General features: G+C 40.0%; 3 protein-coding genes and 4 non-coding genes across 12 annotated transcripts; 5 read left to right on the top strand and 2 right to left on the bottom strand.

The window, feature by feature from the left end:
• The first annotated feature begins 93,759 nt into the window (after positions 1-93,759).
• Positions 93,760-138,112, top strand: DNAJC5B (DnaJ heat shock protein family (Hsp40) member C5 beta). 2 transcript variants are annotated; one of them, XM_060204411.1, is made up of 6 exons: positions 93,760-93,871; positions 97,767-97,876; positions 106,041-106,168; positions 125,722-125,935; positions 130,577-130,748; positions 137,591-138,112. In XM_060204411.1, exons 3-6 carry the CDS (start codon positions 106,050-106,052, stop codon positions 137,683-137,685), a joined length of 600 nt encoding a protein of 199 aa, XP_060060394.1. In that variant the 5' UTR covers positions 93,760-93,871; positions 97,767-97,876; positions 106,041-106,049; the 3' UTR covers positions 137,686-138,112. The 2 variants fall into 2 exon arrangements, with proteins under 2 accessions (XP_060060394.1, XP_007526999.1); XM_007526937.2 differs by lacking the exon at positions 97,767-97,876.
• Positions 138,113-153,780: 15,668 nt separating this feature from the next.
• On the bottom strand, positions 153,781-153,853 carry TRNAR-ACG (transfer RNA arginine (anticodon ACG)). The gene has a single exon. It is a non-coding gene; the product is annotated as a tRNA-Arg (tRNA).
• Positions 153,854-154,265: 412 nt separating this feature from the next.
• TRNAY-GUA (transfer RNA tyrosine (anticodon GUA)) lies at positions 154,266-154,356 on the top strand. The gene is given in 2 exon segments: positions 154,266-154,302; positions 154,321-154,356. It is a non-coding gene; the product is annotated as a tRNA-Tyr (tRNA).
• A 258-nt stretch (positions 154,357-154,614) lies between these two features.
• TRNAY-GUA (transfer RNA tyrosine (anticodon GUA)) lies at positions 154,615-154,703 on the top strand. The gene is given in 2 exon segments: positions 154,615-154,651; positions 154,668-154,703. It is a non-coding gene; the product is annotated as a tRNA-Tyr (tRNA).
• A 137-nt stretch (positions 154,704-154,840) lies between these two features.
• On the top strand, positions 154,841-154,913 carry TRNAA-AGC (transfer RNA alanine (anticodon AGC)). Its single transcript has one exon. It is a non-coding gene; the product is annotated as a tRNA-Ala (tRNA).
• An 808-nt stretch (positions 154,914-155,721) lies between these two features.
• On the top strand, positions 155,722-220,504 carry TRIM55 (tripartite motif containing 55). 5 transcript variants are annotated; one of them, XM_060200818.1, is made up of 13 exons: positions 155,722-155,875; positions 157,711-158,045; positions 165,052-165,281; positions 165,807-165,979; positions 169,799-169,964; positions 172,340-172,435; positions 188,773-189,006; positions 189,341-189,363; positions 189,473-189,597; positions 190,800-191,029; positions 192,829-193,116; positions 194,727-194,811; positions 219,769-219,911. In XM_060200818.1, the coding sequence occupies exons 2-13, from the start codon at positions 157,976-157,978 to the stop codon at positions 219,777-219,779; spliced, it is 1,731 nt and encodes a 576-aa protein (XP_060056801.1). In that variant the 5' UTR covers positions 155,722-155,875; positions 157,711-157,975; the 3' UTR covers positions 219,780-219,911. The 5 variants fall into 5 exon arrangements, with proteins under 5 accessions (XP_060056801.1, XP_060056799.1, XP_060056802.1 ...); XM_060200816.1 differs by lacking the exon at positions 194,727-194,811 and having other exon boundaries at positions 219,769-220,504; XM_060200817.1 differs by lacking the exons at positions 155,722-155,875; positions 194,727-194,811 and adding an exon at positions 155,988-156,042 and having other exon boundaries at positions 219,769-220,504.
• A 2,144-nt stretch (positions 220,505-222,648) lies between these two features.
• CRH (corticotropin releasing hormone) lies at positions 222,649-223,709 on the bottom strand. The gene has a single exon (XM_007527384.3). It carries the CDS (start codon positions 223,673-223,675, stop codon positions 223,169-223,171), a length of 507 nt encoding a protein of 168 aa, XP_007527446.1. The 5' UTR covers positions 223,676-223,709; the 3' UTR covers positions 222,649-223,168.
• Between the last annotated feature and the right edge of the window lie 64,649 nt (positions 223,710-288,358).

Raw genomic sequence — 288,358 nt, 5'->3', positions numbered from 1 at the left:
ATTAGAAATTCATGGGACTGTCTGCCCAGGAACCTGCCTTTTCTTTGCTTCTTATTTCATCCCTTCCTTGTTAATACTTTGGAGCTTTCCTACGGGTCATGTGGGTTGTTTTATGAATGGGCACATGGACACACTGGACCAATCATAACATTTCTCAATGAAGCTGGGGAAGTATCGTAACTGTATAACATATAGCTTGTATTCATGCATCCCTGGATGTGACCCCAGCATCACATTAAACACAAACACACGAAACCACTCCTCAGTTCCAAACAATAATTGATTACTATAGAGATTGTAACCTGATGTAAGATTTACAGATACAATCTAAGATCGTTGAATGTGGTAAAAGAAATGCTGCAAGTTGTAAGATGCAAGACTCAGAAAATGAATAGAACAGGGCTGAGCGTCGGGACACTGGTTTAATGCACATCTTGCAATGTGCGAAGACCCAGATTCAATGCCCTCAATCCCCAGCTGTAAGGTGAAAACTTCACAAGTGGTGAAACAGTGCTGCAGGTGTCTCTTTCTCACCCTTTCTATCTCCCCTTCCCTCTCAATGTCTCTGTCTCTATCAAGAAATAGTAAATAAAATGTAAAAAAAGAAAATGAATATATAACTAACCTGCAAAGAGAGAGAGAGAGAGAGAAAGAGGGAGAGGAGAATACAAATAGGATGAAAGATGTAACTTCTGGAGGATTTGAAGAATATTTCCAGTTATTCCTTCCACTAGTTTCTCTTCCCACAGTTTTATGGCATTATTTTCGATACAAAGAGGCAACACATTCTAATTTTTCTTTTCATTTGAATTGGATTTCTTTTAATTACAACTAGAAAAATCTAAATTGATACATGTTCTGCACTTCACACTACTAGTGACACAAAGAAAAACATGCTACAGGTTCACTCTTCAAGAATGCACATTCTAACCTCTCTGGGCAGCAGATCTCACTCATGTGCTCTGGAATCTCACCTCTCTAGAGCCCTACCCAACTAGGAAAATATAGAAACAGGTTGGAGGTATGGATCAACCTGCCAAAATCCATGTCCAGTGGAGAAGCAATTACAGAAGCCAGCACTCCCACCTTCTGCGCCCCATATGAAATTTGGTCCTGGGGCTGGCTGGTGGCACACCGGGTTGAAAGCACATGTTACAGTGCACAGGGACCCAGGTTAGAGCCTTCATCCTCACCTGTAGGGGGAAAGCTTTGCAAGTGGTAAAGCAGTATCTCTCTGAGTCTCCAATTAACAAATAAAGATAATAAAAAATTAAACAAAAAGAATTTTCATCCATAATCCCAGAAAGGGAGAAATGTTAGGGAAAGATGACCAAAGAGCTCTGAACTCCAAGATCAGAGAAGAACCAAGAACCCTAAGGTGGGCAGAGAATCAGGACCAGGGATTATTCAAGGAAGTGGTAACATGTATAGTTGGATGCCAGTACTGCTTTGTGCCTCTGTCTTTCCTTTTAAAATTGCATGTTTGGGGCTGGTCCAAAGGTAGTGGGTTATCAGAAAAACTGTTAGCATTAGTGTCATTAAAGTTGGTAAACCCCCCCAGTGCTGGATTTGACTAGCTTAAAAAAATAAATAAAATAGGGAGGGTTAAGCGTACGAGGCACGAAGTACAAGGACCGGTATAAGGATCCTGGTTCGAGCCCCAGCTCTCCACCTGCAGGGGAGTCGCTTCACAGAAGGTGAAGCAGATCTGCAGGGGTCTATCTTTCTCTCCCCCTCTCTATCTCCCCTCCTCTCTCGATTTCTCTCTGTCCTATCCAACGACAACAACAACAATAATAATAACAACAAAGATTAAACAACAAGGGCAACAAAAGTGGAAAAAATGGTCTCCAGGAGCAGTGGATTTGTAATACAGGCACCGAGTCCTGGCAATAACCCTGGAGGCATAAATAAATAAATAAATAAATAAATAAAAATTAAAAAGTAAATAAAATGACATGTTTTCATTTCCCCAACATGTGTGTAGGTAATTTACTATCTTTTTCACAGGACATCAGGTAGAGAGGGCAAGCCTGGGGGGGTAATAACATCTTAGACTCCAGTGCAGGAAGTCTTGAGTTCTCTCTAGCACTAAATGTGATATCTGACGCTCTGGTTCTCCATCTTTCTCTTTCTCATCAGTCAATGAATTAATAATAATGATACCAGACTCAAAAGGTATATTTCTGAAGAACCAGACCCAAGGAAGCTTATCCAGTTCTGAATCAGATATATGTAAACTTGTGCCTAACTAAGCTCATGACGCAAAAGAGTGAGACATGGGAGGACAATAGAAGGGGGTAAGAACATTCTGCACGTGGGAAGATGATAAATGGTGTTTGGACACAGGGCAGACTGGAAGATTAAAGATAGTCATAAATGCTTTGACACTCCACTGGTGTGTGAAGTCCGTGTGTCTCCCTTTGAATCTGGCTAGAGTCTGCTTGAATTGAATATGGTCAAAGTGAATCTGCATAGGGTTTTGGAACCAGGTTTCAGGAGATTGACATTTACCTTCTGTTTATTGGAAGCATGACCATCCTAACACTGTCTTGCTGTAAGAATCTCAACCACATGGGGGCTCTAGAAGATGAGCCATCAGGGGCTGGGTGGTGGCGCATTTGGCTAAGCGCACATAGTACTTAAGCACAAGGACCCAGCACGGGAACCTGGGTTCAAGCCTCCCCTCCCCACCTGCAAGGGTTGGGAGGTGGCATTTCATAATCAGTGAAGCAGGTCTGTAGGTGTCTTTTTTTTTTTTTTCCCTCTCTCCCTTCCCCTTCCCGCCCCTCTCAATTGCGCACTGATCCCAGCAACTAGAGAAGAAGAAGAAGAAGAAGAAGAAGAAGAAGAAGAAGAAGAAGAAGAAGAAGAAGAAGAAGAAGAAGAAGAAGAAGAAGAAGAAGAAGAAGAAGGAGAGGGAGAGGGAGAGGGAGAGGAAGAGGAAGAGGAAGAGGAAGGGAGAGGGGAGGGGGATAGGGGAGAAAGGGAGAGGGAGAGGGAGAGGGAGAGGGAGAGAGGGAGAGATATGACATTGGGGAAGCAGAGGACAAAGAAAATTGATGTGACACACATAAGTGAAAGACTTATCTAACTAGATCATCCAGTCCTTGCTACCACAGTTGACGTTTTCTGAATCAGAAAGAAATCCTTCCAAAATTAATAAGGCATAAAAATAATGAGCATTAGAAACCTCTACTTAAGTCTCTAAATCTAGGGCAGTTCATTGTTTTCCGTAGACAATTAGAACAGCTTCTAATGTGAATCTGCTAGCTGTTCAACAGCACTTCTCTTTCCCATCCATAGAAATCATCAGTTGTACAAAACTGAATCTAATTTTATGATTTTTTTTTATCAATAGTTGAGACAAAAGCAATAAAGTCTCAGTTCGAAAGCTGAGCCTCAAGAACCTTGTGTGTCTGTGTTCTTTCTGTTGGAAACTTTGGAGCCAAAAGAAGTGAGTCATGCTAGCTGACTCCTCAGCTGATTATAAATTATGAGCAAGGCCAAATGAGACCAGCTGAGCTCAGACTAGAATGGAAGAACCCTCCCAAGTGGGTACAGCCAACTTGAAGACACACAAGCTGAAAAATGGTTGTGTTTTTAAGTTTTCAGTTTAAAAGCTCTTTGTTAAACAGTTATAGCTAAGGGATATAATATCTTCCTATTGATTTTGTGGCAGCCAGAACCAAAATGGACAAGTGGTCATTGTTCTGTCTAGTTTTATATAACTGTTCACTTCTGTTTCCTTTTAAACTTCCAAGGTTGAAACCAATAAACTAACAATATTTCTCTGTGATGAGATACAGCAAAAACACAGGAACATTGAGACCTGTCTGCTCCAGATTCAAAACCTGAATCCAGTTATAAGAAAAATCAGGCAAACTCAATTTGAGGGGCATTCTTCAAAAGTACTGAAGTCATGAAAGAAAAGGAAATTTGGATTGGTATTACTGAATCACAAAGCATTTTCATTTTTCTGTTTAAGGACTCTAAACAGTTTTCCACAGGGGTTACACCAATTTGCATTCCCACCAACAGGAGTAACCAAGTTCCTCTTACTTCACATCCTTGCCAAAACTTGTCATTTCCTGTTCTGTAGATGTTGACTATTTTCCCAAGAGTGGGGTGGAATCTCAGTGTTGTGTTAATTTGCATTGCTCTAATGATAAGCAAAGAGGAACATTTTTTAAATGTCTGTGAGCCATATGTATATTTTATTTCTTTCTTATTATTTGATGGGACAGAGAGAAATTGAGAGAGTAGGGGAAGACAGAGAGAAAGACAGACAGACACTTGCAGACTTGTCTCACTACTCATAAAGTATCCCCCATACAGGTGTGGAGCAGGGGCTTGGATATGGGTCCTTGTTCATCGTAACATGTCTGCTTAAACAGATGCACCACTGCCCAATCCCCATGTTTATTTTATTTAGAAAACTGTCTATTCAGATCTCTTGCACACTTTTTTACTAGGTTATTTGTTTTTGTTGTTGTTCAGGTGTGTGATTTCTTTTTTAGTATATATGCTGCCAAAGCGAGCACATGCATGATTTCTTTTTTATTTTATTTACTTTACTGATAAAGAAACAGAGAGAGTGAGACCATGGTACTTACTGCTTAGCTCTGTCTTATAGTGATGCTGGGGATTGAACCTGGCACCTCAGATCCTCAGGCAAGAAAGTCCTTTTTTCATAACCATTATGCTGTCTTCCCAGCACTACATAATTTCTTTTCTTAAAATCTTTTTTAAATTTAATTTTATTTATTTTCCCTTTTGTTGCCCTTGTTTTTATTATTGTTGTAGTTATTATTGTTGTCGTTGCTGTTAGGACAGAGAGAAATGGAGAGAGGAGAGGAAGACAGAGAAGGGGAGAGAAAGATACCTGCAGACCTGCTTTACCACTTGTGAAGCGACTCCCCTGCAGGTGGGGAGCTGGGGGCTCAAACCGGGATCTTTACTCTGGTCCTTGGGTTTCGCCCCACGTGTGCTTAACTGGCTGCACTACCGCTCACCTCCCCCATAATTTCTTCATATATGTTTGATATCAATCCCTTGTCAGCTGCATGGGGTGCAAATATCTTCTCCCAAATTACTGGGTTGTCTTTCTGTCTTTCTTGTTTTTAATATAATTTTTATTTATAAAACGTTTGAAACACCAATAAAACCATAGGATAAGAAGGGTACAACGCCACACAATTCCCACCACCAGAACTCAGTATCCCATCCCCTCCCTTGATAGCGTTCCTATTCTTTATCCCTCTGGGAGTATAGGCCCAGGATCCTTATGGGGGTGCAGAAGATGGAAGGTCTGGCTTCTGCAATTGCTTCCTATCCTCCTGTAATTTTCTTTTGATGTGTAGAAGCTTTTTAACTTGATGTAGTAATATTTATTTATTACTTATTTATTTGATTTTTTAGTAGTAATTTACAAAATTTATAAATATAACAGGAGTGTAGTTCCGTGCCACAACTACCACCAAGTTTTGTGAGCCTAGCCTACCTCAACAATAATCACCATAGTTATTCCCTCTGGAAGAACCCACTGGCTTCTTTTTCTTTCTTTTTTTTTATTTTGTGTTTCAATTATTATTATTTCTTTTTGCCTCCAGGGTTATTGCTATTGTGCTATGAACCCACTGCTCCTGTGGCCATTTTTTCTCTCTCTCTCTTTTTTTTTTTTTTTGGATAGGACAGAGAGAAATTGAGAGGGGAAGATAGAGAAGGAGAGCGAAAGGTAGACAGACACCTGCAGACCTGCTTCACCACTTGTGAAGTGACCCTGTTGGAGGTGGGGAGCCAGGTGCTGGAACCGGAATCCTTGCACATGTCCTTACGTTTAACCCGGTGCGCCATGGCCCAGCCCCTCAATTCTTTATATTTCACAGGAGTGAGACCATTGGATAGTTATCTTTAACCTTCTTATTTACTTCACTAGGCATAATCACCTCCAGTTTCATCTATTTTGTTCCAAGAAACGTAATATTATCTTTTTAAAATGTAGAGTACATAGCCCATGACTTCTTTATCCTGTCATCTGTTAATGGGCATTTAGGTTGCTTCCATACTTTGGCTATTAGTAGTCCCATTTATTTAATCTTATTTTAGTTTCCCTTGTCTGTGAGAAACTAAATACACCTTTGATGTTAAGATGCTGAAGTGTTTCACTGATGCTTTGTTTCATGTTTTTTTTTTATATAAAGAGCATGAAAACATTAATTTGAGGGTTCATATAGTATTTCATAGCTGTATTATTTGTAATAACCAAGTAGTGAACTAAATGACCACGAGAAGACGATGGAAAAAATAAGTTATGGGATATGTATTCAATAAAATACTACCCTGCAATTTGAAAAGATAATACTCTCCTTTTGTACAAACTGAACTGGAGGTGATTATATTTAGTGATGTAAGGAGATAAATTATATCCAGATAATTCCACTCATCTGGAATATAGAGAATTGAAACACATGAACTTAAAAAAAGAAAGAACGAAAGAAAAGAGTAGCCAGACTATCTCTAAGACTTTGTAACAACTGTGGAAGTTATCAGAAGGGGATGGCACAGAGTTTTTGTGGTGGTAGGATGTGGAGCTATACTCCCATAATCTTGTAATACACTTACAAGCTTTTTCCAAAATGGAGATCCTAACTCTTCATCTGCACTATTCCAGCCTTTAGGTTCATGATTAGTCAACAGTTTGTTCTGCTTTATATCTTAACTCTTTTTCAGCCACCAGGTTCCAGATGCTACCACGATGCCAACCTGACTTCCCTGAGCAAACAACCTCACCAATGTGTCCTGGATCCCTGTACCACTAGGGGGAGAGAGAGAGAGAGAGAGAGAGAGAGAGAGAGAGAGAGATTGAGAGAATGGATTGATCTGCCAATGCCCATATTCAGCTGGGAAGCAATTACAGAAGCCAGACCTTCCACCTTCTGCACCCCACAATGACCCTGGGTCCATACTCCCAGAGGGATAAAAAATAGGAAAGCTGGGAGTAGGGTGGTAGCACAGCGGGTTAAGCGCACGTGGCGCAAAGCATAAGGACCAGCGTAAGGATCCCGGTTCAAGCCCCTGGCTCCCCACCTGCAGGGGAGTCACTACACAGGCGGTGAAGCAGGTCTGCAGGTGTCTATCTTTCTCTCCCCTTCTCTGTCTTCCCCTCTTCTCTCCATTTCTCTCTGTTCTGTCCAACTACAACGACATCAATAACAACAACAATAATAACTACAATAATAAAACAACAAGGGCAACAAAAGGGATTATATATATATAAAAGAATAGACAAGCTATCAGGGAAGGGGATGGGATACAGAGTTCTGGTGGTGGGAATTGTGTGGAATTGTACCCCTCTTATCCTATGGTCTTATTTCCATTTTATAAATAAAGATTATTAAAAAAATAAAAATATAATCTTGTAAACCAGATTTAAATCACAAACACCATTTTTAAACCCAACTGATAAAAAGTGAGATAAATAATTAAAGGTTATTTTAGAAATACTCTCTCTGTTTTGTTTTTTTAAGAATTAGAAAAGAATAAAGTTCCATTTAGATAAACATGTCCAGGCTGGTAATGTGCTGCATGGTGACTTCAGATGGCAGTACTGTGTGGTGCATTTGAAGCAGCTAGAAGACTAGATCTTAAGAAACAGCCTTGCAGGAAAGAGTAACTATTTGATGCTGGATGTTAACTAAGTTTTTGTGATAATCATTTTTATGACACAGTCATATATAAAATATGATGCTGTACTTCTAGTGTGAATTCAAAGTGATAAGTCAATTATACCTCAATAAAAAGAACATAAATTGCTTTGGTAATTAAAAAGTAAAGAATGGTGGGTCCAGGTGGTGGCTCTCCAGGTTGGGTGCACATATTACAATGCACAAGGACCAGGGTTCAACCCCCTGGTTCCCACCTGCAGAGGGACAGCTTCATGAGTGGTAAAGCAGTGCTGCAGGTCTCCTCTCACCCTCTCTATCTGCCCCCCCATGATTTCTCTCTGTATCTGTCTAATGAATAATAAATAAAATAAAGCTTTCTAGGCCTATTCTCAATTGTGATACCATTTTCCCAGGTAATACTTTTAGTCCATCTGAATGCTAGTTATGAGGTTCAGGCAAAAATTACTTAATTCATGGGCCCCTTGCAACATGCTTCTTCCCACACAAAGCTTCTTCCCACACAAAGATTCCTAGTTTCATCTGCTATACTTTTACCTTTGGCTTCTTGTTTATTAAACAATTTGTCCTGCTTTGTATCTTACCACCTTTCAGCCAAGTTGCAGACACTACCATGATGCCATCCTGACTTCCCTGGGCAGATGACCTCACCAATGTGTCCCAGAACTTCACCTCTGTAGAGCCCTACCCCAGTATGGAAAGATAGAAACACTGGGGGTATAGATCAACTTGCCAATGTCATGTACACCAGAGAAGCAATTATAGAAGCCAGACCTTCTACCTTCTGCACCTCATGAAGAATTTTGGTCCATACTCCCAAAGGGATAAAGAATAGGGAAACAGACTAGGGCACCAAAGTAAAAACCCCGCGTTGACGGTGAGGGTGGATGTTCAACTTCACGGGGTGGGGGGGGGGGAGGGGGGCTGGGAAAGGACACAGTCTTTAGGTGGTGGGAATGGTGTTTATGTACACTCCTATCAATTTGTAGTCATATAAATCACTATTTAATTAATATGAGAGGGAGAAAATTGATTGAATATCTCAAACCTTTTTATTACAGGCTGCGTCTTTTTTAATACATAGGCTGAGTCTTTGATATGTTCAATCTTGAAAGCTTAGACCAGGGAGAACAGAAGCAACTGGTGGCACAGCTATATACAAATAATGCCAAAGGACATAAATTATGGTGATGTGTATGATACAGAAATCCTAACAAAGGGATATTTCAAAGTTAACCCAATTGCCAAATAATGTGATTATAGCAATAACTAGCTATTGTCTTCTTAAACTCTAAGACAACAGGAACCTCCCACTTCCTCTTTAGAGCCTATATTTCCCCCAGTCTTGGAACCTCTAGGGTGGGGCTCACTTTCTTGTATGCTTCTATCAAGTCATACCAAATAATATTGCATCCACCGATCCCAACCTAATCGACGCAAGAGTACCACCTCAGCATGCTTCACTTCAGACTGTGTCCAGAGACGTCAGGCATGGAATGTCAACCCTTCACCCTCATTACTTGGGTGAGACCTTTCCTTTCATAGTATTCTCAAATTCCATTCTAGGAGGTTCACTTCCTAACAAAAGCCCAAAACCTAGATATAGACGAAATGATATGAACCTAAGTTATGAGATTACCAATGATCTAATGTCACTTCACTTGCTACTTTCAGCTCCTTCCTTCTTTTCCTTTTTCCCTGTGGTACTATGTGAAACAGCTGAAGCACATAGCTACATCCTCCTTAATAATGAAGGACTTGGATGTTAGACCAGAAACTATCAGATACTTAGAGGAAAATTGGCAGAACTCTTTTCCGCATAAAATTTAAAGACATCTTCAATGAAACAAATCCAATTACAAAGAAGACTAAGGCAAGCATAAGCCTATGGGACTACATCAAATTAAAAAGCTTCTGCACAGCTAAAGAAACCACTACCCAAACCAAGAGACCCCTCACAGAATGGGAGAAGATCTTTATATGCCATACATCAGACAAGAGGCTAATAAACAAAATATATGAAGAGCTTGCCAAACTCAAAAACAAGAAAACAAATAACCCCATCCAAAAATGGGGAAAGGACTTGGACAGAATATTCACCACAGAAGAGATCCAAAAGGCCGAGAAACACATGAAAAAATGCTCCAAGTCTTTGATTGTCAGAGAAATGCAAATAAAGACAACAATGAGATATCACTTCACTCTTTTGAGAATGTCATACATCAGGAAAGGTAGCAGCAGCACTGCACTGTTGGTGGGAATGTAAATAGGTCCAACCTCTGTGGAGAGCAGTCTGGAGAATTCTCAGAAGACTAGAAATGGACCTACCCTATGATCTTGCAATTCCTCTCCTGGGAATATATCCTAAGGAACCCAACACACCCATCCAAAAAGATCTGTGTACACATATGTTCTTGGAATCACAATTTATAATAGCCCAAACCTGGAAGCAACCCAGGTGTCCAACAACAGATGAGTGGCTGAGCAAGTTGTAGTATATATACACAATGGAATACAACTCGGCTATAAAAAACGGTGACTTCTCTGCTTTCAGCTGATCTTGGATAGACCTTGAAAAATTCATGTTAAGTGAAATAAGTCAGAAAAAGAAGGATGGCTCTCCTCTCCCGGGCTGACTAGCAATATCAAAAAAACCCACCTAGGATCGCAACAAGACAGGACTAGAATGACTTCAGCAACTCACCAAATCACCTGTGAGTGCAAACACGTATGGCTCATGGACAAAGAGGAGCCTAGGGAGAGATTAAGTGGCTGGTAACAGTCTGGCAGTTCACCAGTTGAGATACCACCTTCAGTCTGTTTCACCAATGAAAAGACGGCTGAAGGGAGGAGAGGACTCCCCTAAGACTCACCAAACGGACCTGTGAGTCTCCACTGCTACTGCCCTCAAAATATGGGGTGGGGATGGAAGGGGAGGGGAGGCCCTGTCCTGACACCCAGGGACAGAGAACTAACCAGGAAACTCAGGAGAAGATCTATACCTTGGTGGCCTAGTGGTGGGGCTGTGAGAGTCTCTTTGCATAACCACTGGATTATCTCTTGGCCTGGAGTCAGTTCTTCTTCTAGCATTTGCCCTTCTTCCGTAGCCAGTCAACAGCGTCAGGTTGAGCCTGATGTAAGGTTTCGAGACCTCCTTTGAATCTGGAGAGGTGGCAGTCATTGACTATGTGGGTCATAGTCTGTCTGTAGCTGCAGGGGCAGTTCAGGTCATCTCTGGCTCCCCAGCGATGGAACATAGCGGCGCACTGGCCATGGCCTGTTCCATAGCGATTGACGAGGGCCCAATCATAACGTGCTAGGTCAAAGCCGGGTTGATGCTTGCAGGGGTCTGTGATGAGGTGTTTGTTCTTGACCTCAGCTGACTGCCAACTCTGTTTCCAAGAGACTGGAACAGAGAAGTTCAGTGTAGGCATAGGGGACCAGATTGGGTGACGAGACATCAAGCGTTGGACAGGGTGGGCGAAGATATCCGTGTATATTGGCAGGTCCGGTCGAGCGTAGACATAGAAGTGGGAAATGAACTTAGATGATGCCGCATCCTAACAAATATCTGGGGGGGCTAAGAACTGGCAGCCATGGAACCGGGGTGGAATGGATGGTTCCAGAAATTATCCTCATGGAGGAATATAATTTGGAATTGACCAAGTGGACATGGGGGCTACGGAACCATACTGGAGCACAGTATTCTGCAGTGGAATAGCATAATGCCAGAGATGATGATCATAGTGTGGAAGTGCTCATGCCCCATGAGGAGCTGGCCAGTCTTGCAATGATGTTATTCCTAGCGCCCACCTTTGCTGCAGTTTTTATGAGATGTTTGTGAAATGACAGAGTGCGATCGAGAGTAACGCCAAGGTAGACTGGCTGGGCTTCATGCCGGATTCTCGTATCGCCAAGCTGCACATTAAGCTCACACGAGGCCGAGGCATGGTATAGATGGAAAACAGATGATACCGTTTTTGCAGTGCTAGGGATTAGTCGCCATTTTTTACAGTAATCAGATATCAGAGACATGTCTTTCGTGAGTGTTTCCTCAAGGATGTCGAACTTTGATGCCTGAGTTGCACAGCAGATGTCATCGGCGTAGATGAACTTCCTTGAAGAAGTTTCTGGGAAGTCATTGATGTAAATATTAAATAGTGTAGGAGCCAGAACAGAGCCCTGGGGGAGGCCACTTGAGACAAGTCTCCATCTGCTAGACTTGTCACCCAGATGCACCCGGAATCTTCTGTTTTGGAGAAGAAACGATATAGTGTTGGCCACCCATGGAGGCAGGCATCTTGAGATCTTGACTAGGAGACCACAGTGCCAGACCGTGTCATAAGCTGCTGTGAGATCAACAAAGACAGCACCCATCTTTAAATTCTTCTGGAATCCATTTTCAGTGTAAGTTGAGAGGGCCAGGGCCTGGAGTCAGTGATTAAGTTAAGAAGCCTACTTATAGTTTAAAAGCCCTCAGGCTCCTATAACCTACAGGGAAGAAAAAGAACAAAAGAGAAACAGAAGGATGAATATGGGATGATCTCGCTCTCAGGCAGAAGTTGAAAAACAAAATCAGAAGAGAAAACACAAGTAGAACCTGAACTAGAATTGGCGTATTGCATCAAAGTAAAAGACTCTGGGGTGGGTGGAGGAGAATATAGGTCCAAAAACGATGACCGAGGCCCTAGTGGGGGCTGTATTGTTATATGGAAAACTAGGAAATGTCACACATGTACAAACTATTGTATTTACTTTTGAATGATAAATATTAAATCCCCAATAAAGAAAAATTCTGAAAAAAATTATTCAGAAAAGATCATTGAGAGTCCTGGAAACACTGACACAGATGCTATTTCTGAACATCAGAGTGTTTCTGAACATACCTCTGATGGAGATTGTCCTTATCTCTCTCTTTTGTTGGGTGCATTTTCACCTTAACAAATGTCCTTTGCTTCACTTAAAAAAGGAAAGTATAACTGGATCATAGACCACTCTGAAATGCCTGTAGATCCTGCAAGCAGGATGACAGCTGTAAATAAGATTGAGATCATGTACCAACCTGCCCAAGGAGACTTTCCATGGAGTCATTGCTGCTGTAATACTTTACAAGGCTTTATAAACACACCAAATCCTTACAGTCAGAGAACAAGCCCGATAGTTTGGCATTTTGTTTATGCTCAACATGAAGTGTGCCTGTGTTTTCTAGCTTTTCATAAGGTTATGGTCATAGTATTTTTTTCAATTCTAAATTTCCTCTTAGAAGCAAAAGAAAGCAACATACCCACCATATAACATGGTTTCAAAGTAGAAGCAATCAGTAGGAGGCTCTATCTTTTGTTTGTCAAAGACCATTTCAAAAAACAAATTAGATTTGTAAGGGTAGTATTTTAAATCAAGGAAGTACATTGGTGATATCATCTTTCTTGTAGCTTTGCTGCTTCTAAGTATGGAGGCTATCTAAAATGAATGTAATTCTGTAGGGGGTAATTTTTCATTTAGCTTTACAATTTTATCAGCAAAATGCCAGGGGATAAGGACTATCATGTTCTCTTTGAATGGTGTTTTTGCAACCTGAGATTTGAGTTCAGGTTTCTTGATGAACCCCTGGGCACTGAATCTGAATTAATTATTGTGTCCAATTTCCTCCACCTAACCCTAAGACAAGTGCAAACAAGCCGGCAGTAGTTATTCTCATAGCCACTAGAGATCTTATCAAAGGAAAGTGCTGACGAGCACACAGTTTTATGGGTAAGAATTTATCCATTGAGAAAGATGGAAGGGAGAATCAGGCTGGCACAAATTAGAAACTGTTTAACACACTTAATACCTTCTGGTTTAATTTGCACCTTCCAGGTATGGATTAAAGCCCATCAGAGAGAACTTTGTTATAATGATTGAAGAATGTTCCTTCTTTTCTTCCTTCCTCTCTTTCTTTCTTTTTCTTTCTTTCTTTCTTTCTTTCTTTCTTTCTTTCTTTCTTTCTTTCTTTCTTCCTTCCTTCCTTCCTTCCTTCCTTTCTCTCTCTCCTTTCTTTCTTTCTTTCTTTCTTTCTTTCTTTCTTTCTTTCTTTCTTTCTTTCTTTCTTTCTTTCTACTTCCCTGAAGGTTTGAAAACCCAGGAGCCAAACCTCAAAATATCTTATTTCCTGTGATATACATTTCTAAATAAGGAGTGACTAGATTAACAAAGGAATTTCATCATTTTGTCTTCTATTTTTTTTAAGTTTTATTTTATAAATAAAATGTTTTCATGTGAGAAACAAAAAGGAAGAAGAACAAGTCAAAATGCCACTCCAGCATATATGGCACTGGGGATTGAACCAGGAATCTTGGGCATGCAAGTCCTGCGCTCTACCAGCTGTGACATTTCCCCCCTGGATGCTGACTTCTAAAATTTTATATTTACATTCAGAATGTCTTTTTTTTTTTTTTTTTGTCTTGGTTAGAGTTTCCATAAAATCTGGTGAGTTAGGTATGGGACTATTTTCTGTAATCTTACAATCTTGGAGCCCACTATTAATAAAAAATTTTTTAAAAAATGAGAGAAGTACAGAAGATAGGGAGAAAAATTTTTTCTATATAATCTATTAATGATGCATTCCAAAGACTGATCCTAGACAAGAAAAATACAATCTCATTTTTAAAAATCCATTTTAAAATTATTCATTTTCCTGAATGAGAGAGGCAGAGAGTGTGTGTAGGAAAGGTGGGAGGAGAGGAGAGGAGAGAGAGAGAGAGAGAGAGAGAGAGAGAGAGATCAGAGCACTGCTCAGCTCCAGCATATGCTGGTGCCAGGGTTGAAATTTTGGGGCCTCAGGCATGCAAGTTTGATGTGTTACCACTGTGTTATCTCCCCAGTTCTAGAATCACTTTTCTTATTCTCTATTAAAGACATAAAAAACAGAGTAACATTTACTTCTTCCTTTTCTTTCTTTCTTTTTTAAAGATTATTATTGGAAAGAGACAGCCAGAAATTGAGAGGAAAGTGGGTGATAGGGAGAGGGACGGCAGGACCCCTGCAGCACTGCTTCACCACTCACAAAGCTTTCCCCCTGCAGGTAGGAACTGAGGGCTCAAACTCAGGTCCTCGTGCATTGTAATGTATGTGCACAACTAGGTGGTCCACCACCCAGCCATTCTCATTTCTTTAACTAATAATTTTGAGCAGAAATTCAAGAATGACTTTGAAAATTGCCTACAAAGTGCAGAGAATGCCATACGGAGTTGGATTTTTGAATGATGTGGTATGTTTCAAATAAAAACAAATGGGTAGTGTGCTGCTTTGCCGTGTGCCTGAACTAGGTTTGAGCCTAGCCCCTGCCACATTGGAGGATGCGACTGTGTTATGGCTTCCTTTCCTCACTCTCTGTCTTGCTTCTTCCATCTGGAAAAAGTCATTGGGGCCCTAGAGATGACAGTAAAAATAAAAATAATTACTATTAGTACTAGCAAATAAAATAATATATACCAAATGCTGGTAGTGGGACACCAGGCTTTAAAGACAAAGCTCTGAGTAGTATCACAAAATATCATGTCTGCCAATTGTGAGTTAATAATACCTGTGGTATTTCCTTTAAAAAAATAATAATGGATTCAAAATTATCTCTGTACTAACATAACCCTTGTAGTCCAAGTTGTCTTCTTGAGCTAGAGGTCAAATTTTGGGTTTTAATACTCTGGAGAGTAGTGAGCAGGCTTGGAGATACTTATTGCTATGGACTGACTTTTACCCCCCCCCCCAAAAAAAAAAGAAAGCTGGTGACTTTCTAATTCCCAGTATCTCAGAGTGTGACCTTATTTGGAAATAGCCCTTGTAGATTATAGTCAGCTAAGATGAGGTCATGTTGGAGTAGAATAAGTCACTAATTCAATGTAAATAACGTTTTTTTTTTAAAAAAAACAAATTCTAGGGAGTCGGGCGGTAGCGCAGCGTGTTAAGCGCATGTGGCGCAAAGCACAAGGACCTGCATAAGGATCCTGGTTCTAGCCCCGGCTCCCCACCTGCAGGGGAGTCGCTTCACAGGCGGTGAAGCAGGTCTGCAGGTGTCTTTCTCTCCCCATCTCTGTCTTCCCCTCCTCTCTCCATTTCTTCCTGTCCTATCCAACTACAGCGACATCAATAACAACAATAATAATTACAACAATAAAACAACAAGGGCAACAAAATGGAAAAATAAATATTTAAAATAATAGTAATAATAATAATAATAATAATAATAATAATAATAATAAAGAATTCTAGGACAAATACACAGGAGGGTGTCTGCTTGACCCACACCAGAACCCACTTTCTATGGACTGTGGGGTCTCTTTTATCTCTGTCTTTTTCTTCTGAGAGAAAAAAAAAAGTAATCCTGGCACGGTAAATATCTGGTAAAAGTAAGCAAGCAAACAAGTAAACAAGGTCATGTGAAGAAGACATACAAAAGAAGAAAACTATGTAAAGCTGGCTCTAACTATGTAAAATTATGCAAAGATGGAGATTAAATTTACTCAGCCACAAGCCAAAGAATACCTGGCACCACTAGAAAGTAGGGAAAGACAAGAAGAGATCCCTTTTAGAAGCTTTGGAGGGGCAAAACCTCACACCTTGGTTTCAATTTTCTAGACTTCAAGTCAGTGAGAAAGTAGATTCGTGTTGTTTGAATCTATCCAGTTTGTGGAACTTTGTTAGGGCTATTCTAGGTGGCTAAAATACCTGTGAAGGCCTGCCATCTTTGAGTGAGGGATGTTCAGTATATGATTCTTTCTCTGTAGAAACAAAGTGAAGATAAGAAGAAAAACTTGTTTTTTCAAAGTTGTACAGAAATCTGGTGTGGTAATTATGACAAATTATGACTGAATAGACCTCTGAAAAATTTATTATCAAGTTTCCTATGTTTACTGACAGTCTTCATGTCAAACACCTGAACAATCCATATTTTCTTACAGGTAAGCTGTTGTTAATGATCACAGTGGTCAAGATACACAGGCAGTGGCCAAAGGCTTGAGCCAAGAGTCTGCCTCCAAAAATAGCTCTCAGAAAAAAAGAGTCAATATCGAGTCCATAAAGGGTAAATGATACTTACCTTAGCTCTGGCCGAAGGACTTTTCATGTAAAGTGAGACCCAGATATGGAGCTCAGGATTTCTGACTTCCTTTGTAGTGAAGAATGTCTCAACTGTGGCAGATATCAGGATAAAATGCAGGACTAACAATTGGTTTGGCTTTGGGATTAATGCTGAAAAATCATACTGGGAACTGATGGTGACATTGAGAGCTGAGCTGCCTTATGGATTCTGATGCTAAACTTGGACTCAGGGTGGAAAAGCAATGGATTGAGTGCCATTAACCAACTCACATGAGGATGAGAGTGGAGTCTGGGTCATGGACTTGGTGACTCTGAATTAAGATAATCCTCCTATGGGCTCAAATAGTAGAGGAAGGAAATTGAGAATTACTGTTTCCAAGCTAATTAGCAGATTGCTTATGGTTTATATCCCAAGAGTTTTAGTGTAGAAAAGATTCATATTCACTGCCCTAGGCAGTCAACTGTCAGCTTATAGCAGAATCCTGGTTTAAAAAAAATTAAAATTACATAATTGAGAGATTTTACTAAAAAGGCTATTGTAAAGGTGTAAGCATGGTTTAGAAAGAACAACTTACTTCAGAAGAGAGCTATTTCTACACCTTGATGGGAAGGGACACGGGGAGGGAACACTTAGCAGAGGTAGAGGTTTGTTGTGTGAACAAGTTTCCTGACAGAACACGTGCAGTCAGGAGAGTCTGGGCACAACAAAACCAGGAGAACAAATACTCAGCTTCTTCTTCTCCCTTTCTCCTCCTCAAGCCAGTGACTTAAAGAGAGAGGGATGTGGATGGGAGTGCATCTGGCTAAGTGCACACATTGCCATGTGCAAGGAACCCGGGTGGAAGCCTCCACTTCTCACCTGCATGGGGGACACTTCATGGACTGTGAAGATTTGTCATACAGGCACCAAGCCCCATTGATAACCCTGGTGGCAATGAAGGGGGAAAAAGGAAGGAAGGAAGGAAGGAAGGAAGGAAGGAAGGAAGGAAGGAAGGGAGGGAGGGAGGGGGAAAAAGGAGTCCATGAATGCAGTTTATACAGTCAGCCTTTGAGTGGTTTGGTGTGTGTGTGGGGGGCATAAAAGACGGAAACATGGCTAAGGAGATTCTGAGCAAACAGGAGGTAGTCAGCACAGCCATCTTTTAGTGAGGACCCTTCTTACTGCAAACGCTAGAATCCTAACCTAATTGAACAAAAGATGAGATTTGTTGGAAGTCTGAGTGACAAGTGTCTGAGCTCATTTAGACCTTGGGAAAACTAAACTGGGGACTCAAGCATTGCCATCTTGAGTTCTCATCTCTGTTTTTTCTCTCAGTTTTATTAAAAATTTTTATATAGATAGAGACAGCCAGAAATTGAGAGGGAAGGGGGTGACAGAGAGGGAGAAAGACAGAGACACCTGCAGCATTGCCTCACCACTTGAAAAGCTTTCCTCCTACAGATGGAGACCAAGGGCGCTAACCCGGGTCCTTGAGCAATTTAACACGTGCTTTCAACCAGATGCCTCAACACCTGGCCCCCCCCCATAGCTTTATTCTTTTAAATCACTTCCATCTATCAGCAGTGTCCACTTCTCTATCTTCAATGTTCAAGAGATACTAAACTTCCTTGCCTATGTCTAGTGGAGCCATCTTAGGGCTGACTTGAGTCTCATATTTGCTCACTTCTACTAAGATGTTCGCAAGGCTTGAAGGCACTAGAGCTGGCCCGTCCCGTTAGATCCACGTGCTTGAAGTGAGAGAGGAAGAATCCTTAAATGAAAGGTATCAAACCCAGAAAAAGAAGGGCCCTAGGTAGAAAGAGAGATCACATGTTCACCGCTGGAGTATGTTGCACACCTGAAACCTGTATAATGTTATAAACTAAAGTTACTTCAATACAAATTAGAAAAAAAAACATGGAAGCAAGGGTGAGTATGGAGGAACTGGAGAAGTAGAGGTGGTATTCTGGGCTATTTGCCATCATCAGGGTTCAGGCTGAGACTTGTGGAGGAAGGACAGGACCCAGTTCTAACTAGAAGCTGTGAGCTCTGCTCAGATCATTTTATTTCCTGCTGCGATGACAGAAATCTTACCAACTACCTTCCAGGCAGACAAAAAGGGTGAGTTTCTCAACCTGGTATCTAACCTGAAGTTGACTTTCCCACTTAATCACCATGGATCCTGTGCAAAGTGTGGTCTGGGTATGACAATTTATTTCCTGCTCTTTGTGAATAACCTATGCTGTCATGTCTGGATGACTCTTCTCACCATCCCTCTGTCATGATTCTATTCATCATTCAAGGCCCTGATCACACCTCAACATTCCCATCACAACAATCTTCTTTCTACTTGATGGAAGAAAGTTTTCTGCTGTTACAAAGAGCCGTTTACGTCTTCATCAAGGCTTTCTCTCCATCAGCTTTCTTTTCTTTCCTCCTTTCATCCCCTTCTTTCACTCCTCTCACCCTCCTTCCCTTCCTGCCTCCCTTCTTTTTTTTTTTAAATATTTTATTTTATTTATTTATTCCCTTTTGTTGCCCTTGTTGTTTTTTATTGTTGTAGTTATTATTGTTGTTGTCGTCGTTGTTGGATAGGACAGAGAGAAACGGAGAGAGGAGGGGAAGACAGAGAGGAGGAGAGAAAGATAGACACCTGCAGACCTGCTTCACCGCCTGTGAAGCGACTCCCCTGCAGGTGGGGAGCCAGGGTTCGAACCGGGATCCTTATGCCGGTCCTTGTGCTTTGCGCCACCTGCGCTTAACCCGCTGTGCTACAGCCCGACTCCCCCTGCCTCCCTTCTTCCTCTCTCTTGTATTTGTTGAGGCAATGTAGGCCTACAACACAGTATATGTTCTTTTTTTTTTTAAAAAATTATCTTTATTTATTTATTGAAGATACAGCCAGAAATCAAGAGGGAAGGGGGGATAGAGAGGAAGAGAGACAGAGTCACCTTCAGCACTGCTTCACCACTAGTGAAGCTTTCCCCCCTGCAGGTGGAGACGGGGACTTGATCCTGGGTCCTTGCGCATTGTAGCATGTGCGCTCAACCAGGTGCGCCACCACCCGCCCCACAGTATAAGTTCTGAGAGTTTTGCTCAGAAGGCTAGACATGGACCTTCCATATGACCCAATAATTCCTCTCCTGGGGCTATACCCCAAGGACTCCATAACACCCAACCAAAAAGAGGTGTGTACTCCTATGTTCATAGCAGCACAATTCATAATAGCTAAAACCTGGAAGCAACCCAGGTGCCCAACAACAGATGAATGGCTGAGAAAGCTGTGGTATATATACACAATGGAATACTATGCAGCTATCAAGAACAATGAACCCACCTTCTCTGACCCATCTTGGACAGAGCTAGAAGGAATTATGTTAAGTGAACTAAGTCAGAAAGTTAAAGATGAGTATGGGATGATCCCACTCATCAACAGAAGCTGACTTAGAAGATCTGAAAGGGAAACTAAAAGCAGGACCTGATCAAATTGTAAGTAGGGCACCAAAGTAAAAACCCAGTGGTGAGGGGTAGACATGTAGCTTCCTGGGCCAGTGGGGGGTGGGAGTGGGCGGGAGGGATGGGTCACGGTCCTTTGGTGATGGGAATGGTGTTTATGTACACTCCTAGCAAAATGTAGACATATAAATCAGTAGTTAATTAATATGAGAGGGGGAAATCAATTGTATGTCTCAAAGGTTCTCAAAAGACAAACTGAATCTTTTTAATAGATAGGCTACGTATCTGATATGCGGACTCTCTCAAAAGCCTAGACCAAGTAGATTAGAAGCTTCCAATAGCACAGCTATATACAAGATACTGGGTACTGTACAGCAAACCATAACAAAGGGACTTTTCAAAGTTAACCCAATTAACAAATAATGTGATGATAATATTAACTATTGATTGTCTTTTTGAACCCTAAGACAGCAGGAACCTCACATCTTCACTATAGAGCCCCTACTTCCCCCAGTCCTGGCACCCTTGGATAGGGCTCACTTTCCCGTATGCATCTCCCAATCCATACCAAATAATATTGCATCCGCCGATCACAACCTAACCAAAGCAACGATTGCCATCTCAACATGCTTCACCTCAGAATGTATCCAGAGACTTCACGTGTGGAATGACAACCCTTCAGCTTCATTACTTGGGTGAGACCTTTCCTTTTATAGTACACTCTAATTTCATCTCAGGTAGTTCACTTTCTAACAAAGTCCCATAACCTAGACATACAACAGTTTCTGTGAGAGAGAGCTTATGTTCACACGTATCCATAAACTACTGCAAAATATATACCTGAAAGCAGGATTACACTAGAGTTTGCAGTGAGTACCTCCCTAACACTTCCTCTCCACTATTCCAAACTTGGGATCCATGATTGCTCAACAAATTGTTTGGCTTTGTATGTTAACTCTCTTTTCAATCACCAGGTTCCAGATGCCACCAGGATGCTGGCTAGGCTTCCCTGGATTGAAGACCCCACCAATGTGTCCTGGAGCTCAGATTCCCCAGAGACACACCTTACTAGGGAAAGAGAGAGGCAGACTGGGAGTATGGACCGACCAGTCAACGCCCATGTTCAGCGGGGAAGCAATTACAGAAGCCAGACCCTCTACCTTCTGCAACCCTCAACGACCCTGGGTCCATGCTCCCAGAGGGCTAGAGAATGGGAAGGCTATCATGGGAGAGGGTGGGTTATGGGGATTGGGTGGTGGGAATTGTGTGGAGTTGTACCCCTCCTATCTTATGCCTTTGTTCACTAATCCTTTCTTAAATAAAAAATTAAAAAAAAAAAAAAGTTCTGAGAGTTTTGAGAGAGTCTGCATATCAAATACACAGCCTATATATTAAAAAGACTCAGTCTGTGTTTTAAAAAACTTCGAGACATACAATTGATTTTCCCCCTCTCATATTAATTAACTAGTGATTTATATGACTACATTTTACTAGGAGTGTACATAAACACCATTCCCACCACCAAAAGACTGTGACCCATCCCTCCCACCCACTGCCACCCTCCACTGGCCCAGGAAGCTGCATGTCTACCCCTCACCACAGGGTTTTTACTTTGGTGCCCTAGTAGATCAGAAGCAACCAATAGCACAGCTATATACAAGATACTGGGTACTGTATAGCAAACCCTAACAAAAGGACTTTTCAAAGTTAACCCAAATAACAAATAATGTGATTTGATTTGAAACTGATTTGATCCAGTTTTTATATTTATTTATGAAAAGGAATTGCTGACAAAACTATAGGATAAGAGGGGTACAACTCCGCACAATTCCCACCACCAGAACTCCCCTTCCCTCCCGATAGCTTTCCTATTTATCCCTCTGGGAATATGGAACCAGGGTCATTATGGGATGCAGAAGGTGGAACGTCTGGCTTCTGTAATTGCTTCCCCTCTGAACATGGGCTTTGGCAGGGCGATCCATACTCCCAGCCTGTCCCTCTCTTTCCCTAGTGGGGTAGGGCTCTGGGGAAGTGGGGCTCCAGGACACATGGTGGGGTTGTTGGCATCATGGTAGCATCTGGAACCTGGTGGCTGAAAAAAAGTTAAGATATGAAGCAGAGGGAGTCGGGCGGTAACGCAGTGGTTAAGCGCAGGTGGCGCATAGCGCAAGAACCAGCGTAAGGATCCTGGTTTAAGACCCCGGCTCCCCACCTGCAGGGAAGTTGCTTCAGAAGCGGTGAAGCAGGTCTGCAGGTGTCTGTCTTTCTCTCCTCCTCTCTGTCTTCTCCTCTTCTCTCCATTTCTCTCTGTCCTATCCAACACCAACAACATGAATAACAACAACAATAATAACTACAACAGTAAAACAAGGGCAACAAAAGGGAATGAATAAATAATTAAAAAAATTGAAAAAAACTAAAAAAAGATATGAAGCAGAACAAATTGTTGAGTAATCGATTATGAACCTAAAGGCTGGAATATTGCAGATGAAGATTTGGGGGTCTCCATTCTTGAAAATCTAGTAGGTCTATTTTAGGTATATTCCAAGGGGCCCATGACTTTACTAGTTTTTGCTTGAACCTAACAGCTAATATGCTGATGGACCCAGGTTATTGTCTGGGGAGATGATGTCATAGTTGGAAAAAGGACTAGAAAGCTAGATTAGGGAAGAGAGTAGTCCCCAGATATGGGGAATAATTAATTAATTATATAAATATTAATTAACAGCTTTTAAAGAATAGGTGCTACATGTCATAGATGAAAATCTTTCATTTCGAATGGGGGATAGCATAATGGTTGTACATGGTGACTCTGATCGGGGTCAGGCGGTGGCACAGTGGGTTAAGTGTACATGGCGCAAAGTGCAAGGACTGGTGTAGGAATCCGGGTTTGAGCCCCTGGCCCCCCCACCTGCAGAGCCGGTCTCTTCACAGGTGGTGAAGCAAGTGTTCAGGTGTCTTTCTCTCCCCTTCTCTGTTTTCCTCTCCTCTCTTGATTTCTCTCTGTCCAATCCAACAACAATGACAGCAACAACAATAATAGTAAAAATGATGATAAACAAGAAAGGAAACAAAGGGGGAAAATAGCCTTAAGGAGTAGTGGATTCGTAGTGCAGGCACTGAGCCCCAGCCCCTGGAGGGGGGAAAAAAATTGATCCTGATGCCTGAGTCTCCAAAGTCCCAGGTTCAATTCTCTGCACCACCACAAGCCAGAGCTGAGCTGTGCTCTAGTAAAAACAAAACAAACAAAAAACAGAAAATCTTTCATTTAGTGAAGTCAATAAGAAATGTAAGACTACTCTTTTCTTTGCTAATATATTTTATTTGATCCATATATATTTTTTATATTTATTTATTTTATTTATTTATTTATTTATTCCCTTTCGTTGCCCTTGTTGTTTTATTGTTGTAGTTATTATTGTTGTTGTTGTTGGATAGGACAGAGAGAAATGGAGAGAGGAGGGGAAGACAGAGAGGAGGAGAGAAAGATAGACACCTGCAGACCTGCTTCACCGCCTGTGAAGCGACTCCCCTGCAGGTGGGGAGCTGGGGTTCGAACCCGAATCCTTATGCGGGTCCTTGTGCTTTGCGCCACCTGCGCTTAACCCGCTGCGCTACAGCCCGACTCCCTTGATCCATATTTTTATATGAATTTCTATAGTTTTCCTAGAGATAAAATAGAACAGCAATACACAATGTAGTGATATTTAAAGTATTAAACTGTGCCACAAAATAATGCAAGTTGCAAGAGATTGAGAAAGGAGATATTTAGCATTTTGGTTTCTATTGCAGACAATGACAAGTAGAAAAAGGAAGTTAGGAGTGACAGTCAGGTTTAGTCAACCAGGTGAAAGAATGACTGGGACATAGGTTAAAAGTGGAATATACGGGGCCAGGTGGTGGCACACCTGGTTGAGTAACATGTTATAATGTGCAAGGACCTAAGTTTGACACACTTCCCCCCTACCTTTAGGGGGAAAGATTTGTGAGTGATGAAGCAGTGCTACAGGTGTCTCTCTCCCTTTCTATCTCCCCCTACTCTCTCAATTTAAACTGAGAAATGTTACACATGTATCAACTACTATACTTTACTATGGACAGTAAACCATTAATCCCTGCAATAAAGAAAACAAACAAACAAACAAAAACCAACAAGAAAATACAAGACAAGAACAACTGAAATAATTAATTGCAACCAAAGCAGCCTCACAGGAAGTTCTAAAGGGACTCATAAAAGCACACACATGCGCACAAGGACACCCAAGACCCATCTGAAGAAAAGACACTGAAACATCTCAAATCCATAGTCTTATGAAATGTTAATGGTTTGAACTCATACATCAAAGAACACAGAGTAGAAATGTAGATCAAGAAACATGACTTCATCATGCTTACTTCAGAAGACCCACTTGACCCAAAAGAACAAGAAAAGGCTCAAAGTAAGATGGAAAACCATTATACAAGCCAATGGATCTCAAAAAAGCAAAAAAAAAAAAAAAAACCAAAATAAAACAAAAAACAGTGGACTTCAAAACAATTAATTCAGTAAAATACAAGGATGGCCACTACATAATGTTAAGGGGATCAACCAATCAAGAAAAGCTCACAATAATCAACATACATGCTCCAAAGAAGGGGTCGTGAAATACGGAAAGCAGTTACTGAGACACCCAAGAAATACACTGATAGCAACACAATAATAGTAAAAGATTTTAACTCCCCACTCACTCAAGCAGATAGATAAACCAGGCAGTAAATCACTAAGGAAAGAAGAGAAATGATGGGATGGATAGACTAGACCTACTAGATATCTACAGAGCTCTTTGTCTTAAAAGAGATTTTTCTTAGAGAATTTGTCTATTCCATTTTTTTTATGCTGAATGTTTAAATGGATCTTCTAGGGGGAGCTTCTGACAAGCAGATTAGCAAGATGTATTTGTAAATTAATACTTAAAGCTACCCACCACTCACTCAGGAAAATTCTTTTGAAAAAAAAAATATCCTTGTATCTACTGGGCAGTTCCAAGTCAACACTTTGAGAAAGCAAACATCAAACATGGACATTTGTCTAGCTGTCATATGCCAGAAATCAAATCCTGTTCTTTGGCTTCTCTGGCAACAGACCTCCCTGAAAAGTACGCCTGTGTTTCTGTGAGGTTAATGGGCAAAATGGACACATAAAGCTTATAAACAAAGATCAGGTTAATCACAGTGGGGTCAGGGCAGAAGAGTGGCAATGGAATCCAGAAGGTTCTGAGAAAATTGTGTGGGTTGGGTCTGTAGATTTTTTTTTTAAGTCCATGAAGAAGTGAAGTGATTTCCTCCCTACCTCTGCTTCATTGTTCCTAGGCTAGAGGAGCAATCTAAGCAAACTCAAGGTCAGGGGAGATAGTATAATGGTTATTCAAAAAGACTTTCATACCTGAGGCACCAAAGTGCCCAGTTTCAATGCCCTGCACCTTTGTAAGCCAGCGCCGAGCAGTACTCTGGTCTCCCCCCCCCACAACCTCAATAAAATAAAACAAACAAAAATACACATATTTTTAAATAAAGTAATCTCAAACAGATTAGTAGGGGGTAAATGTGTCTTTCATACTCATGGATATATGACATGCCTATAAATACCAAGGCAAAGGTGGAGCAAAAGCAAGAGTTTATATCCTGAATTGAGGAATGAGATGAGAACTCTTCAGGCTGTCCCCCTTCTTGCCAAAAGCTAGATATAACAACTAAGAACCCTGATCTGGAGTCAGAAGACCACCAGCTGGTCTTAGCCAAGTTACTCAGCTTTTCTGAAACTCAAGTCTCCTCACCTGTTAAATAGTGATGGTAATAATAATGTATAGTACAGGGCATTTAAAGTGAAATAAGACATGTAAGTGCTAAGTTGGATACATGTCAATGAATAAGCACTCACTGGTTCTTTATTTACATTCTTCCTGCAGGCTCACTTTTGCTCTCTGCTCCCTACCTTGTATTCATTTATTTTTTTCTTCTCTCTTCAGATATGTTGTGGGGAAACTTACATATAAAGCTTACTCGGAGACTGCTTCCCTAGTGCCACAGGAAACCAAACACACCACACCAGCTTTTGCAGAAAGGAAAGCTTTGTTTAGGCAGTCTGGAGTGCAGTGGAGGCAGGAGTAATGCTCATTTCTTTGTTTTGGAAGTATTTGTCAAGTAGAAGGAAGAGCTAGCCATTTTTATTGGTTTCTTGATTAATAGAAGGTGTGTCTGAAGATAAACAAAACAGGGTCTCGAGGCCATCAAGTTATCTGGTCGTCTGGATTCTGATAGGTTTTCTTTTCTTGCTATAGGTCTTAAACTCTTGTTTGTTCTGACAGCAAAAGACAAGTAGAAATACAGACTGATACGAGTACTGAAGCCATCAAGTCATCTGGCCTTCTGGGTGATGATAGTATTTTATTAACTTTTGCAAAAACAATTTTTGTAGCAGAATTCAAGAGAGTTGCTTTCTTTTATTTGTCCAGTTCAACAGTATTTGTTCATTTGCCTCACCCCCTCTAGGGCCATTTTAAATAATCCTGGTTGGGCCTTGGATTGGTAATCATTTTACTAATATGTTGTGCCCTGTGCTTAGTAAATGTGATTGACAGTAACAAGAATCTCCATCACACATACAGCTATATAATCCATCTATAAGTGAGTAACTGAATCATCTTCAGAAATCCTAAAATCATGTTGGTGTATAATTTTTACCCACCTATTAAAAAGTTAATGCCTATGTGGCAATGACTCTTGTGTGAGGGGTATTAGTTGCCTCTAGTAGGAAGGGCTATACTTATTTTAAAATGTAATAATGACTGGTGCAAGTCTATTGCCACATTTCTCCTTTTGCTCTGCTTATAGAAAATATAGGTGCTGGGGGTTGGGCGGTAGTGGGTTAAGCACACATGGCACAAAGTGCAAGGATCCCAGTTCGAACCCCTAGCTCTCCACCTATAGGGGGGTTGCTCCCCAAGTGGTGAAGCAGGTCTGCAGGTGTCTATCTTTCTCTACCCCTCTCTGTCTTCCCTTCCTCTCCATTTCTCTCTGTCCTATCTGGCAACAATGACATCAATAGCAACAACAATAATAACCACAACAACGATAAAAAACATCAAGGGCAACAAAAAGGAAAATAAATAAATAAAATATTAAATAAAGAAAAGAAAATATAGGTGCTGTGAACTACTTAGGAGAGTAGTACCATTTTAAACAAAATGACTAAAAATGATCACATAGCACCTCACATTCTTGCCAATGATATAAAAGACATTCTGTCACCTCAACATGCTTCACTTCAGACTGTGTCCAGAGACTTCACGTGTGGAATGACAACCCTTCAGCTTCATTACTCTGGTGAGACCTTTCCTTTCATAGTATACTCTAATTCCATCTCAGGTGGTTCACTTTCTAACAAAGTCCCAAAACCTAGATATACACCAGTTTCTGTGAGAGAGAGCATATGTTCACACGTATCCATAAACTACTGCAAAATATATACCTGAAAGCAGAAGTACACTAGAGTTTGCAGTGAGTACCTCCCTAACACTTCCTCTCTACTATTCCAAGCTTTGGGTCGATGATTGCTCAACAACTTGTTTTGCTTCGTATGTTAACTCTCTTTTCAGTCACCAGGTTCCAGATGCCACCAGGATGCTGGCCAGGCTTCCCTGGATTGAAGACCCCACCAATGTGTCCTGGAGCTCCGTTTCCCCAGAGACCCACCCTACTAGGGAAAGAGAGAGGCAGATTGGGAGTATGGATCGACCAGTCAACGCCCATGTTCAGCAGGGAAGCAATTACAGAAGCCAGACCTTCTACCTTCTGCAACCCACAATGACCCTGGGTCCATGCTCCCAGAGGGATGGAGAATGGGAAAGCTATCAGGGGAGGGGGTGGGATATGGAGAATGGGTGGTTGGAATTGTGTGGAGTTGTACTCCTCCTACCCTATGGTTTTGTTAATTGATCCTTTCTTAAATAAAAAAATAAAAAAAATTAAAAAAATAAAAATAAAAAAAGACATTCTGAGTATGCAAAGCAAAGCAAGACAAAACAAACACACACATATTGATTTGATCCTTATACTCTCTACTCTCAGTAGAAAGACCCAACTATATGTATATATATTTATTTAGGAGTGTGGACTGCCAACTTTTTTTTTCTTTCCTAAGGCAATATGTCCCAGACATCACACGCTATCTTGTATGGGTGGCAGTCACAGGAGCTATGCTGATGCAGATTCTGAAATGAATCCTAAAACAGGGTATACACTAGGCATTGGTAGCTATTCTGTTTGGCTACTGAAACTCAGAGAATACACGCTAGTGAGGGTTTGCTAAACACAAAACTCTTTCCCTACACATTAGCTCTACTGTGTCCCTTAATTTCCTCCCTTCCCCCCTTCTATAATGTTATATTGGGAATTTACTCTGCACATGCATAACACCACCACTGGCCCAGTTACTTACTTTTTCTTGCGTTGGGAGAGGAGAGACACTATGGTATTGTTCTACCATTCACCAAGTTCCCTGGATGCTGTCCATGGTGTCCATGTGGTGCTAGAGCTTGAACCCAGAGTCTCATGTGCTCTACCAGGTGAGTTATCTCTTGGCACCTAGTTTTCTTCAAAATAGACACATTCAAACCTTTACCTTAAGATGCCTCTGACATTGAAGGCTGATCTCTGAGTGATAATGGGTAGAGCTGAGGGAATTCTAACTCTGACCTACTTTACAGTAATATCACCACTGAGGATGTGTTGAATAGATGTTAGAGGGAAAAGGGGTTTTAATATATTGGATTTTCAGGGGGCAACTTCAAAGACAGCAAAAAAAAAACCAAGTAAAATTAATGAAAAGAGAACTGCTGAAATATTTCTTATATCCCTGAGACACCTCCAAGCAAGTGCCCTAAAAATGCTGTTATAAAAAGGGACTCTACTATCAGCTTAGAAAGTTCCTACACGGGGGCCAGGCAGTGGCACACCTGGTTAAGTGCTCACATTACAGTGAGCAAGGACCCAGGGTCAAGCCTCCAGTCCCTACCTGCAGGGGGAAAGCTTCACGAGTGGTGAAACAGGGCTGCAGGTGTTTCTTTGTTTCTCTCTCTCTCTCTCCCCCTCTCTATCTTCCCTTCCCCTCTCAATTTCTCTCTGTCTCTAATAATAAATAAATAGAAATATTAAGAAAAAGAAAGTTCATACATAAGCTTCTATTAGTAAGAAGAACACTGACCATTTAGGAAGAGGTGTGATTGTATGGGGAGCAGGCAGATAGCTCACTCAGTAAAGTATATACCTTACCATGAGCAAAGACTTGGGTTGGAGCTCCTGCCATCACATGGGAACACCATGCACAGGATAAACTTCAGGCGCAGTGGAGCACAATCTTGAAGTCTCTCTCCTTTCTCTTTCTCTCTCCAAACACACTTTCTCCTATGTGTTTCTATCTGGGAAAAAAATCTGCTGGGAGTGGTAGACTTGTGCAAGTACCCTGATGAAGTCTTGGAAAATAAATAAATAAATAAATAAATAAATAAATAAATAAATAAATAAACTTTTGGAACCAGTTGGTGGCACACTTGGTTGGTCAAACATATCACAGTGCACAAGGACTCTGGTTCAAGCCTCCTATCCCTACCTGCACGGGAGAAGCTTCATGAGTGGTGAAACAGTGCTGCAATTGTCTTTCTTTCCCTCCCTCCCTCCTCCTCCCCCCTTTTCAATTTTTCTGTCTCTGTCCAAAATAAATAAACAAATAGACTTCTGAGTAATAAGCTGGACTCAATTTTTTACTGAGCTTTACTGCATATTACACCTGCTTTGTTAAATGTCTGATCCAGGTTAGAGCCCAACTTCCACTGCATTGGTGGAAGTTTCTGTGCCTTAGTATCTTTCTGCTCCACTCTCTGACTCTGTTTCTCTCTGTGTCTGAAAGGAAAAACTCAGCTCTGAGTAGTAAAGCCCTGGTGACAAGCAACTGAACAGAACCGACAGAACAGAACAGAACAGAACAAAGCAAAACAAAACAGGGTTGGGGGCCAAAGGACTGGGTATCTAACATAGTAGTTATGCAAAATACCTTCATAGTTGAGGTTCTGAAGTTCTAGATTCTATTCCTGCTAGTTCCATAATCCAGAGTTAAGCAGTAAGTGCTAAAAGTTAAAAGAAAAAAGAAGACTTCCTTGCAATTGGGTTTGATTCATCAAAGATGTCCTTGAGGTGTATGTGGGAAAGTGTTTTACCAATGTTTTCCTCTAAGTATTTGATTGTTTCTGGTCTGACATCTAGGTCTTTGATCCATTTGGAGTTGATTTTTGTTTCTGGTGAGAAAAAGTGGTTCAATTTCATTCTTCTGCATGTTTCAACCCAGTTTTCCCAGCACCATTTATTGAAGAGAGCCTCCTTTTTCCATTTAATCCTTTGGGCCCCCTTATCAAAGATTAGATGCCCATAGGTGTTGGGATTTACTTCTGGGCTTTCAATTCTGTTCCACTGGTCTGTGTGCCTATTTTTGTTCCAGTACCATGCTGTTTTGATGCTGATGGCTTTATAATATTGTTTAAGGTCTGGGAGTATGATGCCTCCATTTCTGTTTCTTTTCCTTAAGATGGTTTTGGCAATTCTAGGTGTTTTCAGGTTCCAGATAAATGATTGTAGTGTTTGTTCTATTCTCTTAAAGAAGCTTGGTGGAACTTTGATGGGTATTGCATTAAATGTGTATATGGCTCTGGGGAGAATATTCATTTTGATGATATTTATTCTTCCAATCCATGAGCATGGGATATCTTTCCATTTCTTGGTATCAGTTTCTATTTCCTTGAATAGCGACTCATAATTTTCAGTATACAAGTCTTTCACTTCTTTAGTCAACTTTATTCCTAGGTATTTGATTGATTTTGCTGAAACAGTAAATGGGAGTGATTTCTGGATGTCTTCTTCTTCAGATTTAGTGTTTGCATAAAGAAATGCCACTGATTTTTGTACATTGATTTTGTAGCCTGATACCTTGCTATATTGCCTAATAACTTCCATTAATTTTCTACTGGATTCTTTAGGTCTTTCTATGTATACTATCATATCATCTGAAAATAGTGAGAGCTTGACTTCTTCCCTTCCAATCTGTATCCCTTTGATTTCTTTCTCTTGCCTGATTGCTATGGCAAGAACTTCCAATACTATGTTGAAGAGTAACGGTGACAGTGGACAGCCCTGTCTAGTCCCCGATCTGAGGGGGAATGCTTTCAGCTTCTGTCCATTGAGTATGATGTTGGCTGTAGGTCAACGCCCATGTTCAGCGGGGAAGCAATTACAGAAGCCAGACCTTCTACCTTCTGCAACCCTCAACGACCCTGGGTCCATGCTCCCAGAGGGCTAGAGAATGGGAAAGCTATCATGGGAGGGGGTGGGTTATGGGGATTGGGTGGTGAGAATTGTGTGGAGTTGTACCCCTCCTACCTTATGTTTTTGTTCATTAATCCTTTCTTAAATAAAAAACTAAAAAAAAAAAAAGAAAAAAGAAGAAAAAAATCACTCACTCAATTGCTGTGCAAACTACTTAACTTCATGAAACCTCTCTTCTCTATCATTAATTCAAACTCCTGACCACCTCATAATTTTTTATTCATTCAGGTAATTGACAAATTATTAAAATCTACACATTGGGGGTTGGGCAATAGTGCACATAGTACTCAAGGATGCAGGTTCCAGCCCCCAGCTCCCCACCTGCAGAGGGGTAGTTTCATGAGCAGTGAAGCAGGTCTGCAGGTGTCTTTCTCTCCTCCTCTCTGTCTTTCCCTCCTCTCTCAATTTTTCTCTGTCCTATCCAACAGCATCAGCAGCAACAACAATGGAAAAAAGATGGCTGCTAGGAGCAGCAGGTTCATAGTGCAGGCATCGAGCCCCAGTGCTAACCCTGGAGGAATAAAAAGAAATCTAGACACCCTCTGCTGGGAGTCTTGGATCTCAGCTTGAACCACAATACACTGAGGAGGATAAGGCTCAAACCTAGGACCTCAAGTTTCCAGTCCAGCAATCTAATGCTAAGGTATAACCATAGTTCTACTAATAAGGGCTTATTTTCTTTCCTCTAATGATCTCGTTGAGAGAAAACTCAGTATGGCATACTTCCCTTCACTAACTTTAACCAAAAGTCTCAGATAAAGCTGGGACTATGGGCTCAGTCAAAAATTAGTAAAGTCATGGGCCCCTTGGTATGTACCTAAAATAGACTGCCTAGCTCCTTCCAACATGACGATTCCAAAATTAATCTGCTACACTTTTACCTCATTTTTACTTGCTACATTTTCCCTCATTGTTAAACAAATTATTCTTTATATCTGAATGCTTTTCAGTCACCAAGTGGCAGTTGCTACCATGATGCCAACCTGACTTCCCTGGGCAGATGACCTACCAATGTGTCCTAGAATCCCACCTCTCCAGAGCCCTACCCCACTAGGGAAAGATACAAACAGGCTGGGAGTATGGACTGACCTGCCAATGCCCATGTCCAGTGGAGGAGCAATTGCAAAAGCCAGAACTCCCACCTTCTGCACCTCATAAAGATCTTTTATCAGAGGGATAAAGAATAGGGAAACTTTTAATGGAGGGGATGGTATAAGGAACTGTGGTGGTGAAAACTGTATGGAATTGTACCCCTCTCATCCCACATCTTGCCAATCATTATTAAATTACTAATAAAATTATTAAAAAAAAACTAGGTCTAAATCTTTGTTGAGACCACGGGCTGGGAATCCCATAACCATAACACACTGTTTAACACAATGACCACAACTGATTCTACATGCTATGCAGTATTTTTGTGCCTTACCCAACACACTTAAGTACTTTTGGAAGAAATTTCTCTTTTAACTTCATTGTATCTGAAATTATATGGAGAAAATATCTTTCAAATTATTATAAAAATCTTTCAAATTATAAAATTATTTATTCTTATTATATTAGCTATAGAACAAAGCTTTGAAGTTTCAGCACCAATACTAAGAGGTTTGCAGTGGTTTGGGTTTGAAATAAACACTATGGTTTGATTGTTTTTTTTATAAGTTCACTATATCATTTATACATCTGCTGAAAACATTTATAGTACTAAAAGTTCCCTTTCCTCTGTGAATTTGATCCTGGGACCTCAACCTTGTCAACCAAGATTTTTACCACTAAGCTATCAGATTGGTTCTTCTAGTTCTCTGACAGATGAGTGCAAGCTGTGTTTTTCTCATTAAAACAGAATAAGTGAAATAATAAAAAGAAAAACACACAGTTATGACTTTCTAGTAGAAAGAAATGTTTGGTTTTGTTGATGTTAATGACTAGGCTATGAAACACTTCTAAAATTGTTGTTTGAGGTGCTGAATGATAAGTTACCTGGTAGGCTGTCCACCTGGTCATTCATGTGGTTTGGGTTCAAACCCTGGAACCACATGGAACAACATAACAGTAGGAGAACTTCTGGCGTCTTTCCCTCTCTCAGCCTCTATTTTTCTCAGTACATATCTGAATAAATAGAATGAAAAAAAATCAATCCAGGAACAGTAGAATCATGCATGTTAGGACCCAGTGCTGGTGCAAAGAAAAAAAATGTTTTAAAGTGTGAGCAGATAAACTGCAAAATATCATGATTGCCCTTATCTTAAAAACATAACAGAAGTAATCAACTTCCTTCTTACCTTACCTAAGTCATGGGAGACAGAATTTTAATAGATCCAATTCTTTTGCCCTTGTAGACAACCTTCAGCATTCCAAGAAGTGACTTAACATGCTCAGAATGTGTCTCCACACAATATCATTTCTCATAATCATTACATGAAGGCAGAAATATTTCTTTCTTAGGAAAAAAACCTAACTAAATCCAGTTATACCAGGAGCAAGTAAAAAAAAAAATCATCCTTATTTGTCTGACAAAGGAGAACCAATCACCTGGTAGATAGGAATCCAAGCAGGACATGGAAATGGGATGAATCAGGAAGAGTGTTCAAGGGGGCCAGGCAGTAATGCAGTGGGTTAAGCCACATGGTGCCAAGCACAAGGACCAGCATAAGGATCCCAGTTCAAACCCTGCATCCCCCTCTTCCCAACCAGCCGCTGGGTCTCTTTGCAAGCAGTGAAGCAGGTCTGCAGGTGTCTATCTTTCCCCCTCTCTGTCTTCCCCTCCTCTCTCGATTTCTCTGTGTCCTATCCAACAATAACAACAAAAGTAACAAAATGGCCTCCAGGAGCAGTATATTTGTAGTGCAGGCACCCAGCCCCAGAGATAACCCTAGAGTCAAAAAAAAAAAAAGCAAGAGTGTTCAAGGAGACACAGGGAAAGTCACAACTATGTTCCTCCTAAAAATTGGAATGTTTGTGTAATATTTGATCAAAAAAATCACACCAAAGCCATCTTGTGGGGCTGTTTTTGGCATGAACTGGGAGCACAGTGTGTGTGTGTGTGTGTGTGTGTGTGTGTGTGTGTGTGTGTGTGTGTGTTACTCTACAAAGGAGAAGAAACTGAAACTGCTCCCAACTCAGGTTTTCTCATGTAATTCTCATATCAACTCTGTGCCTTTGAGGTAATTTTATTCATTTCATGGAGAAAGAATCAGACTCAGAGCACTGAGAGAACTTGTCCAAATTTACACACAGAGACCATACCCCTGTAAGACATGGGCTGTGGGGGCAGACACAATGGACTCTGAGGTATGGCTCTGCCACTAACACTGTGAGGTGACCAGCTCATTAAGCACAAATGCACCTATGATGGTTGGCTTTTATGAGCAAGCCAGTCTAAGGTATAGTCAACAATTATCCCACCAGATTACAGTTCTAGGTGTTGTGAAAGTGTCTTGCTTACGTGATTAAACTCCATAATGGGTTAATTTTAAGTAAGGGGAGGTGTCCTGAATAATCTAGGTGGGTCATCTGAAAGTATTAAATAGTAGGCCTGAAGTGTTGTAAGAAGAAATTCTACCTGTAGAGAGCAGCTGGACTCTGTGCCCCAAATCCTAGTCTACCCTTCCCTATGGGTTTCGGAATTTCCTAGTCAGTCCCCACAATAACACAAATCAACTGAATATATATATATATATATATATATATATATATATATATTTGTTTTCACTGGGGCCAAGGCTTCATCACTTCAAGCCAGCTTCTTTCAGATAGAGAAATAGAGACACAGAAAGTCAATGGAAGAGAAGAAAAATACCTTAATACGGAAGAGGACTGGGCTCAACCCTGGACTGTGTGCATAACGAAGCAAGTACACTATGCAGCTAAGCTGTCTTGTTGGCCCACATTTAAATTCCTCTTTTTTTTCTGGAGCTAGGGATTGAATATAGAAACTTGAGGTTTCAGACATAAAATTCGGTTGCATAAAACATGGTGCTATCTCACAACAAACCTCTTAAGGAAGTTGATTCTTGAGCAGTATAGGCTTACACTGTGTGGGTTCCATTTAAACACATATTTCTTTTCTTTTTTATTATTTGTTAAAATATTTATTTATGGTAGACATAGAAGTTGAGAGACAAGGGGGAGATAGAAAATGGAGACAGAGAGAGAGATAAACACCAGCACCTCTATTTTACCACTCGTGAAGCTTGCCCCTGCAGGTAGGGACTGGAAGCTTGAATCTGGATCTTTAGGCATTTAATATAATTTTTAAAAACCAAAGATGTATTTATCTATATATCTATATCTCTCTCTATATTTTTTTCTTCTTCTAACCACAAAGTACAAAGCAAGACTTCTCGTCAACAGTGGTCTGTCTATTCATAGTTAAGTGGGTTTTTTTGGAGGGGAGTATGTCTAACAATTACACATACAATTTTGACTGTGCAAGGGGTCAACACTCCTAGCCCTTGTGTTGTTTGAGAATCAATCATATATATCACCTCCTAGCTATTGTTAATATCGAAACCTGACTGCTGTGTTATATACTCTGCCTTGAATGCATCATGAAGATTAAATGAAGCCGTGTATTACTTTATGGGAAGCACCCAGCAAAGTGACAGAAACACTTGAAAGAGTTTGAGAAATGGCATTTATTTATTATTATTATTTTATTTTATTTTATTGCCTCCAGGGTTATTGCTGGGGCTCAGTGCCTGTTATCACAAATCCACTGCTCCTGGAGGTTATTTTTTTCCCCTTTTGTTGCCCTTGTTGTTTTATCCTTGTTATGGTTATTGTTATTGATGTCATTGTTGTTGGATAGGACAGAGAGAAATGGAGAGAGGAGGGGAAGACAGAGAGGGGAGAGAAAGATAGACACTTGCAGATCTGCTTCACCGCTTGTCTCCCTTGCAGGTGGAGAACTGGGGGCTGGAACCGGGATCCTGATGCCGGTCCTTGTGCTTTGGGCCATGTGCGCTTAACCCACTGAGCTACTGTCGGACCCTCTAGCATTCGTTTATTATGAGAACTTGGCAAACCAAAGTTTGAGCCTACATCTCATTGACTTTTTTTTTTATTTAAGAAAGTATTAACAAAACCATAGGGTAGGAGGGGTACAACTCCACACAATTCCCACCACCCATTCTCCATATCCCACCCCCTCCCCTGATAGCTTTCCCATTCTCTATCCCTCTGGGAACATGGACCCAGGGTCATTGTGGATTGCAGAAGGTAGAAGGTCTGGCTTCTGTAATTGCTTCCCTGCTGAACATGGGCGTTGACTGGTCGGTCCATACTCCCAGTCTGCCTCTCTCTTTCCCTAGTAGGGTGGGTCTCTGGGGAAATGGAGCTTCAGAACACATTGGTAGGGTCTTCAGTCCAGGGAAGCCTGGCCAGCATCCTGATGACATCTGGAACCTGGTGACTGAAAAGAGAGTTAACATACGAAGCAAAACAAGTTGTTGAGCAATCATCGACCCAAAGCTTGGAATAGTGGAGAGGAAGTGTTAGGGAGGTACTCACTGCAAACTCTAGTGTACTTCTGCTTTCAGGTATATATTTTGCAGTAGTTTATGGATACGTGTGAACATATGCTCTCTCTCACAGAAACTGATGTATATCTAGGTTTTGGGACTTTGTTAGAAAGTGAACCACCTGAGATGGAATTAGAGTATACTATGAAAGGAAAGGTCTCACCTGAGTAATGAAGCTGAAGGGTTGTCATTCCACACGTGTAGTCTCTGGACACAGTCTGAAGTGAAGCATGTTGAGGTGGCAATCGTTGTGTTGGTTAGGTTGTGATAGACAGATGCAATATTATTTGATATGGATTGGGAGAGGCATACGGGAAAGTGGGCCCTATCCAAGGGTTCCAGGACTGGGGGGAAATAGAGGCTCTATAGTGGAGATGTGAGGTTCCTGCTGTCTTAGGGTTCAAAAAGACAATCGATAGTTAATGTTATCATCACATTATTTGGTAATTGGGTTAACTTTGAAAAGTCCTTTTGTTAGGATTTGCTGTACAGTACCCAGTATCTTGTATATAGCTATGCTATTTGTTGCTTCTGATCTACTTGGTCTAGGCTTTTGAGAGAGTCTGCATATCAATTACACTGCATATATTGAGAAAAGATTCAGTTTGTGTTTTTGAAAAACTTCGAGACATACAATTAATTTTCCCCCTCTCGTATTAATTAACTAATGATGTATATGACTACATTTTACTAGGAGTGTACATAAACACCATTCCCACCACCAAAAGACTGTGACCCATCCCTCCCACCCACTGCCACCCCCCACTGGCCCAGGAAGCTGCATGTCTACCCCTCACCTCAGGGTTATTACTTTGGTGCCCTACTTACAATTTGGTCAGGTCCTGCTTTTAGTTTCCCTTTCAGATCTTCTTTCTCAACTTCTGTTGATGAGTGGGATCATCCCATACTCATCTTTATCTTTCTGACTTAGCTCACTTAACATAATACCTTCTAGCTCCGTCCAAGATGGGTCAGAGAAGGTGGGTTCATTGTTCTTGATAGCTGCATAGTATTCCATTGTGTATATATACCACAGCTTTCTCAGCCACTCATCTGTTGTTGGGCACTTGGGTTGCTTCCAGGTTTTAGCTATTATGAAGCAAATGACCCCATCCAAAAATGGGCAGAGGATATGAACAAAACATTCACTACAGAGGAGATCCAAAAGGCTAACAAACATATGAAAAACTGCTCTAGGTCACTGATTGTCAGAGAAATGCAAATTAAGACAACACTAAGATACCACCTCACTCCTGTAAGAATGGCATACATCAAAAAGGACAGCAGCAACAAATGCTGGAGAGGATGTAGGGACAGAGGAACCCTTTTACATTGCTGGTGGGAATGTAAATTGGTACAGCCTCTGTGGAGAGCAGTCTGAAAAACTCTCACAAGGCTAGACATGGACCTTCCATATGATCCAGTAATTCCTCTCCTGGGGTTATACCCCAAGGACTCCATAACACCCAACCAAAAAGAGGTGTGTACTCCTATGTTCATAGCAGCACAATTCATAATAGCTAAAATCTCATTGACTTTTAACATGACTCTTGATCCATCAAAGTGGCCATGAATTATAGTTAGTTACCTGTATGGGTTCTATCAGTAAGTCAATGTGATCTTGAAGTTACCACTTTTAAGGGTCCATAACAATTTCTCTTCTGAAAAATGATGAGTCTGGGCCTGGGTGGTGATGCATCTGGTTGAGTGCATGCATCACAGTGCATAAAGACCCAGGTTCAAGCTCCCAGTCTCCATCTGCAGGGGGAAAGCTTTGTGAGTGATGAAGCAGGTCTGCAGGTGTCTCTCTGTCTCTCTCCTTTTCTATCTCCTCCTTCCCTCTCAATTTCTGGCTGTCTCTATCCAATAAATAAAGATAATTAAAAAATGAGGGTCTATGTACCACTTGATTTTTGTATATAGACTCTTCCAGTCTTAATGTTCTCTGTGTCAGTTTTCATCTAATTACTACATCTTATTAGCTCTGCCTTACTTCCTCCAACCACTAGACAAGATCTCTTCAGTTGCTACTACAGTCAAGGCTGTGCCTACCTCAATGGCCCTCTAATTACTAGTTTTGATCAGAGAATACAAACTAAGTTTAATATTAACCTAAGCAAAGCATTTATGTTAAGTTAGTCAGTGGTAATAGTTAGAACTCCTACTAGTATTAAATATGGAGAATAAGAAACCACTAAATCTTGTCCCTGCCTTTAAGGAGCATAGGAAGACACCTAGAAATCACATACTACCATGCAAGAGTATGTAGTACAGTCTAAACACTATAGATGTCGAGGGAAGTGACAACATTACCCTTCTGAGCTAGAACATTCATAAAGGCTTAATAAAAGAAGCAGGGATTTAGAAAGATGACACATCTTTGAAAGAGTGAAGACGTTAAATTTTTCTGCTATTATTTATTTTTACTTTGTTTCATTAGTAACTTAATAGTGATTTACAAGTTTGTAAGATGATAGGGGCATAGAGTTTCACACCACTCTCACCACCAAAGTTCTGTGCTCCCACCCTTATCAGCAGTAACCACCATATTTCTTTCAAGGTCATAAAGACAGGTAGGCTACATCTTTTTTCAAGTTCATATGCTTCAGTTCTCTATATTCCATATATGAGTGAAACTATTTGGTAGTTGTCCTTCACTTCCTAACCGTAGTAAACATAATCACCCTCAGTTGTATCTATCTATTTTGTCCCAAAGGGCACAAAATCTTCTTTTTAAATTGTTGAGTAGTACTCCACTGAGCATATGTCTCATAACTTCTTTATCTAGTCATTGGTCAAAAGACATTTAGGTTGCTTCCATGAAATCTTCTGCTCTTAGTCAGTGTTATGTATTCAAAATTAAATCAGTGAAATTTGGGAGTAGAGGCTCCTTCCACTGTTACTTGCCTCTTTTGACACAGATGATGGAAAAACCAATGTATCAGGTTTTCTCTCCTGTTCTCCACGGGGTAGTCTGGGCAAGAATGGATGGACAACTCCTCATTCACACATTTGGGAGATTAAGTTCCCCATTTATGGAAGAAATCAGTGACAACTTCCGTCACTCTTTAGAACCCAGGGGACATAATAAAGTTCCCCTATCTGAAATTTTCAATGGCATTAAAATTTTAAAAATAAATTTTACTGGGACTGGGTGGTGGTGCACCTGGTTGAGTGTACATGTTACAGTGCGCAAGGACCTGGGTTCAAGCCCCTGGCCCCCATCTGCAGGGGGGGAAGCTTCACAAGTGGTGACGCAGGGCTGCAGGTGTTTCCCTCTCTATCACCTCTTTACCCCTCGATTTCTGACTGTCTCTATCCAAATAAATAAATAAAGATAATTAAAAAATAATAATAACTTTTACTTATTATGTTTTGAAGAGTTTTTGATTTTCAATGTCAGTTCAGTTTGATGCCCTGCTCTCATTTGTGCAAAATGTTGCTTCAGTTCTTCTGGCCAGGTTTCTAATCTAAAGAGCCATTGACAGAAACACTGCCAGAGACTTGCTAGAGCTGAACAAACAAACAAACAAACAAACAAACAAACAAATACCAGTAGGAGTGGGTGGAAGAAAAGTTATGCTTGAATGAAAAGCAAACACCAGAAGGATTAATTTTACAAGCTCACCTTTGAAATCAGATAAAGGCAGCTTGACTTTTTAAAGACAATATTCATTTTTATCAGTTTAATAAACAGCTCTTAGCAACAATGATAGCCATCTTTAATGGACAAAAACAATGAAACCTTAACAGCTAAATTGTTCACTAATCTTACTTAAGTTTATTGCCTCTTTTCATGCTGATATTTTACTAAATGAGTTTAAAAAATATTTGGTCATGTATGTGAACAAGTCAGAAATTCTCAAGACTGTGGTCTAGTGAAAGCAAATAAACAAAGTTTACAAAATAATTTAGAACACTAAAAGAGGCAGTGTTTGAAGTGTAAATATAGAATTTGACAAACAGGAAGTTTATCATAGGTCAACATTTGTATGGATCATTGTAAAGATTAGAAGTGGAAAAATATCCTCTGGATCCAGAAAAAAATCTAGTTAAAATAAAAATAATTCTGTTTGTGAATTATTAGCATTTATATTCTAATAAAATTTTGAAAATTGTTATTGAGTACCAATTATGTGCAACGACTAATTCTTAAAACATACTGCATCTAGTCAGTGTGGTTAGTTATTGCACACTTGCCAAAGACTGAACTCTGAGTATATGTGTGTGTTTCTGTGTTTTATGTGTATATGCTGTTTATTTTTTTCTGTCCAACCTCTATATGTTCCCCTTTTGTCTGTTAGCAACATTATTTTTCCTTGCTGAGCAACTCTCTCCTATTCCGTGTTATGTTTTTCTATAATACAAATCCACCTTCCACTTCTCAGTTTCAAGGAATTTGGTTGATAATGGACTGCTCAGTTGTCTTTTGGCTATAGTTACCGATATAGGGAAAGGTGTAAAGAGAGATGTATGTACACAAAATATAAATATAGAGATAAATATAATGAATTTATTTGGAGAAACTTGGGCAAGAGAAGCTCTTTTCTCACTGATTTCAAGATGCGAGTGTGATGAGCTGAAACTCTGACTAGAAAAGCACCAAGAAGATAGATTGAGACCAAATGTCTCTCTCTCTCTCTTTCCTCCATCGCATCTGGAGCTTCACTGCTCTAACCCAACTTTTTCAGGTAAGAGAGGAAGAGACCTCAAAGCACCAAGGTTTCCCCCAGTATTATGGGGTCTGGAGACATAAACCTGGATTGTCTCCCAGGTAAGCTATCTTTCTGACCTGAGGTTAAGTTTTAACAGGGCTGCTCATTTTTCTCCTGGCTCCCAGATTTCCACTCTTACTAAAGAAGCAAATGGACTGGACCAAGTTGTCTACCTCTCTGACTTCCAAGTAAGAGTGCTTGCTGCTAGGTCACCAAGAGAGTAATAAATACTATAAAGTTCACAACCCTTAAAAATACTTGGACACAAATGTTTTAAGCCTTTGGCTTGTTTTCTGAAGAATTTAAAGTAGTTGCAACATATTGGGGTGTTCATACTTTATTAAAAAACACTGGTGAACAAGAAGTAACTACTCCTGAAGAAATAATTTTCTGTAACATTACTGAAAGTCACTGACATAATCTTAATAGGACATATTTTTATTATTAAGTAGTTAAGTAGAAGACTTGATTCTACTACTGAACAATTGAATAGTTTGAAAAAATCTATAAGCAGTATCAGATGTATACAGTTGTCTTGCAATGTTCATTATAACTTATTTTTGACATAGTAGGATTCATAAATCAATTGTTCTTATGCAAACTGAGAAAATACTTGTAAACAAGCAAACAACAACAAATGTTGTCAGGAGATTAGAGACATTATTTACCTCCCAGGACCTTTTTGTGAGCTCTCCTTAGGCTTGCTGCCTTTCTACGGAATGTTGTAGCTACTGATTGGGCATCCTCTCCACATTACTCTATCTTTGGGTTCCAGAAATTACTTCTGCTTTGTCCCTTCAGGTCTAGAAACCATAGCAATGCTCCCCCATTACTTGCTGATACTTCAGTATTAATTATAACTTTCCTATATTCCATTTTCTTCTTTGTAAGTAGTCCTTTAAAAAAAAAACCCATTGGATGCCACCATCTATTTCTTGCTAGGACTGTTTCATACAGTGGTGTTATTTGTCAAAAGGTCAAGTGAATTGGAGTTTCAGTCACTTAGAATAGCAAATCCTAATGTAAGTTTTCTAGATTCTTTTGTTTATACACACATAAGGTGCTTTAAAAGTAGAGCATTTATTATTTTTAAAATATTTATTTTATTTGTTTATTCCCTTGTTGTTTTCATTTATTATTATAGACAGAATCAAGCCCCCCTCAAATTCTTATGTTGAAGTCCCATCTCTTAGTGCTTCAGAAGGTGATTGCATTTGCAAGTGAGCTCTGTAAAATGGTAAATTAACAAATGAGGCCATTATCATGGTTTCTAATTCAGTTTGACTGGTAACCTTATAAGAAGACAAGATTAGGACACAAGTAGGTAAAGAAGAAAGACATTGTGACTACCGAAGTGTAAGACAGCCATCTACAAGTCAAAGAGAAACCATCCCTGTCTCCATCTTGATATTGGATTTCTAGCCTCTAGGATTATGTGAAAATACATTCTTATAGCTTAAACTATCTAATCTGTGATACTTGGTTATGGCAAGCATAGTAAATGAATATAGTTACCTATATAATAGTTAAGAAATATATTTGTAGAGACTTACTACTCTCTCGGCCACCTGGATTTTGAGGCATGGTGTATGTGTGGCTTTGTAATTTGGTTTCATTACCTTTATTATGCACAGACCAATCATTCCATGTTTCCCAATTTAAATTAAGTGTCTTTTCTAAAGTATTGTCTGAAGTATTTCTGATACTGCTGAGGTGAGACTTTTGTATTGTTTCACTACAGGAGTTTCTAGCCATCGCTTGGCAAGTTGGTTTTCTATAATGTGATCTCTCAGGGTTCTTTCAGTGGCTGCCACCCATGTATAAGAACAATTAGATGGTGGTTTGCTGCATATTAAGTGTAGGAGGGTCAGTTTCAGAGGGAGGCGAGATACAATGGACATTTCACAAGTCCAGTATTTGGTCTCATGAGTTAGGGGCAATCATCATAGCAGGAAAACATCAATTCTAATGCACATTGCTCAGACTTTGGTTTCCATTTTCACTATAATATAATTAGCCAGTTCCTCACTCCACTACCTTAAAAGACCTATTTCCTTGACCTTGAGTTTTGTGGGATATGCTAGAATCCTTACAATAACCACACTGTTTTGCCAAAGTTAGCCTGATGTATGTTTGTTACTTAGAAGCAAAATATCTTGATTAAAGTAGTTTCAAAAGAGAACAATAATATTGTACAGGGAAGAGAGATATGTGTAAAATATTACTTTTCTGGGTTATTTATAACTGTGCCATCCATTGCTTTTACTACTATGCTGAGGTTCCTTCATCTTTTATTCTTTTTTATTTTTATTTTTTAAAAGATTTTATTTATTTGTTAATGAGAAAGATGGGAGGAGAGAGAAAGAACCAGACATCACTCTGGCACATGTGCTGCCGGGGATCGAACTCAGGACCTCATGCTTGAGAGTCCAAAGCCTTATCACTGTGCCACCTCCCGGACCACTTATTCTTTTTTAAATGTTTTATTTTAATGAAAGAGATAAAGGGAGAGAGTCTAGAGCACTCCTCAGTTCTGGCTTATGAGGGTGTGGGGGATTGAACCTAGGACTTTGGAGCCTCAGATGTAACACTTTGCATAGTCATTATGCTATCTCTTCCTCCCTTCCCTTCATCTCTTTTTCTATAACTTGAAATAGAAAGAATAAAGAAGGACATTTTTTTTTCTCTCCCAGCAATGCTGCCAGTGGACCTTAAGTAGGTACTTCATGAGAGAAGGACAACTACTGCAAAGTTTCACTTGTATGTGGAATATGAATGACTAAAGCTGGTAGTCATGAAAAAAGAAATGGTACTAAACGACTGTTTCTTGGTTATATGGTGGTTATGGGAGTAGAGCATAGAACTTTGGTGGAAGGTGTGGTAACTTTTATGTACTATGTGTGGGTCTGAAATTATTCTCCTGAAATCTTAGAATTTTGTAAAACTGCTAAATCAGTAATAAAAAAGTAGAAAATATGTAAGTACCTTCTGGGGCTATCTGCTCCTACTTCAGATAGCAATTGTTTTATTGTTATTTATAAAACCCTAAAGAAATGAATCATTTTAGATATCCAGAAATGGTCACTTCTTTTTTCCTGTTCCACTGACCTTCTATCAGGTCTTTCTTTACTTCCTGATATGACAGAGACAGGGGCAAGTGGGCACAGAATGTAAATGTCACAGTTTGTGGCACTGATATCATGTGCCCAGCAGTTCGATTACATTTCTGTCAGTAGTCACTTCCTCCTTTGAGCAGGTCAAGGGTGGTGTGTGGAGGCTCTGAGCTGGGGAGTGTAGGTGAGCTTGTCGGGCACTTGGACTTTCAGGATCTTTAGTGACCTATCCAGAGTGCGCAGGGCCATTTCACTGGTATCTAGGAACCTGGAGTGTGGGAGTCTGAGTGGGTGGGAGAAGCTTGATCTTTTACTTTGAATATTTTGGGGGGCAGAAGGGTGGATGAGCAAGTCATGTTTCATTTACTAGGAACATAATGTGAAAATACTAAAGGATTTGAATTCAGGAAAGTAACAAGATGAAATATTCATCCTAGAAATATCACTCAGTCTGTTTCACTCTGGTGTGTTCAGGTGCAGTACTAGCCAGCAACTTCTTCACTTTTGTTTCCCCTTCCTCGGCTATTTGAAGAATATTCTACCTTTGTAATAGACAGCATAATGGATCTACAAAAACCTTTCTTGCCTGAAACTCCAAAGTCCCAGTTCCAGAGTTTCAGTCCCTCACACGGGCAAACGCTAGAAGAAGAAGAAGTCCCTCACACCACCATAAGCAAGAGCTAAGCAGTGTTGTAGGTCTGCCTCTCTCTCCTTATCTATCTATCTATCTATCTATCTATCTATCTATCTATCTATCTATCTATCTATCTACCTATCTATGTATCTACCTATCTATGTATCTACCTATCTATGTATCTACCTATCTATGTATCTATCTATCTATCTATCTACCTATCTATCATCATCTATCTTCTATCATCTATCTATTTATGATTATCTTTCTCCTCTGTGTATACCAATTTCTCTCATTAAAGTAAATAAAATATATTTATTTTTTAAAAAAGAATACCCCACCTTCTCGTTGATGTTGGGTCTGGCCAAGAGACAGGTTTTGGTTATTGAATGTGAGCACCTGAGTCTGATTCCTGGCATCACATGAGTTCTGTCCTGATTCTCGATTTCTCTGTCTCATGTTAATAAGTAAGAAAATATTTTTAAAATGATCACCTCTATCTCCAAAACCAGGTTAAAGTATCTCAAATTTCATATTCACAAGAGATACTAGAAATATTTTCAAATAATCAGAGTATAGAATCGTAAGTAAATTTTAATGATTAGTAATTCTATTAGAACCTAGAAAATAATTATAATTCCAAGATAGATCCTATAATTAAAAAATACCTGGGAATTGAGGTGCTAATGCATATTAAAGCTCCTTAATAATTTTAATACAGAGAATGCAAACTTTCATGACACAATACCAATTGTGTTTTATGATAAACATCTTGAGTGCAATTACTAAATCAGAGACAAAATGAACTTCCATATTTATAGAACAAGATAAAAAAAGGTCACTTGCTTACTTTTGAGCCATAAACCTGCTACTGCTAAGACAAATGTAGGTAGAATTAGGACTTTTTTTATATAACAAAATTATTTGAATGTGTCAACAGTGGCTTAATTAGTAATAACATTGGCATTTATTTTGCTCTGACACAGGCTTTGCTTATATACAATTTCATGCTAACTAGTATTTGATACAACAAATAAGAACATGACAAAATAATTCAGAAGTAGCCACAGAATCTGTTTTAGTGGGATTTGACCCATGTTCAATAACTGCAAACCACTTTAACAGGTTTTACTTGTTTGTCTAAGAGTCATGAAAAAAAAAAGCACTTACTTTTCATTTTTCCTGACATTAACTAGGAACAATTTTGCCACAATTCTACTTTACTTAGCTACAAGAAAGGAACACTCCACTTGATGTTCATGTAAAATATAATTACTCATATTTCTTCCTTTACAACATGTTCTCCATAGACATTATGACAAGCCAAGAAGCATATATAATACTGCCTGTCATTAGTAAGTGTGTTCTTTTGAAATTATTTCACATTAACACATATTCAAATTTTCCTTTACTTGTTTTTTGACTGTTAAGGATATTATCACACCTCAACAAGTATTGCCTGTTTCAAATCAATGGCCTGAAGCTATTGGACACCTGAAGCTATTGATTCACCAGGTGCAATCATAAATATTGCAAAGATAAAATATACAAAGTTTTATCCTTGCCAAAGAGGTTACACAGGCAGGTTCTGGAGCCTTCTGTTGTTCTCACCAAGACTTTATAGTTTAGACTGATTTTTTTCAAATATAAAGAGAAAGACAGAGTGACAGAGGGATGCCAGAAGCACTAAAGCTTCCCCCAGCTCCATGGGGACCAGGGCTTGAACTTGGGTTGAGCTCATGACACAAGTGAGCTGTCTTGCTGGCCACACGTTGTGGATTTAAATGCCAGGACTGTAGGGATGTGGCTTCTCCATTTTGCCCTAATGAAAGATCACTCATTCTTCAAGACTCTTCACAAAGACTACCTACTGAATGAAGTTTTTCTCAGGTCTCTCAAGCAGATATATCACTTTCCCCCCTAGATATCTATACATTATTTGACTTGCCTCTAAATAATGATAATACAAAATTAATTTAATAATAGGAAAAGTCACAGTGATTTGTCAGTTGAAACGTCCAATGTCTTTCAACCATGACAAACTCTAATTCATGAGATCATTTTTTTTGTTTCCAGTACTTCTAAAAGCAGGTATTATTTCTACTTTACAGATAAAAATAAGGAAAGACTATGCTTTCAGTGATAATTTCTATAGTTTGTTACAGATGAAAATAAGCAAAGATTTGAACTCAGAATTTAACTCCAAAAAGGGGCGATCTTACCCTTTCAGCTCTCCTGGAATACATGGTTTGTGTTTGAACTTTATGTAAGTTATGTCTTTCTACCCAGCAGGGAAGCTCCTTGGCAGGGACCATGTGGTCATCTCTACATTCCTCCCTACCTCATCGCACTGTCTAGTATAGCAAGTGTTTGATACGTACTATATTTCCTATATTTCCAAAGGCAACTTCTTTCCCCATATTTAAGTGTCTCTTGTATTGGAGTATATGTGCAACTGATATCTTTATATAGTATGTTTTTCCTTTCCTAAAATATTGTTATTAGCCCATAAATGAACCTTATCAATGCAGCCTTACAATCAAGAAGTAGCTAGGGATATAGACAGCCAGAATTCAAATCAAACGATAAAGAAAAAAGATGTCATCATTGTGGATTTCTTTAGAAATTTTTTAGTTTTTTGATGCAAACTCAAGGAATGAACCCAGGGTCTTGTGCATGTTGAGCAGTATCCCCAGTTTAGTTAAAAAAATATTTATCTATTTATGAGAGAGGGGAAAGGAAAGAGAGAGAGTCAGAGCATTACTCTGGCACATGTGATGCTGGGGCTTGGACTTAGGACCTCATGCTTGAGAGTCCAATGCTTTATCCACCGTACCACCTCCTAGGTTACCTAGTCCAATTAAAAAAAAATCTTTTTTATTTTTTTGAGAGGGGGGACGGAGGAAGGGAGAGAGAGAGAGAGAGAGAGAGAGAGACTACAGCACCACTCCGTCATTCATGGAGCAATCCTGGTGCCATCAGTGGTGTTCCCAGGTGGTGCCAAAGCTCAAATCCAGGGCCTCACACAGTAACGCTCTCCTGGTTGATCTATCTCTGAATACCTTCTTTGCTTTCTGAATGCTTTTGGAATCCAAGCAGAGGTCATAGGGGAAATCCACTTGGAAGTTAAGAGGGTGACAATCAGAAGCAACTTAGTAGAAATAAAACAGTTAAGAGTTCAGTTGTTTTGATGTTTGACAGAATTTGATTGGCTCACCAAGAAAGTTGATAGAGAATGGGAGACTAGGGAGGTGAGAGAAAGTGCACCTTGCACTTGGGTACAGATTCTTGTGAGAGTCCAGAATCAGTGGCAAATACACCAGTAAGTACTAGAACAGGTTTATGGGAAACGGGAAAGCAAAAATATACAATGAGAAGGGAGTGTGGGCAGCTTCTAAGCTGAATTACATGCTGCTAGTTTTGGGGGTTCAACTTATATGTAGTGGGTGTGGGATAGTCAGGTTTTTCTCACGAAAGGCAGCCTAATTATTATTCACTAGAACACTGGGATAGGAGAGGTTTTTCTAGAAAAGCTGGAATTTTCTCAGAAATTGGAGTCCTCTTTTCTGACCATATCTATTAATTTTGGAATTGTCGAGCTCATAGGGAGAGCCTTCCCAACCAGTGTGGAGATTTTACTATAATGATGGTATAATGAGTCTCAAGGTTATGTAGTGGACACAGCAAGTGTAGCCTTGGTTCTAGCTGGTTCCTTCCAAATCTTGTGTTAAGGAAGGGTTCAATCTCATTAATGAGCTCTTTTGGTTTTAAATTGATAGGCAATGGAGGTAAACATTTTCTTTCTTGACTCATCAAGCCTGCTTCAGTTTCAAGGGAACATACAAGTCACGCCAAGATCTCATGAGGAGGCTATTGCTTATTGTTTACATCTTTGTGATGTTAAACTGAGGTGAGTCAAAAACACAAAGGTGGTTAACCAGCATTCCAATTTCATTTGGCCATGAACTGCACATTCTCCATTCCCAGATATCCTGGCAATTACATTAGAATGAGGAAAATCACATGAAAACATTGTAAGCACCCCCACACCTATGGACATCTAATTTTTGATAACGGGGCCCAAATTATTAAATGGAGGAAGGAGGCTCTCTTCAATAAATGGTGCTAGGAAAACTGGGTTGAAACATGCAGAAGAATGAAACTGAACCACTTTATCTCATCAAAAACAAAAGTCAACTCCAAATGGATCAAGGACCTGAGTGCTAGACCAGAAACTATCAAATACTTAGAGGAAACCATTGATGGAACACTTTCCCATCTAAACCTCAAGGGCATGTCTGATGATACAAATCCAATTGCAGGCAAGACTAAAACAAAAACAAATCAATGGGACTACACCAAGTTGAAAAGCTTCTGCACAGCAAAAGAAACCTAAATCACCTAAACAAAGAGACCCGTCACAGAATAGGATAAGATCTTCACATGCCATACATCAGACAAGAGACTAGTAGTCAAAATAAAAACCTCACCAAACTTAGCAACAATGAAAGCAAATGACCCCATTCAAAAATGGACAGAGGATACGGACATAATATTCACTACAGAAGAGATCCAAAAGGCTAAAAAACACAAGAAAAATTGCTCCAGGTCACTGATTGTCAGAGAAATGCAAATAAAGACAACATTGAGATACCACCTCACCCCTGAGAGAATGGCATACATCAAAAAGGACAGCAGCAACAAATGCTGGAGAGGTTGTAGTGACAAAGAAACCCTCCTACACTGCTGGTGGGAATATAAATTGGTCCAACCTCTGTGGAGAGCAGTCTGGAGAACTCTCACAAGAGTAGAAATAGACCTCCCATATGACCCAGTAATTTCTCTCCTAGGGATATATCCTAAGGACTTCATAATACCCAACCAAAAAGATATGTGTACACCTATGTTCATAGCAGCACAATTCATAATAGCTAAAACCTGGAAGAAAACCAGGTGCCAACAACTGATGAGTGGCTGAGAAAGCTGTGGTATATAGACACAATGGAATACTAAACAGCTATTAAGATCAGTGAACCCACCTTTTCTGACCCATCGTGGATGGAGCTAGAAGGAATTATGTTAAGTGAGACAAACCAGAAAGACAAAGATGAGTATGGGATGATCCCATTCATAGACAGAAGCTAAAAAAAAGAACAGAAAGGGAAACTCAAAGCAGAATCTGAGTTTGGAGTATGGCACCAACATAAAAATCTCTGGGTGGAGAATAAGGGTAGATATTCAGTTTCACTGAGGGGTAGGGTGGAGGAGGGGAAGGGATGCAGACATTTGGTGGTGGGAATGGTGCTAATATATACACTTCTATTAACTTACAGTCTCATACATTACTATTTAATTAATATGAGAGGGGGGAAATGGCTCAAATGTCTCAAACTTTTTGATGCATAGACCATAGCTCTGAGTATATGTTCCTTCAATCTAAGTACTTAAAAATTTCAAAGTGGTAATCAAGTTGAATTTTAACAGTGGGCTCAAATTGTTAATACATTTCTAATAATGACTTGTTCTTTGAAATATTAAATCTCCTAAAAACTTAGACCAGGGAGAACAGAAGCAACTGGTGGTGTTACTTTATAAGATACAGCTATATTTAAATAGCATAAAAAGACATAAATTATGGTGAGGTCTCATATGCTATAATAAATCCTAACAATAAGATTTTCAAAGTTAACCCAATTGCCAAATAATATGGTTATAGCAATAACTATCTATTGCCTTCTTAAGCCCTAAGATAGCAGGAACCTCCCCCTTTCTCTATAAAGCCCTTATTTTTCCCAGGACTGGAACCTCTAGGGAGGGGCTTACTTTCCTGCATACTTTTCTCAATTCATACTGCATCTGCTGATCCCAACCTAAGCAATGCAACCAGTACCACCTCAGCATGCTTCACTTCAGACTGTGTCCAGAGACATCAGGTGTGGAATGATAACCCTTCAGCTTCATTACTTTAGTGAGACCTTTCCTACCTCATAGAACTCCTTAATTCTGTTTCAGGTAGTGCACTTCTTAACAAAACCTCAAAACCTAGATATAGATCAGGGCCCATGAGACAGGGATTATGTACACATGCATCCACAAGTTGGGGGAAAATACATACCTTAAAGAAAAAGTGTACAGAATCAATAAACGAAACAAATGTTTCAAAATGAAACAAAAGTTTACATAGTCAATAAATGAAACAAGCAAGTGGAAAGACCCAAAAATGTCATCATAAAGTACCTAGTGAAATAGTTTCTACTTAGACCTAGATACCCTCCTCACCTACCTTCTATTGCATGTCCCTCAATCACTCCAAAGTTAACCTTGTCAGACAAAGTAAGGACTACAAAAGCTGAATAAGGGCAAGAGACTGGCATACTTTAATGATGACTCTTTAGTAACTACCAGGCTACCCCATCACCTGGGGCTCCAGTCAGGGAGCCCTGGGATTCCCACACAGACATGATGGGCCTAGACCTCTAACAGATCCCTCTCGCCACTGTCACTGGTCATCAACATCAGGAACAACAAAATGGACCCCTCTGTGGGCCCCTGTAGGACCTTGTCCTCTATGTGGATCAACAATGGTAGAGAATGTTCTATTCTCTGGTGGGAGGTTGGACAACATACTCTTCCTACTACTGGAGGAAGATGGGTTCTGAAATTGTTGCAGCCTGAAATGTTCTTAGCCATGACCACAGAATGTGAGCTCAGACCTACAGGGATGCAGAGGTTACATAGGCCCCTGTGCTGAACATGATGCCAATGAGACTTCCCTGGGCAGACAACCCTACCAATGTGTCCTGCAGCCTCACCTCCTGAGATCCCTACCCCATTAGGGAAAGAGAGAGACAGGCTGGGAGTATGGATCGACCTTCCAATGCCCATGTTCAGTGGGGAAGGAATTATAGAAGCCAGACCTTCCACCTTCTGCGCACCATGGTGATCCTGGGTCCATACTCCCAGGGGGATAAAGAATAGGAAAGCTATCAAGGGAGGGGACTGGATATGGAGTTCTGGTGGTGGGAACTGTGTGAAGTTGTGCCCCTCTTATCCTATGGTCTTGTCAATATTTCCATTTTATAAATAAAAATTATATAAATAAAAAAGGGAAGAAAACACTATAAGCAGTCTTTAAGGCAGAAACATCAGTGGTCTGTTTATGACTGGTAGCCTAAAATAAATCCTGGGAAGGAGATAGAAAGTGATGTATTGAAAGGAGTCATTAAGGATATTGATTACCAAGGCTTTTGTATTCTCCCTGTATTTCTTGCTTTAGACATTGGCACTGTGACTTGAAAGATAATGTAGTAGATTGTTCTTTCCATCAGCTTGACGCCAAGAAAGAAAGAGAACTGATAATAGCTGTGCTGGCAAGAGGAATCTAGGATTAAAGAAAGCACTAAGCTTTTATAAATGGAAGAGACTTGATAATGTATTTATGTTGAGAAGAAAGCAATAGACAGGCTGGTAGACATTAACTAAAGGGCTGGAGTAGAGCACCAAAGTGAAAACCCTGGAGTGAGGGTGAGGGAGGATGTTCGGCTTCCAGGGGCGACGGGGGGTGAGGGGGTGGGTGGTGGGATGGGACACAGTCTTTTGGTGGTGGGAATGGTGTTTATGTACACTCCTATTAATTTGGGCCCCAGACCAAATAAAATTGATGGGGTTTACAGTCAATATTTATACCCCTTTCCCATATTTGGGAGCTACTCTCTCCCCTGATCCAGCTCTCTGTTCCTTTTCCAACCATGACATCATCTATCATCTCCCCAGACAATAACTTGGATCCACCTGCATATCAGATTTCAGGCTCAGGGAAAACAAAAACAAAAACAGACAAACAAAAACTAGTATAGCCACACAGTCCCTTTGGAATACAACTAAAATATGCCTACTAGCTATCTACAAAATGGAGGACCCCTCAACTCTTCATCTGCACTATTCCAGCCTTTAGGTCCATGATTGGTCAACAATTTGTTTGGCTTTGTATGTTAACTCTCTTTTCAGCCACCAGGTTCCAGATGCTAGCATGAGGCTGACCAGACTTCCCTGGACAGATGACCCCACCAATGTGTCCTGGAGCTCCGCTTCCCCAGAGACCCCTCCTACTAGGGAAAGAGAGAGGCAGGCTGGGAGTATGGATCGACCAGTCAACGCCCATGTTCAGCGGGGAAGCAATTACAGAAGCCAGACCTTCCACCTTCTGCATCCCACAGTGGCCTTGGGTCCATGCTTCCAGAGGGTTAAAGAATAGGAAAGCTGTCAGGGGAGGGGATGGGATACAGAGCTCTGGTGGTGGGAACTGTGTGAAGCTGTACCCATTTTACCCTATGGTTTTGTCAATGTTTCCTTTTTATAAATAATAATAATAATAATAGAGATTAACTAAAGGGGATAATTACAGGAGCAAGTTCTTTGAAGTAGTAATATTGAATGTATCTGTAACAAAAAGTGAAGTTTTGCCCTTGTTCTTGAGGAGAGAGGCCTTCCACACTGAGCTGAAAGGAGTTAAGAGCAGATGTAGATATCTTCAGAGTCCTGTGGACTTGGACTTGGGACAATGATACTTAATGGTTTCTGAGTTATATGCAGAGGAAATCAGCTCACTGTTAAGAATGAGAAACAAATGGGCAGGAGAGAGAACTTGAGGAGGTTGGAGGTTTGCAATGATTGTGCAGTGGATAATGAATGAATTGTCTTGTGCCAAGGGAATAACTGAAGTTGAAGACCATTCGCCATAGGAAAAGTCTGCATGATATTAGGATTTCCACCACTGTAATGATGATTTCAAATAAATAAAGAGGATTCAGGCATTTCTGTAAGGTTCAACAGGACAAAAGAACATGACATCTAAAGTGTGTATGGAGGGAGCTGAGTGGTGGTGCACCTGGTTAAGAGCAAAGACCTAGGTTCAATCCCCAGCACTCCACCCACAGAGGGGATGTTTCACAAGTGTTGAAGCAGGCCTGCAGGTGTCTATCTTTCTCTCTCTTTCTTTATCTCCTCCACCCCCTCTTCCATTTCTCTTTGTACTATCAAATAAAATAGAAAAAAGGAGTGGTAGTGGCCCCAGGAGTGGTGGATTCCTTGTGCCAGCACTGAGTCCCGGTGATATGATTTGTGGTAATAAAATAAAAATAAAAATAAAGTATATATGGAGGATGGTTGAATATAGTGACAAATTAAAATGAGTGCAGATAGGGTGGGAAAAATTGGTGTGTGCTGTAAAAATTTTTTAAAAAGGCTCTCTTCTGAGGGTTTTATAAAATTGGCAAATCTATTAGGTTCTCAAAAACCACTATAGGAAAAATAGACAAGAGAGAAAAGACTAGTCAGCCATGCAGCATGAATCACAAGTCTTTAACTGTTGTTCACCAGCATTCAGCTTCTATACTGTGCAGGTCCTGGAAGCAGGCACAAGAGACTAGGAACCAGTGGGAATGTAAATTGATCCAATCCCTGTGGAGGGCAGTCTGGAGAATTCTCAGAAGGCTAGAAGTGGACTGTCCCTATGACTCTGCAATTCCTCTCCTAAAGGGATATATCCTAAGGAACCAAGAACACTCATCAATAAAGATATGTGTACTACTGTATTCGTAGCAGCACAATTTGTAATAGCCCAAACCTGGAAGTAACTAATGTGTCCCATAACAGATGAGTGGCTGAGAAAGTTGTAATATATATATTTACTACTCAGTTATTAAAAATGGTGACTTCACTTTCTTCACCTCATCTTGGATGGAGCTGAGATTGGTGAGATAAGTCAGACAGAGAAGGATGAAAAGGGGATGACCTCACTCATAGACAGAAGTTGAAAAATCTCACTATGATGCCAACCTGTCCTCCCTACGCAGAAAACCCCACCAGTATGTCCTGGAACCCCACCTCCTCAAAGCCCTACCCAACTAAGGAAAGGTAGAGACAGGCTGTGGGTATGGACTGACTTGTCAATGCCCATGTCTAGATTGCAGAACCCAGACCTCCTTTCTCCTGAGACTCATACAAATCTTAGTTCTATACTCCCTGAGGGATAAAGAATAGGGAAACTTCTGGGGGTAGATAGCATAATGCTTATGCAAAGAGACTGTCATGCCTGTGGCTCCAAAGCCCTAGGTCCATACCCCACACCACCATAAGCCACAGCTTATTAGTGCTCTGGTAAAAATAATTATAAAATAAAATTTAAGGGGCTGGGTGGTGGTATACCTGCTTAAGTGCACATGTCACAGTGTGCAAGGATCCGGCTTCAAGTCCCTGGTCCCCATCTGCAGGGGGAAAGCCTTGCGAGTCGTGAAGCAGTGCTGCAGATGTCTTTCTGGATCTCTCTCTATCACCCTTTACCCTCTCAATTTCTGGCTTTCTCTATCATATATATATATGTCTTGTAATGAAGGGGTGGGACACAAAACTGATGGTGGGAACTGATTTATACCCCTGTTATCTTACAATCTTGCTAATAACTAAAAAAAAAAAAAGAAAGAAAAGTAAAGAAAAAAGATAGGGAAGCTTCCAATGAAGGGGATGGAATATGGAGCTCTGGTGGTGGGAATTGTGTGGAATTGTGCCCCTCTTATCCCACAATCTTGGCAAACATTACTAAATTATTAATAATCATTAAAAAAAGAAGTTGAAATAGTTGAATGGCAAGATATCTATCGAGTGCTCAGTGAGAAAGGCTTTCAAGCAAGACTACTGTATCCTGCTAGACTGTCATTCAGACTAGATGGAGGCATTAAAACCTTCTCAGACAAGCAACACTTGAAAGAATCAACTATCACCAAGCCTACCCTGAAAGAAGTTCTGAAAGTTCTCCTATAAACAGTCAGACCACCATAAATATGCCATATTTATCATAACACTCTAAAAATCTACAGGAATGATGCTAAAATTGTTATGCCCATATTTTTAGATCCCATTCCCATATGAGAGGAGGCCAGAATCATATCTAAAAGCAAAGAGCCTTTATTGAAGCAAGCTTAAGTCTGGGCTACATGCACTTCCCAATAGTGGCATGTGAGCCCTGAAATAATGCAAGGACTTCCTAGATATTATGAACAGGCCCATCACAGCTAATTAAATTGAAACAGTTATCAAAATCCTTCCCAAGAATAAAAGTCCTGGACCAGGTGGATTTACAAATGAATTCTACAAAAACTTCAAAGAAGAACTAATACCTCTACTTTTGAAAGTCTTCCAGAAGATTGAAGACACTGGAATACTCCCTTCCAGCTTCTATGAAGCCAACATCACTCTGATACCAAAAGCAGACAAGGACACAACCAAACAAGAAAACTATAGACCAACATCTCTGATGAACATAATTGCTAAAATATTGAACAAAATTCTAGATAACCGGATACAGCAGTATATTGAAAAGATTGTTCATCATGACCAAGTGAGGATTATCCCAGGGATGCAAGATTGGTTTAATATACCTAAATCAATCAACGTGATCCACCACATCAATAAAAGCAAGACCAAAAGCGACATGGTCATATCAGTAGATGCAGAGAAAGCCTTCGACAAAATACAACACCCCATTACGATCAAAACGCTACAAAAAATGGGAATAGATGGAAAATTCTTCAGGACAGTGGAGTCTATATATAGCAAACCTTCAGCCAACATCATACTCAATTATGACAAATACGAAGCATTTCCCCTCAGATCAGGTACTAGACAGGGCTGTTCACTGTCACCATTATTATTCAGCATAGTGTTGGAAGTTCTCGCCATAGCAATCAGGCAGGAGCAAGGAATTAAAGGGATACAAATTGGAAGAGAAGAAGTCAAACTCTCCCTATTTGCGGATGACATGGTAGTATACATAGAAAAGCCTAAGGAATCCAGCAAGAAGATTTTGGAAACCATCAGGCAATAAGTAAAGTATGAGGATACAAAATTAACATACAAAAGTCAGTGGCATTCCTCTATGCAAACACTAAGCTAGAAGAAGATGAAATTCAGAAATAAATTCCTATAGCAACAAAAACAATAGAATATCTAGAATTGCCAAAACAATCTTGAGAAGAAAGAATAGAACCGGAGGTATCACACTCCCTGATCTCAAATTGTATTATAGTGCCATGGTATTCAAAACTGCTTGGTACTGGAACATGAATAGACACATTGACCAGTGGAATAGAACTGAGAGCCCAGAAGTAAGCCCCCAACCTATGGACATCTAATCTTTGACAAAGGTGCCCAGACTATTAAATGGGGAAAGCAGAGTCTCTTCAACAAATGGTGTTGGAAAAAATGAGTTGAAACATGCAGAAGAATGAAACTGAACCATTATATTTTACCAAATACAAAAGTAAATTCCAAGTGGACCAAGGACTTGGATGTTAGACCAGAAACTATCAGATACTTAGAGGAAAACATTGGCAGAACTCTTTTCTGCATAAATTTTAAAGACATCTTCAATGAAACAAATCCAATTACAAGGAAGACTAAGGCAAGCATAAACCTATGTGACTACAACAAATTAAAAAGCTTCTTTTTTTTAACTTTCTGTGACATCATGCAGCCCTTGTTTAACTTTATTTTTTTATTTATTTACTTTTTTATTTAAGAAAGGATTAATTAACAAAACCATAAAAGCTTCTGCACAGCTAAAGAAATCACTACCCAAACCAAGAGACCCCTCACAGAATGGAAGAAGATCTTTACATGACATACATCAGACTAATAACCAAAATATATAAAGAGCTTGCCAAACTCAAAAACAAGAAAACAAATAACCTCATCCAAAAATGGGAAGAGGACATGGACAGAATATTCACCACAGAAGAGATCCACAAGGCTGAGAAACACATGAAAAAATGCTCCAAGTCTTTGACTGTCAGAGAAATGCAAATAAATACAACAATGAAATACCACTTCACTCCTGTGAGAATATCATACATCAGAAAAGGTAGCAGCAGCAAATGCTGGAGAGGTTGTGGGGTCAAAGGAACCCTCCTGCACTGCTGGTGGGAATGTCAATTGGTCCAACCTCTGTGGAGAACAATCTGAAGAACTCTCACAAGGCTAGAAATGGACCTACCCAATCATCCTGCAATTCCTCTCCTGGGGATATATCCTAAGGAACCCAACACACCCATCCAAAAAGATTTTTGTATACCTATGTTCATAGCAGCACAATTTGTAATAGCCAAAACTTGGAAGCAACCCAGGTGTCCAACAACAGATGAGTGGCTGAGCAAGTTGTGATATATATACACACTGGAATACTACTCAGCTATTAAAAACGGTGACTTCTCTATTTTCAGCTGATCTTGGATAGACCTTTAAAAAGTCATGTTAATTGAAATAAGTGAGAAACAGAAGGATGAATATGGGATGATTTCATTCTCAGGCAGAAGTTGAAAAACAAGATCAGAAGAGAAAACACAAGTAGAATCTGAACTGGAATTGGCGTATTGCACCAAAGTAAAAGACTCTGGGGTGGGTGAGTGGGTGGGTGGGAGAATACAGGTCCAAAAAGGATGACAGAGCACCTAGCTGTATTGTTATATGGAAAACTGGGAAATGTTATGCATGTACAAACTATTGTACTTACTGTCGAATGTAAAACATTAATTCCCCAATAAAGAAATCAAAATACACACACACACACACACACACACACACACACACACACACACACACACACATATATATATATATATATATATATATATATATATATATATATATATACACACCAACAAAATAATAATAGTATTTATATACTTTTCCCATATGTGGGAACTACTTTGTGCCCAGTTCCAGCTTTCTCATCCTATTTTGAACTCTTAACACCGTCTCTGCAGACGATACTTTTAGCCCACTTGCTTGTTAGCTGTAAGGCTCAGTCAAAAATTATTAAAGTCATGGGCCCTTAGGAATATATCTAAAATAGACTTCCTAGCTTTTTCCAAAATGGAAACTCCAAATCTCACCTGTTATATTATTAACTTTAGGTTCCTATTAAACAATTTGTTCTGCTTTATATTTGAATGCTTTTTCAGACAAGAAGTTTCAGATGCTACCATAATGCCAACTTGACTTCCCAGGGTAGATAAATTCATTAAAGTACCCTGGAACCCCACCTCTCCAGAACCCTGCCCACTAGAGAAATAGAAACAGGCTAGGAGTTTGGATAGACCTGCTAACTTCCATGTCCAGTGGAGAAGCAATTACAGAAGCCAGACTTCCTACCTTCTGCACCCATAATGATCCTGGGTCCATGCTCCCAGAAGGATAAAGAATAAAAAATTTTCCACTGGAGGGGATGGGATGTGGAACTCTGGTGGTGGGAATTGTGTGGAATTGTACCCCTCTTAACCTATAGTCTTGTCAAATTTAATTTAAAAAATTAAATTTTAATAATTTTAATAATTAAATAATTATTAAAGAATCAAATAATTTTAATAATTAAATTTTTAAAAATTGAGAAAAAATGAGTCCCCATTTTGTGTTTTCATTATTATTATTTATTCATAAAATAAAAATATTAACAATGCAATAGGATAAGAGGGGTACAATTCCATACAATTCCTACTACTAGAGTTCTGTATGTTGTGGTCCAGGGGTATTGAACCTGGGACTTTGTGGAGCCTCAGGCATGAGAGTTTCTTTGCATAGCCATTATGCTATCTACCTTCCCCCAGTGAGAATTTCTTTACTGCGTGTTCCTGTAGTTCCTGCGTGAGCACTAACCCTGGGTTTCTGAGATTTGTTGATTGCTATCAAATCACATTGAAAATATCAGTTACACAGAAGCCACATTATTTGTTAACCAGGAGTTGGTTTGGTGGCTCATGATTTCTGAATTCAGGCGAGGACTGGAGTTTGCTATTCCTGGCACCTATAGGTCATAGGAAAAACAAATGATCTTCAGAGAAACTGTTTTCTTCCTGTTATGCAAATGATTTGAATGGTCTTCTTTCTTGGGTGTACACAGGTTAACAATAATTTAATGAGCTGTCTACCAGAAAAAGGTAATGTCAACTGAAATGTAGAGTATAGTAGAATCCTCAGCAAGTTCACTGTGGTCAGCAGGGTAGTGGTGAACATTGGCACTTGGGTTCTAGATTTAGCTCTACCACTTAACCATACAGAATTTCAGTGTCCTCACCTGTAAAATAAGGTTGTTAGATCAAACTAATAACTAGAAGTTTTCCAGGCTTTCTCCCTACACCGACCTCCACAATTGTATAGATCTGTTTATAATCTGCCAGGACAGTTTTTCTTAAAATTTATAAGGCGATTTTGAGTGGCAGAGTAAATAGCAGCTAGAGCCATGGCAGAAGAGGAGGTATTGCTGCCAACGGATCTCAGTGGGGCCTTCAGGAACAGTAGGGGCTCTTCTTTATGACATCACAATAACCAGACCATGCTCAGCCCTGGCTACTGAGGAGAAGGTTCAGCTATTGATTTATTAGTGGGGGGAAGCTAATCGACCGAGCTACAAGGAATCAGCCAGCCATGCCTCTAGTTCAGGTACGTGGCATTTGCTAAGCTCAGAAGAGAAATTGCTGGTGTTTGAAGGAACAGGAGGACAGGACCACAGGATAAGTGTGTCTAGGTTTAGGAATAACAGGCTAAACACCAGGTACTTTAGAGTAATGTAAAGGTTCCAAATGAGCAGAAGACCAAAGGTGGTCCTACCAGAGACAGAGCTGGGGCACTGTCCCCTACCAGTCAGACTTAGTATTGTGAAGCCAGACCTGGAGAACATTTCCAAGACTGTCAGTCCCTCGATGTCCTCTCCTCAGCCACTGGAAAATGCAAAAGGCACAGGGACCTCATGAGGTCAGTATAAATTACTTTCTGAACTAGTCTCCGTTGGCTCTCTGGTGATGTCTATTCTTTTAGGCAGACAGTTTCCTTTCACTACTTTCCCCCAGAATGACAGGGAGGAATACAGTCAACAACAATAAAATAGTTTTGTTAATGGCATCATGACATCAGTCATCTTATGTAATAAAACTCTGATAAAAACTTAGGAGAGGGACTTCAGGGCGTTTTGAGTTTGGTGAACAGGTGGAGATTTGAGGAGAAAAGTGTATCTGGAGAGGGCATGTATCGTCCATACATTTCCCCACCATCCTCGACCTTGGCCACTCTTCCATCTGGCTATTCCTGTAATAACTCAGTGCTCTAGTGGAAAAAAAGAAAAAGAAAAAAAAAAAACCTTTCACTGAATAAAGTACAGTCCAAAGAAATCACAAACAAAAGTAACAAAAGGAGGACTAACATTTATTATGGCTAACAACTGAGACTGACTCTAGAGCTCTTGTGAAATTTCAAGGTTTAGAAGGCAAGAGGCCACCTCCTATAAACAGGGAAGGAGAAGGGACCTTATGGTTGAGTAAGTAAAACAGCTCAGCGGGAACCATTGCAGCTCCTCCCCCATGCCGGATGCCTGCCAATGAAATCATCACTGGGGATGCAGAAAGTTCTGTTTTCTTTACCTTGCCTTAGGGTTTTGGCTTCAAAAATATTTGTTTCTTCCTGGAGTCTTGGGTCCCTGAGAGGCTCCTAGCTAAGACAAATAGTTGTTCTGTTTACCAGGAGGGTGGAGTACTGTGCCAGGCTCATCTCCAATTGGCCTTCCTCTGGGTCTCTGCTGAGACCCCAAAGCCCAGCACAGGTCTGCTCAGGCAGAGGTTCCCCCAGAGAGATCCGGCTATACAGCTGAAGCAGCAGCCCAGTGTTCTGACAGGTAGATGTGTTAGCCACGGAGGATCCTAGCAGCAATAAACAAAAAGATGGGTGGGGACCAAGTCTTTAATCCAAACTTAGCACTTTTTGGCCTCAAGCAGTTAATGAAAAAAAAAAAAAAAAAAATCTCGGCAGTGCCAGTCAACTCTCACATGACAATGGTCATAACCCAAAGTATATAAATAAATCAAGAAGTTCAGATAAAAACAAAATGTACTTGCACATTAACCCTAACTCATATTGAACTTCTACCTAGAAACCACTGATTAGATCATGATTAACCTCCCGCTCTTTGAAATTTAAAGCCTTGTTGGTCCAGTTTTTAAAATGTGTTCATTCTATAGTTCATTGAAAACCAAACTTAGGTATAACCTAACATAACAACTATAAAACACAAAATATCCTAATTTGTCCACATTTATATGTATTCATTATAATGGCCTTTTGCCATTGTATTAGTCACCAAGCACAAAATTCTAGAGCTGGAGGGGGGAACTGAGAGAGAGAGAGAGAGAGAGAGACATACCTCCACTCCAATGTCCTCATTGACAAAGAGGAAATTAGCACAGAGAGATTTAAGTGTTTCGATTTCTGCCATGAGAAATAGTGCTAGGTTTGGAGCTAAGGGTTTTCTTTTCATTCTCAGTCGTATTGCCTCTCTAGTACTCTGCTCCTACGTCATGCTGAGTGAATGTATTGGTTCACGTTGAACTATTTTAACTTCTGAGTTAGAATATTCTAAAATAAGCACGTCTCATTTTATCACTTTTGTGTAATTACTGGTAAATTCAGATATACCATGTCGGTGGCATTTTCCACCAAGGCTTTCTTAGCCTCTGCAGCTCCAAACAAAACAAGCCTTGATCAAGGTCAAGAAAAGACACTCAAGATCCCATCCAAAAGGTTAAGATAGTAAAGAAAATAAATCCACAGACTGACAGGTTATTTCTGTCTTGAGGTCTGATTGGAAATAGTACATTAAAAAAAGCATGCATGCAACTAATAAGGCTTTTAATCAATGTACAAATGTCCTGTGGCCCTGTCTTTTTCCAGTTTAGGTAGACGGCCTCATTTGTGTGTGTGTGTGTGTGTGTGTTTTGTAAATGTACACATATGTAAATACTTCCCTGGCATCCATGGGTCATCCTTGGTAGTAATTAATCTATTGTTACTACCTAGTAGGTTGCCTCTATGAGCCTTTGCTGGCTTATTCCATGAATTAATATATTACTTGGGGTTGCTTTGATATTTTAGGAGGTGCTGTAGACGTGTGTAGGGTTTGCTTTCTATATTGGTATGGCCTGCATTACCAATTAGTTTTTACCCAGACACTCTCTGGACACAGATACTCAAGACCTTTTCTAATCTTTTCATTAAACACATATAAACAGCAACCAAAATATTAAATGAAATGAAAATGAAGAATTTAAAGAATATAAGTATAGATCTCATTTTCATAGTCATTGGCTTCTGATGAATCTATCTCTCCTAGTCTATTAGACTTTTTTTTGACCAACTGAAAAAGTATGTGTCATATAAGGATCCTTAACATATTTCTGGCTTTATATAGATTGTCATTACGATAATAAAATTATGAAATGATTCCCAATAGGAAATTTCATACCACTTCTTCTTTCCCTGTCATGGCATAGGGTTTAAACAGGGCTGCGGTAACATCTTTCAGCTTTCATATTATTTTCAAAGGTTGCATAATATATTGAGCAATTTTACACAAACTACAGTATAAAGCTAAAGTACAGAGAGCTGACTGTGGAAAATGAAAGGATAAAAGGAGTTTTGTTTCAGAGTTTTCCTTGAAGGTTCTGAATTCTCAGATCTCTCCAGAAAACTGAAACACAAGTGTGCCAACTGAATTTTTTAAATGTTTGCCCTCAAATTACCTGAGAGGATGTTGTCTCACAAGTCTTATTCAACAACCTTGATAAAAGAAGAAAAGAGGGAGGAGAAGGAGGAGGAGGAAGAAATGGAGAAAGAAGTAGAAGAGGAGAAGGAAGAGGGAGGGGGGAAGAAGGAGGAAGAGAATAAAAGAGAAGGAAAAGAGGGGGAGAAGGAGAAAGAGAAAAGGAAGGAGGAGGAGAGAAAGAAGAGGAGGATGCTTTAGAGATTCTAAGACATTCGATTCTTTTTCTACTGTGCACACTCAGCCAGGTGCACCACCACCTGGCCCCAGTCTTTTACTTACTACCATCATTTAGAAGGACCTTGGTATCTGGCCATACCTTTATTTTTGACACATGCAGGATACCACTTTTTTTTTAAATCTCAGCCCCAGTCCTCCTCCCCTACTCTACTGAAAAATTGTGCAATCAGGCCTTTGTAATCTGAGCCCTGTGACGCCTAGAAAGAAATGTGACCCAGAGCCAAGAGGCATTGGTGCCACCAGGGCTGAGAAGGAGCACTCTTGCTGTTTACGCAGTGCCTCTGGGGAATCTCAAAAGGAGAAAGGTATGCTCTAAAAGGAGCAGGGATTGGAGCCTTTGGCAGAATTGTGAACTCAGACTCCAGTGCCCTTCCCCCCCTCATCTTTGCTAAGGTTCGGGGACCTACTTAATACTGATTCTAAGCATAGATGCTCATGTTCTTTTAAGTCACATCCTTTCCTAACCCCAATTGCATTCCCCCATTAAAAGCTGTGCTTGGGTCTGGGGAGTCAGTATAGCAGTTTTGCAAATTACATTCATGCCTGAAGCTCTCGAAATCATGATCTGTTTTCTTCTGGCCAGTGATACACAGGGGATCTGGGAGATTAAGGCAACACTCAGCAAAGGCTATGGAAAATTTATTGGAGGGGCTGGGCAATGGCACACCCAGTTAAGTGCACATAGTACTATGCAGAAGGACCTGTGCAAGGACCCAGATTTGAGCCCCCACTCCCCACCTGCAGCAGGGACCCCTCATGAGAGGTGAAGCAAGGCTGTAGGTGTTTTTCTCTCTCTTTTTCTCATTCGATCTATATCCCCATTCCTTCTCAATTTCTCTCTGTCTTATCCAATAAAACAGAAGAAGAGAAAAAAGAAAAAGAAAAAAAAAAAAAAGAAAGGAAAAATGGCTGCCAGGAGTAGTCAATTCATAGTGCTGACTCCAAGCCACAGTGGTAACCTTTGGAGGTAGGAGAGACGGTCAGGTTTTCTCTCCAAAGGAACACGAATAGAATAACTGGTTAGCCCAAAAATTCTTTTTTATAAATTGTTATGTGTGATGACCTGTGGCCAATAGTTTTTTATTCTTTAGATCAGATAATAGTTCCTTGCAGTGCTTGCTAATCCTCCTACAGAGACCCTCAGGCTCTCTTCCTCTTTTCCTTACATTTAGACAGTGGGGAGACTGGGAGCTTTGAAGCCCAGCCCAGGGGTGGAGGAGACAGCTCTGTGTCAGGTATAAAGGAAGGGAGAAGGGTGAAGGGGGCGTGCAGCTGCCTGATGGCCGCTGTTGGTGGCATGCCCTTTTGCAAAAGAATTGATGCCTTGCTTCAACTCCTTATCTTTTGCCTTGACAACTAATTTTATTTTTTATTATTATTTATTTTCCTTTCTGCTGCCCTTGTTGTTTTGTTGTTGTAATTGTTGTTGATGTCATAGTTGTTGGACAAGACAGAGAGAAATGGAGAGAGGAGGGGAAGACAGGCAGAGAGAAAGACAAACACCTGCAGACCTGCTTCACTGCCTATGAAGCGACTTCCCCTGCAGGTGGGGAGCCAGGGGCTCGAACCAGGATTCTGACTCTGGTCCTTGCGCTTTGCACAACATGCGCTTAATCCACTGCGCTACAGCCTGACTCCCGACAACTAATTTTAATTGGATGTCATTTACAACAGAGGCAATTAAAAAAATGAGGAAACAAAAGAAGAAAAAATATTGGAATAAACAAGTTAAAAAAATAGTCACCAGGAAACAGGCAGACAGTAAACAAGGAATCATCTGCCTCAAAAGTGAGACAGAGGGAGACATGTTGGCAAAGAGGAAAACAACTGCCTCTTTGTTAGGCAAAAGTGTACTGGTTATGTACCTTCTGTTTGACGTTGGGTTCTGTTGGGTAAGTAGAGGCAGGACTGTGTCATCAGCCACCCTGCAGGCTGGCTGGCATTAGGTGTAGCTTTCTATTTTATTCCGTTACTGAGTATGGAGCCTTGTCTGTTGATATGCTTATTTATGACCAGCATTTAGAATGACCAGTAGCTAGTCTTTGTACTTGCAAATACCTTAAGCTCTAACAGGTCTAGATGTTTTCTGGCCTAACTTTGAGATTGTTTATTTCATTAGCCTGGCAAGAAGAGCCATCTTTATACTTTGATGGCATAGCAACTCTTAGGTCCGAGGTTCAACCCAGCACCACCATAAGCCAGAGCTGAGCAGTGCTCATGTAAACTAAACTAAACTAAACTAAACTAAACTAAACTAAACTAATTGCATTGAGTTGTAGTTCTCATTCTTCCACTGCCCTGCCAGGGGTGTGGGTTGATTCATATCAGTATGTTTATAGTAGAGTGTTACATGCTGGCAGGACCGCTAGGGAGTTGGTTATTTATTATTTACTTATGATTTTATAAACACCGTACTCTGTAAGCCTTTTAGACTTTATGCATCTTTAATTTTTATAATTTTAATTTCAACTTTAATGCCACTTTTTTCTATTGTTAATCTTTTATTTTAATTTTTCTTTTAAATTTCTTTATTGGGGGATTAATGTTTTACAGTTAACATTAAATACAATAGTTTGTACCTGCATAACATTTCCTATGTTTCTACATAACAGTACAACCCCCACTAGGTCCTCTGCCATCATGTTCCAGGAACCTGAACTCTCCCCCCACCACCCACTCCAGAGGCTTTTACTTTGGTGTAATATACCAACTCCAGTCCAAGTTCTTAGTGTTTTCCCTTCTGATCTTGTTTTTCAACTTCTGCCTATGAGTGAGATCATCCTTTAATACCACTTTATTGAGGAAATGATGATTTGCAAAATTATTGTTGTCCCAAGGTATATTTCCCCAAGATAGGTGTCTGTACACTTCACCCTCAACTAAACCATTACTTTATTCTACCACAGGGACTTAGATCCCCAGTCCCCTCTTAGTAATCCATCTTCCTGCCATTTTGAGTCCCCAAATCTGTTGCTGTAGATTATAGTCCACTGAGGATTCACCCTATATTGTTCTATGCTTTGTTACTTAGATTCCATCTCTGAGTGAGTTCATTGGTATTCTTCCTTTTACTTTTGGCCTATCTCACTCAACGTGATTTCTTCTAGTTCCATCCATGTTGCGAAGAAGACTATGTCATTTCTTACTGCTGTGTAGTATTCCATTGTGTATATATACCACAACTTCTTAAACCATTCACTTGTTGTTTGACACTTGGGTGGTTTTCAAATGTTGGCTACTACAAATAGCACTACCATGAACAAGGAGGTGCACAGAAAATTTCAGATTGGTGTTTTGTGTTCTTTGGATAGTTGCTTAAGAGATCATAGGGTAGGCTGATTGTGATGTTCCCAGGAATCTCCAAACTATTTTTCCATAGGAGCTGCACTAAATCGCATTCCCACAAACATTATAGAAGGGTTTGTTTCTCTCTCTGCATCCTTGCCCCGTATGAAGAGAATTTTTGAACAAGAGGACTATTGGTCTTTATCAACTAACAACACATAACCAGCTTCCTGCCTCTTCTCCCCCTTATACCCCCCACCACACATTTTCCATTGTGACAATTACAAAGACTGGTCACTGACAATACTTGGGGTCATCCCACCTTTTCTAGGAAATTATGTCATGATATGAGCTATGAATACCTTATTTATTTATTTATCTATTTATTTATTCCCTTTTTTGTTGCCCTTGTTTTTTTTTTGTTGTTGTTGTTGTTGGATAGGACACAGAGAAATGGAGAGAGGAAGGGGAGAGAAAGATAGACACCTGCAGTCCTGCTTCACCACTTGTGAAGCAACTTCTTTGTAGGTGGGGAACTTGGGGCTCGAACTGGGATCCTTGCTCTTCGCACCACCTGTACTTAACCCGCTGCGCTACTGCCCGACTCTCAAATACCTTTCTTTTAAGTTACCCAAACATCAAGATGGTCACGGCAGTGGACCTCTAATTAAAAAAGAAGAACTCAAAGGAAGTGAGAGATTTAACCTTCAGGAATGTTATTTAAGCAGTTTAATAGTATTAAATATACTCAGGTGTAAATGACCAGTTCTGTACTGAATTTCACTAATATTGCCCATAAACAAAAAATGATCTCAAGAAAACATACTTTGTCACCAGCTCAAAATACAGCTTACGTCACAAAACACCAGCATTCTCCTCCTCAAGTATATTTGGGATGAAAAGTATTATTAGGAGGGCACACCTTTTTGTGATGGCATATGTTTCTTTGTATGTTAAAAAATGACACTCTTATCCCTCTAGACAGCTTAATTTCTCTTGTACTCTGTTCTTTCAAGATTGTTGTTGTTTTACCAAGAGCACTGCTCAGCTCTGATTTATGGTGGTTCCTGGAAAATAAACTGGGACTTCAGAGCCTCAGGCATGAAAGCCTTTTGCACGACCACTATGCTGTTTCCCCACCCTGTTACTAATCTTTCTATCCAAAATGACTTCAGTGTCAGCTCTAATTTAATTTGTGTACTTTTGAAGCTTCATATCTACCAAGCCCTGTGGGAATAATAAAATGAAATACCCCACTTAAATTGGACTCTTACAAATATAGTTGGGGAGACAAGATATACACCTGAGGAGAGTTCAAAAATAGTGAAGGAACTGCATAGCTGTGAGAAAGTGTTTTCGTATCAAAATGTCCTCAGGGCTGGATACAGAGAAGAGCTGAAGTTGTTTATAGTGTTCAGGTTACTTCTCATAACAGCATTGGCACTGGAGAGGAATTTTGAAGTTAGAGAGAGAGAATAGTGACTGATACAGTCTTAGCAAGAAAAAACAATTTTCTTTAAAAAAATTCTTTTTAATTATCTTTATTTATTGGATAGTGATACCCAGAAATTGAGAGAGAGAGAGGGAGAGGTTAAGAGGGAGAGACAGAGAGACACCTGCAGCACTGCTTCACCACTTGTGAAGCTTTTTCCCTGCAGGTGGGGACGGGAGATTAATCCTGGGTCTTACATATTGTAACATGTGGGCTCAACCAGGTGTGCCACCACCCAGCCCCAATAAAAATTTTTTTCTAATGCAAATTTTGTCTTCCACCCAATAGTTTGCCCACTCACTGACTATGACTGTCCAGTCCCCATTTTTTTTACATGCAAAATAAACAATTCATGTGGCGTCCTTGGGATATGGAAAACAAGAATCATAGAAACATGGCAACATCAGAGAGGGTAAAACCAATTCTGACAGATGGTTTCTGTGAAAGGTCCTGCATGCTGTAACCAAGGTGGTGTGTCATTTTAATTATGGACATAATTTAATTATGGACAACTGTATTCATATATATATATGTTTCTTTTTTATATTTATTCCCTTTTGTTGCCCTGGTTGTTTTATTGTTGTAGTTATTACTGTTGTTGTCATTGATGTCATCATTGTTGGATAGGACAGAGAGAAATGGAGAGAGGAGGGGAAGACAGAGAGGGGAGAGAAAGACAGACACCTGCAGACCTGCTTCACCGCTTGTGAAGCAATTCCCCTGCAGGTGGGGAGCCAGGGGTTTGAACTGGGATCCTTCTGCCTGTCCTTGTGCTTTGTGCCATGTGTGCTTAACCCACTGCACTACTGCCTGACTCCCTACAACTGTATTCTTAATAGAAAAAGAGTATGTAAGTAGCACTGAACATTTAGTGGATGGGTCACAGGTCACTAAGTATGAATGTGCAGTTCTGAAATGTAATGTGAACTTTTAAAAGAAGAGAGTGTATAAAGATTAGTGCATCTGGAGAAAGGACTTACAGGAGGCTGGCAATGGGAAGAGAGGAAGGTTGTGAACTTTAGAGACCATTAGGACAGTAGAATTGATTAGGTAGACCTGATGTGTACTACTCAGTCATGGATCAGAGAGGGAGAAGTGATGGAAGATAAGTAGGCCTGTTTCTGGTCCAGGAATGGTCTAGAAATGATACCATACAAGGCACAGTATCACATTTTTCTAGTGCCCCACTAAGTGGGCAAGAATTATAGGCAATGAGAGGCAGCAAACAGACTTCGGCATAGTCAAACCCATTTTGGAATTCAAACACCAGAAATGGTTTGGGAGCAGCTAGAAAGGAGAAGGTTGGTGACAAATAGATAGAAAGTAATGGCCGGCAAGGTGAGGTGATGTTTAATGCTGACAGTGGATAGTTGTTCAAAGAAGTGGGTTCCTCTGCACTGGCTGGTGATGCCATCCCAAGTATAATTTAATTAAAAATGTTTGTGCATATAGTAAAAAAAGATTTAAACATACCTGAAGATCTCGTTACTAGGTGGGACTTAAGAAGCAAGAAAAGGACTGGGGAGATAGCATGTTTATAAATAATAATAATAATAATAGTAAAGACTTTCATGCTTGAGGCACCAAAAGTCCTAGGTTCAATCCCCAGTACCACCATAAGCCAGAACTGAACAGTGCTCTTGTGGAAAAAAAAAATGTAAGAAAGGGAAATCACAGGGAGAAACTTGGGTTGGATGTGGTCTTTGAAGCAAAACCAAGGAATCTTGGAGGGTAGGTGGGAGAAGGGAGAAATGGGAAAGTGTTGGAAGGGTATTGGGGGAGGAAGCCTTCAGCTAGTGGTGGGAGGGCTGTACAGACACCTATCCTGGAGAGATAAGAAAGTGCACTTATGGAACAACTTTTTAGTTAATCATTATTTCTTTAGTTAAGTAATTTATATGTAAAAGTAGATTTAAACACTATCAACTATCCTGTCATGAAAAACAATTCTCCTCCTGTCCATCTCACTTCCCAATCCTTTTCCTGTGACAGATACTTACGAAGTTCATTTATTCTATGGAAGTGTTCTAATATGTGTGTAAGGATACATTCCTACATGTGTTCTTTGTTTTGTCATCTTCTATACTCCTACTTCATTCTTTTTGACATTTAAAATAAATATACCTATAATTACAGTTATTTTTCACACACTCCCTCCCTATTGTTTGGTTTTTGTTTGTTTACCAGAGTACTGCTTAGCTCTGGCTTATGGTAGTACAGGGGGATTGAACCTGGGACTTTGGAGCCTTAGGCATGAGAGTCTCTTTTTATAACCATTATGCTATCTACCCTTGCCCTTACACATCCCTCTATTATTGGAGTACACTTAAGTCAAGCCTTTTTTTCTTTTAAGCAAAGCTGGGGCCTATCATGTGTACAATTCCATTGCTCCCTGACTGTGTCTTTTTTTTTTTTTTTTGTCATTTGTTAGAGAGAGAAATGCCATTGTACCAAATCTTTCTCTCGTACTATAGGACTCCTATGTGGTGTTGAGGCTTGAACCTGAGCTACACACATGGTAAGGCATATTTCCTACCAGGTGAGCTTTTTTTCTCTGGCCCCAAACATTAAATGACCTTGCCTATCTTCATCCTCTAATCCAACCCTCAGTACTTGATGTATTTGCTACTTTAAACCATTTATTATCTCATCCTGGGTCTCTTCTATCTTTTCATGCAGAACCTCTCCTTCTCCCTCTCCCTCTCTTTCTCCCTCTCCCTCTTTCTCTTTTTCTGTCTCTCCCTCTCTCCCTTTTATCAGTGATTTAATTGTGGTTTAGAACTGAAAAATTATAAGGGCAGTAGTATGAGAAGTGGCACAGAGGATAAAGCATTGGACTTTAAAGTGTGAGGTCCTGAGCTCAATCCCCAGCAGCACATGTACCAGAGTTATGTCTGATTCTTCTTTTTTTGTTGGTTGTTGTTGTTATAGTTATTATTGTTGTTGTTGATGTCATCATTGTTGGATAGGACAGAGAGAAATGGAGAGAAGAGGGGAAGACAGAGAGGGGGAGAGAAAGATAGACACCTGCAGAACTGCTTCACCACATGTGAAGCGACTCCCCTGCAGGTGGGGAGCTGGGGGCTCAAACCGAGATCCTTACACGGTCCTTGCACTTCGTGCCATGTGCACTTAACCTGCTGCGCTACCGCCTGATCCCCTGTCTGGTTCTTTCTCTCCTATCTTTTAAATAAATAAATAAAATCTTTTTAAAAAATAAGAAAAGAAAGTTCCACACCACACCCACCACCACAATGCATACAGATATCATCTCAAATTAGAAAAGAATGTCTTCTGTAGACACATGAACTTGGGGTATTCGTTGTCTTTTTTCTTCCCTGAAATTATGTGATTGTAGTATCAATTTGATTTAATACATTTCTATTAGTCAAGAAAAAAATCACCAATCTTTTCTCTATGCTTGTGAAATGCTCTCTTTGAAAGTCTTGCACTTATTCAGCCTCATGAAGGGTGTTACAGCCTGTAAAATGTCACAGCAAATAATTCTGTGCAAATCAGAATTATGCTGGAGTAGCAGAACTTTTTCTCCCTTATTGAAGAGGAAACTTTCTTTTTAAAATATTTTATTTATTCATGAGAGGAATAGGAAGAGAAAGAACCAGATGCCACTCTGGTACATGTGCTGCCAGGGCTCAAACTCTGGACCTCATGCCTGCGTTCACCATAACACTTCCTGGACCACATTTTTTCTTCGTTTTTAATATTTAAGAGGAAACTTTTCACCAAGATTATCAAGAGCTCTTCAGACACTTTGCCTTTAGAGTACACTTAAATTGATATGGGGCCTGCATCTCATTTACTATTGTCCCCAGGGGGGCTTTCTGTTCAATAGACAATGGTGAATAGACATCTGTACCTATGAATATTATTCCTGATAGTCTTCCTAATTCCCCCCTCCCAAAGACATAATCCCTGAGACATTTTATCCTGCAGCCTTTCATAGTTTGAGTTGTCATGAGATCTTTTCATCCTCTTCAACTCAGGTTTTATTACACACACACACACACACACACACACACACACACACACACACACACACACACACCTTAACTGGGAGATCAGTCTGCCTGACATGTTGTAGTCTGCCCTCATGGGCTTCACAGTGTTCCTTAATGGTTGTGTACTGTATGGCAGCCAAAGCTATCACTAGAAAAACAAATTGTGCCTTTTGATATTATCTCAAGTCCGTTTGTCTGATTTTTATGTTTTCATTTCTCTTCCAAAGCCACGGTCTAAACAAACAAATATATATATATATATATATATGAAATATTTTATTTATTTGTTCAAGACAGAAAGAAATTGAGAGCAAAGGAAGAGATAGGAGGAGAGTGAGACACCTGCTGTACTGCTTTGTAACTTGTGAAGCCAGAAGCTTGAGCCCAGGCCCTTGTGCATTGTAACATCTGTATCATGTACGAGGTGAGCCATTGCTTAGACCCTAAGAAGATATATATTTTAAAAGATGTATTTATTACATTTGAGGTTTGCAAGAGATAGAAAGAGAAGGAGGAGGAAATCAGAGCATTACCTTGGCATATGTTGTACTGGGCATCAGACTAGGAACCTCAAGTATTTAAGCACAGTGCTTTACCAGTTGAGCTATCTCCTTAGCCACCACAAAGTAGTTCCAAAAACAGGAATCCTGGAGCCCTAGGTTCTGTGTCCCCACATAGAACAGAGTCATGAATATGAATTCCTTCTGACTTCATTTTCTTCTTTCCTTGTGAATAATTTAAACTTTTTAAAAAATATTTTATTTTTGAGAGAGATGCAGAAAGAGAGAGACACACAGAAACACCAGAGCACTGCTCAGCCCTGACTTATGGTGGTGAGGGGAATTGAACCTGGGACTTTGGAGCCTCAGGAATGAGAATCTATTTGCATAACCATTATGCTATCTCACCCAACCCTAAATTTTTAAAAAATTATCTTTATTTATTGATTTGCGATAGCCAGAAATAGAGAGGGGAGGGTGATGAAGAGGGAGAGAGATAGTCACCTCCATCACTGCTTCACTACTTGCAAAGACCAAGGGTCTGAACCCAAGACCTTGTTCATTGTAACATGTGAGCTCAACCAGGTGTGCAACTACCTGGCCCCTCCTTCTGAACAATTTTAAGGTCTCTTATGTCCTCAACAAGCACATCTCAACTGACCCACCAAGGAGGGTTTTCTCTGCCTATTCTTTTCTGACCATGTCCCTCTTCTCCCAGGCCTGAACTCTCAGATCTCCTGGCTTTCACTGACTCCATGCTTGTCTTTGTGTAGGAGCCCTTCATAGCTTCTGTAAACTGAAAAGGGGCAAGTTTCCTCACCCTCTTTATCTGAGCATCCAAATTTGCACTTGAATGATTTCATCATAAGCAAGCAGTGGCAATTTCATACAGATGATCCAGTTCTTAAATTGTAGAGAGTTAAACAAAGTAGTTATCACTACAAACCTAAAATGTCTTTCTCAGAGTTTAAGGTAAGAATCATATACATATTACAATAATAATTTATAATATATCCATACACTAATGGTATGAATTCTGATTTTATGAGATCATATATTTCTTCTGCATATCACATGTGTGGTATTTAGACTACTTTAGGCTCCTAACATAATTTTATCTAACATTATGCATAGACAACATTTCTTGATGAGTGCTGAAAGAAAAGAAACAATGATCACAAAATATTTTTTCTTAGCACTTACTGTATTAGTATTTCCCCAGAGAACCAGAACTAAATATGTGTGTGCTTGTGCACATGTTTCTAAATAGGATAATATGCATTGTATCCATATACGTAAAGGGTTTTATAACAGTGAGTTGACTCATTCAATTATGGCGGTTGAGAAGTCCAAAGATAAAGTCTGTAAGCTGCAGGCTAAGCAGAGCCAATAGTTAGTTACAGTCTAAATGCCAGTAGACTTGAGACCCAGGAAGTATGAGTTTCAGTTAAAGTTCAAAGACAAGAAAAAAAAATCAAGAAACAACTGATGTTCCAACTCAAGGTAGTCTTGCAGCAGGAAATCGCTACTTGTAGGAAGGTCTGCTTTTTTGTTTTATTCAAGTCCTCAACTGTTTGTATGAGAGAGCATTTGAGGACATCTTCTTGATTCAGTCTACTAATTCAAGTGTTAATATTATCCCCCAAACATCCACATGAATAATGTTTGACCAGATATCTGGGCTTTCCATGGTCAGTCAAGTTGGCACGTAAAATTAACCATCATTTCTACTATTTTTAATAAGTTTAGTCATCATTTTATTAAATTGCTGCAAAGCATCTTATGGAAAATAGCCTTATTCCTACTTGCTCAGTAGTTGTTTATTCAGCAAATGTTTGAATTTCAGAGATAAGGAAAACTGAAGTTCAAAGAGTTGAAGAAACTTGTTCAAAGTGGCACAGCCAGTAAATGACAGAGCCAACATTCTAGCCTAAGTCAAAGTGATTTTGGTCAGACACTTAATTTGTTCTTGTTTTGTTTGTTTGTTTGTTTTTTGCCTCCAAGGTTATCGCTGGGGCTCAGTGCCAGCACTGCTCCTGGTGGCTATTTTTTTCCATTTTATTGGATAGGACAGATAGAAATTGAGAGGGGTGTGGGAGATGGAAAGGGAGAAAGAAAGATGCCTGCTTCACCACTTGTGAATCTACCCCCCTGCTGGAGGGTCCTTGTGCTTCATACTATGAGCACTTAACCCAGCATGCTACCACCCTGTCCTCCAGACACTTAATTTGTATGGTCTCTGCTTCTCAGCAATAGTACTGCATACTGCTCCAGCCTCATCCTGCACCTCTTTGGGATGGGACAGATCTGAAGGCTTATTGCTGTTGATCTCAACTCAAACTTTGGGGAAGGGTTCAGCCTTGTCTTTACATTAGACTTGAACATAAATTGGAAATCTGCCTTCTTTTGCCTTTGAGGTAGTCCATTGACCATTAATAATTATTGCTACTTTTTTATTGAAAGGCATATTCTGGGGTTTATGAGACAGCATAAGGGTTATACCTGGCTGAGGCTGCTAGGTCCCAGGTTCAATTCTCAATACCACCATAAAACAGAGTTGCTCTGGTCTCTCTCTCTCTCTCCCTCATTTAAATTAATTAATTTATAAAATACTTTAAAAAAAGAGAAAGGTATAATGCTGGTGCTTTTATTTAGCTCACACTGACCCTATATTCTTCCTAAGAGGCCACTTTATCATGAGAGAGCAAGTATGAGAAGACCCCATAGGCTGCCAAGGGCAGGGATTATGAGCTTGTCCTCTTAAACAAATATCCTCAGAGCAGTTGGGAGTGCTGTATGCTGCCTGAAGTGTCCCTGTGGATCAGCCCTATCCTGTTCCATTCTTCTCCCAAAGTTGCCTATAAAGCCAGCTTAAAAGGTGCATAAATTGGGAGTTGGGTGGTAGCACAGTGGGTTAAGCGGCAAAGTGCAAGGACTGGTGTAAGGATTCTGGTTCAAGCCCCCAGCTCCCCACATGCAGGGAAGTCATCTCACAGGCGGTGAAGCAGGTGTGCATATTTCTCTCCTCCTCTCTCCATTTCTCTCTGTCCTATCCAACAACAACTACAACAATAAAAAAGGAATAAATAAAATTTTTTTAAAGTGCATGAATTAATAATTCTACAGTGTGCTGTCTGCTGATTCACCCATGGAACAGGTGTGGGGGCTTTCCCTCCACGTGATTTGCTCCGCATGGCCTTGCCTTGTTACTGCTGCTCTTTTTCTCCCCCTGCTAACTCTTTCTGCAAAGACTGACCAGTGATGTATTCACCATAAGTCACTGCTTAAAGAAGAGAGCCCTGTCCTTTTTTCCTGGCATCTTCTCTGGATTGTTTATGAGTTCCCTCAGTTGTGACGATATCAGTATCACTGTGTTGCTGAATTCGCTTTTATCACAGCAACTCTGGTCCCAGAGAAGAACAATTTAAGACTCAGAAAGGCATGTGTCTTATCCAAGTTCATATAATTTGAAGCCATGACAGCCATCTTCTGCCCAGTGCTTCTGGTGTACCTAATAAATATCAGATGGAGTGGGGTGCCAGGTAACTTCCCAATATGACCCTGTGGGCACAGGTCAAAGAGAAATCAAAGTGAAGGCAGTGCTTGTGGTGCAGACATGCAGGCTATAGCAACAATGCCTTGGGAAGTCAGCCCAGCCTTCTTTCTCAGGTCTGCTTTCTTGTGTAGAAACATACAATAATGATCAAAGACATAGATGTAGCAGAAAGTAAGATAATGGTAGAGAAATGGGAAAGTGGTGTGGGAAGTAGGTCCTTTTTTATTTACAGAAGAAGATTCCCTCTGGTCTGCATACTTCAGAGGAAAGAGCCAAGATTTCTGTCTGTCTGAATTTGCGTTGAGTGAGTCATCAAGGCTCCCATTCACAGTGGAAGTGGCTTTGGCTTGAATCTTGTGTTTACAGATAGGCAGCTTGTCCATAAATCCTCATGCAGTCACCGTGGTTTCTCCACAGTGTTGTGTAGGATGCCATGCATTTGGGTTCCTGGTTCTGTGGGAAGATGTTTCCAGATGAGACTCCTGGGAAGGCTCCCTCTACTTCCTTTCTTCTGGTGTTTCCAGAGCTGTGAACCAAAGGAGTAGAGTGTAAGCAAGCTTCTTTCAGCCAAAACACAGTAAGATAAATAGTTGTACAAGGAAATAAATGTTGGTAGTAACAGTGCTCAAAAAGAAGGGAAATGATACTGCCTATTACATTTAAGACTATTCTAGTACTTCAAAAACTTTTAAAAATATGACGGGTAAATGAATTTCTGGTATTGTGAGAGCAACAGAACTATTATTGAGAAGGCAGCACACTCTAGAGGTGGATAAAGAATTTGGAATATTTCAGAGACATGGGTGTTAGTCCTGGCTGCAAGGACTTCCTAGTACAAAGTCACTCACTTCACTGCTTGACCTGGGAATCTAGGAATTAGGAAACCTATGTTCCTACACTGGATTCATAAATCAAGGTGTGATATTTACACAAAACACTACTGAACCTATTTCTTGGTTCATAATATAGAAATGGTAACATTTTCTTTGCTTACTTGACCCAATTCTATAGGTCAAAAGAGTCCATGTGAAAATATTTTGTGACAATAAAGCACTCCTCTCATATAGGATGATTCCCTTGACTGTAATTGAGACAATATACTCGAGGAGAGTGGTGGAGAATGTCAAAAGGACTAGGCAGTCTTGGGACACATAGAAGGGTACAAGACAAGATAGAACTCCAGTTAGGATCAGAGACCATGAGTCACTGGTGACAACATTCAACTCAGTTGTATGTGCAAATAAATGTTTGCTGGAATAGTGGAAGGAAAGAGGAGGTATTAGCCAGGTAATACTTATAATAATGACAACAGAGTCTTAGCTGAACATGGACATGACTGAAGAAAGATATATGACTGATAGATTTAATGAGCTTGCAACTGTCAATGAGATGGGCTTGTCTTGTGCACAGGGGGGTTAATTAGGGGTGAGGTCGGCTATGCTAGGCAGAGAAAATGAGGCCAGAGTTCAAGGTTTCAGAAGTGGAGGATATTCAGGTGTTTACAGAACACAAGGAGTCCAAATGAGGCCAAAGGTGCTGACTGGAAAAGCCTTACGAGAGCTGAAGGTTGGTGATAGGACTTGGGCTGGAGAAGGTGAGAACTGAGGCCCTGAGAGAAAATGGTGTGTTTCAATGTTTGTGGATGGTCATTAGAGGAGGACTGGCTGCCTGTGAATGGAAGAGATATTAAAACTGGGGGTAGGCTGGGCTCCATGTGTCAGGAAGGGCTGAAAGGAGAGTACAGACTCCTCTCAGGATGAAGGAGTCCCAGAAGACAGGATGGTCGGAATGGCAGGTTCATATTTCAAATTTGAAGTGAATTGTACACAAATTTAACATTTTACACAGGTCATTAAAATATTTGCATGGTTTGGGCCTCAAAAGGCAAATTACATTATTAATTAAACAGAAAAATTCCTCTTTGTCATTGATTTTTTTTAATTATTAATTTTTATTGCCACCAGGATTATCACTGGGGCTTGGTGTCTACATAATGAATTACTGCTCCTGCTGGTTACTTTTCCTTCTTTCTTTGTTTTTCTGTCTTTCTTTCTCTTTTTTCCTTTTCTTCTTTTTGATAGGAATTGAGGGGTGATGGAGAGAGAGGGGAGAGAGAGATTGAGAGAGAGAGTCCTGCAGCCCTGTTTCACCATTCATAAAACTTCCCCCTGCAGGGGGAGACTTGAACCCATGTCCTTCTATATGGTAACGTGTGCACTCTTCTAGATGCTCTAATTCCCACCCACTATTGATTTTTTTTTTTTTAATTCAATGAACCTATAGTGTGGTTGAGTTGATTAGTACCAAAGTACAAAGATCACTGATATAAATTTTTCAAACTAGATATCATATTGGTAGCTTGAAATAGGCCCAAGAAGGGAGAGTTATATCATTGAAATCTGCAAGTACTAAAGTCTTTTACAGCAACCTGATTGACAAACATGTTCTAGAACACCACTGGACTGACCTAAATATAATCTCCTAATCTGCCCAATTTTACTATCCTGTTTTTCTGGTTTGAATCCTGTCCCTATAATCATGTTACACCTGATATCTGTAAATATGCTCATTGAAAGTAAGATATTTATAGATGTATTTAAGATTAAAGTCAAGATGAGGTCATACTGGAGTAGGTTGGGCCTTTAATCGATAGAGGAGTCGCAAATCAAGCTCAGAAGCAGAGAAGAACACTAAATTACAACATGGCGGATGCCATGCTTTAGAAGCAGAGGCAGGCTTGCTGAGAATTGTGGAACACTAAAAGCTCAGAGGATCGCGTAGAGTAAATTTTCAAAGCCACCAGAAGAACCAGCACCACTGGTAACCTGGATGTCAGGCTTCAGGCACCAGAATTTTAGAGACAAAGCATTTGCAGCGATAGAGGCTGACCTCAGGACCTCAGACTTGTTAGCTCAGAGCTCTACTACATTTCTGCTGTTTTAAGTCGCGCCAAATCGCGTAGTTTATGCTACCTTGTTACAGCATCCCTAGACAACTGAGGCACTTATGCTGTCAGTCTGGGGTGTGAAGCGAGTGGAAGTTATTCCCTGTGAACCAGGGAGGGAAGGTCGGAAAATCACCTTTCTGTCCTCCCTTGTACTCTGACTCTAGAGCAACTATGCTTCCCCCTCTGCTGCCTCTCGTGTGCATTTCCTGATAGTTGCCTGATGTTGTTGATTACCCTTTTAAGGACAGATGTTTTATCTCCTCTTCTAGCTGGTAACTAGAGGCTGTGAACTCAGAATGCTTTTCAGTCAGAATTGCTAAGTGTGATGCAAGGGGAATTGTTTCAGATTGGAATGTGTCTTTGACTTTGAGTGAAAGTTACTCCACCCTGCTTTCTGGCCAAGGAAAACCCAAAACCTGCCATTTGCGGGTGGACCACTGCAGTATCTTTTGAAAGAAAGGAGATAACTCTTTGCAGTTACTACTTCAAGAGTAGACTGTGGGCACTTATTCACTGTTTGTGAATTTGCAGCCTGAATCTTTCAAGTCTTCTATCATGGCCTAGTCAACACTGGATCTTAGAAATTCAGAAATGGCCTCAAAACTTCTCTTCAGACAGAAATTTCAAAAACAGATGTTTGGAAGGTTATAATTTAAATCCCCCAACTGACTCCACACTTGCAAAATTTCAGCTTCAGAAGTATGCAGCAAAAGGGAGGTGACATCTCTAGTCAAGGCTTGCCACCACTCCAATATTTCCCTGAGAGTATTTCTCAGCAATTCCTGGCCCCTCAGGTGGCTGAGGGAGAGGCTGAGGGAGAAGCCTAAGGGTGATTTGGGGTGAGGAGTATTTTGAAGTTGAAATTCCTGTATATTTCGTTTGAAACACCAGAGGGCGATATAGTCACATTGAATAGCCAATCAGCCTTGTTTTAAAAACAACGAACTCCCCAGGATGGGCAGGGGAGATGGTATAAGGGTTATGCAAACAGATTCTCATGCCTGAGGCTCCAAAAGTTCCAGGTTCAATCTCTGGCACCACTACAAGCCAGAGCTAAGCAGTGCTCTGGTCTCTCTCTCTCTCTCTCTCTCTCTCTCTCTCTCTCTCTCTCTCAAAAATAAAATAAGTAAAATATTAAAGAAAGAAATCCCCAGGACAGTTTTTCCTTCTTTAATGAGAGAGTTAATGAGGGATTGAATATTTGGCCATTCAACTGTTTTGCTCAGGCCACTAGGAAGATTGTAGACAAAGCTTTTGAGACCACTGGTTGGATGTCTGAACTCTGGGACCTGGGCCAAGTGCATTCACTGTATCTCTCCCCATCCCTGCACTCCCAATCCTGAGACTGTCAAACTCTGACCATCTCTGTGGGAAGATTTAAATTGTGCCTTTGTGTAATTACCCAGTTGTTACTTCTATGGCCAACCCTTTAAAATTTTATATTATTATTATCATCATCATTATCATCATCATCACTGGTGTTATTGTTAGGGTGTGGAGCCAGCACAATGAATTCAGTATTCCTGGTGAATTTTATTTGATGTGACAGAGCAGCACTGAAAAGAAAGTAGAAAATGGAGAGAGAGAGAGAGAGAGAGAGAGAGATTGATTGAGAGACGTGCAGCCCTACTCTTCCCCTTGCAGATGGGGACTGGTGCTTGAACTGGGTCCTTGCTCATGGTAATGTGTGAGTACCACCTGAACCCTAGCCAGTACTTTTAACTAGTTCCAAGAGTTTATTCCACTTAAATTCTGGAGGTGAGTTTTGGCCCTGCGAGAATGGAGAGAATGAAGAATGGTGTTTTTTTTTTTTTTTGAGAAGGGAGAGGATTACAGGGGACTTAACATTTTGGTACCCCAATAGTAGTGAGGATTTAATGATGGCAGTTGGCTGACCAATCTGTATCTGTGACCTTGAACCAGTCCTTGCTGATGTCCTCTGGTAAGGATGGTTGTGTAGAATTCTCATAGTTTCTGGAGCAATACAATAAACTTTCAGTGATTCACAGAGTTTCTAGAAGGACCAGGAGTAGAGTAGAAGTGGATGCCTTTTAGGTGACTTGACAGTGGTGTTGAGGACCCTGGAAAGGGGCAACTGGGTAGACATCTAGGAACAGATCAGCTTTGGAGTCCTGAAATTTTTATCAACAGTCTATTGAACAGGTGCTTTGTCTGTGTGAGCAGTGAGAAGACATCAGTAACCTCAGAATCTATGTCATCTTGCAAGGCTGGAATCCTGGAATGTGTTTACATTTGTATAAGAATCTGTACTATATTCCAGATATTTCAAAAAGAGACCTGTGCACCTTTATCTCCTGGGAGAGATTGTCAGCTTTAGCCATACAGCTTAAGCACCTTCCAGTGGCACTCAGCAGAGAACAGTATGTTGCACATTAAGTTATTTAAGTATATCTAGTGTATTTTGCCCTGATTTGGAGAGGAAAGGAGGCATAGGCGACTACTTAGCAATTGCCCAAACCCCAACTCAAGCAAATAGTTGTAAGAAGTGTGCCTGAAAAAAATAAATAAATAAAAAATAAAAAAAAAAGAAGTGTGCCTGAGGCAAAAAAAGGTCCCAGATTCAATCCCTAGCACCATTGTAAGCCAGAGCTGAGCATTGCTCTAGTAACAAACAAACAAACAAACAAACAAGTTCTTATTATTCTTGGCACACTATACTAGACATTTCATAAAATATCTGAAAGATGAAAAGGGTTCATATGTTATTACTGTTTTACAGAAAAGACACAGACTTAAAGTGACTTGTCCACAGTCCAAGAAACAGGAAGGTTGTCTCGGATACTCCTTGAGTTAAACTATCTGAAGTTAAGTATACTCAATGCTTAATCACATGGATACCATGATTTTCAGGAAATTTTTTTCTGAGGAATGCCAAGCTAAGAGAAATTCCTCCAGACAGGTGCTTAGTTATCAGATGCTTTCTTTTCTTCCTTCCTTCCTTCCTTCCTTCCTTCCTTCCTTCCTTCCTTCCTTTCTTTTCTTTATTTCTTTCTTTTTTCCTTTCTTTCCTTTTTTTCCCTTTATTTCGATTTTTTAAATTATTATATAGGACAAAGAGAAATCAAAAGAGGACAGGGAGATAAGAAGAGAGAGTGAAAGAGAGTTACCTGCAGACTTGCTTCACTGCTCGTGAAGCAGACCCCCTGCAGATGGGGAGTGAAGGCTCTGAACCCAGATCCTTGAGCTTGGCACCATGTGCGCTTAAGTGTGTGTACCACCACTGGAGTTCAGACGATTTCCACATCACTTAAATGAAGAACCTTCTGCCCTTCACATGCAGTGAATAAGAAAAATAATAAACAGTGTCTCTCACCCTGAACAGTTTTTTAGAACTACCCAGAGCCTTAAAAGTGCATGAATTCAACATTAGTCAGCTTTTTCAAGTCTCCAGAATACCCACTTGATAGCTGAAGATAAATATAGACTTAACAAAAAAGATTAGAAAGCAACCCTACAAGCAAATTGTAAGCTAAAAAAAAGCAAGGATATACTTATATCAGACAAAATATACTTCTAGTTAAAAAAAAGTAATAAAGACATAAATAGGCATATAATGATTGTTATAAATTCATCAATAAGACATAGCAATTATTAATATATATGCATCAAATGAAAAAGCATTAAAAATATAAAGTGATTATTAACAGACCCAAAGAAAGACATTGGTAGTAACACCCTACCTATATAAATGAGCAGATCATCAGATGGAAAATTAACATAGAAAAAATAGCCTTGAATGACGAAGAATTAAACTACATGAGCTTAATAGACAGTTCCAGTGCTCTCAATCTAAAAAAAAAAAAATGCTGAGTGCAGAGCTCTTACTGAAGTCAAACCACTAAAGACCTTGACTAGCCAAATTTTGAAAAGGGAAAAAATAGAAGCTACCACGTTCCTCAAATTCAAGTTCAAATACTAAACAATGATGTCTTTGGTACTTGTTTCCAAAGGCATGGTCTTCTTCTTCTAGTATTTGCCCTTCTTCCGTAGCCAGTCAAGAGGTCAGGTTGAAAGCTGTCAGGAGCTGCTTGTTGCTGGCTTTGAAAGTGACTGGGATCCATGTGGATTCAGTCGGCTAGGAGGGATCGTCAGTTTCCCCAATGAATGGGTACTCATGGGATGCACCACGAGAAGGTCGATCCAGTGCATCCCAAAGGCATGGTAAACAAAAGTAAAAAAAATAAACCCAATATATCAACCTGCAAAACAGGACTGGTGAGAAAGCTAAAAAATAAACCCAATATATCAAACTGCAAAACAGGGCTGGTGAGAAAGCTCACTTGGATAGTGAGTGGCCTCACAGTGTGTGACTCAGGTTCAAGCCCAGTCCTCACTGCAGAGGAGTGTGGAAGCGCTCGCGCCCCATGAGGAGCTGGCCAGTCTTGCAGTGATGTTGTTCCTCGCGCCCACCTTTGCTGCAGTTTTTATGAGATGTTCGTGAAATGACAGGGTGCGATCGAGAGTAACGCCAAGATAGATTGGCTGGGCTTCATGCCAGATTCTCGTATCGTCAAGTTGCACGTTAAGCTCACGTGAGGTCGAGGCATGGTGTAGATGGAAAACAGATGATACCGTTTTGCAGTGTTGGGGATTAGTCGCCATTTTTTACAGTAATCAGATATCAGAGACATGTCTTTCATGAGTGTTTCCTCGAGGATGTCGAACTTTGATGCCTGAGTTGCACAGCAGATGTCATCGGCGTAGATGAACTTCCTTGAAGAAGTTTCTGGAAGGTCATTGATGTAAATATTAAATAGCGTAGGAGCCAGAACAGAGCCCTGGGGGAGGCCACTTGAGACAAGTCTCCATCTGCTAGACTTGTCACCCAGATGCACCCGGAATCTTCTGTTTTGGAGAAGAAACTATATAGTGTTGGCCATCCATGGAGGCAGGCATCTTGAGATCTTGACTAGGAGACCACGGTGCCAGACCGTGTCATAGGCTGCTGTGAGATCAACAAAGACAGCACCCGTCTTTAAATTCTTCTGGAATCCATTTTCAATGTAAGTTGAGAGGGCCAGGGCTTGTTCGCAGGTAGATCTTCCTGGGCGGAAACCAGCTTGGGCGGGTGATAGGAATTTCTCTGTAAGAGGAGAAATTCGTGACAGAAGCAGCCTCTCAAGGAGTTTGTAACACACGGAGAGGAGAGAAATTGGTCTATAGCTGGCGGCTGGTGTTGGGTCTTTCTTTGGTTTCAGAACTGCTATTATCTTCACACGACGCCAAATTTTGGGCATAGATTCGGATTCCAAGATGTGGGACAGGAATGTAGTGAGCCACTTCTTTGCCGCGGGGCCCAAGTTAAGAATGATTTCTGGGGTGATGTTATCATAGCCAGCAACCGTTCCTGGTTTAACTCTCTTCAAAGCGTCTTCCAGTTCAGACAGAGTAAAGGAAGAGGGTTTTGGAGATGAACAAGATAGACGGAAATGGGATGACCACTCATGGGAAATTTCTCTTTTCCAGACTGGGTCGATCTTAGCACGTCCAACTTGAGTTAGGTGATTGGCCATCTTCCACACTACAATCATCATCTTTGGCATTATGCTATTCCACTGCAGAATACTGTGCCCCAGTATGGTTCCATAGCCCCCATGTCCACTTGGTCGATTCCAAATTGTATTCCTCCATGAGGATAATTTCTGGAACCATCCATTCCACCCCGGTTCCATGGCTGCTAGTTCTTAGCAACATTGCCCCGCCAGATATTCGTCGGGATGAGGCATCATCTAAGTTCATTTCCCACGTCTACGCTTGACCAGACCTGCCAATATACGCGGATATCTTCACCCATCCTGTCCACCGCTTGACGTCTCATCACCCAATCTGGTCCCCTACGCCTACACTGAACTTCTCTGTTCCAGTCTCTTGGAAACAGAGTTGGCAGTCAGCTGAGGTAAAGAACAAACACCTCATCACAGCCCCCTGCAAGCATCAACCCGGCTTTGACCTAGCACGTTATGATTGGGCCCTCCTCAAATGCTATCGAACAGGCCATGGCCGGTGCGCCGCTATGTTCCATCTCTGGGGAGCCAGAGACGACCCGAACTGCCCCTGCGGCTACAGACAGACTATGACCCACATAGTCAATGACTGCCACCTCTCCAGATTCAAAGGAGGTCTCGAAACTTTACATCAGGCTCAACCTGACACTGTTGACTGGCTACAGAAGATGGGCAAACTCTGGAAGAAGAAGAACTGCAGAGGAGGAAGCTTCAGCAGTTTTTTTTTTTAATTTCTTTATTTTAAATTTTAATTTGATAGGACAGAGGAAATTGAGAGTGAGAGGTCAGATAGAGAAGGAGAGAGAGACAGAGAGATACCTGCAGCCCTGCTTTACCACTTGCGAAGCTTTTCCCTTGCAGGTGGGGACCAGGTGCATGAACCCCTCCTCACCCTATTCTCTGTGTGTTTAACTAGGTGCACCACCGCCTGGCCGCAGCAGTTTTTTTTTTTTAAATATTTGATTTATTTATTTGGATAAAGACAGAGAAGTAAGAGAGGAGACAGAAAGGGAGGGAGAGACGCCTACAGCAATGACCCACTGCTTGTGAAGCTTTCCCATTGCAGTGGAGACCAAGTTCTCGTGCCCTGTGATGTGTGCCCTCTACATTAGGCACCACCACCCGGCCCTGAAGCTTCAGCATCGTAGTGTTTCTCTCTCTACCTCTAAAAAAAGACTTTTACACAGTGACAGTAAGTCCCAGTAAAATGAAATAACACTCTACTCAATGGAAGAAAGTATCTGCACATCACCTATCTGGAAAGGAATTCATACTGAAGATACGTAAGGGACACACACATGACTCGACAACAGTAGAAATCACCCAGTCAAACAGTGAGCATGGGGCTGTCAGGGAGGCAGTGCAAGACACCCAGTTAAGTGCATAGATTACCAAAAAGTGGGCATAAGAGCTGAACAGATTGTGTTCCAAAGAAAGTTCAACAGACAAGTGAAAAGGTGTTCAGCAAAAGGGGTGGGGTGGGTGATGCAACACTCGGTTAACACACATAGTACTAAGTACAAGGACCTGTGTAAGGATCTGGGTTTGAGCCCTGGCTCCCCACCTGCAGGGGGGGGATGCCTAATAGCAGTGAACAGGTCTGCAGGTGTCTAGCTTCCTCAGATACAAATCAAAGCTACAAGGAGATATCACTTGACTTTTGTGGAACTGGCCTATATGAAACAAAAGAAAACCAGAACTGGCCTACATGAAACAAAAGAAAACCAGAAGTAGTGATGAAGGTGTGAATGAAAAGGAACCCTTATCCGATGTTGGGAATGTAAACTGGTCCAGCCTCTATATGGAAAATAGTACGGAGGTTCCTCAAACTGTTAAAAAAACAGAACCACCGCATGATCCAGCAATTTCACACTTGCTGGTATCTATTTGAAGATTATACTAACATTATTAGGGGCCCTGGGGGAATAGCCCAGAATGTTAAATCCCCAGCTTGTGTACCTGAGGTTCTAGATGTCCCAGATTCAATACCTGGCAGCCTTTATGCTAGAGCTGTGCAGTTACACTCAAAACTAAAAATGCTAATATGTATCACTGTGTTCATCGTAACACTTTTACAATGCTCAAGAAACAAAAACCTAAATTCCCATCAACAAATAAATGATTGATAAGATGCGGTATAGAAACAAAATAAAATACTGGCTTTTTTTTTTTTTCCTGCCACCAGGGTTATTGCTGTGCTTGGTGCCTTCATGATGAATCCTCTACTTCCAGGGGAAATTCCTCCCTTCCTCCCCCCCCCCCATTATTTATTGGTTAGGACAGAGAGAAATTGAGAGGGGAGGGAGAGCTAGAGAGGGAGTGAGAAACGGAATCCGGGGCCAGGTGGTGGCGCTCCTGATTGAGCTCATGTATTAGTCCCAAGGACCCGGGTTGGAGCACCCGGTCCCCACCTGCAGGGGGAAAGATTTGCAAGTGGTAAAGCAGGGCTGCAGGTGTCTCTGTCTTTCCCCCTCTCTATCACCCTCTTTATTTCTGGCTGTCTCTATCCAATAAATAAAGATGATAAAAAAAGAAACATAGACTCCTGCAGACCTACTTCACGGCTAGTGAAGCATCTCCCCTGCAGGTGGGGAGCTGGGGCTCAAACCTCAGTCCTTGTGCATGGCAACATGTGCCCTTTAACAGGTGCACAACCACTCCAGCCTCCACTAGTTATTTTTTTCAAAAGGATGAAGCAGCCAGGGAGAGGTATAGCTGGTAGTGCTCTAGTATGTAAAAATAATTACAAATATCTGTACCAAGTCTAAAAGACATTTACAAATTCCAAGCTTAATCCCCCTTCCATTTCTAGTGTTTGCATGGCCTTGAGGATTTTTAAGCTTTTTACTACCCCTCTCTCTCACGGTCCTCACATACTCAAAGGCTGGGTAAATAATTACCTAATCTTTATTTGTGTACTGTTAGGGTATAAAAGAGAAATTCCATCAAAATTCAGGGCCCAGAAGGTCATGGCCTGAGCCACTCTGGATCTGATGTATCAATAATAAAAAAAATAAAAATACCCTTCTTTTCTGTGCCCAGAGAGTCATAACTTTTGTTCACTATTTCCCACTTATAGTAGAATACTGAACTCAAATGCCTGGGGCTTCTGGTTTGATTCCTGGCACTGAATGTACCAGATTGGGGCTCTAGCTCATCTCTCTCCTCTGAAATGCTCTTTCATATTTCTTATGAAATGAATACATCTTTTTCTAAAAGGATGAAACTTGCTATTTTAAGGGAGTTATGCTAAGTGAAATAATCAGGAAGCATAAGATGAAATGATTTCACTCAGATATGACACATAAACAAAATAAAGAAATAGACAGACTCAAACCAAAACAAATCCTTGGATTCAAATTGCCAGAGGGGCATGGAGAGGTACAGTGAAAGGCTAGAATGCGTCACTAGACTGCAATAGAGTTAGCTGAGTTTTGGCAGTGGGTGTTGTGTGCTAGAAGACATTTGAAGCATGTATAATTCCCTTTTGGTTCTTACTCTCAGAACTGGGAAAGAACAGGGGAGGATGACCAGAGGACTCTGGGCCCCAATTCCATTGGGATCCAAATCATTTGTCACCAGGAATCTTTGTTTTCATACCATCTCTGAAAGGGAGGCAAACCTGAAAAACAGAAGAAGTCAAATATTTTTTCATCAATCAGAGAAAGAAGAGGAAAAAGTGTTTGGGGGGGAAGGACAGCTGAGTTCATTCCCCACAATGTTAAAGGTTCCTCACATATAAGCTCAGTAAAGAATTAAGGAGAAAGCATGATTTTTCAGGAATTTTAAACTTTATTCAGGAAAACTGAGAACACATACGTTAGAGTACACATGGACAGTGAGAGAGAGAGAGAGCCATTTACTCACATGTTGATAGTCCTGGGCTTGGCAGAGAGAGGGAACAACCAGGGCCATAGCAGCACCTTATGAACTTCCAAACCTAGTCTTCACTTCCTTTCTAAGCTGCACTCACACCTGTTACCATTCTCATATCCCTGTGCAACACCTTCTTTCCCCCATAGCACAGGAAGCATGTACCTAGGAAATGTATGTTCTGGCATGGTGTGACAATGTCTCTGTTCCTCAGGTCCCTCCTGTTCATTATTCCCTGATCTCAACAAAAGAAAAGACATTTGAAATTAGTAATAGGTGTAGGTGTAACTTAGAAAGAAGTGAAAGAAGAACCATAGAAAAATGGACCAAAAATATATATGGACATATAGACAGAAAGACATACAGATAGATAGATATAAAGTCAATCCATATCTGTGACCTTAGAAGAACTACTGCAGTTTCTGCTTTGAGGGGAATGGGGACACAGAACTCTGGTGGTGTGAACAGTGTGGTGGAATTATACCATTATCTTATAATTTTGTAAATCATTAATAAGAAATAAAATGGGAGTTGGGTGGTGGCACACCTGGTTGAGCATACAGATTACAATGCTTAAGGACCCAGGTTCAAACTCCCAGTCCCCACCTGCAAGGGGAAAGCTTTGTGAATGGTGAAAGAGTGTGGCAGGTGTCTGTCTGTCTCCCTTTTCTATCACCCCCTGCCCTCTTGATTTCTGGCTGTCTTTATCCAATAAAATTTAAAAATAAATAAATAATGTATAATTCTTTTTAAATTCAAATTCTGAATTCAAAATGTGAACTTATACTCTTAAACATACACAGTGTTGTAAACATTTGCAACCTCAATTAAAAAAATCTTTAGCAGGGCATTGCTCAGTTCCTTTTTCCCTTTCTTTCTTTATTTTTTTATTTAATTAATTAATTTATTTAAGAAAGGAGACATTAACAAAACTGTAGGTTAGGTGGGGTACAACTCCACACAATTCCCACCACCCGGTCTCCACATCCCATCCCCTCCCCTGATAGCTTTCCCATTCTCTATCCCTCTGGGAGTATGGACCCAGGGTCGTTGTGTGTTGCAGAAGGTAGAAGGTCTGGCTTCTATAATTGCTTCCCCACTGAATATGGGCGATGACAGGTCTATCCATACTTCCAGTCTGCCTTTCTCTTTCCCTAGTAGGGTGGGGCTCTGGAGAAGCGGAGCTCCAGGACACATTGGTGGGGTCATCAGTCCAGGGAAGTCTGGTTGGCATCATGCTGGCATCTGGAACCTGGTGGCTGAAAAGAGAGTTAACATACAAAGCCAAACAAATATGACCCAGTAATTCCTCTCCTGGGGATATACCCCAAGGATTTCAAAATGCCCAACCAAAAAGATATGTGTACACCTATGTTCATAGCAGCACATTTCATAATAGCTAAAACCTGGAAGGAACCCAGGTGCCCAACAATAGATGAATGGCTGAGAAAGCTGTGGTATATATACACAGTGGAATACTATGCAGCTATTAAGAACAATGAACCCACCTTCTCTGACCCATCTTGGACGGAGCTAGAAGGAATTATGTTAAGTGAACTAAGTCAGAAAGATAAAGATGAGTATGGGATGATCCCACTTATCAACAGTAGTTGAGAAAGAAGAACAGAAAGGGAAACTAAAACAGGATCTGATTAAATGGAGAGTAGAGCAACAAAGTAAAAACCCTGTGGTGAGGGGGAGGGTGGACATTCAGCTTCTCAGGCGGTGGGTGGGTGGGATGGGACATAGTCTTTTGTGGTGAGAATAGTGTTTATGTACACTCCTATTAAAGTATAGTCCTACTATACTTTAATATAAACAACTATTCAATTAATATGAGAGGGGAAAAATGGATCATATGTCTAGAACTTTTTAAAACACAGACTGAGTTTTTTTAATACATAGGCTGAGTCTTTGATATGTTGACTCTCTCAAAAGCCTAGACCAGGGAGAACAGAAGCAACCGGTGGCACCGCTATATATAAGATGCTGGGTATTATACAGCAAACCCTAACAAAGGGACTTTTCAAAGTTAACCCAATTACCAAATAATGTGATAACAATAACTATCCACTGTCTTCTTGAACCCTAAGACAGCAGGAACCTCACATTTCCACTATAGAGCCTATATTTCCCTTTCTTTCTTTCTTTCTTTCTTTCTTTCTTTCTTTCTTTCTTTCTTTCTTTCTTCACTCCTTTCTTTCTTTCTTTTTCTTTCTTTTATTCCTTCCTTCCTTCCTTCTTTTTTTTACTTTCTTTTTTCATTCTTCTTTTCTTAATTCTTCTTTTTAAATTCTTTATTGGGAGATTAATGGTTTATAGTTGACAGTAAAATACAGTAGTTTGTACATGTGTAACATTTCCCAGTTTTCTACATAACAATACAAACCCCACTAGGTCCTCCTCTGCCACCATGTTCCAGAACCTGAATCCCCACCCCCCACCCCAGAGTCTTTTACTTTGGTGCAATGCACCAACTCCTGTCCAAGTGCTGCTTAATGTTTCCCTTCTGGTCTTATTTTTCAACTTCTGCCTATGAGTGAGGTCATCCCATATTCATCCTCCTCTTTCTGGCTTATCTCACTTAACATGATTACTTCAAGGTCCCATCCAAGACAGGGTGAAGAAGGTGAATTCACCATTTTTAATAGCTGAGTAGTATTCCATATGTATCTATACCACAACTTACTCAGCCATTCATTTGTTGTTGGACACCTGGATTTCTTCCAGGTTTTGGCTATTACAAATTAATTGCTGCTATGAACATAGGTATACACAAATCTTTTTGGATGAATGTGTTTGGTTCCTTAGGATATATCTCCAGGAGAGGAATTGCAGGATCAAAAGGTGGGTCCACTAATAGCCTTCAGTTCTGGTTTCTAGTGGTGCTAGAGATTGAACCTGGGGCTTTAGAGCCTCAAGCCTGAAATCCTTTTGCATGCCATTAAGCTAGCTCTCTACCCCCAAATGCACTGGCCCTTAAACTGCCTAGGAGAGGGGGTCTTCATAGAATATTCTTTTCCTCTTTTATATCTAAAGAAAAAAGACAAGAAACAATACATTCTAAAAACCAGAGCACCTTGAAATGTTGACACAAAATAGCCCCAGACTTTGCTGCTTATGCTAAGCAATCCATTTAAACTGCCTTTATTTATTTGTTTTCTTTTTGCCGGAATACTGGTCAACTCTGGTGTATGGTGGTGTGTGTGGGGTGGAGCTAGGGAAGGATTGAACCAGAGACTTTGGAGCCTCAGGAAATGAAAGTCTCTTTGCATAACCATTATGCTGTCTACCTGCACCCCTCTTTAAATTGCCTTTAGCTTCTTGAGTTAAAACCCGTAACACCAGTCTTTCATTTAAGACTTTTTTTTTTCTAGTCTGCAGGATTTCACTTAAGACCAAGATCGCATGAATTTTTTTTTTTTTTTTTTTTACTGTATTGAATATGAGTGTGTGGGCCTTCTTTTAACAGCAAACTAAAATTTTAGAGATACCTCCGTCACCACTGAGACTCAGTGCCTTTTGACTAAGATTAGGATAAAATGTTCAGCTATGAAGTTGGATTAGAGGCCAATTAAGGAGCAGCTCACAGGGTAGGAAGAAGCATATGTCACCAGCTCCCACACTACATGGGAGGTGCATGGCACAGCAGCTGCTCTGGTGTTGTGGGGCTTATCCCTCTCCTGTCTCTATCCAATGAAAAAAGCAGTCAAGAAGTGGTAAAATTATGCATGTGCAAGGTCCAAGCTCCTCAAAGAAGAGGAAAATGGAAATAGTTGGGCTCATGTAGTGAGAAATTAGTTTCCCTCTTATTAATGTTACATGTTCATTCCAGTAATTTTAAAGTAGTCTGAGACCAAAAAAAAAAAAAATTCACTTTGTAGGTCAGGCCTATATCCTTTCATTTCTTTATTTATTGTATAATGGAAATTTCTAGTGGAAACCTAGAAGCATTTTCACATTACTGTTGGTTGAGGTAAGCACCGATGAATTAAGGTTCAAAGTAGATCTAGCATCTATTTTGTTATCATTGGATGCCTTGTAATGGCTACCTTTATGGTCATGCATGTTTTATTCTCTTTTTGTTATATTTTCCAGAGGATAACCAATTGGCTGATAGAATAACAAATGAAAAGTAATCGGACTCCATTGACCCGCTTAACCCTGCACTGGAACAATGAAAAGGAGCAGCTGCTTGCTTTGAAATAGTGGAACAGGTATGGAACAGCTCCTTTCCTTATTACCTCCATCTCTTTGCACATCCGTTTCCAGGCCAGTTGAAAAAAGCAAGTTGTTTTGGTTTGGGAAGAGAGGATTGGAATCCTAAGAAAAGGTACTGTGGGTTATTTGCGACATTTTCTATTTGCCTGGGCTTAAGGTTGCAGCTTATATAAGTGCCAGTACAATTAGCAGATACTTAATTATTTTTCAATATCAAATAAGTAATCATGCTAGGGAAACTGGCTGTAAGAACAGGATTTGCCTTTTGAATGAGTGCTTTACCTTAAGACACATGATTTGAATAAGGTTGAGTTTTGTTCTGCTAGATGAATTTTTATAGAGAATCGAAGGAGAATAGAAAGATGGCAGAGCATTTTGGTTTCCCCAGTGATGACCATCAGAAGTGTTTTACTGTGTTTAATGATCTAATCTCCCCACCCACATTTATTTTCTCAGCTGTGAAGGGACTCTGCCAAGAAAGGCATCAATTGACTCCCCCTCCCCTATTTTTCAGAATAGATACAAGCGAAGCATCTTTTGCTTTGAAAAGAACATTTCATACCACCATGAAAAATTTAGAACTGGTTTTGCAGGACTTCTGAAATTAGAATCTTTAAAATAAGTAGTTATTATTAATCTGATGTACGTCACCATCGCGCTGAAACTTATGATTATATTAGGAGACATGTGAGCTGTATGTGGTTTGATTGTGACTGTATAGTGCTTAATGCTTTTCGAAATCACTATGTTAATGGCATCGTAGTGCCACTAGAGAGTCAGTTAAAAGTCATCATGTACTGGTCAAAATGAATTTCTTAATAACTCTGCATGACATTTGTTTCTCCAATGGATGGTTTATAGATGAGGGACTGTAAGTAAATAATGAATTGAATTTTACATGGAATATTGGAATTCAAAATGTCATAAAAATAATTCTTAAGAATTTTATTTCATATAAGGGATTAAATAAAGATATGATTCTATCATTAAAGTTATTAAGGAGAGTTGAAGAGTGTGTTTCAACAATTATTCTATAGTTAGTATGTTCTCAGGGTATAATACCTTTACTTTTGCACATTAAAACAACTAAGGATTTCCAAGTATTACTCCATTGAATTTGAAACTAAATGCTACCTACATCAATAATGTATGAAGAGTCTGGTTTCCAGCTTGGCAAAGAGATAGAAAAAGTAGGTGTCTCATGCACAAAAAACAACTCCCTAGTTTTTTGGTTTTTAGCTTTCAGTTTGTGGAGTCAACCACACTGAACAACCATTGTCTATTTTTTTTTCTTGTGTCCCAATACTGATATAAATGAACTTATTTGGGAATAGGGCAAAGAAAGTGAAACAGATAATAAACTCCAAGATCTTTATACTAGCTTATTTGGGACATTGTCCATCACTCTTCCAGGCAAGTCAAGTACCAGAGTGCTCTTACAGGAATAGATTACAATTGATTGGGTTTCTAAATGAAGAGATGATTTGAAAAAAATGGACAAATCAAAGGAATGGTTAATTGTCATGTCTTCTTGGGTATGAGGTTCTATGTATGAATTCTAAAAAAAATTATTTTCTACTATTTTATTTCTTTATTTATTGTATAAAGACAAGAAATTAAGAGGGGAGGAAGAGGTAGAGCTGGAGAGAGAAGAAGAGACATCTGCAGTACTGCTTCACTATTTGTGAAGCTTTCCCCTTCAGAAGTTGAGCCTGGTGCTTGCACATTACAACATGTCTGCTCTACCAAGTACACCACTGCCCGACCCCCAACTTTTTATGAGCTATTTTATTTTCTACTGGGAAGAGGGGTCTGTAGAGATACTTCTATGGACTGGTAAAGGCTAAATCTCAGGCTATTTCCCAGTCTATTCTCTGGAATGAATAGGAGCTTAGCCCCCAGATGACCCCATATCTGCTATACAATAGCTGGCATAATTCTGAAGGAAGCAGATGTAGGGGAAAATTAGTTCCAGTCAAAATATCCTCTTCCAACTAAGGTGGTTATGGAAGTGGGGCATAGAGTTCTGGTGTTGGGCACAGCGTGAAACTATATCTATGAAATCTTAAAATTTTGTAAACCATTATCACTCACTCGTATGTGGAACCTGAGAACTGGAATACATCACTCTTGGTGAGGGGACAGAAATAGTCTCTAAGATTTTGTGAGAACTATGGTGGCTATCATTGGGAGGCTGAGAGCACAAAATTGTGGTTAAGTGTGGTATGGGACTAAACCCTGTAACCCTACTACATATCACACAGTAAACAAACAAACCATTATCAAATCAATAATTTGAAAAGTCCTTTTTTAGCTTCCAACAGCAGAAGTTCTTTTCTGTGTTAATTTATGCTAATATATGACCTTAACAATCACAGCTCTATGCAGATTCAAGTTTGGACTCAGCAAAATATATATATATGTTTCACAAAAGCAAATGTTATAGTATGACCAGCTCCTTTTTTTTTTTTTTTGTAAAATTCTAACATCCCCAATCAGGTTAACTACTTGTTTTTTTGTCTTGTTACCCAAAAGACACTGGTCACTGCTTGATACTTACACAACATGTGCAATGCTAGGCCTCTGGTGGACAAAGCAGAAGGCTTGTCCTTCAAAACTCCTCTTTGTTCTGTTTGACCTCTTTATTTAGCATGTAACCCCTGAACACTAGTTTTATTCTTGACTTACAGCTGAGGATTCCACAATAGTTTTATACTATCCCTATAGAATTGACCTCCATTGCATGCTTTGAATGAATAGTTGAGTTGTGATCTCATAACCTAGTCAGTTGGTCATCTTTAGTGATTTGTAAATCTTTTTTCCTAGATTAGTGACAGTAAGACCCAAGTAGGAAAGAATTGAAACTGATTGTGGAGCATGTTGCTCATCTTATGGAAATTGTACAAGTTTGTCCCTTGTTAGAATTGAATTTACAGGGGCTGGGTGGTGGTAGTTCTGGTTGAGTACACATGTTACAATATGCAAGGACCCAGGTTTGAGCCCCCGTCCCTATCTGAAGGGGGGAATCTTTGCCAGCAGTGAAACAGGGCTGCAGGTGTCTCTCTCCCTCTCCATCCCCCCGCCACCTTCCCTCTTGATATCTGGCTGTCTCTAAAGATAATAAAAAATAAATTGAATTTAGAGTTATGTGTTGATTTAAGGGAACTAGATCATCTAATTTCATGAGATAATGGATACTTTTTTTTTTCTCTCATTCTTGAACTGTTTCTTCTGAATGCTGATGTGGAGAAAACAGGCAAAACAGAAGTAACTATTTGCCATGCTTTTATTGCTTGTTAGTATTTCAGAGTAATTGCATAAACTTAAAGCAGCTTGACCTGATTTATTATTTCTCCTTTTAATCATACTCTTAATGTCTATACAATATATTTGAGGTTGTTTAGGTTGAACTTTTAAATATATTTTTCTTATTTTCCCAAAGCAATATCCTCAAGTACTCAGAAAGCAAGTTCAGTTGAAAGGAAGAGTAAGTGTAGTGATTTCAGAAAATTCCACAGTAGGTTAACCTAACTTGAAGGTGCTCAGAGAACCACCACTGGTATTTAAGAAGACAGTATCTGACACTTAGAAGTCTTTGTTGACAGCGGCCAAGGCATGACGTGATAAAAAAAAAAATCCACAATATAGTAGACAGCGTATATATCTGCATGTGAGGAATGCTATTGGTCTAATGCAATGCAGTGCTGATTGATGAACTATGGCAAAAGAAGGATTTGCAAGTGCTCCTGAAAATAACCTGGTTGCCCCCCCCGACCCCACACACGTGAGAACTATCTCACCACTTCCTGCTTCTGCTCCTATTCTACACACCAGTTTCAAATGTCTTTCATTTCAGACCAACCGATAATAGCCCAATTTTACATTTTCCAGGTTTCACCATCTGAGAGATTGCCTAATATAAATACAAAAAAAAAAATCCTAGGAAAGCACTCTGACTGCTCTGGCGGGTCAGGTACCCACTTCTTGTCTACTCCGTTCAGGTAAGAGACCCGTCTCAAGAAATGTATCTGCAATGGGGTCCAATGAGTCCTCCAAAAATAGAGCTAATGATCTAGGAGTAAAGTTCTCTACCACAGTGATTTTTTGTCTGAATACTTCAAAAGGCATATTATTAATTTTCCATAAGGTGACCTCTAACTCCCTATTTTACATTCTTGGGATTTAAGTTGTGTTGATATATCCTCGATGAATTTGGAGATATTGCTACCCTGCAAGATTTTAAAATCTCACAGAGACAAAGGATGACTATGGCTATATCTCTTTTCCACTAAGCAACAAAGAAATTCCTGCTTTGCAAATTCCTTTCCTTCATGTTATTTAGTGTAACTTATGAGAAAACTGCCAATTGCTTCCATTACTGGGATCTTCAGGTGAATGTGTAGTAGAGTGTTGCTATACTGGGCATATGTGTGCAATGACTGTAGGAGACGGAACAGAGAAGGAAGTAGGGAGAATTTCAGTTATTTGGTGTGTGTGTGTGTGTGTGTGTGTGTGTGTGTGTGTGTGTGTGTGTTCAACTAGACTGTGATCATTTAAGACATGACTGGGATGCAGGATTGGAACACAGGGACAGTGACACAGTCCAAGCACTGACTCCCTACATACTCCCTAGAAAGACTGTGTGGTGGGTAGATGAGAAAAGTAAGGCAGAGCAATGATGAAAATAAGCATTATAATTTACTGATCAGCTGCCAGTTGCATGACATCTGTTAGGTTTTGTTTTGTGGCAGGCAAAAACCAGAATTTATTTCCCCCATATCCTTGCATGAATCAGATATTTGGGATAAATTCTCCTCTAGCCTCCTTCCAGTGGCTCCACTTTCAAGGAAAGCTATTATTATTTTAAACTAGAGCACTACTCAGCTCTGACTTAAAGTGGTACTGGGGGCTAAACCTGGGACCTCAGAGCGTTAGGCATCAGAGTCTTTTGAATAACACCCTGCTATCTCCATAACCCATGGGAAAGTTAGTCGAAAAGAGGACAAGGAAGTCATGTTACGCACACTGGGCTAAACCGATTACTTTTATCCCCATTGCTTTCAGAGTTGCAATTTTTTTTTACCAGGTGCTTGACTTTTTTTTTCTTCCCCAGATCACTTGTGTGTGTGTGTGTGTGTGTGAGTGAGTAGGGATGATAGTGGCTTATAGTAAAGTATTTAACATATGGATATAATTTCTTATCTACTGGACTGGGTGCAGCGTATTGCACCAAACCAAAGGTTTCTGGGGGCATGAGCGGAAGTCAGGAGGTGGAAAGTACCTTGGTCCTCTTGGGGCCCTGGTGCAAGATGGCTCCTGATTTTCTTAAGTACGGACTTCCTTTTATCCCTTTAAGAAATTTAAAAAAAAAAAACTCACGCAAGCATTTTAAGTTCTTTACAGTTTAATTTCTTCAGACCACATGACGCTCTGGAAGCGGGTAAAAGGGTGGACATTTTCAGCAGAGGAGTGAGCAGACATTTCACAGCTGAATGCATGGTGCTCACTGGTCCTGATTGTTCTAAGCAGCTCAGAGCAACTCAGGTGAAGAGTAAAGATTGCAAACTCTTAACAGAAGTTAAGTTAAATGTAAAAAGAAAGAAAGAAAGAAAGAAAGAAAGAAAGAAAGAAAGAAAGAAAGAAAGAAAGAAAGAAAGAAAGAAAAGCAGAAAAGTAGCAGGAATACCAGGCAAAATAACATGGAATCCCCTAGAGAAACTAAGTCTATAGGGGAAATATATGCGATGGTGGACTGCACCAAAGTCAAAGACTCTGGGGTGAGGGGAGGGTTCAGGTCCTTGAACATGAAGGCAGAGGAGGACCTGGTGGGGGCTGAATTATTATGTAGAAAACAGAAATGTTACACATGTGCAAACTACTGTATTTTACTGTCTACTGTAAACCATTAACCCCCCTCAAGAAAGAAATAAAAAAGAAAGAAATGTGAAAGATATAAAAACTGAAGGATTTATCAGTGGAAGAATTTTTTTTTAAATCATAAAAAAACCATTTATTTTCATTATTATTAGTGATTTAACACTGTTTTCATTGTTATCACATTTCAGGGTATACTTTCATATCCACCCATGACCTTCTCCAAAGTTTTTTGTTCCAACTACTATAGTTCAATGGAGTTTGATTCCTTTTTTTTTGCAAGTTCATTTGTTTTAATCATGTACATCCCCACATGACAGAAATCATTTGGTTGTTATGCTTTACTTATTGCATTCAACATAATAACCTCTAGTTTCATTCCAATGATACAATCTCATTCATTTTAATTGTAGGGTAGTATTGCATTGACTATATATCCCATAACTTCCTTATCCAGTCATACGTCCTTGGGCATTGAGGTTGCTTCCATAGTTTGGCTATTGTAAGTAGTGCAGCTCTGAACAGAGGAATGCATATATCCTTTCGAATGAGTGCTTTCATATCTTCTGGATATATGCCTCTGAGTGGTATAGCTGGATAATAAGGTATTTCCATTTTCACGTATTCAGGACTCTCCATTCTGTTCTCTGTAGAGAATGCACCAGCTACCGCATTGAAAGTGTATCAGGGTTCCTTTTTCTCTACATCCTTTTCAACATTTGCCATCTCTTATTGATGTGGCCAATCTCACAGATGTAGGTAGAATGTCATTGTGGTCTTAATTTGCATTTTCCTCATGATAAATCAGATGGAGCATTTCCTCACACTCTTCTGAGCCATCTGAATATCTTCTTTAGAGAACCATTTGGATCTTTCACCTACTTTCTTCTTCTTCTTTTTTTTTACTGTGTTGTTTGCTGTTCTGTTGTTGACCTAGAATCTTTTTTAATGTATATTTTAACTAGTGATTTACAAAGTTATAAGATAATAGGGAATCATTCCACACCAGGCCTACCACCAAAGTTCTGTGCTTCTCCCCCACCCCCCAAAGGTCATAGGTAGAGGTTAACTATATATAAAGTTCATGTGTTTCAATTCTCTATATTCCACTTGTGAGTTAAGTCATCCTGTAGCTGTTTTTCACTTCCTTTATTACTTCACTAATAACAACCACTGTCAGTCCCATACATTTAGTCCCAAAGGACACCTTATAGTCTTTTTGTTTAACTGCTGTGTAGGACTCCATTGAGTATATGTACCATGACATTTTTTTTTGTAATTATAAACTTCAAATTAGTGATTTTTATTCTATCGTTAAAGGCTTTTTCCTCCCCCTTGTCCTAAGTATTCTGTATAGGGGTCCCTCTCTCCACCAATCACTTTTTTTTTTTTTTGACTCCAGGGTCATCACTGGAGCTCGATGCCTGCACTACGACTCCACTGCTCCTGGAGGCCATTTTTCCTACTTTGTTGCCCTTGTTGTAATTGTTATAGTTGTTGTTGTTGTTGTAATAGGAAAGAGAGAACTTCAAGAGAAGAGGGGGGAAATAGGAGGAAAGATAGACTCCTGCAGATGGCTTCACCACCTGCAAAGCAACCCCCTTGCAGGTGGGGAGCTAGGGGCTCAACCAGGATCCATAAGTGGTCTTTGCGCTTTGCACCATGTACACTTAACCTGCTGCACTACCTCCCAGCCCCCTCCACCAATAACTTTTAATAAAGAAAATGGAAAAGCATATTATCAGAGAAGCATGTGGGCCATTTTGGCAAATGTGGCTGATGCCCGTTTTTTATTCACTTCTAAGGCCCTACCTTCATATCCTTTCTAAGCCACACCTACACCTGTTATTACTTCTGGATGTGCTTTATTTTTCCTCTTTCCTCTCAGGTAAGGGAAACAGTGCTTAACTTCCAAGGGTGTTCTCCAGAACCTTTTCCCTCTCAGTGATAGTGCATAAACAAAGGTTCTTGGTCACAAAAATTCCAAGTCCCAATGGAATTAGGATTAAAATGCTTCTGGTCATCTTCCCTTAACATTTCTCCTGTGGGAGCACAGACCAAAATTATTTTTGAGGAGCAGAAGGAAGGAATTCTAGCTTCTTTAACTGCTTCTTTACTGGACATGAACATTAGCCAGCTGATCCATATCTCTAGCCTTTCTCTATCTTTCCCTAGTAGAGTAGAGCTCTGGAGATGTGAAGTTCTGTGTACATATTGATGAGATCATCTACCTAGCGAGGTCAGGATGGAATTGTAACATCTGCAATTTGGTGGCTGAAGATATAAAGCAGGAAAAATGTTTAATAAGTAGGGAACAAAGAGTAGGACTAAAACAATGAGACTAGGGACCCTAGAGGGAAAAGAAGCTAGGATATCTATTTTAGGTATGTTCCTAGGAGCCCAGGACTTTAGTAATCTTTGCTTGAGTTTGATAATTAACATGAAGGTAGACTAGAAATATTGTCTTGGAGGATGGTGTCAGAGTGGAGAATAGAACTTGAAAACTGAATTAGGGCTCTCAAACTTGAAAAGAATCTATAAATATGATTTACCACATTGATCTGACCCTGGGCCCATGAATATTCATATTTAGCACAGGAACTTGTATAACCTCCAGGCCCCTGTCAATCTGAGATAACAGTCCATGGTCATAGCTACGGACAATCTAGACTACACAAATTACAGGATCAGTCCTCCTCAAGTGGCAAAGTAGGATGACCCAACTTCTCTTTGGAGAGTGGGGGCAGTCCTTACCATTTCTAGTTTGTAGTGAAGGTAAGGCCCTGGAGATATCCACAAAAGGGCTAATGAAGACATTCCTGATAAAGTGGCCAGTCATAGTAAAGAGAGAAATACGTTAGAAATACAGGCCCAGAGTATCTATGGGGGCAGCCAAAGATTCTGTGACTAGGACTTCAGGTGATGAGGCAGTTTAGTATTGGCCAAAATGACCATTGTTAGGTGAGCCAATCTCTTGACTCTTTCCAGTTTTGTAGTCCTTTCTTTGATAAGCTTAAACTTTCTCTCACTTATTAAGACCTTGAATATCATTTGTTATATCCAAGCTGCTATTAAATTTACAATGTTCAGCCTTGAGACAGGGAGGAAACAGACCTAGGTCTTTAGTGAGGGTCTTAGTAAACCACAAGTTTTGGGCATTTCCTTGTTTGATAACATACTTGACTTAACTATGATTTCTGAAATTTTAGGATATCTTTTAATAAGAATGTCTTAGACACTAACAGGACCAAATGATTTTGATCTATCAGGCCTGAGATTATAGGTAATTTAGGTATTAAAATTTTTTTTAAAGAACTACTTAAACAAATTAAGCCCAGTGTCAGAATTCAACTGAGCTATATGCTTCTTTTTTCTTAATTTTTATACCATTTATTAAATCAAACTTTATTATTTTTTTAATTCCATTCAATCTTTTAAAAAATTTTTTTACTTCTAAGAAGGAAACATTGACTAAACCATAGGATAAGAAGAGTACAACTCCACATAATTCCCACCACCAGAAATCTGTATCCTATTCCCTCTACTGATAGCTTTCCTATTCTTTAACCCTCTGGGAGTATGGACCCAAGGTCATTGTGAGGTGCAGAAGGTGGAAGGTCTGGCTTCTGTAATTGGACCCAAATAAATTGAGACTTCTATGAACAACTATATGCCACCAAGCTAGAAAACCTGGAAGAAATGGACAAGTTCCTCCCAGTGAGAAGGCTCCGCGCTGCTCCTTCATTTTTCCAGACCTTCCCCCAGGTCCCACATCGCTAATCTAGTGTTATCTAAACATCTCCGACATGTATTTTCAGAACTTTTCCCTTTCTTCTTCTCTCTCTCTCTCTCATATCATGATTGGAGCTTCACTTCTCAGAATCATTTCTTTTTTTCAGATGGAAAAAAGACAGATAGGGGCTGGGTGGTGGTGGACCTGGTTGAAAGCACATGTTATAATGTGCAAGGATCCAGGTTGAGCCCCTGTCCCCACCTGCAGGGGAATAGCTTTGCAAGTGGTGAAGCAGTGCTGTGAGTGTCTCTGTTTCTCTCCCTATCACTCTTCTCCCTCTCAGTTTCTGGCTATCTCTATCCTATAAATAAAGATTAAAAAAGAAAATAAATAATAATAAGACATACAGAAACAGAGAGAGTGAGGAAAAAATATCACAGCACCAAAACTTCCACTAAAATTTCCCCCAGTGCAGTGGGGGGGGGGGGCACGCTTAAACCTAGATCACATAAACCACAAAGCAAGTGCACTATCCAGGTGAGCTTTGTTTTGCTTTCCAGAACTTTTTCATCGTTCTCAATAGAAATTAGACCCTCAGTAAAAACTCATTTCCCCGCCCTCATTCCTTACTTTTTTTTCAGATATGATTATTTTATTTTGTATATTTCCCATCCCCCAATCCACTATTCCACTTTATCAATGGATTTACATGTTTCAGGTAAGAGAAGCCATACAATTCTTTTGTGGCTGACTTATTTTACTTATTATAATGTTTTCTAGGCTCATCTACATCATGTCAGAATTGTACTTCCTTTTTGGCTAAATAGTCTTTTGTTTGCACATACCACATTTCATTTATATATAACTGCTGTTTTGTGGTCCAGGAGGTGATACAGTGGATAAAGCACTGAACCCTCAAGCCTGAGGTCCCGAGTTCAGTCCCCAGCAGCACATGTACCAAAGTGGTGTCTTGTTTTTACTCTTTCTGCTTTTATCTTTCTCCTTGATAGAGTCTTTAAAATATAATGCCATTTTAAATGGTATGCTGCTTTTTAAATTATTATATTAACTCATCTAATTCTTATTACAGCGTCATGAGTTTAAGTACATTTCTTTCTCCAGTTTTTACAGATAACAATGACACTGTTAGTCACAGCAAGGTCAACAGCGTAATTCAAAAGGCTCTGATCACAGTGACACACTGTTGCCACTTTAGTAAAAAGACTTCTTTTTGAACTTCATATATCTTGGGTATATTATATGCCTTATTCCTAAATTCTTACATATCCTTAAAATGTGTCTATTATTCTTAAATTATAAACAAAGTTTTGGAGAGATTTAAGTCATAGATGCAGGAATGCCTCTGAGTGTAGCTCTTTCAGAACACTGGGAATGTGGCTCCTTTGAACTTGGGATAACTCAGTCAGTCCCCTCAGGACAGATCATAGGAAAAGGATTTATCCCAGGTACAGAAAACCAAAAACTACTATGAGGCACTCATCTCACTGATGAAGAAAATTTTTTTAGCCACTGTTTTGCATGTGTTTATGTGTGTGTGTGTGTGTGTGTGTGTGTGTGTGTGTGTATGTATTAGTGATTTAATAATGATTGACAAGATTGTGGGATAAAAGGGGAACAATTCCATGCAATTCCCACCACCAGAGTTCCATATCCTATCACCTCCATTGCCCCCATTGGAAGCTTCCCTATTCTTTACCCCCCGCTGGGAGTATGGACCAAAGATCTTTATGGGATGCAGAAGGTGGGAGGACTGGCTCCTGTAATTGCTTCTCTGCTGAACATGGACATTGACAGGTCAATTCATACCCTCACCCCGTTTCTATCTTTCCCTAATGGGATAGGGCTTTGGAGGGGTGGGGTTCCAGGACATATTGGTGGGGTCCTCTGCCTAGGGATGTCAGGTTAGAGAAATTCTAACCCAATTCTCAGAAGAGACCAGGATTTTTTTTCCCTCTAGTACCTAAAAAAACTGTTGGAGGAATGGCATAATAACTATATAAAAAGACTTTGAGGCCTTGAGTTCAATCTCCTGCACCACTTTAAGCCAGAGCTGAACAGTGCTCTGGTAAAAATAAATAAAAATTAATTTTAAAAAGCTAAAAAAACAGCTCTCTGATTCTAATAATAGGTAAGTAAATAGAGTTGAAGGAAAAAGAATGATTATTTCTACTGCTGGCTAAATTTAGATGATATGCAAAACATTAAGCTAATGTTTCCAAAAATATACATATCTGAGCTGTGAGGACTGATTCCCCACAAATGTGAATTTATTGGGTATTTGGATAACATTTTGTTTCTATTTAACAATGTGGACCAAACCATATTCCATTTCCTTAGCTGCCTGTAGTCTGTAACACCCTAACTTGAAATGCTACTTTTGGTCCTTCTAACCCCTACCCACTTCCTTTTGCAACTGACACTAAAATGCATTTCAGATTGTCACTTTACAAAAGGTCAAAATGAACTGTCTTCCATTTTAGAGAGAAGGGCCCAGTGTGCATAACCTTCAGAGCTACTTCTCCCTTTTCATTTTGTAGCCTGAGAAAATGGCATGTAACATACCTAACCAAAGACAACGGACTATGTCAACATCTGGAGAAGCTCTATATGAAGTTCTTGGTTTGCATAAGGGAGCATCAAATGAAGAAATTAAGAAAACTTACAGGTACAGAAGTTGTTCAATGATGACATTTCCTGTACTGGTAGTGATAGTTATTTTGTAAGTGCCAAGTGCCTCTAAACAAGTGTTTCTTGTGAAGACTAGGTAATGGAAGTTTTGAAACCTAGAAAGGACTTGACAGGTAAGACATAGATCTTATGAAATAATCTTCATACTTTGCCAAGAAAGGGCAGCTCTTGTGTTTTAAACTGAGAGAGGAAGAGAAAGATCATATAAATAAATGACCTGAATTTGTGTTGGCTTAACTCATGTACTATATCATCAATAAACCAGATAGAAGGATTAAAAAGTGCCAAAATAGCTCAGTTGGGAGAATGTTAGACTGAAGAAGGATTAAAAAAAAGAGAGCCTGTTGTAATTATTGTATCATACAGTATTCATTTTATATTTTAGAAGTGTTACTAGTGATTTGATAATGATCAACAAGAGGGCAAGAGGGGGTACAATTCCACATAATTCCCACCACCAGAGTTCCATATTTTTCTTTAAAGCACAAAGAGTAATAAAACAATTGAATACAAAAATAAATTGTGGTAAATAATTTGGAAACAAAAATGAAAGAAGTAACAATCATTGAAATAATGAAATGAAAACATTAACAATTATTCTTAATTTACCTCTAGTGATAATCATTATTTTTTTGCTTCCTTGTAGCTTATTTTTCTGTCTAGATATCTTAAAACAGAACAGATTTATTGATTTTTCTTTCTTTTTAATAAGGGTCTATTATCTTGGTACAAATATCTTGGTGTTATTAAATGATCTGATTGTTGGTTGTAGGCTATCTCTAATTTAATTTGAACTGTTTCAACATGTAATTGCTTTTAGTTTCTCTTAACTTTCATATCTATGTGCGTAAATCATAATGCATATTTCCAATGACCTCCTTATCTACCGAAGGATAAAGTTGTATCTTTTTTTTTTTTTCTGGGACCATGGCACACACTTTTTACTTTAAAAAATTAAAATATATGTATACTATTGTGCACATATCATGAAATCCGCTCTTTTAAAGTATACAATTCAGTGGTTGCTTTGCTTTGCAGCCATCACTAACATCTAATTTCAGAATCACCCCAAAAAGAAACCAAACATCCATAAGGGGTCTCTCCCAGCCCCGTAACAGCCATTAATCTCTTCCTGAGCCGGCTCTGGCTGTTCCAGATGTCTCATATGAATGGAATCATACAACATGTTATCTTTTTATGTTTCTTTCACTAAGTTGTATCTTTAAGAGGAAAATGATTCAAAATAGAAAGCAAAATGTAAAAGAGTTTAATCACTTACTTCTTTTTTATTGAAAGAAAGTTGGTTTGCAAGTCTGCACGTTTCGGTTTTTCAGTTACTTCTTGATTTTACCTTGAATTGGGTTTTTTACATGTACAGGCTTTTTTTTTTTTTTTTTTTAATGTGTAAGAAGTTTAGGATTTCCAAGTAGGCAAACCTATTGGTTATTTCCATTTTATCTTTCACACCCGAAATTACGTTCTAATCAAAACATAACAATAGCGGAACCAGGTTGCAGTGTACCTGGTTGAGCGCACACACACTACAGTGCACAAGGATCCAGGTTTAAGTCTCGGCTCCCCACCTGTGGGGGAGACACTTCACAAAGCAGTGGAACACTCCCTCTCTACCTCCCTGCTCTCTTTCAATTTCTCTCCGTTTCTACTGTAAATAATTAAATAATATATTATTTTTTAAAAATAAAATATACAGATATTAATCTATGCCTTCTTACACATGTATGATGTTTCCTTTATAGGAACTCTTTAGCCCCTACGTCCTATGTTTTATTTATTTACTAATTTTCGGAGGGTTCACATTTGAAACTTACTTTTTAGTTTTTCTTTGTTTGTAAACAAATGATTGATGAAATAATGCAACACCTTGAATTCTAGAAAAATGGCACGGCTTTCCAACCTTCTGTGGATATGGATCATGATCAGTCTATAAATATACGGTTAAGACAAGTTCATGCTTCATCCAGTTTAGAAGGGGGCTAGGCGGTAGTGTAGCAGGTCCAGCGCACATGGTGCGCGAAGCTGAAGGACAATCTGGGTTCTAGTCGCCGGTTCCCCACCTGCAGGGAGGTCACTTCACAAGCGGTGAAGCAGGTCTGCAGGTATCTTTCTGTCCCCCTCTCTGTCTTCCCGTCCTCTCTCAATTTCTCTCTGTCCCATATGACAACAATAAACAACAAAGGCAACAAAAAGGAAAAAATAGCCTTCAGGAGCAGTGGCTTCGTAGGGCAGGCACAGAACCCCAGCAATAACCCTGGAGGCAAAATAAAAAATTCCAAATTAGACCGGTTGAAATAGAAGTATAATAATCCTCAAATGTGATAAAACCTATGTAAGACATGAGTTTGTGGTCCAGCCATCTTCATTCATTTTTACTACGAGGAAAAGATTCTCTTTCTCGGCTCTCCATGAGGCTTTTTCTTTTTCTCTTTTTCTCCTTCTCTTTCTCTTTCCTGGTTTCTCTCTCAGTCACATGACAGAGCTGGAGGAGGAGTATGACTGGCGGCCTCCCGCTCCTCTGCTTGGTTTTCTTTCCTGTCAGCAGCATGCCTCCAACAACTTACTTCCGGTTCTGATCTGAGAGAAGGGTCTCTTCATGGACTATGGGTTAACATGAGGGTAAAGGCAGGAGGATTCTAGGTTTAATTTTTCCCAAATCACTGGCCCACCAAAATTTATCAAATTCCATTATTTTTTTCCTACCACTGGGAAATTTCTTGGCTTTGGCTTTCACCATCACCATGTGGTAAACGAACTTGAAAATGTTTTTGAGAGGCATGTGTTAAATATACAGTGGTGAAAGTTGCCACTTGGACCCAAAAGTTCTGTGAAAGTGGGAGTTTGGTCAAAGTCAATATCAGCCTTTGCAGTATTTTACTAATATACTGGGGCAAGAAAAAGACATGCTGTTTCACTGTGCCCTACAACAATCCAGAAACAAGTCTGGGAGATTCTCAGTCTCCTATAGGTAGTTGTCCTTGGATAATGCTCACTAATTTTTTAAATTAAAGATGTATCAGTGATTTAATAATGGTTAACAAGGTTGTAGGATAAGAGGTGTACAATTCCACACAATTCCCACCACCAGAGTTTGATATCCCCTCCCATCCATTGGAAGCTTCCCTACTCTTTATCCCTCTCTGGGTGTATGTGTGTGGGATCTTTATGGAGTGCAGAAGATGAAAGGTCTGGCTTCTGTAATTGCTTCTCTGTTGAACATGGATGTTGGCAGATCTATTTATACCCCAGCCTGTTAAATCATGATGAGGTCATATATGGTCCAGCTCATTAACTTCTTAAGCCATCTGACAGACATTGTACTAGGGTTGGGGTTTGGGAAACAAAGTTTATATTGTAAGCGTAATATATAAAAAAATGTTCATATGATTAAGAAAAAAAAGTAACAACTAACTACTTTTTAAGTTTTCAGACCACTTTATCTGACAAATGTGACTTTTAATTGCCTTTATTAATTTGGTAAACTAGAATTCCAGACCATATCCTAATTAAAGCATTAATTATCCCGAGTTGTTTGCAAATTTAAATAATTACAACCCAAAGTCTTTTCATGTAATCAGCATCTTGTCATTAATTTTGTTTTAATGTCATACAAATATTATTTTTCAGCTGATTAGGGTACTAGTATGCTGTCAAAAGCATCTACTTTTATCTAAATTGCACATTTATATTCTGCAAGTTATTCAAAATGTATGAGCAGACTGGAAAATCCACTGAGAATATTATTTTTTTTCTTTTTTCTTTTTTGAGGCTATTCTTACAATTAGGGACCTAGATCAAATCATTTACCATGCAGTGAATGAAAGCCAGTGAAATTTAATAAAATTACAAACTGTTTAATCCATATACTGCTTGACTTGTTATTCTTGATTGTGCTCTCAAAAAATAATAAAGCTGGGCTAGATTTCTTCTTTGACATGTTATTTTGATTTTTGTAGGGAATATAGACACCCCATTAAAATGAGAACACACAGACAAGTTTCCTTTTTCATACATTGCTCCTCTTGAGTCTCTTGGGGTCAATGCCTGTGAGAATTTACATAGAAACCTTCTAGTCTAGGCATGATGGTATAGCTTTCTATCTCCCAGATTCTTGCTGCTAATCATGATTCAAAGTCTCGGAAACAAAACAAGAATCTACTAAAAGAGACCCTTGGAAGGTAGAACGAGGTTTATTGCTTAGGGACACAAAGACCAAAGGAATCACACAGTGGTAGGGCATTTTGTACTCTGTACCTGAGTGAAAGTAATCCAGGGCTAGTCTTCTCTAACATCCACTTTAATCATGGTTGATAGCCAAATAAACTTATTTTCTTTCCAAACTGACCAAGAGTCTTGACAGTAACTGTAGACAAGTTCAGAAATAACAGCAATAAGGATCAACTGGATGCCTTCTTAACAATAATTGACCAAGAGGACTTCCCTATCTGTTTAAGATTCTTTTTTTCCACCAGAGATTCTGTTTGCTAGGGGATATTATCAGGGAGATTCTGATACAGCAAATGCCAAATCCAGGAGGTGCTTTTTGTCCCTACAATCCGCAGCTTTCCATGGCTTCTGCATAATGGCAAGAGGCCACTCCGCCTAGGAATGCTCCCTTTGCTTCCTCAACTAATAAAAGTCCAAATCTGTGGTCCAAGGAGGTGGCACAGTAGGTAAAGCACTGGACTTTCAAGCACAAGGTCCAGAGTTCAATCCCCAGCAGTACAGATACCAGAGCCATATCTGGTATGTTCTCTTTCACTTCTTCTATAGTCCTCATTAATACAATAAATAAAATGTTTTTTAAAAGTAAAATAAAGGTCCAGTTCTATAGGAAAGAAAAGGGTCAGTGTTCTCTAAGAAGGGGTATATATTTGAAAGGAAATTAGCACTCCAAGTTCTTTATTTCTTTAAAGGATTACCATATAGGGGGTTGGGTGGTGCTGCACTTGGTTAAGTGCCCATATTACTATGCACAAGGACCCAGGTTCAAGCCCCCAGTCCCCACCTGCAAAGGGAAAGTTTCAAGAATGATGAAGCAATGCTGCAGGTGTGTTTGTCTTTCTCTCCCCTTCTGTACCTCCCCTTCCTTCTTAATATCTCTGTTCTATCAAATAAAACAAAGTTTAAAAAATTATCATACATATCAGTCTTACAGACCTAGCTCAGCTTCTTCTATTTATAAATTTTTATCATAGAGACTTTCTAAGAATATCTCTTTGTTTTTTCCCTTGCCAGAGCACTGCTCTGGCTTATGGTAATACTGAGGACTGGACCTGGGACCAGTGCTTCAGGTATGAAAGTTTTGTTGGTTTTTTTTTTTTTTTTTTTTGCATAACCATTATGCTGTCTCCCCAGCACTGAAACGTATGAATAAACCTTCTCTTTTCTTCCATCACCATTTCTACATTTGTACACTCACCTATGATAAATTGGAGTTCCTAGATACTTCAAAGTATAGCTGGGAGGAACGACAAGAGTATGGGTTCTACTACACCAATCCATCATTTAATGAAGCTTTTTCCTCATTGAAATTTTGTAAAGAAAAATGAGATCATTTTTCCAGGGTGCGTGGAATCCTTTGTGGAAAAGCACAATGAAAATACCAAGCACTATGATGAAAAGACAGATGTCTTTTCATGCTTAAAAGCCTATAAAATTGTGCTGTGCCTTAGTGCTAGCTTTAAAAAAAAAACCCACATCTATCTAGCATAAGATGAATTTTTACTCCATGTCAATAGTGTCGTATCATAGAGCAAGACTTTTGGTAGAAGTCTCAATCAAGGCCATCTTTGTGAAATGCATTTGCCTTTGGCTTTACAGAACATAATCATCCCAAGTAAGCTTGAAGTCCAAAGTACAGGCAATTGGTTTTCTCATTATTAGGTCATGGCACTTAATCCTATTAGTATTTTCATGAAATGGACAAATACATTTTTCTTGTTCTTCCACTTCCCTTTTTCAGGCTGTCTAAATTTAATCTTTAAAAAATCCAGGCAAACTTGGAATGACTAATAAGCTACCTTCCTTTCATACATTTGCTTTAAAATGGCATACTTTTTTAAAAAACTCTCATCTATTTTAAGTAGTCTCTAAAGTAAAAGAAATTTTGAATTAAGGAACTGATGAAGGAAGAGAGCCACACTAGTGAAAGATGGACATTTGTGGAGATAGTAGGTTGTTGAAATAAGAGACCCAAATGCAATTTTTAAACTAATTTACTCTTATTGAAAGAATGTTGCTTTACAAAATCTGTTCTTTACCTCGCCACCAATACCAAGTTCTGGTCCCTTCCCTGCAAAGTACCCAATATCCCATGTATGGGACCCATGTTTAAGACGGTCCCCCACAGCACTCAGTGCTGTGGTATCTTTCACTCTTTTAAAAATTATTTATTTCCTGGATAGACACAGCCAGAAGTCAAGAGGGAAGGGGGTGTATAGAGAGGGAGAGAGACAGAGAAACACCTGCAATGCCGCTTCACCACTTACAAAGCTTTTCCCCTGCAGGTGGGACAGAGGGTTTGAACCCAGGTCCTTGAGCAGTGGAATCTGACTATGTCTATAAGTAAAGGTATGCAATTGAGGCTACATGAAGAACTCAGAGGATCAAGTGGAGACACGCGATGGGAGAAGGGGAGGTTACCATAAGGCACCAAATACCCTGGTTCTCAAGGCAGCCAAGGGAATTAACTCATTGTTATATTTCATTCAATTTTTAAAAAATACTTAACTTTTATTTATCTACTTATTTTGGCTAGAGACAGAAGTAGAGATAGAGGGGAAAGAGAGAAAGAGAGAGATATGCAGCTGATTTCACCACTTGTAAAGCTCCTTTCCCCCCCTCCCCCGCAAGTGAGGATTGTGGCTTGAACTGGGGTCTTTGTGCATTGTAATGTGTGCTCAACTGAGTGATCCACTGCCCTGCCTCTTCAGTCAATTTCACAGGACACTTTCTGGAAGTCAACTTCCATCTCCGAAGAGGTGAGTTGCCTCAGATTTGACCGAAGTGAGGTAAATGTTATTTTCACGGGGGGGGGGGGGGGCAGGAAGGAGTGTCATTTCCATAGTGATATGGCAACCCCAATCTGTTGTGGCTCTTACCCATCTTAATTAGCAATTACAGATCATAACTGAAGCTGCTTATGAATAAAGTGTAAGTATCAGGGGGATGTGTAGCTAATAGAAGAATTGTAAATATTTACAAGGCAAAGTGATGATTCAAACTCACAGGGTAAGTTGAAATTAATCTCCATTAAGTACTAATTTTTCTCCTGAATTCTAAAACCTTCTCCTGAAAAGATGAGTAGATGAGGCGAGGCCAGTTGTCTTCCAGCTCAGCTACATAACCTCTCTTCTCCCATGGCACGTCTCCACCTGACCCTCTTGAGTTCTTCAGGTAGCCTCAATGTCACTTGCTTCTCAACACGAGCACAGTTATGACCAATGACATTTCCCTCCAGATACTCATTCAGTCGACACCTATCTAGACGAGATCAAGTGTGTTCTGGGTCATATAGTTGTAGACATGACATCTAGTACTGGATGCATAATTAATTTACACTGTGAGACAACTAGACATATCTATAGCTGTATCTGTGTACATGTCTATCTTTATTGTCTATACAAATAAACACAGTTAATGACACTTAAAAGGGCTTCTTTATAAAGAATCAGATTTTATAAGTTAATACAGCAGCTGGGAAGGTAGCCCAGTGGGTCAATTCAGGTCTTGCTGCATGACATACTTGGGTTTGACCCCCAGCACTGCAGATGCTGGAAAGGTGCTCTGATCTCTCTTTTTTCAATATCAAATATGTAAATAAATATTTTTTTAAAAATCTGTTCTTATTTATTTATTTGTAAAATGGAAATATTGGCAAGACCAATAGGATAAGAGAGGTACAATTCCACACAATTCCTACCACCAGAATTCTGTATCCCTTCCCCTCCCCTGATAGCTTTCCTATTCTTTAACCATCTGAGAGTATGGACCCAGGGTCTGGATTCTGTAATTGCTTCCCCGATGAACTTGGGCGTTGGCAGGTTGATCTGTTCTCCTGGCCTCTCTCTCTCTTTCTCTAGTGGGGCAGGGCTCTGGGGAGGCAGGGCTCCAGGACATATTGGTGGGGTCGTCTGTCCAGGGAAGTCAGGCTGGCATCTGGAACCTGGTGGCTGACAAAGAGTTAAGATATAAAGCAGAACAAATTGTTGACTAATCATGAACCTCAAGGCAAGAATATTGTCAATGAGGATTTGGGGGTCTCCATTTTGGAAAAAGCTTGTAGGTCTATTTTAGGTATATTCCAAAGAGCCCATGACTCTACCTGTTTTTGCCCAGGTCTGACAGTTAACATGCAGGTGGACCAAAGTTATTGTCTGGACAGATAATGTCATACTTGGCAAGAGGACTAGAAAGCTGAGCAGGGAAGAGAGTAGCTCCCAAATACAGGAAAAGTACATAAATATTATTAACTGTAAACCCCATTGATTTGATCTGCTCTTTTAAAAAAAAAATCATTTATTCATAAAGAAGCGGGGGAGCCAGGTGGTAGCACAGCGGGCTAAGCGCACGTGGTGCAAAGCGCAAGGACTGGCATAAGGATCCTGGTTCAAGCCCCCCGGCTCCCCACCTGCAGGGCAATCGCTTCACAGGCGGTGAAGCAGGTCTGCAGGTGTCCATCTTTCTCTCCTCCTCTCTGTCTTCCCCTCCTCTCTCCATTTCTCTCTGTCCTATCCAACAATGACAACAACAATAATAACTACAACAAGAAGACAACTAGGGCAACAAAAGGGAATAAATAAGTAAATATTTAAAAAAAAGAAGATAAGAGGTGGGAGACAGAGAGAGAGAAAGAGAGAGAGAGAGAGAGAAAGAACCAGACATCATTCTGGTACAAGTGCTGAATAATATTCCATTATGTGTATGTGCATGCTCACAGTTACCTAAGTCAAGTGATAACAGTTGAATTAAAGAGTAGACTCATGACTTTCACAAAGTGTTAAAGATACTCTTTCCACATGAATGAATAACTCTTTTCTTAGCTATACTCCCAAGATAACTGGAAACACATGTTCACACAAAAATGCATGTGAACATTTGTAGCAGCATTGTTCAGAACAGCCAAAAAGGAAAACAGTCCAAATTTCCACTTGTTGATGAATAAACAAAATGTGACAGCAGGTATAATGGGATATTATTCAGCTATAGGAAGAAATGCAGCAGTGGTATTTGTTATGGCATAGATAAATCTTGGAAATACACTAAAGAGAAGAAGTCAGGTACAGAAGGGTCACGTACCATATGAGAAATATCCAGGATGTCTCGCCTAGGAGCATGCCTGCTTTCCCATGCACACAGTCAAAGTTTAAGGCTAGGCTTCCATGGCACTGGAGGAAGCTTTGGTGCTCTGTTGTTTCTCCCTTTCTGTCTCTTTCTCTGAATATATGGGAAAAGCTAGCCTGGAGGAGAAAAGCCTCAGCGATAACAAAAATCAGAGAGAACATAGTAGATTGACTGCCAACCGATGGAAATATACGGGAATTTGGTAGAATTAGTCTGTGATAGTTAGACATTGTGAATATGCTGAAAAATACTGGATTATATACTTGAAAATGCTTAATTTGAAAAAAGATCTTAATTTGCATAGTATAAAATTGCTTGTATGAATTTTGTCCAAATTAAAAGAACAACTATTGCTATTTCATTTGGTGAATGTTTGTTTCTGACCATGATATTAAAAAAAATTAAGTGGGACTGGTCAGTGTCACTTCCAGTAGAGTGCACACCTTACCATGCCCTAGGGCCTGGGCTCAAGCCCTTAGTTCCCACCTACAGTGGAAAAAAAAATTCATGAGTGTTAGAGCAGGGCTGCAGGTGTCTCTTATCTCTCTCTTCTTTTCTGTTTCTTTATGATTCAATCAAAAAAGAAAGGGATAAATGGCCACCCCCCAAAAAAATTAAGCATATTATCTGGATTACAATCTTCACTCAATTAAAAAATTCATGAAAATGCTCAATGAGCATCATTTATCTTTTTTATTTGAGTAAGAAGACTTACACGTCAGCTAAAATCAGTATTAGCCTTGTGTAGCAGGTGAAGCTATTAGATATCTAAAATTAGGCCTAAATTGTCTTTTATCACTGTGCTTGGGGATAGGGAAACATTGTGTCAGTTTAGTTGACAAAATTCTAGGAAAAAACCCCCTCCCAAATGAAGGCATTTCAAAGTGCCAAAAAGACAAAGAGCAGTGACAGTCTCCATATCTCTTTCCTTCTCTATCTCTTCCTCTCTTCTAAATTCCTGTCTCTAACAATAAATAAACAATACTTTTTAAAAAGTCCTTAAAAATAACAGTAAATAAGTAATAAATCCAAAGTAAGCAAGTATTCAAACATTATGTAAAAACAGAGCAAGAAACCAAGAGCTGAGAAGCAGGAGAAAGAACTTGAGTAGAGTGGATAATCAGACTTTTTTTGGTTTTTGGAATTCTGGTGGAATTTCACTTCTCAGAAATGGACCAAGGGTAGGATAGACAATGTGAGTGTGTTGCTACAATCATCCATGCTTATCATTTCTCCCCTGCCCATCAGTTAAAGTAACATTTCATGCTAAAAAAGTTCTGCGACGGACTCTGTTAAAAACCTGCCTGCTGAGCCGTCTCTCCAGTTCCTATCAAGTTTCCTTTTTAAATTCAAGTTAATTGTTTCATAAAGTCTAGTCATTACACAAAGCGAAAATTTGAAAAGATATTTCAACAGTTTGCCAGATTCTTCTTCTTCTTTTAAATAGATTTTTGTTATTAATGTTTGTTACAAGATTATAAGATTACAATGTATAGCTCCACACCACAGCCAGCACCAAAGTTCTGCGTCCCCACCCTCCAATCTCACAAGATAACCCCCAGAGTTCTCAAAAGTCTTACAATTTGTTTGCTTCTGTTTTGCTTCAATTTATTTATTTATTTATTTGGCAAATTCATGTGTATCAGATCTCTAGATTCCACACATGAATGACACCATCTGGTAACTGTCTTTCATCCCTTATTCTGCTAAGCATAATCACCTACAGTTCCACCCATTTTGTCCCAAAGGACAATATCATCTTTTTTGATTGCAGAATAATATTCCATGGAATATATAACATACCCCATAACTTCTCTAGCCAGCCATCTGATGATAGGCATCTAGGCTGCTTCCAGTCTTTGGCTATTGTGAATAACTCAGCTATGAACATAGGAGTGCATATGTTTGAGAGTCCACTGGATAAATGACTAAGAATATTGCTGGAACACAAGGTAACTCCATTTTCATTTTTTTAAGGCCTCTCCATGCAGTCTTCCAAAGAGGATGTACTAGTTTGCATTCCGCCAGCAATGTAGCAGTGTTGCCTTTTCTCTGCAACCTCTCCAACACCTGTCATTTTGCCAGATTATTGACATACAGTGGTATCAGTGTCTCAGTTGCCACTAGAGGTCAGCACTTGACTCTCTATATGGTTCTTTATGGAATACCCATTCAATGAATGAAAGGTTGTTCTTTATGTCTCAATCATGAATGTAACCACAGATCTTAGTAAACCAGAGAAATCTGAACAGTGGCTGAAGCGAGCTATTCACAGATTCTGTCTACAAATGTGAGGAAATCATAGAAGAGTGTAATCCCTCGGTGAGATTTTAGGTGATCAAAAAACTTGAATCAGATAGAGCAGGTGTCTCCGAAATAATTGTACGGCAGGGGTGGATGGTGTCGGCATCATTATTTGCAATTTGAAGGCAAATGGTGTCCAAAGCTTGGTCTCTCTATTATTGGTTTCTATGTCTTTGAGTCCCACAAACACTTTGAGCATTCTACTGTATTAAAACTTCTTGTAGCAGAGGAAATCATTGGGTTCAAATATATAAGATAACTGTAAGTGGGTTGAGAGACTTTCAGGCTGATCAAGGGGGAAATATGATTATGAAAGGCAGTAGCACACAACCGGCTTCACTTATTGGTTGATATGTGTGTAGGATTGTATGAGAAGTAAAGGCTGGTACAACATAATACTACCCAGAATTTAAAAGATGGCCACCTCAGAGGGTAGGGAGATCGTGATATTCCCAGGAGACTGGGAGTTTGGAAATGGCAGGAATTTACACCTCATAAAACTGTTACATTTCTTATAAGAAAATAAAATTGTTGCAGAGTGGTGACCTGGTATAGTGGCATGGGCACTAAGGCAGAGATTCAGGTTCAAACCCCATTCTCACCAGAAGGCAGTGGTTCACTCCTCTAGGAAAAATAATGAAAAATGGCTCTCTCTTTCTCTCTCTCAAAAAAAAATATATATATATATGTAAAATGAAATAAAAAATGAAAAAATAATAAAATTGTATAGATTTTTGAGATCTAGTGTCTATACAACAATCTCTTCCTGAATTCAGAAAATGATTGACTAACACAGCTGAGTTAAAATTTAATTTAAATTAGTTAAAATTTAATTTCATCAAAAGGTTTTATAAAGAAACTAATAAAGTCCCAGAAAGTATGTAGTTACTCCTTGTCTCACTTAACCCTCAAGAAAGAAGAGAGATCGGCCTATAAGTGTCTACCACTTTCTGAGTCACTCTGAGTCAACTCAGGACAGATGCTGATCACATAGCCCCAGCTCTAGGCCACCTTTACCTCCATAGGGTTGGAATGTCAGGAGAGAACTTCTCATTTAGAAAGCAGACCTCTTGGGAGCAGCGGGTTAAGCGCACGTGGCGCAAAGCGCAAGGACCGGCTCAAGGATCCCGGTTGGAGCCCCCGGCTCCCCACCTGCAGGGGAGTCGCTTCACAGGCGGTGAAGCAGGTCTGCAGGTGTCTGTCTTTCTCTCCCCCTCTCTGTCTCCCCCTCCTCTCTCCATTTCTCTCTGTCCTATCCGACAACAACGACAACAATAACTACAACAATAACTACAACAGTAAAACAACAAGGGCAACAAAAGGGAATAAATAAATAAATAAATAAATTTTTTTTTAAAAAAAGAAAGAAAGCAGGCCTCTTCAGTCTCAGGGAACTAAGCGCTACCATGGCATGGCTGTGAGCTGCCTTTCACCACACAACTCGTTTTCAGACACAGTCTCCAGTTACTTTCTGTTGCCTACCATTGCAAAGATTCCTGCATAGCTATGTGATTTTCTCAGGTCCCTTAGCTACAAAATGTAATGCCTCTATAATGCCCTGGGGTAAGGGTGGGGGGGGGTCCACCTGCTGCAAAGACACATTCATGGAATTTATTTCAATCATATAATGTATAAACTTAAAACTAGTCTCAGGGTAGGACCAGAATCTACTGCCAAGGTAACAAAATAAAAGCAAGACCTGAGGTTAATTAGACATAGACTACTCTTTCTAGACTAAATTGACTATGATGGAAAGGAGACTGGTAGTAGATAGAAATACAAACTGCTATAAACTAGAATGTGCAGGTAAACAAACAAATAAATGACCCTCATTAGTAGTCCCTTGTGAATACTGAAGCTGAGAGTTTTGTAGATGAATATATGAGTACTGGATGTCCAGTGAAATGTCTGTGCCCTCTTTGGCTTAAGTGCAAGAATAAATAAGCAATAAATGAGTTCCATTACACACTTTCCTGACAATGAGCACTGACTGAAATCTTGATAAGCTTGACAGCCTGGTGGTGTAGTGTGCATTTTCTCAATTGCTAATGAATTTCTTTTCTTTTTTTTTTTTTTTTTTGCCTCCAGGGTTATTGCTGGGGCTCAGTGCCTGCACCATGAATCCTCTGCTCCTGGAGGCCATTTTTTCCCCTTTTGTTGCCCTTGTTGTTGTAGCCTTGTTGTGGTTATTATTGTTGGTGTTGATGTCATTCATTGTTGGATAGGACAGAGAGAAATGGAGAGAGGAGGGGAAGACAGAGAGGGGGAGAGAAAGATAGACACCTGCAGACCTGCTTCACTGCCTGTGAAGCGACTCCCCTGCAGGTGGGGAGCCAGGGTCTCATACTGGGATCCTTAAGCTGGTCCTTGAGCTTTGCACCACGTGCGCTTAACCCGCTGCTCCCAAGAGACCTGCTTTCTAAATGAGAAGTTCTCTCCTGACATTCCAACCCTATGGAGGTAAAGGTGGCCTAGAGCTGGGGCTATGTGATCAGCATCTGTCCTGAGATGACTCAGAGTGACTCAGAAAGTGGTAGACACTTATAGGCCGATCTCTCTTCTTTCTTGAGGGTTAAGTGAGACAAGGAAGGAAACAATCTCAGAATTATTCCATGGCCTCATAATAGGTAGAGTTTAGAGGTCTTACGTAATTACAGCTATAAATCTCTTGTTTGTCTTATTTGTCACTTAGTGAATTCCCTATCCATTTCTATGAACAGCTGTCACCAGATTTTGAAGTAGAAATTAGAGGTATTAATACTATGTGTAGTATTAATTATAAACATCTCCTGAGTAGCAGGTGACTCAAGACTATAAACAAATTTTGAATTAAGAGTTCACTTGCTGGTTGAATATTGTTGCTTTTTAGTATAAAATTAGACATTAAGAAAGCCACTGGGAGCAATGGAGTCATCAAGTCCCAGCTATATAAAAATTTTTAAAGAAATTATAAGATTTACCATGCTTAGGTAAATATTATATTTAAATGAACTCCAAATACTTACTCCCACCTGGAAGTCCATATGTGGCTTGGTGTTCTCTAGACAATTCCCCAGGAGCTGACTCTAAGATCAGCTACCTCTGTGAGCAGTGGTGTAATTTTGGCAGTTGTCTCTGCTAGCCATATTTCCCCAGAATATCTCAGAGCCAAGAAGTTATCTGCCAAGAAGAGTCTAAACAGTGCTGACAACTAGGAGTTGGACTAGTTACAGATGGAGGCGCTCCAGCCCTCTGAGTTTGCCCACTCCATTGTTAGAGGAAAGTAATAAATGATTGAGTACATCTACTCTTGTGAGCTGACAAAGATCCAAATGGCCTAAAATATGACAGGAATCTGGGTGATCAGTGTGTCAGTTTCTAACAGAACTGAATTGAACACTAGAAATAAGGAAATGTATGTTAAGAGTCTTTTTCCAGGTGTTTCTTCCTTTTAAACATAAGTAACAGCCATTGCAGTTGATTGGCCTGGACATGATCTCTAGAACTAGTAAGAGAAAAATGCTGCAATTAATATTTCAGGGCACAGAGTAGGAGTTCTCAGAATATTGCAGCATGAAAACTGATATACTTTAAGAATATTCTTGAGACAGTCTGATGATGATTATATCACTGAAGTTTGAGGACTTTCTTTTTCTTTCTCTCCACCCCCTTTAGTTGCTGGTCATTTAAAGAGACAAATTCTTAATCCTAAGAGAAAAAAATTGTGATTGAGGTTTGAAAATGTCTAAGGAACAAGCAAAAAACAAAGTGAAGAAGACTCACCTATTATTTCAATATGCCTGCTATAAACACTATTATTTGTGGCTACTATCTTTCATTCATTTTCCTATTTCTTTTCTTTTTTAAAATTTCTATTTATAAAATGGAAATATTGACAAGACCATAGGCTAAGAGGGGTACAATTCCACACAATTCCCACCACCAGAACTCCATATCCCATCCCCTCCCCTGATAGCTTTCCTATTCTTTATCCCTTTGGGAGTATGAACCCAGGATCATTGTGAAGGTGGAAAGTCTGGACATGGATGTTGGCAGGTCAATCCATACTCCCAGCTTGTCTCTCTTTTTCGCCTAGTGAGGTGGAGCCCCAGGACACATTGTTGGGATCATCTTCCCAGGGTATTCTGGTTGGCATCATGGTAGCATTTGGAACCTGGTGGCTGAAAAAAGAGTTAAGATATAAAGCAGAACAAATTGTTGACTAATCACCAGCCTAAAGATGAAGACTTGGGGTCTCTGTTTTGGGAAAAGCTAGTAGGACAATTTTAGGTATATTTCAAGGAGCCTATGACTCTACTAGTTTTTGCCTACACCTGACATCTAATATGCAGGTGACCTAAGTTACTGTCTGGGGTGGGGGAAGGCTATGTAACCTCTGCATCCCTGTAGGTCTTAACTCGCAATCTGTGGTCATGACTAGGAACCTGTGTGTGTCTGTATTCATGTATGTGCATGTTTGTGTATGTCTGTGTATGAGTTTCAAGGTCACCAAAGATTTCTGTATCACTAAACCCAGAGATTAGTCCTCATTAGATGTGATGGGATGAGACACAGTCTTTTGGTGGTGAGAATGGTGTTTATGTACACTCTCATTAACTTGTAGTCATATAAATCACTAATAAAAAAAAGAATAAAAGAAAAAAAAGAAGAAAATTTGAAAAAATAGATGTGGCCTGTAAGTTTCATTTGGCACAGGTGCTCACTCTCCCACTTGAAATACTTTAGTCACTTAGATTCCAGGACCTCATGCTCTTTGTACTTTTTTCCTTGTACACTATTGATCTTTCCCTTTTCTGTCCAGTTTGTTGGCTTATTTGCTTGCTTGTTTGTTCATTCCTTCTATCACCACTTGTGAAGCTTCCCATACTGCAGATGGGGACTAGGGGCTTGAACCTGGATCTTTGCACATTGTAACATATGTAATTAACACAGTATTATACTGCCCAGCCCTGAAAAAAATCAATTTATAGTTTCTATTTTATAGGATTGTGTTGGAGATTCATTAGTATTTATAATTACTACATTGGTGCTACCATATTGGAACATGTTTTTAATTAAAAAAAGGAGATTTGTGCTTAATATGAGAGTTCTGTGCTTAATATGCTTAATATGAGAGTTCATCATAAGGTCTGCATACAAAAAAAAAGTCTCCAATGGTCTGTCCCATCAATATGAATGTGTAGATAAGCACATCAAGCATCTCTTTTTTTAAAAAATGTATTATCTTTATTAATTTATTGGATAGAGAAAGCCAGAAATTGAGAGGGAAGGAGGAGATAGAGAGGGGGACAGAGAGACACCTGCAGCACTGCTTCACCGCTCGTGAAGTTTCCTCCCAGCAAGTGGTGACCAGGGGCTTGAACCCAGGTCCTTTCACATTGTAACATATGTGCTCAACCAGGTATGCCACCACCTGCCCTCTCTAAGCATCTATTAAAAGGGATACAAATGTTTTAAAATTTAAAATAAAACACCATTGTTTTATTCTTTTTAATTATCCTGAGATGAGAAGTAGAGTAGATTCAATGTGATGACATATATTCAAATATTTTGGGAATGCTTAAGCTTCCAGATGCTGAACTGCTTACTTACTCATCCTAACCAAAACTACTTTAGCTTCTAACATAGAAAAGCTTTTCCATTTTATCAAGAAGATCCATCTATATAGCTTCCTTTTCTGCTATATTTGTGGACTTTGACTACTTACTAAAATGATTCAGTAATCCAAATGTTTACAATAAACAAAAACATAAGGTACATATATATCCCATGGTGATGGACAGAGTAGAGAGAGTAAATCATGAAATTTCCAGTAAAGTATCACATAAAATCAATTGTCTCTGAAGTAGGGAAAAAAACAGACAAGTCTGAACAAACTTTGATCACTATTTAACTCATCTGGAGATGTCAATGATTAGTATTTAGATTCTGACTATGAAGATCAGCTATTAACATCCACAGGTGCCCCCACCCACCATATTTTGGTACTACTACAATTTCAGATAGAGGCAGAGGTAGAGAGACTAAGGGAGAGAGGGAGAGACAACATGTCATAGAAGCTTCCTCCAGTGTGGTGAAGGCAGGGCTCAAATCTCGGTCTCATACATGATGGTGCAGGAATACTATCCGAGTGAATTATCTTGCCAAGCCCATATTCCTTTTATTTTTAATTAATTAATTTACTTAATAGGTTAGTAGGAGTATAGATTGACACAGTTCCCACCACCATAGATCTATGTCCCTATGCCTACCCCCACTTCAAGTCCTTTACTTTGGTGCAAGACTCCAAATCCAGCCCACCTTGTGTTTTGTTTTCCCTTTCTGTCCTTCTCTCTCAACCTCTGTTTATGAGTGCCATCATCCCATATGCATCTTTCTCTTTCTGGATTATCTCACTTAATATGATTTCTTCAAGCTCTGTACAAAATGAAGTGAAGAAGGTGGATTCATTATTCTTAATAGCTGAGTAGTACTCCATTGTGTATATAGACCACAACTTGCTCATTCACTCGCCTAGGTTGTTTCCAGGGTTTGACTATCACACATTGTGTTGCTATGAACATAGGTATACGCAGATCTTTTTGAGTGAGTGTGTTTGACTCCTTAGGATATATCCCCAGGAGAGGAATTGCAGGGTCATAGGGTAGGTCCACTTTTAGCCTCCTGAGAGTTCTCCAGACTGCTCTCCAAAGGGGTTGGACCAGTTTAGATTCCCACCAGCAGTACAGAAGGGTTCCTTTGTCCCCACAACCTCTCCAGCATGTGTTGCTGCTGTTGTTCCTGATGTATGACAGTCTCACTGTTACTGTAGATGAAGAATCTAGAATACCACCAGTCCCCAGCCCCAACACAACAATACAAACCTTCCAGGCACTGCTTTATGAAAGGAAGAGAAATCCTTAATGGAGAAAGGGCTTTGTCCTAACAAGTAAATGTCTACAAGCTACTTGATATAGAAAGACCTATTTGAAAAGAGGTCAAATCTATATGTGAATATAACTGAAATCACAGTATTTGTCTAGGAAAAAGGGAGCTAGGGTTTGTGAAAGATTTCATTTATTATTTATTTATTCCCCTTAGTTGCCATTGTTGTTTTGTTTTTGTAGTTATTATTGTTGTTGTTCTTGATGTCATTCGTTGTTGGATAGGACAGAGAGAAATGGAGAGAAGAGGGGAAGACAGAGATGGGGAGAGAAAGATAGACACTTGCAGACCTGCTTCACTGCTTGTGAAGAGACTCCCCTGCAGGTGGGGAGCCAGGGGCTCGAACCAGGATCCTTACGCTGGTCCTTGTGCTTTGTGCCACGTATGCCTAACCCGCTGCACTACCGCATGACTCCCTGTGAAAGATTTCTAAAAGGGTCATAATGTTTATTCAAGAAGATATAAATTAAAGGGTTTTTTTTTTTAATACTTGAGTTTAAATTTCTGAAATGTGCAGTGTGAGGTTCTGTGAAAAATTCTAGAATAGTCTTGCAGCTATCATTGGAGTTGTGCTACTAGGTGACCCTATTGCTGGAACTCTTAAAGGAATCTGCATGTCAGGGTGAGTTGCTGATTGGCTGCCAGACGAAAGTGGACATTACATAGTTGTCAAGAGCAAAATGTCACAGATTTAACAGCTATGCAGACAGAGAATTCCTTTGAAGATGTGAGGTGAGAAACAACACTATTGGGCCTGCACACTAAAAGCAAGAGATGAAGTTTACAGAAACCTTCATTAGTTGAATCATTTGTGTGAAACTTACAATTTCTCAGAACTTGCATGTATGAAGAATGTACAAAGGAGTAGTCCCCTTCTGAAATATCATTGTAATTCATGTCACATAAACACTTTTACTCACTTTTTTGTTTTTGTTTTAAAAGAAAATTAGCCCTGAAACACCATCCAGACAAGAATCCTGATGATCCATCTGCTGCTGAAAAGTTCAAAGAAATCAACAATGCCCACACAATACTTACAGACATGTCCAAGAGAAACATATATGACAAGTATGGATCACTGGGACTCTATGTGGCTGAACAATTTGGAGATGAAAATGTTAACACCTACTTCATGCTGTCAAGCTGGTGGGCAAAGGTGAATTTTTTTTTTTTTTAATCTTTTAAAGTAATTTCCTGGGAGGGCTAGGGAAATAGCATAATGGTTATGCAGAAGAAGTTCTTGACAGAGGCTCTGCCAAAGTCCGAGGTTTAAGCCTTTGTACCACCATAAACCGCTGCTCTGGACTCTCTCTCTCTCTCTCTTTCTCTCTCCATAAATATTATTTTAAAACTAAAAATAATCCTGGAAAACCATGATATTACTTACTATTTTATTAAACTTCCTATCAAAGAATGTCTAGCTTTAGTATATTATTCAGTTCTTGTAAATGTAAGATCAAAAGCTATTATCTGAATATCATTACTGCTTTAGCTCATCAAACAATTATACAATACAGCATGACTTAAAATACTTCTAGAGAGTAATTATATCTGAATTTGAAGCTTCAGGTTAATTCTGACTGCCCTCCCTCTCCTGATAGTGACTAATTAAGACCTGACTCATTGCTCAAAACCAAAAATAATTTATTAGTGTGACAAGTGTTTAATAAAATATTAGAGGACAAATTTAGCCATGTACTTTACTATCTATAGCATAGGCTACATCAGCAAACACTATACTTGGGAGAATTGTGGTAATTGTGTCATAGACTCATGTGGGGCGTACTGTGAGTTAAATAATTAAGAGTAGATAGGGAGACACTTGCCATGGGGAGATAAGAGATTGGACCTAGGTGTCAACTGTCCAGTAAAATAATATTTCCCTAATAAAATGATTTTAAAAAGTGAATAGCAAATTGGAGCAAGGAAGAAAGAGGAAAAAATACTGTTTTTCTAGAAAATAGTTTAACATGGTTCTCCATTTTTGCTTTGTAACTAATAGTAAGTTACAAGACTGTAAGATTACAGTGTATAGTCCCACATCACACCCATCAGCAAATTCTGTGTTCCCCACCCTCCCACTTCCCAACGATAACCACCAATGTGTTAGAAACAGTTTGCTTGCTTCTGGTTTTTGTTTTGTTTTGTTTTGCAAGTGCATGTGTATCAGTTCTCTAGATCTCACATATAAGGGGAACCATCTGGTAGTTTTCTAAAAAAGGCAAAGACAACAGTTAAAAAGGAAGTAATTTTAGTAAAATTGACTTAGCAATTTTTTTTCTAAGAATCTCTAGTAGATCTATGGTGGTGGTAGTTTTATATTTGTTTACGGATTATAATAACCTTATACTCTGATAAAATTATATTCATGGGGGTGACGCACCTGGTTGAGTGCAGTATTACAATGCACAAGGACCCAGGTTCGAGCCCCCGGACCTGCAGGGGGAAAGCTTTTCGAGTGGTAAAGCAGGGCTGCAGGTGTCTTTCTGTCTCTCTCCCTCTATATCACCCCCTTCCCTCTTTATTTATGGCTGTCTCTATCCAATAAATAAAGATAATAAAAAAATTAAAAAATGAATACATAAAAGTATATTCATGCACCTTATATATCAATATATGCATCAATATATTGTTGGGTGGTTCAGATATATGTAAAGAGTTCACACATTTTGTGAAATCATATGAACTTTCATTGGAGCTATAATTATAATAAAAATATTGTAAGTCTCACAAAGGACACTTTTCAGATTTAGTAATATTACTATTTTACTTATTTATTTATGAGAGGGGTAGGAGGAGAGAGAGAAAGAACCAGACATCACTCTGGTACATGTGCTGCCAGGGACTGAACTCAGGCTCTGTCTCAAGCATGAGCTTGAGAGTCTAATGTTTTATCCACTGCACCAATTCCCAGACACAGTAATATTATTAGTAATATTATTATTTTCCTCTCCTAAAATAAATGTTGGTAAATTAGAGAATTTTTACATTTGGAAAGAAAAAACTTAACCAGGCAAAAGGGGAGCGTACAACTAAAAGCCTTATTTGCTTTCTATAGTCCCCAGAAATATTCTTTTTTTCTTTTTCTTTTTATTTATTTATAAAAAGGAAACACTGACAAGACCATAGGAGAAGAAGGATACAACTCCACACAGTTCCCACCACTAGAACTCCATATCCCATCCCCTCCCTTGATAGCTTTCCTATTCTTTAGCCCTCTGGGAGTATTACTGGACCCAAGATCATTCTGGGATACAGGAGGTAGAAGGTCTGGCTTCTGTAATTGCTTCCCCGCTGAACATGGGTATTGACAGGTCGATCCATACTTCCAGCCTGCCTCTCTCTTTCCCTAGTGGGGCAGGGTTCTGAGAAATTGGAGCTCCAGGACACACTGGAGGGGTTGTCTATCCAGGGAAGTCTGTTTGGCATCATGGTAGCATCTGGAACTTGGTGGCTGAAAAGAGAGTTAACATATAAAGCCAGAAAAAATGTTGACTAATCATGAACCTAAAGGCTGGAATAGCGCAGATGAAGAGTTGCGGGGAAGGGTTGTCTCCGTTTTGTAACCAGCTAGTAGGCATATTTTATATTTCAAAGGGCCTGTGACTATACTAGTGGTTTTTGTTTTTTTGTGTTTTTTTTTTCCCTGAGCCTGAAATCTGATATGCAGGTGGATTCCAGTTATTGTCTGGGGAGATGATGTCATGGCTGGAAAAAGGACCAGAGAGCTGGATCAGGGAAGAGAATAGCTCCCAAATATGGGAAAGGCGTATAAATATTGTTGACTGTAAACCCCATCGATTTGATGTGATCTGGGGCCCATATTCAGCTTAGGAGCCTATGTGACCTCTGCATCCCTGTAGATCTGAGCTCACATTCTGTGGTCATGAGTAGGATATTCCAAGATGCCCCAATATCAGGACCCATCTTCCTCAGGTATAGCATAGAGTATGTAGTCTAGCCTCCCTTTGGAGGATGGAACATTCTCTTCCGTTGCTGATCCAAGTTGAGGGCAAGGTCTTATGGGGGCCCACAAAGGGGTCTATTTTGTTGTTCCTGATAAAGATGACCGGTAACAATGGAGAGAGGGATTTATTCGAGGTCTAGGCCCATGTCTGTTTGGGAATCTCAGAACTCCCTGAATAGGGCCCTAGTTGATGGGGTGACCTGATAGTGACTAAAGAGTCATTGTTAAAGTCTGCCAGTCGCTTGTCCTTATTCAGCTTTTGTAGTCCTTGCTTTGATAGGGCTAGCTTTGGAGTGAGCGAGGGAAGTGTAACAGAAAGTAGGTGGGGAGGGCATCTAAGTCTAATTAGATACTATTTCATTAGGAACTTTATACTGACTCACTACAGACTAATGTGTACACATGCCCTATCTCACAGGACCTGCTCTATATCTAGGTTTTGGGACTTTGGTAAGGAAGTGAACCACCTGAAATGGAATTAGAGAATCCTATGAAAGAAAGGTCTCACTTGAGTAATGAGGCTGAAGGGTTGATATTTCACACCTGATGTCTCTGGATATAGTCTGATGTGAAGTATGCTGAGGTGGTACTTGTTGTGTTGATTAGGTTGGGATCAGCAGACGCGATATCATTTGGTATGGATTGAGAGAAGCATGCAGGAAAGTAAGCCCCACCCTACAGTTTCCAGGACTGGGGGAAAGCTAGGCTCTATTGAGGAAGAGGGAGGTTCCTTCTGCTTTAGGGTTTAAGAAGGCAATAGATAGTTATTGCTATAATCACATTATTAGTCAATTGGGTTAACTTTGAAATATCACTTTGTTAGGATTTGCTGTATCATATCCAACATCACCATAATTTATGTCCTTTGACATTATTTGTATATAGCTGTGCCACTGGTTGCTTCTGTTCTCCCTGTTCTAGGCTTTTAAGAGAGTCAGCATATCAAAGAACAGAAAGGAAAACTCAAAGCAGTATTTGACTGAATTTGGAGTAAGGCACCAAAGTAAAAACCCTGGGTTGAGGGTGAGGGTGGATGTTCGGCTTCATAGGGTAGGAAGGATGAGATGGGACACAGTTTTTTGGTAGTGGGAATGGTGTTTATGTACACTCCTATTAATTTATAGTCATATAAATCACTAATTAATATGAGAAGGTAAAATTCATTGAAAGTCTCAACGTTTTTAATGCACAGACCCAGAAATCTTCTAACTATAGCTAGGATTTCTACCGAAATCCCCTTTCTATGTTGTTGAAGTCTTAGTGGAGACAAGTTCCTTATAAATCTAGTAAGAGTTTACCTACTGATAATGTTAACTTATGATGATAGAATGAATATTCATATAACAATATGGGATTTTGTGAACTTACATGACATACTTTCCAAGCAACTTCTTCTTCTTCTAGCGTTTGCCCTTCTTCCGTAGCGTCAGGTTGAGCCTGATGTAAAGTTTCGAGACCTCCTTTGAATCTGGAGAGGTGGCAGTCCAAGCGACTGTGGTTGGTTTATTTGAACTGTAGAGGATTTTAAAAAATTATTTGGTTTGTTCTGATCTTAATAATGACCACTACAACTAAATAGTAAAGCTGAAAACGTCATACTTCCAGTACTTTGGCTACGAAGTATTTATTTCCTCTAGGCTTTGCTTCTTAGTCAAACTATGAGAAAATTGTTTTTAGGGAAACTAAAAAGATAGTTCTTACCTGGAAAAGGGATAAGGGTAAATGGTGAACTACAATGTCTTCAGGTTTCAAGGGGTACATGTGTGCACACTTGATTCCCGGGTCATCCCCACATCACCCCTGTTATGTTTTGCTTCCATTTTCCCCTAGACCTTGTTTGTCATCATTGGCCTCTTGACTGGCTGCTATTTTTGCTGTTGTCTGTGCTGCTGTTGCAACTGTTGCTGTGGACGCTGCCGGCCCAAATCATCGATGCCAGAAGAGTGTTTCTATGTGTCCCCAGAGGATCTTGAAGAGCAGATCAAGACAGACATGGAAAAGGGTAAGTAAGTGTGTATAGTTCACCATTACAGTGGAAGATTCAACATCCATATAGGGGAAATTTCACACATTGTCAGTTTTGGTGTCTGCTTTGGAGGTACTAGGCATAAAAAAAAGCAGAAGCTAACATCATTAGAAATAAATCATGAAATATGCTGATTATAAAGAGTAGGTATGTTCCATCGTCTCGTTATGAGAGCGTGAACTCTGGGTTAGGGGAGATGTAGGGGGAGTTCCCAGGAATAAGAAGCAAGACAGAAATTTCCCCCAGGGAAAAGCATTTCAGTTTGAGGCTTTACAATCTCCTTTCAAAGAGTGAAGCATGGACTTTAGGAACATTTGACTTTTTTTACTTGATTAAAAAAAATCATTTGAGAGACAGAGAAAGGGGGAGGCCAGAGAACTGATGAACTCTGGTATATGGTATTGCCTAGTGCCATGATTAAATCTGGGACCTCGGAGATCTCACGCTAATTATGATGCTCCCTGACCCAACTCTTTTTTCTTTTGGATTACTTGATGATGTGATTTGGGTAGAACTGGAAGAGATTAGTCTTTCCTAACCTAAAAATTCCAAATCCACACGTTCAGAGCCAACCTCAAACCACCATCAAGAATATTGCCCCATAGGGGTGATAGCACAGTGGTTCTAAAAGACTTTCATGCCTGAGGCTCCCAGGTCCTAGGTTCAATCCCCAGTGCCACCATAAACTAAACACTGCTCTAGTTAAAAAGAAGAATATTGTCCCATAGAATGAGATTGCCTATTTTGTTAAACCACCTCTGTATGTCTATATATGCATATGAAAGACCATGATGTATTATTTCATTCTTCAAGTTCATTTTACTCAGAAATTATAAAAAGAGTAAAGAAAAAGAAAATCTGGCAGCCTTTGTGATAGTGGGAATATTTCCTGTCCTTTTGGAAATGATTTTGTGTAAACAAGTTGGAATCAAAATTTACCACTGTCTTCTCCATCTTGTGCTCATAATTCTACTGTCATTTTCCTCCTACGTAGCCAATTAAAAGAATCACTTGATAATTTAGACAGCAACTCATTGCTGCTATAACTGCAGAAATTAAATGTGGAATACTTGTCTGAACTGTACCATATCCTGATTCTTTTGCCCACAACGAGGCTAAAATTCCATGTCAAGCAGCAGAGAGAGTTTAAAGGCTCCCACACACTTTGTATTCCCTATCAGATGTGGTGCTAAGTAACATCCGGTTATTACCTAACCCCAACTTGCAGGAATAAGTTTTCAGTGTTGTAAATCACCATGGTTTTAAACTTTAAAACAATTTTATTGAGATATACATGACAAATAATAATTTAGTTTTAGGTGTGCAGCATAATGATGTGATAGTTACTTATATTGTATAATAATAACCACAATAGTTAACATGTGTCTTCAGATATAGTTACCAAAGCTCTTTTATAAAAGCACACTTTAAACAATATTTTTTTGTAATTTTTATTGGATAGGACAGAGAGAAATTGAGAGGGGGAGAGAAGATAGGGAAAGAGAAAGAGAGACACCTACAGACGTGTTTCGTTACTCATGAAGCTTCCCCAGTGCAGGTAGAGACTACTGGCAGGAAAGAAAGAAAATTACTTTCAGCCGTACAATGCAGTGTCATTAGCTAGTAACCCTGCTGCACATCTTAGCCTGTGTTTTATTCAGGGATTTTTCTATCATGATTGGAAGTTGGTATCTTTAACCACCTTTACCTATTTTTGCTCATTCCCTGGATCTGCACCCATGGCAACAACTGATCTGTTTTATATATTTTTTAACATTTATCTATTTATTTATTCCCTTTTGTTGCCCTTGTTGTTTTATTGTTGTAGTTATTATTGATGTCGTTGTTGTTGGATAGGACAGAGAGAAATGGAGAGAGGAGGGGAAGACAGAGAGGGGGAGAGAAAGATCGACACCTGCAGACCTGCTTCACTGCCTGTGAAGCGACTCGCCTAAAGGTGGGGAGCCGGGGGCTTGAACCGGGATCCTGACGCCGGTCCTTGCACTTTGCGCCACCTGTGCTTAACCCACTGAGCTACCGTCCGACTCCCCCTGTTTTATATTTTTATGAGCTCTTTTGTTTTAGACTCTATTTGACTATGTGGCATTTGAATTTCTTTTTGTAAAAAAAAAAGTATAAAATATACTGTTTCACAATGCTATAGCTTTCTGAAAGTAGATTTCCACAAGGTGTGTGTTGTTCTCTCTTTTATTTATTTCAGTTAACATAATGTTTTCAAGGTCTATCCACAACAAAGTCCAAATGGCAATATCTCATTTTAGTTTTACTGACAGAAAGAGGGGGAGAGAGACTGCCAGTAGACATGAGGCAGTGCTGCTCTATCATTTATGATTTTCTGCAATTTTTTTTTTTACTATTTTGTAGTGATATATTTTTTTTCTTTATTGGGTGGAATTAATGGTTTACAGTGACAACCATTTTTAGGGTTGAGTTGGGATATAAATTACATTTCTGCAGCCTGTGACCTGTTTACAGGGACCATTGAGTAGCCAGCTCAGGAAACAGAGAGGTTACTGTCATAAGTTTTATTACTGTCCCTGGATTCAAATTGTGGGTCCGTGGTGAAATAGAATTACAATTTTCTTTCCCTTTGAAATTAGAAAGATCAAAATATATTGAAGATACACACACACACACACAGCAAGTGTACAGGATTTCTATCTATGTAAATTCATTTTAGGGAAGGGCCAGGTGTCCTTGACATTAACTTGCTTAAAAATGATGATCTAAGTGCTTAATCCTATCTACTCTTGTGATGGATAGAAACTGTCATAAAGTCAAGCCAGGGGCTGCTCTCCTAAGGCCAGTAACATCTGTTAATGCAGTATAGTGTTGTCACTGATGGAGCATAGGACAGGACAGTAAGTTAGAAGACTACTGGACGTTGTAATCCATACGGTTAACATTAACCCTCACTTTTCCTTTATAGTGTAGAAACGAACAAAAACTTGGCGAATGGAATGGAGATATTCCCAAAACCAGTGTTTCACACTTGTCTGACAAACCTTATAGTTAGTTTTCCCCTCTTTTAAATGAGATAAAAGCCCCATCGGGTCATTTCAGCAGGTCTTTGCACATAATTTCTTTTCTGGAACAGAAACTCGAACTCAGTGCCAAATTCTACCCTGGCTTCTTCTCTGCAGGGTGGCTGATGATACATCTGTGTGTCCCGCGGCTCTGGGCACCAACACCCAGAGCTACCAATTCTATTGCAGAGGTCAGATTCTAGGCTAAATTATGATTCTGTTGTTAAGGATCCTTAGCTAAGAGGAGGAGCGATATGCTATTCCTAAGTATTTTAAAGTTATTATAAAAGTTGATCCAGGGGCCAGGTGGTGGCTTACCTGACTGAGTGCACAAGCTACAATGCACAAGGACCCAGGTTTGAGCCCCTGGTCCCCACCTGCAGGGGGAAAGCTTTGCAAGTGGCAAAGCAGTGCTGCAGGTGTCTGTCTGTCTCTCTATCTTCCCTTTACCTCTCTATTTCTAGCTGTCTCTATCCAATAAATAAGTAAAGATTAAAAATTAAAAATAAAGAAAAAAAAAGAAATTTTAAAAAGTTGCAGAACCTAAAAGACTGCCTGGGCAGTCTTTTATTTTTATTTTTTTTTTAAGGACTGTGAAATTATGACTACAAGGCTGGATCTGAAAGTCAATATTTCTTTTGAAGAAGAAAAATAACAAAAGTTGAAAATCTAAAAACTGAATAAATCATAAAATATCAAAGTCTATAAAAGCAGGAAAATGTAATGAACAGCCTGGCACACTGCTAATACTTTCCCCACGTGCTTTCTGATTACATAGTCTTTGTCTCTTCAGTTAGCAATAATTTTGTAGTATCCATTGCTACAGGAAGAATAGAAAAAAAATCTTGTTTTTTTTTCTCTAGAATATTCAATCATACATTTTCCAATGTTAGAAAAGGTTTATCTGTGTTAGTAATGTCTAATTTGGGAGGATTGTTGCTGAGTTAAAAAAAAACAAAACCTCCTATCTAATTTATTTCATACTTGAGAAGTAAGATTTGGAAGAATCACTACATGTCAAATCTTGTTGTCCTTACATAACCTAATTTTTCCTGAGTAAGAACCCACCAGACACCTTCATAAATTGTAAGATCACCCCTGGCATGTATCTTTATGCCTTACTCGTTGAGGGGGTGGGAGAGAATAAATGGGAATCTGTTATCTCTAAATACCCTGGCAAACCAAGCCCAAATTAAAAGCACTAAATTCAGGTGCTTTTTCCCCCAAATTGGTGGCAGCAGACTGAAAATTCCCAATTAAATTCTAAAAATGTGTTGTTAAGTCAAGATTCCCCATTTTTATTTTAAGTGTAGAGAATAAGAAGCCAAATTAGCGAATTCTGTAGTGTTGACCTTGTATCTCAAAATGTGAGACTAGGTACACACACACACACACACACACACACACACACACACACACACACACACACATTGGTTGATTACTTAGCTGTTCTTGCTTCTGACCTGGATAAACTACCACACCAGACCCCACCCCCCAGCCACAAAAATAAATAAGCAAATAAATAATCTCGACCACTGAGCTGAAGAGTCCATTTGGCTTATAATTAGACTTTTACTGTCAGCCAAGTTATTGAGACATTTTTTACATTACATTTTCTATTCAGCATTCATCATATTTTACTGCCCAAGAAAAGGGCATGGAAAAAAGAGATGAAATTCATATTTCCTTTTTTAATTTTCAATCTCCCTATCTACTTCCCCCCTAGCAAAAATGAGTCCACTTAAAAAAATTAGGGAAGATAATTCTTGTAAGTAGTCCAATGCCCTTTGCTTCCTCTTTGTATGACTGTTATTACGTAAGCATCATCAGTGGTCTGGGAGGTGGTACAGTGGATAAAATACTGAATTCTCAAGCATGAGATCCCAAATTCAATCCCCAGCAGCAGCTGTACCAGGGTGATGACTAGTTCTCTCTGTGTCCTATCTTTCTTATAAATAAATAAATAAATAAATAAATAAAATCTTTAAAAAAATCATCAATACCCTGGCCTTGGGGGTGGAGATGGGCAGGACCAGTGAGTCAGTTCAGAATGCTACTCAGCTCAAAGTAGACCTTAGGGTTTTAAAAAGTGGGGGCTTGGGAGGGAGAAGGTGAATAAAGAAGAAAACTCTGGGGGCCTATTATATAATGCATATGTAATATGTGCGCTTCACCAACGAGGCGTGCCACCAACTGGCCCCAGTAATGCATATATCAATTATTGCACTGTAAAGCATTAACCCCCTCAATAAAAAATGGGGGGGGTTTATAAAGGTTCTGTGAATAGTTTACTAGTTAGGTTAATCAAGATAGTCTTCCACTAGCATTTGATTTTTGCCAGACACTGTGCTAGGGTCTAGGCAAAGAAAGAAGAAGATGGCTCCTGAAATTCTGGATTAGCAGAAGAAATGGGGTTGAAAACATGAAATATTTGAGCTATTTAATTTGCCTAAAGTTTAGTATGCCCATCAAAAGAGTACCAGAACTGTGTCAGTGAGCACAAGGGGGTCTGACCAGAGCGCAGGTTAGGGTTAGGGTTCCTTGAGGAAGTGACATCGAAAGCTAAAAACTTAAAGAACTAGGATTTAAGGAGGCCCATGGTGGTGTATCCACTTGAGCACACATATTACAGTGTCCAAGGACCCAGGTTCAAGCCCCCAATTTCCACCTGCAGAGAGAAAATTTCATGAGCAGTGTCACAGTGCTGCAGTGCTTCTTTCTTTCTCTTTGCCTCTCTTATGTCAATTTCTCTCCGTCTTACCTCTAATAAACAAATAAATACGTCTTGGACTTTAATTAGTTATAGGGCTGGAGAACCCTTGAAGGGCTGTATCTTGATATCAGCTATGCATTGGATAGCACATCCTAGCATATTCTGCAGATAAGATGATGACTGATGTTTTATATGCAATGCAGATAAAGTAACCTTTGACTGTCACACTGAGTAACTTTGTAAAGGAACTGAATGAAGCAGATGATGTGCAAGGGTCAGATTTGCAAATAAACCCAAACTACAATATATTTAGACAAGGACTCATACCAGTGACACGTGACAGATGGAAAGCAGATGAATTCTGGGACAGTTGGAGAAGAGCAAGATTGGTAGAGTTTGACAAGGAAGGAGGGGGAAATGAGTTGTCAAAGACCCAGAAGACTGAGAAGAAAAGTGAAAAAACTTAAGGGAAACATTATTTAGCCCTAAAAAATGGGATTAAGTACTGCTATATACAACAAAATGAGCGAACCTAAAAACTATGTTTCATCCATTTTATTAAATGCAGTGTTCATTCCTGCCACAGATGTATCAGCAAAATAGAAATGAAAAATTTAGAAGGGTGTGTGTGTTTCCCTGTCAACATTCAATATAGGTGAATTCTAGATTTTCTTCCCTGTTCTACCAGGGTCAAATAGGTACTGCTCAACTCTAGGGGATATTTTTCATGTAAACAGACTCTTAAAGTCTCTGTACCATATGCAGTAAACCTGATTTCACCATGAGATGGTAAAAGTGAAAGCTCATGTTTACTAAGTATTATAATTGCCTCAGGGTTGAAAACTGGGTCCAGTGTTTGGATTGTATGACTCTATAACTATAGAACTTAAAGATAAAAATAATACATTCTCCTTTTCTAATATTTTAAAAGGTAGGTACCCTCAGTATCTTATGGTTTGAACTGATTTGACAATCATAATTATATCTACCACCTGTCCCACTGTAAGTAGTGTAACATATTAAGTGGATGTTTATTGCTCTGCTTTGCTTATTTTTAGATGTGGACTTTCCAATTCTTCTTCAGCCTACAAATGCAAATGAGAAAACACAGCTCATCAGAGAAGAACCTCGAAGTTACTGCACAGACTCTTAAAATTGATCCCATTGAGGGCTGCAGTTCCTCCTCTTGGTTCAGTCATGTCTTCAGGTGGTCATGGAACTGGGTCGGGGGCATGAAATGCTGTGAACTTTTCCACAATTGTATCTTATTTTTAGGTTAGGGAAAGATGATTGCTACCTAATTTTTCCTCGGTATGCAGATTCACTCCTAGAGTAGAATTCCCAATGAAACACATTCCGTTTTGATGAATAAAGGCCTGAAGAGTTTGATGCTTCTTGCATGAAGCAAGAGAGTAGCATTGGACAATCTTCGTGACCCTGCCCTTTCCAACAGCCAGACTGTATTCCTCAAAGACTAAAGTAGCATTCCCAAACAGAAACTATGTTTCATCCATTTTACTAAATGCAGTGTTCATTCCTGCCACAGATGTATCAGCAAAATAGAAATGAAAAATTTAGAAGGGTGTGTGTGTGTTTCCCTGTCAACATTCAATATAAACATATTTCAAGAGACAGCAAAAATATCATTAGATAAAAGACAAAGGACACTTCTCAAACTTCTTTTTCAAAGATTAAAAATTAGTTTTTAACAAAAACTGTTGAGCAGAAACAGGAAGAAGCACATTTTGTGTGTACTTTAGATTGGTATAAAAACAAAACCAGAACTTCAACCTGATTAAATGCTATGGAGATCCAGAAAATGATTCTGAATTCAATGCAACCCCAAATAGCATGCTGACTACTTTCAAGTAAAGAAATTTTTATATAACTGGCCTAGATCAGCCAGACTAAGGAACATGTGAGGTAAAGGGTAGAATTCTAAATCCCATGGTGTAAATTTAAATATAAAGGTATATCACTTACCCTATTTTAGGTGAAATTAATTACACTGACCAGAAACTACTCAATTCTATGTATGTAGAACAATTAAACTCAGAGGTGATCTCTGCATTTTACTTGTTTATGACATTGATCAAGTGGCTGAAACCATGTGCTATTTCTAAAATATAGCAGCAAAAGTATCTGTCATTTGTTAGTTTTTCTTAGCTCTTTAAATTAAATTACATCTTAAAGCTCTTGCAATGTTTTTATATAATGCTGCATGAAATGTCATTTTTTTCTTGGTTTCTTATTCCCTTTCCATGAAATTACAGTGAACTGAGGTGAAATAAATGTAGCAAAAATTGTTGTTATACCTCTGACAGTTTGATAACATTAAAATTCTATCCTTATTCTTGAATTCTTGGGATTTCTTTGATATAATAAAGTAGCAGGTGATCTGGCTTGTAAGTTAAGAAACCTGACCCTGGGGAGTTGGGCGGTAGTGCAGTGGCTTAAGCACACATGGAGCAAAGCGCAAGGACCTGCATTAAGGATCCCGGTTTGAGCCCCTGGCTCCCCACCTGCAGGGGAGTACCTTCACAGGTGGTGAAGCAGGTCTACAGGTGTCTATCTTTCTCCCCTCCTCTCTCCATCTCTCTCTGTCCTAACAACAATGACATCAATAACAACAACAATAAAAACAAGGGCAATAAAAGGGAAAATAATTTTAAAAAAAAAGAAAGAAACCTGACTCTAATCCAAACTCTCACTGTTTGGCCCTGTGACCAAGTGAAATGAGAATAATTTGGTTAATCTCTATATGACTCTGTTACTCCTTTGCTTACCTCACCTTCCAAGTTGCTCTGAAGACAGATGAAACAGGTAAGGTGAAAAAAACCCTGGAAAGTGTTGAACAAATACATGGCTGTTTACGTGATCTCTATATAAAATTTCTCACCCAATAAGACCTGTGAAGACATCCGGTGCAATCAGTCCCACAGAAGGGCAATTACTTTCCATTTAAGTGGACAGTAAAATAGCCTCACCCATGGATAATTTGGGTCACTACATTTCTCCTTTAACAATAGAGATGGTACAAGAATAGTTAAAATGAGATCAGGGCTTGAGTCAGAATGAGTATCACAATCAAAGGGTATACCGAATTAAGTTTCTGAAGGAGTTCTGGCCAATATCCTCCCCCACAAAGAAAGTTTCTAATTATAATGATGTGTGGCAAATGCAAGCAAATGAAGTTTCATAAAATGAAGTAGAGAACCTTTTAATTAAATGAAAGAATGAATGCTACAGAATTCCCTTTAGTTAGTTACCTAGAAATAATGTGATCAGTGACTCTTCATCTGAGGAGGGGCCATTTAAGCATTCAGTGATGTGAAGGTGAATGTTTATTTCCAGGGCACTAGTCCTTCTTGGGGCAGTCTAATTAGACTTAAATTAAACATAAAAATATGTCTAATTTGAGAAATACTTGCTAAAATTTCTTTTACCACCTTTTCAGCCATCTTAAATACTTGAATGACATTCATCTCTGTATTATTTCTGACAAATTCTAAACTAAGGACTAGAAATTTAATCTTAGTATTATATAACCAGTTTTCCATAAAACAAGTCATTTCCAATAGTAGACAGTTCAAATTAGCAGTGATTTCCAGAATTACTCTCAGAGTCAGCGTTTATATGTGTAGTTTGTTTGAAGTAGAAACTAATAAATACCTGTTGATTAACTGATTATGTCTCATAACATCCACCATTACTGAGAAAAATCTTTTCTCCAAATGTAGAGACCTACCTACATGTGCTTAGTACCAAATGAACTAATATGTCTGGTACAACTTTCTGGAATGTTTCATGCGTTTCCAGGGTTTGTCCTAGAGGCAAAACTAAATTCCTAGAATCAAACTGGCAATTACATGGGCCAGCTGCTAATGCACTATACCCACTGCCAGGTGAGCTGAGGGAAGAAGGGATCTTACCTGTGGAAAGTTGTTCATTTTACTTTTAAATAATTCTATGGTACCCAAATGTCTCTATTTCTGAGATGTTGTCCAGATTCATCGCTTCTAGAAGTTTCATCTGCAGTACACTTCCTTTTCTGGTAAAAAATAATTAGGGAAAAATTTTTAGTAGAGATTTACAACTTGGGAATGAAATGCTAGTATGCTCTTAAATTGTTTAGGAGAATCTGTTCATCAATGTACACAATTAAAAAGACCTATTTGGACATGCCTACAATTATTTACTGAACTGTCATTTTTCAGAATTGATAGAAGGGCAGGAAATAATATTTTAAAGATAGCCTAGGTTTAAAAGTTATAAATGGGGAGTCCGGCGGTAGCGCAGCGGGTTAAGCGCTCATGGCCCAAAATGCAGGGACCAGAGTAAGGATCCCGGTTTGAGCCCCTGGCTTTCCACCTGCAGGGGAGTCGCTTCACAGGCGGTGAAGCAAGTCTGCAGGTGTCTTTCTCTCCCCTTCTCTGTCTTCCTCTCTTCTCTCCATTTCTCTGTCCTATCCAACAATGACCACAACAATAATAACTACAACAACGAAAAAATAAGGGTAACAAAAGGGAATAAATAAATATTTTTAAAAGTTATAAATGTAAGATTTTAGGTAATGATAAATATTGAATCTCCTTGTGGATTAATTAATTAGCATAATAATTTTAAATAAAAGACTTTTTTCTTTTTAATTGCCACTAGCGTTATCACTGGGGCTTGGTGGCCTGCACTATGAATCCACTACTCCTGGCAGCCATTTTTTTTTCATTTTTTCTTTTTCCACACACCATTCCCACTACTAGAGTTCTGTGTCCCCATCCCTCCACTGGAAACTGTAGTAGTTCTCCCAAGATCATGGATATGGGTTGATTTATTTCTATAACTATCAATATTTACATATATTTGCCCATTGTTTTCTATGGTTCAGACTTCTCTTCCTATTTTTAATTTTTAAAAAAAAAATTAAATTATTTTTATTTATTTATCAGATACAGATAGCCAGAAATCAAGAGGGAAGAAGGTTATAGGGAAGGAGAGAGATAGACACCTGCAACACTGCTTCCCGTCTCGAAAAGCTTTCCCCTTGCACATTGTAGCATGTGTTCAACCAGGTGTACCACCACCAGTTCCCCTGCCTTCTCTTCCTAAGTCACAGGACGTCTGTTACTACTTCCAAATGTTCTTCCTTTTTTCTTCTTCTCTCTGCAGGTCCTGATAGATTCGGAGTTCAGAGCCCTCTGGTCATTTTCCTCCTATTATTTCTCCCCTGTTGGGAGTATGGACCAAAATATTTTTGGGCTGCAGAAGGTGGGAGTTCTGGCTTCTGTGATCGCTTCTCTGCTGAACATGGGCATCAGTAAGTTGATCTTTATCCCCAGCCTGTTTCTATCTTTCCCTAGTGGGATAGGCTCCTGAAAGGTGAGGTTCCAAGATATAATTGGTGAGGTCATCTGCTCAGAGAAATCAGGGTGGGGAAAAAAACTGCCAATATATTATGGAGAGATAAGAGTGGAATCTGCAACCAAGTTACAGACACTATTATGATGCCATCCTGATCTCCCCAGGCAGACAACCTCACCAATGTGTCCTGGAACCCCACCTCTCCAGAGCCCAACCACCAGGGAAAGATAAAAACAGGCTGGGGGTATGGGTCGACCTGCCAAGATCATGTTCAGCAGAGAAGTGCTCTGAATCAACCTATGCTTTATTTTCACCTTGCGTACTTACCACTGCTGAACCTACTATATATGCTACTTATGGTCAATTTGATCTCTTTCTGACCCTCTAGAATGTGTGTTCTGTTAAAGTAGGGATTTGTGTCTATTTGCTTACCACTATAACTCACCAACCCAAATCTCGTCAGAGGCAGTGGCAAGGAAAGAGCCCTGCTTGCAGCTCCAGGGATCTGAGAGCTCATCTACCTTTGCTAAGTCCTTCTTTTCTTTAGTAATTAAAAAAGTTTAAATATGCCTACTGAGCTATTTACTTGTAAATTAGTACTATTCTGCTAACTTTACAGTTTATGAAATTTTCAAAGTCTAGAGAAGATATTGAACAAGTCAATTTTTCTGTTATAGGGCTACCATTGGAGTTCTGCATTGAGGGCAAGGTCCTGTAGAGGCCCACAAGAGGGTTTATGATATTGTTCCTCATGCAGATGACGAGTGACAGTGGAGAGAGGGATCCGTCAGAGGTCTAGGACCATCATGTCTGTGTGGGAATCCCAGGATTCCCTGACTAGGGCCTGGATGATGAGGTGGCCTGGTAGTGACCAAAAGGGCCGTCATTAAGGTGTGCCAGTCTTTTGTCCTTATCCAGCTTTTACAGTCCTTAGTTTATCTGACAAAGTTAGGCTTAGAGTGATTGAGTGAAGTGAAATAGGAAGTAGGTGAGTAGAGGATTTAGGTTTAAGTAGGAACTATTTGATTAAGTATGCTATGGTGTCCTGTTTAGATCTTTCTATTTTCTTGATGCATTTATTGTGTACTTTTCCTTTAAGGTCTGTATTTCCCCCTAACTTATGGACACATGTGCGCATGTGCCCTATACCATGGGTTCTGTAACTTTGTTAGGAAATGTGCCACTCACAATAGAACGAAGGAGCCCTATAAGCTGAGAAAGTTCTCACCAGAATATTGTAGCTGGAGGGATGACAGCTCAGGCTTGGTGCCCTGGACACAGTCTGAAGTGAAACATGTGGAGGAAGCCCTGGTTGCACTGATTTTGAGATCAGCAGGTGCAGTATCAAATGGTATGGCTCAAGAGAAGCATGAAAGAAAAAAAGCAAAACCCCAGAGGTTCCAGGACTGGGAGAAATATGGGTTTTAAAGGAATGAAGAAGGCTTCTTGCTGTCCTAGATTTTAAGAAGGCAATAGATAATTATTATTATAACCAAGTTATTTGGGAATATGGTATACCATATAAGACCTTACCATGATTTATATCATTTAATACTATTTACAAATAACTATATCTTCTATACTGATCTAAGAGTATAGGTGATTTAATATTTCAAAATAGGTTTTTAAAAATGCATTAACAAAGGGAGTCGGGCTGTAGCACAGCGGGTTAAGTGCAGGTGGCGCAGAGTGCAAGGACCGGCGTAAGGATCCAGGTTCGAGCCCCTGGCTCCCCATCTGCAAGGGAGTCACTTCACAGGCGGTGAAGCAGGTCTGCAGGTGTCTATCTTTCTCTCCCCCTCTCTGTCTTCCCCTGCTCTCTTCATTTCTCTCTGGTCCTATCCAACAACAATGACATCAACAACAACAATAATAACTACAACAATAAAAAAAAACAAGGACAACAAAAGGGAATAAATAAATATTTTAAAAAATGCATTAACAATTTAAGCCCAGTGTTAAGATTCAGTTTGCTAATTTGAAACCTTAAGTGTTTCAATTGATGGAGTATATACTCAGAACTGAGGTCTATGCATTAAAAACCTTGAGACATTCAGTATATGTCCCCCCTCTCATATTGATTAAATAGTGGTTTATGAGACTATAAGTTAATAGGAGTATATATTAACACCATTCCTGCCACCAAATCTCTGTGTCCCTAACCCTCTCCCCCTATAGTGGAGCTGAGACTCGAATCCCTGACACACCCACCCCCAGGTGTTTTACTTTGGTGCAATACTCCAAACTCAGTTAAATTCTGCTTTGCATTTCCCTTTCTGTTCTTTCTTCTGTTTATGAGTGAGATCATCCCATACTTCTCTTTCTCTTTCTGGCTTATATAACTTAATTCCTGCAAGTAAATTCTTTTTTAATTTATTTTTTATTTGTAAAAAGGAAACACTGATAAAACCATAGGAAAAGAGGGGTACAACTCCACACAATTCCCACCACCAGATCTCCGTATCCCCTCCCATCCCCTGATAGCTTTCCTATTCTTTATCCTTCTGGGAGTATGGACCCAATGTCATTGTGAGGTGCAGAAGGTGGAAGGTCTGACTTCTGTAATTGCTTCCCCGATGAACATGGGCGTTGACAGGTCGATCCATACTCCTAGCCTGCCTCTCACTTTCCCCACTGGGACAGGGCACTGGGGAATCGGGGCTCCAGGACACATTGGTGGAGTTGTCTGTCCAGGGAAGTCTGGTTGGCATCATGCTAGCTAGCATCTGGAACCTGGTGGCTGAAAAGAGAATTAACATATAAAGCCAAACTGTTGACTAATCATGAACCTAAAGGCTGGAATAGTGCAATGAAGATTTGGGGGATGTCTCCATTTTGTAGATAGCTAGTAGGCCTATTTTAGTTATATTCCAAAGGGCCTATGACTAAGTATATTCTATATGAATCAAGGACCTGGATGTTAGGCCAGAAACTATCGAATACTGTGGTGTGGGAGGTGGTGCAATGGATAAGGCACTGGACTCTCAAACATGAGGTCCCAGCTTCAATCCCTGATAGCACATGTACCAGAGTGATGTTTGGTTCTTTCCTTCTCTCTCCCTTTCTCATTTATAAATAAAATATTTAAATAAAAAGAAACTATCACTTCTTGGACTTTTGGTTAAGATAAAATGTAGAAGAAAGAAACTCAAATACTTAGAGGAAAATATTAGTGGAACACTTTCCCGTCTATATCTCAAGGGCATCTTTGATGATACAGACCCAACTGCAAGGAAGACTAAAACGAAAATAAACCTATGGGACTACATCTAATTGAAAAGCTTTTGCATAGTAAAAGAAACCATCACCCAAACAAAGAGACTCCTCACAGAATGGGAGAAGATCTTTACATGCCATACATCAGACAGAGGGTTAATAAACAAAAAGTATAAAGAGCTTAGCAAACTTAGACCCTTCTTTCTCTATGTAATAGTTAATCCCCCTTATCAAAAATTAGATGTCCCTAGTTGTGGGGGTTTATTTCTGGGCTTTCAATTCTGTTCCACTGATCTGTGTATCTATTTTTGTTTTAGTACCAGACAGGTTTGATTATGATGGCTTTATAATATAGTTTGAGATCTTGGAATGCGATACCTCAATTTCTGTTTCCTTTTATCAAGATTGTTTTTTGACAATTCTAGGTGTTTTCTGGTTCCTGATAAATGCTTGTAGTTTTGGTTCTATTTTTCTTTTTTAAAAACTTTTTTACTTATAAAAAGGAAACTAACAAAAGACATAGGATAAGAGGGGTACAATTCCACAGGATTCCCACCACCAGAACTCCATATCCCATCCCTTCCCCTCCCCTGATAGCTTTCCTATTGGACCCAAGGTCATTGTGAGGTGCAGAAGATGGAAGGTCTGGCTTCTGTAATTGCTTCCCTGCTGAACATAAGTGTTGACAGGTTGATCCGTACTCCCAAGCAGTCTCTCCCTCTCCCTCTAGTGGGGTGGGGCTCTGGGGAAGCAGGGCTCCAGGACAAATGTGGGGTCATCTTCCCGGGGAAGTCCTGTTGGCATCATCTTAGCATCTGGAACCTGGTGGCTGAAAAAAGAGTCAACATATAAAGCCAAATTGTTGACTAATCATGAACCTAAAGGATGGAATGGTTCAGATGATGAATTGGGGAGGTCTCTGTTTTGTAGATAGTTAGTAGGCATATTTTAGTTATATTCTAAAGGGGCCCATGACTATACTAGTTTTTTTTTTTTCTGAGCCTGACATCTGATATGCAGGTGGATCCAAGTTATTGTCTGAAGATATGGGGTCATGGCTAGAAAAAGGACCAGAAAGCTGGATCAGGGAAGAGAATAGCTCCCAAATATGGGAAAGGCGTATAAATGTTGTTGACTGTAGATCCCATCGATTTGATGTCATGAGATAGGGTATATGTTCACATGTATCCATAAATTAGGGCAAAATATATGCCTGAAAGCAAAAGTGCACAATAGTCTGCAGTGAGTGAGTATATGCAGCAAGCAAGTAGAAAGACCTAAAAAGACACCATAAAGTAGACACCTAATGAAATAGTGTCTACTTAGATACCCTCCTCACCTACTTCCTATTACAGTTCTTTCACTCACTCCAAAGCTAATCTTAACAAAGCAAGGTCTGCAAAAGCTGAATAAGGGTAAGAGACTGGCATACTTTAGCGATGACTCTTTAGTCACTATCAGGCCACCCAATCAACTGGGGCCCTATTCAGGGAGTCCTGAGATTCTCAAACAGACATGATGGGCCTAGACCTCGAATAAATCTCTGTCTCCATTGTTACTGGTCATCTCTATCAGGAACAACACAATAGACCCCTTCGTGGGCTCCCATAGGACCTTTCCCTCAACGTGGATCAACAATGTTAGAGAAGGGAGGCTGGACAACATACTCTATGCTCCACCTGAGGAAGATGGGTCCTGAAATTGGGGGAGCTTGGAATGTTCCTACTCATGACCACAGAATGTGAGCTCAGATCTATAGGGATGCAGAGGTCACATAGGCTCCTAAGCTGAATATGGGCCCCAAATCATATCAAATTGAAGGGATTTACAATCAACAATATTTATACACCTTTCCCATATTTGGGTTCTATTTTCTTAAAATTGGTGGGACCTTGATGGATATTGCATTAAATTTGTATATGGGTCTGGGTAGGACATTCATTTTTTTAAAAAATTTTTTATTTAAGAAAGGATTAATGAACAAAACCATAAGGTAGGAGGGGTACAACTCCACACAATTCCCACCACCCAATCTCCTTAACCCACCCCCTCCCATGATAGCTTTCCCATTCTCTATCCCTCTGGGAGCATGGACCCAGGGTCATTGTGGGTTGCAGAAGGTAGAAGGTCTGGCTTCTGTAACTGCTTCCCCGCTGAACATGGGCGTTGACTGGTCGATCCATACTCCCAATCTGCCTCTCTCTTTCCCTAGTAAGGTGTGTCTCTGGGGAAGCTGAGCTCCAGGACATATTGGTGGGGTCTTCAATCCAGGTTGAGTAAGAAGATCTGAAAGGGAAACTAAAAGCAGGACCTGATCAAATTGTAAGTAGGGCACCAAAGTAAAAACCCTATGGTGAGGGGTAGACATGCAGCTTCCTGGGACAGTGGGGTGTGGGAGTGGGTGGGAGGGATGGGTCACAGTCTTTTGGTGGTGGGAATGGTGTTTATGTACACTCCTAGCAAAATGTAGACATATAAATCACTAGTTAATTAATATGAGAGGGGGAAAATCAATTGTATGTCTCAAAGTTTCTCAAAACACAAACTGAATCTTTTTAATATATAGGCTGTGTATTTGCTATGCGGACTCTCTCAAAAGCCTAGACCAAGTAGATTAGAAGCATCCAATAGCACAGCTATATATAAGATACTGTATACTGTACAGCAAACCATAACAAAAGGACTTTTCAAAGTTAACCCAATTACCAAATAATGTGATGATAACATTAACTATCGATTGTCTTTTTGAACCCTAAGACAGCAGGAACCTCACATCTCCACTATAGAGCCCCTACTTCCCCCAGTCCTGGAACCTTTGGATAGGGCCCACTTTCCCATATGCCTCTCCCAATCCATATCAAATAATATTGCATCTGCCGATCGCAACCTAATCAACACAACGATTGCCACCTCAACATGCTTCACCTCAGACTGTGTCCAGAGACTTCACATGTGGGAATGACTACCCTTCAGCTTCATTACTCGTGTGAGACCTTTCCTTTCGTAGTACTCTCTAATTCCATACCAGGTAGTTCACTTTCTAACAAAGTCCCAAAACCTAGATATACACCAGTTTCACTTTCCCGTATGCGTCTCCCAATCCATACCAAGGACATTCATTTTTATGATGTTAATTCTTCCAGTCCATGAGCATAGAAGATCTTTTGACTTCTTTGTACCATTTTCTGTTTCGTTAAATAGTGACTCATAGTTTTCAGTATACAAATCTTTCACTTTTTTGATCAGGTTTATCCCTAGATATTTTATGGATTTTGCTGCGACAGTGAATGGGAGTGATGATTTCTGGATATCTTCCTCTTCTAACTTAGTGTTTGCGTAAAGGAATGTCACTAATTTTTGTACATTAGTTTTGTAGCCTGACACCTTGCTATATTGCCTAATGATTTCCAGAAACTTTCTGCTGGATTCCTTAGGTTTTTCTCTTTCTTTTATCTTTTTTTCTTTTCTTTCTTTCTTTCTCTCTCTCTCTCTCTTTTTTTTTTTTTTTTTTTTTTTGCTTCCAGGATTATTGCTGGAGCTTGGTGCCTGCCACTGTTCCTGGAGGTCATTTTTTCAATTTTTGTTGCCCTTGATGTTATTGTTGTCATTGCTATTGTTGTTGTTGTTGTATAGGACAGAGAGAAACTGAGAGAGGAGGGGAAGACAGAAAGGGGGCGAAAAAGATAGACACCTGCAGACATGCTTCACTGCTTGTGAAGCAACTCCCCTGCAGGTGAGGAGCTAGAGGCTGCACTGGGATTCTTATGTGGTCCTTGCACTTCGAGCCATATGTGCTTAAGCCTCTGGCTACCACCCTTAGGTTTTTATATGTATACAGTCATGTCATCTGCAAAGAGTGAGAGTTTGACTTCTTCCTTTCCAATCTGTATTCCTTTGACTCCTTTCTCTTGCCTGATTTCTATGGTGAGAACTTCCAATACTATATTGAAGAGTAATAGTATTAATGGACAGCCCTCTCTAGTACCTGATCTGAGGGGGGATGATTTTAGCTTCTGCCTGTTGAGTATGATGTTGGCTGTGGGTTTGCTGTAGATGGACTCCACTATCTTAAGGAATTTTCAATCTATTTACCATTTTTGTAGTGTTTTAATCATGAAGGGATGTTGGATTTTGTCAAAAATTTTCTCTGCATCTAGTGAGGTAAATATATTGTTTTTGGTTTTGCTTTTATGATGTGGTGAATCACGTTGATTTATGTATATTGAATCAGCCTTGTATTCCTGGGATAAATTTCACTTGGTTGTGATGAACAAACTTTTTTTTAAAATTATAGAACTTTTTTTTCTTTATTAAGGATTTAATGGTTTACAGTAAAGTAATATATAGTTTTTACATGTGTAACATTTCTTAATTTTCCACATAACCATTAAGTGATCTTTTTTTTTTTTTTTTTTACATGCATAACATTCCCCAGATTCCCATTCAACAATACAACCCCCACTATTTCATTCATCATTTTTCATGGACCTGTATTCTCCCCACCCACCCACCCACCCACCCCAGAGTCTTTTACTTTGGTGTAATACTCCAATTCCACTTCAGGTTCGACTTGTGTTTTCTTTTCTAATCTTGTTTTTCAACTTCGGCCTGAGAGTGAGAACATCCCATATTCATCCTTCTGTTTCTGACTTATTTCACTCAACATGATTTTTTCAAGGTCCATCCAAGATTGGCTGAAAAAGGTGAAGTCACCATTTTTTACAGCTGAGTAGTATTCCATTGTATATATATACCACAACTTGCTCAGCCACTCATCTGTTGTTGGACACCTGGGTTGCTTCCAGGTTTTGACTATTACAAATTGTGCTGCCAAGAACATATGTGTACACAGATTTTTTTTGGATAGATATGTTGTGTTCCTTAGGATATATCCCCAGGAGAGGAATTGCAGGATCATAGGGTAGTCTATCATGTCAGATATGAGAATAGCTGTTCCTGCCCTTTTTTGTGGGCCATTGGCTTGAATGATAGTTTTCCATCCTTTCACTTTAAGTCTGTGTTTGTCTTGTTGCGTTAGGTGAGTTTCCTGTAGACAACATATTGTTGGGTTGTGTTTTCTGATCCATCTTCCTACTCTGTGTCTTTTAATAGGTGAATTCAGGCCATTGACATTTATTGATATCAAAGATTGAAGATATTTTAACACCATTCTTGTAGAGTTTTAGAGTGTTTTGATATGTGTTCTATTTGTGGTGGTCTGGTTGTTTATAGGAAACCTTTCAGAACTTCTTTCAAGGCAGGCTTGGTGATGGTTGCTTCCTTCAACTGTTGCTTGTCTGAGAAGGTTTTGATGCTTCCATCTAGTCTGAATGACAGTCTAGCAGGATATAGTATTCTTGGCTGAAAGCCTTTCTCATTGAGCACTCGATAGATATCTTGCCATTCTCTTCTGGCCTGTAGTGTTTGTATGGAGAAGTCTGCTGCTAATCTTATGGGTTTTCCTTTGTAGGTGACTCTTTGTTTTTCTCTTGCAGCCTTGAGGATCCTTTCTTTATCCTTATTCCTTTCCAATCTAAGTATGACATGTCTTGGTGTCTTTAGGTCTGGGTTAATTCTGTTTGGGACCCTCTGGGCTTCTTGAATCTTTATGTCTTTGATGTTGTCTAGACTAGAGAAATTTTCAGCTATTATGGCCTGGAGAACGCTTTCTTCCTCCCCTTCTCTTTCTTCCTCTGGTAAGCCAATAATGCGTATATTGTTTCTTTTGAAGTCATCCCATAGGACTCTGTTGTTGTTTTCAGCATCTCTTAATCTCTTTTTGAGATCTCTTACTTCTTCTTTAGTTGTCTCTAATTCATCCTCAATCTTGCTAATTCTGTCTTCAGCCTCATTGATTCTATTCTCTCTGCCCTCTACTGCTTTCTGGAGTTCATCTATTTTGTTGCCCTGCTCTGATACTGTTTTAGCTTGTTCAGCTAGTTGCCTTCTTAGCTCAGCAATTTCAGCTTTCAGCTCTCTAATAACCATGAGATTATTAGAATTTTCTTCCATATTCTCATTTGTTGTTCCTGCATTTCTGATTACAATTTTTTCAAATTCTTTACTCACTCCTGTTATTATTTCCTTAGCTAATGTTTGGATGTTGAACTCGTTGTTTTGTGCTTCGCCCTCTGGAGGACTTTTAGCTGGACTCTTGTCCTGGTTCGAGTCTCCATTATTTTTTCTTGTTGTTTTAACCATTTTATATAAGTTAACAGTTTTTTCAATCCCTGAGTTGGAGTTCAGTGGTGTAAAAGCCTTTTTTTTTTTTTCCCCTGTAGGCTATGGTAGCCTGAGGGCTTTTAAACTGTCAATAGGCTTCTTGGCTTAATCAATGACTCCTGACCAAGAGATAAAGCAGGGTGTGGCAGAGATAATCCAGTGGTTATGCAAAGAGACTTTCACAGCCCTTCAGCTATGCCACCGAGGTATAGGTCTTCTCCTGAGTTTCCCGGTTAGATCTCTGTGCCCTGGTGTCCCTCCCTGTTGCTGCTCCAGATTCTGAGGGTAGTAGCAATGGAGACTCAGAGTTGTACTTGGTGAGTCTCTGGGGAGTCCTTTCCTCCCTTCAGCTGTCCCCTTGTTGGTGGAGCAGACTGGAGGTGGTGTCTCCACTGACAGACTGTCGAACTGTTAGCAGTCACTTAATCTCTCCTTAGGCCCCTCTCTCCTCTCTGTCACCAGCCACGCGTGTTTGTACTCACGGGTGATTTACTGGGTTTCTGTGGTCATTCTAGTCCTGTCTTGTTTCGGTCCGGGTGGTCTCCTTTGGTATTCCTAGTTGATCCGGGAGAGGAGAGGAGAGGAGAGAAAGCGATCTGCTGCTCGTAGCTCCGCCTCCCTAAGTGATCTTTTTAATATACTGCTGTATCCAGTTAGCTAGGATTTTATTCAGTATTTTAGTATTTATGTTCAGCAATATTGGCCTGTAGTTTTTGTTGTTGTTGTCTCCCTATCTGCTTTTAGTATCAGGGTGATGATCTTTTAAGTTGTTGCTTCCTCAAAAATGTCTTGTAGACATTTGTTCATTGTCATTACAGAGTTGACAGTCAGCTGAGGTAAAGAACAAACACCTCATCACAGACCCCTGCAAGCGTCAACTCGGCTTTGACCTAGCACGTTATGACTGGGCCCTCCTCAATCGCTATCGAACAGGCCATGGCCGGTGCGCCGCTATGTTCCATCGCTGGGGAGCCAGAGACAACCCGCACTGCCCCTGCGGCTACAGACAGACTATGACCCACATAGTCAACGACTGCCACCTCTCCAGATTCAAAGGAGGTCTCGAAACTTTACATCAGGCTCAACCTGACGCTGTTGACTGGCTACGGAAGAAGGGCAAACGCTAGAAGAATTACTCTCATGTTGATTTTTATTTATAAAATGACTAGGTCTTGGTGATAGTTTTTTTTTATTTATGGTACATGAGAAATAAACACTTAATGCTAGTCCAAGATCCCCAAACTGCAATCTTGAGAAACTCTGAGAGCTGAGTAGAGCAGTCTTTTGTCTTCACACCTATTAGTAGTTCTAATTTGACTCTCTCTTTGGCCCTACAGATGTCCATAGAAATTAGGCACATATACTCTGCTTAAGTAGTTCTATCAGTAGTTCTAGCTCGGGCAAATACAACAGCAGCTGCACAGTGTGGTGGGCGAACCTCTAAGCTCCGTGCTGCTGTCTACCTGGATGCTCCTAGAAGCTCCACAGGGCGAACGGTTCTATCTCAGCTAGCTTCCAGAATGTGTATTCTCAGCTGTGATTTTTCTCTCTTCGGGGCTATATGTCCACAGTCTCTGATTTGCTTTCCACATCCCAGCAATTATTTAAAACCTTAGGTCAGCTGGTCGTGCCTGATGTTGTTTTGTACATGTTACTAAGCATTTTCCTTTTAGTTGGGATCAGATATGTGCCTTCCGTATGGCTAGATGAGAGATGTGAGCCAGTCCCGATGTGTATTTGCAGTCCTCCCCCGCTGGACACAAATTGGGAATTAGAAACAAGCATCTGACAGGCTAGAAGAAGAGGTTTTTTTGTCACCAGGAATTAGAAAGAGGAGTTAACTTTTGGTTGATTTATTAGTTCACTTTTTATAACAAACTTCCACTGACTGGGCAGCTTATAAGCAACAGAAATTTATTTCTTAGTTGTGAAGGCGGAAGTCCAAGTCACACTGACAGCACTAGTTTTGAAGATCCTCTTCTGGTTTGCAGACTGCTGAATTTTTCATTGTCTTCTCAAGTAGTGGGACAGAGGGGGAAAAAATGGTATCTCTTATAAAAAGCACTAATCTTAGTCCTAGATGCTCTGAAGTTAAGTCTCAAGACTTAATCACCTCCCACAGAACCGAAGTCCTAATTCCATCACCATGACATTAGGTTTCCAACATTTTGGAATTTTGGGGTGGAGGACCACAAATATTCAATGTCGCCACATTTTGTCAAAGCTTTTTGATTGACGTGCACAACTGGTTTTCCTCCTGGCGGGTGTGGGGGGAATTGCTTTGGCGACTACATCTGCAAGTGGTTCAGAGCTGAGCGGCCACAGAAGCAGCTGGAGAACAACTGGCTTCCTGCCTCCTCCCAGCATGGCCCGACGGTTCCCGGCGTCTGTAGTTCCGAGGGGAACAAAGAACAAACTATTGTTTTCAAAAAACCGAGACAAAAAAAGTATCCGAGCCAGGCAGGAGTCGAACCTACAATCTTCTGATCCGTAGTCAGACGCGTTATCCATTGCGCCACTGGCCCCTCTGGCAAAGATGGGGTCAAGAGTTAATATAAATGACAAAGCGGCTTAAACCACGCCTGTCAGCCCATCCCACTTAGTAACTTCTCTCTCCGTCCGCCCGCCCTGCAAGGAGTAGGAAAGGAAAGAGCTATCGTCGTCGGTGCTGTGAGGCAGTCGCCGAGCCTCGCACTCCGCACCGGTACCGGGGCGCACACACCCGGGGGCTTTCCCTCGGCTCGGTCTGGAGGGCCAGCTCAGTCGGGAGTCCCCGCCAGCCAATTGACTTTGCGCATGCGTGAATCGCTTTTGAGGGATGCTAATACTAGTCTCCGCGCGCCTCGAATTACGCATGCTCAGTTCACTCCCGACTGAAGGCTGGGAGCGCTCGGAGTTTTGAGTTGAGTCTCACGGGACGGAGCGTGGTTGTGTGTCCCTTCGATAGCTCAGCTGGTAGAGCGGAGGACTGTAGTGTGCTCTCACTGGAGGGATCCTTAGGTCGCTGGTTCGATTCCGGCTCGGAGGAGACAGGTTACTATTTTTGCCTGTTCACTTGCTGTATTTATGACCCGTTCATAGATGTCCCTGTCAGGTAGTAAGTCTTCACGGAGAGTTGGATTTAAATACAGGCACCCCTATGGGAAACTGGGGAATTCCGAAAGCGGCGACGGGCCGTCCTGAGGAGTTCGTACCCGGGAACCTGGGTTTCGCGAAGCAGGAAACGCCAATGGCCCGAAGGTAGTTGCGAGTTAAGGAAACTCACAGAGCACCTGCCCTCCTGCCCCCTTCGGTAGCTCAGCTGGCAGAGCGGAGGACTGTAGGCTCCTGTGCGCTGCCATCCTTAGGTCGCTGGTTCGATTCCGGCTCGAAGGACTGGGGTGTTTACTTTTGTTACCTGGGTTGAGCTGCGCCGACGCGCTCAGGAATGCGGTCTAGAAAATTCACTTTCGCTTCTCGAAGTTCTATCCCTTCTCTAGAGGAAGAGATAATAACAAGCTTAGCCTGGCGGTGGGGGATTAGCTCAAATGGTAGAGCGCTCGCTTAGCATGCGAGAGGTAGCGGGATCGATGCCCGCATCCTCCAGTATTTTTCATTTACATATCAATATTTCCTCCCACGTGTTTTCCTATGAATTCAATTCAAACTAGAGCTTAAAAAGTCTGGCGAGTGAGATTACAGTTTAGTAAATCAGTCCAGGCAAGGGATAATGAGTGCTGGCAGAATTATTATTTGTAAATAATTTTAAGTACTATTTGTTTATTACACTTACTTTGAGAAGCTCATGAAATTGGTACACACACACACACAGACACACACACACACACACACACACACACACACACACACACCCCATTGCTGACAGGAGGCAGCAATTCTGCTGCGCCTCGCCTCGGATTCCTGCCCTTTGTGATTGACAGCTGCACTTGCAGGGCCCCTCTGAACCTGCCTTGTTCTTAGTTCCAGGAACTGACAGACGGGAAGACAACCAAAGCCAGAGCACTTGGAAAATATCGCTGACTACTTTAAATTCTGTGTTGAGGTTTGTTCTGCTTCATTTCGGCTGCATTTTGTGGAATGTTTGAGTCTTCCCCAAACTGATGGGATGAGGCAGATACTTTCTGGAAACACAGAAGGCGAAGTGAGGACGTGTTGAAAGGTTCCACAGAGGACAGCAGAGATACCCCCTCACCGACCCCCTGCCCCCAGGTGAAGCGACTGTGGGGAGCTAACTAGAGCCTAAACTATAAGAGTGAACTGAAGGAAAGGTCTAGCTAGGTTTTCATTCAGCAAAGACAAAACTACTACGTAAACTCACTCTGAAAGTTTCAGAAGTTAGGCAGTCTACATACGCTTTTCTATGAATCATTTTTTCCTATCCTAATTTTCCAGGATACAGCCACCCACAAAGCAAAGCACAGCAAGCAGAGCCCACTTAAACCTGCCTTCAACCCCGCTCTGTGTTTGAGGCAGATGAGCTAAGAAAGAAACCAGTGTCTTGAGGTCAGTGACTCCACTGGTATGAAATGTCCACGAAAAATTTAAAGGTACAATTGCAGAAGCACTGTTGTGTTTTGGCTAGTCACCAGAACTCTGAAACCTGATTTGTTTGCTTGTTTATTTTGGGTCGAGACAGAGAAAAGTGAAGAAGGAAGGAGGAGACAGAGACACTTAACAGCGCTGCTTCACTGCTCATGATGCTTCCTCAGTGCAGGTAGGGACAGGGAACTTGAACCTGGGTCCTCCTGCACTGTAATGTGTGTGCACTTTACCAGATACCACTGCCTGGGTTTTTTGTTTTATTTATTTATTTATTTATTCATTTATTCATTCATTCATTTATTTATTTATTTTAAGCAAGATGGGTTTATTCAGACACAATCAAGCAGAGAGCAGATTGGAATGTGTGTGCATGGCAGCGCCTAGATGTACTTACCTTGAACCAGAGGCTAAGGATTCTTTTATTTATTTATATTTAAAAATATTTATTCATTTATATATTCCCTTTTGTTGCCCTTGTTGTTTTATTGTTATTATTGTTATGGATGTCATTGTTGAATAGGACAGAGAGAAATGGAGAGAGGAGGACAAGACAGAAAGGGGGAGAGAAAGATAGACACCTGCAGACCTGCTTCACTGACTGTGAGCGACCCCCCTGCAGGTGGGGAGCCACTAAGTATTCTTGATATAACTTCTGGAAGAACTCCTACCTGGTCCCACTGGAAGAAAAAATAGCATCACTTCTCATGGGAGATGCAGGGTGTGTTGAGTTTGCTGACTTATATACATGTGTGAACGTTCTTACTAGTTCTCTATAACAATGTTTACAAAGTAAAAACAAAAACTGTTGCTGACAGTGGTATACCAGAGCCAGAAAGGTAGTTCACTGGGTAGGACTTCTACCTCACCATATGCTATCCAGGTTTGAACCTTGGTCTGAAGATCTTTCTGGGGGTTGTCATTCCACAGCTGATTGGCATCTTGGTACTACAGTTTCATTTGTAAAATAGACAAGATGGTGTAGCTGCTTTTGATAAAATATAACATATAAAATGTGCTACAGTACCTGGAAGACAGTAAATGCATTTTAGTTATTAATATAACAAGTATACTGCAGAGGGGAGGCCTGAGGGTTTGCCTGTGTGTTTATATAAATGTTTATGGGGGTACAGGAAAGAGATGCTTTGATTTGCTGTGCAGACCGATTCTAAAAAAAAAGGAAATGATGGTTAAATAAGTTATGGTAGGGCGTGATTTATTGGAAGATGTATAGTCGTTGTACAGTTGACATGAAAGATGTATAGTCATTGAAATGGTATCTACTAGTAGCTCTTGAGATGGGAAATGTTAATTGAATGCTCATGAATAAAGTAGATGCAGAGAAATACAAACATTAAAAAACAAAATAAATGGGGGGCTGGATGGTAGTGCACGTGGCAGAACTCACACATTACACTATTAAAGACCCAGGTTAAAGCCCCTGAAAGGGGGGGGGGAGTTTCACAGGTGGTGAAGCAGTGCTTCAGGTGTGTTTGCGTCTATGTCTCCCCCTCTCTTTTTTCCTGCTCTCTACCATTCTGTCTCTATCCAAAAATAGATAGATAGATAATGCTAAAACAAAAAGCATATGTTATCTATAAAGAAAACTAGAAAATGCATTAGAGTTTTAATAGTAGTGATCACTGGATGGAAGGACTACTGTGATTTTTTTTTCTTCCTTGAAATGATACGATACTTTCTAAGTTTTCCACAATAAATATTCATTATTTCAAATTGAAAATAGAATTAAGATAATTAACATCTAACATTTACTCAGCACGTTCTACAAATCAAGCACAATTCTTGTCACATTGCATGTGTTATTTCATTTTTTCTCTCATAGAGAAAACACCATCAAATAAGGCCCAGATGGCTTCAGTGGTTGAATTCTACCAAACACTAAATGAAGAAATAAAAACAGTAATACACTTCCAGAAAATTGAGAAAGAAAAAAAAAAAGGACTATTACTTAACTTACTCTATGATTCCAACACTACTTGGACCCTGAAACCAGGTCGCAGCTGACGAAGTGCACGTGGTGTGAAGTGCAAGGACTGGATCCCAGCTTGAGCCCCTGGCTCCCCACCTGTGGGGGTGGGGGTCCCCTCATGGGCTGTGAAGGAGCAGTGGATTCCCAGTGCAGGCACCGAGCCCCAGCGATAACCCTGGAGACAAAAAGTAAGTACAGATCAGTATACCTTATGAACACAGATGCAAAAAAAAAAAAAAAAAAATCAACAAGAATGTAACTCATTAAGGTTCTTTATTTGATGTCTGATCTCTGGCATCATGTATGCCAAGACAGTGCTCTGATCTCGCTGTCACTCATGAAATAAATATTTCAAAATTGAAGGGAAAGAAAAGAAAAGAAAAGAAAAATAGATCACAGAAGTTAAGAGGAAATTCATTAGGAATTTTGGGTGCAGGAGATATGAGGGCGTGGGTGTGGAGGACTGTATGTGCTGAGGATGAAATTCAGAAGAGGGAGAGGATTCACATGGAGCCCGAGGGAAGGACAGAGGCGCAAGTATTTGCTGGTCACTTGGTCTATCACTGGTATTTCCAGCATGTGAGATAGTCCAAGAAATGTTAGTAGTCCAAGCAAAGTACAATATGTTAGTTTTCTAACATTTCCTCAGAGATGTTTATGATGGAGTAAAATTTATAAACAACAGATTTGGAAGAGAAGTGATTATCAAGATGAAAAATGATTGCGGGTAGAAATTTGCAAGCTATTTAGTGAAAGAAATGCTGGTGTTCCTTTTTGTAAGTACTTTTCAAGTCCATTTCCATTTTTCTCTTTCCCTTCTACACTGCCATAGCCTGGTGCCAGGGCATTGCCACCTCTCACCTCGGTTACTGGCCGTAACCTCCAACCTGGTCTCTAGCCAGATTTCCTTTCCTGTCTAGGAGCTACCACTTTGAGATCGGCTCCACCAGTGTGGAAATGTCCCTGCCGAACTATATCTTTTTTAAAAATCACTTTATTAAGGAAATGTTGATCAATAGGATTGTTGTTGCAGGGTTATGGTTCCACATATCCCCCAAATAAATGTCAATAGATCATACCATTCACCAGAACTGCCCTCCCTGTCTGCCCTTAACCCTGAGCTGTCCCCCTAGTCTAAGTCCCAGATCTGTTGTCATGGGTCACACAGTTCATTAATCTTACCCTGTATTTTCCCGTGTTTTATTGCTTAGGTTTTTATCTATGAGTGAGATTATCTGGTCTTTGTCCTTTACTTTTAGCTTATAATCATTTCCAGCTTCATTCTTTTTTTTTTTTTTTTGCCTCCAGGGTTATTGCTAGGGCGTGGTGCCTGCACCACAATCCACTGCTCCTGGAGGCTATTTTTTCCCCCTTTTTGGTTGCCCTTGTTACCATTTTTTTTTTATCATTGTTGTTATTTTTTATTATTGTTGTTGTTATTGATGTCGTTGTTGTTGGATAGGGGAGTGAGAAATGGAGAGAGGAGGGGAAGACAGAGAGGGTGAAAGAAAGATAGACACCTGCAGGCCTGCTTCACCGCCTATGAAACGACTCCCCTGCAGGTGGGGAGCGTGGGGCTTGAACCGGGATCCTTACTCCCATCCTTACGCCGGTTCTTGCGCTTAGCGCCACGTGCCGCGTGCGGTTAACCCACTGCGCTACCGCCCGACCCCCTCCAGCTTCATTCTTATTGCAGCAAAAGAGATCTCGTAATTTTGTACAGCTGAATAGCATTTTGGGTATGTATGTACGTATATTATAACTTCCTTAACAACTCGTCTGTTGCCATCATTTGGGTTGTTCACTAATTTTGACTGTTAGATATAATGTTGCCATGAACACAGACATGTATGGATCTCTTCAGGAAATGTTTCTGTGTTCTTTGGATAGATGAGTGGGAGAGGACTTGGCATGGTAAGCTCATGTTTAGTGTTTTAAGGAATCTGCATACTGTTTCGCTGTGAGAAACAAATTTAAAATTTTTATATTATCTTTATTTATTTATTGGATAGAGATAGCCAGAAATTGAGAGGAATTGAGAGATAGAGAAGGAAAGGGACAGAGAGACACCTACAGCCCTACTTCACTTCTCAGGAGGCTTTTCCTTTGAGGTGGGGACTGGGGGATTGAACCCATGTCTTGAGCATGTGTGCTCGACCAAGTGCATCATCGCCCCTCCCATGAGAAATTTGACCACTTCCTGTTGCTTAATTTATTAAGTGTGAAAAACACTGCAGTCCAGTGTTCATGATCTGTCAGTGTGGCGGCAGCACGTGCTGCTCTCTAGCTCACAGCACTGCGTACTCTGAGCCTTCCCTGCCTTCCTCAGCTTCACTGTGTCTGCTTCTGCATCACCTTTTGGGCAAAATCACTTCTACCCTATTTTCCTCATCTCTGCTTTTCAGCGCATCAGTTCAAATGATACCCTACTCACGAAGCTGTAATCCCCCTAACTAGCAACCTGTAGGTACTTTATCACATTTTGTTTCGTACTGTGGTTCTGTATATGTATGTTTTTACTGTTAAACTAAGCTCCTTGAGGAAAATGACTTGTGTCTTTCTTGTCTTTCAACTAACATGATGAAGACACATGATAAACGAAATATGTATGTTGAAAAAAAATTCTTTCTCTTGTAATAGACTGTTTAGTTTAAGTGTTTTCCCACAGGTTATAAGACTTTTCCCGGTAGAAAATTTCTCCCCCAGAAAATGACTCATATATTGTGCTTAGACTCCCATAGACAGTGCAATGATAAACTCAATTAACTGTAGCTAGGTGAAATGAACTAAGAAAGAAAAATATTCCCTACTTCCCTATAGTTGCTAAACAGATACTGAATTGTAAAATTCCCTAGAGATCCCTGAAATGCTTATGAATACATATAACTTATTACTAGTTAATACAGCTTGTTAGAGTCTCAGTAGCTGTCCATGTGCATAGGACTGGGACCACATGTAACCAGACTCACTGACCTCCTCTTTACTGGAGCACTCCGGGGACATGCTCATAAAACTCGTTCATTGTTTGACACTTTTAAATCAAGTAGAAATAAAGGTGCAGATTTATCACATAAAATCAGATATGCATTAGGAATCTTTATCTGATTTGAATTTTTTAAATAAGATATAGATTGATGGAACAACAGTTTCACAAAATCCTGGCTAACAGGAGAGTGGATACTTATCAATCACTACTATCCCTCAGAAAATCGATTTGGAGGAGGAGGCAAATATAAAGGGATAGGTACTTCAGATTAGATGAAGCACAAATATGGGAGCAGGACTCCCATTTTCACTCCAGCTGGAAATGGCACTGATGCCCCCACTCTATGTGGCAAAACGAAATTGCAGATCTGCATTCTATAGCATAATGGTTATGCAAAAAGACTCTCATGCTTGAGGCTCCAAAGTCCCACGTTCAATCCGTCTGTACCACCATAAGCTTGAGCTGAGCAGTGCTCTGGTCAAAAAAAAAAAAAAAAAAAGATTTGTATATGGCTCTGGGGAGAATATTCATTTTGATGATATTTATTCTTCCAATCCATGAGCATGGAATATCTTTCCATTTCTTGGTATCAGTTTCTATCTCCTTGAGTAGCGACTCATAGTTTTCAGTATACAAGTCTTTCACTTCTTTGGTCAACTTTATTCCTTAGGTATTTGATTGATTTTGCTGAAACAGTAAATGGGAGTGATTTCTGGATGTCTTCTTCTTCAGATTTAGTGTTTGCATAAAGAAATGCCACTGATTTTTGTACATTGATTTTGTAGCCTGATACCTTGCTATATTGCCTAATAACTTCCATTAATTTTCTACTGGATTCTTTAGGTCTTTCTATGTATACTATCATATCATCTGCAAATAGTGAGAGCTTGACTTCTTCCCTTCCAATCTGTATCCCTTTGATTTCTTTCTCTTGCCTGATTGCTATGGCAAGAACTTCCAATACTATGTTGAAGAGTAACGGTGACAGTGGACAGCCCTGTCTAGTCCCCGATCTGAGGGGGAATGCTTTCAGCTTCTGTCCATTGAGTATGATGTTGGCTGTAGGTTTGCTATATATAGACTCCACTATCTTGAGGAATTTCCCATCTATTCCCATTTTTTGTAGAGTTTTGAGCATGAATGGGTGTTGGATTTTGTCAAAGGCTTTCTCTGCATCTATTGAGATAATCATGTGGTTTTTGGCTTTGTTTTTATTGATGTGGTGAATGACATTGATTGACTTACGGATGTTGAACCAGCCTTGCATTCCTGGGATGAATCCCACTTGGTCATGATGAACAATCTTTTTGATGTGTTGCTGTATCCGGTTGGCCAAGATCTTGTTTAATATTTTGGCATCTATGTTCATCAGAGATATTGGTCTGTAGTTTTCCTTTTTTGTTCTGTCCCTATCAGCTTTTGGTATCAGGGTGATGTTGGCTTCATAAAAGGTGGAAGGGAGTATTCCTGTTTCTTCAATCTTATGGAATAGCTTAAGAAGTGTGGGTATTAACTGTTTCCTGAAAGTTTTGTAGAATTCGTTTGTGAAGCCATCTGGTCCAGGACTTTTGTTGTTGGGGAGATTCTTAATAACAGTTTCAATTTCTTTGTCTGTGATTGGTGCATTTAGATTTTGTAGTTCTTCTTGGTTCAGTTTTGGAAGTGCATAGGTTTCTAGGAATTGTTCCATTTCTTCCAGATTCTCTAGCTTGGTGGCATATAGTTCTTTATAGAAGTTTCGCAGGATTCTCTGGATTTCTGTGGTGTCAGTTGTGATATCTCCTGCATCGTTTACAATTCTATTAATTTGAGTCTTCTCTCTTTTTTGTTTGGTGAGTCTGGCTAAGGGTTTGTCAATTTTGTTTAATCTTTTGAAGAACCAACAGGTGCCCAACAACAGATGAGTGGCTGAGAAAGCTGTGGTATATATACACAATGGAATACTATGCAGCTATCAAGAACAATGAACCCACCTTCTCTGACCCATCTTGGACAGAGCTAGAAGGAATTATGTTAAGTGAACTAAGTCAGAAAGATAAAGATGAGTATGGGATGATCCCACTCATCAACAGAAGCTGACTTAGAAGATCTGAAAGGGAAACTAAAAGCAGGACCTGATCAAATTGTAAGTAGGGCACCAAAGTAAAAACCCAGTGGTGAGGGGTAGACATGTAGCTTCCTGGGCCAGTGGGGGGTGGGAGTGGGTGGGAGGGATGGGTCACAGTCCTTCGGTGGTGGGAATGGTTTTTATGTACACTCCTAGCAATATGTAGACATATAAATCAGTAGTTAATTAATATGAGAGGGGGAATCAATTGTATGTCTCAAAGTTTCTCAAAAGACAAACTGAATCTTTTTAATATATAGGCTGTGTATTTGATATGCGGACTCTCTCAAAAACCTAGACCAAGTAGATTAGAAGCATCCAATAGCACAGCTATATACAAGATACTGGGTACTGTACAGCAAACCATAACAAAGGGACTTTTCAAAGTTAACCCAATTAACAAATAATGTGATGATAATATTAACTATCGATTGTCTTTTTGAACCCTAAGACAGCAGGAACCTCACATCTTCACTATAGAGCCCCTACTTCCCCCAGTCCTGGAACCCTTGGATAGGGCCCACTTTCCCGTATGCATCTTCCAATCCAAACCAAATAATATTGCATCTGCCGATCACAACCTAACCAAAGCAACGATTGCCACCTCAACATGCTTCACCTCAGACTGTATCCAGAGACTTCACGTGTGGAATGACAACCCTTCAGCTTCATTACTCGGGTGAGACCTTTCCTTTTATAGTACACTCTAATTTCATCTCAGGTAGTTCACTTTCTAACAAAGTCCCATAACCTAGATATACACCAGTTTCTGTGAGAGAGAGCTTATGTGCACACGTATCCATAAACTACTGCAAAATATATACCTGAAAGCAGAAGTACACTAGAGTTTGCAGTGAGTACCTCCCTAACACTTCCTCTCCACTATTCCAAGCTTGGGATCCATGATTGCTCAACAAATTGTTTGGCTTCATATGTTAACTCTCTTTTCAATCACCAGGTTCCAGCTGCCACCAGGATGCTGGCTCAGCTTCCCTGGATTGAAGACCCCACCAATGTCTCCTGGAGCTCAGCTTCCCCAGAGACACACCTTACTAGGGAAAGAGAGAGGCAGACTGGGGGTATGGACCAACCAGTCAACGCCCATGTTCAGCGGGGAAGCAATTACAGAAGCCAGACCTTCTACCTTCTGCAACCCTCAACGACCCTGGGTCCATGCTCCCAGAGGGCTAGAGAATGGGAAAGCTACCATGGGAGGGGGTGGGTTATGGAGATTGGGTGGTGGGAATTGTGTGGAGTTGTACCCCTCCTACCTTATGTTTTTGTTCACTAATCCTTTCTTAAATAAAAAATTAAAAAAAAAAAGATTTGAAATCAATTTTTTTTTTTAAATCAAAGCACTGTTTTATGTAGAGCTCTGTTTTATGGTGCTGGGAATTGAATCTAAGACTTCAGAGCTTCAGGCATGAAAGCCTTTTTGCATAAGCATTGTACTACCTCCCTAGGCCTGAAACCAGTTTTTAAGTTGGCATTTTCCTTCAGCTGTAAGCCTCACAAATACTGAATATTTAACATTAAGCTAATCTTTTGTTTTTTAATGACTGCCCTCATAAGACAAGGATAGTTGTTTTCAAAATTTTTTTTTCTTTTTTATCTAAAATAGCATGACTGTGCTACTGCTGGTGATTTGCTTGCTAAACATCCAAGACAGAAATGACACTTGCTATACAGTCAAGAGACTTGGGCTGCGTTCAGTGCTAGAGAAACCAGCTGCCAGGTTCTTACTGAGAGCTCACAAAGGGCATGGCTCAGCGACGAGGCATGTACATTCGCATTTGTTGTTGACAACTGTCAGCTTGACCGCTTTCTCCTCACAACCCTGTCTAAATGGGATTTGTAATCCTCTTTCCTACCCACTCTATTCACTCTCTGGGGCAGGAATGCTGGCTCCTGCTCTCTGTCACCTGTCAGAATCCATCCTCCTGTCACTGGCTTATATGGACAAGTAAGCCAGCAGTCACGTGACTGCCCAGCTGCTAAAAACAGCCCAAAGGTCCACTCTGAACCTGGACCTGAGACAATGTCCTCCACCAAAAGAAACACAAAGGGCACTTGATCATAGGAGGTTTGGAATTATTTCCAGGAGACACTTGGAGAAAATATCTGGAGCACCTGTCCCTGGCAGTGCACAGGGACGGCCAGGAGATGAGCGCATCTCTGAATTACAAGTCTTTCTCCAAAGAGCAGCAGACGATGGATAACTTGGAGAAGCAGCTCATCTGTCCCATCTGCCTGGAGATGTTCACGAAGCCTGTGGTCATTCTCCCTTGTCAGCACAACCTGTGCAGGAAATGTGCCAGTGACATTTTCCAGGTAGGTTTGTTTAGAATTTAGTGGGTGGGTGGAAAAGATTCCCTTCTTTCCAATACAAGTGTTCAACATGGACGCGAATTCCCTTCGATCATTTTTAAAGCTCTATTCATGTCCAAGAAAAACAAGGATTTCGAATGGCTTGTTTTCTGCTTTGTTGTCAGCCTCCTCCTGACTCCCAAATGTAGTTATATTTCATACTAAGAATCATACCTCTGTTAAAACGACTATTGAATATTTTAAAACTGTAAATGAATTACTGCCTTAGTCATCAATGGTGGAGTTTCTGGCTAGAATTTTTGATTGTGAACATGCTGGCCTCGTGCAGAAATGTTACATTGCAGCTGACTGTAGTTAAGTGCTGGCCCTGTGTTTTTGGACACTTGCTGATAAGGCCCTAAGGGATTATTTTATGACAAGTTTAAAGTGGAAGTTAATGTTATTTGTAGTAGCAGAGAGTGAAACAAAATCTCAGAAAAGCTACCTGTGGTATTATTCAATTTTTCTTTTCTTGCTTGGCAAGAACAGGCCTCTAATCCATATTTGCCCACAAGAGGAGGCAGCACTGTGGCATCGGGGGGCCGATTCCGTTGCCCGTCCTGTAGACATGAAGTAGTTTTGGACAGACATGGGATATATGGACTTCAGAGAAACCTGTTGGTGGAAAATATCATTGACATCTACAAGCAGGAGTCCGCCAGGTACTGTTTATCCATGAGTCAAACTCATTTAAAGCGTATCTTAATGGATCACTACACTGAATGCTTGTTTGCAAATCATGAGTTCATTTTATTAATAGGAAAATGTTTTTCCAAGTCAATACTTCCCAATGGGAGTGAGGGCTCTCACAGGAGGTAAGAAAGGAGACGGTGCCCATGGCTGCTCCTTCTCCTTCTACTTCCTCTCCTCCTCCTCTCCTCTCCCTCCTCCTCCTTCTTCTTTGAATCAATTTAAGAATGGGATAACTCATCAGCAGTAATCCATTTCAGCTGTGACAGCAAATGAGGCACAATGATACATACCCACCCCTAAACCTTGTGCCACGTACATTTTAGGGATTTCTGTACCTCATAGGTCTTTCGTGAGGCCACAAAGCAGAAAAATTCCAGTCCAAAGCTTGATAGAAAATGTACAGATATGGCATCTTCCAAAATAGTTCAGTTCCTAGTCTTGATATAGATGACAACAAAGACAGTTTCCTCTAATTATGGCATTGGCTCTGGGAAGTTGCAAAGCAAGGTCTAGTCATGACCTTTAGCAACTTAAATGTTACCTGGGTGGAGAAAAAAATAGATGGAGTTCAGGGTATGCACATCCATTCACTAGGATAAAAGTTTCTTGCACATCAAACTACATTGGCTATAGAGTTCCTTTCCTAGAGACAGCACTGTGAGAATTCATTCCTAGAAGGCATGGTATGAAGAGCCTTTTCAACTGTATACAAGTCAGTCTGGTCTACAAGGTTTGGTAACAATATTGAGACTATCTTGAAATGACCTCCTTGTGATTCTTATTAGATGTGGAGTTGTGGACCATCTGCAGGGTTCTGAGAGCATTCCACTCTTTAGAAGGAAAGTTGTTTTCTAAGTCCAATGTATGTAATTATTATAATCATTATGACTGTTAATTTCTGCTTAAGATAAAAAACAAACAAAAAAGATGCAAAAGTCAGTCAGCTAGCACCAGGATAAAAAAGGAAGTGAGAAAGAAGACTGCTGATGACCTATTACAGGAATATAGAATTAGCTGTTTCCTTTGCTTCCAAAGTGTCTTGACACAAAGGAATGCATTGTTGTCACTGTTGCTTCACAGAACTGGTCCCACTGTCTTTTGCTTACTTCAAAATGAAAATATGTGCACTTTCTCTTAAAAACGTATCAGTCTATTAAGGGGTTTTATGTAACAACAGATTCAATGTCTTCTGCAGTGCCTTGTCTCATTAAGTGTCAGCTGAATGGGTAACATCACACATCTTCTTAAATGTTCTATTCATTGCAATAATTTTCTATTTTGCTATTTGCCACAGTGGGAGTTTTAAATATTTGAAATAATAACTACTAGGAAATCCAGAGAAGAGGGCATGTTAAAACGTGCAGCATTAGTAAAACTACAAGACACATCCTGACTTTAGCTATGAAGTCTGTGTAGTACATCTGCTCATGTGGCACGTAGCTGAGTGGACTTATAGTGCTTTTGTGCTGATCAAATTCTTTGCTTGAGAGTTAAGCTTGAGAGTTGCATCTGGGACATTTGTTACTTGATAGTAAAGCCACAGGTAGACTAAGCATCAACTTAGTGATCCCCTGCAGACTGGCAGTCTTACTAGGCCATAACCCTGAATTTCAGTATGTTAAGCAGTCCTGAAATGACTTCAGATATTGAGAGTGAGATGAAGCCAGCTCTGGCCCACAGTCATTGAACTGGGGAAAAAAGGGGAGGGGTGAGCTGTAGGAGGAAGACAAAGGGACCACTGGCTGACCTTAACCTCCCACAGCAAGGTCAGTGATCCCAGGTTTCTAAAAACCTGACTTTCTTACCTAGAATTCTACATGGTGTTGACCTCATCACAGTTTCAAGGGAATGATGAGGGGACAAACACGTTGTGTTTCTGCACAGAATGATAATTAGCTTAAAATAATTGCAAGTAAAATAAGTATGTCTTGAATCGATATTAACTACTGTCATAGTACTTGTCACATGAATTATGACTTTAATTCTCACAGCAATCCTGCAAAGTTGGGGATAGATAGTGTAATGGTGATGCAAAGAGTCTCTCATTCCTCAGGCTCCAAAGTCCCAGGTTCAGTCTCCTGCACCACCAGAAGCCAAGGATGAACAGTGAATCTGGTCAAAAGGAAAAGAAAAAAATTCCTGCAAAGTTATGAGATCATTATTATTATCAGCTTATTAAAAGATTTCATGTTTTACTCAAAGGTGTGTGCGCGCGTATGTGTGTGTATAATATTTTAAACATTCAAATAGTACAAAGTCTCAGATGAGAGCTTCAGTACCCCCTCTCTACTTTGCCAAGTCTCACTCTCCAGAGTGAATTCTTTTAATTCTTGTAGCTATTTTTATGTTCCTTATTCCCCAGTGACACACACCTTCCTGTTTCTTGATTTTTCAATTTTAGACATTTACTTCATTGTAGATGATTAGGACTGCACCCTGGAATGACTGGGTTTTCCCTTCTCCTTTTCAATTCTCTCACCCCTCCTCCTTACAACTGGGTTCAATCCTTCGTTTCCTGGGCCCTGTGTCTACCTTTTTGTTGGTTTACTTTACTGGTTTTATGTAGTATGTTCTCAGGTGATCTCCTAAAATGTACAAAAATACCTCCTCTTGTTGGCCCCTGCCCCCTCTCTGGCCTTCAGAGTAGCTGGCTTCTTCAGTTCAGAGCTCTTACCAGGGGTCCACAATTGAGATCAGGTTGTTTCTGATAGGTTTCTCCCCGGAGGGCATTTAGCAGAATTCTGATGCAACTCATGGAGGGGGGAGATGACATGAGAGCTTTCATGTCTGAGGCACCCGAGGTCCCAGATACAATCCCCCATATCACCATAAGCCAGAGCTGAGCAGTGCTACAGTAAAGGGCGAAAATAGACACGACAATCAAATGAACAAAAAACAAGTCGCCCACTTCTTTACACCCAAATGGTCACAGTTTCCAACACGTGGTTAACATCTCTCGACTATTGTCACTTTTTGTCTATGTTGATTTGTAACGTGCTTATTTCTCTCATCCCAGAGGGATTTCAGAAGTAAATTTAATAGATATCCTATGTTTTTATTTTGCCACGTTTAAGTTTTACATATTAGTAAAAGAGCTGACTCTGAGAAAGTTTTAGTCATTTGCCAAAGGCCACGTGGAAAATCTGAATTGGAATCAAGCTCTATGATCAGTCTGACTCTTCAAGTATTACCTGAAATACTAGGATCTAAGGCTTCCTTAATGCTGGTGAAAACTCAAGATTTGGTTTACCTTAGCTTCTTTTCTTTTCTTATCAACCCTGATGTTTGTGAAACCAGTGGGTATACAGAGACGGTGCTACAGTAGCACCAGCTGGCTTTATTACCTTCAGTAACTTGAAATCAGCCTTGTTGGGGGCACTAGCCCTGTGGGAATTAGCAAATGTCACTCATCAGTCTCCATTACTACCCCCAGATTGGTTGTTTAAGTTTTATCAACTCACCACTGTGAAATCTTTTGGTAAACCAAATTGGAAGCGCTTCAGGCTCCTAAAAATGACTTTGGCTGTGTCCTGGCTGGACCAGCAGGGTTCGCCATGCTGATCCCCCTTCTGTGTTCTGCGTCATAGGAGCTGATGCATTTGTATGTCTACCTTTTCTCAGACCAGAGGTTTATTTGTTTGTTTTTATGAGGGGGGAAGGGAGTGAGAATGGAGAATTCTTCAGCTCTGGCAAGTGTGTTGTTGGGGGGGGGGTAGACTCTACCCTTGGGCATGAAGTCCTGTGCTATAATCTACTGAGATATCTACCTCCCTGGCTCTTTTCTGTAGACCAGAAAAGAAGTCAGACCAACCCATGTGTGAGGAACATGAAGAGGAACGCATCAACATCTACTGTCTGAACTGTGAAGTGCCCACCTGCTCTTTGTGCAAGGTCTTTGGGGCACACAAGGATTGCCAGGTGGCTCCCCTTACTCATGTGTTCCAGAGACAGAAGGTAATAAAGTTTCTTGAGTCTCTCCTCCATAGAGGAGAGTAGCAAGTGCTGGTGTGATTGGCTTCCTGCCTTCCTAGAAGGGTGACCAAGCAGGCAGGGTCCTGGGGACCTGAGGCTGGAGAAGGGGAGGACAAAAAAACCTACCTCTGTTTGGTGGGCAGATGGGCCAGCCCTGGAGTCCCTAGTGGATGGGGAGAAGGATGCTGAGGGGAGGAATCACTATTTTTAAGCCCTTTGGAGGTTGCAGAAGGTGAGCAGTGCTAGGGGACCAGTCAGACTTCAAGCTGCCCAAACATACTTGAATTCAGAGTACAGATAAGAAAAAGATAACCTTTTACTGTAGTCCATGGGATTTTTTTTTCACTTACCAACTAGAGGTTCATTTTGCCTGTCCTTCCCCCAAGTTTTTTCTTCCCCCTTTTTCATGGGATGAAGTTACATGAGTGATACTTGATTAAAGAACAAGTCTGAAACATTACCTTGAGCATCAAGGGTAGGTTAAATGGGCCTTTTGATCTGTCGACCTGTGCTTCCTCTGAGTGTGATATTTCCCGCCTCCCCCAGAGTCTCGGCCTCAGCACCCCCATTCTGATCATATGGGGCTTAATCTCTCAGCTTATCACGAATTTTATAGCCTGATTTTACCCATGGGAATGTAGGAATTTATCCATGTGATGAGAGTTACTATGGGGTCATGTGTCCAAACATATGTAGTCTCTTCAGGCACCTGGAATGTGAGCACTTGCACATCTCAGGATCTTTCTGTCATAATCATGGACACTGCAGTTGGTCATTGTTTAACTGTGAGGGTCAGAACTGGAATCAGATTTGGAAGTCAAACTTGGGCAATGCCAATGCGTATTAACTAGAAGCAATTTAGTAAGACAGCTATCACATCTATTTTTCTAATTTACATATGATTTATTCACCCTTTTCTTTTCAAACACCCCCCTAGTTCAGAGTGTGTTAGACTTGAAGAGTGCCTGTCTCACACTATTCCTCTCAGAACCCTGGACACTCATGTGGCAGTATTCCCGGCAGTATTCTTCTCCTGTTGGGTCAAAGCAGCTTCAGTTTTATCTATTGGAATTCCATATTATCTATTGGGGTTCCATTTGTTTGAAGAAAAAGTTCTGCCATGTAAAAATGTTTTATAGCCACCGGTTTAATCCAGTCACTTTGCTTTATATATGAGGTAATTAGGGTTCCACATAAGTTCCACATTTTGCTCAAAATCAGGGGCACAAGGCAGAGGTGGACTGAGCATGTCTGGCTTCTACCTTCCCATTCGGTGTCCACTGATGTCCCATAGGCCAGCCTCAGAAAGGCAGTTATTACGAACACTGACTATGAGCCAAAAAAGCAAAGGAATTTTAGGTAGAAATGTCTCCCTTGGAACTAACTAGGTGTTATAGTTTCAAGTTTGTAGGAACAGAAGTCTATCATGTGAGTATTTGTGTGCTTAGCACATAGAAGATGGGTTGTCAGTATGTGCTGAATAAACAAATGAGTATTTACTATATACATCTTCGTAGTGAAGTGTAGTGAATTAGACTCAGTAAATTCTTCACTTTGGGTTCCTAAAGTCTCATATTATACTACATTAAACTTATAGGTAAACTGAGAGTGCTCTTGCTTGAACATGCTGTTTTCTGACTATGGCAGACAATTCAGTGTTTCCAGCATTTTTAACAGGGTCAAAGTCCCATTAAGAATTTGATGAAAACTCTTTCCAGACAAATATGCTCACAACATACAGGTTTTTTCTTTCTTCTCCTTATTTTCTTCCTTGCTACCTACCTTCTTTTCTCCTTTCTTTTTTCCTTTTTCTCTTTCTTTCTTTCTCTCTCTCAGAGGTAGAGAGGCAGAGAGAGTGAAAAAGACCACAGCACTCAAGCTTCCATCACTGTGGTGGGAGCTATGCTTGAACCTGGGTCGCACACATGGCAAAGGAACACACTATCCAAGTGAGCTATCTAGGCAGCCTCTGAATTTTTCTTTATAAGATCAGGAGGTTCACAGGTCTCCCAAGTGTCACGGTTATACTTCAAAAGTCTTTTTGAATCCTAGATTAAGCACTTACGAAGACACTATTATGGGGACCAGGCAGTGGCGCACCTGGTCAAGTGCTCACATTACAGTGCGGAAGGACCCAGGTTCAAGCCCCTGGTCTCCGTCTGCAGGGGAAAGCATCATGAGTGGTGAAGCAGGGCTGCAGGTATCTCTCTGTCCCTTTCCCTCTCTATCACCCCCTCCTCTCTCAATCTTTCTCTCTCCTTTCCCCCCTCTCCCGTTAAACATACTGCTATGCCTACTCCACAACTAGTACTGTTTAGAAAACCCCTAAGATCTGATGACCTTTTTCTCTTCATTAGTCTGAGCTCAGTGATGGCATTGCTGTCCTTGTGGGAAATAATGATCGAGTGCAAGGAGTGATCAACCAGCTGGAGGACACTTGTAGAACCATTGAGGTGAGTCAAGCAATTCCAAAGGGTTTATGGTTGCCCTCACTACCACACTAGATATCCAGATTCCCAACATTACAGTCTTATAGGAAGACCTCCTTTCTGACATGCTTAAAAATATTCATCTCCTGACACAGAAAGAGAAATGACCACATAAACAAACAAGGCAGATTTTTACTTGTGTTCTTTCTTGGTCAACCAATAATGAAAGATTAGCTATAAGAGTCAACATCCAGTAATGAAAACCAAGTGTGGTCCACTTAACTGTGGCAAAGTTTCTTTGAGGAAATTCAAACCTTATGAAGTGCTAGTTCATGCTTTAGAAAGTCATCTTCACGTTTGAACTGCCCATCTGCATTCTAGCAGCAGGGCTGTAAAAGAGTGAACAGGAGAAAGACTTCCTGACTATGGTTACAGACAGACCAGATTTCTGGCTCATTTTCCTCTTATTCCGCCTGGCCCATTGACTGGCATATAATAAACAATCAAAAGACCCAATGAACAAATGTATGACTGACTGTTTAGTTCATGTGTAGGCTTGGCATGTGAAAAATAAGGCAAATCTTCTTGCTCTCAAGCTCCACTATAAACTGTGCAATTGTTGAAGGCAAAATACTGACACCTAAGGTGGCTTAGCTCTATGGAAGGTATCTTCCCATGAACCAAATAGTTGGGCAAGGGAGATAATGACGCGATAATGAGCCAGGTTTGTATGTCTGAGAACAGTCCGAGACTCCAGTTCTACAGCCACTACAATTCAGAGTTAAGGAGTGTTCTGTTCTCTCTCTCATTAAAAAAAATAAATCTTAAAGAACTGAATGTTCAGGGAGTTGGGCGGTAGCGCAGCGGGTTAAGCGCACGTGGTGCAAAGCGCAAGGACTGGCATAACCGGCATAAGGATCCCAGTTCAAGCCCCTGGGTCCCCACCTGCATGGGAGTCACTTCACAAGCGGTGAAGCAGGTCTCCAGGTGTCTATCTTTCCCCCTCTCTGTCTTCCCTTCCTCTCTCCATTTCTCTCTGTCCTATCCAACAACAATGATAACAAGAAGAACTACAACAATAAAAAAGGGCAACAAAAGGATAAATAAATATATAAAAAAAGAACTGAATGTTCAGACGAGATAAACTATATTACATAGGGGCAGGAACAATATCTCTGGAACTGAGTTTAGAGCTCTGTTATTTGGTGACGTTTATTACTACAACTCTGATGTAAACTCCAGCGGATAGCTGTTTGGTTTTATTCGAGCCTCGGGTGCAGAGAGCTGAAGCACTGTACTGTTCAGTTCATGTTACCTTATCCTTACTGTTGTGGGAAAGGGACACTATTACTATTTATTTACTACCTTCTGTCTCCATTTTCCATTCCTGTTCTCTCCATAGATAACCACTCTTAACATATTTGATGTTCCATTAACCTGTATTGGTATTAAGTGCATTGCGTTTTGTATGCATGCCTTTTAATTTTATAAAAGGTTTCTCTTTCTGCCTCTCACATTTTTATTTCACATTTTTTGTTGGAGGGGATTTTTTGTCAGTGATTTAATATTGATTTACAAAATTATATGTCAAGAGGAGTATAATTCTGTACCATTCTACCACTAGAACCCAGAATCCCCAACCTCTCTATTATAAGCTAAGTTTTCCTAAGGTCGTGGATATGGGTTAACTATCATTTCTACAACTATCTGTCTATATTTGTATATAACTGCCCTTTATTATTTTTTTTAAGAAAGGTCCCATCTTCTCTTCCTTTCCAAGCTACATATAACCCTGTTACTACATCCAAATGTCCTTCTCTTTTTCCTCTTCTCTCTCTGGGTCCTGATGGAGTTGGAATTCAATGCCCTCTTATCTGAGAGATTTAATGGTTTACAGTCAACAGTAAATACAGTTGTTGGTACATGTGTAAAATTTCTTAGTTTTCTGTAAAATACTCTTTAACTCTCCACCTAGGTCCTCCGCCACCATCATGCACTAGGACCTGAGTTCTACACCAAACCCAATCCAAGTTCTACTTTGTGTTTTTCCTTCTGTTCTTATTTCTCAGTTTCTGTCTATGAGTGAGATCTGCCTTTTATGTTTTTTTAAAAAAAAATTTATATTTATTTCCCACTTGTTGTCCTAGTTATTATTATTGTCATTATTGATGTTGTCATTGTTAGATAGGACAGAGAGAAATAGAGAGAGGAGGGGAAGACAGAGAGGGGGAGAGAAATATAGACATCTGCAGATCTGCTTCCCCACCTGTGAAGCGACTCCCCTGCAGATGGGGAGCCGGGGGCTCGAACTGGGATACTTACGCTGGTCCTTATGCTTCATGCCATGTGCACTTAACCTGCTGTGCTACCGCCTGACTCCTGCCTCTTACGTTTTTAAGCTAAACATTATATTTTTAAAGATCCATCAACATGTACATTCAGTGCCTCAGTTTTCTGTTTAGTAAACATGAAACAATCAGAGTATCCATTTTTAGAGAGTTACTGTGAGGAATTAAATAAGTAAACTTAAGCAAAATAGTCAATATAGTGTCTACCACATAGTGAATGTCCCTAATAATAACTCATTGTTACCATTAGGGAGGGAAAGTCTATCAAAAACCATAGATGAGCTCTTAGTTAATGACCTCTAGACATTGGCCATATTCACCTCATGTTAAATTTATATATCATTGAAATCAAGCCCCTTTCTTCTTCCTACGGATAAACCCAAAAACACCTGTGCTAAGTATGGGATCCACTTACAGAAGAAATTTTCTTTTGGTAAAACCCCCCCAAATGGACAATATAAACTTTTCTTTCTACTTGTTTACAGTAAAGACCCAATACGACTTATTCATTAAGTTATGAATCAGCACTGCTGAGCACTGAGTCTGCGGTGTATAAATAGGAGTGCGTTGCTTGTGGGCAAGTGAGGTAATCTCTATCCTTGGCTCTGCTCTGGTCTTCATCAGAGACCCGCTGTTGGGAGAATGGGTTTTCTGTCAGGAATGTTGAGGCTGGAGATAAAAACACACATGGGGGTAGAGGACTGGGGGATGGGGCTCTGGCTGGGGGAGAGACACCTGTGCATTTTATTTGTCTCAAGAAAATGCCAGCAACTCCCAGCCTGTTTAGCAGCATCAGAGGACACAAGGGTGAGAAAAGATCTGACATCTAGTTTCTTCTTGGAGGCTGGTCAGATGAGTGATTGGGAACAGCTGTTTTTTTTTTTTTCTTTTGGCGAGAACAACATAGAACAAGCTTGAAGTCAGCAGAAGGGGATTTAATGTAGGTATCAGAACGAATTTTCTGACAGTGAAGGTCAAAATTATTACCACTATTCTTACTGATAAAAACATTTGTCAAGATGACACACTTTTATAGGCTTTTTTTTTTTTTTTTTTTTTTTTTTTACAAATTACAGAAGAGGACATATAATGGTTCCCTGCAGGACTTTTAAAATGAGACTGCAAATTAGCAGGAGTCTGAAAAGTGTTCATCCCTTTGACTTGCTTATTTCATTTCTGGGATTTTACTTTAAAAATAAATTTAAAAGAGCCTATACAAAACAATATAGAATCTATATTTATAAATAACCTCCTGCGCATTCATGGAGTAGAGCAAACAAAACCAAAAAGGGTAAGAATTGCAGATAATTTTTCAATACCTACCTTATAAACTTTTGTATTTCACATTTTATCTAAAGAAAGCCTGAGATATTTTGGTAACCAGTAAAATAAATAATAAATGAATGAATGAATGAATGAATGAATGAATGAATATGGTCCTGATAAGCACAATTATTTGAGATCATTTTAGGTGGCTCATCTGAAAAATGTGGGAGAGTAGCTTAGAGTCCCATAGTGGTCTCTGATTTTATGATTCTTACTTAAAACAAATAATCCCCATTTGAAGAGACCCTGAAGATAGAGATAACTTCACAAATTGCCACACCATGCCCCTGTAATCTCTGGGATAATCTCTACAGCCAGGGTCATCTGAACATGCAACCCACCAGAGGCCCACCTCGTCCCAGTCGGTAAGGCAGCACAGTCTCTGACGTGGACTAAAGTGGTTCTACCTTATCAAGCAGGTCAGCCTTGTACCAGGGATCAGGTTCACAGAACTCCTCTGTCTCCTGTTCTGCTTTGGGATTTTTGTTTACTTGCTGGTTTTATTCACCACCTGCCCTCAGTCTCTTTCTGGGAGCCTTTTGGTAACGGGAACAATTGTTAGAGAATTCACTTTTGTGATTGGTGAAGAACCTCTCAGGGATAGGAAATGCAGTAGTCCCTAGGGTTGGGCACTATTTTTCCCTAATTGCCTTCCCTCTTCCACTTGTAGCCTCACCCCTGCTGCCTGTTAGAAATAGCCCTCTTTGCACCGAGTTAATTTTGTCCCCATCATATAATGTCTTTCAGGGCTGATCTAGGCAGACATCTGGCCCAGGAACAGCCTTGGATGACTACTGAGACTAGGGCACTTCACACCTTGGACTTCTTGTTATCCTCTTAAAAATAATGTCTGCAGGGACCAGCAGATAGTTCATCTGATGAGTAGCACACCTTGCCATATGTAAGGACTCGGAGAGTTAACTGCATTTGAATACCATGCAAAGGAGAAAACTTATGAGCAGTGGTATCTCCCCTTTTCTCTCTGTCTTTCCCTCTGTCTGAAGAAGAAGAAAAAAAAAAAGCAGTTTCCTGGGAGCTAATGGAATCATGCAGGTATGAAGCCCCAGCAAAATTCTGGCAGGAAAGGAAGAAAGGGAGGAAGAAAGAAAATATGAAGTCACCGTGCATTTATTGTGGTGATGAGGGTTTCTCTGTGATCCCTCACAGTCAAACTCACACAAACTGTGTCAAAGAGGAAGTGGCGTTTTCCATTTTTGCTATGGGTTGACGGAATGTGAAAAACCTAAGATGTTACCAGAACTTTGAATTGCAGTATGTCTGAGGGCCTTCTGGGTTGTTCTATATGAGTCCAGAATGGTCTCCAGTTACCCTTGTCTTTCTAGGCCTGACTAGGGTAACTAGTGGGAGCCACATAGAGCTCTATAGCTCTTTGCTTCTAGAAATATGTGTTTGCTTTTCATTCCTCCTCCCTAAAAAATGTTGTTTTGTTTTTGCCTCCAGGGTTATCTCTGGGAATCTACTGCTCTTAGAGGCTATTTTTTCCATTGTTGTTGTTGGATAGGACAGAAAGACATCCAGAGAGGAGGGGAATACAGGGAGGGGGAAAGAAAGATAGACACCTGCAGATCTGTTGCACTACATGTGAAGTGACCCCCAGGGGCTTGGACTCAGATCCTTATGCAGGTCCTTGTGCTTTATACTATGTGTATTTAACCCGGAGCGCTACCACCTGGCCCCCATCCCTAAAAATGTAACCTCCCTCTTGTCATCTTGACAAATGGTATTTATCCTATGTCCTCGGATACTCAAGGAACAAGCTGTTAGTCCTGGTCCTCCTAAGCCTAGAAATAATTTTGTTTGTATGAATTCTTGTCTAGGAAAAACAGCTGAATAATCAATGTTTGATTTTGAGCATTTGTAATATGTGAAAAGTGACAACTTTAACATAGTTGAACGATTTTGCAATGAGAACAAATATAGTTGTGGGTTTTTCCCCCTTTTGGGGGGCTGGGGGTTGTCACCAGCACTTCTCTCTGCTCTTGGTTACATGTTTCAGACAGAATGAGACAGAGGGGAAAAGGGAAAGGGACTTTGGTACTTGAGCTTCCCATGGTGCAGGGGGGCACAGGCTCAAATTTGGGACATGAGCATGACAAAGCAGGCACACTCTTAGTTGAACTAGCTTGCTGGACCCAAATTATTGTATTTTTAAAGCAGTTTCAAGATATTGTCCATGTAGTTACAAATGTGAATATAGTAATAACCATCTTAATAAACATGCCAGAGTTTCAGGTTGCCAGGACTTCATGAGCCAGGAGTACTTTATTAGCTAGAAGTGCAGAGAAAGAGAGAGACAGAAGAAGGGCAGCAGAGCACCAAAGCTTCCCCAAGTATGGTGGGAGCTGGCTCAAACCTGGGTCGTGTGCGTGGCAGGCAGTACCCTCCCAGCTGAGCTAGCTGGCCAACCCAGCATTACAGAATTCTAAAGTTAATATTTTAGAACACTATAGCATATGTTTAAAAGAACAAATGTCAGAACTTGAATTCTAGAGTGCCACTTAATTATATGACTTTGTGGGCAAATTATTCACATTCTGTGTCTTCCACTTCCTCAAAAATATAGTGGGGATTGCAATACCTTCTTCACAGTGGTAATATGACTAAATTGTGATGAAGGACACATACCAGTGACTTGATAAGCATCACTTCAGATTGTTCTTATAGTCAGCTTGAGAAATTCACGCTTAATTTAAAGAGGCCGATCTATTGTATTTGTTTGTTATAATTTTATTTATTGGTTTAATAATGATCAACAAGACCATAGCAAAAGAGGGGTATAATTCCACACGACTCCCACCACCAGAGTTCCATATCCCACCCCCTCCATTGGAAGTTTGCCTATTCTTTATCCCTCCAGAAGTATGGACCAAAGATTTTGATGGGGTGCAGAAGGTGGGAAGTCTGTCTTCTGTAATTGCTTCTCCACTGGACATGGGCATTGACAGGTCAGTCCATACTCCTAGCCTGTTTGTATCTTTCCCTCTTTGGGTAGGACTCTGGAGAGGTGGGATTCTAGGACACATTGGTGAGGTCATCTGCTCAGGGAAGTCAGGTTGGCATCATAGTAGCATCTGCAACTTGGTGACTGAAAAGCATTAAGATATAAAGCAGAACAAATTGTTTAGTAATCAGAAACCAAAAGGTAAGAATATATCAGATGAGATTTGGGGTTTCCATTTTGGAAAAAACTAGGAAGTCTGTTTTAGATATATTCCAAGGGAACCCTGACTTTACTAATTTTTGCCTGAGCCTGACAGCTAACATGCAGGTGGGCTAAAGGTACTGTCTGGGTAGGTGGTGTCAGAGTTGGAAATAGGGCTAGCAAGCTGGATGAGGGTAGAGAGTAGCTCCCAAATATGGAAAAAGTATTTAAGTATCTTTAACTCCATCAGTCTTATCCAGGGCCCATATTTAGCACAGGAGCTGGTGTATCCCTATAGGTCTGAGCTCACATTCTTTGGTCATAGTTAGGAACATTCTAGGCTGCACTCATTTCGTGACCCATCTTCTCTGAGTGGCAGAGTATGTTGACTCAGCCTCTCTTGGGAGAGTGGGACAGTCCCTTCCATTATCGTTCTACTTTGAGGGCAAGGTCTCACAGAGGCCCACAGGTGGGTCCATGATGTTGTTCCTGATGGAGATGACCAGTGACAGTGGAGAGAGGGAATCCTGGGTGATGGGGTGGCCTGATAGAGACCAAAAGTGCTATCATTAAAGTATGCCAGTCTCTTGCCCTTATCCAGCTTTTGTAATCCTTACTTTACCTGACAAAGGTGAGGCTGATATTAATGAACTACTGTATCTGAAACATCTTTTAAATGGGCCTGAATGAGACTACCAGAGTTTTTGAACAACTGTGATGGCAGGGCTGAGCAACAGTCAGCAAAAGGAAAAAGCTGAAAATGAACAGAAGTAATTATTAATTACTTTCTTTTACCTTGGTATAGTGTTCTTTCGTCTAAAGAGATTTTGTAATAACTCAAAAGATACTTAGTATCAAGCAGACAGTGGTGCATTAGTAACTACTAAACCTGTTGGGTCTCATAGCTGGTGAATTTTAGAAGTCTTATTCAAGGAAATTCTAGATCTGGATCAGCTCCAGAAACCCCTTAGGGCAAGCGACCCAGGAGTAAACATCAGAAAGACCATTATGTTGCAACAAGTGTTCTATCATGAAATGAGTAGCAACATGATATGCTGGAAAAGAGCAGGAGTTTGGAATTCTTGAGATTCGTAGTGACTAAGAGAGTTATTTCACTGGGCATTGCATGAAGTCTGGTGGGGTGGTGGCTAAACTCCCACAGGTGTGTCTAGATGGAAGGTGCCCTTACAGGTTTTCTGTGCCTTTTATAATGCATCCCGGCAGACACCTGGGTTCTTACCCTGGTCTGCATGCCCGGGGCTTATAGCTCTGCTTATAAATGGGGCTTTATGAGTGAAGGGTTGGCCTTGATTTTATCAGAAGAATCTTTTTACCTTGGTATAGTTTTTTTGTTTGTTTGTTTGCTTGTTTTGTTTTGTTTTTAGTATTTTGTAACCTACTATCTGCTTTTTTTTAGGGTGAGGAGAAGGAGGGAGGGAAAGGGAAACTGTTCAGTAAAATGAAGGAAATGTTGAAGTTCTTTATTTCAAAAGAATCTGGGTGGGCATTCCTAAGCCCAGAACTGGAGCTCTGGACAAGTGTGCTTTGATGAATGTTGAAGAATGTGCCAAGATATGAATGCACTGGGTAGAGTCACAGTTGCTCAGTGACAAGTGGGGTCTCAGGGCTTATCTTTCACTCTATTTTGGTCTCAGAGCCCTGCTCCTTACATGGTAGGAGTAGGGGGCCAGGTTGTTTTAGGTATTTCCTGTTATATGGCCATGCCACATTCCCAAGCTGGGACTGACAATGTAAGGCTGGAATTTGATTGATGTTTTAGTGCTGTAAATGACGACAGTGAAAATTTTCTAGGAATAGAGAGGGGAACTTTATGACCTGAGGACTCTAAAATATCCTTTTTAATTTTTTATTAGTGACTAATAATGACCTACAAAATTGTAAGATTAAATACAGGTATAATTCCATACAGTTTCCACCACCAGAGTTGTGTCTCTCTCCTCCATTGTAAACTGTAGTTGTTCTCTATTCTATTCCATTCCATTCCATTCCATTCCATTCCATTCCATTCCATTCCATTCCATTCCATTCCATTCCATTCCATTCCATTCCATTCCATTCTATTCTATTCTATTCTATTCTATTCTATCTATCAATCTGTGTATAAATTTCCCCCCGCTATTTGTTTGTTTTGTTTTTGTTTGTTATACCAGAGCACTCCTCAGCTCTGGCTTATGGTGGTGTGGGGGATTGAACCTGAGACTTTGGAGCCTCCAGGCATGAAAGTCTCACTTACATAATCATTATGCATCTACCCCACCCTATTTTTCCCCATTTTTTTTTCAGCAAACCTGCTTTTACTTTTTTTCTAAGTCACCAACACCTGTTATTACTGCCAGGTAGCTTCCTTTTATCTCCTCTTGTCTCTCAGATAAGAGAAACAGCACCTAGATTTCCACTGGTGTTTTCCAAATTTTCTTCTCTTTCATTGATGGTATAAAATGAATTTCCTGGTGACAAACGTTTTGGGTTGTGGTGGAATGGGGGTACAGAGCCCTCTGGTTTACTTCCCTTATTGCTTATCCCTCTGGGAGTATGGACCAAAATTCTTTTTGGGGTGCAAAACTCTCAAAGATTTTCACATTTACCTGAAGTCATAAGGATCTTTTAGCCAAAATGGACCTTAGCAAATATCCAAGGTCATCTATTATTTTACAGATAAAAAATCACATTATAATATCAAAAGAGAATACATATTTACCACCTCAGCATGGGTAGAACATTTGCCTTACTTTAAAATTCTTCTCTTTTGATAGACCCATAGATATTGAATAGGAATTACTTTTTTATTTTATTTTATTTTATTTATAAAAAGGAGACATTAACAAAACCCTAGGATAAGAGGGTTACAACTCCACACAGTTCCCACCACCAGAACTCCATATCCCATCCCCTCCCTTGATAGCTTTCCTATTCTTTAACCCTCTGGGAGTATGGACCCAAGGTCATTGTGGGATGCAGAAGGTAGAAGGTCTGGCTTCTGTAATTACTTCCCCACTGAACATGGGCACTGACAGGTCGATACATACTCCCAGCCAACCTCTCTCTTTCCCTAGTTGGGAAGGGCTCTGGGGAATCAGAGCTCCAGGACGCATTGGTGGGGTTGTCTGTCCAGGGAAGTCTGTTTGGCATCATGCTAGCATCTGGAACCTGGTGGATGAAAAGAGAGTTAACATACAAAGCCAAACAAATTGTTGACTAATCATAAACCTAAAGACTTGTATAGTGCAGATGAAGAGTTGGGGGGAGGGGTATCTCCATTTTGTAGATACTAGTAGGCATATTTTACTTATATTCCAAAGGGCATGTGGCTATACTAGTGTTTTTGTTTGTTTGTTTGTTTTTGTTTAGTTTTTTCCCCTGAGCCTGAAATCTGATATGCAGGTGGATTTTAATCATTGTCTGGGGAGATGATGTGATGGCTGGAAAAAGGACCAGAAAGCTGGATTAGGGAAGAGAGTAGCTTCCAAATATGGGAAAAGTGTGTAAATATTGTTGACTGTAAACTCCATCAATTTGATGTGATCTGGAGCCCATATTCAGCTTAGGAGCCTATGTGACCTCTGCATCCTTGTAGCTCTGAGCTCACATTCTGTGGTCATGAGTAGGAATGTTCCAAGCTGCCCCAATAACAGGACCCATTTTCCTCAGGTGTAGTATAGAGTATGTTGTCCATCCTTCCTTCGGAGGATGGAACATTCTCTACTGTTGTTGATCCAAGTTGAGGGCAATGGGGGCCCACAATGGGGTCTGTTGTGTTGTTCCTGATAGAGATGACTGGTAACAATGGAGAGAGGGATTTATTTGAGGTTTCTGCCCATCAAGTCTGTTTGGGAATCTCAGAACTCCTTGAATAGGGCCTCAGCTGATGGGGTGGCCTGATAGTGACTAAAGAGTCATTGTTAAAGTATGCCCTTATTCAACTTTTGCAGTCCTTGTTTTGATAAGGTTAGCTTTAGAGTGAATAAGGGAAGTGTAATAGGAAGTAGGTGAGGAGGGTTTCAAAGTCTAAGTAGACACTATTTCATTAGGAACTTTATACTGACTCACTGCAGACTATTGTGTACTTTTGCTTTCAGGTATATATTTTGCCCTAATTTATGGATACATGTGAACATATGCCCTATCTTATGGGACCTGGTCTCTATCTAGGTTTTGGGCTTTTGTTAGGAAGTGGACCTCCTGGAATGGAATTAGAGAATCCTATGAAAGGAAAGGTCTCACCTGAGTAATGAGACTGAAGGGTTGGCATTCCACGCCTCTGGACACAGTCTGAAGTGAAGCAAGCTGAGGTGGTACTTGTTGCCTTGATTAGGTTGGGACTGGTGGATGCAATATCATTTGGTATGGATTGAGAGAAGCATGCAGGAAAGTGAGCCCCACCCTACAGTTTCCAGGACTGAGGGAAATATAGGCTCTATAGAGGAAGTGGGAGGTTCCTGCTGTCCTAGGGTTTAAGAAGACAACTGACAGTTATTGCTATAATCCCATTATTTGGAAATTGGGTTAACTTTGAAATACCCCTTTGTTAGGATTTGCTGTATTATATACAACACCACCATAATTTATGTCCTTTGACATTATTTGTATTAGCTGTGCCACCGGTTGCTTCTCTTCTCTCTGGTCTAAGCTTTTAAGAGAGTCAGCATATCAAAGACTCAGCCTATGGTCTGTGCATTAAGAAGTTTGACATTCAATCAATTTTTTCCTTTCATACTAATTAAATAGTGATTTATATGACTACAAATTAAGAGGAGTGTACATAAACACCATTCCCACCACCAAGAGACTGTGTCCCATCCTATCCTCGCCCTCCACCCTCATGAAGCCGAACATCATCCTCTCACCCTCAACCCAGGGTTTTTACTTTGGTGCCCTACTCCAAATTTAGTCAAATCCTGCTTTGAGTTTCCTTTTCTGTTTTTCTTTCTCAACTTCTGTTTATGAGTGGGATCATTCCATACTCATCTTTATCTTTCTGACTTAGCTCATTTATCATCATTCCTTCTAGCTCCATCCAAGATGGGTCAGAGAAGGTGGGTCCATTGTTGTTAATAGCTGCATAGCATTCCATTGTGTAAATATACCACAGGTTTCTCAGCTGCTCATCTGTTGTTGGGTACTTGGTTTGCTTCCAGGTTTTAGCTGTTATGAATTGTGCTGCTATGAATATAGAAGTACACACCTCTTTTTGGTTGGGTGTTATGTAGTCCTTGGGATATATCCCTAGGAGAGGAATTACTGGGTCATATGGAAGGGCCATGTCTAGCCTTGTGAGAGCTCTCTAGACTGCTCTCCCCAAAGGTTGGACCAATTTACATTTCCACCAGCAGTGCAGAAGGGTTCCTTTGTCCCCACAGCCTCTCCAGCATTTGTTGCTGCTGTCCTTTTTGATGTATGCCATTCTCATAGGGGTGAGGTGGTATCTCAATGTTGTCTTTATTTGCATTTCTCTGACAATCAGTGACCTGGAGCAATTTTTCATGAGTTCGTTAGCCTTTTGGATCTCTTCTGTAGTGAATGTTCTGTTCATATCCTCTTCCCATTTTTGCATGGGGTCATTTGCTTTTTTGTTGCTAAGTTTGCTGAGCTCTTTGTATATTTTGGTGATGAGTCTCTTGTCTGATGTATGGCATGTGAAGATCTTCTCCCATTCTGTGAGGGGTCTCTTTGTTTGTGTGGTAGTTTCTTTGGCTGTGTATAAGCTTTTCAATTTGATGTAGTCCCCATTGTTTTGTTTCTGGTTTAGTCTTCCTGCAGTTGGGTTTGTATCATCAAAGATGTCCTTGAGGTTTAGGTGGGAAAGTGTTCCACCAATGTTTTCCTCTAAGTATTGGATAGTTTCTGGTCTAACATCCATGTCCTTGATCCATTTGGAGTTGATTTTTGTTTCTAGTCAGATAAGGTGGTTCAGTTTCATTCTTCTGCAAGTTTCTTCCCAGTTTTCCCAGCACCATTTATTAAAGAGGGCCTCCTTCTTCCATTAAATACTTTGGGCCCCCTTATCAAAGACTAGATGTCCATAGGTGTGGGAGGTTTGACTTTTATGAGAGTATTACATACCACGTTTATTTAGAAAAGTCATGTTGCAGTCAGAGGTTCTGTATCCAATTATGCTCCAAGCCCAACACCTAGTGTATTTATGGTGAAAGTAACTTCAAAAATAGGTGAGTGTGTACATAGGCTCACACACATGCACAGGGCATAGGACAGACCTGTGGTGCAGAAGGTGGTAGGTCTGGCTTCTGTGACTGCTTCTCTGCTGGATGTGGACATTGCCAGGTTGATCCTTATCCCCAGCCTGTTTCTACTTTTCCCTAGTGATAATCTTTCTGTTGAGAAGAGATAACCTTGGTTGCTATCATTCTTTTGCAGGTAACAATAATCCTTTAAAATATGCTAAATAAATAAATAAAATATGCTATCTGCAGACATGTTGATAGTGCAGAAGTCTACATTTTTTTTCCTATTCCATTTTCCAGCTTACCAGAAAGTCACTGTTGAAGGCATTTCAGGTCTATGTCTTCAAAGGCACAGTAGACAGTGGAATTTAGAATGATGACTATCAATAGCAAGGTAGCCTCTGAGAGCATTTCCCCCCATATACTTGTTGCTCAGTTACCTTAGTGGGTGAGTTAACAAATGGCAGTTTTCACTGATTTTCATAGCACTTGGTGGGAGATCTTTAGCCAAGAGTGAAGAGTACCCACATTAGTCTTTCATGTGTTGCCATTACCCCAGAGGGTATGAAAAAATATAAGAATTTCAATTTCATGGTGTATTTCTCATTTATATTTGAAATTAGGTTAGCATGCATGTTATAAATTAATTTGTAAAAATCTGTTAAGTACTAATTTAAAAATTTTCAAGATAATCATGCATTTTTGTTTCCGAAACCGATTTGTCTAACTCTTGCCAAATTTTTATAGAGTTATATTAAAGGCACATAAAAAGTTAAAATAGAAGTACATTTTTGTTAGCAATTATAAAATATAATAATCCATCATGCTCCTGAAGTCTAGGAAATTATGGTGTGCCTTAAAATATCATAATGTCTGGGATGTATTAAACAGTTAGTTTTGTTCAAGGATGAACTACCAAATAATTATGAAGCAAGTTGAAATTTCTTACCTTAAAAAGCCTATCTCTATAGCATGATTGGCTCAGTCCTTCTCATTGAGTGAGCTGTGAGCTATGTAAGATGAACTTTGTTGGGTTTCCAGAGTCTCACAAAATACTTGTCACACAAAACATGCTTAAATGCTGTTTGTTACATGAATAGATGGGTGACGTGAATAATGGCAATAACTGGTATTTGTCGTTAAAATTATCTGAACCACTGAATCATCTTCCTGTCACTATAGTCTGGTTAGAAAATGTGATGAGAATTGCTTGGATTTTAAAGGAGATAGTGACATGGACATTAAAAAAATTTTTTTTGCACATTTGTGGATTATTTTCACAATCAAAAATTTCATTTAGAATATCATTTTCCTTACCCCAAGAGTAATAAAGAAGAATAGCAGAGAAATTTATCCAACAAGAATATGCTGAATATTTATTTCTAAGACACTATGTCCTAGACAGACCCAGAATCTATCCCCAAGGAGACTGACCATACTAAACTATAAACAAATTTAAGAAACCTGCATAAAGTAAACAATGCTTAATGCATAAGAGAACATCAGTTACCAAAAATAAAAGAAATATATAATGGAGGGGGGTTCCTATGAAAGCCAGAGATAATTTGGCTGGATTTCCAAGAAGCCCCCACCTGACGTGAGAACTAAGTTGTGTCATACTGGTTGAAAACCTGCTGTCATCTCTTCTGAGACCAAAATTGTTAGATCTAAGGAGACTGGCATATCACACACGAAGCTTGCTAGAGCTTTAAAAAAAACTAAAAGGCCATGGCCAGCTCAACTAGAAAACTGATTAGGGAGTCGCACAGCAGGTTAAGCACACATGGCACAAAGCGCAAGGACCAGCGTAAGGATCCCGGTTCAAGCACCTGGCTCCCCACCTGCAGGGGAGTCGCTTCACAGGTGGTGAAGCAGGTCTGTAGGTGTCTATCTTTCTCTCCCCCCTCTGTCTTCCCCTCCTCTCTCCATTTCTCTCTGTCCTACCCAACAATGATTACATCAACAACAACAACAATAATAATAACCACAACAATGGCAACAAAAATGAATGAATAAGTATTTTTAAAAAATAAAGATGATTAAGAATTTAATATGGGGTGAGAGTAAATAGCATAAGGCTTATGCTAAGAGCCTCTCATGCCTGAGGCTTAAAAGTCCCAGGTTCAATCCCCCACACTACCATAAACCAGAACTGAGCAGTACTCTGGTAAAAAATAAATTAATTAAAAATATTAAGAGAATAAATAGTAAATAAAACTTTTAAAGAATTTAATATGAATCTCAGAGTAAAAGAAACTAAATGGTGCTGGAGATTTTTTGTACAAGCCTGACTTCCCATTCTGTCGTTATGAATCAAAGGTCAGATTTGATAGTTTTTTCTTTTTTTGACAACATTATAGAGGGAACTTAGTGGATGCAGGTATATGTCATAAATAGTAACTACTGTAGGATTCAGAAGACTAAACTGCAACACATGGCCATGGAGATTAAGGAAAGCTTTATGGAAGTAGTATTTCAATAGTGTCTTTCAGGTAGCTTAGAGTTGCAGCTGAATTGGGGAAGAACATTCTAAACAGAGGTGAAAACAAGAGATAAGAAAATGAATATTTCAATTCTGCTGGGCACACGGTCTGTGAAAGAAAAAAAGAAGTTCAATAGTAGGAAGGAAATTTGGAACTAGGTTACAATTGGCTTTCAACAATGTTATTCTGAAGGAAATGAGGAGATATAACAGAGAAAACAAAACAAAACAACAACAACCAAACAAAGCCCCATTGAACTCCAGGTAAGTGAATCTGGGTTCAGTCATTGTGTTGACTTGGAGGACACCGCCTGCCCTCCTACTTCAGGGACACCTGCCCCAGGTGAAGAGATTACTGTGAAGCTTCAGAATATTCAGGGGAGGGTGAAACGAAGACATTGGTAGTATAGATGGAGTATGCACTGAAGGACGCAAAGCAATAAGCACCACAGACTTTCACTACACACACACATACATACACATATCTACACAGACACTCTAAAGAAAAAATAGACCTCTTACCTATATAAGCAATATATAACAACTCAAAATTTGTCCTAATATCTACAAAATTCTTTATGTTAAAGGCCAGAAGATTGAAAACAATTCATTTCTTTAGGCAATTGGATTGATTTTTGGACAAATGTTCAGTTCAACAACAAAAAATATTTTCATGGCATCACCTTAGCGGACGTCTGTATGTATGGTCAGGAACAGCTAAGAGGAAAGGAAATAATATCCTACATAAGTAATTTTTCTTATTTCCCCAAAATGCCCAGGTGATTTTTCCAGATAGACACTCCTTCAAACACCTTTCTAACATTAGCTAACCCAACTAACAGGAATGTTGCAGAAAACAGAAACAGGAGCTGTGTGAGAAGTTTGATTACCTGTATGGCATCCTGGAGGAGAGAAAGAATGAAATGACCCAAGTGATTACTAGGACCCAAGAGGAGAAACTGGAGCATGTCCGTACTCTGATCAAGAAATATTCTGATCATTTGGAAAATGTATCAAAGTTGGTTGAGTCAGGAATCCAGTTCATGGATGAGCCAGAAATGGCAGTGTTTCTGCAGGTGAGTCTTCTTTTGGTATCAGAGGAAACTAATCAAGAGAGTGGGTACTAGAGAAGCAGCTGTCATCACATTTCTGTTATTTTTCTATACCAGCTAAAATACAAACCCATTATGAGTCTGTATTTCCATCTGTTTAAACAGTTCCACAAGCATATACTTAAGGCACCATGGAATTGCTTAAATATAAGAGGATTCCTATGTAAAACAGGAGTTGTTTACAGCATTTAAAAACTGAGCTATAAGATTTTTTTCAGATTCAGCAAAGAACTAAAGTTTCAACACCATCTTTGATGAAAAGAACTTAAGTAGGCCTGTCTTTTATTTGCTTTCACAGAATGCCAAAACCCTGTTACAAAAGTAAGTCATTTTCATTTTGTAAAAAAAAAAAAAAGCATACTTTCTATTTTTATCCAAAGCTATCAAACTTTAAACAGTGACAGAAAGTGGCAACTTATCTTTGTTGCAGAATTTCTGAAGCATCGAAGGCATTTCAGATGGACAAAATAGAACATGGTTATGAGATCATGAACCACTTCACAGTCAACCTCAATAGAGAAGAAAAAATAATACGTGAAATTGATTTTTACAGAGGTTTGTTATTCTTGTGACCATTTGACCAAAACTTCAGGTGTTTGAAAGCTGTAGAAGTGTTCAGTGGGAGGAAAGGGGAATTCAGAATCACCTTCAGAATGGATGTCGACAATTTTACAGGGATCATAATCCAATGTGAAGCGCAACTTCATTAGAGAATTCTGAGCTTGTTGACAGTGTTTATTTAGCTCTTCACATTACTGTTTCTGTTATAATGCCATCACTGGGTACTTGACTATGGGTAGTCAAATACTTAATAAAGGATGGCAGTGATGATATCTCATCTTGAACTCTACACAAGATGTTAGCTGTAATGATGCAAAGTGCGCGATGAGGTGTGAAGTTAAAGCTGAGATAAAAGTAAAACATAGAAGACATTTGGACAGATACTATAGCAGACTCATGTGACTAAACTTTTGAGAGCAAGAATAGTAGCAAGTTAGAGACCAAGTCACAAAGTGTAGATAAAACTAGGTCTGTGTAACCAGATAAAGTCCAGTCCTGGAAATGTATTCTGATGGTCCACTTAAAAGAGAAAAATAGCCTTGGGGTGGACCAAAACTTGATGATCTTGATTCACCCTAGCCTATCTAATTCTAGGTGTCAAGACTTTTCATGCAAACCACTAATAATGCCATGATGCTTTAGCAGTGTTCATAGACGTACCCTTAGGAGCAAATCTTCAGGATATTTTTAAGTACTTAAGTTTTTTTTGGTCTTTAATTGCTTGAGGGAATATTAAGATCAGTGGGCTAGGAAGAGACTCATGGTATTAATTATGTCATAAGTAGCAGCTATTGAATAAAGGAGATAAAAAATTCAAACCAGACTAAGGGTTCTATGTGTGTTTTGAGATAGGGAAGAGAGTTGCATTTCCATTTACTTTTTACACAGATAGATGTGTGACAATCCCAGTCCTTCAGGAGCTTCCCAGTATGATAACTTGATAAAAATGTGAATAGTATGTGGAGTAATCAGGAGAATGGTGCATGGTGGTGGCACTTTGAATTGGAAATAGGACTCAGGAAGAAAATCATTTAGCTAGAAGTGTGCAGTCCCAATAGGGGTGTACCGAAGGCCATGCTTGCTGCAAATTTCCTTGGCTTTGACATTAACCTAAGCTATTAAGTATTGACCATTAATTGTTTTGACAACAGCAGTAGCACCTATACTAAATAAAAATAAATGCATTCTTTTGCTAGAAGATGAAGATGAGGAAGAAGAAGGAGAAACTGAAGAAGGAGAAGAAGGAGTGGAAATAGAAGAGGTAGAAAATGTTCGGACAGAGTCATCAGGAGAAGATGAAAGTCCAGAAGCCTTGGAGTCCTCTCAGCTGGCCTCAGAGGTCCAGGCTACCTCCGAGGAACTTCTAGTTTCCTCTCCAGAGTCGCTTCTCGTTGTGCCACCTGTAGCAGATGTCCCAGTGACTCAGGTAATTGTTCATAACGTCTTTCCTAGAAGAGCCACAGATGTACCTTTTTGCTTAACTGCCTGAACAGCTTATTTTGCATCAAGGAAAAGAGAATCACTGGACTGTCGGAAAAGTCATGATGCATGTTTGCACAGAAAAACAGAAAAAATACAATATGTCATGACTTTTCCAACAACCCAGTATATGCCAGACGTGTTATATGTGAAGGACAAAGGTTTTCACGGTAGTTGCCAAGTCAGGGAGAAACATTTTCCAAATGATTCAACAAGCACATTGTTGCTATAAACTGGTTGACATGACTTGGTTTGTCATGACCCTCAAATCTGAGACAGTCTTTTTCTGGAAAAGGGTGTGTGTGTATGAGAGAGTGATGTTACTTTCTGATATCATGAGGATTTGGTTTGCTCAGATAGAAGATAAAGGGTGAGAAATAAAAATAGTTACACTTTAAGATCTTTGAAATTTTAAAACATTTTATTTACTTACTGGATAGAGACAGAGAGAAATCGAGAGGAAAGGGAGATATGAAGAGGGGGGGTGGGGAGACTTGCAGCTCTGCTTCATGTATTGTGAAGATTTCTGTCTGTAGATGGGGACCAGGGACTTGAACCTAGGTCCTTGTCCTGAAATGTATGTATTTAACCTGGTATGCCACCACCTGGTCTCCAAAACTTTGAATTTTCTGTAGAAACTAGTTTATATTCCGCTTATGTACCTTTTTTGTTCAGTGGATAAATGAAACTCAGTTTTCTTTGTACCAGGTTATTTGATGAGTTTATATATTGACAAAGTTGTTTAAAAAACTGTCTAGGAAAGTAGCTTCTTCCAGATGCTGTACCTGACTGACTGGCCTTATGTCTCTAAGATGTCACTCTCCAGTTTTCAAGCTTTTGTGCCTACATAATGACACGTACAGTAGACAGGACCTAAACTGCTGTGTGTGTATCATGCAAGCTCATCAAAAGATGCTCAGGTTTTGCACCAGCTTCCAGAGTGGACTGAAATGATCTATAGAAGCAAAAATCTCAGAGGGGCAACGCAGATGGAATTAAAGTCTATGCTCTGTTTCCATAGGAAACCAGGCTAAAATGCTATTTATAGTTCCTAGAATCTTGAGAGTCTGGACATACCAATCGTACTGAAACTGAAAGAGATGTTACTAAATGAGAGATGGATTTTTAAAAATTATTTTTAAAGAATTTATTGGATAGAGACAGAGAGAAATCAAGTAGGGCAGGGGAAGATAGTGAGGGAGAAAGACACTCCTTCACTGCTTCTGAAGCTTTCCCTCCATACGTGGGGGCTGGGAGCTTGAACCTAGCTCTTTGTGCTTAGTAACTTATGTGCTTTACTCAGTGTACCACCAACTGGCCCCTCAGAGTTGGATTTGATCAATGAGATCAGAGATCAGTGTTGGATTTTAGATAGTAGGTTCGGGGGCTCATTTATATTGGTCAAAAATTAATTCGAGTTGATAGTTTAACTTTTTTCCTATACCTTGATATTTCATTTTAGGCTTTGACTCTCTGCTTTCCCTGGCTACTACCTAGAGAAAGACAAGCCCAGGAAAGATGATGGGGAGCATGCAGATGCCTAGACAGAAGAGGCTTGTCGCCAGCACTCTTTCCTGTAGCGTTTGCAGAGGGTGGGATGCACTAAAACAAGCCCTGGGTCAGACACAGCACATAGAGAACCAGTCTTTAAACTCAAAGAAAACTAAAACCGACCACTTTCTTTTTCTTTTTCTTCTTCTTCTTCTTTTTTTTTTTTTTACTTTTGAATTTATCTGTCCTATTAAGGGGGAGGTTGTGCCCACTGACTCTCAGCAGACTACAGAGTCTGAAACTCCAGCCTCTGCAACAACGGACACTGAGGATCCCTTGTTTTACCCTAGTTGGTATAAAGGCCAAACCCGGAAACCCACCACCAACCCACCTTTCACCCCAGGGAGTGAAGGTCTGGGGCACATAGGGCCTCCAGGTTCTGAGGATGCGCATGTGCAGAAGGCAGAAGTGGCAGAAGCCGCAGCCAATAAGAGGGCAACAGTGAGTGGTAAGGAAACTAGTTCATCTGCAGCTACTTCTCAGGTTAGTGTTGATGCTCTTGTGTCTGAATGCTTCAGTGCTGCCTAGGGTCCCGCTAGAATGATAGAAAGGCTCTCAAAAGAGCAGAGAGGGACGGTGTGGCCTTGGGAAAAATACAGAATCAACACCCCCTGCACTTCCCAAGTCAGCTTGGTTAAGCTATCTATAAAAGAAAAAAAGAAAAGCCTACACACAAAATCTGATTTTTCTCAGCCATATGGTAGCCACACACCTGGCTTCCCAGCACAGTGGGCACAAGGGCACCGGGCCCTTAGGCATGAGGTTGAAAACTGCTGTGTTTGCAGTGACTGACTGGTGTCTCTTTTTTGCAATGGCCGCCTGCCCGTCCTCTGCCTTTTCTGTATCCTCGTTGGGCTTCCAAAGACTAACCACTTGCTTTTGTATTATTCCCAGCAACCCAAAGAGCACGTTTGAAATAAGTTTTGAGTCTTCTCTGGAAAATAACTTCTGATTTATGGATTCTGGGAGTGTGCTGGCTATGGCTAGATAAAGACAGTCTTGGCTTTAACTGGAGCTTCCTAAGAATGTGTTCCTGGGAAGGGGGTTTAAAAAAAAAAAGCTAGATTTTCCTCCACTGGGTTTTTCTTTTTCTTCTTTTTTTTTTAAAGGATACTTGATTTATATTTTTTCTTTGTGTTATAAGAGTGTAAAGTTAATGTTTTCTTCTTAACACTGGGTTAGAGGTTTGCATGACTTGAAGATGCTACGGCAGAAATCTTTGAATAGTTTCTTCATGAGGAAGAATGTTCATGGCTATTCCATACCTATGAACATTCTTAAATGGTGTGTGGATGTGAGTGCTTTCCAGACAAGGCCCTGTTAAAGAAATACTGTAATTCTGTGCTCTTGGATCATCAGGTCTTGTGAACAGCAAACTTTTATTTTCCCCCAAGAGACAGAAAATTAATGAAAAAAAAAATTTCTTGACTGTATCTACCCAAGTGAACCACAATGAGGTAGTAAAAGGAAATGATTTTGAAAAATTTTAAGTGTCATGTTTCATGTCATCATTTAGTTTTGCAGACAAAAATAAATTTTTGGTGTGAGGAAACCTTTTGAGGTGGATTTCAGATTTTAATAATGGAATAGATTGATTATTTCTGACAGTTTATGGGAATTCTTATTGTTTATGGAACGTTTAGTGAGGAAGAGCTAGTTTTTATTTTTTATTTAGTATTCCTTAAATATATAGTTTTCAAAAATTTCAAATACTTATTTATTTTTAATTCAATGATTTCATACTTATATAATTACTTATTACTTTTATTGTCTTTATTTATTTATTGGATAGAAATAACCAGAAACTGAGAGGAAAGGAGGAGATAGTGAAAGAGACACATGCAAACCTGTGAAGCTTTCCCCCTGTAGGTGGGGACCAGGGGCTTGAATCCCGGTCCTTGCACGTTATAGTATGTGCACTCAACCATATGTGCCATCACCCAGCCTCAGTACCTAGTTTTTTCAAAGACCAGAGCAATGTCCTATGAAAAGCATGTTATAAGGCTTCATACCACAATGAAAAGTCCATCTAAATGATGTTGAAAAATTATTTGTGATAATGTCAGTGAAGTTTTCTTCTTGTTTTCTCACAGGACTTAGCAATCTGCCTAGCACTTTTGGCATTTCTTATACTCTACATCTGGCGTCAGATTCAGTGCTTGATTTTTACTATAATGGGTAGGAAATGTTTTTCTTTTCCATTGAACAATGTCTCATTTCTTCCACAACACTCCTCATCTGTAGGCACAGAGATGAATTGCTCCCAAGCCATCAGGCTTAGTCATGTAAAATGAGTCAAGTTTCTAGACAAAATTCCCAGCCTTCAGCTCCCTACAATGCCATTGCCTTAGGACACTTGCCTGAGTAGACTTGTGTCATTATCTAATCCTGCATGGAGGGGACATCCTGACTCAGAACAGCGACTCAGTGGGCAATTATTCAGTAATCCAGGAGGAGGGGGTTGACTAACAAGGTCAAAAGGGGAGAGCAACTCAAAATGCTACCTGTAATTCTGTGAGGATTCACTGCAGTTGATGTAGAGGAAGGAGCAGCAAAGGACTCCTACCTAAAACATGTAGACTTTCCATAGGTTAAGTAAGAACATTTTGTCTTTTATTTATTACCAGAAATTCTCAGGCACTGACCAAATGATCTCTGTTATGCATATTGTTGTAGGCAACTCTTGCATCAGTGGGCTGGTGACTTTTTTGTTCTCTTGGAACCCTCAAACTCTATAGTTTCTCTCATGGGAGTGGAGGACCCTAAGTGTAAAACATCAGGAAGATTGTAGCTAAGCTAACTCTAATTGAATAGAATCCGATATCAGCGCTCATCTACTAGCCTTCGAGAATTAGAACCAAAAAAAAAAAAGTTACAAAACAGACTGCTCTTGAATATTACTTTTAAGTTACATATCTTATTGTCAAACCTTTTTTTTTAAAGGACTGTTATTAGAAGTGACATATTATTCCAGTGGTGTCATTGTTAATGTTATCAATTAAATTGCATTACTTAAAGATTCAAACTCCATGGACTTTGAGTAAATGACCCCACTGGACCAGAGACCCAGTTATCTGTGCCTATAACTCGGAAGCAATTCAGGGTGATTGGTGCTGAAAAACTCCAGCTATTTATGGCTCACTGACTTTTCTCCGGAGTGACCATTGGCTTTTCTGGAAGTTTCCAGCATAAAACTCCTTTCTGCCTCATTAACTGTCTGCTCAGCAGTGGTGCAAACTCCATATGCACCCGTCATGCCTGCAAGTTTATCTAATAGTTAGCCAGGAGCCTGTATATTCTAGAACATCTAATGCCCTTATAGCACAGGTGCAAAACTCTTCCCATCATGACATGTGAAGGACAGCAGAAGGAAGTATTGGCTGTGAAACAAATGGGGAGAGAAAAAAAAAGTCCATATTTTACTGGAATGTCTTAATATTGGATCTGAAGAATTGTCTGAAGAGTTCAGTTTATATCCTGAGAATTCTGGCTTGGGATTTTGTCACCATATATATTGGTAATGCTTCTCTGAGGCTGCAGTGGGGAGAGTCATGCTTCTTGTCTGCCATCTACTGATCCCACATCATGAATGGGGACGCATAGCCCTGTCTTTCTGGTGAGATGAGGGTGAGGCATGCAGGGTTGGGTTGTAGTAAGTTGCTGTGACATTCAGTATTGCAGGGTCTTGCTGATTTAGTTCTCAGTGTTTGAGACTGGACCCTTCACATAAAGAGGGAAACCGTGTAGCATTCTTTGATCCCTGGAAGGCATGTAAGGCATGTGTATGTGTGTGTGTTGGGGGATGGGGTTGTGTGTGGGGGGGGGCGGATCAAAAAGGGGGGCACAGGACAAGTGTATAGCACTTCAGTATGAAGCCTGTCCTTTATTTTGATGCCTATGATTTGTGATGCTATATGTTTTTTTACTTTATTATGTGTTTCCTCTTTTTAACTGGTAACATAAGAGATTAATTTCTTTTTAAAAATTAAAAAAAAATCTTTATTTATTTATTGGATAGAGACAGCCAGAAATCGAGGAGGAAGGGGGTGATAGAGAGGGAGAGACAGAGAGACATCTGCAGCCCTGCTTCACCACTCGCAAAGCTTTCCCCCTGCAGGTGGGGACCGGGGCTCGAACCCAGGTTCTTGCACATTGCAACATGAGCGCTCAACCAGGTGCACCACCGCCCGGCCCTGCAGATTGATTTCTTAAAAAGTTTTTTTCCTTTATTGAGGAGATTTTACTGTCAACAGTAAAATACAGTAGTTTGTACACTTCTCAGTTTTCCACATACCACTCTAACCCCCCACCTAACTCCTCCTCCAGCAGCATATTCCAGGGTCAGGACCTAAACACTCCCCACCCCACCCCAGAGTCCTTTACTTTGGAGCAGTACTCCAAATCCTGTCCAAGTGCAGGCAGATTAGCTGTTAAAAACCAGTCATAGCAAAATCCATAAAGCATGTCCCACCACCACTTGCGAACAGGTATTCTGCTTTTTATTGAAAACATTTTTTTATTACTTATCAGATTGAGATAGAAATTGAGAACAGGAGGAAGAGATAGAAAGAGAGGCACCTGCAGCCCTGCTTCACCATGTGTGACGCTTTCTTCCTGCGGGTGGTCACCACAGGCTTGCACCGTGGTCCTTGCACATTGCCATTTGCTTGTTCGGCTGGATGCCCTGCCACCCAGGCCTGGCTTCTGCTCTTTGTTAGCTCAGAGAAGGTTTTTTTTTGTTTTGTTTTGTTTTGTTTTTTGCCTCTCCACTTCATTGTCAAGAGATTTTGGTTTTGAGGTCAGACCTACATTAAATTCACTGTGAAACCATCACCCTCTATCAAGCCCTTCATCAAAGAAAGCTCTGGTTCCCATTTATTCTGCGGGATTGTACTTTGAACCCTGACATGTTCCATTTGTCCCAGAAAATTTTGCTAAAAGGTTACAAACTACACTAGCCAAATCTTTCTGCATGAACTGGTCTTTACCTGCAAAATCACACTTCTAAATTTCCACCTTTCTAGGCTAGTCCTGCTTTATGCCCAGTTAATACCAAGAGATGTTGGAAGAAATAACTTCATGTATGAAGTTTTAAATTTATTTTGACAAAATTACATCAAGCTCTAGTCAGTCTCAGAAAACTGGGCAAATGGTAAGGTGGGAAAAAAGAGCCTGTGAGACAGGTCAAATGCCCTTGGAAAGCCATCTCTGTGAGTCTCATCTCCCAAACAGGGTCCATGTGGCCACTTCTCATTCTCTTGCTTTTGTCTGATGCTCTTCCTGTTTCTACATGAGTTGGGTACAAATTACACCTGAGTATTAACACAGAAACCACTCTATCCTTATGGGTAATTTATTGAGAATATATTTGGCAGCCAGGTTTTTCTTTCTCTCTCTTTTTTTTAAAATAAATCTTAAATTTTATTTGATAGAACAGAAACTGAGAGGGAGGGGGAGGTATAGAGGGAGACAGAGAGAGAGAGAGAGAGAGAGAGAGAGCTATGCAGCACTGCTTCACCACTCGTAAGCTTTCCTGCTGCAGGTGGCAACCTGGGGCTTGAACCTGGTCCTCGTGCACTTAGACAGGTGCGCCAACACCTGGCCTCCAGATGTTTTTACAAGTGGGCATAGCAGTAATGAAATACTCTCCATGTGTCTCTTCCTGTCTTTCCTAAGGAGGCTTAGTGGCTTTGAAGAATTTTTCCAAGCCATCTGTTGGTTGCCGTTTAGAGAACAAGGTTTTCCAGAGAAATGTTTCTTGGTTTGATAGATTAGCTGGGCAGCTGTTCTGGCTGACACTTGAGCTGGGCCATAACAGCCATCCTAAGGTCAGAGGGTCTCCTTTATACTTCCTGCTCAATAGAGAAAATTACTTTAGAGCTACGGACATTGACACTAAAATCTCTGCATTTTTTTCCTGACTTTATAAAAACCACAACTCATTTATTTTGTCACAGAATGAAGTTACAGTTGTAAGAGACCCTAAATGAGTTGCCGTCTCACAGCTATTTATCCTTTTGAGAATAGCCCCCTCTTTTTATTCTTGGTGAGCTTGTTTTAAGAATAAGTTATTCAAGAAACAGGCTGGGGCTATGGATCGACCTTCCAATGCCCATGTCTATCAAAGAAGCAACTACAGAAGCCAAAACTCCCACCTTGTGCACCCTAAAACAATTTGGTCCATACTCTCAGAGCGGGAGAAGTGGTAAGGGAAGATGACCAGAGGGCTTTGAACTCCAACTCCATCAGAACCTGAAGAAAGAAGAGAGAATGACACTCAGAAGTAGTAATAGGTGTGAATGTGGCTTGAAATGGAAAGAGAGGGCAGGACCATAGAAAATAAAAGGAAAGGACAAATATGTACAAATATAGACAGATAGTTGTAGAAATAATAGTCAGCCCATATCTGCAACCTTGGGAGAACGGCTGTAGCTTCCAACAGAGGGAGTGGGGACACAGAACCCTGGTAAGTGGGGACTGTGGAATTATACCCCTGTTATCTTTTAATTTTGTAAATCAATATTAAGTTATTAATAAACTAAAAAATATTAAGCTATTCACTTTTCATATTCCATTCTCTAGTCTGAAAATAGACAAACAGGCTGGATAGAAATTCTTTTTTTTTAAATTTATTTATTTTACCTTCTGTTGCCCTTGTTTTTTTTTATTGTTGTTGTAGTCATTATTGTTGTTATTAATGTCATCGTTGTTAGATAGGACAGAAAGAAATGGAAAGAGGAAGGGAAGACAGAGAAGGGGGAGAGACTTGCTTCACTGCCTGTGAAGTGATTCCCTGCAGGTGGGGAGCCGAGGGCTCGAACTGGGATCCTTATGCTGGTCCTTGTGCTTTGTGCCACGTGCGCTTAACCCGCTGTGATACGGCCCAACTCCCAGAAATTCTTCTAATGCACAGGGAACTGGCAAAGGCAATTATATTATGACACAGGACTTAGTTCTAGTCAAGTTACTTCTGCATCTGACTCTGAGACTTTGACCCTCAGTTTCCTCACTGGAATAATGAAGCAACTGTTCAGTGAAAAGACTTATACAGTGTTAGAGAGTGAAAATCTAGTACTAGAATTGTTATAAATCGCACCAGGAAGTTTTCTTTGGGAGGGGCATGGACTTAGGCCTGACACAAGTCATTCCGAGTGACAATAATAGCAACAGGATCTTGGTGAAATAGATACCTCAATTGCACTTTCCAAATATGTTTCTCACCCTGCAGTTCTTACATAAATCCTCATTTCCCAATCTGCTTTCCAAATCTGCTCCTGGAACCCATTCAGCTAAATGTTTAGCTGCTCTTACCCCCTTTAGAGAGGAGAAACTCCTTAGGATCCACATTGAGTCATTTCTGAGGGTCTCCCAACAGTGGTACCCAGACCTCCCAGATGCCTCAGGCCAGTTGAGCAAAGGCTTGAATGTGAACACACAGGAGCAGTTACAGATGGGTTGAGGAATAAAGAGAGATCACAGATAAACATTTTTGAGATTTTACTTGTTTGAAGTAAACATCAAAATCAACTGCAATAAGGTTTGAACAAAGATGTAGATTGTCTAGCACAGTTATGATGAGGATTCAGAATGTTTGTATCCTCCGAAAGTCGCCTTATACGCCTTTACAGTTCCTCACATCCTGTGTCCCACTGGGTTGCTGTCTGTCGTAGTTTTGCCAGTTCTAGGCCGTATAAATTAAGATCTATAATGCATGAATTTTGTAACTTAGTGCAGCATTTATTTTTTAATCAGAGCACTGCTCAGCTCCAGTTTATGGTGATGCTGGGATTAAACCCAGAACCTTTGGTGAAAACCTATCTTTCTACTTTGGGCCATCTCCCCAGCCTATTTTTAAACATATTTTATTTATTTATTTGTATTATCTTTATTTATTTATTGGTGAGATATCCAGAAATAGAGAGGAAGGGCAGGATAGGGAGAGAGACAGAAAAACACATGCAAGACCTGCTTCACCACTCGCAGAGTTTTCCTCCTGTAGGTGGGGACTCTTCGGGCAGCATTTTTGAGAGTCGCTCATTCTGTTGCATGTATCAGTAGCCCGTTTCTATTTATTCCCAGGCACTAGTTCATTGCACTCTAATATGTCACTGTCTGACTCTACCAATTCATGGACGGTCGTGTTGTCATCAGTTTTGCCTGTTGTAAGTAGAACTACTGTGAACATTCACATACAGGTATAGATATCAATGTTTATTTTTTTGTTTCTCTGTGGCTAGGAGTGACACTGCTAGGTTGTGTGCTAAGTTCATAGTTAATTTGTAAGAAACTATCTAACTTTTAAACAGTGGCTATTTAATATTGTGTTTCTATAAGCAATGCAGTGTTGTAGGTACATACATACTCCACATTCTAGCTAGCACTTGGTATGATGTCAGTCTTTTATATTTTATTCATTCTAATAGATTTGTGTGAATCTACTACTAGTTTTAATATGCATTAGTGTTTACTATATCTTTATTTATAAAAAAACTATTAGTGACTTTATATTTATTTACAAAATTACAAGATAATAGGGGTACAACTGCACCATTCCCACCACCAGAGTTTGGTATCCCCAACCCCTCCATTGTAAGCTATAGCAGTTCTCCCAAGGCTGAAGATATGGGTTGACTGTTATTTCTACAACTATCTGTCTATATTTGTATATATTCACCCATTTTTCCCTAAGGTCCCATCTTCTCATCTTTTCCAAGTTACACATGCACCCATTACTACGTCCAAATGTCCTTCCCTTATTTCTCCACTCTGAGTCCTGATGGAATTGAAGTTCAGAGCCTTCTGGTCATCTTCCCCCTGTCATTTTCTCCCCACTGGGAGCATGCAGCAAAATTCTTTAGGGGGTGCAGAAGGTGGGAGTTCTGGTTTCTGTAATTGCTTCTCTGCTGGACATGGACATTGGCAAGTTGATCCATACTCCTAGCCTTTTCCTATCTTTCCCTAGTTGGGTAGGGCTCTGGAGAGGTGAGGTTCTAGGCCACATTGGTGATGTTGTCTGCCCAGGGAAGTCAGGATGGTATGATGATAGTGCCTGCAAGTTGGTGACTGAAAGGTGGTGTATCTTAACTTTTTTTTCATCTTTACATTTTTAATATTTATTTATGTATTCCCTTTTGTTGCCATTGTTGTTTCTTATTGTTGTAGTTATTATTGATGTCATTGTTTGTTGGATAGGACAGAGAGAAATGGAGAGAGGAGGGCAAGACAGAGATGGGGAGAGAAAGACAGACACCTGCAGACCTGCTTCATCACTTGTGAAGCGACTCCCCTGCAGGTGGGGAGCCGGGGGCTTGAACCGGGATCCTTACGCCAGTCCCTGCGCTTTGCACCACATGTGCTTAACCCCATCTTTACATTTTTTAAATGGAGTCTAGGCCTCACTTTCACTGCTCTTAGATTGCTTTTTCATTTGGATAAAGAAGAGGAGAGTGAGAGAGAGAGACACACACACACACAGAGAGGGGGGGGAACACCATGTACTAGGGTTTGTTCTGGTGCTATGGTGCGTCCTGTGTGGTGCCAGGGTTCATTTACACTTGGGCCGCCTGCATGGTAAAGCACACAACCTATGTGGGGCGCTATCTCTTCATCTAAGACTTATGCATTTATGAAGTATCTGTTCATAAATTTTACCCAGTTTTTTTTTTTCTGTGACTGATTCCAAGACTTCCTACTGACAAAGCAATGCATTCTATCACCGAACTATATTCCTATCTTCCTTTAGTTCAGTTTTTCTTATCTTCTTAGGGCTTATAAAAATCCTTTATGTCTTTTGGATAAACTCCCTTAACTGACATGTTTTGAAAATATTTTCTCCTAGTCTCTGGCTTGCCTTTTCATTTTCTTAACAGCACATTTTATAGCATACATATTTTTAGTTTTGATGTGTTCAGTTTGTCTTTTTTTCCTGTAAGATTTTGTAATTAAAATGTCCTGTTTAAAATATCTGTGCTTAACTCAAAACTACAAAAAAATTCACCCATGTCTTTTTCTAGACCTTCTTACATTTTCATTTTTTGATATATTTTTAAAGATATATTTAAAAATTTTTGTGGCATGCCAGAACTCCATCCCAGTGTAATGCCACTGCTCCCAGAAGATTTTGTTCCTTTTAGAGACAGAGAGAAAATATAGATGAACATATAAAAAGAAATATAGCTATATGTTTATATATTACATATACTTCTAATATATTTCTAATTCATAATATCATATTCACTATATACATATAAGTAAATACAACCACCGAAGTTCCTGGACCATTACACCAGAGATCCCTTTATTTATACCCTTCCCCATCATTCCCTCCAATAACCACCATAGTTTTAAAACTCTTATGAATCAATTAATCATTATTATTATTTTTTATTTTTAATGTTCTATTATCTTATTTATTGGATAGATACAGTCAGAAATTGAGAGGCCAGGAGGAAATAGAGAGGGAGAGAGACAGAGAAACACTTGCAGACCTGCTTCATCACTCATGAAGCTTTCCCCCTGCAGGTGGGGATAGGGGCTCAAACCCGGGTCCTTGCACATCATAACATGTATGCTCAACCAGGTGCACAACCACCCGGCCCTTTTATTTATTTTTTAATTACTTTTTTTATTAAAAGTCATTATATTTTAATTTTATGTATTGGATAGAGACAGACAGAAATCAAGAGGGAAGGGAATGATAGAGGGGGCAAGAGACAGAGACACCTGCAATATTGCTTCACCACTCACAAAGCTTCCCCTCTGCAGTTGGGAACAAGGACGTCAAAACCTGGGTCCTTGCACATTGTAATATATACACTCAACCAGGTGTGCCACCACCCAGCTCCAATCATTATTATTTTTATAATTTTGTTTTAGTTACTTATATTCCTTGTATATGTGAAACTGTCTGGTAGCTGTCATTCATGTTTTCGCTTATTTCACTTAGCATAATCATCTCCAGCTCCATACATTTTGTCCCTGACAATACAGTCTCATCTTTTTAAATTCTAGAGTAGCATTCTATTGAGTATATGTCCCATAACTTGTTTGTCTAGTCACCTGTTTTGGACCTTTAAGGTTGCTTTTATAGTTTAGCTACTGAGAATAGTGCATCAGTGAATAGAGAGTTATATATAGCTTTTTGAAATAGTATTTTTATGGCCTTAGAATATATGCCTAGGAGTAGTATTACACGATCATAAGATATTTCCATTTTCACTTTTAAAGAGCTCTACTGGGTCACACCAGTTTGCAATAACTACCAACAGTTTACAAGAGTTCATTTTTCTCTACATCTACCTTTTTTTTAAAAAAATATTTTGTTAGTGATTTAATAATGACCAACAAGATTGAGAGATAAGAGGGGTACAGTTCCATATAGTTCCTATCACCAGAGTTCTGTATCCCATTCCCTCCACAGGAAGTTTCCCTATTCTTTACCCCTCTGGAAATATGGACTAAAATTCTTTATGGGGTGCAAAAGGTGGGAGGACTGGCTTCTGTAGTTGCTTCTCCACTGGACCTGGGCATTGACAGGTCCATCCATACTCCCAGCCTGTTTTTACCTTTCCCTAGTGGGGTGAAGCTCTGGGGAGGTGGGGTTCCAGGACACATTGGTGAGGTTGTCTGCTCAGGAAAGTCAGGTTAACAGGTAGCACCTGCAACTTGGTGACTGACAAGCATTAAAATATAAAGCAGAACATTTGTTTTAATTATCAGGAATCTGAAGGTAAGAATTTAGCAGATGATATTTAGGGTCTTCAAGTTCGAACAGGCTAGGAAATCTATTTTAGGTATATCCCAAGGGGGCCATAACTTTACTAATTTTTGCCTGAGACCGACAGCTGCAGGTAGGCCGGGAGTATTATGTCTAGGAAGAAGGTGTCAGAGTTGGAATAGGACTAGAAAGCTGAATCAGGGCAGAGAGTAGCTCCCAAATATGGAAAAAGTATATAAATTCCGTTAACTGTAAAGCCCATCCATCTGGCCTAGGGCCCATGTCTATTCATATTCAGCACAGGAGCCTGTGTAACCTCTGCATCCCTGTCAGTCTGAGCTTGTATTCCTTGGTCATAGCTAGGAACATTCTAGGCTGCACTCATTTCAGGACCAGTCTTCCTCGAGTGCCAGAGTATGTTGATCCAGCCTCTCTTCAGAGACCCTTGCTGTTCTCCATTGAGGGCAATGTCCTGTAGAGGCCCACAAGAGGGTTTATGACGTTCCTGATGGAGATGACCAGTGACGGTGGAGAGAGGGATCTATTAGAGGTCTAGGCCCATCGTATCTATGTAGGAATACCAGGACTCCACAGCTAGGGCCCTGGATGATGTAGGGCATTCTCATCTCTGTGAGGTGGTATCTTTATGGCTTTACTTTGCATTTCTCTATTAACAAGTAATGTGAAATAGATTTCCATATGTCTGTGTTTTTCATATGTATGTCTTTTGGAGTATTTTTTTAAAAGCTTTTATTTATGAGAAATATAGGAGCAGATAAAGAACTAGACATCACTCTGGTATAGGTGCTGCTGGGGATTGAACTCAGGACCTTATGCTTGAGAGTCCAATGCTTTATGTACTGTACCATTTCCTGGACCACAGAGTATTTTCTATTAAGAACCATTATCAACTTTTTTTTTTTTTTGCTTTTTTCTGTTCTTGGGTTGTATGATTTCTTTATATACTTTAGATGCCGGTCCCTTTTTAGACATACGACTTACAGATAGATGTCTTCTCCCTCTTGCTATAGTACCTGTTTATTTTTGTGATATGTTTCTTTTGATGTGTAATAGTTTTTAAGCTGGAGTAATCCACTGTGTTTATTCTTGCTTTAGTTATCCTGGCTAATTGGGATGAATTTTCAACTACATCACTGATGTCAAGGTCCTGGACTATATTACCTGTGCTTTATTCTTCTTATTCTGTAATTTCATGTCTAATATGCAGATCAATCTTGAGTTACTTTTTTAAAAAGATTTATTTATTTATTTAGTCTCCAGGGTTACCGCTGGGGCTCAGTGATGGCACTACAAATCCACTGCTCCTGGCGGCCATTTTTCCTGTTTTATTGTATAGGACAAAGAGAAACTGAGATAGGTGTGGAGACAGAGAGGGAGAGAGAAAGATAGAGACACCTGCAGACCTGCTTCACCACTTGTGAAGTGACCCCCCTGCAGGTGGGGAGCCAGAGGCTCCAACCCAGATCTTTTCACAGGTCCTTGAGCTTAGTACTGTGTGTGCTTAATCGGGCTCTCCACCACCAGGTCCCCAAAAGATTTATTTTTTAATGAGAGTTAAAGAGAATCTGAGCATCATTCTAGCACATGATGACAGAGGTTGAACTTGAAATCTCATGCTTGAGAGTCTGATGCTTTATCCATTCCACTACCTCCTGGGCCCTTTGAGTTAATTTGGTGTATGATATTAAATGGTGCTTTAGTTTCATTTTTTTTTTGTATATGAGTATCCAGTTTTCTTAATATTCTTTCTTGTTGAAGATCCTTTCTTTCCTTCACAGTATGCCATAATTTGATGTCCATTTATGTGTGGATTTATTTCTGGGCTCCCTGTCCCACTGTGTGCCTCTGTAATATAGTTCAAAGTCAGGAATTGTGACATGCCCATATATACTCTTTTCTCAGAGTTGTTGTGGCTGTTTGTAATCATTTGTAGTTAGCAACACACAAAGTTTAGAATTATTTGTTCTATTTATTTGAAGAACACCTGCGGCACCCCATCAAAGTTCACCAGGGATCCTGACAGGGTCATCTCCTCTGGACCTGCATTCAGACTTCAAGGAAGCTGGGCAGGAGGATGAGAATGGGTCGACGCATTCTCCCCCCGTTATTGCTACAAATAATTATACTGTCACAATTGATTAATAGAGCTTTGGCAGTGCCTGGTGGGAATGGAGAGTCAGAAGCACCCCCTCTCCCTTACACAGGGGCATATTTGAAAGTTACATTATGAAAGTGGGGAAGGTGGGTCAACATAGAAGGACAAAAGAAGTCATGTTATGACTTGCCCCTCATAGAAAGAATACAGAGATTGAGGCCTCCCAGGTACAAGTTGACGTATTGAAACAAAGAAAGATTAATAGTTAAACTGTACCAGATCTAGATGAGCAGTGGCCCATGACTAGGCAAAGATCTGTATGCCCCCCATAGAAGATTAATGGTAGAGATAGCCTTCAGCAAAAGTCTAAAACAATTCTGGGTATGACCTCCCCTGAGAACAGGATGATACTAAGCATTGTACCATTCTTTTTTTTTTTTTTTTTTAAGAAAGGATTAATTAACAAAACCATAGGGTAGGAGGGGTACAACTCCACACAATTCCTACCACCGAATCTCCATAACCCACCCCCTCCCCTGATAGCTTTCCCATTCTCTATCCCTCTGGGAGCATGGACTCAGGGTTACAGTTATAGGGGAGTAACATGTAGCTTGCCAAAGCCACCAGACTAAGCTGGTTGCTTAGGCAACCTGAATGTAACCTGAAAAAAGTATAAACACTAAAGCAGTTTCACTATTAAAATGAGTCCAGATTCACCCTCCAATAGAGTGTGGTGTCTACCTGTTCTCCCTCGCGCCGACTCCTGACCCACCTGGGAGGTTGCCTTCGAGACCCCTGACCCTCCTGCCGCTCATCCACTGTGGTGGTCCGCGGCAAACACCATCATAATTTTTAATAAGGATTACACTGAGTCCCATAAATTGTTTTATGTGAGATGTCCACTTTATGTTATTTTTCCTATTTATTTACTTATTTATTTGTCGTCAGGGTTATTGCTGGGGTTTCATGTCAGCATTATGACTCTACAGCTCCTCACGGGCATTTTTCTATCCTGCCCTCCTCCTCCTCTTCATTCTCCTCCCCTCCCTCCTCCTCCTCCTCCTCCTCTTCCTCCTTCTCGTCCCCTCCCTCCTCCTCCTCCTCTTCCTCTTCCTCCTTCTCCTCCCCTACCTCCTCCTCCTCCTCTTCTTCCTTCTCCTCCCCTACCTCCTCCTCCTTCTCCTTCTTCCTCCTCTTCCTCCTCCTCCTTTTTTATTAGATGGGACAGATAGAAATTGGGAGGGAAGTGGGAGGTAAAGACACAGAGAGAGAGAGAGAGAAAGATAAATACCTGCAGACCTGCGTCACTGTGAAGCTTTCCCCCTGCAGAAGTGAACCAGGGGACTTGAACCTGGGTCTTTGCACATTGTTAGCATGTGTACTCTACCAGAGTGCTACTACCTGGGTCTCTCTCTCTCTCTCTCTCTCTCTCTCTCTCTCTCCCTTTTTCCTTTTAATGTTATCTTAGTATTTTCATTCTAAGAGTCACTTCCCTTTATTAGGTTCATTCCTCACATTCTATTTTTTTGGAGGGAAGAAGAGTTTAAGTAGCATGGGTGTTAGTTCTTTTAAAAATGTATAGATTTCATTATGAAGCCATCTGAAGCTGGACTTTGTTCTAAAGGGAATTTTTTTTCCTTTTTATTATTGGGGGGTTAGTGGTTTACAGTTGACAGTAAAATACAGTAGTTTGTACATGTGTAACATTTCTCAGTTTTCTACATAATTCAAGGAAATTTTTATGACTGATTTGATTTCTGCATTTGCAATTGGCTTCGTAACACTATTTCTTGCTGGTTCAGTCTCGCAAAGATGTATAATTCTAGGAATGTGACCATTTATTTACTTACTTATTTGTGTGTGAGGAGAGGAGAGAGAGATCAGATATATGATATATGTAGCTTCCTTACTACAATTCTAACTCTTGTTTTCTGGTTATTTTATATTTCTGTTGTTTCTTTTCCCTTTGGATTTTATCTGCATTTTTGTGTTGATGGCTGTCCCTGTGATTTTCTTAATTTCTGGATTTTTTTTTCTGAGTCCCCACTCTATATTTTGGGAAGTTATCATGAAGGCTGTATCCAGCATATATCTAAAGTAGTCCTTTGTGCTTCTCAGCTCATCCTTATTTGATTATACATCTCTTATCCATTTCTTCTCCTCCATTGCTTTGTTGTCATCTCATATTCCTCTTGTTTCTGATTGTGTATTACTATGTCACTACCTTGCTCACGGTTGTGTTCCTTGTTTCTTCTTTTCTCGTGGAACTCCTCTCAACAATTCTTATAAGGCAGGTCTGTTGTTAGCAAGTTGTATTACCTTCAGCATATCTGAGGAGGTTTTAATTTCTCCATCATATTTTTATGAAAAATTTTCAGGCTAAAGTATTTATGGCTGGCAATTATTTTTTATCTTAATAGCAGCTTTATTATTGTAATTTTATAAAAAGATCACCTTCGCACTTTGTGTGTTAGTTCACTTTTTTCTAGCCTGTAGGGTTTCTTCTGAGAAGTCTGAAAAGAGCCAAATGGTACAGCAAACACTTTTCTAGTTCTCTTTATGTGTCTGCTTGTTCTAATGGGTCTAGAGAGGGTCCTCATTAATGTGTACTTCCTTCCTTTAAATTAGTTTACAAATATTAAAGGGAGCATTGGGAGAGATAGTCTGGAGGAGGAAGATGTTGACACTTATTCAGGGATTCTGAGTGAATGGCCATGGTCATGGTCACATGGCCTCAACTCAACAGTTTTCTTTCCTCCCCAGCCATGCACAAGGTAAAGCATAGCACATGCCAGGAACACTGAGGTACTGGTACTTTCAAGTGATCAGGATTAATTTTTCAATGTGATAAGTGTTTGGGGAAGTTATAGAAAGTCTTACAGAGTAAAGAGAGAAACATTTTTGAGGCTCACTTGGATAGCGCGTTGCTTTGCCAGGTACACTACCCAAGTTCAAGCCTGATCCCTGTTGCACTGAAGAAAGCTTTGGTGCTGTGGTCTGTTGCCTTCTTTCACTGCCTCCCTGTTTTGTTTTGTGCTGGGGTAGCGTTGCCAGAGAGAGAAGAGACCAGGAACTCGTGGTGGAGCGGGAACGCAGTGCAATGCCTTTACTGATCAGAGACAACACTTTTCATATATCTCTTGAATGGGAAGTGGCAAATCGGAAAAAGGAAATGGCTAGGAGAGGGGGTGGAGAAAAGAAAAGAGTGTCAAAGTAGCAAGCTTCCATAGCAGCTGATGCGAAGGTTCTAACCAGTGGGGATTAAACCAATACCCTGCAGGCAGGGCAGGTCTCAGGCAAAACAGTGATTATGTAAATAGACCACAGCATCAAGCAATGCAGCATGGAGCAGGGGGAACTGGCTTAATGAACAACCATTTTGGGTTTTTTTGCCAGGGTTATTGCTGGGCTTGGTACCTACATAATGTCTCCTCTACTTTTAGGAGCTGGTTTTCTTTTCCTTTAACTGAGGGGGAGAGACAAAGAGAGAGGCAGTGGGGAAGAGAGAGGCAGAGAGAAAGAGAGATACCTGTAGCCCTGCTTTACCACCCATGAAGCCCCACCCAGCCACTCACCCATTGCCCCTTGCAGGGACCAGTGGCTTGAGCCTGGATCTTTGTACATGGTGACTCTTCTGTGTGTGCCACCATCCAGCCCTTAAAAGGAAAAAATATATAAAAGAAAGAAGAAAAGAAAAAAGAGATGGAGGAAGGAAAAAAGGGAAGCACAAAAAGAGGGGGGAAATAGGCCACCCTGTGGTTTAAATGATCAAAAAATCATTAAAAAAAAAAAAAAAAAGATGACTGGTGAGAAATAGCAAAGATTCTTTCCCTTTATTGAAGCCTGAAATTTATTTCCTAGAATCTCAGAAAACATTACATGGGTCCCTCAATCTGAGGTTTTACTAAATGTATCATGCTAAGACTCAGTCTCTCTTGAAAATTTCTATTTTTCCAAGTCAGATGAACAACGTGCTAGCATTTGAAAGACAGACACGTGGAACCCTGGGTCTTCATAAGGTATCACAAGCAAAGAGACAAAAATCATTTTCATGTAAATGACCTTTGAGACAATGCCATTTATTCTGACTTCAAGGAAAAATAGCAACTCTAGTTGTCACCAGACACTGAAAAGTGAGAGTTGCTATAAGCTAGGGAGCTGGAAAGCTTTTCTATGTAATATTAATTTCACCATGTATTAGAGAAGATTAAATAAATAAATAAATAAACAAACAAATAAATAAATAAAGCAGGCAGCCAAGAACATGGCTTCCCATGAGTCTGAGTATAGGTCCTGTGCTTTTTGAAATGATCTATTTAATTTTCTGAAACAAGCTGAAATGAATGATAATTTAATTGAATAATTCAGAGTATCAAATTATTTTCAAATAGAAATCCCTACTGAGAGTAGTTGCTCTTGTTCTTCAACTTAGAAGACTCAGTTTGTGGCAGATATGCTAGGCATCCTGCCTGTGTTGTAATTTCAGTTGGATGTAATAAAGAAACAATGATCAGTGCCCAGATCTGGTCTATATGACTACCTAGCATTGTTCAAGACTTAATAACTCCAGAAATCAATAATAATAACAATAATAATAATTCTAGAAATCATCTAGTTAATGAGATTTGGGCATTTTCACATAAAAATTATAGTCAACTTTTACTTAAGTAAGCAAGTGTTGGTGAGACCATTACATTAACATCATTAATGATTTTTCATTTATATTCTACAACTGCAATTTTCTTTTTCTGGACTTTATTATTTTTTCCCCTACTAGGAAGGTGACATATAGCCCAATAATTCTGTGCCTTTTCTAGGAGGACTAAAAATTGATATAAAAGTGTTGATTTCATTTCTTAGCATCAAGTAGCATCCTTAGTACATGTCACTTCAATAGGAAGTTAAAATGGATGTTTTTATTTCAAAGCAGGAAATATAATGTAAATTGTGTGTGAACAATGTAATGTATTCATTTCCCTGGCAACCTGCGCCTACAGCTGTTCATTTCCATGAAAACAGGAATGCAAGTATACGCAAAAGCTCTCTGGGGAAGTTCATGACATGGACAGTTGAGCTCTGCTAACTGTGTTTTAAAATTGTTTATTATTCTGACTTAACCTAAGGCCCTGGTTAGGGTTGTACATTCTGTGAGGTTTTTTAATTTTTATTTATGTATCTCCATGAAAGATGTTTTCCCCACTATAGCACACAGAGCAAATAATTAATCCACCATCATTTTTCTTTCCTTTAATATTTTATTAGTGATTTAATATTTACAAATTATAAGACAACAGGGGTATAATTCCACACCTTTCCCACCACCAGAGTTCTATGTCTCTATTCCCTCCACTGTGAACTGTAGTAGTTCTCCCAAGATCACAGATATAGGTTGACTATTACATATATATATCCCTTTTTTCCCCTATAGTCCTGACTGACTTCTCTTCCTTTCTAAGTCACACACTTACTACTTCCTAGTGTCCCCACCCCCTTTTTTGTCTTCTCTCTCCAAGTCCTGATAAAACCGGAGTTCAGAGCCCTCTAGTCATCTTCCCCTAACATTTCTCCCCTTCTGGAAGTATGGAGCAAATTTCTTTATGGGGTACAGAAGGTTGGAACTTTGGCTTCTGTAATTGCTTCTCCACTGGACATAGGTGTTTGCAGATTGATCCATACCTCCAGCCTGTTTCTGTCTTTCCCTAGTGGGGTAGGACTCTGGAGAGGTGAGGTTCCAGGACACCTTGGTGAGGTCGTCTGCCCAGTGAAGTCAGGATGGAGTCATAGTAGCATCTGCAACTTGGTGGCTGAAAGGCAGTAAGATATAAAGCAAGACAAAATGCTTAATGAACAGGAACCAAAAAGTAGGAATAGGGCACATGAGAATAGGGATTTTAGGGTGAAATTAGAAACTCTATTTTAGGATATTGGGAGAACTAATGTCGTTTCTAGTGGAGGGGATGAGGACACAGAACTCTGGTAATGGGCACAGTGTGGAATTAGACCCCTTCTGTCTTGTGATTTTGTAAACCAATATTAAATCATTAATAAAAATCATTAAAGCCAATAAAATAAAATACTTCAAAGGAAGGGGAAAAAGAAAGGAAACTGTTTAGTTCTTTGGCCTGCTTATTTTATTATTTTATTTTATTTTGTTTGTCATCACTGGGATTTCTCTGGTCCAGACAGACATTTTTAGACAACCAGATAGATAGCTAGATAGCTAGACGGAGTGATCAATAGACAGATGAAAGAAATACACCACAGCACTGAAGTTTTTTCCAGTCTGGTAGGACTGGACTCAAGCCTGGTTCATCACATGCACAGCAAAGCCAGGGCACTATCTAGATGAGCCATTTGTGCTAGCTACCTTCCAGACTATTTTCTCCTTTCTCTAGAATTCATGGAGAATGTGCTATATTTCCATAGCTCTGTGCATCATTCCTAATGTATCTGGGTTGCTCCATAGCCAGGCAGAAATGTCCTTGTTGCTATGAGAAAGATGCCTGTTCTGATAGGCCTGCCAGGCTCCAGCCTTGGCTTTGCAGCAGAGAGCAAGTCTCAGTTATTTTTTGGACATTGGTGATTGGCCCAGGTTCTTGCCTGTACTTCTCTTTCCTTTCTGGAAAGCATAACACTTAAGTCATTCCAGGGTGTAAAGTTCAGGCATCCTAAGTAGGGAAGTAGACCAAGGCTTGGGTTTAGTCTTTCTGAATAAGCATTCTAAACATGATCCAGCATTCTAACCCACACCTGTGTCCAGCATCTCTTTGATTCTTTAACCCAGCCTAGCAGATGCAAGAAAAGTACTGAATGGTTAGGCTAGTCTCACTCTCTCCTGCCATATTCCTTTAAGCCAGAATGATTTCTCTAGAGATGAGTAAGAGTTCTTTGGACTGGCCTAAAAAGACTGGGCCATGTAGTGGTACTCAGAGCCTTCTGTTAATAAACCTGTGGATTCACAGCAGCAGAGAAGAGAAGATGGAGGCCAGAGCATGGATGCCAGTACACACATTTCCTCACTGTCTCCAATATTCCTTCCAAGAACAGGAATAGTCGCTAACATTCCCATACCAGTTATACTTCAGGATGATAAGGCAAAGAGGTTTTTAGGTAAAATGTTACCATTAGGGCACACATTAAACTATCACCATCCATTAACGTCTTAGCTGCAATGTCTCAGTTCATCCTATCGCTTACAATCACTTGGATAAGCCTGAAGGAACGGGTCACAAGACAGGTACATTTTATGAATGATCATTAGTAAGAGAACTGTGGCTGGCACTCTCATAAAGACCCTGGAAAGCTTGGAGCTATATGACTTGGCTACCTGATTACTGGTCAGAACTTTTTTTTTACACCTGGTTGAGCACATTACAATGAGCAAAGGACCTGGGTTCAAGCCTCTAGTCCCCACTTGCAGGGAGAAAGCTTCACCCAAAGTCAGTGGGTAAGCAATGTATGACTCTGCAATTTCTTTTTTTTTTTTTTTACATGCATAACATTCCCCAGATTCCCATTTAACAATACAACCCCCACTACTATTTCATTCATCATTTTTCATGGACCTGTATTCTCCCCACCCACCCAGCCCACCCACCCCAGAGTCTTTTACTTTGGTGTAATACTCCAATTCCATTTCAGGTTCGACTTGTATTTTCTTTTCTAATCTTGTTCTTAATCTTAACTTCTTAACAAAACTCACTATTGCACTTTGGAACATCTAAAAACATGTATATGGTGACCCAGACTTCTGTCAGAATGAATACAAGGAAAGTATCTGTTCTGGGAGTCAGGCGGTAGCGCACATGGTGCAAAGCGCAAGGACCAGTTAGGATCCCAGTTCAAGCCCCCAGCTCCCCACCTGCAGGGGAGTTGCTTCACAGGTGGTGAAGCAGATCTGCACGTGTGTCTCTGTCTCTCTTCCTCTCTATCTCCCCCTTCTCTCTCAATTTCTCTCTGTCTCTATCCAATAACAAATAAATAAATTTTAAAAAAAGAAAAGTATCTGATCAGTTTTGTTCAGTTAGTGGATCATGTAAACAAGATGCACTTAGGTAGAGGGGGCTACCAGTATGACAGAACAGCCAGTGTTCACCAGTATATAGCCAGCTGTGTCATGCCCAGGGACACACCTGGTCTTAGTTAAAGCATTTTCATACTTTGATTATAAAGAATCTTGCCAGAAGAAACATTTGATTTTTAAAAATGTATCATATTTAGTGTAAATAATCAAATCAAACTCCTTAGTGAGCAGTTTACTCCTGTTAAATGCTAATTTTCTGTTAGGAGCAACAAACGTGTGTGTATTTAGAGACTAACTAGGTAACATGGATCAAAAGTTGAGAAAATATTGATACTCACATCATCCTCTGCTCTGTTTCCACTCTGGTTCTGGCTTTTCTTTGAAAGAAATATCCATATTATTAGAAAAAGCCTAACGTGATCACTTTCTGAAAACAATGGGAGGGAAAAAGCAGTAAACACAGACTATTTAATGTCAATTTTAAGAGTCAATAGGATAGTAACAGCTGAAATACTTTAAATGAGAGATAGGTTTCAATCTTTTTTAAATTTATTTTTATTTATTATTGGATACAGAAATTCCGCGGGGGGGGGGGAGATATGGAAGAGGAGAGACAAAGAGACACCTGCAGCACTGCTTCACCACTCATGAAGCTCTCCCCCTGTAAGTGGGGACTAGGGTCTTGAACCTTGGTCCTTGTATACTTTACCAGGAATACTGTGTGAACTTAACCTGGTGCACCACCATCTGGGCCCCAATAGGTTTCAATCTTGCATGCTGCCAAGGGTTAATTATATATATATGTATGTATGTATAATTTAGTTTTTATTGACATTTTATCTTTCTACCTGAGCACAGTTCAACTCTGGCTTATGGTGGTCCAGGAGCTTGAACCTGGGACCTCAGAGTCCCAGGTCTGAGAGTCTATTTATATAACCATTAGGCTATCTCCCCAGCCACAGGTTAAATTTTAATAGTTTCACACAAAGCACTATTGTACAGTTGACTAGGCTGACCACACACTGCCCAGCACATTTTTATGTCATATATTTTATTTTCACAATTCTATACGTTTTTTCCAGTATGACTTGTTTCCATGCTATTCATGATCATGTATTGTATTTACAATGTATGTGTAACCAAGCAGAACACCAAGGACAAATGCCATCATCACCTCTAGTCAAGGTACAAATGACTTGCAAAATAATTCAGAAGCAAACAGACACAGATGGAAAAAAAAAAAAAACACCTTTGTAAACCAGCTATGCGTTCCTATATAAATGCAAATTTTCTTCTGCCTCTTGGCAGCTGACTTCTCTGTCTTTTGCCCACTACTCTCTTGTTAGCAGACTTCCTAAGGTGCTTCCATCTATACTTTGCATTTGTTGTGAATTCTTTTTCAGACCCACAATGACAGCCATACACAGATGCACCTCATATACAGAAAAGCAAAGACATATGCATTTTCCAGAAGTAATTACAGATATTTGGGTAGACACTAGCAGATTCACCAAAGACTAGATTTTTCTATATAAAATACTTTACCCACCTGATTTACCACTTTGTTATTTTAAAACTGCTGTCAAAGAAGTTTCTTCTAAGTTAGGGACTGCATTTAATGAAGAAAGGTTACAGTATGGACCAGAAGGGTCTGTTCAATCAAGTATAATTTTAATTTACATATAAAGACTTAAAAATAAAAGTATTCTAAAATGTTGACCTCAGTGATATGCCCAGATGGTTTTTTGTTTGTTCTGTTTTTTGTTACTTGCTGCGGTGGGACACAGAGAAAGGAGGTTTGGAGCAGAAAGGGGAACACAATCCTTTATTTGCGCTGGTACCTCAGAGTTGGGTGAGAGAGAAGCAGCTTGGGCCACGTGGAGGTAGCAAAAATGGCCACCTCACGCAGCAACCTTCCCTGCGTCTAATCACCGAAGTGAAAGGCGGGCAAGAGAGTGAGGTGCAAAAGAAGAAGGGCTTTTATGGGAATAGCTCTCGCGAGAATGGGAAGGGGGGGGGGCGGGGGGGGCGAGGGGGGAGTAACCATAGCACTCCAGAGGGTAGGATAATAACTCTCGTGAGAATGGGAAGGGGGAGGAGTAGCCAAAGCACTCCAACTATAGTGGGGAATCAACAGTGCCCTGAGGGCACAACATGGCAGATGTGACTGCATCTGCACAATTTCCCAGCAGTTTTTGTTTTAGGGTTCATAAGTGTAAGGTGACCATGATGGGAAACATAAAATGTTTGATGTGCGCAGATAGGCACAGAAATATACCAGGATAATGGTTTCTTTTCCTACTTTAACATCCAGAATATTGAGTTATCCAGTCCATCTAGTCTATTACCAGTGGAATCTAATAACAACTTTAAAAACATGTTCTTTTAAAAAAATATTTACCCATCTTTTTTTAATAAAACAGAGAAAATGTGCAGAACACTGCTCAGTTCTGGCAGTGATCCCTCTGTGCTATGCCAGGGATTAAACCTGGGGCCTGATGCATGCAAGGCCTGTGCTCTACTGATGGGACATCTTCACAGCCCTAATAGCAATCTCTTTTTAAAGTCCAATTTCACTTTATATCTCATCTATTCTTTCATAGAAAGCCATGTCCTTTAGTGTTACTGTACTGTTGCTAATATGATTTAATGTCACTTCCTGATTTTCTATCTGGGAACAGCATGGCAGTGGAAAGGACAATTCTTAAGTCATAAAGATTGGGGATAATTTTTAATACATATTTTGGTTATTAATAGTATGTTACAAGACTGTAAGATTACAATGTATAGTTCCACATCACACCCACAACCAAAGTTCTCCACCTTCCCAAAGATAACCACCATAGTTCTCACAAGTCTTATATTTTGCTTCTGTTTTGTTTGGATTTTTTTTTTTTTGCAAGTTCATATAAATTAGATATCTAGATTCCACATATGAGTGAAGCCATCTGGTAGGTGTCTTTCATCTCTTCACTTATTTTACTAAGCATAACCACCTCCACGTCCATCCATTTTGTCCCAAAGGACATTGTATCACCTTTTTTGATCTCAGTAACCTATGGAAGATATATCCCATAACTTGTTTATCTAGTTATCTCTTGATGGACATTTAGGCAGCTTCCACTCTTTGGCTCTTGTGAATAATGCAGCTATGAGCAGAGAGGTGCATATGAACATAGGGGTGTCCCTTGTAGTGTTTGAGTACCCACTGGATAATGCCTAATATGGTATTGCTATATCATTGCTGGGCTAGTCTGGGGGTGCCTATTCTTGGGCATGGACTCTCTGGGTTGGAGGGAACATGATTGGAAGCAGCCGGGGTGGCTACTCACTCAGTGACGCGAGAGATGACCCAGGAACTGAGCTGGTGGTGGTGAGGCGGTTCAAAATCTTTATTCATCCCTGCGTGCAAGTTCTTAAAGGCCGGAAAACAGAAGTGGCAAGTCGGAAATGGAAGTGGCTTGACAATACCATACATGGTTAGGAAAGGGGCAGAGAAAGGTAAAAGGGAGCTGGGAAAGGTAGGAACTCCCTCAGCAACTATTGCGAGGGGTTTAACTGGTAGGATTAATGATACCCTGCAGGCAGGGAGGGTCTTGAGGGTAGCAAAAGAATATATCAAATGTGCAGAATGGGTGGGGAAATAGGGAGAAGACCTTAAGTCATTTGTTAGACGAAGCAGAACATTGATATGTAGATAATAAGAGAGCGGCCATTGTGTCAAGGAATGCAGGGTGAAGCACAAGCTGGCTTAATGTTTTAAGGAATGCAGAGCCCTGTAGGAAGAAAATGCAAGGTCTCTGGAGACAGAGTAAGCTAACAGGGAGGCAGAAAACTGAGGTCCATTCTTCTCCCAAGCTCAACCTCAGAAAGAGAGAGTCTGACAGGGAGATTCATTTCCTCAGTTCCCCATTTCTCAATGGGTAAAACCTCACCACGCTCAGCCTGGTTCTCACAGTGCCCCAGCTGATCAGAAGGTGCTTCCATTTTTATTTGAGGGCTCTCCATACAGGTTTCCATCAGCATTGCAGTAGAGGGGGAATTATTTTACTGAATTTAAAATATAACCCTAAGACATTTATTTAGAAAAAAAATATGGAAAGGTACTCCTTTTTCATTCCAAGCTCTTTGTGTGGCAGCAAATCAATGTGCTCTCTGAAGTTTTGCTTTGCCTGTGCCAAGTTTTGCCCATTCATATAGTAATTTCATAAAATCACCAGCTGCTTCTGAGATGAGTGCATGTGCCTACATCATTGCTTTAAAACTAGTGGTGTTCATGGGAGGGGGTGGGTTATGGGGATTGGGTGGTGGGAATTGTGTGGAGTTGTACCCCTCCTACCTTATGCTTTTGTTCACTAATCCTTTCTTAAATAAAAAATTAAAAAAAAAATAGTGGTGTTCTAATAAAGAAAGCCAAAAACCAAAAACGAGGGATGCTTTTACCAGAAAAATCATGACAGTGTATTAGGTGCTTTTAGTAGTTCTTCCAGTGAGACCTGTTTGTCATGGCACCTGTGAGTGTAAAGCATTTGAGTTGATATATTTAATTCTATTTCAGCAAGTCATTTTTATGATTGTGTCTCATTTCATTATTGCTTTTAATTCAAAAAATGTAAGTACATTGATCATTATTTCAAAAGCGCAGCTTGTATCTATTAGTCACTTATTAAAGGTTCATGTTTTTTATAGAGAAGTCTATATAAAAATATATATCCACTTAGGATTATTGATATAATTAAATTAAATTCCTTTACCTTGAGGGGGAAAGTACATTAATTCATTATTTGTTCAAACTACATCTACATAGTTTTGCAAAAATTATACTCTAGCCTCTATATACATACTCAGGTAGTAAGTCTTACTTTAGCAATGGAGAAATTATGATATGTCCTTGCATGTCATGTGACTTGAAAGTATCACAAAACAAGATTTTTTTATGTCCTGTAAACCTTTTTAAATCCAAATTCCTATTAGTGTCAATGTAACTTGTCTTTTAAATCATGTATAAGTGGACATGAAGAATTAAAATAGCTGGAACTCTTTCCCAAGAACTTTCTTCCACTGCATGTTTATGCCTCTTTCTGGATCATGAGTGTGAATTAGTTTCATATATCCTGACCAAAATCAAGATAATTTGAGCTTGCTTTTTCTCCCTAATAATAATTATATGCCTAGTGATAATTATTATTACCATCCTTTCTCCTTAGTAGAAAAGTTACTGAACTTCCCCCAAAGAAAAAAACCTCTTCTTTCTCTGATTCTGATTCTCTTTTGTTGCAGACTGGATCTGAGCATCCGTTACTCCAGGGACAGGTGGCAGCTTCAGGGAGTGGAAATACAGGTGATTCTGAGCTAGCGCATCACGTCTTCTCCTTTTCTTGGCTGAACTCTCTGAATGAATGAAGTTCCTTCCAACTGCTGTCCCTCTATCTGCCTGTCTGTGTTGCAAACAAGCTGCAGGGAACCTAAGTGGACTTAGAATGATGCAGATGATGAAAGGAGAATCTCAACAGGATTTCTGCAAGATACATAAGAAATTGTAATTCCAGATGATGTATCTGCGGCATTGAAACGAAACAATACTTTGAGAAAATGGTTGCAGAAAGTATTGGAAAAGAGACATTTGATGTTATGCCTTGGAAACACTATGAAGGATGTGTGGGTGACATTGTTATGTGTGGTATGTGTGGGTAAGTAACAAGTGATGGAAAAAAAAACAGTGGGCACTAACTACCCTCATATATAATAGGCACTGGCTTTATATTATTCTTTCATTGTAACTCTTATTCTTTTTCCTTGCTAACAATGCAAGTGCTCAGTGAAGTTCAGTATTTATGTAGAAATGACTGATTTGTAAATCCATGGACAAATGGTATGTCATTGACCAAAGTTATGAAATGTTTCAAGGCTTTCTGCCTCTCCATAACAGATGTTTCTGGATGTGTATCCAGAAATGTTCTTGGACTCTTATTACAATTTAGTAGTACAGCAGATTTCAGGCCCAGGACAGTCTTGTAAGATTTTGTTAAATATGTATCACTTTAACTGAAAATGTTTTTCAATAAGGACTATTTTCTCCTAGTGTCCACTGGGGCACTAATCTGGTGAGCTGTAGAAGAAATGCATGTATGCACATATACTTAAGTTTTGCTCTACTTGTCCCATCATAATGCCTCTTTCAGAACATAAATATAACTTTACTTTGTATGGACTCTTAAATAAAGATTGTTTCTAACAACTTGGTCCCATCCTGAGTTATTCAGTGTGTTATATTATCTTACCAACCCATTAGTCAAATGTATTTAAAAGCTTTCAGAGGAAGTAGTAAACATTTGAACAGTTCTTTTAGCATTACAATTGAACCACCAAAGTTGAATGCTTTATGGAACTAATTAGATGTTCCATTTGAATTTAGAATCAAGTAGAAATAGTTTGTAGTGCTAAGAATTAAAGTGACAACGGTAGGCATTGATATAAATGAAGGGGGTATTTCTAATGCTTATTATAGCTAAAGATATTCATTTAAAGAAGTATTTCCCCATGTGGCATTATTTTGACTTATTTTTATTAGTGACTTGATATTGATTTACAGAATTAAAACGGGTATAATTACACACCATTCCTACCACCTGAATTCTGTGTCCCCATTCCCTCCATTGTACAACTACAGTAGTTCTCCTAAGGTTGCAGATATAAATTAACTATTGTTTCTTTTTGTTTTTTTATTTTTTATTTCTTTACTTATTACTGGATAGACACAGAGAGAAACTGAGAGTGAAGAGAGAGAAAAAGACGCCTACAGCTCTACTTCACCTCTTGTGAAGCCTTCCCCCTGCAGGTGGGGACCAGGGGCTTGAACCTGGGTCCTTGCGCACTGTAATGTGTGCGCTTAACCAGGTACGCCACCACCTGGCCCCGACTATTATTTCTATAACTGTCTATAGCTATATATATCTGCCACCCTCCCCCCCTTTTCCCCCTATGGCCCTGCCTTCTCTTGCTTTCCAGTTCATACCTACACCCATTACTGCCTCCTGTTCTCCTTCCCTCTTTCTGGGTCCTGATAGAATTGGAGGTCAGAGCCCTCTGGTCATCTTTCCCCTATCATTTCTTCCTCTCTGGGAGTATGGACCAAAATTCTTTTTGGCATGCGGAAGATGGAAGTTCTGGCTTCTATAATTGTCTCTCCTCTGGACATAGGTGTTGACAGGTCGATCCATAATCCCAGCCTGTTGCTATCTTTCCCTAGTGATGCAGGACTCTGGAGAGGTGAGGTTCAAGGACCTATTGGTGAGGTTGTCTGTCTAGGGAAGTTGGGATGGAACCATAATAAGATCTTCAACTTGGTGGCTGACAGGCAGTAAGATATAAAGCAGGAAAAAATTATTGATGAACAGGAGCCAAGAAGTAGGGAGGGAGCAGATGACAATGGGGATCTTAGGGTGTATAGAAACTCAGGAGTCTGCTTTAGGTATGTTCCTAGGGGTCCATGACTTTTGTAGTTTTTGCTTGCGTTTGACAGCTACCCTCATGTGCCATTTTATAGCAACTGAATTTAGTTATTTTTAGTGCTTTTGTATTTCTCTTTTTAGAAGTAAATATTAGGAAATAGATGAGGAAAAAAGTTCTTTAGTACTACCAAAGTAGTAGTTTGATAGTGGGTCTTTCACGTTGGAAAAATGAAGGCACCATTTTGCATTTATTGATTTTACTGATTAATGAAAGGGAGGGAGAATTAGAACATCACTCTGACACATACAACACTAAGGATCAAATTTAAGACCTCATGCTTGAGAGTCCAACGCGCAACCTATGGTGCCACCTCCCCAATCACCTGACTGTAGCATTTTGGCCCTATGGTTCAGAGAAATGCCCTGCCTAATCCTGCTTTTTTTCTTCCCTCCTCTTCATTCCCAGTTATTTAACATCAAAGAAGATACTTGTATTAGAAGTCTACAGCTCACTTATGGGTTTATAGTCTTAATAGCTGGAAGCAACTTCTCAAGTTGTTTGACTCAATCAATGAGGAATAATACCTCAAAGATATTGCAGGATCTGTGTAAGCCACTAATACATATCTGTATTTTTAGGAGCAAATAAAGTGCAAGAAATTTGTTTGCTGAAGAAGCTTGGCATTGAAGGACAAAAGTAAAGTCATGATTACCTTTGCAGCTTTTATTAAAAATATAATCAACGTTCTCTTACACAACCAAATTGACCAAGGATTGGAAAGATGTTTTATTACTGAAACATTTACAACAGGAAAAAAAAAAAAAAAGTTCGTTCAAAGAGCTTACAGATGTCTAACCCACCCCAAAGAATGACATTTTCTTTGGTCCAGACCACAATAAAATCAATGAATGACTTGTGTTTGTTTCTTCAAAACGTCTCTTCCCAGGTTTATACTCAATTGAAAGTACAGTTAGAGACACTTAAAAACGGAAACTAAAAGTAGACTAGATGAGATTTTGTTCTTTCACTGCACATGAATACACTGTGCATGCTAGTTAAGGAGTATAGGCTCTCGCTGTGCAGCCTCTACACTTCAAGCTATAGAAAAATAAACAAGTGGTTTCAGAGCAACGGTATGATACAGAATACTGTAATTTTTTGTATTATTATTATTTTTGCTCTGTGTGCCCGCACTAAATGTAGGATCTTTTTGGCCAAATGCCCCTTTTCATTTCCCTACCATATCCAACAGTTTCCTGTTTCTGTGCGCTTGCTGTGCTAATCTCTCGGCCCTGGCCATTTCCAACACCTCTCTGAGGAGGTGGAAGGTGAGATCCAAGGAGATGGGTGGCACCTGGGATCGCCTCTTCCTCGCAGGTGCCTCCTGGCTGCCGGTGGCGGCGTCCTGGGCTCGGCTGTCGAGCGGCTGCAGCAACGCGCGGAAAAAGTTGGCGGCGGCCTCGTCGCTGCTGCCGCCGGCGAAGGAGCTCTTGTGCGGGTTGCCCAAGCGCAGGAAGTATTCCTCCCCCAGGCGGATCAGGACGGGTCGCCCTGGCTGCTGCTGCCCGGGCTCCTGGGGCCGCGGCGAGGACTGGAAGACATCCTGGGGCTGCGGGGGTGGCGGGGGCGCGCGGGCGCCGGGGCCCGGCCTGGGGATGAGCAGGACCCCGCAGGGTGCGCAGGGCAGCAGGGCCAGCAGCAGGGCGCCCACAGGCAAGAGCAGTGGCAGCCGCATGTTTGGGACTCTGGCAGAGGGCGGAAGGAGAAAAGGAGAGAGAGAGAGAGAGTTGAGTTCCCTGGGCGCAGCACTTGGGGGTCTCCCTACGCGACCGCCGGGCCGCGGTTCCCGGCTCGCTGGGCGCTGTCCGCGGTGCTGGAGCGCCCCGCCGGGACTTGCGGAATTGGGGTGAACCCGAGGAGAACGGGGCGCCTTTCTGCTGGCCGGGCTCTGCTCAAGTGACCTTTCTCTTCCCGAGACGCCCCGACGGTCGGATTCTGAGTCCCTGAGAGCTACGGCACATCTCAGGTGCTCCAGCGCCCCACCCCGGGCCCCCCCCAGCCCCACTTGGGGTGTTTCAGCTTTTTCCTCCACCTGGAGGGAAAGCCAGTGCCTCTCCCTTCCTCTTTCTTCATGACTGTCTTTACGTCCTGCTTTGGCGAGCCGGGGCCGGGGCTCAGATACTCAGCCAGAGAGGAACAGCTGGCAATTTGGTTAAGAGAAAACGGCCGGCCGTCTAAGTTGACTTGGGCCGCCGTTCAGCTCGGCTGGGAACCTGGAGGCACCGGAGCCCCCCCCCCCCCCACTACCACCACTCCCGCGCGCTCACACTCCCGCCCGCCCGCCCGCCCGGCCGCATCGGGCCGCCAGCTGCGCGCCGCGCCCACGGGGCGGCCAGAGCCCGCTCGCTCGCTCCCAGGTGCCTTTCCGTCTGGGCGCTTCCTACCTTCCCGGGTGCTTCCGCAGGTGAGCTGGGCGCTGCTGCCTCTCTGCAGGGGAACGTCTCCGGAGCTTTTCCAGGGGAGTGTCTTCCCTCTTCTGTTTCCACTCTCTCTTTCTCTTTTCTTCGCCTCTTCTTTTTTTCCTCCCTACCTCTTCAATCTCTCAGCGCACTTGGGCTCTGAGTTTCCCCACTTCAGAGTCTGAAGTGGGATTTTATATAGTGTCGACCCTCTTCAGAAACCACGCTGCATTTGCCTAATGAGCTGACGCTCTCTTGACAGCACGATTGCGTGCTTCCTCTGCTCCTGCATAAATCATAGGGCCCTGCTTGGGAGCGAGGGGCAGAGTTTTCCTATCTCAACACTGCATCTCACATCCAATTATATCAACAGATATTTATCGCCTCCTTGGTGACGTAAACGTGTCCTAAAATGGAAGAGCTTCTTATGACTTGCCCATTGACAAAAATTCTTGAATGAGATTTCCCAGGTGTGAAAACATACTGACCTCTTACTATGAAAGGCCAAAAACTGAGAGTCAGAAGAGGGAAAAGATGGGAGCGAAGAAGAAGGGAATGTGTAAGAGGGGAAGTAAATCTATGGGGAAAGCAGCAACCAGTTACAGGAGGTGGATCTGGATCAACCTCTCCCCTCCCTCCTAACTTCTCCGGCCAGTTGTCTCTGCTAACTCCTCAGTGTCTGAAAATATCCCTTAGCTAGAAAACACGTATTCCATCACCTTTCTGATTGAATAAGAACAAAGAACAAGAAGAGCATGCAGGGGCATCCAGATAGCTTTTAAACCTCTATCTGTTTTTTCTTCCCAAGAACAGATTTAAAAATATATGTATATGAATCTTCAGAGACCACACTAATAAGTCTCCTGAGACACATCTCAAAAGTGTGTGTGTGTGTGTGTGTGTTTTTTAATGATAACAAAAGCTACTCCTATCAAAACGGACACAAACCATTGTTATTATTTCTTTTAAAAATGTTCTCTGGGGCTGAGGAGGTAGCACAATGATTCTGCAAGTTACTTTCATGATTGAGGCCCCGAGGTACAAGGTTTAATCCCTAACACCGTCATAAGCCAGAGCTGAGCAGTGCTTTAGTCTCTGTCTCTATCTCTCACAAATAAAATATTTTTTAAAATGTTGTCTCACATTACGACAGGATGAAGTACCTATAATGTCACACTCAAGTTTTGAATCAAACTGATACTATCATACAGGTGGGATGTAGTTACTTCTAACTCTGCAATTCAAAATATAATAATTCAAAACACTGGGGCCTATGATTCAATTTAGCTTTTAGAAAACTAGAAGAGACATTTATCAAAAAATGTTTCTTTCTCATTTCTGGTTATCTCTGATGCTTCTTTTGTAGCTACCATGACAAATGATATAATACATATTTCAATCATCTTAAGCCTGCCCTGATTCATGAGTTCTTAGAAACAAAAGGAAGGTAAAAGAGAAGTTCTAACAGCTTACAGAGAGTCCATAATTGAATCATTGCACTATGCAATGGACTTTTGACAGCAGAAACAAAGAAAATAATGTGTCTTCTGGGAAAACATGTGAATTGTTAATAGCGAATCATGATTATGGAGAGAGAAACTGTGTTTCAAGTTGGTGGGCTACAGAGAGGATCTTAATGATTGTTGTTATGGACTTTATTCCTCAGATACTAAATTGGTATGCTCTCAATTGTCTTTTTCTTTTCTCCTCCTCTTCCTCCTTTCCTTTTTTTTTTTTTCTTTTTTCTTACTTTAGTCCATGACTCCCCACTCAGTCCCCAATGGAAATTTTGACTTAGACATTAATTAGGAGGAGGAAGTAATTTGGATGGGGAATTTTAGGTAAATGCTTACAGAATAGAACTAGTGAAGGAGCAAGAGCATGAGTTTAGGTGAGGAGCTCAGGGAGGTCCCTCTATAAAAGACACATGTTTGGGCATCTAACTAACTCTATATCCTTTTTTACCTCTCTCCCACTAGACTCTAGAGGAGATGTATTATAGATCGTAGCTCTGACTAGGGCTGAAGAAGAAAAGGCCTGGGTCCCAAAGAGAGAATGCAGAACAGCCTATCACCTACCTCAGTTTATCCAAAAGAGAGATCTCACTGAATCACCACACAGAAACATTGCAATAATTATGTGGTTTCGATGAGAACTAGATTTTGACTTTCCTAAAGTCACTTAGCTGCTAAGGTAAAGTTAGTGTTAAAACCCAGTTCTCTGGCATACCAACCTCTGTTGTTCCCAGATATAACCATGAACATCCCTTTTCATCATAGACACAGAAGTAAATTGAACTGAGACAATTTACTTAGATAAAGCAACATATGCACACACTAATCTGAGGTGTCTTTTCTTAGAATTTCCTTATACGGATTAATATCTTAAGTCATGAGAGTACCACGATTCCCTCTGCATACTGATGCCTCTGGAGGCTGATCTTAATCTAATCTAAATTCTTTTCTTTTTTTCTTTTTGTTTTTCCATGGTGGTGCACGGGATTGCACCTGGCATTTGGAGCCTTAGGCATGAGCATCTCTTTTCATAACCATTATGCTGAATGTTCCATCCTCCGAAGGGAGAATGGACAACATATTCTATGCTACACCTGAGGAAGATGGGTCGATATTAGGGCAGCTTGGAATGTTCCTACTCATGACCACAGAACATGAGCTCAGATCTAGAGGGATGCAGAGGTCACACAGGCTCCTAAGCTAATTCTGGGCCCCAGATCACATCAAATTGGTGGGGTTTACAGTCAATATTTATACCCCTTTTCCCATATTAGGGAGCTACTCTCTTCCCTGATCCAACTTTCTGGTCCTTTTTCCAGCCATCACATCATCTCCCCAGACAATAACTTGGATCCACTGGCATATCAGATTTCAGGCTCAGGGGAAAAAAAGAAGAAAAGAAAAAAAAAAACAAACTAATATAGCCACAAGCCCTTTGGAATTTAACTAAAAAATGCCTATTAGCTATCTACAAAATGGAGGACCCCCCCCCCCCCCCAATTCTTCATCTGCACTATTTCAGCCCTTAGGTCCATGATTGGTCAGCAATTTGTTTGGCTTTTTATGTTAACTCTCTTTTCAGCCACCAGGTTCCAGATGCTAGCATGATGCCAACCAGACTTCCCACCAATGTGTCCTGGAGCTATCCTTCCCCAGAGCCGTTCCCCACTAGGGAAAGAGAGAGACAGGCTGGGAGTATGGATCGACAAGTCAATGCCCATATTCAATGGGGAAGCAATTACAGAAGCCAGACCTTCCACCTTCTGTATCCCACAAAGACCTTGGGTCCATACTCCCAGAGGGTTAGGGAATAAGAAAGCTATCAGGGGAGGGGAGTGGAGGGGATACAGAATTCTGGTGGTGGGAATTGTGTGGAATTGTACCCCTCTTATCCTATGGTTTTGTCAATGTTTCCTTTTTAGAAATAAAAAAAATAATAAATAAATTTAAAAAAAACATTGTTATCTCTCCTGCCCCGATTTTAAATCTCTGCCTGAACATAATGAAATCCCAGTTGGTTTTGTAATATGGCATTTAAAATGTACTCACCACTACAGGCTGACTTTTTAGATAGAAAAAGACAGAGAAATAGAGGGAAAGAAGCCACAACACTGAAACTCACCCCCCCCCCCCCCAGTGCTGTAGGGGCTGATTCCAACCTGAGTGTTAAGCATGACAAATCAAGTATCCTCATAGGCAACTTATCTCACAGGTCCCTGTACTGCCAACTTAGGATACATTAATGTTGTTTTTCATTAGCAGAGTGACTGCCTCGAGCTTTTTAACTCATAGACTTCAGTTCTGAGTATGTATTCCTTCAGTCTAAGCATTTAATGTTTCAAATTAATAAACTGATTAAATTTCAATACTGGGCTCAAACTGTTGATGGATTTTTAATGACAACTTTTTTCTTTTTAATATTAAATAACCTATAATTTTAGACCAGGGAGACCTGAAGCAACTGGTCTTGTCAGTATATAAGATACAATTATTTGTAAATAGCACTAAATGACATATATCACGATAAGATCTTGTATAGAACCTCTGGGACTTTGCTTGTTTTCCTCCATGCTTCTTTTGATCCATACCGTTTGATACCACATCCGCTGATCTCAACCAGATCAATGCAACCAGGGCCACCTCTACCTGTTTCACTTCAGACTGTGTCCAGAGACGCCAGGCCTAGGATTTCAACCCTCCAGTTCCAATACTCAGGTGAGACCTTTCCTAGCTTATAGGACTCCTAAGTTCCATTTTGGGTGGCACACCTCCTGGCAGAGTTGGAGAACCTAGATATAGGCCAGGGTACATGAGATAGGGCACACGTCCAAATGTATCATAGGTTAGGGGAAAATGTATACCTTAAAGCAAAAGTGTGCAATAGTTTACAGTGACTCAGTAAGTGCAGCAAGCAAGTAGAAAGACATAAGAAAGACACTGTAAAGTACTTAATCAAATAGTTTCTACTTAGACCTAGATACCTTCCTCACCTACTTCCTATTTCACTCCCCTCAATCACTCTAAGCCTGTCAGATGAAGTCAGCACTACAAAAGCTAGATAAAGGCAGGAGACCAGCACATTCTAATAAAGGCCCTTTTAGTCGCTACCAGGCCACGCTATCATCCAGGGCCCTAGTCAGGGAATCTTGGGATTTTCACATTAAAATGATGGGCCTAGACCCCTGATAGATCCCTCTCTCCACCATCACAGGTCATCTCTATCAGGAACAACATCATAAACCCTCTTGTGGGCCTCTATAGGACTTTTCCCTCAATGTAGAATAACAGTGGTAGAAATTGCCCCACTCTCTGAAGAGAGGCTGGGTCAGCCTACTCTGCCATGTGAGAAAGACTGATCCCGAAATGAGTGCAGCCTAGAATGTTCCTAGATATGACCATGGAATGAGAGTTCAGACCAGTGGGGATGTAGAAATTACTTGGGCCCCTGTGCTAAGTATGGATAGATATGGGTCCTAGATCAGATCGATGGGGTTTACAGTTCATATTATTTGTATACTTTCCCATATTTGGGAGTTACTATCTACCTTGATCCAGCTTTCTAGTCCTATTCCCAACTCTGACACCATCTTCCCAGACAATATTTTCAGCCTACCTACACATTAGCTATCAGGCTCAGGCAAACTTAGTAAAGTCATGGGCCCCTAAAACAGACTACCTAATTCAAACATTTGTTGAAACAAATCTGTTATCTACAGTGATACATTAAAAAATATCTACAGTGAATAGGAAGTTTGGTAATTGTTTCTAACTGTACTTAAGGCAGATTTGTAATTACTTTCTTTTTAAAAATTTTTATTGGGAGGATTAATAATTTATACAGTTGTAAATACAGTTGTTAGTATATGTATAAAATTTCTCAGTGTGGAGAGAATGACTTACATGAATAAATCAAAAAATTACTGGTGTTGGGAGGTTGTAGATAAAAGGAAACTCTGTTAATATTGCTGGTGGGAATGCAAACTGGTACAGTCCCTTTGGAAAATTGTATGGGCAGTGCTTAAGCAAATAAAAATGGAATTAGCTTATGATCCAGCAATATCACCATTAGGAATTTATCCAATGGATACTCAAACACTAATTAGAAGGGGCATATGCACCCCTATGTTTATAGATGTATTATTCACAATAGTCGAAGAGTGGAAAGCAGCCTAAATGCCCATCAAGAGATGACTGGGTAAAGAAGTTATGGAATAGGGAGTCGGGCGGTAGCACAGTGGGTTAAACTAACACCTGGTGCAAGGTCAAGGACCAGCATAAGGATCCTGGATCGAGCCACTGGCTCCCCACCTGCAGGGGAGTCACTTCACAAGCAGTGGAGCAAGTCTACAGGTGTCTATCTTTCTTTTTTACTTTGTCTTCCCCTCCTCTCTCAATTTCTCTCTGTCCTATCCAACAACAACAACAACAAACAGCTATGACAATAATAACAATAACAACCACAACAAGCACAAGGGCAACAAAAATGGGGACAATGGACTCCAGAAGCAATGGATTCATAGTGCAGTCACTGAAACCCCAGTGATAAACCTGGAGGCAAAAAAAAAAAGAAGAAGTTATGGGATATATCTTCCATGGAATACTATTTTGCAATCAAAAAAGATGTTATTGTGTCCTTTGGGACAAAATGGATGGAACTGGAAATGATTGTGCTTAGCAAAATAAGTGAAGAGATAAAAGACAGCTACCAGATGGCTTCACTCATATGTGGAATCAGAGATCTGATTTACATGAACTTGCCAAAAAGACAAACAAACAAAACCATAAGCAGACAAACTGTAAGATTTGTGAGATCTACTATCGAATGTAAAACATTAATTCCCCAATTAAGAAGTTAAAAAAAAAAGATTTGTGAGAACTATGGTGGTTATCTTTGGGAGGGTGGGGATACAGAGCTTCAATAGTGGATGTGGTGTGGGACTACACGCTTTGATCTTGCAAGCTTGTAACATTATTAATAACAATTAAAAACAGTAACTATTTTTGTTTATTTTTCTTTATAGGGGAATTAATGTTTTACATTCAACAGTAAATACAATAGTTTGTACATGCATAAAATTTTCCAGTTTTCCATATAACAATACAACCCCCACTAGGTCCTCTCATCCTTTTTGGACCTGTATTCTCCCCACCCACCCATTTACCCCAGAGCCCATTCCAGTTCAGATTCCATTTGTGTTTTCTCTTGTGATCTTGTTTTTCAACTTCTGACTAAGAGTAAGATCATCCCATATTCATCCTTCTGTTTCTGACTTATCTCACTTAACATGAATTTTTCAAGGTCCATCCAAGATCGGCTAAAACCGATGAAGTCACTATTTTTAATAGCTGAGTAGTATTCCATTGTGTAGATATACCACAACTTGCTCAGCCACTCATCTGTTGTTAGACACCTGGGTTGCTTCCAGGTTTTGGCTATTACACATTGTGCTGCTAAGGACATATGTGTACACAGATCTTTTTGGATGGATGTGTTGGGTTCCTTAGGATATATCCCCAGGAGAGGAATTGCAGAATCATAGGGTAGGTCCATTTCTAGCCTTGTGAGAGTTCTCCAGACTGTTTTCCACAGAGGTTGGACCGACTGACATTCCTACCAGCAGTGCAGGAGGGTTCCTTTGACCCCACAACCTCTCCAGCACTTGCTGCTGCTACCTTTTCTGATGTATGACATTCTCATAGGAGTGAAGTATTCCATTGTTGTCTTTATTTGCATTTCTCTGACAGTCAAAGAATTGGAGCATTTTTTCATGTGTTTCTAGGCCTTTTGGATCTCTTCTGTGGTGAATATTCTGTCCATGTCCTCTCCCCATTTTTGGATGGGCTTATTTGTTTTCTTGTTGTTGAGTTTGTCAAGCTCTTTATATATTTTGGTTATTAGCCTCTTGTCTGATGTATGGCATGTAAAGATCTTCTCCCATTCTGTGAGGGGTCTCTTGGTTTGGGTAGTGGTTTCTTTAGCTGTGCAGAAGCTTTTTAATTTGATGTAGTCCCATAGGTTTATGCTTGCCTTAGTCTTCTTTGCATTCGTTTCATTGAAGATGTCTTTAAAATTGATGCAGAAAAGAGTTCTGCCAATATTTTCCTCTAAGTATCTGATAGTTTGTGGTCTAACATCCAAGTCCTTGATCCACTTGGAATTTACTTTTGTATTTGGTAAAATATAGTGGTTCAGTTTCATTCTTCTGCATGTTTCAACCCAGTTTTTCCAACACCATTTGTTGAAGAGACTCTGCTTTCCCCATTTAATAGTCTGGGCACCTTTGTCAAATATTAGATGTCCATAGGTGTGGGGGCTTACCTCTGGGCTCTCAATTCTATTCCACTGGTCAGTGTGTCTATTCATGTTCCAGTACCAAGAAGTTTTGATGACAATGGCCCTGTAATACAATTTGAGATCTGGAAGTGTGATGCCTCCACTTCTGTCCTTTCTTCTCAATATTATTTTGGCAATTCTAGGTCTTTTCTGGTTCCAGATAAACACTTGTAAATTTTGTTCCATTCTCCTAAAAAATGTGATTGGAATCTTGATGGGGATAGCAAAAATAATAAATAATTTTAAAACTTTTTCATAATGCTCTACTTCCCCCTCCACCACAGAGTCCTTTGGTGAAATACACCAAACCCAGTTCAAATTCTGCCTCATTTATTTATTTATTGTTAAATTTATTTATTTATAAAATGGAAACATTGACAAGATCATAGGATAAGTGGGGTACAATTCCTACCACCAGAGCTCCGTATCCCATCCCACCCGCTGATAGCTTTCCTATTCTTTAATCCTCTGGGAGTATGGACCCAGGGTCATTATGGGGTGCAGAAGGTGAAATGTCTGGCTTCTGTAACTGCTTCCCTGCTGAACATGGGTATTGACAGATCGATCCATATTCCCAGCCTGTCTTTCTCTTTCCCTAGTGGGGCAGGGCTTTGAGGAAGCAGGGCTCCAGGACACATCTGTCCAGGGAAGTCCAGTTGGCATCATGGTAGCATCTGGAACCTGGTGGCTGAAAAAAAGAGCTAAGATATAAAGCCATACAACTTGTTGATTAATCATGAACCTACAGGCTATTGCAGATGAACATTTGGGGTCTCCATTTTGGAAATAGCTAGTAGGTCTATTTTAGGTATATTCCAAAGGGCCTATGACTTTATTAGTTTTTGTCTGAGCCTGACATCTGATATACAGGTGGGCTCAGGTTATTATCTGGGGATATGATGTCATGGATGGAAAGGGGGCTAGAAAGCTGGATCTGGGAAGAGAGTGGCTCCCAAATATGGGAAAAGTATATAAATATTGTTGCCTGTAACTCCCCAATGATTTGATATGGGGCCCATATTCAGCATAGGAGCCTATGTAACCTCTGCATCCCTGTAGGTCCAAACTTGCATTCTGTGGTCATCAGTAGGAACATTCCGAGTGGCAACATTTTTAGGACCTATTTTCTTCTGGTGATAGGTAGAATATGTTATGCAACTCCCTTTCAGAGGATGGAACATTCTCTACCACTGTTGATGCACATTGAGGGCAAGGTCCTTTGGGGCCCCCAAAGGGGTCCATTATGTTGTTCCTGATGAAGATGACCGGTAACAATGGAGAGAGGGATTTATTCGAGGTCTAGGCCCATCATGTCTGTTTGGGAATCTCAGAATTCCTTAAATAGGGCCCTAACTGATGGGTGGCCTGATAGTGACTAAAGAGTCATTGTTAAAGTATGCCACTCTCTTGCCCTTATTCAACTTTTGTAGCCCTTACTTTGATAAGGTTAGCTTTTGAATGACTGAGGGAAGTGTAATAGGAAGTAGGTGAGAAGGCTATCTAGGTCTAAGTAGAAACTATTTCATTAGGTACTTTAAGGTGTTCTTTGTCTTTCTACTTGCTTGCTGCATATATATTGACTCACTGCAGACTATTGTGTATTTTTGCTTTCAGATATATATTTTGCCCTAATTTATGGATACATGTGAACATCTGCTCTATCTCGTGGGACCTATTATATATCTAGGTTTTGAGGCTTTGTTAGGAAGTGGACTACCCGAAATGGAATTAAGGAATCCTATGAGAAAGGAAAGATCTCATCTGAGTAAAAAGGCTGAAGGTTGACATTCCATGTCTGACATCTCTGGACACAGTCTGAAGTGAAGCATGAAGCATACTACTCATTGTATTGAGTAGGCTGGGATCAGCAGATGCTGTATCAGTTGGTATGAATTGAGAGAAGCATGCAGGAAAGTGAGCCCCACCCTAGAGGTTTCAGGACTGGGGAAATTTGGGCTTTATAAAGGAAGCGGAAGGTTCCGGCTATCTTAGGGTTTAAGAAGGCAATATATAGTTATTGCTATAATCAAATTATTTGGCAATTGGGAAATTTCATATAATTGGCAATTATTTGAAAATATCATTATTAGGATTTTCTGTATCATACACAACATCACCATAATTTATGTCCTTTGACATTATTTGTATATAGTTGTATCTTACAGAGCAATGCTACTGGTTGCTTCTGCTCTCCAGGTCCAAGCTTTTAGGAAAGTCAACATTTCAAAGACTCCACCTATGGTCTATGCATTGAAAATCTGAGACATTTTCAATTGGTCCAACTTCTGTGGAGAACAGTCTGGAGAACTCTCACAAGGCTAGAAATGGACCTACCCTATGATTCTGCAATTCCTCTCCTGGGGATATATCCTAAGGAACCCAACACATCCATCCAAAAAGATCTGTGTACACATATGTCCTTAGCAGCACAATGTGTAATAGCCAAAACCTGGAAGCAACCCAGGTGTCTAACAACAGATGAGTGGCTGAGCAAGTTGTGGTATATCTACACAATGGAATACTACTCAGCTATTAAAAATAGTGACTTCATCGGTTTTAGCCGATCTTGGATGGACCTTGAAAAATTCATGTTAAGTGAGATAAGTCAGAAATAGAAGGATGAATATGGGATGATCTCACTCTTAGGCAGAAGTTGAAAAACAAGATCACAAGAGAAAACACAAGTAGAACCTGAACTGGAATTGGTGTATTGCACCAAAGTAAAAGACTCTGGGGTCAGTGGGGGTGCGGAGAATACAGATCCAAGAAGAATGACAGAGGACCTAGTGAGGGTTGTACTGTTATATAGAAAACTAAGAAATGTTATGCATGTACAAACTATTGTATTTATTGTCAAATGTAAAACATTAATTACCCAATAAAGAAATTTTAAAAAAGAAAATCTGAGACATTCAATTTCCCCCTCCCATATTAATTAAATAGTGATTTATATGACTACAAGTTAATAGGAATGTATATAAACACCATTCCTACCACCAAAAGACTATGTCCCCCCCCACCCCACCCCCAGAGAAGCTGAGCATCCACTCTCACCCTCAACCCAGGGTTTTTACTTTGGTGCCCTATTCCAAACTCAGATCCTGCTTTGAGTTTCCCTTTCTGTTCTTCTTTTTTAACTTCTGTTTATGAGTGGTGATGCTGAGGAATTATTCTGATGCAGTCTCTGCCCCCAGGTTTTACCATGCCCCACAAAATCCTAGCAGTGCCCCCTTCAACCAATCCTGTCCCCACACATCACCCCTGGTTGTTGCCCAATAAAAGCTCTCGCACTTCCCCCCCTCCCTCTCTGGGCCCTCTCTCTCTCTCTCTCTCTCTCTCTCTCTTGCCTGGTGGTGAGGTAGTGGGGATGGCCACTGTCGGCTGACTCCACGTGGCCTGAGCCACACCCCCCCGATCCAATAATAAAGATTTATGTACCCCACTTGCTCCGGACCTCCTCTCTCTCTCTTCTCTGCTGCATAGCCCGACAGAGTGGGATCATCCCATACTTGACTTTGTCTTTCTGACTTAGCTCACTTAAGATAATTCCTTCTAGCTCCACGCAAGATGGGTCAGAGAAGGTGGGTTCATTGTTGTTAATAGCTGCATAGTATTCTATTGTGTAAATATACCACAGCTTTCTCAGCCACTCATCTGTTGTTGGGCACCTGGATTGCTCCCAGGTTTTAGCTATTATGAATTGTGCTGCTATGAACATATCTTTTCGGTTGGGTTTTATGGAGTCCTTGGGATATATCCCTAGGAGAGGAATTACTGGGTCATATGGAAGGTCCATGTCTAGCCTTGTGAGGGTCCTCCAGACTGCTCTCCACAGAGGCTGGACCAATTTACATTCCCTCCAACAGTGTAGAAGGGTTCCTTTGTCCCCACAACCTCTCCAGCATTTGTTGCTGCTGTCCTTTTTGATGTATGCCTTTCTCACAGGGGTGAGGTGGTATCTCAATGTTGTCTTTATTTGCATTTCTCTGACAATCAGTGACCTGAAGCAATTTTTCATGTGTTTGTTAGTCTTTTGGATCTCTTCTGTAGTGAATGTTCTGTTCATATCCTCTGCCCATTTTTGGATGAGGCCATTTGTTTTTCCAAATTCTGCTTTGTGTTTCCCTTTCTGTTATTTTTTAAAAATACTTATTTTTATTTATTATTGGATTGAGACAGAGAGAACTTGAGAGTGGAGGGTGAGGTGGGGGGGGATAGAGAGAGAGAAAAAAACACCTGTAGCTCTGCTTCACCTTTAACCTGGTCCTTGCATACTTCAGTGTGAGCACTCAACCAGGTGCACCAGCACCTGGCGCTTCCCTTTCTGTTCTTATTTCTCATTTCCTGTCTATGATGGGATCACTCTATTCAGCCTTCTCTTTCTGGCTTATCTCACTTAACATGGCTCCTTTAGGCTCCATCCAAGATGAGGTGAAGAAGGTGAATTCATCATTCCTAAGAGCTGAGTAGTATTATACTGTATATCTAGACCACAACTTTCTCAGACACTCATCTGTTGTTGGACACCTATGTTGCTTCTGGGTTTTGGTTATTACAAATTGTGCTGCTATGAACATAGGTATACATATATCTTTTTGGATGAGTGTGTTTAGTTCCTTAGAATATATCCCAGAAGGGCTGGAGAGATAGAATAGTGGTTATCCACATGACTTTTATGCCCAAGGTTCCAAGTTCAAGCCCCAGAAAATATACCAGGAGAAGTATTGCTGGGTCATGGGGTAGATCCATTTCTAGCCTTTTGAGAGTTCTCCAGAATCTTACCTTCTTCCATGGTAAGGGCAAGAGCAAAGATCTCAAACTACAAATATAAGATTCATTAGTAACAGTAATTATTAATTTTCTCTAATTATTAAAGTCATTCAACTTCCTTGTAGAGAACTTGGAAAAAAATCAGAAAAGCATAAAGAAAAATGCAAATGTTGTAGATTTCAGGATCCAAAGATAATCTCATCTGATATTTTTTTGTTTTCCTTGATAATATTTTCTGAGCCCATATTTTTTGTACATGAGATAACAGTGTTCCTAATTATAAATCTCTGCTTCAAAAATACCTTTTATTTAAACTTTAAAAGCAATTGGTTGAAGAAATCTTTCCCGGAATAAATTTAAGAACTGTGTTCTTTCTACATCATGAATGGCCTCTATCATGAAGTTCACATAAGTTACTAACATTATATGTACCTTTTAAAAATGCATTGTTAATGTGTGGTTAAAACTTTATATGTTGCCTCTCCCTCTTGTTTTTAAATTTTTACTAGCAACTTAATATTGATCCACAAATTATGAGATAACAGAGGGATAATTCCACACTGTTGCCACCACCAGAGTTCTGTGTCCCCATTCCCTCCACTGGAAATTGCAGTGGTTCTCTCAAGGTCACAGATGCGGGTTTACTATTATTTATGTAACTCTGTATCTATCTATATCTATATGTCTATATATAGATATCTTTGCCCATTTTTTTCCATGGTCCTGCCTTTTCTTTCTAAGTCACACTAACACCTATTGCTGTTTCCAAATGTCGTTCCTTTCTTCCTCTTCTCTCTCTATGTTCTGATGGAATTGGAGCTCAGAGCCCTCTGGTCATCTTCCCCTAACATTTCTCCTGCTCTGGGATATGGACCAAAAGTCTTTATGGGGAGTAGAAGGAAGAAGTTCTGGCTTCTATAATTGCTTCTCTGCTGTACATGGATGTTTTGCCTCTACCTGTTTCTCCCTTCACTATTGATTTATCTCTATCGCTATCCAATGAATAAATAAATTAAAAATATATAAATAATTTTCATATATTGTCATATTATTTCAGCCCCTAGCACAGTGCTACAACATAAGAGATACCCAATAAGCCTTTGAATGATTGAACTATAGAAAATTTGTTGTAGGCAATATTAAAAACTCATCCATAAATTTATAATTACACATAACTACAAAACTAGAATTATAACTAAGATCTATAATATTCTTTTTCTCCACTTAAAATAGCATCACAAACATTTTGCTGTATCTAACTGACATTCATTTTATTCATTTATTCATTTATTGACTTCATGGTATACCTTTAAGAATCTTTAAGAGTCCTAGGGCCTCTCTTTTTTATTTCTCTTCTATAATTTGCACTTATATCATTAAGTGTGATACAGCCACAGAAAATTTCCTTCAATTTCCATATAAAATATTTTCAGGAGCTGGGCAGTGGTGTAGCAGGTTAAGCGCACATGGCTCAAAGCGCAAGGACCTGCGTAAGAATCCTGGTTTGAGCCCCCGACTCCCCACCTGCAGGGGGTTCGCTTCTCAGGCAGTGAAGCAGCTCTGCAGGTGTCTTTCTCTCCCTCTTCTGTCTTCCCTTCCTCTGTTGATTTCTTTCTGTCCTATCCAACAACAACAACAATAACAGTAACAACAATAATAACAATAATGATAAACAAGGGCAACAAAAGGGAAAATTTTTTTTTTTAATTTTCTTAAGCCCTTTCACCTAATTTTAACATGAAAACATTAACATCTCTTCAGCTTTTCCTCTGAAACTTTTGGCTTTCACATTCAGTAATCTCTGTTTTTACTTCTAGATTATCAGTATTAATACTTTTGTGGCTATAGTTAAACTTTCTTTGTTTTGATTAATACTGACTTAAAAGTTAAAAATCAGCATCTTTGAGTTATTAACTGATTAAAAATTTCTGCAGAATAAAGTAGACTTTAATTTCCTTTTTGCTTTTGTTGAATTAGTTTTCTGATTTCAGCCTTCCTGTTATTTGTTATTAGAAACCCTTTGCCTCCATGCTCGCTAAATATATGTTGGCTTGTTGTTTGTCTACCAGATACATGAGGCCTGCTCTAGGATGAAGGCTGGGATTTATCAGATTTTCAGGCCCACAGGCTAGTGGTATTGCACAAATGTGATTACCCACCACTCTGAAGCCTGGCTTCTGCCCTGAGGATCTAGAGATAGTGCATGGGATAACTAGAATAAACTCAATATCTTATGGTATCAAAGAAATGTACCTGATGTAGTGACATTTGGACAATGGTAGTTTTAAGTATACTTACCTATACTCTGATGTTTTACCCTTAGAAGTGTATTCTGATCTTTATCTATATCTTTATCATTTGTATTAAATGTATTCTGATGTTTATCTTTATCTTTATCATTTGTGCCTTGACATTTACTCCTGATGTATGTTTCCCTTAAAAAGCATCTTTAATCTTCCTCTTTCCTTTTTGATGTTCTGCATACCTTTGCCATTGAATAATCCTGGAATCTTGGGATGGGGGCACACACGTGACACTGTCCCACTTAATCTATTCTGATCAACTGTATGGTGACAAGTTATTCTCTCTGGACTGTGAGACTTGACTAATCTCGGGACCCTGGCAACTGGCGAAAGTTCTCTACCCATTTCCTATTTATTTATTTATTTATTTATTTATTTATTATTTATTAGAGATGAGAGAGAAATAGAGATGAGAGGGGGCAATAGAGAAGGAGAAATACAGAGAGACAACTGCAGCCCTGCTTCACCACTCATGAAGCTTCCCCCTTGCAGGTGGGGGCCAGGGACTTGAACCTGGGTCTTTGTGCACTGTAATGTGTGTGCTTCACCAGGTGTGCCACCTTTTTTTTCCTACAGTACCAATGGAAATTTTATATCCCCAAGTGTTTTCCCTAGAATTGCTGCTTTAATTTGCTCCTTTTTGCTTTTGTTGTTGTTTAAATGTTCAATACTGATAAACCATCAATGATCTTCTTATCTTTTAAAAGTCTACCTCCTACTAGAAGCAACTGGTCATGTCAGTATATAAGATACAATTATTTATAAATGGCTTTAATGACATAAATCACAGTAAGGTCTTGTATGGTACAATAAATCCTCATCATGGGATTTTCAAAGTAAGCCAAATTTCTAAATAACTTAGCTATAACAATAAACTATCTACTGCCTTCTTAAACCTAAGATAGCAGAAATCTTCCCCATTCTCTATAAAACTCAAATTTCTTGCAGTTCTGGAATCTCTGGGACTAGTGTTGTTTTCCTTCATGCTTCTCTCAATCCATATCATTTGATACCGCAATTGCTGAGCTCAACCAAATCAATGCAAACAGTACCACCTTGACATGTTTCGCTTCAGACTGTGTCCAGAGACACCAGGACTGGAATGCCAACCCTTCAGCTCCATTAGTCTGGTGAGACCTTCTCTAGCTCACAGGACTCTTTAATTCTACTTCAGGTGGCACACTTTCTAACAAAGTCACAGAACCTAGATATAGACCAGGGCTCAGGAGATAGGGTACACATCCAAATGTATCCATATGTTGCGGGAAAGCACACACCTTAAAGTGAAAGTGCACAATAATCTACAGTGACCCAATAAGTGCAGCAAGCAACTAGAAGGACCTTAAAACGACACCATAAAGAACTTAATCAAATAGTTTCTACTTAGACCTAGACACCCTCCTTAACTACTTTCTATTTCACTTCCCTCAATTACTCTAAGGTTAAGTTTGTCAGGTAAAGTAAGGACTACAAAAGCGGGATAAGGGCAAGAGACTGGCATACCTCAGTGATGACTTTCTTGGTCATTACCAGGCTACCCCATTATCCAGGGACCTATTCAGGGAATCTTGGCATTCCCACATAGATATGATGGGCCTAAACCTCTAACAGATCCCTCTCTCCACCATCGCTGATCATCTTCATCAGGAACAGCATCCACTTGATGGACCCACTTGTGGGCCTCTCCAGGACCTTGCTCTCAATGTGGATCAACAATGGTAGGAACTGCCCCACTTTTCAAAGTGAGACTGGCCCAATATACTCTGCCACTTGAGGGAGATTGGTTCTCTAATGAATGCAGCCTAGAAAGTCCCTAGCTATGACCACAAACTATGAATTCAGACCTACAAGGATGCAGAGGTTACACAGGCTCCTGTGCTGAATATGGGCCCCAGATCAGATCAATGGGGTTTATAGTTAGTGGGATTGATATACCTTTCGCATATTTTCGAGCTACTCTCTGCCCTGATCTAGCTTTCTGCTCTTTTATTATTATTTCTTTATTGGGGGATTAATGGTTTACAGTCGATAGTAAATACAATAGTTTGTGCATGCATAACATTTCTCTTTTTTTCCACACTGTAACAACCCCACTACATCCTCTACCACCCTGTTTCAGGACCTAAACTCCCTCAGCCCCACCACTGAGTCTTTTACTCTGGTGCAACACACCAACTTTAGTCGAAATTCTGCTTAGTGTTTTCTCTTCTGATCTAGCTTTCTGCTCTTATTCCCAACTCTGACACCATCTCCCCAGACAATACCTCAGACTTAGTAAAGTCATGGGCCCCTTGGAATACACCTAAAATAGACTTCCTTACTTTTCCCAAAATGGAGACCCCAAATCTCACCTTCTATATTCTTACCTTTAGGTTCCTGATTATTAAGCAATGTGTTCTTCTTTATATCTTAACTCTTTTTTCAGCCACCAAGTTGCAGATGCTACCATGACACCAACCTGACTTCCCTGGGCAGACAACCTCACCAGTGTGTCCTGGAGCCCCACCTCTCCAGAGCTCTGCCCCACTAGGGAAAGATAGAAATAGGCTGGGCGTATGGATGGACCTGCCAACACCCATGTCCAGCATAAAAGCAATGACAGAAGCCAGACCTTCCACCTTCTGCACCCCATAATGATCCTGGGTCCGTGCTCCCAGAGGAATAAAAAATAGGAAAGCTTCCAGGCTGGGTAGTAGTGCAGCGGATTAAGTGTAGGTGGTGCAAAGCGCAGGGACCTGTGTAGGGACCCCGTTTGAGCCCCCGGCTCCCCACCTGCAGGGGAGTCGCTTCACAGGCAGTGAAGCAGGTCTGTAGGTGTCTATCTTTCTCTCCCCCTCTCTGTCTTCCCCTCCTCTCTCGATTTCTCTCTGTCCTATCCAACAACAAGGACAACAATAATATTAACAACAACAGTGATAGACAACAAGGGCAACAAAGGGGGAAAAATGGCCTCCAGGAGCAGTGGATTCATAGGTCCCAGCAATAACCCTGGAGGCAAAAAACAAAACAAAACAGACAAACAAACAAAAAAACAGGAAGAATAGGAAAGCTTCCAATGGAAGGGATAGGATATAGAACTCTGGTGATGGGAGTTGTGTGGAATTGTACCCCATTTATCCAATGGACTTGTCAATCATAATTAAATCAATACAAAGAAAAAAGGAAAAAATATATATCTTCTTGAACACTCTATTACTTGCAGACTTATCTCTTTTAAAATATGATATACAACTATCTTCCAAGAGCTTCTCATTTCTGTTTTTTTTTAATTAAATTCATGGTCTGTTATCATGGAGTTTATTCCTTCTTGATCGTTGCTATTATTTTTCTAGAGTATCACTGCAGAGAATGCTCAAAGAATGGATGGTCTAGGCATATCTTGTGAGTTTATTCAATTCTGAGTTTTTTTTTTATTTTATCCAGATAATTGATACTTTACCAAAGTATACAATCTGGGTTCAACAAAATTTTCTCTTTAGCTTTGAAAATATCACCCTGCCCCCACCTTTTAAATCACCGACCTGCTGATAATAAATCCTGTATCATTCTGTTTCTCATTTATAGGACCATTTTTCTTCCCATTTTATCTGGAAGATTATAATGTACCCTCTTTGTTGTCAATGTTTGAATTTTTACAATTCTGCTTGAGTTTTTTTTCATTTATTCATTTTAATTCAGATATCCTTACTTCTCAAGTGTAGAAACAACTCTTGCATTAGTTATATAAAACTTTACTTCATTTTTTGCTGTTTTTCTGTTTTTTAATTTTTTTTTTCACTAGGGCACTGCTCATCTCTGGCAATGATGCTGATGGTATTGAACCGGTGACCTCTAAGCCTTAGGCATGTTTTGTAAACTGCTGTGATATCTCCTCTGGTCCCTTATTTGTTCTTTCTTTAGAGGACTCTTAAAATATTTCTCTTTTCCTGGCTCATATTATTTTTGCTACTCTTAGGACTGTGTTTTTGTTTTGACTTTATTTTGAAAACATTTAAAATTTTTTAAATTTATTTATTATTGGATAGGGACAGGGAGAAATTGAGATGGGAGAAAAAGATAGAGATGAAAAGAAACACCTGTAGCCCTGCTTTACCACTTGTGAAGATTTCTCCCTGCAGGTGGGGACCAGGGGCTTGAACCCAGGTCCTTGCATACTGTAATGTGTGTGCTTAACAGGTACACTACCACCTGCCCCCTGCCTTTTTTTTTTTACTTTATCGAAGAGTATTTAGATAACCTCCGCTCTTCATTTAGTTTATCTTACAAATGCACACTCAACTTCTAGCATTTTAGAAAGATATTTATGAAAGAGAGAGTGAGGGAGGAGAAGGAGAAAGAGAGAGAGAGAGAGAAACAGAGAGAGAGAGAGAGAGAGAGAGAGAGAACACTCTGGAATATGAAGTGCCAGAAATTGAACTCAAGTTTTCATGCTTGCAAGTCCAGCACTCTGTCTATGCACTACCTCTCATGTTGCAACTCCAACCTTTTATTTTCAATCTTTCTACATCCTTTTTTCATAGTTATAAATTTTTTATTTTGGGGGGAAGGAAGAATCATATCTGGGGCTCCACCACTCTGGGTTACTTTTTTCAGATGGAGACAGAGGCAGAGAGACAGAGAGAGGAGGAAAGAAACTACAGCACTGAATCTTCTTTCAAAGCAGTGGGGACTGAGCACAGACCTTGATCACACGATGTGCATGGCAAAGCAGCATATTATCCACATGAACTATTCTGTAGGACCCTGAGTTTTGCTTTATAGTGTAGTATTTTTCTTAAATTTGAAAATATTAACTAGAAAACATAACCCTTGTTTTCCTGAATTATCTATTCTGTTCATAGTCATTAAAATTGTTATTGTTTTATCATTTTAACTGATGGGTTAATGGTGTTCTGTGCCTTGATGACACATGGGTACACTCTCTCGTGTCTCTGTGAAAGTTGTCTGCAGAACATCCCCACCCACAACCTAGGCCCTTTGACGTCATCCTGCACCCGAGTCCCATTGTTCACTTCAGTCCCTTATTCCCTGCTTTTCCCAGAGTTCTTTGTTTTGGTGCAATACACCGTGTCCAGTCCACGTTTCACTTAGTGTTTTCTCTATTCTGTCCTTATTTCTTAAACCCACCTATAAGTGAGAACACCTGCTATTTGTCCTCTTTTTGACTTATCTCACCATGATGCCTTCCTATTCCATACGAGATGGGGCAAATGAGATGACTTCATTATTTTTAACATTAAAATTATTTGTCTTAGGGAAAAGAACCCCAAAGCAACAATAAAAAAATAAGTATGGTATGACTATCAAAAATTATTTATTTTGGTTTCTCTGTCCTATTGTGGAGACTTTGTTGAAAGCTCTTAACATAGTCATATGTGTGAATGCTTGCCCTCTCATTTTTAAGAATTACACAATGCAAGTCTGACAGGACTCTATGAAGGATGTGGAGTTTATCACTAAGCAGACTTCCTTTTAGGGTAATCAGGTAGTATGACGGTAATTACTTTGTAGGGAATAACAAATGCCACTTTCCAGAGAACTATTATTCCTTGGAGATGTCACATGCTATTAAAGCACAATACATGTGTTAGTTTGAAAGAGCTGCCATAACAAAGTTTCACAGACTAGGGTAACTCAAAAAATGGAAATTGAACCTCCTCCCACCCCCCTACCCACACACACATACACACCGTTCTGGAGCTAGAAGCCTAAAACCAAAGTGTTAACAAGCTTGATTTCTTCCAAGATCTCTCTTTTTGGCATCTAGTGGACACCTTCTCCCTATCATCTTGCCTTTTATACATCTGTATACCAGCCTCTTCTTATTATAAGGACACCAGTCCTGTTGGAGCAGGTTTATTTTACATTAATTATCTTTTTTAAGGTGTGATATTTCAAATACATCAGCATTTGGAGGTGCTGGGGATACATTTAACATATGAATTTGGGGAGTATATTCAGCCAATAATAACATATTTTACAAATGTCTGTTCATATTTTTGCCTAACAAATTGACCTTTAGACTTTGGTATGCTCAACATTTGAAAGTTTGGTAGAGGTATTGACACATCCATATATAGACTTTCGAGTTCTTTCCTATTTTTAATCTCTTTCCTTATTCCCACCTTTGGTGATTTTGAAGACTCTAATCCAAAACCCCTGCTGGATTCTGCAAGTGAATCTTTCCTTAGCTACACCCTCCCCTTTTCAAAGTTTTGATTTGCAATGAATAGTGTGTTACAAGATTGTAAGAGTGCATAGCTCCAAATAGCACCCGTCACCAAAGTTATGTGTCTGCACCCTCCCTAATCTTCTTTGTGCTTTCTGATACTGCTTCTTTGCCTTTTTCCTCAGTAACTACTCTGCCTTATTTCATTATTATCCCTGTAGCCCCCTCAAGATGTATTTATTTGAAGGGGGAGGAAGGGATAGAGATAGAGAAAGGAAGAGAGAGAGAGAGAGAAAGGAAGAAACCAGAGTGTCACCCTGGCCCCTGTGATGACTGAGACTGAAATCAGGAACTCGCACTTGGCAGTTCGGTGCTTTATTCACTGTGCTACCTCCAGGCTGTATTGTAGCTCTTGCACAGCTGCTCCCTCTGCCATCTTTCCTCAGAAACCACTTCAACTTTCCTGCTCTTTTTACAAGTTTGTTAAACCCTCTGGTCTACTTATATTGCTTACCTTTTTCAATTCACAATTTTATATTTATATAATCACTATAATGTGGTCTCAAAGGGGAGGGGAGATAAACATGAATGAGTTTTGGAAAGATCAGAACATATTGTGGAGAGTAGACTGCAGGAACAAAGAAACAGTATTATGATCACTGGGCCATTACCACTGGACCTCTGTGGAATGAACATTACAAAGAAAGAGGAGGAGATGAGGGAGGAGGAGGTGGGGTAGGAGCAGGAGAGGAAAAGGAAGAAAAAGAAGGAGAATGAGAAAAAGAAAAAGAAGGAGGAGAAGGAGAAGAAAAAAGAGTGAGTATCACATATCAGTGATGACAAGAGTTTAATAGGGCCTTCTGGTGATTGCTTCAGGAGCCGAAGACACCACTCTTGAGCAGCCAAACTTCTGGCTAGGGGGTTGGTGGGAAGAGAGTCTCCTTTCACTTCCTCATCCGTCAGAAACTTTGACATCCAGATTCATCATTAGGTGACTTATTAGATGACTTTCTTTAGAAATCGTCACAAGCTTTGTTACCTATCCCTTTATTTTTCTAGAAGTTAGGAAGTCATCTTCTAGGTGACTCACAGCATCAGAAAAGGGGCACATTTCTGTTTCCCTAACAAGCCCTTGTCTTGATAGACACATCTGACCTTTCTATTTACATCCTAATCCATTGAACTTTCTGTTTTGGGCTCCAGATAATAGATAGAGGACAGTGTGAGGATGTGTGTGAACTTTCTGTCGTGAAGGGCAATGTACAGGAACTAATCATCTTACAATAGTTGGTCATAAGAAAGAAATCCATCAACCAGACATCCTGAATAGGTATTTATATTCATGAACCTTTCTCAACTCTAAAGAAAGATTTCCCAAAGAGCCCTCCTAGGAATATTACTGGGGCTACAAAGGGAAAAAGAAAAAAGCAGGTATTTAAAAGAAAAAGTTAAGCACATTTTTACTGCAAAATCAGAAGATGTATTTAGATTTTCATTTTTCAGCATCACCCCAAACCCCCAGAATTTTTCAGACTGATTGACCACTGCATGCTTGTTTACTATAAGAAACAACAGTTTCAGATATTTTACGAAGATTTTGATTATACCTATTTTGACATATATATTTCAGTCTATATATTTAACATATATTTATATATTTAATATCTATCTTTATATATTTTAATATATATCTAATATATATTTAAAGCTCACAGGAGAACATTTCAAAATATTATTTTTCATCCTTGGAGGGAGGGCTTCAGGGTATGAGGAGACACCCATTTTCAATGTTTTGTTTTAGATTACCTGCCCTGGGAAAGGTCACCTTACAGCAAGGCAAAGTGTTTTCGGTTTACATTATCATAACATGGTCTAAAAAGGTAGGGCAAATAAAGATGAATGCATTTTGGTTAAGTCTATTTGAATTCTTTCTGGTCAGGAAAAGGAGTTGTTTTCTAGAATAATTTAGCTCAGTAGAAATCTGTGGGTTTTGCAAAGGAAGACTTTCTTTGGGTGCAAAAAGACCTACGTGTTACAGGTGAAACTGGCTGGAAAGACTGATTCTGGGTTGTTCATAAAGGAAAGTCTTAAGCCCTACTGAAGGCTGCTGGTGGACTATAATAGGAGCCAATGCTGAGGAATTCAAAGGTATGTTTACAGGTTGTGCATTCAAAGAAATTGTACACCTTGCTGTAAACACTTTATTTTTTATTTGTGCATTATTTTTTATTATTTTTATTAGGGATTAATGGTGCTATAAACACTTTATCTCTGAAGCTTTTGTCATCTGTCTGTGTAAAATGTGATGCTTGGCCCCATTATGTGGTCTACAGCTTTTTTTTTTCATGTCTGTACTTGCCTTACAGTCTTTCTGTGGACTTATTTCCCATTTAAAAAAAAATAATCTGTAACTCCTCGTACATCTACCTATTGGTGGGGACTGATTATGTGTGTCTACCAGAAGAAAAAGGCTATATTAGGTCAAGATGGCTTCATAAATGTCAGTCAATGAAGCTCATAAAAAGATGTGTAGTGAAACCTGTGTGCCAGAAAGAAGGACTCTAACTCATTTGCTACATCCACTGTTCTCTTTTGCATACATTTCACAAGTGATCTAAGCAAGTATATTCCCAGGATAATGAAAAGTAATGGCCTTATGTAGAAGCAAAGTTTAATGTTCCTTTCTATATAAAACTAAATATAGACACATATTTTAGCCTCGCCTTGTTTTCCAGTGTGTTTTCTTGGTACTTCATTTCTTAATAGCTGTAAAGTTCTACCTTTTGCTAATGTACTTTTATCTTCCCAGAAACAACAATAATGACAATAAAGGGTTATTTTTTTAATTTGAATGGAGAAATACAATTATATAACCTGATAGATTTCTTCTGTAAAAAGTGTTATTTGACTTTTTGAGGGATAACACCAAATCTGATTTGTGTTTATAATAGAATTGAAGATTTCACTAAGAACAAAATCTTTCAAAGCAGTCATAGAAATAGAATAAAGAATGCTACCTGATGCCCCTTTCCTGTGGGCATACACTAAACTTCTGCAAATGGCAGTTGTCAGAATATATCAACACATTTTTTACAATACTATCTTTTATCTGGGTTGCCCTACATAAGTCATTTGTATTTTCCAAACTTATTTCCTTATTTGGCAAGCCCTGTGCAATGTATGATTCCTTATTCATTCCTCTTAGAATGGTGGGATTAGGGGTGGGCAGATAGCATACTGGTTTTGCAAAAAGACTCTCATGCCTGAGGCTCCAGAGGTCCCAGATTCAATCCCCTGCACCACCATAAGCAGAATTGAGTAGTGCTCTGGCATTAAAGAAATAAAACAAACAAATAAAAATTTTAAAAAAAGAATTAAGATAGTGACTTCAGTGCCCAGAATACAAGAGGCACTCAATAGATATTATTAGGTGTTGTTACCGGGTCAATGGTGTGGGTGTTTTACCCTTGAGAGTAGTAATTCCATCTCTCATCAGCTCCTCAGAGCCTAGTGTTTATTAGGCTTATTACATGCTTACTGATGAAATAAAATAAATGTAATCATCAAAATTTATATTTTCTAATACAAGAAGTTTTTTAAGTTACCTCACTGGTGAAAAATATTATTTAACAGACTTCATTTTAAAGAAAAGTTTATGATTTATTTATTTGAAAGTATTTTATTAATTTACTTATTTTTAGGATGGAAACAGAGAGAAATTGAGGAGGCAATATATACAGAGAAAGAGAAATACTTACAGCTCTGCTTTATCACTTGCACCAGTGATGCTATGGTAACAGAGGAAGGGCTAACATTGCAGTGTCTCTTCCTCTCTCTGCATATTATCTCATCTGAATGAAAAATAGCCTGGAACAGAGAAATTGTTTATGTATGAGGTCTCAATTCCAAGGAAGAGAGAGACAGAGACAGAGAGAAAAAGAGGAGAAGGAGGAGGAGGAGAAGGAGGATGAGGAGAAGAGGAAGAAGAAGAAAAAGAAGAAGGAGGAGGAGGAGAAGAAGAGGAAGGAGAAGAAGCAGAAAAAGAAGAAGAAGAGGAAGAAGAAGGAGGAGGAGGAGGAGGAGAGGAAGAAGAAGAAGAAGAAGAAGAAGAAGAACGAGAAAAAGAAAAAGAAGAAGGAGGAGGAGGAACTCAGGTTAGGTGAACAAGATGGAAATTCAAGATTTAAGGGGTATCTGGAGATCATGGGGGGGAACTGAGGAAGGTGAACTAAGAAATAATGGCATCATCAGCAGATGGGAGAGGACGGTTCTTGAAGGGGTAGTCAGAAAAATTAAAATGCTACAAATACAAAATGCTAAAAAGCTACAAATGGTACACAGAATAAGAGATAATCATTGTATTTGGAAACATGGAAACTTTAAGTTACTGTATCAGTAAGAATCTGCTTAGCCAGACAGAACCCCCACTAGCTATTTCAACAGGGAAATTCTAATATAAAGAACTGGGTAAACAGGCTGGAGAAGTAGAAAAAAGTTAAAGGAATTAGTGAGAAAACTGAGACTGTGACTATAGAAAGTAAATACTTCTCTTAGGGTCAGAGAACAAAGAGGACCTCTGGAACCTGAGCTGTTGGAGAAGAGGCCCCAAGGACCTGGTGTCTGGTCTCCAAGGAAATGCAAGCCTTCTGACCAGCTGGTGCTGATGCCCAGAGGCTAACAGCAAAAACCTAAAGGAACTTGGACTTAGTAGGGCCGTTTCATTTCAGTTGGAGCTATTGCTTTAGAAATAAGGCATGCATGTGGGCCCCTACAGGAACTTGCCATCAGTGTGGATCAACAATGGTAGGGACTGCCCCACTATATAAAGGGAACCTGGGTCAATATACTCTGCCACTAAAGGAAGACAGGTCCTGAAATGAGTGCAGCCTAGAATGTTCCTAGCCATGACCACAGAATGTGAGTTCAAACCTATAAGGATACAGAGATTACACAGGCTCCTGTGCTGAATATGGGCCCCAGATCAAATTGATGGGGCTTACAGTTAATGGTATTTACATACTTTTCCCATATTGGGGAGGTACTTCCTACCCTGATCAAGCTTTCTGCTCTTATTCCCAACTCTGACATCATCTTCACAAATGATATTTTTAGCCCATCTGCATGTTAGCTTTCGGGCTCAAGCAAGAATTAGTAAAGTGATGGGCCCTTGGAATATACCTAAAACAGACTTCCTAACTTTTTCCAAAATGGAGAACATGAAAACCGAAATCTCACCTGATATATTCTTACCTTTAGGTTTCTGATTATTAAAAAAAGAAAGAAAGAAAGAACTTTAGGTTTCTGATTATAAAAAAAAAAGAAGAAAAAGAAAGAAAGAAAGAAAGAAAGAAAGAAAGAAAGAAAGAAAGAAAGAAAGAAAGAATTGTTCTGCTTTTTATCTTAATGCTTTTTCAGCCACCAAGTTGCACATACTACCATGACGCCAACCTAACTTCCCTGGGCAAACGACCTTACCAGTGTGTCCTGGAACCCCATCTCTCCAGAGCCCTACCCCACTAGGGAAAGACAGAAACAGACTGGGAATATGGATCAACCTGCCAAAGCCCATGTCCGGCAAAAAAGCAATTACAGAAGCCAGACCTTCCACTTTTTGCACCCCATAACAATCCTGGGTCCATACTCCAGAGGGATAAATAATGAGGCCTCCAGTGGAGGGGATAGGATGCAGCACCCTGGTGGTGGGAATTGTGTGGAATTGTACTCCTCTTATCCAATGGACCTTCAATTATAATTAAATTAATAATATTAATATTAATAATAATGAAAGACGGTCCAATAAAGCATGGAACCTCTGAGGAGGGAGGCATGAAGGTGCTTTGGAGGTACTGAAAGAAACAAGAACCTGTAATCAACTATTTACTACATTTGGAGTAGTAAGCTATTGCTGGTGAGAGGCGGATAAAAACAAACAGCCAGTTAATGGGAAAGAGCCAATTCTCCCCACCTCTGCCTGCCAGTCTCCCTCTATTGCTCTGTTACTGCAAGACCCAGTGGAAACCAAATGACAGAGGAGAAATGGAGTTTGCAAACCCCTGGTCCTGGAGCCCCGAAGCAGAGTTGGAAAGGTAATTTGGGTCATTTCAGACTGAGTAATGATCTTATAGCAGGCACAGCGACCCTCACAAGTATAATTCTAATGTTCTTAGGGAAAAAAAAAGTCATCTAGCAAAGGATTGGGAGGTGGGAATCCAGACAGTAAATAGGGGCTATTTTCTAAAAATGTTTTTCTGTAAAACAGAAAAGAGAATATAAAATTAGGGAGAAAATAGATGGAGTATTTAAAAAGGGCATTTAATTGCCAAGAAAGGGGACTCTAAAAGATATCCTCTGAGTTTTCTGAAAGGTAAATACTCCAAATTGATGGGTAAAAGCATCCTTAAGGAGATGGGATGATGGAAGCCAGGCACAGAAAAAACAATGGACAAAGACAGACATCAATTCTCCTCAACGGTGAGGAAGAATACTTCACAAAGCAAACAAACAAAAACTAATACAAAGTGCTCCAACCACAAATGGCCTTGGGTCTCTTAGTGGAGAGATACTATGAGATTTTCACTCATATAATCTCTTTTCTAAACCACTTTATTGGGGGGAAATAATATTTTATAGGACAATCATTGACAGATGAGTACAGGTGTTTGTTTTTGCTTGTTTGGTTGGTTTTTTTTAGTCTCCCAGTGGTAGGTAGTCTGCACACCTTACTTAACTTGGGCCTTCCCTTGCACTTTAAATCACTCTACTTATCTACCTTAAGGCTCACATTCTATCTGTCCTATCAAACTATTAAATTTATTGTTCTCTCTTCACAAAGGAAGGGATTTGTTTGTCTGTTTCAGTAAAACTAACACTTGGCACAAAGTAAACACCCAATTAATATTTGTTGAATACATGAGTGAATGAAATAACCATGTAAGTTCTATAAGAACAGAGACTAGGATACACATGTTAATCAACTGTTATTCAGAAGCTATCGTTGGGTCCCTATGGAGGATTTTGAAAAAGAAGACAGAAAATTCTCTTCTAGCATAGAACTTATAATGCTTGAAGAAATGAAACCCACATGGTAGCAAAAGGCCCTGCCCTGTTTCCCAGGCTGTACCTGTCCCGGCAGACTGGCTTTCAATCATCTCTCCTTTTCTTGGATCCCTGGAAACTCACAAATCATGGCATCTTTTCTGCTCCCCAGTCCAGGACTCAGTGTCTTTGACTGGCTGAGGTCATGGGCTCCAATGGGCAGAGTTCTTGGCCTCTCTTCGAGTGGCATTTGAGGGTATAGGCCCATTGACAAAGTTTTCTTGCACCTGACACGTGCGTGTTTTGAAAGTCTCATCAGAGCTGACTTTGATGGGCAGCAGGAGCCCTGCAGGCGCCAGGCTGCCAATACTGTCAGCCCAAATGGGGTGGGGTGCTTGGGGTCAAGTCAGCACCTGTCAAGGTGAGTGCTTTATGGATGCAGAGGATAAAAATCATCAAAACTGAATGAATGTGTGCTGTTCTTAGAGAAAACACTGGTGCAATATTCTAGATTATTGCTATAAAGTTTTGTTCGTACCTTTCAGAAAAAAAGGTTTTAATGAACCTGATACATGAGTATGCATATACACAAGTATCACATATAAATGCACTGACATCACACACCGCTACAACACAAAAATACAGGCAGGTATTTGTGCATGTGAATAAATGCACACATGCCCACCATTGCAAGGTCTGTCCGCAGTCAGAGAGTTTGGGACAATAACAGGAGGGAAGTGAGGAACCTGCTATTTTATCTGTAATCATTTAAGAGAGATTGAAGTGAAGTAGATATATGCTCTCAGTAGTACCAATGTTAAGAGTTATTTACTTCTACTGAGACAAAATTTGAAATTTAAAAGTGTAGGACAAAAAACACCTACCAAAGCTTTTGCTGTTACTACTGTTAATTTTTTAATTGAATAATTTTTAAGGCTTTTACCCCTTAAAAAACTTTCTGAGTGCCAGGCATACCTGGTTAAGCACACACACTAGAGAGCATAAGGACCTGGGCTCAAGCCTCTGGTCCTCACCTGTAGGAAGAAAGTTTCAGGAGTGGTGAAGTAGACCTGCAAGTGTCTCTCTGTCTCTCTCCCTCTCTATCTTACCCTCCTCTCCCTCTCAAGTTCTCTGTCTCTATCCAATAATGAATAAAATAAAATAAAATAAAATAATAAAAAGAAAAACTTTTTGAAGGAAGCCGGACGGTGGCGCAGCGGGTTAAGCACACATGGCGCGAAGCGCAAGGACTGGCATAAAGATCCAGTTCGAGCACCTGGGCTCCCCACCTGCAGGGGGTTCACTTCACAGATGGTGAAGTAGGTCTGCAGGTGTCTATCTTTCTTTCCCCTTCTGTCTTCGCCTCCTCTCTCCATTTCTCTCTCTTCTATCCAACAATAACAATAATAATAACAACAATGATGATAAACAACAAGGGCAACAAAAAGGGAAAAATAAAAATTAAAAAATAAATATTTTTTAAAAACTTTCTGAAGAAAATGGCAGTGTTTCCTAATAAAATATATTCAAGTATCAGAGTGAGCTAGTGGAAAGGACACTAGACTAGGAACCAACTGAACTGGCATTTATCCCTGACTTTTTACTATGATTACATACATCTACATACAGTCATTTCTCTAAGAATCTGTTTCCTTTCTTTCTCTTCCTTTTTCTCTCTCTTCCTTCCTTCTTTCCTTTCGAAAGCTTCCTTCTTTCTTTCTTTCTTTCTTTTCTTTTCTGCTGTTGTTGGTTCTGAGGTTTCAGTGCTCTGGATCGATTTTTTCATGTAAAAAGAGTGAGAGAGACATCATAAGCTTCCTTCAGTACCACAGTACTCCCATTTGCACTGGGGACTTGAACTTTGGTCATATATATAGGAAGGCCAGTACTCTCCATATTATTTTGTAAAATAATTATTTTATTTATTTTATATAATTATTCTGTAGGCCCTGAGTTTCAGTCTTCTTATTGGGAACTGATATGAAGTGTCTTTACTTAAATATAGTTAATTGACTACTAATTTATACTTCCTCCTATGACCTCTCTAAAATATTAAGAAGAAAAGGTTTTAAATCCTTAGCCATGAAAACCTGTTGTGAACACAGATCATCAGCAGATTTCTAGAAGAACAAGATGAGGTGGTGACTCATCTAGGAGAGTGGAGAAAACCACTGGATGGATACAAATCAAGAAAGAACACCTTCAAAGCCATCTGCCTATTGAACCTTGGAGAGACTTGGGATTCTAGACTATCAGCCATAATGAAGGAGCAGAGAAAGCCACAGACTGATTCTCAACTGAGGAGTAATTTTGTTCTTTTGGCCCCTTTAACTGGGAGATATTTGTCAGTGTCTGAAGAAATTTTAATCGACACAACTGGGGAGGTACAATTTACACCTAAAAGATAGAGGCTAGAGATAGTCCTAAACTTCCCTGAATGCACAGGACAACTCTCCACAATTAAGAATCAGATATCTAAGACAACAATGAGATGTCACCTCATCCCTGTAAGAATGTCATATGTCAGAAAAGGTAGCAGCAACAAATGCTGGAGAGGTTGTGGGACAAAGAAACCCTCCTTACAGATGGTGATAATGTCAATCGGTCCAACTCTTGTGGAGAGCAGTCTGGAGAACTCTCAGAAGGCTAAAGTGGACTGCAATTCCTCTCCTGGGGACATACCCTGAGATACTAAACACCCTCATCCAAAAAGATCTGTGTACACCTATGTTCATAGCAGCACAATTTGTAATAGCCAAAACCTGGGAAGCAACAAATGAGTGTTCAACAACAAATGAGTGGCTGAGTTAGTTGTGGGCTATATACACAATGGAATACTACTCAGCTATTAAAAATGTTGAATTAACCTTCCTCACTGCATCTTGGATGGAACTTGAAGGAATCATGTTAAGTGAGATAAGCCAGATAGAGAAGGATGAATATAGGGCAATCCCACTCAAGCTGCCTTTGAAGTTGCTCATAAAGAAAACACCAGCACACAACATTCAGATAGGCAGCTTGCAGTTTAGGAAGTTCTTATACAAATATGTTCATCTTTACTGAGTCGTCACACCGAGCCCCGCATGGCAGGTATTACTGTCTTCATTTTATCAAGCAGAAAATCAAGATTTGGTTCTAACACCTTGCCCAGGGCAACCCAGCTGGCATAACTTAGCCTACTTACTGTAAAGCCCTATCCACCAATCTCTGTATGCAGGCTTCTGCTTAAGAGCACTTTGAATTAAGTAACAAGATCACTTTAAAAATCCCCTGGAAGGGGTGGTGGTGCACCTGGTATAGCATGCATGCTACAATGAGCAAAGATCCAGGTTCAAGCCCCTGGCCTTCATCTGCAGGGGGGAAGCTTCAGAAGTAGTGAAAACAGTGCTGCAGGTCTCTTTCTCTTGCTCTCTCTACCTTCCTGTCCCCTGTTAATGTCTCTTTGCTTTTAGCCAATAAATACATACATAGATAAATGTATACATACATACTTAATACATTTAAATATATAGACTTCTATTAACTTGTAATCTTATGAGTCACTATTTAGTCAATATGTCAAGGGAAAATAGATCAAATGTTTCAAGTTCTTTAACTGCCTAGATTTCAGTTCTGAGTGGATATTCCTTTAGTCTAAACATTTAACTATTTTTTCCAAATACCAAGATATTTACAACTTTAGACCAGATCAGAATCTTCTGGATCTCTCAGTATCTAAGATGTAGTTTTTCAGTATCTAAGATATAGTTATTAATATGCATTAAATGACAGAATTCATGGTGAGGTCAAGCATAGTACAGTAAATCTTAACCATGGGATTTTCAAAGAAAAATAAGCTCCCAACTAACTTTGTTAGAATAGTAATTATCTATTACCTTTTTAAACTCTAAGACCACAAGAAACCTTCCCCATTCTCTTTAAAATCTCTGTCTCCTAGTCCCAGAAGTTCTGGGACTGTGCTTCTATACGTTAATGTATCTACTCTCTACCCTTACCCTGTTACACTGCCTCTGCTGACCTCAACTAAATCAATGCAACCAATGCCACCACACCTCCTTATGCTGTCACTGCCCTTTCACTTCTGATTGTATCCAGAGATGCCAAGCCTGAGAGGTCAACCTTCCAACTCCAATAATCTGGGGAAAGCTTCATAAGGGGTGAAGCAGGGCTGCAGGTATGTCTCTTTATCTCTTTCCCTCTATATATCCCCCTCCCCTCTTAATTTCTCTCTGTCTCTAATAAATAAATGACATATTAAAAAAAACACTTAGTCTGTGTTATGTTGTTGTGGAAGCCCTAGAAAACTCACATGCTCACCGTGCAAGTAGCCATAAGACTATTTTCCAAAGAAATGAAATGTTCACAGCAAAAAGCAAAAACAAAAACAAACCTTCAATCTGGCAATTATAGAGCCCTGTTGTTATTGCTGATCTCTCCATTAGTAAATCACTAATTAAAAATAGAGAACCAGAAGAAAAAAAAAAAAGCAGAACATGTAACTCTCAAAGGAACAAAAAAATTAGAAACAAAACTCAACTTTTTAAAAAATATTCTAATATTTCCAGAAAGAGTAAAAAATATTTCATCAACAAAACACAAATATATAGCAAGGAAAAATTAGAGTAAAACTATAACTCTGAAACTTAAATATATTGTAAATAGTGTCTAATAAAACCACCAAGTAGAACAATGAGAAGCTGAAATAAATGATACATAGAAGATCAACCCAAAAGACCACACATCTAAATAATAGGAGTGATAACTAAAATAGGCCTACTAGCTATCTTCAAAATGGAGAACCCAAATCTTCATCTGCAATATTCTAGCCTCTAGGTTCGTGACTAGTTAATAATTTGTTTGGCTTTATATCTTTTTTTTAAATTTTGCTTTTTTTCCCCCTTTTGTTGCCCTTGTTGTTTTATTATTGTTGTAGTTATTGTTGTGGTTATTGATGTCATCATTGTTGAACAGAACAGAGAGAAATGAATAGGGGGCAGATAGAGAGGGGGAGATAAAGACACCTGCAGACCTGCTTCACGGCTTGTGAAGTGACTCCCCTACAGGTGGGCAGCCAGGGGCTTGAACCGGAATCATAACACCAGTCCTTGCATTTGGCACCACATGCACTTAACCCGCTGCACTACTGCCCGACACCCTGGCTTTATATCTTAACTCTTTTTTAGCCACCAGGTTCCAGATGCTACCATGATGCCAACCAGACTTCCCTGGACAAACAGCCCCACCAATGTGTCCTGGAGCTCCAATTCCCCAGAGCCCCACCCCACTAGGGAAAGAGAGAGGCAGGCTGGGAGTATGGATCCACCTGTCAACACCCATGTTCAGCTGGGAAGCAATTACAGAAGCCAGACCTTCCACCTTCTGCATCCCACAATGACCTTGGGCCCATACTCCCAGAGGGATAAAGAATAGGAAAGCTATCAGGGGAGGGGATGGGATACAGAGTTCAGGTAGTGGGAATTGTGTGGAATTGTACCTCTCTTATCCTATGGTTTTGTCAGTGTTTCTTTTTTATAAATAAAATTTTAAAATAAATAAGTAAATAATAGGAGTGATGGAGAAAATAAAGAGGAAGAAATTATCAAATAAATGTCATAATGTAGTTCCACAGAGTCAAAGAACATGAGTGCCCAAATTAAGATAACACCTAAAACAGTGAGTTATCTAAGTAACTCACATGCATATAACATGGTTACACAGACATTCAGACTCAGTATTACCCACAATAAAAGGAAAATACTAAGATTCTTCAATATGAGAAAGAGAAATTTATAAAATACCTATAAAAAATAGGAATTCCAACCTATAAAGATATAAAGCCAGGGTGTCGGGCAGTAGTGCAGCGGGCTAAGTGCATGTGGTGCCAAACGCAAGGACTGGTGTTAGGATTCCGGTTCAAGACCTCTCATCATCAGTCACTCTGGACCCAAGAAGACAGAAATGCAGACATTCAAAGTTCTGAGTTAAGGACTTCCGGGAGGCGTGGTTTATGGAGTAGCTGCAATTAGACCTTCCCTCTCCCCATACAACTATTGTGCACAACAAGAGATCGAATTAGACACATAATCTACAGCTAAAAAAGCTCACAGCCTCAGGTCATGCTACCTTCCAGACACCAGGCTGCAGCTGCTACCATGACTTCACCCCAACTTCTCTGGACAGATGACCTTGCCAATGTGTCCTGGACCCTCGCATCTCCAGTGCTCTGGTCCACTAGGGAAAGATAGAAACAAGCTGGGGGTATGGATCGATCTGTCAATGCCCATCCTCAGCAGAGAAGCAGCTACAGAAGCCAGAACTTCTACCTTCTGCTCCCCATAAACAACCTTGATCCAGACTCCCAGCAGGGAAGAAGTGATAGGATGAAGATAAGAGGACTCTGCACTCCAGCTCCATCAGCACCCAGAGAGAGAGAAGGAAAAGGAGAGGGCCATATGGAGGTAGTTATGATGTCATGAGTGTCTTAGCGGGAAAGAGAGGATTGAATCAGAAAAGGGGCAACTATGTATAAATATGGACAGATAGTTGTAGAGAAGATGGTTGGCCCATGTCTACAACTTTAGGGTAACTGTGGTGGATTGCAGTGGGGAGAGTGAAGATTCAGACTCTGGTGGTGGGAATGGTGTGGATTCAAACCCTAGTCGACATGTAATTCTGTAATATAAAAATATAAAAAAGGAAAAAACAAAAAACAAAGTTCTGAGTTAAAATTGTCAGTTTTGAATTCTATATTGGTTCCAATGGTCAAGAATGAGGATGAGTTATTTTTTAGAACTGTAGGAAAAAAAACCCCATAATATTTCACATCTGCCAACAATACCACTCTGAGACTCCTGCCCCTTAGAAGAGCTTGTCTTGAAATTTAAGTGCTCTACTGGATTTGGGTCTTGTAAGTGCTGAGTACAGTGAAATACGCTCCAAACTGGTTCCACATGGGATCTTATCTACAGATGCATCTGATTTGAAGGTTTCTAAGGTCTCTTACAATTTGATGCCTGAGACTAAATAGAGTTAGCAGACTGAAGGACCACACTATACTGGACAAGTGTCCATGAGGACTCAGTTCCACTTTATCTTTGCTCTGATTCTCTCTCTACCATTTATTCTGCACACAAGCTTGCCTAGATGCTCCAAGAAGTTCTAGGATTTATACTATAGAGTTTTTTGCACTCTTTAACTGACCTATTTCCAAAAAGATATCAAGGTAATCAATTGTTCCTATTGCCTATTATTGCATTCCTTTCATGCAATCATTTAGAATGGGTTGCCAGAAATGGCACTTACATGAATTTTTTTTTTTAATAACGATCAAGTAGTAAACACAAGAAAAGTTGGGTTTGGGCTACAGATGATAAATTTCCTCCCCTTGACACGAGCTGTAGGTATGAGCCCGTGTGTTAGATCTTTGTTTTGTTTCATGGCTCTATCTCTGGTCTTTAGTATCAGAGGCAACCCAGAAATCCTTTATTCTGCATTACCCTGACTGACATCTCCTGATTCCACTTTCTCAGGCTAGCTGAAGTGACCTATGCTTAGAGACAGACAGACAAACCTTGTATCATGAAGCTACTCTTGTCAATATTCCCATGAAAAGTGAATAACGGTCACATTAAAACTATCACTTTCTAGCTATGCAGTGACTACCAAATGAAGAATTCAAGAGAACACAGAGTTGGAAGCGATACAGTTCTGTAGTTCTGTTATAAAATTCTGAATGGTTAATTCACCAAAACTAAACACCAAACTATTATTTACATTTTGCTGCTTGTTTTGGATGAGACCTGTGTTTGTGGCCATCCTCAATGAAATACAGCAACAACCTTTCAAGGAGTCACTGGGAGCCAATATTCATCAGTGGCATGATGGATGATGCAATATCATAAATAACACTGTAATTTGCATTAGATTAGCAGTACTAAAGAAAACATGGCATGAAATGTGTAGCATGACAACTTTATTACTTACTATTATATTGCATTATTTTTCTTATTGATGTAAATTTGGTTTACAACACTGCACATGACTTAGGAATACAAGTTCACAACTCTTAAGATGTATGTTATCAGGCCACATCCAACACTACAGTGCTAAAAGCATTCTGCCATAGTCCACTGGGCTCACCTTTCCCTCCACCCCCTCTGGAAACTTCAGTACTAGAGTCAGAATCCAAGGACTTGTTTTATCTGTTCCTTTATTCAGTCTCTCATCTTCCATATGACTGAACTCATCAAGCATTTATTTTTCTCCTGACATTACTTTATTTAACTTAATTCCTTTAAATTCCATCCACAAAGTCATAAACTGCAATATTTCATTTTTAATAGATGGGAAGTATTTATTTTCTCTTGTGTAGATATACCACATCTTCATCAGTTGTTGACAGGTAGATTGTTTTCATACTTTAGCTATTGAAAATGGAGCTATAATGGACATAGGGCCCATGTATGTTTTTTTAAAGATGTATTTATTTATTTAATGATAAAACCAGGAAATCATTCTGGCATATGTGGTATATGGGATTAAATGTATACAAATCCCATACGCCACTACTGGATCATCACCCCAACTATTACAATATTTTTGAAGTAATGTTTTTACATTCTTTGGATAGATAGCTAGAATTAGAATTTCCAGATCAAATGGAATATGTATTTAAAAATAACATCAACAAAAGCAAGACCAAAAACCACATGGTCATATCAATAGATGCAGAGAAAGCCTTTGACAAAATACAACATCCCTTTATGATCAAAACACTACAAAAAATAGGAATAGATGGAAAATTCCTGAAGATAGTGGAGTCTATATATAGCAAACCTACAGCCAACATCATACTCAATGGTGAAAAACTGGAAGCATTTCCCCTCAGATCAGGTACTGGACAGGGCTGCCCACTATCACCATTACTATTCAACATAGTGTTGGAAGTTCTTGCCATAGCAATCAGGCAGGAGCAAGGAATTAAAGGAATACAGATTGGAAGAGAAGAAGTCAAACTCTCCTTATTTGCAGATGACATGATAGTATACATGGAAAAACCTAAGGAATCTAGCAAGAAGCTTTTGGAAATCATCAGGCAATACAGTAATGTGTCAGGTTATAAAATTAACATTCAAAAGTCAGTGGCATTCCTCTATGCAAACACTAAGTTAGAAGAAATTGAAATCCAGAAATCAGTTCCTTTTTCTATAGCAACAAAAACAATAAAATATCTAGGAATAAACCTAACCAAAGAAGTGAAAGACTTGTATACTGAAAATTATGAGTCACTACTCAAAGAAATTGAAAAAGACACAAAGAAATGGAAAGATATTCCATGCTCATGGGTTGGAAGAATTAGCATCATCAAAATGAATATATTACCCAGAGCCATCTACAAATTTAATGCTATCCCCATCAAGATCCCAAGCACATTTTTTAGGAGAATAGAACAAATGCTACAAATGTTTATCTGGAACCAGAAAAGACCTAGAATTGCCAAAACAATCTTGAGAAAAAAGAACAGAACCGGAGGCATCACACTGCCAGATCTCAAACTATATTATAGGGCCATTGTCATCAAAACTGCTTGGTACTGGAACATGAACAGACACACTGACCAGTGGAATAGAATTGAGAGCCCAGAAATGAGGCCCCACACCTATGGACATCTAATCTTTGACAAAGGGGCCCAGACTATTTCATGGGGAAAGCAGAGTCTCTTCAACAAATGGTGTTGGAAACAATGGGTTGAAACATGCAGAAGAATGAAGCTGAATCACTGTATTTCACCAACTACAAAAGTAAATTCCAAGTGGATCAAGGACTTGGATGTTAGACCAGAAACTATCAGATACTTAGAGGAAAATATTGGAAGAACTTTTTTCCGCATAAATTTTAAAGACATTTTCACTGAAACGAATCCAATTACAAGGAAGACTAAGGCAAGTATAAACCTATGGGACTACATCAAATTAAAAAGCTTCTTCACAGCAAAAGAAACCATTACCCAAATCAAGAGACCCCTCACAGAATGGGAGAAGATCTTTACATGCCATACATCAGATAAGAGTTTAATAACCAACATATATAAAGAGCTTACCAGACTCAACAACAAGACAACAAATAACCCCATCCAAAAATGGGGGGAGGAATTGGACAGAATATTCACCACAGAAGAGATCCAAAAGGCCTAGAAACACATGAAAAAATGCTCCAAGTCTCTGATTGTCAGAGAAATGCAAATCAAGACAACAATGAGATATCACTTCACTCCTGTGAGAATGTCACACATCAGAAAAGGTAACAGCAGCAAATGCTGGAGAGGGTGTGGGGTCAAAGGAACCCTCCTGCACTGCTGGTGGGAATATCAATTGGTCCAAGCTCTGTGGAGAACAGTCTGGAGAACTCTCAGAAGGCTAGAAATGGACCTACCCTATGACCCTGCAATTCCCCTCCTGGGGATATATCCTAAGGAACCCAACACATCCATCCAAAAAGATCTGTGTACACATATGTTCTTGGCAGCACAATTTGTAATAGCCAAAACCTGGAAGCAACCCAGGTGTCCAACAACAGATGAGTGGCTGAGCAAGTTGTGGTCTATATACACAATGGAATACTACTCAGCTGTAAAAAATGGTGACTTTACCGTTTTCAGCCGATCTTGGATGGACCTTGAAAAAATCATGTTGAGTGAAATAAGTCAGAAACAGAAGGATGAATATGGGATGATCTCACTCTCAGGCCGAAGTTGAAAAACAAGATTAGAAAAGAAAACACAAGTCGAACCTGAAATGGAATTGGAGTATTACACCAAAGTAAAAGACTCTGGGGTGGGTGGGTGGGGAGAATACAGGTCCATGAAAAATGATGAATGAAATAGTGGGGGTTGTATTGCTAAATGGGAATCTGGGGAATGTTATGCATGTAAAAAAAAAAAAAGAAGTAGAAACGCAAAGCAGAAATTGACTGAGTTTGGAGTATGGCACCAAAGTAAGAAAGCAGAAGTATACTAGAGTTTGCAGTGAGTACCTCCCTAATACTTCCTCTCCACTTTTCCAAGCTTTGGGTCCATGATTGCTCAACAATTTGTTTGGCTTTGTATGTTAACTCTCTTTTTAGTCACCAGGTTCCAGGTGTCATCAGGATGCCGGCCAGACTTCCCTGGATTGAAGACACCACCAATGTGTCCTGGAGCTCAGCTTCCCCAGAGACCCATCCTACTAGGGAAAGAGAGAGGCAGACTGGGAGTATGGACCGACCAGTCAACGCCCATGTTCAGCGAGGAAGCAATTACAGAAGCCAGACCTTCTACCTTCTGCAACCCTCAATGACCCTGGGTCCATGCTCCCAGAGGGATAAAGAATGGGAAAGCTATCGGGGGAGGGGGTGGGATATGGAGATTGGGTGGTGGGAATTGTGTGGAGTTGTACCCCTCCTACCCTATGGTTTTGTTAATTAATCCTTTCTTAAATAAAAAATAAAATAAAATAAAAAATAAAATAATAAAAAATAAAAATAAAAATAACTGAGGAGCCTTCCTTCTATTTTCCACAGAGGAGGCACTAATTCACTTTTCCAATAGTGCATGGGGTCTATTTTCCTCTATATATGTTGTTTTCTCCGGGCTGGCTTCACGGGCGGGTAACAGACGACCAGGAACTCATGGTTGAGCTGTAGGCAGTAACTCTTTATTCATGCAGGACGCAGCACAATCTAAGACGAGCTAAGCTAAACTCAAGTTATTGTAAAACTCACCATGCTGTCTTTATATATACTTGCCAAATAGGGTGGAAACAGGATGTGACATAGAGAGGGTGGAGAGAAAAGTGACTGGTGAAAATCAGAGTGTGACAAGGAGGGGGCGGAGCAGGCGAGAATCCTATCACTGAACCACCAATGCCCTGGAGGGAGTGCTTTATGTAAAAGTGATTTATGTAAATAGACCAAAGCTTTGAATGGGATTAAATCTATCCCTATATAGGCATATGGTTAAGCAGAAGCCAGGGGGAGCTGACATACTATCCAACATATATCCTCATCAGTACTTGTTGCTTCTAGTTTTTCTTTTACATTGGCCATTCACAAAGTTATAATGAGGTGATATCCTGTTGTGGTTTTGACATTCTTTTCCCTAATAATAAGTAATGATGAATACATTTCATGTGTTTTTTGGCCACCTTTATATCTTCTTTGGAGAAACTTCCTTTCAGATATTCTGCCCATTTTCTGGCTATTTTTCTATTGTTGAGTTGTATGAAACCTTAATGTATGTTGTGTATCAGCCACTTGCAAGATGTATGTTGTGTAAATATTTTTTATTCAGTATGATATTCTTTTGTTTTGTTGTTAGTTTCTTTCACTATGCAGAAGGGTTTTGACCTGGTGTAGTCCTATTTGTTTAATTTTGCTTTTTTTCCCCTTACCATTGACTCAAGTCCACAAAGACATCTCTAAGTCTGATATTATTGAGTTTATCACCTGATTCTTTATTTTTTAAAATTTATTTATTAGGGGATTAATGTCTAACAGTTGACAGTAAATACAATAGTTTGTACATGCATAACATTTCTCAGTTTTCCACACAACAATACAACCCCCACTAGGTCCTCTGCCGTCCTATCCCAGGACCTGAACCCTCCAACCCAAACCAGAGTCTTTTACTTTGGTTAATACACCAAATCTAGTCCAAGTTCTACTTAGTATTTTCTTTTTTCTTTTTTTTTTAATATTTATTTTATTTATTTATTCCCTTTGTTGTCCTTGTTGTTTTATTGTTGTAGTTATTGTTGTCGTCATTGTTGGGTAGGACAGAGAGAAATGGAGAGAGGAGGGGAAGACAGAGAGGGGGAGAGAAAGACAGACACCTGCAGACCTGCTTCACCGCCTGTGAAGCGACTCCCCTGCAGGTGGGGAGCCAGGGCTCGAACCGGGATCCTTATGCCGGTCCTTGTGCTTTGCACCACCTGCGCTTAACCCGCTGTGCTACAGCCCGACTCTACTTAGTATTTTCTATCCTGATCTTGTATTTCATCTTCTGCCTGTTCTTCTTCTTCTAGCGTTTGCCCTTCTTCCGTAGCCAGTCAACAGCGTCAGGTTGAGCCTGATGTAAACTTTCGAGACCTCCTTTGAATCTGGAGAGGTGGCAGTCGTTGACTATGTGGGTCATAGTCTGCCTGTGAGTAAGATCATCTCATAGTAATTTTTCTGTTTCTGACTTACTTCGCTTAACATGATTTCTTCAACCTCCATCCAAGATAGGCTAAAAATGGTCTAATTACCACTTTTAATAGCTGAGTAGTATTCTATTGTGTATATATACCACAACTTGCTCAGCCACTCATCCTTGTTAGACATATAGGTTGCTTTCAGGTTTTGGCTATTACAAATTGTGCTGCTATGAACATAGTTATACACAAATCTTTTTGGATGGGTGTCTTTGATTCCTTAGGATATATCCCCAGGAGAGGAATTGCAAGGTTATAGGGTAGGTCCATTTCTACCTTTGTGAGAGTTCTCTAGACTGTTCTCGACATGGGTTGCACCAATTGACATTCCCACAAGCAGTGCAGGAGGGTTCCTTTGTCCCTACACCTTTTGAGCATTTGTTGCTGCTATCTTTTTTGATGTATGACATTCTCACAGGAGTGAAGTGGTATCTCATTTTGTCTTTATTTGCATTTCTCTGACAATAGATGACTTGGAGCATTTTTTCATATGTTTCTTGACCTTTCAGAATTCTTCCATAGTGAGTATTCTGTCTATATCCTCTCCCCTTTTTGATGGGGTCATTTGTTTTCTTGTTGAGTTTGGCAATCTCTTTATATATTTTGGTTACTAGCCTCTTGTCTGATGTATAGCATGTAAAGATCTTCTCCTATTCTGTGAGGGGTCACTTTGAGTAGTGGATTCTTTTGCTATGAAAAAGTTTTTAATTTGATGTAGATACATTGGTTTATTCTTGCCTTAGTCTTCCTTGTAATTGGATTCATTTCATTGAAGACATCTTTAAACTTTTTAAAAATTTATTTATTTATAAAATTAAAACACAATATAAATATAAATAAATAAATATTGTTGACTGTAAACCCCATCAATTTGATCTGGGGCCCATATTCAGCATAGGAGCCTATGTAACCTCTATATCCCTATAGGTCTGAACTTGCATTCTGTGGTCATCAGTAGGAGCATTTTGAGATGCACCAATTTCAGGACCCATCTTCTTCAGGTGGTAGATAAAGTATGTTATCCAACCCCCCTTTGGAGGATGGAACATTCTCTACCATGTTGATCCACATTGAGGGCAAGGACCTATGGGGGCCCCCAAAGGGGTCCATTATGTTGTTCCTGACGGAAATGACCAGTGATGATAGAGAGGGGATCCGTTTGAGGTCTAGTCTCATTGTGCCTGTGTGGAAATCTCAGGACTGCCCCAGCTGATGGGGTGATCTGATAGTGACTAAAGAGTCATCATTAAAGTATGCCAGTCTCTTGCCCTTATTCAGCTTTTGTAGTCCTTACTTTGATAAGGTTAGCTTTGGATTTACTGAGGGAAGAGTAATAGGAAGTAGGTGAGGAGGTTATCTAGGTCTAAGTAGAAACTATTTTATTAGGTAGTTTAAGGTATCTTTTTAGGTCTTTCTACTTGCTTGCTTCAATGTCTTTAAAATTTATACAGAAAGAGTTCTGCCAATATTTCTTTCTAAGTATTTGAGAGTTTCTGGTCTAACATCCAAGTCCATGATCCACTTGGAATTTACTTTTGTATTTGGTAAAATATAGTGGTTCAGTTTAATTCTTTTGCATTTTTCAACCCAATTTTTCCAACACCATTTGTTAAAGAGACTTCCCTTCCCCCATTTAATAGTCTGGTCACCTTTGTCAAAGATTAGATGTCCATAGGTGTGGGGCTTACTTCTGGGCTCTCAATGCTATTCCACTGGTCAGTGTATTCATGTTCCAGTACCAAGCATTTTTGCTTCTGAGATCAGACGAGATCGGGCGTGTTCAGGGTGGTATGGCCGTAGACCCAAGCATTTTTGCTTACAAGGGCCCTATAATACAATTTGAGATCTGGGAGTGTGATACCTCCAGTTCTGTTCTTTCTTCTCAAAATTGTTTTGGCAATTCTAGGTCTTTTCTGGTTCCAGATAAACATTTGTAGATTTTGTTCCATTCTCCTAAAAAATGTGGTTGGGATCTTGATGGGGATTGTGTTAAATTTGTACATACCTCTGGGTAGTATATTCATTTTAATGATGTTAGTTCTTCCAACTCATGAATATGGAATATCTTTCCACTTCTTTGTGTCTTTTTCAATTTCCTTGAATAGTGACTCATAATTTTTAGTATATAAATCTTCCACTTTTTGGCTAGGTTTGTTCCTAGTTATTTTATTGTTTTTGTTGCAATAGTAAAAAATATGGATTTCTGGATTTCTTCTTCTTCCAACTTAGTGTTTGCATACAACAATGCCACTGACTTTTGTATGTTAATTTTGTAGCCTGACACATTACTATATTGCCTGATAATTTCCAAAAGTTTCCTCCTGGATTCTTTATGTTTTTCTATGTATACTATCATGCCATCTGCAAATAGGGGGGTTTGACTTCTTCTCTTTCAATCTGATTTGTATTCCTTTAATTCCTTGCTCCTACCTGATTGCTATGGTAAGAACCTTCAACACTATGTTGAATAGTAATGGTGATAGTGGGCAGCCCTGTCTAGTATCTGATCTAAGGTGAAATGCTTCCAGTTCTTCACCACTGAGTATGATGTTGGCTGTAGGTTTCCTGTATATGGACTCCACTATCTTGGGGAATTTTCCATCTATTCCTATTTTTTGTAACATTTTAATCATAAAGGGATGTTGAATTTTGTCAAAGGCTTTTTCTGAGTCTATTGTTATAACCATGTGGGTTTTGGTCTTGGTTATATTAATGTGGTGGATCAAGTTGATTGATTTACATATATTAAACCAACCTTCATCCCTGGAATAAACTCCACTTAGTCATGTAGAACAATCTTTTTAATATACTGCTGTGTTGTTTTCGATGGGTTATGTTGTTTTCACCGGGCTGGCTTCACGGGCGGGTAACAGATGACCAGGGACTCATGTCTGGGTTGTATGCAGTATCTCTTTATTCATGCAGGACGCAGCACAATCTAAGACGAACTAAGCTAAATTCAAGGTACAGTACTCTAAAACTCACAATGCTGTCTTTATATATACTTGCCAAGTAGGGTGGAAACAGGGTGTGACATAGAGAGGGTGGAGAGAAAAGTGACTGGTGACAATCAGAGTGTGACAAGGAGAGGATCAGGGTGTGACAAGGAGGGGGGGTGGAGCAAAAACATATCATGAAACAGTGGGGATTGAACCAATGCCCTGGAGGGAGGTGCTTGTTAACAGCGGTTATATAAATAGAATGAAGTGGTTATGTAAATAGAATAGTGTTAAGCAGGGGGGAATTTAAACCAAATGAAACAGAAGGGGTCTCATGCATACCAACACTGCTGGATCCAGTTGGCTAGAATTTTGTTCACTATTTTAGCTATGTTCATCAGAGATATTGGTCTGTAGTTTTTTTTGTTGTTGTTGTATCCCTGTCTGCTTTTATTATCAAAGTGATGTTGGCTTCATAGAAGCTGGAAGGCAGTATTCCTATGTCTTCAATCTTTTGGAAGAGTTTTAAAAGTTAGAGGTAATAACTCTTTGAAGGTTTTGTAGAATTCACTTGTAAAAACATCTGGTCCAGGAATTTTATTCTTGAGAAGATTTTTGATAAATGTTTGAATTTCATTAGCTTTGATTGGCCTGTTTATATTTTCTGGTTCCTCTTTATTTAATTTTTGAATTTCGTAGCTATCTAGGAAATTGTCCATTTCTTCTAGGTTCTCTAGCTTGGTGGAATATAGTTGTTCATAGAAGTCTTGCATGATATGTTGAATTACTGTGGTGTCTGTTGTGATATTTCTTCAGTCCTTCTGGTTGCTTTAGGGTACCTTTGTCCTTCTTCTTATAAGTCTTTAAGGTGTGCAATCAGGTTGTTTAATTGAGCTTTTCTTGTTTCCTAATGTGTGCTTGAATGACTATGAACTTCCCTCTCAATACTGCCTTAGTTGTGTCCCAAATATTCTGATAGTTTGTGTCTTCATTTTCTTTGAACTCTCAAAACATTTTGATTTCTTCCTTTATTTCCTCTTGACCCAGAAGTTGTTAAGTAGTATACTGTTGAGTTTCCATATTTTGAGACATTTACTAATTTGTTATTTATTGTTAAGTGTTTATTTAATTCCACTGTGCTCCAAGATGCTTGGGATAATTTCAATGTTCTTGAATTTGCTGACACTGTCTTTGTGGCCTAACATATGGTCTTTCCTTGAGAATGACCCATGTGGACTTGAGTAGAAAGTGTATTCCAGTTTTTTGGGATTAATGGCTCTGAAAATGTCCAATAGTTCTAGTTTATCTATCTCTTCATTTACCTCCCTTGTTTCTTAATTGTTTTTCTGCTTGGATAATCTGTCAAGTTGAGAGAATGGGGTATTGAAATCCCCTACTATGACTGTGTTGCTGTTAATATATTGCTGTAGCTCTTTCAGCAGTTGTTTGATGTATTTAGATAGCTTCTCATTGGGTGCACAGATGTTAATAATTGTTAAGTTCTCTTAATTGACTGATCCTCTGGGCATTAAGTAATGTCCATCCCTATCTTTTTAAATTTTATTTATTTTAAGGTCTATCAACTCAGTTATCAGAATAGCTGTTCCTTCCCCTTTTTTTTGTGGTCCATTGGCTTGTATGATAGTTTTCCATCCTTTCATTTTGAGTTTGTGTTTGTCTCGTTGAGTTAGGTGGGATTCCTGTATACAACATATGGTCTAAGGTACTTAAAGAATTCACAGGTATATATTTTTCCCTAGCTTATGGGCACGTATGAACATATGCTCTATCTCAGGGGACCTGGACTATATCTAGGTTTGGGGACTTTATTGGGGAGTGGAACACCTGGAATGGAATTAGAGAATACTATGAAAGGAAAGGTCTCACCCGAGTGATGAAGCTGAAGGGTTGTCATTCTACACCTGAAGTCTCTGGACACAGTCTGAAGTGAAGCATGCTGGGGTGGCACTTGTTGTGTTGATTGGGATGCGATCCTCGGATGCAATATTATTTGATTTGGATTGAGAGAAGCATGCAGGAAAGTGGGCCCCACCCTATGGTTCCAGGACTGGGAAAAATATAGGCGCTATAGTGGAAATGTGAGGTTCCTGCTGTCTTAGGGTTCAAGAAGATAATGGATAGTAATTGTTATCATCACATTATTTGGTGATTGGGTTAACTTTGAAAAGTCCCTTTGTTAGGGTTTGGGGTATAATACCCAGCATCTTGTATATAGCTGTGCTGCCAGTTGCTTCTGTTCTCCCTGGTCTAGGCTTTTGAGAGAGTCAACATATCAAAGACAGCCTATGTATTAAAAAGACTCAGTCTGTGTTTTAAGAAGTTCTAGACATATGATCAATTTTTCCCCTCTCATATTAATTTACTAGTGGTTTGTATGTCTACAATTTAATAGGAGTGTACATAAACAACATTCCCACCACCAAAAGACTGTGTCCCATCCTAACCACCCACCCCCGCCCCCCTACCCCGTATATATATCCCTGAAAGCTGAAGTACACAAGAGCCTGCAGTGAGTACCTCCCAATACTTTATCTGCACTATTCTAGTCTTTAGGTCCATGGTCGTTCAACAATTTGTTTGGCTTTGTATGTTAACTCTCTTTTCAGCCACCAGGTTCCAGATGCCAGCAGGATGCCAACTAGACTTCCCTGGACAGACAAACCCACCAATGTGTACTGGAGCTCCACTTTCCCAGAGCCCCACCCTACTAGGGAAAGAGAGAGGCAGATTGGGAGTATGAATCCACCAGTCAATGCCTATGTTCAGCGGGGAAGCAATTACAGAAGCCAGACCTTCCACCTTCCGCAACCCACAATGACCCTGGGTCCATACTCCCAGAGGGATAGAGAATGGGAAAGCTATCAGGGGAGGGGGTGGGATATGGGATCGGATGGTAGAAATTGTGCAGAACTGTACCCCTCTTATCCTATAGTTTTGTTAATGTCTCCTTTCTCCCACTATACTGGCCCACCTCTAGACCGACAGGGCATAAATCTTCTTCTGAGTTTCCCAGTCAGTTCTCTGCCTCACCCCTTCGATCTATCAAATATTTTATTTTTCTCTCTATACTGGATGACTGGGGACCCAAGAAGCAGGAAATTCAGTCCAGAAAAGTAAAGTTGGCAAGTACCAAAATATCAAATATGAACTCAAATCTAGAAATCAGTCAGTGGAGATTAGGAAAACAAGTGGGGTTTTGAGCAAAGAAAGGACATGAAGAACAAATAATATATTTACATTATTTTAATGAGTAGACAAAAGGAACAAAATTTAATAGAGAAAAAAAACCAGGAGCTGATAAATGGCTCAGTAAGCAGAACACACACTTCACCGTGCACGAGGACCAGGGTTGGAAACTCTGACCGCCATATGGGAGCATCTCCATGGGAGAAGTTTCCTGGGTGGTGAAAATAGTGCTGGTCTATCTCTCATTCCATCTCTGACTCTCTCACTTATATAAAAAAGAAAACTTTTGTTGGGAGCAATAAAATCATGTAGACATAGAACCTGGTGGCAATAAATAAATAAATATTTAAATGGAAGGAAAGAAGAAAGAACAAAAGCAAAAATAGAAACACTTAAAAAGTAAAATTCTGTATGAGAAGCAAAATTGCACTTGGATCTATGATAAACCACATTCACTGAAGCATAATTAGCTAAACACTGTCCACTGGATTTTAAGTTTTTATAAACAAGCCATGAGACATTCAATAAGGATCATAAAAGTGAACTTAAATGTCATCAACTTTAGCAATATAGAGATAAAAATCTAAATGATAAAAATTGGGAAGTGAGAAGGGAAGGGTGAGGTATTGATGGCTTCATCTTTTAAAGCTTAAAGTCAATGTTTATAGCCTCATGATACATACATAAACCAAATTGTATATTTTTGATGTTATAAAGCTATCCAAGAATGTACTAAAAATAGCGGTAAGACTATACTGGCAAGAAGGGGGTAGGAATTGAGCTAAATATATATATATTAGAGCAATCTGCACTAGATAATGTTCAAAGTTAAATTCAGGATATTTCCTTATAGAGTTGCAATCTGAAGCACAGTGGGGCTTGCACTGTTAGACTTCATTACAAATAACCAATTTAAATCTTTTTAAATTATTATTATTGGATAAAGACAAAAAGAAATTGAGAGGGGAGATAGAGAGAGAAAGACACCTGTGGCTCTGCTTCACCACTTGTGAAACTTGTAATATCTGATTATAAAACTAAATACAGAATGACTAGTAAGATGGCTTCGTGGGAGAGTACAGGATTGCAAGAGTGAAGAAGCCCTGGATTCAGTCCCCAGCAGCAAAGATGCAGAGTGATGACCTAGTCTCCTCTTTCATGAAATAAATAGATAAATAAATATAGAAAAATAAAATTAGAAGAATTTCTATAATAAAAATAAACATTTAAATACAAAATATAGATAACGGCTCAGCAAAATCATTTCTATAAATCCTTTCCCATCTAAAACCCATGAAGAATATTCTGAAAGCTTAGTTCTTTCTAGAGGTACCTTGAAATTCTTCCTTTGAGGCTAACAAACATATGAAAAATGTCTCCAGGTCACTGATTGTCAGAGAAATGCAAATAAAGACAATACTGAGATACCACCTCACTCCTGTGAGAATGGCATACATCAAAAAAGACAGCAGCAACAAATGCTGGAGAGGCTGTGGGGACAAAGGAACCCTTCCGCACTGCTGGTGGGAATGTTAATTGGTCCAGCCTCCGCGGAGAGCAGTCTGGAGAACTCTCACAAGGCTAGACATGGACCTTCCATTTGACCCAGTAATCCCTCTCCTAGGGATATACCCCAAGGACTCCATAACACCCAACCAAAAAGATATGTGTACATCTATGTTCATAGCAGCACAATTCATAGTAGCTAAAACCTGGAAGCAACCCAGGTGCCCAACAGCAGATGAGTGGCTGAGAAAGCTGTCGTATATATACACAATGGAATACTACGCAACTATTAAAAACAATGAACCTACTTTCTCTGACCTATCTTGGATGGAGCTAGAAGGAATTATGTTAAGTGAGCTAAGTCAGAATGATAAAGATAAGTATGGGATGATCCCACTCATAAACAGAAGTTGAGAAAGAATAACAGAAAGGGAAACTCAAAGCAAGATTTGACTGAATTTGGAGTAGGGCACCAAAGTAAAAACCCTGGGTTGAGGGTAAGGGTGGGTGTTCAGCTTCATGGGTGGGGGAGGCGGGAGGGGAGGGAAGGGTGAGATAGGACACAGTCTTTTGATGGTGGGAATGGTGTTTATGTACACTCCTATCAATTTGTAGTCAAATAAATTACTATTTAATTAATATGAGAGGAGAAAATTGAATGTCTCAAAATTTTTAAATCACAGACTGAATATTTTTAATACATAGGCTGAGTCTTTGATATTTTGACTCTCTTAAGAGTTAGACCAGGGAGAACAGAAGCAACCAGTGGCACAGCTATATATGAATAATGTCAAAGGACATAAATTATAGTGATGTTGTGTATGATATAGCAAATCCTAACAAAGGTATATTTCAAAGTTAACCCAATTGCCAAATAATGTGACTATAACAATAACTATTTATAGTCTTCTTAAACCCTAAGACAGCAGGAACCTCCTGCTTCCTTTTTAGAGCCCATATTTCCCCCAGTCCTGGAACCTGTAGGCTGGGGCTCACTTTCCTGCATGCTTCTCTCAATTCATACCACAATAATATTGCATCCACCAATCCCAACCTAATCAACGCAACGAGTACCACCTCAGCATGCTTCACTTCAGACTGTATCCAGAGACATCAGGAATAGAATGTCAACCCTTCACCTTCATTACTCAGGCGAAACCTTTCCTTTCATACTATTCTTTAATTCCATTCCAGGAGGTTCATTTCCTAACAAAGTCCCAAAACCTAGATATAGGCCAGGTCCTGTAAGATAGAGCATATGTTCACATGTATCCATAAATTAGGGCAAAATATATACCTGAAAGCAAAGAGAGAGATTTTAGTGATGTGTATGCATTGTTGCTGGGAAATTGCAGATGCAGTCACAGCCGCCATGTTGTGCCCTCAGGGCATTGTCAATTCCCCTCCATAGTGGGAGTGCTTTGTTTACTTCTCCCCCTTCCCATCCCCACCCTGTTATCCTATCCTGGAGTGCTTTGTTTACTCCTCCCCCTTCCCATTATCCTATCCCCGAGTGCCTTGTTTCCTAGCCAATCATGTCCTGACTTTCTCCCATAAAAGCCCTTCTGCTGCTGCTGCTCGTTCTCTTGCCTGCTTTTCACCTTGGTGAATGGAAGGGTGCTGCGCATAGTGGGAGGCAGTCATTTTTGCTAGCTCCACATGGCCTGAACCACTGTGTTCTCACCCAACTGTGAGGTGCCCTCTCGAATAAAGAATTGTGTTCCCTCTCCACTCCGGATCTCCTCTCTCTCTCCTCCACGTCACAGCCTGGCAATTGTTAAAAATCAGCAGTTTGCCTGCTTGGTACTGGAACATGAATAGACACACACTGACCAGTGGAATAGAATTGGGAGCCCAGAAGTAAGGACCCACACCTATGGATATCTAATATTTGACAAAGGTGCCCAGGCTATTAAATAGGGACAGGGAAGTCACTTCAACAAATGGTGTTGGAAAAACTGGGTTGAAACATGCAGAAGAATGAAATTGAACCACTATATTTCACCAAATACAAAAGTAAATTCCAAGTGGATCAAGGACTTGGATGTGAGACCACAAACTATCAGATACTTAGAGGAAAATATTGGCAGAACTCTTTTCCGATTAAATTTTAAAGACATCTTCAATGAAATGAATCCAATTACAAAGAAGACTAAGGCAAGCATAAAGCTATGAGACTACATCAAATTAAAAAGCTTCTACACAGCTAAAGAAACCACTACCCAAACCCAGAAACCCCTCACAAAATGGGAGATCTTTACATGCCATACATCAGACAAGAGGCTAGTAACCAGAATATATAAAGAGCTTGCCAATCTCAACAACAAGAAAACAAATAACCCCATCCAAAAATGGGGGGAGGACATGGACATAATGTTGACCACAGAAGAGATCCAAAAGGCCTAGAAAAACATGAAAAAATGTTCCAATCTCTATCAGAGAAATGCAAATAAAGACAACAATGAGATACCACTTCACTCCTGTGAGAATGTCATACTTCAGAAAAGGTAACAGCAGCAAATGCTGGAGAGGGTGTGGGGTCAAAGGAACCCTCCTGCACTGCTGGTGGGAAGGTCAATTGGTCCAAGCTCTGTGGAGAACAGTCTGGAGAACTCTCAGAAGACTAGAAATGGACCTATCATATGATCCTGCAATTCCTCTCCTGGCTATATATCCTAAAGAACCCAACATACCCATCCAAAAAGATCTGTGTCCACATATGTTCTTGGCAGCACAATTTTTTTTTTTTTTTGCTGTGCTGGGGATGGTACCCTTTTTATTTTTTTAAAATTTATTTATTTATTTTTAAAAAGGAGACATTAACAAAACTGTAGGATAGGAGGGGTACAACTCCACACAATTCCCATCACCAGATCTCCATATCCCATCCCCTCCCCTGATAGCTTTCCCATTCTTTATCCCTCTATAAGTATGGATCCAAGGTCATTGTGGGTTGCAAAAGGTGGAAGGTCTGGCTTCTGTAATTGCTTCCCTGAAGAACATGGGCATTTACTGGTTGATCCATACTCCCAGCCTGTCTCTCTCTTTCCCTAGTAGGGTGGGGCTCTGGGAAAGTGGAGCTCCAGTACACATTGGTGGGCTCGTCTGTCCAGGGAAGTCTGGTTGGCATCGTGCTGCCATCCGGAACCTGGTGGCTGAAAAGAGAGTTAACATACAAAGCCAAACAAATTGTTGAACGACCATGGACCTAAAGACTGGAATAGTGCAGATGAAGTATTGGGAGGTACTCACTGCAGGCTCTTGTGTACCTCAGCTTTCAGGTATATATTTTGCCCTAGTTTACATATGCACATATGCTCTATCTCATGGGACCTGGTCTGTATCTAGGTTTTGGGATTTTGTTAGGTAGTGAACTGCCTGGAATGGAGTTAAAGAATAGTATGAAAGGGAAGGTCTCACCTGAGTGATGAAGCTGAAGGGTTGTCATTCCACACCTGAAATCTCTGGACACAGTCTGAAGTGAAGCATGCTGAGGTGGCACTCCTTGTGGATTAGGTTGGGATTGGCGGATGCAATATTATTGTGATATGAATTGAGAGAAGCATGCAGGGAAGTGAGCCCCATCCCAAGGTTCCAGGACTGGGGGAAATATAGGCTGTATAATGGAAATGTGAGGATCCTGCTATCTTAGGGTTCAAGAAGACAATAGATAGTTATTGTTATCACATTATTTGGTAATTGGGTTAACTATGAAAAGTCCTTTTGTTAGGGTTTGCTGTATAATACCCAGCATCTTGTATATAGCTGTGCCACCAGTTGCTTCTGTTCTCCCTGGTCTAGGCTTTTGAGAGAGTCAACATATCAAAGACAACCTATGTATTAAAAAAGATTCAGTCTGTGTTTTAAAAAGTTTGAGACATACAATCAATTTTCCCTCTCATATTAATTAGTGATTTATATGACTACACATTAATAGGAGTGTATATAAACACCATTCCCACCACCAAAAGACTGTGTCCCATCTCACCCAACCTCTCACCACCACCCCAGTCCCCCTACCCCCCCACTGCCCCAGGAAGCCAAATGTCAACCCTCACCCTCACCCCAGGGTTTTTACTTTGGTGCCCTACTCCAAACTCAGATCCTGCTTTGAGTTTCTCTTTCTGTTATTCTTTCTCAACTTCCGTTTATGAATGGGATCATCCCATATTCATCTTTATCATTCTGACTTAGCTCTCTTAATATAATTCTTTCTAGCTCCATCCAAGATGGGTCAGAGAAGGTGGATTCATTGTTTTTAATAGCTGGGTAGTATTCCATTGTTTATATATACCACAACTTGCTCAGCCACTCGTCTGTTGTTGGGCACCTGGATTGCTTCCAGGTTTTAGCTATTATGTATTGCACAGCACAATTTGTAATAGCCAAAACCTGGAAGCAACCCAGGTGTCCAACAGCAGATGAGTGGCTGAGCATGTTGTGGTATATATACACAATGGAATACTACTCAGCTATAAAAAATGGTGACTTCACCATTTTCAGCCAATCTTGGATGGACCTTGAAAAATTCATGTTAAGTGAAATAAGTCAGAAACAGAAGGATGAATATGGGATGATCTCACTCTCAGGCAGAAGTTGAAAAAACAAGATCAGAAGAGAAAACACAAGTAGAACCTGAACTGGAATTGGCATATTGCAACAAAGTAAAAGACTCTGGGATGGGTGGAGGGGGGAAGAATACAGTTGGATGACAGAGGACCTACTGGGGGTTGTACTGTTATATGGTAAACTGGGAAATGTATTTACTGTCGAATGTAAAACATTAATTACCCAATAAAGAAATTTTTAAAAAATCAGCAGTTTGCTTTATATGTTAACTCTTTTGTCTGCCACCAGGTTCCCGATGCTACCATGATGCCGACCAGAGTTCCCAGGACAGACAATCCCCCCAATGTGTCCTGGAGCCCTGCTTCCCCAGAGCCCTGCTCCACTAGGGAAAGAGAGAGGCAGGTTGTGATTATGGATTGACCTGCCAATGCCCATGTTCAGTGGGGAAGCAATTGCAGAAGCCAGACCTTGCACCTTCTGTACCCCATAGTGACCCTGGGACCACACTCCCAGAGGGATAAAGAACAGGAAAACTATCAGGGGAGAAGATGTGATATGGAGTACTGGTGGTGGGAATTGTGTGGAATTGTACCCCTCATCCTATGGTCTTATCAGTGTTTCCATTTTATAAATAAAAGTTTTAAAAAAAGAAAGAAAAACTATGGTAGTAAACTAAGTTTTGTTTTGTTTTTTTCAAATTCCCAAGAGAAAAGTATATGTGAATTTCATGAGCCATGTGAAAAACTGTGATTTGCATTTTAGATTGTTAGAAATGCCTGGGAGTCCTCCTGGCCCTCCAACAGATGACCATGTTCATTTTTCTTTACTTCTGGGCAATCAGATTCTGTAGGATTCTCTTTGCAGTTTCATTTGTAGCTGTTGCTAGATGGCCACTTATTTAAAGGGTTTTGGGTCTCCAGATTTCAGGTAGAAATGACTTTATTTATTTCATTTTTTTTGCTTCTTTAAATACTCAGCCATCTGACTCTCTAATTGTTTAGGATTAGTCATAAGTTAAGTAGGGCAGAGATGATGTTATAAATAGTTTATTGCATATTCATTCAAGAAATGCAGACTTTATATATCTTAGCCACTAAAAGAGAGAACCTATGTGCTTATTAAAACATTGTGTTTCCTGTTTCATTTAGAATGTGTAAGTCTAATATGAGAAATTATTTTGTAAGAATTATATGTAAGTTGCTCTTTTCCTCCTACTTATTTTGCAATGTTTTTATTTCTCAACTTTCTTTTTAAAAATGTTTATTTATTTATTTACTATAGAGAAAACTGAGAGAGAGAGATTATAGCACACGTGGTGCCAGAAATCAAACTTGGTGACATCATGCTTACAAGACTAATGATCTAGTCACTGTGCCTCCTCCCAGACCATTACTGTTTTTAAGTCTGACTTTGAGTCTTTGAAAATATTTTCTTTATGACCTCACCAGTGTATCCCGGAACCCCATCTCTCCAGAGCCCTGCCCCACTAGGGAAAGATAGACAGGTTGAGGGTATGATCTGTCAATGCCTATGTCCAGCAGTGAGGCAAGACCTTCCATCTTCTGCACCCCATAATGATCCTGGGTGATAAAGAATAGTCCAATGGAAGAGATGGGATGTGGAACTCTGTTGGTAGGAATTGTGTGGAATTGTATGCCTTTTATCTTATGGTCTTATTAATTATTACTAAATATATATATTTATTTATTTTTGTCTTTTTCAAGTGTTGAACTGAAGTGAAAAGTCCACACTTCAAGGAAATGTACTCTTATTTGTTTGGAATGAGGAGATAATCATTGTCACAATTCTGAATTTATTTAACTGAAAATTATAATTTGATAAGTTGTGTCTTTCTGTGACCAGTGAGGGCTTATTGTAAAATTGAAATAATATCAAAATTAAATACTAAGACATATGTAAGAATCAAAATTAATCAAAAATAGTTGACAACTGGATATTGTTTGTTTTCCATTTATTTTTACTATTACTGTTTTTTAACCAGAACACTGCTCATCTCTGGCTTGTGATGGTGTTGGGGGTACAACTCTATACAATTCCCACCACCAGAGTTTCATATACCCTCCCCTCCACTGGAAGGGACCCTAGTCTTTATCCCTCTGGGAATATGAACCAAAGATTTTATGTGGTGCAGAAGGTGAGAGGTCTGACTTCTATAATTGTTTCTCCGCTGGACATGGGATTTGGCAGGTTGATCCATACTCCCAACCTATTTCTGTCTTTCCCTAGTGGGACAGGGCTCTGGAGAGGTGGGGTGCCAAGTCACATTGGTGAGGCCATCTGCCCAGAGATGTCAGGTTGGTGTCATGGTATCATCTGCAACTTGGTGACTGAAAAGGATTCAGATATAAAGCAGAACAAATTGCTTAATAATCAGGAACCTGAAAGTAAGAATAAATCAGGTGAGATTTGGGGTCTTCATGTTGGAAGAAGCTAGGAAGTCTATTTTAGGTATAGTCTAAGGGGTCCATGACTTACTGATTTTTGCATGAGCCCCATAGATAACATGCAGATGGGCTAAAGGTATTGTCTGGAAAGATATACCATCTTCAGAGTTGAGAATAGGACTAGAAAGCTGAATTAGAGCAGGGAGTAGCTCCCAAATATGGGAAAAGTAAATAAATGCTATTAACTGGACTTTTATGAAACCAAAGTGTGTCCCAGGTCCAGCACCATATTTATTTATTTTATAATTTTTTATTAGTGATTTAACAATTATTGACAAGATTGTGGTACAAGAGGGGTACAATTCCATATAATTCCCACCACCAGTGGTCCATAACCCTTCCCCTCCACTGGAAGTTTTCCTATTCTTTATCTCTCTGAGAGTATGAACCAAAGATCTCTATGGAGAGCAGAAGGTGGGAGGTCTGGCTTCTGTAATTGCTTCTCTGCTGGACATGGGCATTGACAGGTTGATCCATACTCCCAGCCTGTTTCTATATTTCCCTAGTGGGGTTGGGCTCTGGAGAGGTGGGGTTCCAGGACACTTTGGTGAGGTCGTCTGCCCAGGGATGTCAGGTTGGCATCATAGTAGCAACTGCAATTTAGTGATTGAAAAGCATTAAGATAAAAATGAGAACAAATTATTTAATAATAAGGAACCTAAAGGTGAAAGTATAGCAGATGAAATTTGAGGTCTTCAAGTTGGAAGGAGCTAGGAAGACTATTTTAGCTATATTTAAAAGGGCCCATGATTTTTTGACTCAGCCCAACAGCTAACATACAGATGGGGTAAAAGTATTGTCTGGGAAGATACACCATCTTCAGAGTTGAGAACAGGACTAGAAATCTGGATCAGGGCAGTGATAATCTCCCAAATATGGGGAAAGTATATAAATACCGTTAACTGTAAACTCCATTGATCTGACCTAGGACCTATGTCTATTCATATTTAGCACAGGAGCCTGTGTAACCTCTGCATTCCTGTCAGTCTGAGCTTGCATTCCATGGTCATAGCTAGGAACATTCTAAATTGCACTCATTTCAGGACCAGTATTCCTCGAGTAGCAGAGTATATTGACCCAGCCTCCCTTCAGAGAGTGGGGCAATTTCTCCCTTCAGAGAGTGAGGCAATTTCTACTACTGTTACTCTATATTGAGGGCAATGTTCTGTAGAGGCCCACAGGATGTTCCTGACGGAGATGACCAGTGATGGTGGAGAAAGGGATTTGTTAGAGGTTTCAGCCCATCATATCTATATGGGAATCCAAGGATTCCTTGACTAAGGCCCCAGATGATGGACTGGCTTAGTAGTGAGCAAAGGGCTGCCACCATATTTAAATGACACAATTTCTTGCCTCATTGAAGTGAGTTGCAAAGTCTTGAGTGTTTTCTTTTTTTCCACATTGGTTACCACAGATACCTGTCACAGTACCCACATAGTCCTTCATCTGCCTCACCTTTAGATTTAGACAATAAGGTCTCCCACAGGATGAAAATATGTTATTGACGGGGAGGGGGGCAGGGCTGGGGGAAGGGTATAAGGCAGTAGTATACCCCAGTTGAGTTTACGTCATGAACAGGGACCCTGGGTTTGAGACCCATGCTTCCCACTTGCAGAGGGTACACTTCATGAGCTGTGAAGCAGTGCTGCATGTGTCTATCTTTTTCTGTCCCTCTCTATATCTCCCTTTTCTGTCAATTTCTATTTGTTCTATCCAATAAAATAGAAAAGAAAAAAAAAGGACAAATAGCTACTGGGAGCTGTGGATTAGTGGCAATTAAAAATAAAGGTATTGGCAGGGACAGTGCATTGATACATAGCCTCCAGTGTGATTAGCTGTTAGCTTAGCTGACCTAACTCCTAAGTGTGGTTCAGACAGAAAGGAGAGGGAGGAGAACTAGAGGGTCAGTATTGTTCTGACTCAGCTGGAGAGAGCACCTCAGAGTCTACTTGTGGAAGTCAGTGTTGGGGGGAGGGGAGTGAGGGAAAAAGAGGGAAGGCGGCTCAGACATACCACATTGACTTCACAAAGCTCCTATGAAACTCGACTTTCCAACTTCACAGAATCATTTGGAATAATTCCCCTCAGCAAATGAACAAAATGCAAGAATGTCTCACCATAGTTTGAATCTTGCAAAAGATGTCAAGAATGAGGGTGAGAAAAAATATACATAAACACACACACACACACACACACACACACACACACACACACCAGAATACTATTCAGCTGTTAATAAAATCATCCCCTTTGTGGCACCTTGGATGGAACTTGAAGACGCCATGCTAAGTGAGATAAGCCAAAAAGAGGAAGACAAATACCAAATGATCTCACTTATTGGTGGGACTTGATACATAGGGACAGGGAGGGAGAACATAAAGTGAAACTTGGCCTAGACCTTGTGTATTTCATCAAAGCAAAGGACACAGGGGAAGGAGAGAAAGGGAGGGGCAGAAGAGAACACTGGGGTCCTGTTGCATGATGCTGTAAAAACCTAGGTTGTAGGTGAAAATGCTCTGCACAAAACTTTCACAGGGAGAAGAGAAATTGTACTTATATGTTAATGACGGCACTATAAACCATTAATCACCACACACCCCCAATAAAAATGATTTTTGTAGTGCACCAAAGTAAAAACCCTGTGGTGAGGGGTAGACATGCAGCTTCCTGGGCCAGTGGGGGGTGGGAGTGGGTGGGAGGGATGGGTCACAGTCTTTTGGTGGTGGGAATGGTGTTTATGTACACTCCTAGCAAAATGTAGACATATAAATCACTAGTTAATTAATATGAGGGGGGAAAATCAGTTGTACGTCTCAAAGTTTCTCAAAACACAAACTGAATCTTTTTAATATATAGGCTGTGTATTTGATATGCGGACTCTCTCAAAAGCCTAGACCAAGTAGATCAGAAGCATCCAATGGCACAGCTATATACAAGATACTGGGTACTGTACAGCAAACCCTAACAAAAGGACTTTCAAAGTTAACCCAATTACCAAATAATGGGATGATAACATTAACTATCGATTGTCTTTTTGAACCCTAAGACAGCAGGAACCTCACATCTCCACTATAGAGCCCCTACTTCCCCCAGTCCTGGAACCCTTGGATAGGGCCCACTTTCCCGTATGCCTCTCCCAATCCATATCAAATAATATTGCATCCGCCGATCACAACCTAACCAACGCAACGATTGCCACCTCAACATGCTTCACTTCAGACTGTGTCCAGAGACTTCACATGTGGAATGACAACCCTTCAGCTTCATTACTCGGGTGAGACCTTTCCCTTCATAGTATACTCTAATTCCATCTCAGGTGGTTCACTTTCTAACAAAGTCCCAAAACCTAGATATACACCAGTTTCTGTGAGAGAGTGCATATGTTCACACGTATCTGTAAACTACTGCAAAATATATACCTGAAAGCAGAAGTACACTAGAGTTTGCAGTGAGTACCTCCCTAACACTTCCTCTCCACTATTCCAAGCTTTGGGTCCATGATTGCTCAACAATTTGTTTGGCTTTGTATGTTAACTCTCTTTTCAGTCACCAGGTTCCAGATGCCATGAGGATGCTGGTCAGGCTTCCCTTGATTGAAGACCCCACCAATGTGTCCTAGAGCTCAGCTTCCCCAGAGACACACCCTACTAGGGAAAGAGAGAGGCAGACTGGGAGTATGGACCGACCAGTCAACGCCCATGTTCAGCAGGGAAGCAATTACAGAAGCCAGACCTTCTACCTTCTGCAACCCACAATGACCCTGGGTCCATGCTCCCAGAGGGATAGAGAATGGGAAAGCTATCAGGGGAGGGGGTGGGATATGGAGATTGGGTGGTGGGAATTGTGTGGAGTTGTACCCCTCCTACCCTATGGTTTTGTTAATTAATCCTTTCTTAAATAAAAAAAAGGGAAAGAGACAAACATAAAAAATGATTTTTAAAAAAGAGATTTTCAGCAAAGATAATGTATAACCTCAAGCAATGCATTTATATAGCCTCCTCAACTAGAGATTGATTCTTAAGCAAAGATTTTGTCATTTATATCCAATAAGTGGTGGAGTATGGTATGAGGGGGGAAATGGACTTAGCTGTGAGCTCATGAATTCAGTAACTTTCCAGCAATTGAAAGCTCATGATGTTCAGAACAATTAATTAAGTCTCATTGAATCTTATCTCTAAAGTGCCTATGATCTCAGTAATTGTTCCATGAAGCTGTCGAGAAGATAAAATAAGGTCAGGACTGAAAAATCTGACATTTATCAAAATAACGTTCATGAGATTCCCTGTGGCATGGAGTGGCTTCTGATTAGCTAGCACTTCTCAAAGGAAGAATTTCTTTTTAAAAATTTTTTTTTATTTATAAAAAGGAAACATTGACTAAACAATAGGATAAGAGGGGTACAACTCCACACAATTCTCACCACCAGAACTCCACATCTCATCCCCTTCCAACAGCTTTCCTATTCTTTAATCCTCTGGAAGTATAGACCCAAGATCATTGTGGGATGTAGAAGGTGGGTGGTCTGGCTTTTGTAATTGTTTCCCTGCTGAATATGGACATTGATAGACCAATCCATATTCCCAGCCTACCTCTCTCTTTCCCTAGTGGGGAAGGGCTCTGGGGAAGCTGAGCTCCAGGACACATTGGTGGGGTTTTCCATCCAGGGAAGGCTGGTTGGCATCATGCTGGCATCTGGAACCTGGTGACTGAAAAGAGAGTTAACATACGAAGCCAAACAAATTGTTGAGCAATCATGGACCCAAAGCTTGGAATAGTGGAGAGGAAGTGTTAGGGGGGTACTCACTGCAAGCTCTAGTGTACTTCTGCTTTCAGGTATATATTTTGCAGTAGTTTACGGATACGTGTGAACATATTCTCTCTCTCACAGAAACTGGTGTATATCTAGGTTTTGGGACTTTGTTAGAAAGTGAACCACCTGAGATGGAATTAGAGTATACTGTGAAAGAAAAGGTCTTACCCGAGTAATGAAGCTGAAGGGTTGTCATTCCACAAGTGAAGTCTCTGTACACAGTCTGAAGTGAAGCATGTTGAGGTGGCCATCGTGTTGGTCAGGTTGTGATCGGCAGATGCAATATTATTTGATAATATATTTCTTTTTCTTTCTCATTTCTTCTTTTCTCTTGTTCTATAAGTTTAAACATTTAAAATTCCCTTCCTGAGGGGCTTTGTACAGAGCTGGAAATGAACAATTGTGTTTAATCTGTATTTTCTTTCTCAAAAAGTATGTATTTTCTGGTCATTAATATTCCACTTAACTGAACATCTTTTTAAAAATATTTATTTATTTACTTATTCCCTTTCGTTGCCCTTGTTGTTTTACTGTTGTAGTTATTATTGTTGTTGTAATTGATGTCGTCGTTGTTGGATAGGACAGAGAGAAATGGAGAGAGGAGGGGAAGACAGAGAGGGGGAAAGAAAGACAGGCACCTGCAGACCTGCTTCACTGCTTGTGAAAGGAATCCCCTACAGGTGGGGAGCCCTGGGCTCCAAATGAGATCCTTATGAAGGCCCTTGCACTTCGCACCACCCGCGCTTAACCCGCTGCACTACCGCCCAACTCTCTTAATTGAAAATCTATGACACCATCAGGATCTTGCTTAGAGTTGCATTCAAGCCCTAAAACCTTGAGGGTTGTGAATAAATCTGTCTAAGTTCTCACAAAATGTGTGATTCCATGAACTCTGTAGCTTACCTAATTAATTTACTGGGTAAAAATGAATAAGACAAAGCAATTATTTTTATTATCAACAAACTGCATATCTAATAACAATAGTCGCCACTTGTGATACATTTTCCAAGTGCTATACATTACGATAAAGTTCGTGTACACTTCCCTACGAGAAAGATAGTATCTTTCTCCACTGTGAGAGGAGGAACTCGCACTTAGTTTGGGCTCAAGTCACTTCCCAATACTTGTAGTTTTTGCAAGACAATCAGAGCCTAGATTCCACGCGGTTTTCGCACATTCCAAAGCTTATTCTCTTAACTCTGATTATCCTACATTTAGGACTGTAATACTTTTAAGTAACTTAGCTGTATACTAATTACTTTTTTTAACTTTAGGACTCTCTCTGTCCCATCCAACAACAATGATAATAATAACCACAACAATGGTAAAACAAGGGCAACAAAAGGGGAAAAAATGGTCTCCAGGAGCAGTGGATTCATAGTGCAGGCACTGACCCCCAGCAATAACCTGTCCTTCAAATCACTTCAAAGCTAACCTTTTCAGACAAAGTGAGGACTACAAAAGCTGAATAAGGGCAAGAGACTGGCATACTTTAATGATGACTCTTTAGTCACTACCAGGCCACCCCATCACCTGGGGCCCTAGTCAGGGAGTCCTAGGATTCCCATACAGACATGACAGGCCTAGACCTCTAACAGATCCTCCTCGCCATTGTCACTGATCATCTCCATCAAGAACAGCATAATGGATGCCTTTGGGGGGCTCTATAGGACCTTGCCCTCAATGTGGATCAACAATGGTAGGGAATGTTCCATCCTCTGAAGGGAGGGTAGGCAACATACTACCTACTACCCGAGGAAGATCGGTCCTGAAATTAGTGCAGCCTGGTATGTACCTAGCTGGGAGGACCACAAATGTGAGCTCAGACCTACAGGGATGCAGAGTTTACATAGGCTCCCAAGCTGAATATAGCCCCCAGACCAAACTGATGGGGTTTACAGTTAACAATATTCATATAGTTTTCCCATATTTAGGAGCTACTCTCTTTCCTGACCCAGCTTTCTAGCCCTTTTTCCAGCCATGACACCATCTCCTCAGACAATAACCTGGGTCCACCTGCATATTAGATGTCAGGATCAGGAAAAAACTAGTTAAATCATTGGACCCTTGGAATATACCTAAAATAGACCTACTAGCTTTTTCCAAAATGAAGACCCCAAATCTTCATCTGCAATATTCTTGCCTTTAGATTCATGATTAGTCAGCAATTTGTTCTGCTTTGTATCTTAGCTCTTTTTCAGCTACCAGGTTCCAGATGATACCATGATGCCAACCTGACTTCCCTGGGCAGACGACCCTACTATGTGTCCTGGAGCCCCACCTCCCCAGATTCCTGCCCCACTAGGGAAAGAGAGAGAGAGGCTGGGAGTATGGATCAACCTTCCAATGCCCATGTTCAGTGGGGAAGCAATTACAGAAGCCAGACCTTCCACCTTCTGCATCCCATAATGATCCTGGGCCCATATTCCCAGAGAGATAAAGAATAGGGAAGCTATCAAGGGAGGGGATTGGATACAGTGTTCCGGGGGTGGTAATTGTGTGAAATTGTACCCCTCTTACCCTATAGTCTTGTCAATATTTCCATTTTATAAATAAATATTTAAAAAATTATTTGGAAAAAGCTAGTAGGTCTATTTTAGGTATATTGAAAGGGCCCATGACTTTACTTGTTTTTGCCTAAGCCTAACATCTAGTATTCAGGTGGACCCAAGGTCTTGTCAATATTTACATTTTATAAATAAAAATTTTTAAGTATTACTATGGTTAAGAGTACATTGTTAACAGAGGCAGATATAATAGAACCTCCTCAGTACCCCAAATCAGAAGTCACAGTATTGAATCAAAGCTGTGTCACCATATATTTCAAATAATTCATCTAACTTCTCAGAACTACAATTTCTGGATCTGTAAGAAAGAAAACCTAACACTCAAGAGTATTTTTAGCACAACTGAAACAAATATGTGTAAATACAAGCCACAGAGTAGAATCTTAATAAAAGCTCATTTCTCAGCTTGTTCTTAAAGACTCCTGCAAATGAAGATGAAATACTTCTGACTGCATTAGGGAGTGAGATCCAGACATAGGGAATACGTAATAGAAGGACTTTGATGTCTAAAACGGCAATCTTTCTAGAACATATCTCAGGATTCC

This window comes from Erinaceus europaeus, chromosome 1 (genome assembly GCF_950295315.1).
Source record: "Erinaceus europaeus chromosome 1, mEriEur2.1, whole genome shotgun sequence".
Lineage (NCBI taxonomy): Eukaryota > Metazoa > Chordata > Mammalia > Eulipotyphla > Erinaceidae > Erinaceus > Erinaceus europaeus.
Note: the sequence above shows the minus strand (reverse complement) of the source record. Positions and strands in the feature narration are given on the sequence as shown.

Bases quoted from the DNA above. Each gene is read 5' to 3' on its own strand.
- DNAJC5B (XM_007526937.2), top strand. From the start codon at position 106,050: ATGGCATGTAACATACCTAACCAAAGACAACGGACTATGTCAACATCT. The intron at 125,936-130,576 runs GTGAATTTTTTT...ATTTTCCCCTAG, and splicing joins TGTCAAGCTGGTGGGCAAAG to ACCTTGTTTGTCATCATTGG. The intron at 130,749-137,590 runs GTAAGTAAGTGT...GCTTATTTTTAG, and splicing joins CAAGACAGACATGGAAAAGG to ATGTGGACTTTCCAATTCTT.
- TRIM55 (XM_060200816.1), top strand. From the start codon at position 157,976: ATGGGCTGTGAAGGAGCAGTGGATTCCCAGTGCAGGCACCGAGCCCCA. The intron at 158,046-165,051 runs GTAAGTACAGAT...AATTATTTCCAG, and splicing joins GATAACCCTGGAGACAAAAA to GAGACACTTGGAGAAAATAT. The intron at 189,007-189,340 runs GTGAGTCTTCTT...TTGCTTTCACAG, and splicing joins AAATGGCAGTGTTTCTGCAG to AATGCCAAAACCCTGTTACA.
- CRH (XM_007527384.3), bottom strand. From the start codon at position 223,675: ATGCGGCTGCCACTGCTCTTGCCTGTGGGCGCCCTGCTGCTGGCCCTG.